The sequence below is a fragment of the Sceloporus occidentalis genome, unplaced genomic scaffold (genome assembly GCF_023333645.1).
Source record: "Sceloporus occidentalis isolate IW3139 unplaced genomic scaffold, rSceOcc1.0.p SCAF_33, whole genome shotgun sequence".
Taxonomy (NCBI): domain Eukaryota; kingdom Metazoa; phylum Chordata; class Lepidosauria; order Squamata; family Phrynosomatidae; genus Sceloporus; species Sceloporus occidentalis.
In genome coordinates this window covers 8,152,970-8,424,697 of record NW_028317013.1, presented here as the reverse complement: position 1 = coordinate 8,424,697, position 271,728 = coordinate 8,152,970, and the positions used below count along the sequence as shown (strand labels likewise).

Genomic DNA, 271,728 nt, shown 5'->3' with positions numbered 1-271,728 from the left:
TTCACAACCTTACAGTTGCAGGGTAATGGGTAACCAAGAGCTTTTTCTCTCTCCTTGTCGAGACATAACTCTCTTATACTGCAGTATGTCCTTAACTCCCTCCATCAAACCTCCACATTCCTAAATGATTCCAATTTCCAGAGTCTTGTAAGAATGGTTATTGCAGCTGTCGGCATTATCCAAGTTAATTTCTCTCTATGCTTTGTTGTAATGTATCTGGATCCCTCCCAAGTTCTATATTTGGACCAAGATCAATGCCCAAGTAGCAGAGTTTTTTTTATGAAATACAGCACCTTTAATCTTTTGTTGAACTAATTTACAACTATATTGAACACTGGTTAGATGTTCTATTTTTATTATTGTGTGTTCCATTTCCTTACATTGCTTCCTTAAAGTGTGCAAAATGAGCTATTAGTGTACACTGGTATATCTGGGGGTGGGAGGTATGCGTCTCAGAAATGCAATTCAATTAATTTACCTTCATACCTTCCAGCCATCTAAAACACTTGGGATTTTTCAGGATGCATGTTTAAGAGAAAAATCCTACATATTTTTGCTTTTTTTTGCACCTTATTGCACCTTATTGCAATACATTTATAGTATTGGTAGTCTATAGATTATTTCTAGCAGGTGCTGGTTTTGTGTAGTCCTTCAGTGACCACGAACAGGCAAGGAATTCTGTGTATCCATGCCTGGAAAGGTGAAAAACACACAAAAATGAACACAATTGAACACAAAAATTGAAATAAACAGAACAAGGGTGGTGTTGTAAGCTTTTTATTCTGTAAAGGAAAAAAAAAATCTTTTTTTGTGTTAGGATTGTTATTGAAACACTTGGAAATTAAAACTGAAACTTGTGCAATGGAGCTGTATAAAAACCTACTTTATTTGTGCCTTCAGCAACACAAGAAAGGTGCAATTTTTTTTAATTTTTATTTGTAATTTTTCTAGATGCATTGCTTGTTTTTGGTTCAGAATACATGTTTGGGTATACATGTTTAAGTTTTGCCTGCTTTTCAAGCGCATGTGGTGGAAACAAACCTCATGTTTAGTTTGTACATTTAATGACTGTGATTCAGTAATATTTGCCATTGGGCTTTACTCCTATCACAAACGGTGTTCTTGTTTAGTAGGCCACCCTCTAATGTTGTTTTCCATAAACTCAAGGGCCCAATAGATTTGTGCGCATAGGTGCACACTATGATCGGTTGAATACTGCTCATCAGAGACGGACATGTTTTCATGCGTATATTTTACAATTCTGTTATTGAAATACACCTGTGTTATGGTGTTTACTTAACCCACCTTGGGAATGCTTATTACCTACAGATTTCAGGCTCTACCAGTTCTCTGCTTCATTGTTAAACTACTGGTAGATGTTTAGTTCAAAGAACCATTGTTATGATGGATGTAAAGACGGGAAATTGATCTGACATGCTAGTTGTATTTCCTTCCATGCATCTCTGCTTTTATGGCCTAAATATTTAAACTAAGTATCTTTAGACAATTATAGTGATTGAAAACCAAAAAGCACAAGTGATATGTAGTTAAATTTTCAAGTAATCATAAAAGCTTTGAACAGGCAACTGTCCCACACCAACTCACAGCGACTTCTGGAAGCAGAGTAAAAGGAAGCACAAGGGTCATTGGTGCCAGGCAGCACACAATGCTCTTCATTTTGTGGCACCTGTCTTGGTTGACCCACAGAACTAACCTCCCTGGATTCCCTTTTATGGTAATGATTAATGATTACAAATCATTCAAAAGATCATCTTTATGCACTTAATGGGCTTTTTTTTTTGGGGTGCCTTTATACATTAACAAATAACGATTATACGTTCATCGGCTTCCAGAGAGGAGGATCTCCAGCAGCGCTGCAGGGGATCTGGATCCTCCTCTCTGGCAGCCGGTGGACGTCTGTGCGATGTGCGCAGACAACCGCCGCTACTACCCTCCACTTCCGCCGTGCTTTTGTAACGGAGCGCTGCCGTGACATAACCTCCCGGTGCTCCATCGAAAAAATCTCCGTTGGATGTGGCGGCCAGCAGCGGAGGTTGTCTGGGGGTGGCATATAGGGGATATAAGGCATTTCTAGGAGGCAGAGTGGCATATAGGTGGTATAAGGCATATCTGGTAGGCAGAGTGGTAAGCCTGGGGTCAGATCTGCATAACTGTGTAACTGGGGGGCAGATTGGCAAATAAAAGGAAATAAAAAATAAATGTGTTTTTCTCAATCAGTTTTTATTGCATATGAAAAAAGTTTGCATGCGAATTCATATTTACTAATAACTTTTTTAGGTATTAAAACCTAGTTTGAGAAAATATGGTGTTTGGGTTCTTGTACCTTTTTAAAATATAGCTTTTAGTATGTCCGTAAAATAAGAAGGCGATTTAGAGAAATGCCATTGTGATAAAGAGAAGTTTTGTGTGCACAATGACACACGTTAATGTCCATTTTAAGTTCTTTATTCTGCCGTTTGTTTTTAACACCCAGCTCGTTCCTAAATTTACCAAAACAAAAAAATTGTTTTTATCCGTTAAATCGAAAAAATAATTGGCCAACTAATTGATTATGAAAATAATCGTTAGTTGCAGCCATACGGATTTTAGTGGATGTGAGGAAAAACTCAGGAGGTGAAGTCCACAGGATGATGAGCTCTGTATGTAGAGTGCTGTTATGCTGGCTGACATCTGCTGAAATGGTGTTACTATAACTTTAATATAACATTATTTAACTGTTGCTGAACATGCCTGGTGCATAGGGGATAATGTGTGCAAAACAAACTATCACATCACACACCAAATGATTTGGTGGCATCAGGCATATGCATATTAACAGCTTTGATTAAAAAAGATTGTCAGAAGGGACAAGTAGATTCGGCTACCATTTTAGTCACTTGGACAAGAAGATTTAAAGAAAAAAAAAAAGTGTATATAGAACCAAATTATATTGGTGATCTTCAAGTTTATACATAATTTTACAATGGCTCAAACATTCCTGAAACATTTATAGCATAGGATCTTACTCTCACATTTTTGTGTTTTTATGTGCAAGGTCCCTTGATCATTAAATAAAACATTACTCTAGGACAGTTTTAGTTAAAATCAATCATACCTAGCCCTATGTGAAAAAGTAATTAACCGATTGTGTTCTATTTCACTAAAACACATGCACGCCATGTTAAATCTAAACATGAATTAAAAAGAACCTGTCTTGCAAAGCGAAGTAGGCTAAAAAGTCTCAAAATGCAGCCACAATCTAAAGAAATTCAAGAACAGAGAAAGCCATTGGCATCCATTAGCCTGAAAAGGGGTCCACATACATTTCTAGGGCTCTGGGACTCCAGTGAACCTTGGCGAGAGCCATTATCTACAAGTGAAGAACATTTTTAAACTGGGGTGGTGACCATCCCAAGAATGACCAGTCTACCAATATTCCATCACAAATACATTGACGACTCATGCAGAAAGTCAATAAAGAACCTAGACTAACACGTAAAGAGCTGCAGGCTTCACTGTAAGACAAGAGACTTATATGTGCAAAAATGGCATATATGGGAGAGTTGCCAAAAACCACTGCTGATTCATAGGCTTGCATCACATTTCACAGAATACCTCTTCATAACCCCCAAGACGTTTGGAATCATATTGTGTGCAGTAATGAGTGCAACCCGTTACATCTGGAATTAACTAACACGGCACTACTGTACCAAAAGTCAAACACATTGGTAGTGTGATGGTCTGGGGCTGGTTTGCTGCTTCAGGACCTGGGTGACTTGTCATAATTAATGGAATCATGAATTCTCCCCTCTGCTAGAAAATCCTGAAGTAGAACGTCGAGAAACGTGACAGAAAGCTCAAGCGCAGTTGGGTTATACAGCAGGACAATAGTCTGAAGTCCACAAGTCCACCTCTTAGTGGCTCAAAAGAAATGAAGGTTTTGGAGGGGCCTGGTCAAAGTTAATGCTTGAATCTAATTGAGATGCTGCGGCATGACCTAAAAAATGCAGCTCATGCAGGAAAACCCTCTTATGTGTCAGAATTAAAACAATTCTACCAAGAAGAATGGGCCAAAGTTCCTCCTCTGCAAACATTTGATTGCGATTGTTGCCAGAAAAGGTGGGCACAACCAGTTGTTAGCTTTAGGAGGACAATTACTTTTTTCGTATGGGTGGATGTATTTTCGTATTTTCTGTTTACTCGGTCATTGCCTAATATTACAATGATTTGGATGGTCTGAAACGCTTAAATGTGACAAATTTGCAATAATAGAAGAAATCAGGAAGGAGCAAATACTTTTTCACAGAGAATGCATGTATTGTATCTCTTAATTCATATCTTCTGAGGAAAATACTTTATATAAATTTGGTATCAGTTGTGTCATCAATGCTTAACGGATACACCAGGGAGTTGTCTGTTTCCATGTTATATCACGAAGGCAGGGCAAAGCATTGTAAATGTTTTCTGTTCATCAATACTTATGTTGGTCATTTTATAGCCCAATGTCCATTTGTTCAGCATTCCATTTACAGTTTCATTCTGTCTGTCTTTTTATTGTAAACACAGGTTCCTGTGACAGGTAAAACAAGACCTTCCAACATTGATACAATCTGCATCTGATACAACAGGAGCAATATTTTAACATGGTCTACCTCTTAAAAGCATCATTAAGTTCTCTCATTACTCTTTTATTAGAGACTTGCTCTGTTTCTTATCAGATTACAGAAGGAACATAACTCATGGTGCTGATTTGATCTCTTGTTAAAGAGGATTACAGTTTTGCATTAACGCAGATTGACATAGTTTGTAATTCGATTGTTACCCATCCTAGTGGTGTCGCATGTTTAACCCCCCCCCCCAGTAGAGTGGTAGAAAAGGACAGCCATTCATCATCATTAAAGATGGCATTCAACACTGCCAATAGGTAAGAGGGTCCTCTGCGGGAGTCTGTAAAAGGGCAAAACAGACTCTAGACGCAGATACAGTTTAGTTGTTTAAATTCTAAATAGCTTTTAAATACTACAAACTACTAAATAGTTGTCATAATAATATTTTCTGTTCAGGGCCAATAATCAATGGAAAGTAAATTTAAATAGAAGTTTTACCTATGCGTAGTAGGTTCTTCTAGATTTATACTATACGTTACAGGCAGTATATGGTAATATAATAAAGGTATATATACTAAAATGAATCTTTGCTGATACTGCTGCATTGAATTATTATTGTACAAATATTTTATACAGCATCTTCCCACTACATGCATTCTGAAATTGCAGGTTTCACAGATGGGATACTATGTCTTCTAGCTCAGCTGTAATGTAGAAGCATAGACTGCATGCTACACTTAGTCTCTAAACAAACCCAAGGATTAAGATGTCCATTGCTAAAGCCAGAGCGTTCAGCTTGGACAGCCTCCTATCCTTTTCAATTAATCCTCTAGGTACCCTTTGCCACTGGAACTTTGATGCCTACCGTAATAAGACACACAGGAAGTGGGGGGTTTCCTGGACTGCAACCATAAAGACATGTTTTGTGCTAGTTCTTGGATAGAATGAGTGACAGCCAGGTAATTGTTGACCAATATATAACCTAGACATAATCATAGTCCAGGGGAAGCTGGATCCAACCTAGTAAGAAGAAGAAGAAAAAATCAACCAAACTAAAGGAGTAAGTGAAATCAATCAAACATGGGGAAAATAAAAGTCGGGAAAAATAAAATGCTAAATATATTGTGCTCCCAGAATGAAAGTAGAGATGGGTTTTATTGTCTGCCAGATCATTAAAATTGAGCTATTTAAAGTTTTTATCTTTCATGGATGCCCAACCTGAAATAGCTTTCCCTGAACTAGTAATTGTGAACGCCTTTTGGGATGAACTGAAACGGTGATTGTGTGCCAGACCTTCTCGTCCAGAATCCGTGCCTAAGCCTGCAAATGCTTTACTGGGTAAATGGGCAAAAATTCCCACAAACACTCAAGTATCTTTTGGAAAGCCTTTCCAGAAGAGTGGAAGCTGTTATAGCTGCAAAAGGTGGGCCAACCACATATTGTCTATGTATTTAGAATGCAATGTAATAAAAGTCCCTGTTGGTGTGATGGTTGGGTGTCCCAATACTTTTGTCCATATAGTGTATATCTATAATATATGCCTTGGAGCTGGATATCTCCACCCTAGTTGGTAGTGCCTTTTTACAGCTGTGTCTCTTTTGTGCTACAAGCAGTGGTGTCGCTACCGGGGGGCAAGGGGGGGCATTTGCCCCCCCCAGGTTAATCCTTGCCCCGCCCCCCCCCGGTTGCCCCCCTGCCGAATTTGGAATAGCCGCAATGCGACTTTAAATCCCGTCTTTTTTATTTATTTATTTATTTTTAATGCGGAGGAGAGAGAGGGTGAGGCCCACGTAAGATCGTCAGCCAGGGCAACCGATCTTACGCGGGCCGCACCTCAAGCCCTGCTACTTACATGTGGGAGGGTCTTCTGTACTGCATAGAGGAAGCGGAACCTAGCAGAGTTCATGTGACATCACATGACTCTGCTCCAGTCCTGCTTCCTCTGTGCAGTACCAGAGAACGCAGACGGAGGCCGCACCCTCTGCTGAAGTCTGTGAGCGGCATCGAGGAGCTGCAGTGCAGGTAAGGGGGTTGGGGAGGGTGTTTGAATGAGTATGCGTGATTGAGGGAATTAATCTGTGAATGAATGAGTGTGTGTGTGTGAGATAGCATGGATGTGTAAGTGCTGGAACCTAGGCATGATGGGACTTTGATTGCTGTTAGCAATCACACTCCTATCATGCCAAGTCAGCCAGTACATGCTGAAACCTAGCTAGCTGCCCCCCTTGTGTATTGATGCTGCCAGCAGTATGGGGTCTACACATCACTTACAGCCACCCTGTACCAGCATGTACTGGCTGACCTGGCATGAAAGGAGTGTGATTGCTCACAGCAAGCACAGTCCCATCATGCCTAGGTACCAGCATTTACTGGTTGCCTGGGTATGATAGGAGTGTGATGGCAGTGTGGACGCCAGGGCTGGCTTTGGGGTGTGCAACCTGTGATCTATGCCTGTAATTTAGTGAGTTTTAAATATACCTTTTAATGACGTGTTTGTATGTGAATTCCAGTTGATCTATACCTCCAAAGCTGGGTTTTTGCGTTATTCTGTAGATCCATATCTATATATTTCCATACATTATTTATGTATACCTGCAAATAGTGTTTGTATGTCTTATTCATTTGATTAATACCTGCAATGCTGTTTCCATGTATGTATTTGATCTATACCTGAAATGCTACGTTTCATATAGTATTGTATAGCTGCAAATACAGGATGTGTATGTCTGATTCTGTTTATTTGGTATATACCTTCAGTGCTGAGATCACAAGTGAATTTCAGTTGATCTATACATGCAAAGCTTGGTTTGTGTGTTAATGTGTTGATCTATACCTGCTATCGGCAACTGGGGCTAATATTAATATATATGGGCAGCAGGAGCATCAATACACAAGGGGCAAAAACACTAAGGGGGGTATAAACGACAATGCAGTGTGAAACATCCATCCTGATGTAGACGTCTGTGACGTAGATTACGTCCTGCTGTTTGTGTTTTTGGTTATCAGTGTAGCAGAGCCTGTCCTCGGGTGTGTGTGTGTGTGTGTATAGGTGTTGGTGTGGCAGAGCCTGTCCTAGGGTGTGTGTTTGGGTGTCAGTGTGTCAGAGCCTGTCCTGGTGTGTGTGTGTGTGTGTGTCTGTGTGGCAGAGCCTGTCTTGGTGTGTGTGTGTGTTTGGTTGTCGGTGTGGCAGAGCCTGTCCTGGTGTGTGTGTGTGTCTGGGTGTTGGTGTGACAGAGCCTGTGTTGGTGTGTGTGTTTGGTCATCTATTTCCTGGCACTTAACTTACAGTAGGAGTTATTTATTTATATTTATCCAGAGATAAAATGCCCTCCTGAAGTTGTAGTGACTTCAGGGGACAAAACGTTCAAGGCCCTGAAATTATTTAGTGGAAAAGTTATTTATTGTGTTATAATATTTATTTCAAGGATTAGTCGCACTCAATTGTGGCTTCAGGCTTCCCATGTTGAATGATCAAGTATTATTTTAGCCCAATAACAAAAGTATAATTCCACAAAAGCACATTACTTTTGGAAGTTATGAATGCCCCCCCCAGTTTGACTGTGGTATCTTGTGTGCCCCCCCTATATATTGTTTCTAGAGTCGCCACTGGCTACAAGTCAGCAGCAGTTGCCGTTTGAGAACATTGTTATCCTTCCCTGCAGCTCACATAGACATTTGTGCATGCTTCTTAGCATGTTAGTTGACAGTAGGGACAATGTATTGGCCAACATGCAGTTTAAAACTAGTTAATGGTACCTACCTTTTACAAAATCACATATTATAAGCAAAAGGCTTATGTATGCAGCACTGCTAGAATTAATCAAAAATAAAAAATGTCCATAGATACATTTATTGTTCGGGTATGTCAGTTTTAAGTTCGCTTTTGATAAGAAAATGATCAAAGGTGTACCCTTATGTTTTTGGCACAAGACTTGCGCACGTGCATCTTCCTAGCAAATGCATAGTTCAAATGTTATCCTTGGTACACCATCTTTTGTCTCTGTGCCATGAGCCATTTATTAAAGATTTTATATGTTATGCCTTGAGTTCATAGGCAAACTATGAATGCACAAGTGACTTGTGTTAACATACGCAATGGTGTTTTATCCATTTTCCATTACTTTACGTGTTTTTTTTTTTTTTTATTTATTTATTTTTTAACACAGAGATTAAAAAAAATAATAATTCTATGCGTTTAAATTCTAGCTTTGCTTCTGGTCGAGAAATAGGCTATTTCTGTGCATATTTGGTGATTCTTAAACACCAGCTCTCTCATTTCTTTTACTCCCTATTTGTCTCTCCCTTGATTTCCTATTGTTTAGGACCAGCACTGACCTCCTTAAATATTTATAAATCTTGTGTCTGATCTCATGAGAGGCAAGGCAGGGGTCACATGTCATCTTTGGTAATTTAAAGCCCCAGGGCTAAAAGCATTTGCACAGGTTTAAAGTACCCAATCCTGACCTGACCAAAAGAGAGGGAATTGAAACAGACCTTTCTGAATCTCCTCCAAGCACTGGGATGATGGTGATGATGATGGCTGGCTTGCTGTGTAATTTATAGCCTTAGCTGTTTGGAACCCCCTAGAAATGTGTGGCAGTGCCACCTTGTGGTCAAATGGTTTTCGCATTACTACTGTATTTTTCATTTTTCGTCCCCATTCCTCTTTCAGATTTGTCAGTGTTGACTCGTTTTCCCCTTACGCGTGCACGTATGAATATCACTTCATCCTTCACTTTTGTATGCCATGTATACTATAACACCTTTATTAGTTGTTAGCAGTGACGCAAAAAAAAAAGGAAAAACTAAGCTCATGGTATGGAAAACGACCAATGTGTATGATAATTTTGGGTTAAAATTGTGTTGATAGACATATATTTTCCTCCTTAGGCTGACTAGATTAATTTTTTTATAACAGCAATTAGGAGTTGTTGCTGTGCAGACAAAATAATCTAGTAGATTCCAGGTTTGTTTTTTTGTTTGTTTTTTATAAATTCTATCAGCATATTCTATTAATACATTCCTTTCATAGCAATGTTCTTTATTGTTGATCGATCACACAGAACTTATTTTGGTTCATGCCATACGTTCCATTATTTTCCCCCCATTTGCTTTTCTTAAATATTTAATGGTAAACATACAGTAATTTATTATAAGGCTTGTCAAAGTACACAGCTAGGTCCACTGCTTATTTTATTTATCAGTTCCTGATATGACCCCTGTTCCTCTTCAGAATGTAAAATTGGAAAGATCACGTGAATATTGAATTTAAAATTCAATTTAATCTGTACATTCTCGAAAGATCCTATTTAAAATTTTGTCAGATTGTTTTAGAGAAAAACAAACAATTGAAGGCTAAGAAGCACCTTGTATTTTACCTTTTTATTTTTTACAGTTTGAATATTCACAGTTTGAATAAAACATTTGCAGTATGTTTATATTACAATAAATATTAAGCACACTCAGTATATATATCTATTGACAAAATAATAAAATTAATATATATACACAACCTGTGTGTGATTCTGAATGGTATCTTGGTGGGATATATCTTAAAATGAGACAAAAACAGAAAACACATAATAGTGTAATATGTCAGAAAACGATATATTGATCAGACAACCATTGCACTCACATGCTTTATAGTAAAAGCAGGCGTTTTTTAAAACTTTTTAAACTATCGGAATAAATATTTATTTACTTTTTATTCCCGAGTACTGTCTTTTTTCTTCATCTCTATCACGGAGGTCTGGAGATGTGGGAAGCTGCTCTTTGAAACGGAGTCTGAAGATCCAGTACAATCCATTGGAGACCAAGTCCCCGGAAAAGACCTTTTGAGGAGCCTGCTTTTACTATAAAGCATGTGAGTGCAATGGTTGTCTGATCAATGCTGAATTTACTGGGTATTAATGGACACCTGTTGGACCTGTTCTGTAGACCTACTGTTGTGTTACGTATGATAGGAATTATCCATTGTTGACCCACATTGTTTTTGTTTTTTCTTTTTAATGTGAAGTGGTTATCTTTTATTCAGAGTCCTTGATTCCAATATTTCATATTGATTATGCATTGCCCATCAACTGCCCTTTGTGCATTATTGACTACTCCTCATTCATGATGTCTATAGGCTATAACAAAGTCCCTCAGGTTTAGGCAACCTTTCAAAGAATTCTGCCATGTTCCATGCCCATAATGCATTTCTATTCAGCCTTTTTCTATAAACATCCTAATAATAATCAGGTACAAAATACTAAATTATCTATCGTAGTTTATACTGATGGGACACTTGCTGTTACTGGTGTGCCAATTGTCTTTTTTTTTTTTTTTAACCGCAATATACATAAAAAAAAAAATTGGAATGACGTATTTTCCTGCCGTTAAGCAGTTCTGTTGTTAATTGAATATAGTCTCATTCCTCTGTCACGATGTCTTCAAATAGTCTGTTAAAGCCAACGTTTTGGAAAAAGAGATTCATTATTTTATATGTTGAAAAGTCATTGTATGCATGAATAACTCATTGCATTTTAAATGATGATCAGGGGACCAGGTTTGTATGGGGCAGCTATAAAAAGACATATAGACCTGGCAATATTCATTCGGGGGGTATTGTATTGTAAGAATTGGTGCTTTCCACGTAAGAGAAGATAGTACACTCGGTGAATGCTTCCCAAAGAAATTACCAAAAAAGGAGTGCTTTGAAAATCCTTAGAATGGGAACAAACGGGCGAAAATAAGGTTTGGTCGTCATATGTGAAATTTCACGTAAATTTCTCAAATTGGCTTCAGATTTTGCAGTGAAAACTTGAAATCAGGGCAGATAAAGAGGCAAATGCCCCTGCACCTTGTCAAGACAATTTAGGGGGTGTAAGTGGCGGAGGTGAGGAAAATGAACGTTATGTCTTGATACAGTTCTGTCATTTGGCAATCTGAAATGGTAACGTTTATACCATCTAATTACATATACACCCGGCTAATACTTTAATAACGCCTACATTGTACAACTACAGAATTCTGATTCCGTCATGATTTATCCAGGGCATATTTTCTCGCCGTATCCTGAGCTGCTCTTTCCCTCTACTCTCAATTTCTCTTTCCACTGCTAGATTCGCTGAAATGTTTAAATAATTAAGCCTTGATACTTATACACACATGCTTTATGGCAAATGGTCGTGTGATTCGTGGTCATTTTTTCGTAGAAATAAGTTTTATGATAATATAGTGAAAATATTAAATTAGAAAATGCCTCTCTTAGGGTGATAAAATCTTACTACAGTGGAAATAGGTAATTATCCCTTTTATAGCCTAAATGACAGTTTAAAGAAATAAAAATGTTAGTATTCATTAATTTCTTTTTCTTGCTGTAAAGGGTAACTTTTAGGTTTTTCTACAAAGCGCGAGACAGATTGCAGCCATAAAATTGTGTTTTCCTTTTGTATGTTTACCTGTGCTGCTCAGTTGATTTGAAATATATGCTTTTGATTGGTGTGCAGGGCTGTAAGTTCCTTGCGGCAGGAGATGTAGCCATCTGCTTCCACAAGCAAATGTCAGCACAGGGTGGGAATTCTGTCCCAGGCACCAAGAAGCCTACTTAAAGGATGTAATTTGTGATCTCATCAACCACAACAGGTCCTCAAGTCTTTGCCTCTAAGTATACTTCCTAAGTATTTTTCTCTTTTGAAAGTATTGTTGCTTTCTGAAGGCTAAACCTTGGGTTTCCTACTCAAGAGGTATGCACAGGTTCTGGGTGGAGCTGCCCCATTTGGAGGGTCCTGGTACAGTATCAGCCTCCCTATAAGAATACAATTGGATGTGGTTCTAATGGACATACCTGGGAACTCTCCGGGTTTGACCCGGAGATTGCCGGATGAGCGCTGCTCCTCAAGACCCGAATCCTCCAGGTCGCGGGAGCAGGGTCTTGACGCCCGCCGACGTCAGTGTGCAGTTCCTGGCCGCATCCTGCAAGGGAAGGCTCCGGGTAGCCAAGACAAGTAGTTCCCAGGTATGCTTATGGATATTAAACCGAATTGTCTTATTGAACAAGGACACTAATTTTTATACTGTATAACAAGCTGTCAGTGATTCAGATTTGGTGACACATGATAACATTAGACTTGTGTAAGAGAAGCTAATCAAGCAAGGAGAAACCAATATGGTAAAGGGAAATAACAGGGTTGGGGGTAGCTAATCGGGAAGAAACAGGGCAGAGATGACAGAACAGAGGATGATGAATAACAAACTGTTCCTTGTCATAGTATACATTTAACACAGTCTCCTTATATGTGATCGTACTTAGTGGTGTACTTATGGTTTATGCTGCCCTAAGTCTGAATAAGATCAAGCATCCACTAATCTTAATTTGACCCACCACTTGCTGTCGAGGCCACTCCCATTCCACACCCATGCTCTATAAACTCCACCCTCTTCCTCTGTTTAAAGTGCGGTTACCCAATTCCTTCTTGTTTTGTACATAATTTCAAATGCTTATCTATTTTAAGACGTAATCTTTAAGGTAACTTCAACTATACTAGAAAGATTTGTTCAAATTGGCTGAAGCACAGGGCTAGTCCATAATACGTAAAACATCAACAGCTGTTACTGTACATTGATACATCAGTTGCGCCATACATACATGCCATCTTTGTCGCCAAACCAGCTTGCCAGTGTCATTTTTGTGTCCCTAAACAGCTTTAAACTGCCAAATGCTCACACACTTACACAAATATAATGCGGACATACAAACACTTATATAGTCTTCCCAATGCCATCTTTGTCCCCAAACAGCTCAAAACTGCCAAACTTGTGCATGCTTACACAAACATGCTGGCACACAGGCACATACACTTAAGTGCACATACATTCTAAGATGCATACTCCCTCCTTCGCTCACTTGCCTACCTCAACCTCCGCTTTCCGACCTGGACTGGCCCAGAGCTGGCACTCCCTTGAGTGACCCACCCAAGTCACTGTTCCTAGTGCACGTCTACAAAATTGCGAAACTTGCGGGTACACCCTCTCCTCCCCTGATTGAAGTAAGGTGGGTGACTGACCCTTTTTTTCAAAAGTTACCAGTAATGTTGATAAATTAGTGGAGAAAGAGGTAGAAACTTCCTTTTCCACAAATCACAAAATTCAGTACACCTAAACATGTCCTATGTGACGGAGTTGAGAGACTCTGTCCCAAATCTGTGCAGGTCAGTTTTCTTAGAGGATTTTTTTTTTTCAATTTAGCTATTATGCATAGCCTGAAGGAGACTGGCAATATTAAAATGATCTGTTACCCTAGTGTATAAATACAGAGACAAGGTTAAATCTGCAAGATTGATGGGATTAACGCTGCTTGGCTGACCTTGGTTAAGAGTTTGTACTCACAATCGCTGCTATTCTTGCTCGTAGCACTAAAGTTTTTACAGGGATGTAATGAAAGGATAATATTTCTAATACTTCTTAAAACATTGTCAGCAAGATTAGGACTGTACTTAGTACAGCATTTGGCACTAGAATGCTGTGCTTCAGATATAATTTTGGTACTTCAGGCATTGAGAGATAAATTGACTTGTCTAAGGTCACACTGAGTTGGTTGTGACCTATAGTCTTCACTTCACAGTCCAGCACCTCAGCCACAAACCTACTCTTTCCTCCAATGTGATGTGGCTCAGTCTTTTGTGTGTTCTATTTAACACAGCCCAAAGACACACAAATAATATAATTTGGTACAAAGTCGCATTTATATTGCAATTACAATTTTACAAAATGTATGAAAATGAAAATCTAAGCCTCTCTGATTGAAGGTTTCATCATCACTCTGTTATTTTATATATGCCTATAAAATACCCTATGATTTTTTTTTCTTTGTATAGCCTTTCTGAGAAGGATCTTAAAGTGAACCTCCTTTTATTTTATTTTTTATATTAAATGCTGTAATATATACAAAATGTTACCGAACCTACTAGCGCTATATAAAAATAAATGTAATTTAATGCAGTTTGTTGACTCATAGCAAATTTTGAGCTGATTCATGAACATTTGCTGCTTTAGGAGTTCTAATTGAGTCAATTAGATTACCAACCGCAACGTAGGCGAGGCTCATGTAATTAAAAGAGCCAAAATGTGTTTTACTACCGGGAAAGATAATGTATAGTATGTTGCGAATCCTTATGGCGTAGGAGCAGTGTAGATGCAATGACGTTCTTAGCCTGAGTTGTGTGCCTTTGATGTCATCAGCATGACATGCATTGACTTTTTCGACACTCATTTACCCAAAGGAGTTAAATAGGTTTGAATAGATTCAGATAGGCTTTCAGGCGGTCTTAACATGAACTCTGGATGTTGATCAGCATTGCCCACCTGTGTGTGAAATGATGCCGTATGAAAACACCGGTTTCAGCATTTCAGTGGCAGCTGCTGACATGTGAACCCTGCTGAGGGCAGTAAGTGCTGCCTACTACCTAGAAATTACACTGACATTGCAGTACAAATGGAACTTTTGTCTGAAAGAAAGACGCTTTTCCACATAGACGGGGCATTTACTGTTATTTTTACGCAAATAAGCCCAAGCAGATCCGTTATTGTATTCCTTCTTCTAAAGGTTTAATCACACAAAAATAACATGGTTTTAAATAAGCTTTTTCTATTTCTATGGAAACATTCTATCAGTGCCTGCTTTTAGGTCCCATGATAGCAAAGCATTCTCTTAAAAGTTCTGAATGTGGCAAAATGTTTAATTTTTTTTACACTTAACCGTATGGATATTTAACAGTATGTAGAATTGGGTTTCTAATCCCACATTTAGTTCAAAAAGCATGAAATTCAGGATCTTGAAGCTTAGGTTTTGAAACATGCCACGGGAATACGCTTTTTGCTTGTATGCTTCAAATACTGGTCCATTTTGTAATTTTCTTCCCATGGAAGCTCTGCATGCAATCCAAACATTGGTATGCTTGTTTTCCCACGTTTATCTTCTATCTCCAGCATTAAGTTTATTAATTGAAGTTCTGAGACGCTCCTCATTGAAAACTGTATTGTTAAGATGAAGCCTTCCCTAAGATCCTGGGGCCAATCACATCAGCACAGGTTGATTCACGTTGTTACTCGGGGATGACCACCTCTTACTACGTATGTGATGGATTAGATTTAGTTTTCCAACATGTAGACCGAATTATGTTAAACGTTCTCCATTGTTTTTGGGAAACATGGGAGGATCTCTAATGCTCTTTTGATCCATGTCAAAGTTTGGTGTGGTTTTTTGGTTCCATGTTACGTTGAAGGACTTAAAATTGAAGTGTGATCAGCAAAAGGCACATTTTTAGGAGACTGTAAAGCTGATTTCATGCTTGGTTCCCCCATGGCATAATTTACGAGCTGTAAAATTGTATTGAGCATCATAAAAGCACATGTATGCACGGGGCCACCCTCAGGTATCTAGAACTGCGTGGTGTGTCCTGCTAGTTTCATCTCGTTTTGTGTAGTAAAATATTTATATTTCACTCATAAATGTCAAGGTTTCATCAGGTAAGGGCAGGGGGATATATTATTGTCAGCCAATTTATTTGAAAAAGAATCCTTTATCTCATCATGTCTAGTGTTTTCTGCCAGCTGCAAAGGTTGTGCATGTACACGGTGCATTTTTTTTTTTTTTACCATCCTCCCAAATAGTGAAATTTTAAATTCTATACTCTTCAATACCGCAGTAAATGAGTTTGAAAACGTCCAATCAAGGAGTTCAGGTGATAAACTCTGCAGTATTCCAATAGCAGCTATTAAGTTGAGCTCTTCTCAAACTTCCAAGTTGCTTGAGATTCCCAGAAATGAGAAACCGTCTTCAAACAGCTGAGGTTTGTGATTACTTGATTTCTGTATCCCTTGCCTTACATGGAGTAAGGCTACATTTACTCTGTTTCTTCCCTTTCTGTTTATGTTTTTATTTATTTTTAGCAGTAGCCTACAAACCTCATTTTTATCTAAAGTGCTGTATACATGATACAAATTGAATGTTATTGTTCGGTCACTTTCATTGTTTGTCAAGTACCATGGAGTCTAGCAAAATCTATGAAGACTAAATTATACCCCACATAGCCTCCCTGATTGAATGTTTCGTATTGCTCAGTTTTTTTATACATCCCATTAAAATGTCCAATTGTTTTCTTGTTTTTGAATAGCTTGCCTGAGAAGCATCTGAGAGAGAACCTCATTTCTGAGAGATTTGATATAATGTCCACCCTTAAGGAATTATTTGGAAAACTATTTGGTGTCCTTTTATTTTGCTTTACGTTTTAGCGACATGCATGATTTTAATTATAAAATTGTATTTTGAAGTGCTGTCTGGAGGTAACTGTTCTATTTGATCTTGAGTTTGTGTTCTTACCATAATTCAGATGAACGTCTGGCACCCCAGGCTTTGCAAGTTACGTCCCAGATGACCTCATCTTGCTGAGGACCATGTATTCAAGTGCTTAGATGCCCAATGTATTTGGCTGCACAATTGTATTCTTCTTCTTGTTTAAGATAACATACCAATCTAACTATAGATACCCTGCCAGAGGGGCTTTTAAAATATAATGTATATGGATTTGTCACCATGGAAGACTTCAACTATACTCCCTGCGCAGAGGCAGGAGTCAGCGTTCTCTCCTTAGTGTTACTGATCTGTTGAGTGACAGAGAAAAGAGATTTTTCCCAACCATAAGGGAGGTCACAAAAGAATAAATAGTTAACATGTACACACTGTGAATGTTTTACATCCGTCTGTGACAATTTTTTTATTTTATTTTACCTGCTGTTAGTATGGAAGGGCTGTGCAGTAAAATAGGAATTGAAAAGTGTTTATGGTGGAAACCCACATTAATAAAAAGAGAGAAAACACAAAATAGCCACACAGTGATATATCAAAATAAGTACAATAACACATGAGGATGTGACGAAAATATAAAACTGGGGCTCTGACATGTGAACGTCTGCGGATTTCATCGGAGAAACAGGACTTGTTTAGCATCATTTCAGTGTGGCATTTGTTGTCCCGTTCTGCAGATAAAGGACGTTTAATAAAGCAACATGAGATAAAATAATGTTTTTGTCAGTGCTACCCTACATTACTGTAGACAGTTCTGTGGGGGGGGGGTTTTACCCAAAGAAAAATGTTTCCATGGGGTGTCCCTTTTTACCAATACTTTGTTTACATCAACATTTAATCATTTGTTTTTACTTGCTTTTGTTGCATAACCCAGTTCTTTGTGGAATGGTCCATTGCACCCATACCACAAAAGTAAAGTTTCCAAATGTTCTGTAATCAGAACTAGGTGAGGATATGCACACTCTGAATGTGTTAACTGTTTTGTTTTTTGGAGACTGTAGGGGTTTGTCTGTAATGTTCGCATAAATTGATTTTCTTGTTCTTTTCTTCACAGAACTGAGCTTTACCAGTCCTTATTTGGGAAAATAAAACACTTAGAAGAGGAGAAGCAAATGTAACAAAAGCAAAGGTGGCTGATGTGAGAAGATGCCTTTCCGTGTCATTAACCAATATTCGTCATTTGCTGTAAATATATGTACATTATGCCTACATCTCTTCCACATATACAACTTTGACCTTTCCATGCTACAGCTTTCTCATAATAAACAGTCAAGTATACGTATGTATGTTTTGAGTGCCCCGTAAACATCTTTACTGTTTTACTGGAACCACATGAGACTCCCTACGTTAGGGACACCACATCTACCATTTATTCTATAGGACACATACATTGTACATGTTACTGACCAGCACCACCCTGCGTTCAATAAGACGTGTGTTTTATTCCCTTCAAATGCATATTACAACATTGTTGTAAAAAAAAAAAATGTGCGAAAATGTTTTCATATATTTAACCCCTTCGTGACAATTGCCGGTCCGGGCACGTCACTGAAAATCGTGACGATTATGACAATTGACGTGCCAGGACCGGCACGTCTTTAAACGGGTGAAAAAATCGATCCGTGATCGATTTTTTTCACTCAAACGGTGTTGCTCTAATGCCTCGACATCGAGGCATTGAGCAACACCAAAAAAAACATTCCCGCCCCCCCCCCGATCGCTCCTAGGAGCAAAAAAAAAACATGTTTGAAAGACTGCACGTCTTTCAAACATGGCGGCGCCCGCCGCCGAAAAACGGGTTTAGGAAGCGATCGCGAGTCGCTTCCTTTGCTTAGCTGGTGTTGCTAAGATGCCTCAGTATCGAGGCATCTTTGCAACACCTGTTTAGCAAAGGAAGCGACTCGCGATCGCTTCCTAAATGCTCAACTTACCTTCCCGGTGCCGGTGTCTTCGAAACACACGCGGTGTTTCAAGATGGCGGCGCCCATCAAGCCGGGGGGCGGAGCCTGCTGACATCATCGGGGGGGTGTTGCTGGATGTCATGGACATCCAGTGAATAACACCCCTAGTGGTCAGATCACTCATAAGAGTGATCATGATTTGATAAATCAAAGGCAATGTTTTCTAAACATTGCCTTTGATCAGTATTGGATCTGCCCCCCTCCTTCACTTGCTTCTAGTGAGGGAGAGAGACAGATCGGCGTGTTCTGGTATTTCAGGTATTCCCTAATAAAAATATATATATATTGATCCAAAGGCTCTTATAAGAGCCACCCATATAATATTAACCCCTTCATTGCCATTGATCACTGCATAAACAGTGATCTTGCATAGTGGCAATTGTTTTTGGGTGTTTTTTTTTTTTTTACATGTTTTTTTACTTTTTTTAGTTTTTTTGTACTTTTTTTAGGTTTTTTTTTATTTTTTGTTATAGCCATTAACCCTTTCCTTCCCCACTATTTTTGCTGCAATTCTTACCATGCAGCGGTATACGGCTGAGGAGGCGTATGCCTTTTTGGCCACAGATTCTGAGGCCACTGATACAGCGTAAGATTTTGACGTTGGTCAGTTCACAGATACATCTAGTGATGTATCTGTGGCTGTTAGGACGCCTACCACACGTAGTCGTGGCAGTGCACCAGAGGCATGGGTAGCGCCTAATAGGTACAAGCCAGCTATCCCTCCTTTTTCTGGAATTCCTGGCATCAATATTGATGTTACAGGATTCACTCCACTGCAATTTGTGCAGGTTTTTTTGGGAGACGATGTCTTGGGAGACATTGTCACACAAACAAACATTTATGCCCAGCAGCACCGTGCTGCTAGCCCTAATTCTTTTTGGGCAAAACAGCCATGGACTCCCATTGACGTGCCAGAATTTCTTAAATTCTGGGCACTCACAATGTTAATGGGCATTATAAAAAAGCCCTCCATCCGCTCCTACTGGAGCACCAGCCCCATCTTTAGTACCCCCATTTTTGCCCAAACTATAACTAGGCAAAGGTATGAAATGATTCTTCGTTTCATGCATTTTAGCGACAACAGCCTGTGCCCCCCTAAGGAGGACCCCCAGTTTGATAGGCTGTACAAAATCCGCCCCCTGATTACCCATCTCGCTGCCAGGTTTCCAGAGGTTTATACACCTGGAAAGAATATCTGCGTGGATGAATCCCTAATGAAATATAAAGGAAGGTTGGGATTCAAGCAGTATATTCCTTCCAAGCGCTCCAGGTATGGAGTGAAGGTGTATAAGCTCTGCGAGAGCGAGACAGGATATACTCATGCCTTCCGGGTATACGAGGGTAAGGATAGCTACCTTGACCCTCCAGGTTGCCCAGATCATCTGGGCACCAGTGCCAAGATTGTTTGGGACCTAATATTCCCCCTTATGAACAAAGGCTACCACTTGTATGTAGATAACTTCTATACAAGCGTCCCTTTGTTCAAGCTGCTGTATTGTTTCGATACGGTAGCTTGCGGTTCTATAAAAAAGAACCGCTTGGGTTTCCCACAACGCCTGGTACGAACCCGGCTAGGAAAGGGGGAGACCTCAGCTCTACGCCAAGAGGAGCTTTTGGCATTGAAGTTCAAGGACAGAAAAGAGGTGTGCATGCTGAGCACCATCCACGATGAGAGAGCCGTGGAGGTTTCTGTCCGTGGCAGAGCTGGGGTCACTACAAAGCCAGTGTGCATCAGGGCCTATAACAAGCACATGGGTGACAGATCAACTCCTACAGCCCTACCTCATTATGAGGAAGACAAAGGCCTGGTACAAGAAGGTTGCAATTTATCTAATGCAAATTGCAACCTATAACGCTTTTTTGCTGCACAAAAAAGCAGACACTGGGCTGAAGCTGTCTTTTTTGCAGTTTCAGCTCGAAGTAATTTCAGGTATCTTGTACCGTGATGCACCTGGTCCCCAAGTAGTGATGGGAACCAACAGAATTGGGGCTACCCATTTTATTTTTAAAATCCCCCCTACAGCAAAGAAGCAGAATCCCCAAAAGAGATGCAGGGTATGCTACAGCAGGGGGCAAAGAAAGGACACCACATTTTACTGTCCAGATTGCCCTGGAAAACCTGCACTCTGTGTCGGTGACTGCTTCAAGCTGTATCACACAGTTTCCCATTTTTAATTTTTTTTTTGTTCCTGCTCCATTTTTGTATTTTTTTTAAATTTTTTGTTACATTTACTGTTTTTTTAGCTTTTATTTGCTCCACCATTTTTAAGCGTTTTTATTAATTCCGTGGCATGAGGGACCACTTAAGGTGCTAGATCAAATCCCTTCTTGGAGATAGGCCAGGCTTTCTTGTAACCTGTCCCTACTGATAGTTGGGTACAAGCATTTTTCTTTACCCAGATGTAAAATTCCTACTAAATTTGAATTGCTCATGTTCCAAATGTGGCCCTTTTGCCCCCAAACAATCTGACAAACCCATGCATGTGGGGTATCAATGTACTCAGGAGATGTTGCTGGACACATATCTGGGTGTTGTGTGACAGCAACATATACCAGGAGCTGTAATTTCACACCTGAAGTACAAAGTATGTGAAAAAAACACCAAAAACAATTACTATCCCAAACTTTGACAAGGATTGGTGGTAGGATTAGTGCATGGAAAGGGTTAAACTATCAGCATCTAAAATACCCTGGGGTGTCTAGTTTTCAAAAATATATGGTTTGGTGGGGTAAATTTAATTTGCTGGCTTCAAAGATGCCCCAAATACCACATAGAGACAGAATTACCAGATTCAGAGAAAAATGGTTTTGAATTAGCAAAACGCTACTTGTACTTATTGCCCCATAACATGTAGAAGAAAGCAAAAAAACATAAAAACATTGGGTATTTCTAAACTCGGGACAAATAGTAGAATCTATTTAGCAGGTTTTTTCAGTAGTTTTTTATGATGAATAAAAGATTTTTCAAATAAAAGTGAGAAAATGTTTTTTTTTCAATTTTTCGTCATATTTTATTATTTTTATTATAGGAAATTACATCATATGAAAAAAAATTTGGTGTCTGAAGAAAGCCCTTCTTGTCCTGAAAAAAACAATATATAACTTGTGTGGGTTTAGTAAATGGGTTAAGAGAAAATTACAGCTAAACACAAACACCGCAGAAACGATAAAACAGCCATTGTCACGAAGGGTACAAAAAGTAAAATCAGCCTTTGTCATGAAGGGGTTAAACAGTGTTTGCCGCAGCGAGCACTATACAGAAAAATAAGATGTATTTCAGCAATACCAATAAATAAGGTGATTTTGCTATTTTAATTTCTGGCTTAAATCATAATTGCACATTGGTTGTTAGCCTTTTCTGTTAAAAATATTTCATGTATGCTTTTTTTAATGCATACAGCAATCAAATGTACAGCATTGTTTTTAAAATAGAATGAAATGGAAAATATAGTTATTTTCATAAAACTCCAAAATCTCTATAGCTTTCTAATTTGAAAGGGAGATTTTCAGTTTACAGATGTAGTGACATAAATAATAAGGGTAATGACCGGGTACAAAATAATAATAATAATTTAGCATAATTTCTAAATGCATTTGTGTAGAGGTTCGCAGTCAAATCTGGGGGGGTCAGATTTAGTTTATTTTTTTGGAGCCAAAACAAAGTGCGTTTGTAGAGATCACACAAAGTTGTCAAGCACAGCATTAATTAATGTCAGAGCCCATCTATGCTATTACGTTTGTATTGGAGAGGAACATTGAATGTTAAATATGAAAGAGAAGAAACATTTTGTCACTCTTCCCGGAATCAAGCAGTACGGATTTGCATAACTTAAACAATCACGCCACTTTCCCTTGTTTGTAACATTATTTTTTCTAAATGTGTTTTATATATGGTATCAATGAGCCTCTGCTCTGCTGTACAAAAAACAAAATAGTCTTCTGTTAATTGCTTTGTGTGTTGACTTTTTTTTTTTAACCCATGCACCACCAAACTTCAAATGAAAAATAAATTATTGGAATTACATATTTCATGTTAATTTATTGGCAATATTCACAGAACATCATGTAACTTTTTTTTTTCCTAGGTTTTTTATTACTGGCTTAAGACCATTTTAATCTGATTTTATGTAGTCTCTATTGTATGCAAGTTTGCCATAATGGCAATTATATGGGTAAAGTCAATTTCCAAAGGACATCACTGTCTTAATAACATTAAAATGATTGTTTAAAGGCAGTTACTTTGGGTTCCTTATTTCTCATAATGCAGAAGGGAACTTTCTGCTATTGTCTGTGAGTGTGTGTTTGTGAGATATAGATATATATATAAAATAACCAGGAACCTCATATCCAGATATCTATAGATTGATTGGGATGGAGAGAATTCAAGGAAAAGCAAATATTTGAATATATAATATACTCTTAACTCCAATGGTGTTTATAGACAGATATATTACCCGTATATTACACACATTGAAAAGCAATTTATAAAGAGATTCTACAGATAATAATTAGATATTAAAGGAGGAAGAAAAATAGTAATCACAAAAACATTGAGATGCAATTTCAATTTTCTTTCACTATTCTATGTTGTGAGATAGGTCTGGGATCGCCCCTCGCTGAGGTCAAGGGACAAGTGCCCGTGTTCATTCAAACCAGGCAAACAGCAGTAAATTCGTGCAATCTGACACAGGGTCAGGTTTATTAGAAAGGTTGCAAAGACAAAAGAAATATAACACAGCAAAGAAATACCTTGCCTGTCCGGCACTTACTATACAAGAGACGTCCCTCACTACCAGCTGGAGAGCTTCTCTCTGCCAACTTAACACAATACGTCCAGCAACCTTTACTCACTTTACTCAAATGTCTCTCCCACAGACAGGCTTTCTGTGTCCTCAGCCAGAGAGAGCTATCTGCCCTCATGGCTTCCCTTTTATATCCACCCTCTCATTCACCTAAATTAATCACCTAGCAGGTGGAAGACTCTGGTGTTACTTCACATAGGAAAGGAATCTAGGAGAAACATACCTCCCTTCCACCACCAATCCTACATGAATGTCACAATGTATATAAGTTTAAGTAAAATCTAAATATTTTGTATGTGTCTGTAGAATCTTCTCCCTTTTATATTTTACCCCTTTTCCACGCACCCCAGTAAAATGTCATGCTGGAGATCTTTGGCCGACGCATCAACCTGCACATGATCTACTCACCCCCAGTCAGCTCCAATGCTGTGTGCGGGTTTTGTTCAGACCCCCATGCCCAGATGTGGTTAGTGTGCATTTGATTTAAGTTGGACCGCTTTCCTGCCACTGATTGAAGGCTTTGAACAGCCATTTAGTAACCAGAATAATAGGACAATGGAGGAGGACAGACTTTTCTCTATCAGATTAGTGCTTTAATTTTACTTATTCTGTTGTGGAAGAATGCATATTAAACTACTGGGTACTTTACTATACGTTCTTTTTTTAGAGCTTACGTCAGGGACATTAGGCTGTCCCTTTAACGGCAAACCTTTTTGGCTTCTCAGGGTTAATGTCTGATTTCCAAAACAACTTGTTAGTCTACCTTGATTACCTACTATGTCCAGAACGACTGGTGCATATGAATTTTGGTCGTTTGCAAAATTGACTTTGCTCCCTTTTACTCCGTTTAAATGCATTATGTTAAAAAAAGATAATGAACAAGCTCTATCTTGCCTCAGACTGCGTTCTAATGTACAGAGCTGGAAAAGATGTTTTCTACTTGTGGTTTTCAGATATAATCTACTTAGTAATTGGTGAGTTGCAATTGCAATGAAGTAGATATCTTAATGAGGTAACCTGGGCTTAACGTATCTAACATTTCCTTTTTTCTATTTCTATTATATGTTTTGGAGGTGGTATCTGTCCAATATGTTTGTGGGAAATATTTTTTGTTTTTTCTTCTTTTGCATTTTTGTAAAGAGGCTTATTTATGCCTTTCCTTTTTTGAGGAAAATTAAGCGTCTGTAAATCTGTTAAGCCAAATGAAAAAGTTGGGTTCCTAATATTAAAGAATGAAATGCTACAGCAAATAAATGCTAATTGTATTACCTGTCTAAAATAATAAATACAAGGAATCTCTGAGGCATCCAGAACATAGGTTATTTAATAGCTGCAGGAAAAAAGTATGATGTCTCATCTATAATTGAAATTATGGTATCTACAAATCAGCTTGTTTGAAATATTTTTTAAATAACTTGCAAATATTTATTTGTGAGGATTTGCTGTATATAATAGTAGTTCATGCAGTACAGATACAGCAACTTTCTAGAAATCATGTTATACAAGGAAACTTTAGCCTCCACAAAACTATCCTTTAACCATCTGTTGAAACTTAAAGTATTGGTAATGAGGACTTTTATTAACAATAGTTGTGGCTCTTAAAAGGGGAGATGCAACTGTTGCAGCTTTTAGCACGTTTCCTGCCTTAAAACATGAATATCTTGTGTATGTTGGCTTGTCATATAGTTTATTTCTTTTGGATGTGGATATTTAGTTAAATGGGAGATAACATGAATAAAACCAGACAGTTTTTGGAGCATTAGAGTGCTATATAAAATAATGTAGGCTAGCATTAAAGAACATGCTTTTTTCCCATTTCATTCCAATAAACTTTATTTGCAGGCCTAGTGGCTGCCATTGTTTTATTTTGGGTGGCACAAACACCACAGGGAGCTGGCAGTGCTAATAATGAAGTCCTGCTTGTCAAATTCAATTCCTGTGACTTTCATTAATCGGAGTGTCCCTTTGGGTGATTGAGACTGAGGCATTCTATTTTAATTACAAGGCAGTACAAAAGGAATCAGGATGCTTGTCTTGTCGCTTTGGCTAATAGAATTAAAACACATTCAAACAACTAATGAGTTGCTGTCTGCATATGATATGTAAAAACTAGAACTGTTAAAAAAAAAAATAAAAAAAAAATAAAAAATGGCACCCTATCTTTATGATTCAATTTTTAATGTGATGCTATTGGTACATTGCCAGTGGTAGAGTAAGTGTTAGACTTTACTGAATGTTGCCCTGAGGTGAACTTCCTCTTGACTGATGGATCGAGAGAATGTCAGTGAAAGCACTGTGATTTTAACAAAAGTTCACTTTAGCACAAAGTCCGCTTCGCTCCAGCAGATGAACCTCCACATAGATCAGATGAATGAGCCGTCTCATCTCAGTCTCATTGCTCCCTTGCGAAGCTGCAGCACCAGCATATGACGTCAAATGCCAGCCCTCAGCACATTGGACATAGAGTATGTCTGGTTATGGTAGTATGCCCGTGTCTGTCTGGGTATGTTAGTATTTGTGGGTGTCTGTCTGCATATGCTAGTATGTGTGTTAGTGACAAGTGTCTAGTTGTGCTGGTATGATTGTCTGAATGTGTGTCTTGATGTGTGTTAGGTCGGACTCTGGATTTGCTCCTAAACTTTAAAAGTGTTGCTGAAATGCCACGATCACGAGGCACCCAACTCCCACCACAGGGCGTGGTCACAACCACCACTGCAAGTAATTTTGCTACTTACAAGATGGCGGTGTCCTTTAAAAAAAACAAACAAACAATGGAGTTGAAAAGAGTTCTCAGGAGGGTGTAAAGAGTTGAAATACCCTGGGGTGTCTGGTTTTAAAAAATATATGGTTTTATTGGGCGCTCTGAAATGGCCCGGCTCAAAGATGTACCAAATAGGGCATGGGCAGTGGACCACCAAATTCCAACGTTCAACATTGAAAAATGTGTATGCCCCAAATGTTTCCCTTTTCCCCCCAAACAGCCAGGCAAACCCATTCATGTGGGGTATCACTGTACTCAGGAGGTGTTTTATGACATATACCAGGACCTGTTAACTCATACCTGAAGTAAAATGTGTGTAGAAAAAAACCCACAAAACAAATTACTACCACAAAGTTTGACAAAGACTGGTGGTAGAATTCGTGCATGGAAAGAGTTAAAATACCAGCATTTGAAATAACCTGTATTGTCTAGTTTTCAAAAATATATGGTTTTATTGGGCACACTGAAATGGCCAAGCTCAAAGATGTACCAAATAGTGGATCACCATGTGCCAAAGTTCAACATTGAAAAATGTGCATGCCCCAAATGTTTCCCTTTTCCCCCCAAACAGCCAGGCAAACCCATTCATGTGGGGTATCGCTGTACTCAGGAGGTGTTTTATGACAGTGACATATACCAGGACCTGTTAATTCTTACTTGAAGTAAAATGTGTGTGGAAAAAATAAACACAAAAAATGACTACCACAAAGTTTGACAAAGACTGGTGGTAGAATTAGTGCATGGAAAGAGTGCATTTGAAATACCCTGGGGTGTCTAGTTTTTAAAAATATATGGTTTGGTGGGGTAAATTGCATTGGCCGGCTTCAAAGATACCCGAAATAGCACATGGGGGGAAGAATTACCAGATTTGGAAAAAATGGCTTTGAAATAGAAAAACGCTACCTATACTTATTGCCCCATAACATGCAGAAAAAAAAACATAAAAACATTGGGTATTTCTCAACTCAGGACAAATAGAACCTATTTAGGGTTTTTTTTCATTAGCTTTTATAGATGAGTAAAAGATTTTTTCAAGTAAAAGTTAGAAAAAGTCATTTTCAAAATTTTTCACCATGTTTTATACGTTTTTATAGTAAAATAATATGATACAATCAAAACAATGACATCTAAAGAAAAGTCCTTGTCCTGAAAAAAAAAAAAAACAATCTATAACTTGTGTGGGTTCAGTAAACGGGAAAGAAGAAAATTACAGCTAAACATGAGCAGCACAAAAATTTTAAAACAGCCATTGTCACGAAGGGTACAAAAAATAAAATCCGCCTTTGTATCGAAGGGGTTTAAGGGTGCCTAAGGTGACAACAATCCTTGCACCAGCCCTGTTGTGGAACAGGGACACACCTGAAGGTGGAAAACTAACATACATGCAACTATTGGGAAAAATTTTAGGGGAATCATTGTTATTTCATTATCTTTATCTCCTTAAGTAACACGTTCTCCAGTGAGACATTTTTTTTCCGCATAACCGTGTTACTATAGACCTTATTTTCAAAACATTCTTTATTTGATTGGAAGGAAAAGTTATGTTTAACGTGGATGTGCTACTCACCCAAGCTGCGCATTTTACTATTCAGTATACTTAATGTGTAAAATAAATTTATAAAGTAACATCTAAACATATTACAAATCTACTTTATCTGTATGCCATAGAGAAGCTATTTTAATTACTTGATTTGCATGATTATTCCTCCTCATAAAAATTACTTGTCACCTTTGCTAGAAGGGCTTTGTCGAGCAGTATTACATTTCTGATTACCCAGTATGGATTTCTATACAAAAGTAGAAGTATAAAAAAATAAAAGGTAAATGTGGATATATATATATATATATATATATATACACAGTATCTCACAGAAGTGAGTACACCCCTCACATTTTTGTAAATATTTTATTATATCTTTTCATGTGACAACACTGAAGAAAAGAGTGTACAGCCTGTATAACAGTGTAAATTTGCTGTCCCCTCAAAATAACTCAACACACAGCCATTAATGTCTAAACCTTGGCAACAAGAGTGAGTACACCCCTAAGCCCAATTAGCCATTTCCCCTCCCCGGTGCCATGTGACTCGTTAGTATTACAAGGTCTCAGGTGTGAATGGGGAGCAGGTGTGTTAAATTTGGTGTTATGGCTCCCACACTCATACTGGAAGTCACTAGTAGTTCAACATTGCACCTCATGGCAAAGAGCTTTCTGAGTATCTGAAAAAAAGAATTGTTGCCCAACATAAAGATGGCCTGGGCTATAAGAAGATTGCCAAGACCCTGAAACTGAGCTGCAGCACGGTGGGTAAGACCATACAGCGGTTTCACAGGACAGGTTCCACTCAGAACAGGCCTCGCCATGGTCGACCAAAGAAGTTGAGTGCACGTGCTCAGCTTCAAATCTAGAGGTTGTCTTTGGGAAATAGACGTATGAGCAGGGCCGGCCCAAGACAAAATGCCGCCGGCCGGCCCAAGACAAAATGCCGCCTGGGGCGAAGTTTAAAATGCTGCCCCCCCCCATTATCTACCCTTCCTCTCCCTGCCACCCCCCCCATTATCTACCCTTCCTCTCCCTGCCACCCCCCCATTATTTACCCTCCCCCCCCATTATCTACCCTTCCCCCCCGTACTTACCTTTCAGCAGTCCTGCAGTGAGTCTCCCTGCTCGGTCTCGGTACCGGCTTGTAATGCTGATCTTCCGGCGCTCAACATTACAAGCCGGCACCGAGACCGAGCTAGAGGGCTCGCAGAGGAGAGAGCGAGGGGCGCCGAGCGGGTACTGAGAACTTGGTAAGATAAAACCACTCGGCGCCCCAAGGGCTTGGGGCGGCAAAGTGCTGCCCCTTCAAAAGTGCCCCCTGGAGCGGTTGCCCCACTCGGCTCCATTGTCGGCCCGGCCCTGCGTATGAGTGCTGCCGGCATTGCTGCAGAGGTTGAAGGGGTGGGGGTCAGCCTGTCAGTGCTCAGACCATACGCCGCACACTGCATCAAATTGGTCTGCATGGCTATCATCACAGAAGGAAGCCTCCTCTAAAGATGATGCACAAGAAAGCCCACAAACAGTTTGCCGAAGACAAGCAGACTAAGGACATGGATTACTGGAACCATGTCCTGTGGTCCGATGAGACTAAGAACTTATTTGGTTCAGATGGTGTCAAACGTGTGTGGTGGCAACCAGGTGAGGAGTACAACGACAAATGTGTCTTGCCTACGGTCAAGCATGGTGGTGGGAGTGTCATGGTCTGGGCCTGCATGAGTGCTGCTGGAACTGGCGAGCTACAGTTCATTGAGGGAACCATGAATGCCAATATTTACTATGACATATTGAACCAGAGCATGATCCCCTCCCTTCGAAAGACTGGGCAGCAGGGCAGTATTTTAACATGATAACGACCCCAAACACACATGCAAGACGATCACTGCCTTGCTAAAGAAGCTGAGGGTAAAGGTGATGGACTGGCCAAGCTTGTCTCCAGACCTATACCCTATTGAGAATCTGTGGGGCATCCTCAAACGGAAGATGGGGGAGCGCAAGGTCTCTAACATCCACCAGCTCCGTGATGTCGTCATGAAGGAGTGGAAGAGGACTCCAGTGGCAACCTGTGAAGCTCTGGTGAACTCCATGCCCAAGAGGGTTAAGGCAGTGCTAGAAAATAATGGTGGCCACACAAAATATTGACACTTTGGGCCCAATTTAGACATTTCCACTTAGGGATGTACTCACTTTTGTTGCCAAGGTTTAGACATTTATAGCTCTGTGTTGAGTTATTTTGAGGGGACCGCAAATGTACAGGCTGTACACTCACTACTTTACATTGTATCCAAGTGTCATTTCTTCAGTGTTGTCACATGAAAAGATATAATAAAATATTTACAAGAATGTGAGGGGTGTACTCATATATACAGGGCCGGCCCGACAATGGAGCCAAGTGGGGCAACCGCTCCAGGCGGCACTTTTGAAGGGGCGGCACTTTGCCACCCCAAGCCCTTTTTTTTTTTTTAAAAAAGCGAAAGAGAGAAAGGGGCGCCGAGTGGTTTTCGCTTACCAAGCTGTCAGTACCCGCTCGGCGCCCCTCTCTCTCTCCTCTGTGGTGAGTCTCCCTGTTCGGTCTCGGTGCCGGCTTGTAATGCTGAGTGCCGGAAGATTTCCGGCGCTCAGCATTACAAGCCGGCACTGAGACCGAACAGGGAGACTCGCCGCAGGACTGCTGAAAGGTAAGTACAAGGGGGGGGGGGGGGGGGACGGAGGGAGAGGAAGGGTAGATAATGGGGGGGGCGGCAGGGACGGAGGGAGAGGAAGGGTAGATAGGGGGGGGGGGCGGCATTTTAAAATTCGCCCCAGGCGGCATTTTGCCTTGGGCCGGCCCTGCATATATATAAAATTAAATTTTATTCTTTGGATTTCCTATAATTTTGTTGATATTCATAAAAATGGCCATTGGCAGGAGAAGCCAGATTTTAAAAGTAATTATTTTCTGCATCTTAAAATTAATTTAAACTCTGGCATACAATGCTTTTATTAATTAAAACTTTACATTATGAATGGGGTTTTTTTTTTGTACTGACATATAAATTAAACTGCAGTTCTATAGTCTTTTGTCAACCCTCTTTTGATGATTTTTAGGATCTAAATGTTTTCGTTATTCTAATAAAACCCTCTTCTACTTTTTTATGCCAGTTTTTTTTTTACCACTTATTTCAATTGTCACCTTTCAAAATATACACAAAAAATATAAAAAGGGAAGCGCATCATAAAGAGCATATCAATTCAGGTTTTTGTGTGATGCTGAAATTACTTATTTGTACATACAACAAAGCAAGGGATCAGCACACACCCAGCAAATGCTATTCAAAAACACTGCCTGAGCAGTGCTAAAGAGTGACTGCACACAAGTAGTATTTGGAAGACAGATATAAGTAAATATATATACAACCCTTATATCTCATCTAACATGATCTTGTATATTTCCAAGGATACTTGTATGCATAAAAAATAAGACAAAAGTGCAAATATAGTGTAGTATATCGTTATAAAAGAAGAATATAAGAGACCCTTACAATTAAATTGCTTGTCTAAACAGAAGATATCCTGATCATTGAAACGGGTCCGACTACAGATCCCTCAATGGGCAAATTTGTGCATACAATGTTCCTGAAAATATGCAAGCTCATTTTTGGAGGAGATATAAGTGTAGCATATATTTACTTATCTGTTTTTCAAATACTATTTGTGCACAGCTATCTTTTTTCACTTTAGTATTGTTAGTGTTGGTATTTTGGGGATTCCGTTGCACTTTATGGGCATATATTAATTAACACGCTACCATGTCGACCTCAATGTTGGAAAGTCCTATCGAATCCTAACATGGCTGTATTGCTTACCATGGAGCTGAATCATTGGGAATGCACTGCCTTTTAACCCGCTGAGACTCTCCTCTAACTGATACTTGACAATGATTTTTTATCTTTTTTAACAAACTGCCATTTTATTACATTTTCTTACAGTTCAATTCCACGCATTTCATCAATGGCTGTAGGCATCACATTTAAATTCTTTCACAGTATTTGAAAAGCAAGTCTCTGTTGGTATCTGATGCCTGTATACACACCAAATGACTAAGGAACATCATTGAGTTGAACAATAGCTAAAAGCGGAAAGACTATCAAGCAATATATGCACATTTTCTATTTCCTGCATGTTATGTCATTTCAATTCAAAATCTGTTTTAAGTGTGAGTAGTTTGTTCCAAGATATAAAAAAATGCATGCCAGAAAATTCATTCTCTAACCAGACTATTCAACATCTTAAATTATTGTCAATTCAGCCAAGTCTGGCTGTGGCTGCTTCAGATCCTTTAGTGGAAACTGCTAGGCTTGATTGTTTTTTTCTGGCAGCAAATCTTAATCCTAAGAGATTATGACACCAAACATTTCACATACATTGTAAACTGCTGAGTGAACATCTAGCTGACTGCTCTTTTTATTTCTAGCCAAAGACAGACATTGCATCTCATGCCAACGAAAGACATTTCTCCTGTCTGTGCAGCACTCACGAAGGGAACTTTGTCTTATAAGACAATGTGGTGTATCACATAAAGTACGTGTCTTTATCATGGTTCCAGATACACTTGCATACTGATTTATAGTCCAATGAAAACTATCCTGAATTTTCATGGTCTTCTTCTGCAAGGCATTCGCCTTAATTGCATGGTTTCTGTTGCCAACAGGTGAAGATAGCTAGCAGAATCCCAATGGCATGTACAATTCATTTGATTGAATGTTAAATCATCCATGCTGTAATTTGAAGATTTTTCTTTTTTTTAGGGCTCATATGCAATAATTAACAGCATTCCTTATAAAGAAGATGACCATTGCTCAAAATTTACGATGTCACCGTTTTCTAAAGTGTTCCTCCTAACCCTACTATAAAGGTAAAGTTGTCAAGGAGGTGAACTGGTAGGGGACGCTATAGTTGTTTTTCGTTTGTTTGCAAGCGATGCGTGCTGGAGAAAAAAAGTTATTAATTTATATAATCGGCTATAGTGTAAGACAACATTATGGCCTAGATATAGTAAATATAAGAAATATAGCATCACGTTGCTATGTGTTGTAGAATGCTTTTTTGGACAAAAGGTGTAACCTAATAAAATGCTATATTAGCACCAAATGTATGCATCTCAAGTTTTTTTGAATCTTATAGTCTTATAGGATTATGTATACAAAAAACAAAATACTGTCTGCGCTTCTCACCCTAATAAAGTTGGCAACAAATATATAAACATAATATAAACGAGAGGTTTTGGTTATATGAATTGGCCAAAGCATAATTAAGCTCACCCGCCACATCAAGGCACACTCTCAATAGGGTGAGAACCTACTCTCACCTCCTACATAGTGGGCACACACTATTGAGAGTGTGCCTTGACATGGCGGGTGAGCTTAATTATGCTTTGGCCAATTTGGTAGGCCTCATATTATATGTTTGTATTATTTGAGCCTGAGACTAGCTTAGTGCACCGACATTTTTTCTTTTCCCTGTTTGCACATATTTGAGGTTGTTGGCTCCTCATCAGTCTGGTTGCAGCTTGCTGTCCAGGGGTTCAATGGGAGGAGGTTTAATTGCACCTCCCCCAACACATTAATCTGGTTTTGGTAGCAGTATAAACTGCTTTGTGTGCCCACTATGTAGGAGATGAGAGTAGGTTCTCACCCTATTGAGAGTGTGCCTTGACGTGGCGGGTGAGCTTAATTATGCTTTGGCCAATTCATATAACCAAAACCTCTCGTTTATTTTATGTTTATATATTTGTTGCCAACTTTATTAGGGTGAGAAGCGCAGACAGTATTTTGTTTTTTGTATACATTGTACAGCCAACACACTGTATTTGCAGCATGCTCACACTGTTTGGTAGGCCTCATATTATATATTTGTATTATTTGAGCCTGAGACTAGCTTAGCGCACCAACATTTTTTCTTTTCCCTTATAGGATTATGTGTTAATAGACATTGCAATGCAGAAAAGAACATCAGAAAAAAGAAGAAATTGATAGAATACATGTTTTTGAATGTTTGTTTATAGTGAATGAAATCATATTTTAAAATTGGTCTTGATTTTATTGTATTCTGTCTTTTTAAATTCATCTTTCTGTTGTATAAAAGTAATATGTGGGTCGGACCAGTAGAGAATTTAAAGTTTGCGTGAGAGAACATATTTGCGCTATTAGAGACCTTACCGCTACTAAACCAGTTGGTTTACCCTTTCATAGTCATATGGAAGGTACTAAGCTTTTTAAGTGTCACCTCATAGAAAAAGTTAGAACTTTTATCAAAGGTGGTGATAGTATGAGATTATTCTGCCAAAGGGAGGTTTTTGAGTTTGCCACCTGTATACCAGTAGGTGTAAATTCTGAACGGGATGCAGGTTAACTTCTTTCAATAAATATAGGGTGTTTGTATCGGCTATTAATCCAAAACAAAGAAGCAAAGGCTCAGCACTCAAATGATAAGGTGAGTTTATTTCACACAGGCAACGTTTCGACGCACAGGTCTTTCTCAAGCCTTGAGAAAGACCTGTGCGTCGAAACGTTGCCTGTGTGAAATAAACTCACCTTATCATTTGAGTGCTGAGCCTTTGCTTCTTTGTTTTGGATTTATTGAGGGACTTGGTGGTACCCTGGCTCGTGCACCATTTTACTGCTGAGTGCTGCATTCCAACCTTTCTTTTTGTGTATCGGCTATTAGACATGGTCATAGTACATATTTATTACCTATAGATAGGAGTTATAAATACTCCTATTGGTTAAGATACAAAGTTCTTACACATCCCCTACAGATGTATATATTCTAGTTTTTGTATATGATAGTACCTAAAAGGTCTTAGTATCCAACTTATTTATCAAAAATGGGTTATAGATGCCTCAAAGATTGTTTTAACTTAATAATTGTTTTAATTAATGTGGGATAGTGGACCAGGCTATACACCCCCCCCCCCCATTATATATTAGCTATACATACTACCTGGAAAGGGAAGTGTGTACCTATGACTTAGTCCAGCAATATGGATGAAACACGTCAGTTACCACTACTCTATTGAGGCTTTTTTTTGTCCTGTGTCATGTAAGAATTTATTATTTTTAAACTTGAAGTTAAATTTAAAAATTGTTTTACCTTTTATTTCTATGTATGGTCTCTCTCAATAATATTTTTAAGCCTATTTGGGATTTTCTTTTTTTGATTCAAAGAGAAAAGGAGTCTTTAATTAAAATTGATAACTTCTGTTAGAATATTCTTTGTCTTGAATATCCAAGCTTCTCCAGTGATCAAACAGCAATCAAGACCACAGCTTCTATGTCTTATTAATAAGGTTTATTCGATAACAAATTATCAATTCATACAATACCAATGCTGGAACAAATGTTGATAAAAGGTACTGTAGGCTAAGTATCTTGGTGAGATGAAGATGAGAGCGTGGAAAGAGCGTGGAAAGAGACCTTGTCCTTGTAGTCATGCCAATTTATACCCCTTTACATTTGGTTAGGGTATACGTAAAGGAATCCTATTGGAACAGTAATAGGATACACCGGCATTCCACAGAAGACCCTCTAAGCTACGTCACTTAATTGATACCATATGTTCCTAGCACTCAAGTTGCATTCAGGCCTAAAATGTGCAGAACAAAATAAAAGTATAAAAATGATTTCTTACACTTCCCCCTGTTTATGGTTATGTACCATAAATAAATGTTTGCTGTCCATTCATACAACATTCGTATCACATTCATATCACATTCAGTGAGTGCAGGAAGATATGTAAACGATAATATTATAAAAAAGAATCTGTGGAAGACTGATGCATCCTACGTCTTAAAGTTTCCCTTAATATCATCTCTCCTTGCTTTATCTTTTCTCGAATAGTTAAATATGATTTTCTTATTCTACATAATAAACATATTTGAAAAATAATACATATAAAAGACACAAATAAAACAATAATAAATGGATGTAACAAAACATTGGTGATAGCGGAGCCAACAGATGATTTTGCCATAATTTCTGTTGACTTAGCAAAGTTTTTTCCACCAAGATGTACCTGAGACTATTGACCATTCATGTTCTATGTTTTTGAGTTTACCTTGCTCATGTTGAAATACAATCTGTGCTTCTTTTAATTGTTTTTGCAAGACATTTAAAAATCCTACATCTTTCCTTATCTCATTTGCCCACTTTTGCCATGGAAATTCACTTACTTGTGATAAATTAAACTGTAGTGGCAAAACATTTAATTTTTGAGAATTAATTTGAGAAACATTAATCTGAGTTCCATATATATAGATTGCTATTGGATCGCCATCAATACAATACAGACCTTTCGATAATATTTCTGTATGCGTACATTTAGGAAACATTGCTTTAATCAATTCCCCATTAGACATTACCTGTACACATACTCTACCTTTCTCTATAGGTGTTACAAGATCGTTAGATGTTTTCACACTTTGAATTGTACCTGAACATGAGCTCTGGTTATGAAAACATGAATGATATATAGTCTCAGCTTGATGAGACAAACAAATAATTTTGGACACAAAATGTAAACATGCAGACAAGTCTAACTGTTCCGGTTCTGACATATCTGTGGAAAAAACAAAATCAGGATACTCTAATTTATAAAATAATAATTGTGTACTACTGACAGGTACTCCCAATACTCTCATAGGAAACAATGTTTCTTCTTTATCTGCCATAGGTATTAAACATGTACCTTCACATACATTATTACTGCATCCTATTACTATACTCAATAAAGCTACTTTGTTTATGATATGTTCCCAAAACCCAAATTTATCATCTTGTGTGTAGGTCCCTTTAGTCCAACTAAATAAATGTTTAGGCCCTATCGTAACATTTAACCTCACATTACTTTGTCTAGTGACGTTAATTCTAATGTTACAAACTAATAAGTACCCTTTCCTTACACCAAAACACACATGACCATTGAAATCATCAATTTCTCTTTTCTTCTTAATTATGTCTGGGAACCCTTGAGTATTGTTAAATTGTCTATAAATTGGTTGTCAAATCTGTATATCTTCTTGACTCTGTAGATCTTTCTTAGAACCATCAATCATCAGTATGGTCGCCGTCAGAACTGCGAGAAACAAAAAGGGTTGTCTCTTGTTGAATGTCAGATGTCTTTGCCATGATAGACTTTTTAATAATTTGCATTGTCCATTCGATTCTTACATACAACCTAAAAAACACAACAGATATGCAGCATCAAAATCTTAGCTGATACAAAACCTTTATTATTGTAGCACCTCACTATAAAACATGATGTAATGTTCTAATATGATTATTAAGAAATTGTTTAAAATGATTAACATTAAAGACCGCATCATTTTATCAAATAACCAAATAGCAAATTATAACACATGAATTTGGATCATGAGATGAATTTAAGAATATGGACAATAGTAAATAATTAATACTTCAATTGATTACGGAAAAACATATTTGATCAATACAATACAATACATAGTAATCCTTTTTAGTCATGACGCAAAACCCTGTTCTCATGAACTAAATTAAGGTTTTGAATCAACCTGAGAAGCAAGAAAGGAAATATCCCTAACTTGTACTTCTGCAAATGATGGACACTATGTAGTTGCAGTTTAACATATACAACATATAACATTACAGGATCTTAACTTACAGAATAAAACAAAACACAAAACTTTAACATATAACACATCTGATGTTCATATAGTTTTTCTTATAAATAAATTAACTTATTCAAAACATCTTCATAGAAGACAGAGTGCAGGGATACAGTACGAATTAGAGTTAATTGCTATACTAGCTCCCTATATACTGAATCAACATAGATCTACGTATTATAGCTCTCGCGACACTTACAACAAACATACTCCTGTGTAGTTCCTGTATTAGGTAAATCTTCTTTATTAACTTCAATCTCCCTGATTTGCCTAATCATTGGAGTGTAAAGTAAATCTCTTTGAGGTGTTACAGCCCTGTTAGTATATACATTTGGATCTGAACTGTAAACAAATCCATTTGATTTTCTTTGCTCTTTTAATTTTTTATTATAGAGAAATTTGCGACATTGTCTTTTAAAATGTCCCAGTTTCTTGCAATAGAAACAGTGAAAAGACTCTTTATTCCAAAACCTGTGTCCCCTGGGATTCTGCATCTGGGTATGTTTAAATTCCTGAGGGGGAGAAGGGGGGTGAATTAAATGTGATCTGTCCTTTCTACCTATATCCTTGCTATTAACCATGTTAACTACAGACACATTCATTTTAACCCCTTCATGTCTGCATTCTCTCCTGATTTTATCAATAAATGCAGCAGCATCCTCAAGTGTTTGCATATCAGAAGCAATTGCTATGCTAGTAGGATCCAGGTAGTTAAACTTTTTAACAAACACCTGTATCATAGAAACAGGACATTCATCATCAGAAATGTTAAAAACTAATCTGTAAGCCTGCTCAAATCTTAACAAGAAAGAAAATGGATCCTCTGAAATTGTAGGTTTCAGATTTTCTAGTATATCAATTGTTGGATTGGTATTTCCAGTTGTAAACTTAATCAACTGCTGGAGTCTATCCTTATCTGTTCCATGAATTATTTCATCATTCTCCACTATAGGAGAACTTATTGGAGCTACTAATCTTCTACTCATGTATGTAGGTAACCAAATCTTAAACAAAATATTTTTTTCTTTATTAGACAAATTATGCTTCTCTGTATTCGATTCAAATACATCTGCATTACCAAATGCATCCAAATTAGAATTATACGGCGGTATTTCTTTAAGTAATTTCATTAATTCGCTTTGTATCTGTAATTTTAATTTTGCTGCTTTATTTCTAAGCTTCTTCCTTTGCAGTTCCTGTTCTGAACTGACCTCTGGTTCATCCTCTACATTTTCTGGAATTAAGCTGTGTCTTTGTCTATCTCCCCTTGTAATTACACAAACTTGTTTCAAATCTTTCTGCAATTTTGTAATTAACAAATTCTTAATTTCTAAGCAATCCGACAAATCAGAAATCTCTTCATTTAATAAATCACATTTAGGACATTCCTTTTCTATTGCACACACATTGTGCATCTCATTTTTAACCATGTCACTACTCTGTGAATTACTTTGACTAACATCATTATTAGTCAGATTAACACCACCATCAAGTAATGTATTAAAAATCTTAATCATTTTCATTACGTTTCTCAACTTTTGTTTCTCCTTATTCACAGAAAATATCTTTTTGTCTATCTTCTTATTTGCATCTTCACATTGACGCCATAAATCATGCCACAAAGCTGAATCACTAGCCGTATAAGGAACAAACGTAAATTCAAGTTTACTTCCGGAAGACAAAGTATTAATAAAATCCATACTTACCGTAGATCAGTTGCTTGCTCAATCTGCTCTCACTACGATACACGGTTCTGGAATGCTCTTGCTTCTCACCACGTGGTCTGGTAATGGTCTGGTAGTGTCGAATTACACTTTCTTCTGATCACACTGCTAGGTTTTTTTTTTTTTTAGTCAGAGGATCTCTTTGATCTCTTCAGACAACTGCACACTATCCCCCCTTTGTCGGAAGAGGAAAAGTAAAAAACAAACGTGCAGTAAAGGCTCGCCGTAGAAAACTGACTAAAGACTGGCTGGCTCGTCAATTTGTTAGAATATTCTTTGTCTTGAATATCTAAGCTTCTCCAGTGATCAAACAGCAATCAAGACCACAGCTTCTATGTCTTATTAATAAGGTTTATTCGATAACAAATTATCAATTCATACAATACCAATGCTGGAACAAATGTTGATAAAAGGTACTGTAGGCTAAGTATCTTGGTGAGATGAAGATGAGAGCGTGGAAAGAGCGTGGAAAGAGACCTTGTCCTTGTAGTCATGCCAATTTATACCCCTTTACATTTGGTTAGGGTATACGTAAAGGAATCCTATTGGAACAGTAATAGGATACACCGGCATTCCACAGAAGACCCTCTAAGCTACGTCACTTAATTGATACCATATGTTCCTAGCACTCAAGTTGCATTCAGGCCTAAAATGTGCAGAACAAAATAAAAGTATAAAAATGATTTCTTACAACTTCTATCTGAGAAGAGACCTCTGTGTTCCCGAAAACTTACTTTACATTTATTTTGTATGTTGGCCCAATAAAGGATATCAACATCAGCTAAAGATGTTACCTAGAAATGTATCTTATATATATATATATATATATATATATATAATGTTTCCATGGTTTGGCATTTTTCATCCTGAGTAAAGCAAGGGAAGCGGCATTTGGCCTTGCCCACTCATTGCCTACTTCCAACCGATTCCGGTCCTGGTAAAGGCCCATTCTACCCCTATGCATGGCTACCCCTGCCCCTTCACAAAGCTGCTCCCCCTGAAGAGGGAAATTTCAAGGGATGTATGTACCTATGCAGTTGTTGCTTAATATGCGAGCGATTGATTATCTGTCCATTAAGCAATTTCCCATGTTTACATATAATCCTGAATTAAAAAAAAAAACAATTTGAATCATATCAACCCAAGGGGCGCATGCTTTTTTGTGGAAAAACTTATTTTTTATTTTTTTTGAGACATGTGAAAGATGATAAACCAGTACAATATTTGATACAGGTAATATTGGGAAGTATAAAAACCTTAAATTCGTGGTCAGTCTCAGATAATTATCTACTGGAGTGGTAAAATGATGTGACCAATAAAATGTCCAAACCTCCTTAAATAACACACTTATATTTTATTATTTCTTATTTTTACATTGGTATTTAAGGCGGTTTTACCATTCCACTAGATAATTATATGAGACTGACTATTATTTTATCCCCACAAAGCACAATGTTTTTTACATTTTTTTTAATAGGGGGAGATGGACTGTCTTTCCACGAGCCCCTGGAATATCATTTAGTCATACTCAGAGAAAGAAGGTACAGCATCCACTTGTGGTGAAATGTCTTCTCTTTATGTTTTGGGTTAAAAGCATTTTCTTTACAGGGAAAAAATGAAATATTTTCAAAAAGTTTCACACAAAGTGTTTTTGAGAGCTGTTTTTTCAATGCCCCTTATAGAAAATTGTGTCCCTTTAAATCCGTTCTTTTCATTAATTTGCATTAATATTTCATAGCGATGTATTTGTATGTATATTAAGCATGGCTCTTTGTGGACAAACTCCTCTAAACTTGACTTTTCCTTTATCAATTATATTTCCCAACATGAAAATTCACCTTTCCTTCCAATCTTCAAATTACTTTTGCCATTTTATTGGCTGGAAACCCATAATAAATTGTACTGGGATATATATTGAGAGGGTAGAATGAAGATTGAATTTTGTTCCTGGTATCATTCCAGGAAATTAACCTCTCTAAATAACAGATGACATTTTATTTCGTTTAGAAATTTCAACCAGGGTGCAAGAAGAATCTTTGTTAATGCCATTCCCTGTATGCAATTTATTGTTTTACATTTGTGTGCCCTTGCTCTTTGTAACATCCAAGAAATGTTAAACATGTGGCTTTGTTATATATATTCAAACATTTAATCCACCAAAAAGTGGTATCTGGTGGGGGGGATTTATTCATTTTTCTCATAACCTTGTTTGGATTGGTCATGGCTGAGCAATGATCTTGCATAGAAATTCACTTTTTATTAGCAAAAAGAAATAGAAGGTAATTTCAGCCACTGTGTTATGCTAGAAGGTCATAAATTAAGTATATCCGAAAGTGCAAGTTGCTTGATCCCCATAACTGTTACTCAGGGCTATTGTTGCAAAAAATAAAAATTGAACACCACCACATTAAATATGCATTATCAAGGGCAAATAAAAGTCAGACCACTATGACCCCAGTTCTACTAAGACTACAATTTTACTAAAACGTCATCCTCTGTGTTTTTGACAGACCCACTTGTGCTAATTAAACAGTAGCCTGGGCTAGTAAATTACTTTCATATCAACCACATTCTGGTGGCACATTTATCTTTAGCTGCGGACTCTTTGATGACTTCTTCTGTATGCCACCCCTTCTCTCATGAATCTCACTTCCACATTTACTTAATTCCACTTTCCGTTGTCCTTTTTCCACTGGCCATTATGGAATCTTACGTTTTTCCTTTTTGCTACTGTCCTTTCCTCATTATCTGCAATATTTTTTAAGTATTTTTGCCCTGTGATACTTCCCCATCATAATTAAAAATAACTTAATTGGCTTGTGGATCATCTGCCCTGGTATTTGTACTTTTGCATTCTCATCAACCCTTCCCACCTGTGGCATCCTACTCCTCACATTACGAGTGCCACGTGCACAGTGCCTCTAGATCAGGCATGTCCAAACTTTTTTCAAAGAGTTCCAGATTTGATGAAGTGAGCATGTGCGAGGGCCGACCATTTTGCCTGACATTCTTTGAACCATTAAAATTAAATGCAAATTAACTATTTTATGCAAAGTTTATTGAAAACGGCATACTTTTCATTTTGTGACTTAGATGACAAGTCTGAACAGGTGTTAAATCACTCTGCCTTTAATATAAAAAAAACAGATCTATATTTGGGCAACTTATCTGTGGGGCCTTATCAGTCCGGAAAGGGCAATCGGCCCTCGGGCCGGACTTTGGACATGCCTGCTCTAGATGGATACTTGTAAGCTGTGGTTGTGCTTTACTGTTACTTTAGACGTGCCGCTAACGCATCACAGTTGATAGGACTAGCCCCGTTTCCAACAAGCCAGTGCCCCAGTGATTCATACATGTCAATTGGACTAGGGATCGGTTAACAGATTTAATGGGAAGGAAAGAAAATATTTTGGCTCAGTGGATTTTTAAAGATGAACTGGTGTTTTTTGTCAGTAAACTCTAGCTCGGATAAAAAAAAAAACAGCATTAGAAATAAAGAAATATACTTTTTTGTTGTTTTTACATCTCAGTCTGCAGCAGTGTTTTTCTATAGAAACGGGGTAATTCAATTCTCTAGAAATTTGGTTTCTACTTTGACATCTCAGGCAGCAAATAAAGCTATGACATTTGCCTGTTACATCCCTTCCGGATGGAGAATAATGCATGTATCCTGATCAACCTCGACTAATCTGATGTAAGCCTCGGGTCTTCCATTTACTGATTTGTCTCTCATTCTAGAATTATTCTTTCTCTGACATATACTTCTTGAACGTTATTGTACATGGACAACTGTCCTAGCTACTTCAGTACCCACTTTCCCACTCGTATGGGTTCTAAAAAACCTATGTTATTTATTTAGTGATTTCTCTTATAGATATGCCGCGTCTTATACAGAACACATTTTTTTCTTTGTATTCCAAATGCCAAATAAATGTCTGGCTGGTATGTGTCTATACAAGTTGTAAAATTACATTACAGATATTTAATAAAGTTTGACTATTTATCATAGTAGAGCTATAGGTAACGCAAAGGATAAATTAAATCCAATAAATGTTTAGAATATTTAATGTTAGTATATACTTGTTATTTCTTATGTACATATAAATTTGTACTATACATAATATACTATACATAACATATACGTGTATGTGTTCCTGGTGGAATTGGTGCAGAGAACTAAAAACCGATACATGGACAAAATAATTTTACACACACTGTATGATGTGATTTTGGTTTCTGCCTTAATTATTAACCGTTTAAAAGTTATTACATGACTATTATAGTCATCATTTATTTCTAGCTAGTATTTTAACCCAGCTAGTATACGCAGCTAGAAATATATATTAACAGATGACCAATAACTTAAAATCATCATATACAGTATATCAAATATCTAAGTTGCATTTTTTGTGTTGACCTATCTATATGTATTTCTAGTTTCTTGTCTATAACTATCTAGCTGTTTTGTTTACATTTTTCTCTAAGCTAATAAACCTTATCCAAGGGAACTTCAGATTGTGTTTAAAATATCTTTTTGTCATTTTTATTACAGCCTACACAACATCCGTGCAAAGCAAAGCATTCCTTTTTCACTTTCCTTCTCTTTTTTTTTCCAGGAAATCCCTAGAGCTTTCTCTAGCTGCATGTGGCAGTTTGTAAAACCTAATTTGCATTCATGATGCATGGAATCAGGAAGGAAAATTATCTTCACCGTACACTTGTAGTCCATGCACACTGGATAAGATTTATCACATCACGCTCTGTTTTAAAGACCTTTTCCCCTGTTTAGGTAAATAGAGGTTAAAAATACAAAACCATTGCCTCTTATGATAAATATTCCACATTATGCAGAGGCATATATACAGTGCAATGTGTGTGTGTCTGTGTTTATATATATATATATATATATATATATAAACTATATAGCTACATAGATAGATATAACTTATGCTTCTATTCTTAGTTGTAAACTGACACAGTTTCAGTAAAATCTGTGCTTTTTATTCTAAAGAAGAATACCTAACTTTGAGGTGGTAGAACATGTCATCATGAAAATGGTGGTTTTTAAAGACCACTAAGACTGCGTCAAATTTTTTTATTTGCATCAGGAAAGGTCTCTTGAGGCTGGGTTGCTCTACTTATCAACACTGATTTTAAAAACCTCCTTTTTATTCTATTTAAAGATAAATTAAGGTTCCCAGGCTCTTCCTTGAAACAAACTGCATGGCAGAAGCTCTGACCACTTTAATGGCTACTGTGTGAAAAGTATGATTAGGTTTTGGCTGGATTAAAAAATGAACCCTTTTCCTTGGCTTGTACATGCACCACTGCCTCAAGCACATACACATGGTAGGTTTATTTGAGACAGTGAGAGACAAAATAACAAAAACAACAAGAATAAAGCATTTTAAATAATAGATAAACTGATTTGCATTTTACTCAGTGAAACAAGTATTTGATCCCCTATCAATCAGCAAGATGTCTGGCTCCCTGGTGACAGGCATCAGTCACTTATTTTTCTTAGGTTTGCGTATACATTTTAACGTTCTTGAATGAAATGTCTCCATAGTACGAGGGTACAGAGAATAACATCCCGATCCTTAAGGGGTTAAATTACAATCATGTATATATTATAGAGATTAATATCTATCATTACCCTCCCTAAACACTACTTACAATTACCTTAAATACTAATATATAGATATAATTACCTTAGATACTAATATATGTAACCTATTACCTTATATATACTAATATATAACCCTTTACCTCATATACTAATATATTTATCCCTTTGTTACCCTAAATACTAATATATATATATATGTAACCTATTACCCTATTACCCTATATACTAATATACATATATCCCTTTACCTCATTTATATATATATCTATATCATGACCTAAAATACATATATATCCCATTACCTTATATGCTAATATATATCTCATTATGTTATATACTAATATATATCTAACCTATTACCTTATATACAAATATATATTGTATTACCTTATATACTAATATATATGCAACCTATTACCTTTATTAAGTCGGTGTCGCCCGAGACACTCTGTCAGAGAAGGACACGGCTCGACCTTCTATGAGTGACACCAAAGCTCACACCAGCGTTCCAAAACCGAGTTACAATACCAACATGACCAGGGTCAATCTGGAAACAAACCCCGCCAAGACCAACACGGCATCCAACATCTGCCAAGCAGCAAGTGCAGGCTGTGCTCGGTGACGCCCATCATAGAAGAAGACAGCCGGAAACATCATGGCCACAGAGAAGACACCAGCTGAATTCTGCACCCTGCAGAGGACAATGATGGACGCCATACAAATATACTAACCACTGGGCACAACTTTCCAACAAGCCATCCCAAAACCACCTTTGGCGCCCGCTAGGCCGCTCGCTGCCCCCAAAGTTAAATTTGTTGCTCCATGAAGTCCGAACACCAACTGGGATAACGTGAAGTGGCCGGTGGTGCAGCAAGTCCTGCCGGTGGAGAAGCCCAGACCACCAGTACTGAGTCCATAAGCTGTGATGGCCAAGAAGAGACAAGCCCTGAAGAGACGGCAAGCCCAGCAGGAGAGGGAAGAGGCTGCCAAACGCACACGTTTTGGTGTCTTCAAATTTGTGATTCAGCGGGAGCTTGACTTAGAGAATGACAGGCTCTTTGGATACCCTCCTTTCCTTGGTTAATCCTTATCCTCACCCCAACCCCACTTTAATAAATGATTACATTTACTCCACAGCCGTCATGGTTATTTGTGGAAGTTGTATTGGTGATAAAAGTGGTGGCCCTGTAGGCTTGGCTTTGCTCTGACACGAGACCAGAGCTGACACGAGACCAAGTTTTAGGCGAGCTGAGCTTTGCCGTGAATTACCATCCCAGGGAACTCTGAGCATTTGCCTCAGCACTGTCCAATGAGAGGAATTAATTTACCTCCAGCAGGTTTGCACAGGGCAAAATAGGTTAGTTACCCCAGGCATGCACTGAAAGCTTGCATGGATAGATAGAAAGGAGGGAGGGAGATGAGAGAACGAGGGCTGCCACAGAGGGAGGCAAACAGGGAGAGTAAGCGCTCCGAGAGCGGGAGAAACATATAAATTAGGTAGAGCTGAGGGATAGAGAAAGCTGTAAGAGGAAAGGGACAGTGAGTGTATCTGTATGAGTGGTGTTAGCACGTGTGGTTTATGATTTTAGGACATAATAACAATCATCTGTTCCTTAGGTCTAAATTACAGGTAAATGCAACCTCACAGAATAGCAACAGATGGCATATTACACAGTGTCACGATTTATTCAACAAAAATGAAGCCATAATGAAGAAGCCATGTGTGAAAAACCAAGTACATCTTACCATCCAATAGCTTGTAGAGACACTTTTAGCAGCAATAGGTTGAAGTAATGGTTTTCTGTATGACTTTATCTGTCTGTCACATCATTGTGTAGGAATTTTGGGCCACTCTTCTTTACAGCATTGCTTCAGTTCATTGAGGTTTGCAGTATTTGTTTATATTTGTTGTCTTAAGGTCCCGCCACAGCATTTCAGTCGGATAGAGGTCTGGGCTTTGATTGGGCCATTGAAGCAGGTTGATCCTTTTCAGCCATTGTGTTGTAGATTTTCTGGTGTGCTTGGGATCATATGGCTCTCAGTGATTAGAGTAGTAAATCAACTCACTCATCACCCTGCAATAAAAGAGTACACCATACAAAATGTACTACCTGCTGGGCACAACTTCCCAACCTATCCCAAAACAGCCTTTGATGCCCGCTAGGCGGCTCACTGCCCCAAATTAAAACCAGCATCTCAGCAACATCCATCATGATCATGGCCAGGTGTCATGGAAGACACCAAAACTCCCGCCAGGCTTCTCGCTGCACCAGTAGTTAGTCCAGAAGCTGAAAAGGCCCAGAAGAAGACGGGCCCAGCAGGAGAGGGAAGAGGCTGCCTGGTGCACGCATTTTGTTGTATAACTTTCTATTTGGTTTGATTAGAGACCAATTTAATGGTCCAACAGGACCTTTCATTGTTACCATAGTGATTTACAGTTAATTATACATGTATGAACCTATACAAAAAAGTATGTTGGACCAAGGTCTAATTGCTGGTCACTCGAATAAGCATAGCTTGAAAGTCATGTGATAAAACTGCAATAAAACGAAACAGAAATTCCAACACGTCTTGTCTCGTTTTCCCTAGGTGCGGTGCTGTTGGTCCGGCATTTGCTAGGAGAGATCCGGATGCCAAGCCTCCGTCATGTCATTTCCAGCCTCCCCTCCAAATGATATATAGTCGCCAGCTTGTCCTTTGCAGTTATCATTTCTCAGACACATCCACTCCGTCTATTAGAAACTGTATGTATTATTTGAAATCAGTGTCTAAAGCGTCAATAAAGGGTTCCCACGTATCACGCCAGAATTGTATCTATAAGCAACGGAAAAGGTCCTTACCCCTCCCCTACGTATAGCCAGATATGATTGGAAGATCATAATTCCCCTGCAAGGTTGGGAAGGGGGATAATTCACCTGTTGGTAAGCGCCCTACCAACCAGATGCCCATTATTCTGGGGATTTATAGAGAAAGGTATGTATAGAGGAAGCTGCCATGCTTAGAGTATATCTACTCTTTTTACGGTAGTGCTCTGGAATTTGCGAGGGTCTAGCATGTAGCAAGAAGGTAAGGTTAATCTGAGGTAAGTGTTGACCCCTCTCCCAGTCCGTGTATCTATTAGTCCAGCAAGCCCAAGTAGGCTAGCTAGGTTGTACCGTGTGATATAAACTAGTCTTGTAGCCCCCCCTCGACTTTGATGGCATCGGTTACTTTAGGCTCAACTTATTTTTCTTAGGTTTCCGTATAAGTTTTAACATTGCTGAATGAAATGTCTGGATAGTAGATGGTGAGAGTGGAAGCCCATAGAATATCTGTGGGAAGGAGACCGTCATTATTGATGCACTCAAGGAAGGTAAGAGGTAATAAGCTCCACTATCCCCAGAGTCGAGCCAACCGATGGTGAAAGATTATATCCAATGCGTAAGGGAACCTGGAGTCCATTTGAACGAGGAAGAGAGTTGGCGCGTAGACTGGTCGGTAGCTTTAAGCCGTAGCGCCTCTGATGTTGGGTAATCGATGCTTAGTCTGGATACTTCCTGGAAGTGCTCTAAATTATTCACTAGTGGGAGAGGTTCTAATGCCATAATGAAAGGGGGAGAGCGAATATCCCTTTATTTTGCCGTGCAGAGTAGTCAGTTCTCCCCTTAAAATACTTGGCCTTCATCAAAGCAGCCAGAATGTTCCAGATGTTTTTTTACTGAATGTTTACCCGCTACAAATCCTGTCTGTGTGAGATGATACCAGGTAGGAACTTCTTCCATCTAACTTCGATTTACAATCGGCGTTCAATATGGAGACGGGTCTGTAGAATGAAGGGAGATGAGGGTCTCTCTTTAGCCATTCTTTTTTGGGTCATCACTATGTAGATCGTTATGTTGGGTATAGTCAACCCACTGGCCCACTAAACTGGCCTTAAAGTCCTAGGATTGGCAGAGAAAGGATGGCATTCGCCAATTAAAAGTTGTATAACGAGGGGGTAAACAAGGCCAGTGTGATAGCGATCGTGGCATGGTCCGAGATGACAAGCTGCCTTATGTCAGCCTGTAAAGTGTGCTGCATTAAAGTGTCTGAGACCAGCAGATAGTCTATCCTGATAAATGAATGGTGCGGCGCAAAGTAAAAGGTGTATGTTTTATCTACCGCGTGCTCATTGTCCAGCTATACACTAGATTCAATTAAACAAATTGGACCGTATTAGTATTAGGAGCATAAACATTACGCATTCCCAATCCACAATCAACAAGCTGACAATCTGTCACCAAAAATCTATCCTGCGGATCACTTTATTTTTTTACTGGTTAAATAGACGGGATGTTTATGAAATAATATAGCCAACTTCCCTGGCTTGTGGAATTGCAGTTTTTGCTTTCCCTCACCCGGGCCGATCATAGGGTCTTATGATCAGTTGGGAGCAGACATGTCCCCTTCAGAAAAGCTATTTGGGTCAGAATGGAGGACGATATAAAGCTTTGACATTCCCACATGTCATTTTGCGATGTTGCAACATGAAAATGAGCCGCTCTCCCAGCGAGGGATGAGAGGCCTAGCAGTGTTCCGCAGGTCACTTGGTGGGAGTCTCGCACCAGGAATCAGTAGAACATGAGACAAGAATTAGAAGATGTATCCATACACACAACATGGAATACGGAAACACCTGTAACTGAGTTCAAATGTGATCGCCAATGGTGGTGTCTTTAGGTGTAGAGTGTCGTAGAGATCACTTGACATCAAACTGTATAAGCTGGGAATCAGTCAGCGATGGACTCCCTGAACGCAGCAGCATCTCCAAGTGATTCGAAACATTTAACCATCTGCTGACATTCAATTTGCCAGAAACAGTAAAGCAAAAGCAGAGCAGATTGGTGAGAAGCACCTTCCTTTTGACCGCAACTGAGGTAATCATTACCCTCCCTATATACTACTTACCAATTAGCTTCTGTACTGATATCTATCCCATTAACTTATATATCATTATATATGTATCCAGGGCCGGTCCAAGACATAGTGTCGCCTGGGGCGAAGTTTGAAATGCTGCCCCCCCGACGCCACAGCTCATTATCTACCCTTCCTCTCCCTACCTTCTCATTATCTACCCTCCTCCCTCCCTATTATCTACCCTATCTCTCCTCCCTTTGTACTTCACTTACCTTCCAGCAGTCCTGCGGCGAGTCTCCCTGCTCTGCTGTGGTGCGCGCTGCTTCACTGCTGAGCGCCGGAAATGACATCATATTCCGGTGCTCAGCATTACAAGCCGGCACCGAGACCGAGTTAGAGGGCTCACAGAGGAGAGGGGCCCCAAGCGGGTGCTGAAACTTGATAAGCGAAAACCACTCGGCGCCCCTCTCTCTCCACCGCTTAAAAAAAAAAAAAAGGAGCTTGGGGCGGCAAAGTGCCGCCTCTTCAAAAGTGTCGCCTGGGGCAATTGCCCTACTCTGCTCCATGACAGGACCGGCCCTGTATGTATCCCATTACCTTATATACTAATATATATCCCATTACCTTATATACTAATATATATCTCATTACCTTACATACCAATATATATATATATATATATATATATATAGATCCCATTACCTTATATACTGATATATATATGTAACCTATTACCTTAATAAGCTAATATATATCCCATTACCTTATAAACTAAGATATATCTCATCACTTTATATACTAATATATATATATCTCATTATCTTATATACTAATATGTATCTTATTTCCTTATATACTAATATATATATTAGTATATATATATATATACATATATATATATATATACATATATACATATATCATTACCTTATATGCTAATATATATCCCATTAACTTATATACTAATATATATCTCATTACCTTACAAACTAATATATATATATATATAAGGTGATAATTGTTAGCGTTATTTGCATGCTCCTACCCAGAATCCATTATGGTTGTGGCAACACCATGAGATTTCTGAGGCAAAAGCATCCTTCTGGCTTGTCAGTTGTCAGTAGATGAGTGTTTAATAATACTTCTACTACTATATATATATATATGTGTGTGTATTTTCATCCCATTACCTCATATACTAATATATATCACATTACCTTATGTACTGATATAAGCTCGTTTGAGCAGGGCCTTCCTTACCTGTTGTCTCTAAAAGTAAATTTGTTATGTTACATAGTACTTGTTATGTCCTGTCTACCCATTGTACATCGCTACGGAATTTGATAGCGCTATCTAAAATAATAATAATAATAATATGAAACTTATTTCCTTATATACTGATATATATTGCATTACCTTATATACTGTGACAGAAAGGCCGGTACAGTAGTGGATGGGCGGTATATATGCCCCAATGTGGCTAATTTTGTGTGCCCTTACGTGTAAAATTAAAGCCCCAGGGAAAGAGAAGCACAATAAAAAAATGTGATTTATAAATTGTGTAATGGGTCCCTGGGGTGGAGTATCCAGAAGAGCAGGGTGGGCTGGTGCTCCAATAGTTTTAAAATCCAGACCAGGATTTACAGGTGACCAAGTACAGCTCACCTGGTCTAATCAGGAGGGTTTAAAAAGCCCAGCTTTGTGCTATTCAGTCTCTCTTCTTATTTCCAGCCAAGAGAGCTGCTGGACAAAAAGCCTTGCTGGATTTATTTTGTTTGTTTGGAGTGTTTTGTTGGAACGTGGGGAAGCCACCCCAACCTAGAGAGGAAACAATCCTATGTTTAGTTAGTGCTCAGATAAGCAAGGGTTTATTTTTGTTTATATTGTATTTTTGTTTAACCCCTTCAATCCCAGGGGTTTTTGGTACCTCAAAGCCCAAAGCAATTTTGCCATTTTTGGGGTATGTCGGTTTAGCCATGATTCTCTTTTCCTGTGAATAGTGTACCCATATAAACTATATATTGTTTTTTCAAGGAGAGCTAGAGCTTTCGTTTGATACCATAGTTGGATGATTAGCTGAAAATTTAGAATGAGAAATTTAGTAAAAACTAGCGAAGATTAGAAAAATAAACTAATTTTTTTTTACATTTTCCCTCTGAATCCTCACAAAATTAGGTAAAGTGATGGAAAATCCCCTCCAAGTTTATTAATTTAGGTGTCCTGATTTCAGAAATACCTAATTTATATAGATTTTCCAGACTTTCCCAGCACCAGGGAGCATACTATAAGGTGTACAATTTTGTATAATTTTTATGCCTATGGCTTAACGGGTTTGGGGGTTGTGAACGGGGGCAGAAGGGTTATACTGGCTAGATGTTATGCTAGGGCAATGGGAAGTAAGGTTTTTTAATAATTTTTTTTATTATCTTTTTTTATATATTTTTTTTAAATTTTAATTTTTTTTTAAAAAAAATTATTTTTTATATATTATTTTTACACAGAAATGGTTAGAGGTCCTCCTAGGGACCTCCTGAACATGCCAGTGATGTCACAATGACATCACAGCTCACATTATAATTTTTTTTTTATTATATATATTATTATTTTAATGATTTATTTAATATTATTTTTTAAATGAATTAACTTTTTTTTTCTGCTTTTCTCTTTCAGGACGGGAGGGGGAGTGAGAGAGATGGTTTCTCACGCCCCTCCCCACGATCTCCCTGCACCGATCACACTGTGATCTCTATGCAGGTCCTCACAGACCTGCATAGAGATCGCAGCGTCTCTGTGCCTCATCGGAGGGCAGGAACGTAACCCGGAAGGAACGTAACCCGGAAGGGACGTAACCCGGAAGGGAATGCCCGATCACGCGTTTGCAACTGCGCGATCGCGCACTTTCAACTGTAACAGCTTACCGGCTTTCATGCCGGAAGCTGTTACGGGAGATCGGGCAGCAGAAAGCCGGCGATGCCGGCTTCTGCTGCCAGGCGGGAGTCCAGGCTGTCAAACAGCCTGGTCTCCCGTGCAGGGCTGGACGTACCAGGACGTCCATAGGGGTTTCTTTGTGGGCGTTTTTTAGACATCCCGGTACGTCTATAGGGGAATGAAGGGGTTAAGCTGCTGGTTTGAAGAAAATAAATATTTCGATTTTATCTGGATCTGGAACTGGCGTTTATATTAGAAGACAAGTGATTCTGAAAGATCTCTGACTGATTCCTTGTGCTTTAAAGGACATTCAGTTACAATTGGCGGAGTATGCGGGTATCACTTATGTGTCTATGGGTATAAAGCTACCTGAAACTAACCATGGAGGAAGTTATTAAAGCACTGATCCAGTCTACTTCTGCACAACAGGAAGCTAATTAGGAGAGCTGGAGAAAATAGTGCAGCCCTACAGCAGCTGGTGCTGGCTCAAGCAGAGAATGCTATGATAATGGCCAAAACACAGAAGGAAAGCACTGATACCTTGGTGCAGAAGATTGTTATGACACAAGCTGAGGCATTCAGAGTGACCTGTGAGGAACAGCAAACCGCTACCCATGCGCTGCAACAGGAGATTCACGCTTTGTCTGAAAAGCTGAACTGGGACTCTGAAGGGAGCTATTAAGGACCCAAGGTGATTCGGGCAAGTCACTATCTTCACAAGATGACTGCAGTAGATGACATTGAGGCATATATTTAATATGCATGACTGTGCTGACAAAAACGAAGCATGTTTTAAATGGCGATGCAAGCGCAACATTGTAAAGTGCAATCGCTTGTATCGATGAGTTCCGTGATTTTTTTTTTTTAAAAGTGTCCCTCTGTCACATTTTGAAATGTTGGGAGGTATGAAGATATATATGTTTGTTTGACTGTAGGAAAACAGAAAGTAGGAGCATGCATGCATACACTCACCCACTAAATATAAGGGAATGAATCTATAGCATTTTGGGGTAGGGAGTACAGATCGGTGCAGTAGGGAAAATCTAGGAAAGATTGGACTAATAGAGTTGGAATGAGGCTAGAGGGGACCTGAAGTCTTCCACTGTTGGCTTGATTGGTAATATTTAGTTGATGATTTTAGTATAATGATTATCGCAGGTCTGCTCCTTGATTAAAATGAAGCACTCTATTAATATAAATATAAATATCATATAAATCTTTACTCCAATACTTAAAAACTAAATTTCGTTTTTATCAGAATGCATTAGCTATTCTGCAATAATAATGAAAATGACACAAACGCCATTACAGAAACGGATTGCTGAGAAAAGGCATTCATTTTTGATGGCTATATTTTTTGTACTACCATACACTTTTGTCAGACAAAGGCTTATATATCTGGGGTAATTGCAGTAAATACTGTGCTCTGGCTTCCCTATCTGCTATGGCACAGTAAATTTGATATTTGCGCCTCTGCTTGCCTAGTGCTACCAACACATTCAGACTTGTTTCTGATAACTAGTAATATTGCAGTGACAAACGCAACAGTATGTTTCAGCCTCACAGTGCGGGTTTTAATGAGAAATAGGAGGTGAAAAATATCTAGTTTAATTTCTTCACATCAGGAGGTAAAATATTCATATTTTTTTTAACACCATCATTTTATAGAAGCAAAATTACAAGCAGTAATATAGTGACTTCAAATCTTTGATAAGGTACAGAATTTCACTGCATTAAAAAATACATACTTTTAAGAGGTGTATTGTCTTTTTTTGCTAAATGGTCATATAGTAATTTTTTTTATAATAGTAGCGTGAAATAATAATTAAAAACACATAAAATTGCTGCAGATTATGTTGTTCTCATTGCTTACAGCTTGATTATTTCTAATAAATAATTTTCCATTGGTAGATGTCATTTATATATTGTGGAAACATAGAATTTGACAGCAGATAAGAAAGATTTGGCCTATGTAGTCTGCACGTTGTTTCCTGCTTTAAAGACCAAGACCTTAATCAGTCCTTGGTCTTGTCTAAGGTTTTGGAGCCATATGCCTATTCCATGCATATTTAAAGTCCCTCATTGAATTAGCATCTATCACTTCTAAAATTATGTTTACAAATGTTTATGTCCTATGATCCTGTGATAAAGTAGTGTTACAATGAAAGCACTTTTTTTAAGTGCCTTTTTGATTGAAACATTAGGATGAACATACTTGCATTCTCACCAGGTAGAAGGAGCCTATAGCTTCAAAACATTGCAATGTTTTTGCTGTTTCCAGAGGCTGTGGAGCAACAGAAAAGAGATTTGTTAATATACGGAAACCCCGTAAAATCATGTTTCTCTTTTCAAGATTTGTTTCTGCCATGGGAAGGCAAAGTGTCAAATGTCTATCACAAAGCTGCTTCATGCCTTCTTTCTGGTTTCTTCTCTAAGATGGGGTATATTTGGGTGTCATAGGGTAATAAAAGCTGATATGAGTGTGGTTTTTACTGGTCAGAGTAGTTCGCCTGCAGAGCCTCATGGATCTGTCCCTGTGCAATTGATGGTATGTTACACCGTTCAGGAGGACAGCATGCCACTGGCATAGAGACAGGGGGGGCTGGCTCCTTCTGGCCTGGGCATGTAAAGCCCATCTGCCACCGCACCCCCCGTACACGCTGGCACACATGTACACACATAGACACAGGCACACACTCTTACACACACTCACGCTAACATGCATACACAGGCCCGGACTGGGACAAAAAATAGGCCCGGGCATTTCAGACTGAGCAGCCCATTTTTATGAAAAAACATATATGTACATACATATACATAATACTTGGTCATTCAACATTGGAAGCCTGAGGCCACAATTTAGTGTGACTAATCCTTGAAATAAATATTATAGAGTAAATAACACAATACCTTATCTTTTCCACTATTTCAGGGTGATTTCAGGGCCTTGAATGTTTTGTCCCCTGAAGTCACTACAAATTCAGGAGGGCATTTTATCTCTGGATAAGTTAAAATGAAATAGTTCCCACTGTAAATTAAGGAAACAGATAACCAAACACACACACCAGGACAGGCTTTTCCCACACTGACGCCCAGACACACACACCAGGACAGGCTCTGCCACACCGACACCCAAACACACACCAGAACAGGCTCTGCCACACCGACATCCAAACACACACACACCAGGACAGGCTCTGCCACACCGACATCCAAACACACACACACACACACCAGGACAGTTAAAGAAAGAAGAAATGTTTCAGCACTCAACTCCCAGGAAGCTGGGAGCTAGCAGGAAAAAGGGCAAAACAAAAAGAGAAAGCATAACAAAAATAGCAACGTTTCGGCCAAACAGGGCCGTTTGAGCTTGACAAAGACCCTGTTTGGCCGGAATGTTGCTTTTTTGTTTTGCTTTCTTTGAGTAAAGTAACCTAAGGATTGGAAGCTGATTGGAGTGCTGGGGTTCTTTTCTGTGTTCGTACACACACCAGGACAGACTCTGAAACACCAACACCCAAACATACGCATACACACTAGGACAGGCTCTGCCACACTGACACCCGAACACACACACATCAGGACAGGCTCTCCCACACTGACACCCAGACACACACATCAGGACAGGCTCTGCCACACTGACACCCAGACACACACACCAGGACAGGCTCTGGACAGGCACACCGACACCCAAACACACACACACCAGGACAGGCTCTGTCACACCGACACCCAAACACACACACACAACAGGACAGCCTCTGTCACACCAACACCCATACACAAACACACACCAGGACAGGCTCTGCCACACCGACACCCACACACCCACCAGGACAGGCTCTGCCACACCGACACACACACACATACACACACACCAGGACAGGCTCTGCCACACAGACACCCAAACACACACACAACAGGACAGGCTCTGCCACACTGACACCCAACCACAAACACCAGGACAGGCTTTGCCACACAGGCACCCGCATCCGGAGGGTTTCCACAGACGGTTTCACTCAGCCTGCCTGTGGCATCTTTGCCCCCATAACAGCCTGCCTGTGGCAACTTTGCCACCAAAACAGCCTGCCTGTGGCAACTTTGCCACCAAAACAGCCTGCCTGTGGCATCTTTGCCCCCCTTACACATCCATGCTATCACACACACATATTCATTCACTTGTCAAATATTTATTCACTAATTCACAGATAATCATTCACTCATTCAGATATTCATTCATACATTGATACTCATTAATTCCCTCATTCAGATACTCATTAATTTCCTCATTCAGATACTGATTTACATATACGCATTCACATTCATTCACTCACTCCTTCACAGATACTCATTAAATCACTCTTTCATTCAATCTCACATACACCATACAGCCTCCCTCACCCCCTTACCTGAACCGATGATGCACGCGCCGCTCGCAGACTTCCGCGGATCTGCACAGGGATCTGCACGCACAGCAGGGTCATGTGATGTACGTCACGTACGTCACATGGCTCTGTTGGATTCCTGCGTCCCCCTGGCCGTGGAAGGGACGCTGCCCGCGCGCGTCTGCCGGTAAGTAGCGGGCCCGGTCGTAGTTGCTGCAGGCTTAAGGGGCAGGTGCCCCTTTTGCCCTGCGTTAAGGACGACCGCATAGGCCCAGTCAGTCCGGTCCTGACTGGGCCTATTTTAAGGTAGGGGCCTGGAGCTGCAGCTCCATTATCCCCTAAGTCCATTCGGCCCTGGCTGGCCCGGGCCTGTGCATACACATGCTTAAACTAACATACATTTACCCATACTCAGGACACACTTATAATAATACACACTCATAATCTTCTTTATACTTTTGCAGAGCAGAAGTGCAAGGTCCAACAAGTGCTCATACTAGAATTGCAGGGAAAGCCAGGCAAGACCACCCAAAGTGCATGTGCATTTTCTCCCACTAATTTGAATATGAGCACTCTCCTGACAGTGATTGGTAGCTGGATGGGGGGGGGTCCCTGTATGTGTGTATGTGTGTTTTTTTTTAACCAATGTCAAACATTTATATTACAGTACTTTAATGTGCATTGATGTTGGCGAAGGCTGTTTGGGGCAGTAAACTGTCCATTAAAGGCTTTATGTATATGTAGAGTGAAACAGTGATATATTTTGTTTTAAATGACATGTTTGTAATATTTTTTGAAAACATAGTGCCTCAATGTGGATTTGTGTGTATATTCATGCATTCAGAAATTATTTTCTGATATAGTGTTTTATACAGAAAACAATACTGACCATGTTTGGATATTATTGCTTGCAGGTTATAAATGTATTTTTACGTCCAACTTAATAAGCAATAGGCAATATTATTAGACATTCTATGGTTGATCTCTATGCTGCCTTCAGCACAAACACTTTGGAGATGTCAATAAGCTAGACATACAGCAAAATATGTGTTAATCAGGTTCTATGGTCTGTGCACAGCATGACATCAACTGATCATTCAGAGAATGCACATGCATGGATGCTCTCTTTGGGGACAACTAATCAGACTGACATAGATGGAGCTGTTGACCAATATATCCTGGGTCATGGCACATGACCTATAAAATATCTTTGCTCTGGGTTGTGCGCAAAATAAATCCAATGCAGCAAGTTATTAGGGTCTGTTATTCACATATGACATCACTATGCTATGAAGTGCTCTTCAAAGTGAAGCTTCCTGATAATACACATTTTGAGTAGTTGGGGCTGCCAGTTCAAATTTTTCATTACAGTGCAATACCATCTCATATTTTTTGCTTACTCTAAACTGCACATTATATCTATATTGGAGAGATTGGATATTTAGAGCATGCTAATAACTTTAAAAGAGGCACAGTCCTACTGCCAATGACTTCTCTCTTACTGCCAGATTTTTCAACCTTTTTAATGTTAGACGTTAAAAAAAAATATGTGAAGACATCCAAAAACAACCTACAAAACCTGTACTTTATGAAGTGCTAATTTTTTTATCTTATTGGTATTATAGGGTCCCATAGAAAAATAAATATTCTTGCTTGATTATAAAATACAATACTGCATGCAGTTTATCTGAAGACCGGGAGGCTGCCATTGTACCATACTGAGCTGATTTTTTATGCCAATGCTAATGAGGTCCTGCTCATTTTTTAATGGCAGTATGATGAGGAGTCTTCATTGGTGTGGAGGACCAGATTTTGTCCGACCCACAAATACTAGCACAAATGTACATGCACACTCACACTAATACACAGTTCAATGAAAACATCCTCACTTTATCACTCCAACAGAAGTCTTTCCTTATGTCTCGCTTTACGTGACCCCACTGTGCACCCTCCTCTGTCAATAGCCCGGGCCAACTTGGACCGATCATATGTCAAGAATCCTGGACCAACCTGCCTTTGCATCTTATGCTTCATGTTCCTGCAAACTTATTTTTAATGTGATAGTAGTAATCAAAATATCACTTTAAACGTAGATATTACAGTTGATAATGCAGTCATTAATAAGGAAATTCGTACAGTTAATGTAACGTGTACATTTGTGAACAACAATAGATACATCAATATGTGAAAGGCTTGTGTTCTGGAGAGGGGACATGAATGAGTCCATGTTAACAGCTGTGATAGACTCTGGTCATCTGTAATGCTGGCAGGTGTCTCTATATCTTCTCTTTGAACGCCGTGACATTTCTGGTTGTTTTAAAGTCACGAGAAGAACCATTTGTCAAACACTGCGTGTTTCATGCTCTGTGCAAATATCAATACTTGTTGATGCTCAAGGTTGAATATTGACTTTCTTCATACAAATATGTGCGGCTGTTACTCTTGTTCACCTAAACAACAATTTCTGAATACCCCGTATAGAAACATTGATTTTCTTCTGCGACTGCTTAGAACCAGCTATGCGGAAAGTATCTAAATGTTGGAGTGTCTTAACTTTACATTTCTGGATGAAAATAACCAGGAGAAAGTGGTTTTATTTACTACAATTATGATCATTATTTTCATTTCTCATTTGTGCATTTCATTTGAGCTGTTTTTCAGCAAGAAGATGCAACAGGATTAAAGCATGAGAACAGCACAAAACATACGGTATTATTCTTTTTACATATAGGTATCAAATGATTTTTATTGATGAACCGCAACACAATGCAATAGGTTAAAAGCCGAGATCTAGCAGCACCTTTCTGATATTTCTAAGTATTTTTTTTTTATTTATCCATTCGTGTTTTAGTGTATATATAAAATGATAGGAAAATAATCTATGAAAAGATGAAATTTATTTAGTAAAACATAACTCCAATGGCTTCTTATAGAAGGATGTAGTGGGTTTATTTTCTTTGTATCTGCTGATGATTTTCTGTTAAGAGTTATAGTGAAATATTTCTAATTCTGTTTATTTGCAAGAAAATATACAGTATAAGAAAAGCTTGGGCACTTGGTTTAGTTTCTTAATATGCAAGGTGTTATAATATAAGGTCAATACACAGTTTTTGTCACGTTTATCTTATCTTCAAACAAATATATTTATTTATTATAAAATAAATAGAATTTCTTATCAGCTGTTTAGAAAGGTTTTACAAAATTCTCAGGTATGTAGAGGTGCTGGGAATACTGAGAAGGTTTCACCGGAGCACTGGCAGTCTTCTGTTTGTCCACAAAGTCAAATGGTTTTCTGGCTATAGTTTAACATGTTTTGGAGGGAATCCTGAGATTATGTGATCAGATAAATTGAGTGATAATATTTATTAAGGAGACACAATAAAGAATGACTATAATATTATTCAATATAATAAAAAAATGATAGTTCTTAGTCAAAGTTGATACCTTTTTTGGGCCAACGTAGAAACATCCTTATAGTAAAAAAAAACATTTGGGGCCTTGGAGTTCTCTAACGATAGCTTCATTAATGGAATATATCATACAGACCTCCAGTATTGTAATTTATGCTAAATATTTAAAACCTCAGAACTTTCTCTAAAGTTTATTCATTTATTAATTTGTTCCCCCCTGTACTGCTCTGTTCTGACTGTTTGCTCGTTTCTGAAACCACAGAAGGATCTGTGTTTGCTTAAAGGTCTTCTATTTTAAAGGGGACTGGGAGCATTTTGTAGGAAGTCAAACTGCTGTGATAACAATAATACATAGAGGAGGGCTTTGGAAGAATGACATGGCTGTTTCTAAACAACTCTCGTATCTCAATAAACCGTTTTACTGTAGTTTCTAAGTGACAGGAATCATTGAGGAGAAAAATAAAATTGCAGGTTTATTTAACTTCTCTTTACATGCAGCACTTGTCTGGTGATATGTTGTGAGGTACCCTAGGTGGAACTGCATCTCTAAATGTTTTGTCAGTGACAACAGATTAAAGGGCCTTGGGGGTAAATTTTATGAGAGCTTACAGGTAAGCAGACATTACAGTAAAGCATCAGAAAACCAAGCATGTGTATGTATGTGTGTGAGCATGAAAGTTTATATATGGGTGTGAGCATGGGTGTGTATGTGTAAGTGTGTGTAAGCATGAATGTGTATATTAAAATTGCCACCATGGATGTATATGTGGGAGCCGGCAAGGGGCAGAAGGGGGGTGCCAAATAAAGAATCCACTCCATGTGCCTAATACTCTATACCTCCATACAAACACAGATAATGGTATTGACCATGACGAATTGATCTTCTAATCATATCTGGGTAGATTTAATTATTGTGGGGATCCCTAGGAGTAATCAGTATAAGGGATAATGTGTGCTATTGAGCAGGGATCTGTAATGTTGCTGGCGATAGAGAATTGTTCTGATACATAGGAAAGAGAAAAAAACTCTATTACAGCCACCTGATTGCTCGTAGAGGTCCCACGGTAATTACATTTATCTCTGTTCACTCAGAGGATCAATCAGAATTCCTTTGTGCTTCCACTCGTGGAATTTGTACCTGTAAAAGAACATGGCCTAACACTAAATTTCATCAGGAATAAGTATTGCTAATATAGAGAATAAAATGGTTTATTCACTAAAGGGAGAGTTTGCAAGAGAGTTGTGGTTTTAACTCACTTCACTATTCATTATAGGGCCAAAACTGTCATGTTTTCCAGCAGGAATTACAATATAACTCATAATGCAATGTGTGAGGAGACCTTGAAGAAATATCAGTGATTGTAACTATACATTATATAGGGCCAGCCAAACTCATTTGATTTTAGTGGCAGTCTCATATTTCTAGTTCAAAACAATCAGTGGTAACAAGTGTGATAGGGCTCATCTCGGGCCCGGCAAACCTTTAGACCACTTGTTCCTGTCTTCCCATGCGGCTTCAAAATTGTTTAGAAGGGGGCATACAAAAGCATTTTGGACAATGCTATGCTTCTTTGTGGGGATTATTTGAGGAAGGCCCTTTTTCAGCATGACTCTGGCCCTGTGCACAAAGCAATGTCCATAAAGACATGGTTGGATGAGTTTGGTGTGGAAGAACTTGGCCTGCACAGAGCCCTGACCTCAGCCCCATCGAACACCTTTGGGATGAACTGGAACGGAAATTGTGAGCCAGGCCTTCTTGTCCAAAATCAGTGCCTGACTTCACAAATGCTCTACCGGATGAATGGTCAAAAAATCCCAGAGAAACACTCCAAAATCTTGTGGAAAGCCTTTCCAGAAGAGTGGAAGCTGTTATAGCTGCAAAGAGGGGACAAGCTACATATTAATGTCCATGTATTTAATGCAATGTCTTAAAAGTCCCTGTTGGTTTAATGATCAGGGGTCCAGTATACTTTTGTTCATATAGTGTTTAAGTGTACGTGAGCATACATGTGTATGTATAAGTGTGTGTTAACATGAATGTGTATGTGAAAGTGTTTGTATGTGTGTAAGCATAGATTTGTAAGTGTGTCAGCATAGATGTGTGTGTGTGTTTGTGTGTTACATACAGCATATGTGGCAGAGTGTTTGTTGGGACAAGGGGCAAAGACAAGCTGTTTGAGGGCAATGATGGTACAGATAAGCTATTTGGGGCACTAATAAGCTGGGGCAAAGATGGCACAGGCAAGCTGTTTGGGGGTTAGGATGGCACTGATAAGCTGCTTGGAGGCCAAAAGTGGCACTTTACGATGTTGGGGCCCCAGTGGCATTTTTCCACCAGGGCCCTGTGATTTTTAATTACGCCCCTGAAAACAATGTCTATATTTATAAACTCATGCTTAGAGCTAAGGTCATTATTTATTTGATGTAAATTATTACAGCCAGAAAAATAATTACAAGATTTGTTTGTATTCATGACTGGGAGTGAGGGATTTCAATCATGAAACAAAGTGGGAATTAAAAATATGCCTGGCTGACCTCCTTTGGTCGCATGCTTCATTCTAATTTAGAACACCGACATACATATTTCCAATTCTCGAAAAACTCAAACTACAATCACATATAAAGTACAGGCAAATACAATTCCCCTGTTTGACAAGTTGTAGAGCATTGGCAGTTTGTGTAAAATGTAATCATTTTATATATCATGCAATAAATAAAAACACACAGTTATTTTATTAATCTAAATGTCTTTTTTTTCAGCATCACGATTCCCTGGGGTGAGCCTAGCTTTTGTGGCCCCTAAGTATTTCTTTGGCACCCCATAACTAAAACATACACACTGTCAGGAACCAATTTTTCACTGCCTGAACCATGGCTTTTTTATACCTGTGGCGTTTACATCTGCGACCACTAGTGGCCACCCTCCGCCCTCTGGAGCACTCAGAACTCAGGTGTGCCTTGTTACCTGGGTTGAGCCCTAGTCCATACATCCAGCTGGGCCTTGTTATCTGGATTACCCTGCCTTTATGAACCTGCCCTGCTCTTCAGTCAGGGCCTTTGTATTGAAGTCTATGGACCTTCCTGCTGTGGCTCTGCACCTGTACTGTTCCTGGTTCCCTGCTTTGTGTCCTGATCAAGTGGATTCCCTGCTTTGTGTCCTTCCAAGTGGACTCCCTGCTTTGTGTCCTTCCAAGTGGACTCCCTGCTTTGTGTCCTTCCAAGTGGACTCCCTGCTTTGTGTCCTTCCAAGTGGACTCCCTGCTTTGTGTCCTTCCAAGTGGACTCCCTGCTTTGTGTCCTTCCAAGTGGACTCCCTGCTTTGTGTCCTTCCAAGTGGACTCCCTGCTTTGTGTCCTTCCAAGCGGGCTGTGTGCCTGTCGTGCCCTTCCAAGCGGGCTGTGTGCCTGTCGTGCCCTTCCAAGCGGGCTGTGTGCCTGTCGTGCCCTTCCAAGCGGGCTGTGTGCCTGTCGTGCCCTTCCAAGCGGGCTCTCTGTCTGTCGTGCCCTTCCAAGCGGGCTCTCTGTCTGTCGTGCCCTTCCAAGCGGGCTCTCTGTCTGTCGTGCCCTTCCAAGCGGGCTCTCTGTCTGTCGTGCCCTTCCAAGCGGGCTCTCTGTCTGTCGCGCCCTTCCAAGCGGGCTCCCTGCCAAAAGTCTTATTACCTGTATTTTATTTTGCCATACTTGCTTAGACTATATTACCCTTATTTGCTGCTCCTGTTAGATACATGAAATACACTGCATTACCTGGATTTCTGTTTGTGGTGTCTTTGTTTGCATAATCATGCACCGTGGGTTACATACTGAACCCCAAGTATCCCCTGCGCATGGGCTCCTACCTGACCTGATCACCCGAGTCCTGACACACACATGCTAACACCAAAACTTATTCTAACACCATACACTCACTTATACATACATACATACATACATACATCCCCTTTGCACAACTAACCCTAGGTTCACCCTGACATACTAATGCCAAATACATATACAGTATGCTGATACCAAAGCATGTGTGTTCTGAAGTAGCACTGGAAGGCGAAATATGGTGGGAAAGCATAATCCCCTGGGTCTCTTATATCAAATTATCCACTGCCAGGTAAGGTGTGTTGTTTTGTTGGTCTTGCAGCTGGCCGGTACTAGTACAGTGGTTGACTGTGGTGGAGTCATGGTCCTGACAAAATGGCATGAAAAATAAATAGACCTACAACCCAGTAAGCTCAAAACGTATATCATTTATTGATTTAAAAAGTATGGTATCCATGGTCTAAGACCCTACAATAGCAATATAGTACAGGTATACCTAGCTTTAAAGGACATTCAGAGAGGATATAGTGGTGGTAACATGTCCCAGCTGAATGGTGAATAGGGCCATTATGGATAAATGTGATGGTATAGATATAGCTTCTACAGCAGCTGTGTCCAGCGGGCGTGCAGGAGTGTGGGCATTTGTGATAGCAGTGGCAGTAGTCATGCTCTTAGTTGTAGTGAAGATCCTAGTTTTAGCTGTGGTGCAAATTGTAGCAATAATGAAGCCAGTGTGTCTAAAGATGTTCTGGCTTACTCACTCCTCAATTTCTTGAGCAGGAATATTAGATGATTATTCTTCCTTCTTCTTTGTTCTTAAGATTCAGAAGCAGAAAGAAAATCTGTTGAAAGGTCTAAAACACAGACAAGGTTTTACTAAGTAAGTATTGACTGATCCCACTGTTAAAGCACATTCCAGCCAGAGTGAGCCAGCACAAGTTTTTTTGATCTTATTAGGTGTGTCTTTTTTACAAACATGCTTTATATGGCAGCAAATCTGATTTTAAACTGTACACCCATCAACCGCATATGCTAGGACTGGATAATGGTGGGCAGTGGCGTCTCCAGCTTTCATATTTAGGGGGGGCACATGGGGGGCCAGGGACCAAAGTAGGGGGGCCAATTATAAAACGGTACATTTACACTATATATATATATATATATGTATATGTATATATATATACACACACACACGTTAGACGTGCATTTTTAACTACATAATATGCACTTATCTCTTTGAAGTAAAGACTGTGATTAAAATATGATTTCAAAATAACAGCTAAAGTGACAGTTATTTTTAATTCTTTAATATTAGCCCCTGCTGACAATATATATAAATATTACACCCTGCTGCAGATATATAGAAATATTACACCCTGCTTCCGATATATATTAATATTAACGCCTGCTGCGGATATATATTAATATTAGCCCCTGCTGCGGATACATACTTATATTATACCCTGCTGCCGATATACATAGAAATTATACCCTGCTGCCAACATATATTAATATTAGCCCCTACTGCCGATATATATTATTAGTCCCTGCAGCCAATATATATAAATATTAGCCCCTGCAGCCAATATTTATTGATAATAGGCCCTGCAGCCAATATATATTAATATTAGCCCCTGCTGCCGATATATATAAATATTAGTCCCAGCTTCCGATATATATTAATATTAACCCCTGCAGCCAATATATATTAATATTAGACCCAGAGGCGTATATAGGGTATGGCAGCCATGGCACGTGCCATGGGCGCCATCTCAAGGCGGGCGCCGGTGAGCGGCTTTTAAATGCCGTTTTTTTTTTTGATGCGGAGGAGAGAGAGGGGCGCCTAGCAACCGCTCGGCTCCCCTCATTCTCCCCCACGAGCCCTCTACCCCCGTCCCGGTGCCGGCATTTCATGCAGAGCGCCGCAATGTGCCGGCATATTGCGGCGCTCAGCATGAAATGCCGGCACCAGCGAGCGGCTTTTAAACACTGATGCGGGGCCCCTCGTTCTCCCCCGCATCAAAAAAAAGAAGACAGCGTTTAAAAGCCGCTCGCTGGTGCCCGCTGCTTCACTGCTGGGCGCAGAAATATGACGTCATATTACGGCGCTCAGCAGTGAAGCAGCGGGCACCAGCGAGCGGTGCAGGAAGACAGCAGTATCGTGCTCCCGTCGCTGGACTTCAAGGTGAGGGGGGGTATATAGTGGGTAAGGGGGGGAGAGGGGTTAGAAAGTGATAAGGGAGGGAGAGGGGGGTAAAAAGTGATAAGGGAGGGAGAGGGGGGTAAAAAGTGATAAGGGAGGGAGAGGGGGGTAAAAAGTGATAAGGGAGGGAGAGGGGGGTAGAAAGTGATAAGGGAGGGAGAGGGGGGTAGAAAGTGATAGGGGAGGGAGAGGGGGTAGATATAAGTAAAGAGTGTGCATTAATGTGTGGATGCATTGAGTGAATGAGAGAGAGCATGAGTTAATATGTGAATGTATTGTCTGAATGAGGGAGAGCATGAGTTTATGTGTGGATGAATTGTCTGAATGAGGGAGAGCATGAGTTAATGTGTGGATGCATTGAGAGCATGAGTTAATGTGTGGATGAATTGTCTGAATGAGGGAGAGCATGAGTTAATGTGTGGATGAATTGTCTGAATGAGGGAGAGCATGAGTTAATGTGTGGATGCATTGAGTAAATGAGGGAGAGCATGAGTTAATGTGTGGATGGGTTGTCTGAATTAAAGTGTGAATTAGTGAGTGACTGTAAAAGTGTTTGTGTATCATAGATGTATAATTGTGGAAGGGAAAAGATGGCACTAGCAGGAGGTTTGAGCCTTGGGGACCAAGATGGCACAGGCAGGGTGTATATGGCACAAAGATGGCACTGGCCGGACTGTTTGGGGACAAAGTTGACTTGTGCTGGGCTATTTGGGGACAAAGATTGCAAATCTTGTGTGTGTAATCTGGGTGCTGGCCAGGTTCTATGTGGGCAGTGTGGACGCCAGGGCTGGCTTTGGGGTGCAACCTGTGATCTATGCCTGTAATTTAGGGGGTTTTAAATATACCTTTAATGCCGTGTTTTTATGTGAATTCCAATTGATTTTTACCTGCAAAGCTGGGTTTTTGTGTTATTCTGTAGATCCATATCTGCTATGCTATGTTTCCATACATTATTTATGTGTACCTGCAAATACAGGGTTAATATGTCTTATTCAGTTGATCTCCACCTGCGATGCTACGTTTCATATATTTATTGTATACCTGCAAATACAGGACTTGTATGTCTGATTCTGTTTATTTGATATATACCTTCAGTGCTGAGATCACAAGTGAATTTTAATTGATCTGGGTTTGTGTGTTGATCTATACCTGCTATCGGCAGCAGGGACTAATATTTATATATATATGGGCAGCAGGGGCTAGTAAATGGGTTTTAGATATTTGGACAGGGGCGCAATTTCAGTGCTTGCCATAGGCGCTATTTTCAGTAGATACGCCTCTGATTAGACCCTGCTGCCAATATATTTGCCACACTGACTGCAGATCAGGGGAAGACAGTGAGAGTCAGTGCAGTGTTCCCTCCTTCTGACTGCACCGTGACATTGAGAGGTCCTCTCCCCTGTAATCATCCCCAGAGTCCCTTTGTCCCCTCATTCACTAAACCATACCGCTCTTTTACTTACACCCTGTAGTTCAGGTATAGATCAAATAAACAACACATGGAAACAGCACACGCAACTGAATGAGATAAAAAAAAAACCTGTATTTGCAGGTATACATAAATAATGTATGGAAACATAGCAGATACAGATCAACAGAATTTGACACACTATTTGACATCCAAACAACTATAAATCATTCTTTTTTATCACATTATTAAAATCCCAGAAATCAAAAAAGTTAAAAGGCCCAAATAAATTAAGGAGATTAGACATAATGGAAACATTGGTGAGATTGAATGAGTGTAAGTGAATGCAGGGCCACCATTAGAAATGATGGGCTTGATAACCCTCTATGAACCCCCCTACCCAGATAACCCCCACCACCAGGATTTTCTCACCTACTCATTTTTGGAGGCAACAATGACACAGGCAGGCTGTTTGGGGTACCGACTAGCTGTCTCATGCCAAAGATGACACAGGCAATCTGTTTAGGGCACTGATAAGCTGTTTGGGGACAAAGAGGGCACAGATAAGCTGTTTGGGGACAAAGATGGCACAGACAGGCTGTACCGAGAAGCTATTTCATGAAATAGATGGCACTGAAAATATTTTTGGGGTCAGACAGTAAAATGTCATGGGCCAGCCCTGATGCTCACACACACTTACACATATACATACATGCTCACAAATTTACACATACAAATTATGTACTTTCTCTTACCCTCCTTTTTGCACCAGCCTTACTTCACTGGCGACAGCTTTCTTTCTGTCGATTGCACACTATACACTCAAGTTATGTGAACCCGTTGTGTTCCTGCATCCCTGGGCTGATCCAAAGTTGTTCACAAAGCGCTGGTCCGGACTGGACCTTGAACAATTTTAACACCTTTTGATGAGTGGCCCCTAAGTATGCCACTATAACAGATGTATTTTCTAGCATTATATTCTTTATGTTGCTTCATTGACTTGGGCCCACAATTTTTTTCACTGAGGATCTATGGCATTTTCCTTCTCCGTACACTTCTACCTCTTACAGATGTTAGGGCTCACAGTCATCGCAATAAGCCAAAGTGTCTGTATCACCTAGCTATGGCTTGTGTTTGTTATTTTGCTTATCCCTAATAATATTTTTGACCTTTTTTTATCTCAGAATCATTATCATAAAAATTTAAAATATAAGATACTGTTCAGTACTAGGTATTTCTCTTGCCTAGCAGAGAATTTAAACTTTGTGACAAACAACTTCATTTACAAGTGTGTGTCTAATTAGTTGCAGAATTAGTGAAGCCAAGTTTCTGCCTCCATCCCCCTCCTGTAGATGGGATAAAGCCTCGAGGGATAGTGGTAGAACAAGCAGAATCGCATTTCCAATTATTTTGCTGAATTGCTAATTTAGTTATTGTGCCTAGTCTAATTGTGATGGGTATTGGGTGTGCAATTCAATTTGCTTTTAAATATTTGTGGGGAGATTGATCTGTTATGCAGCTGACCTATTTTGTGGCTCAAATTGAGAGAGCAACACAAAACACAAACAGCTACAAAGCTTTAGTTTGTCGCAGTTTTATTTTGATCTCTCATCCCTCTTTGGACTATAAATGCAACAAAAGGTTTAAATTAAAAACATCCACTTTGATCTTTTGCTGTTCAAAGCTTAATTCATCGTTTCTAAGCATTTATAACAACTTAGAGTAAAGACTATTACATGTTGTCCTCCCACACTTCTCTCCTGCTTTCTGTTTTAAGCACGTCCCATTTTAACCATTATGGTGCCAAGTTTATCATTAATGGTAGTACTTCAATTCATAAGTATTGCTTCTGTTGTCAGGCACTTCAACACAATTCCAAATTAAATAAGTGCTGATAATTAGGCTTCTGGGTTCCCTGAGCCTTACTTACTGCTAGCAATAATGGATTGGTGAAGGGGACTCAAAAACTACTGGAATTAGCTAAATCCATTATTCCAGGGCAGTAGTAACCCCAATGCAATTCCAATGAGTAAAGGGCAGAATAGCTGCTAGCCACCACAGCACTGTCATTTAACATGTTAATAGAAAAGGAAACCAAGCCAGCAGCTGGAATTAGTGTGCGAGAGGTTTCATTGGACTGGGTTGCCTAAGGCAAGAAACAGAAACAACTTTTCAAGTATTTGTTTTGTAATTTAACCATTACACAAAGGTAATCCAGAGAAACTCACATCACAGCACAATGCTCACACAATAGTGTTCTTGCTATACGAAACCTAAAAATAGGACTCTCTTAAAGTTTAGTAATTAACAGTGTAATGGATTAGCATAATGAAGCTAAATCCAATATACTTCAGCTGCAATGAACAAGGTAGTGAAGTCTATGACCTTTAAATGCAACTTTGATTACTGCACACACAAAATTAAAACTGGCAATGTATCAATTATAATCTCTCTCTGTGTCTATACATACACAGAATAGTGTGTGTTATATATATATATATAATAAAATAAAAATAATGGAAAACACACCAAGTAAACATTACATTGTTTATTGAGGTAAATTAAGATGCTGTGGCACTGTAAAGAACAGTAAGATAATTTTGTTTATTACAAAAATGTGTAGTATTTCCTTTCTGGATTTTTTTATTTTTTTATTCTTGAAGTCACTAATAATACATCACTTGAATACAGTAAAATGCTACAATTCTAATGTTACATATCTACTAATATCTCTTTATTAAACATGAACCTAAAACATTCTATAACAAAACATCACAAATAGTAGTGTTTGTTAAGATGATTATTCTTTTGACCTTATTATTTTAACACAGGAAATATAACCGGATTTATAGCCTCTGTGTTATAGCTAATTGCAGAAAACAAAAATGATTTTCATGAATACCACAAAATAATGATTTGCACGTCCTCTTTATGAAACCAATGTTATGGGTTTTGTTTCTTGCATTTTATCAGAACAGGTCAAAGTAAATGACACAGTAACATATATAACTGTACAGCATACATCTCCTGACATAAATAAGCAGTGCTCTGACACATTAACGTCTAATGCTCAGCTGCGAGTGAGTGATAAGTCTAAATGTAAACTCAAATTAATAAAGAAGATCAACTTGAGATTAATGGTGCAAAGTAAAAGTAGAAAACAATGAGTATTTAAGATATAATATTATAGTCATCTGCCTTTCAGGGAAGTAAGTTACAATGCTCATACACATACTTGGCATGGTATAAATAATTAAAAAAAAAACTTAATTTCACATGGCCTGATATGGATGGGTTTACTCAATACTCAGTTGTGAGTAGACAAACATCAAAAGGGCAAACACAGATGAATTACCCCTACGTACAGAGCCTTCCTGGCCCTGAAGCATAGTTAAACTGGTGGGATTTCTTCAAAGATTTAATAATGCCCTGTTAAGTGAATAGACCTGTGCATGTTGCTCAGCTTCCTGTTCCCTTCTTACCCTTACAAAATGCTTTCGTTATTCAAGAAAAGACTGTGATGTCATCCAGCTTCATCAAGCTTGACATTGCTGAAAATTACTGATGAATATGCTCCACAGACGTCTAGCACTTTTCTTCCGTTTGTGTTACTAGCTGCAAGCAAATGCATTAACATAACTCCTGGTAGGGTGCTTTAAGGACCAAGCTTATCTGGTAGGCACATGGGCCGCTGATCTTTAATGAATTATTCGTTTTTGTTATAAATGTAGGGTTAGAAAAGATCAATCAGCATTAATCAGTTGAGAGAAGGCTGAATTTCAAACACAACAATACTGCTCACACCCTTTGGTGTATAGACCCCAAAAAAGTTGTGTTATGTTGCTGCAAATAGAGAACATCAATCAGGATACGGACTAGAAGTTTCCTTCCCAACTAAACTACAGAGCATACCACAAAATCAGCAAGCTGGATTTAGTTCAGTGGACAGTCCTTTTGGTAATCAAATGGATCCCCTCAACAGAGAGATCACTCTCAGAAGAGGTCACACTGTTTTAATACAACCATTTACTATTGGGTCACAGTATTTTTCATTATGTATATTTTTCATCAATGCAGTTGTGTAGCGAGGCTGTAACAAACATTTTAAGCAGCAGTACAAAAACCTTTGATGTATATGTTTGTATATAGATTAATTCCTAATCACCTGCTTAGAACAAATGATTCCCAATACTGCCAGTTATCTTGCTAATCTTATTTCATTTGCAATGGTCTTTTGTTAATAGGTGGAACGTGAGAAGAAAATCCTTGTCTCGTGGAATAATAATTACATTGTGCATTGTATTTGTAACATAGTTTTTGGTCACTCAACGAAAGATTCCTGAACTGTAATATTAAAGGTACCTTTTTAGAATTATACACACAGTTTCAGCTGAAGCACTATATTGTAGGTTTGCATATCACACATGCAGCAACACACAGTTACGCCAGATGCCACCATTTGAAAAGGCTCATGTAATTGTTGTAACCAAGTCTCAAGTTCAGTTTGCGAAAGTCAAAATTATTATTATTTTTTTTTATCTTAAACACGGGAGAGAGGGACATGTTCACAGTCCTTTGTGATAACTGTTAGTTTCTCAAAAACTACTAAACTGTAAAAGATGGGTGTCTGGTCTACTTGTATAACAAATGGATTTCTGCCATTATGCCATTAAATATACCGTATTGGCTCGTATATAGGCCGCCCCCTAAAAGTTTGGTGCTTTTTTAAAGCACATCGTGCATACGTGCCGGCAGCGGAGGCTATTTACCCGCATCGCCGCAGCCGGTGACCGTCCGCACCCCCCCCCCCCGTGGAAAGTGCTGGCAGGGGAGGCTGTCTGAGCGTATCGGAGAGTAGGATGCAGGTCCCCTGCACCGCTGCGGGGGATCTGTATCCTAACCCCGCTGCCTGCCCGGCGGCCGGGACTGCATGTCCCGGGCGTCGGGCGCTAGACCCCGAATATAAGCCGCACCCCCACTTTAAAGACTTAAAGTGGGGGGAAAAAGTGCGGCCTATATTCGAGCCAATACGGTATATTTGGATCACTGGAGAGTGGAGCAAAAGATATGCTTGACTACCATTGATGCATGATACAGATCACATGGAACCCCTAGGACTTAGTGCTATAGTCATAGTCATGCCCCTGTAGCTATATTATAGGATAGAATAGGTACAATTACATGTGTTATTAAAAAGACACAATATGTGGATGAGGTTCTTTATGTTTTTGCAGAGCTGTATTGCCTTTTATCCTTCATATTTATGCTACTGCTATCCTGGAAGAAGATTCCACAAGAATAAATGTGTTGCCAGAAGGAGCATCATTAAAAAACCCTGATTTTTGTAATTTGCTAAGAAATTATGATTTTGTAAGATCTATAAATAAGCTGTTATTTCAGAAAGTTCTTAGCAGTTATGAGAATATAAATGTTGGTGACAAAGCAATGATATTTGTATACTTTTTAATGGATGCCTATATTGAGGGTTTGTGTAATGTATATTGCACTGAATTTAATTTGGAGGTGTCTTGCTTGAATCCTAAAAAGTAGTTTGCCATTTGGCTATTCCTTTCTTGTTAGTTATTACTATTATTAAATCTCCTAGTTAAAATAGCTGCATTTTTGGTATGGATTAAGCAGTGCTATCTGAAATTTTCGAAAATATTTTCAATCAAATATTTTTCCTGATAAAAAAAAAAAATGAAAATAGGTCAAGTTGTTCCCTACAGAAAAATCATTCCACAGTAGATACAGTGATTTGGTTTTGTATAATTGATATAGCCCATGCACAAATATTTTAGTGTTCAAAAAAGAAAGAGTAGAACTATCAATAGATTTTAGCAGAAGCAATATGAAAACACTAGGTTTGCCTAGAGAAAATTTTCAGGCAGAAAATACCATATCTTTCACGATGAGCTGACAGCCATGTAAACTAAATACTTCAAAAAAGTTCTGATTGTTACTCTGCAAGCATCTACAAACAGAATGGCTTGAGTGGTTACAGTTACTCTTGGATAAGCCTCATGGAGTCTCGAGAAGCCCATCTTGTCAGGGTTCCTACTCAGCCCTCGCTGTTTTGTACAATGGTATTTCACCCCATAATTGCACCTGCTAATGGGGGGGGGGGGGTTGAAGAACACTGCCCCAAGATGTAATTGGTATATAACCCTCCCTGCATCTCAATTTTTGCTTGTTGCGATGAGAATCATAGCAATATTACAGATTGTACACAGGCCATGAGGTAGATCCATTTTGTCACGCATTTTAAAAACATGGCTGTTGGGAAAACATTTAGGTAATTTAGTGCTGTGACAAAAAGGAATGTTAAATTATCCTAAAACCCAAATAAAAATGACTGTATGAACCATTTTGAGCCATTAGATTCACTTTTCAAAATATAAAATTGCTAATAACGACTATACTTCTTATGTCTTGAAAATGCTGGCGCACGCCTAATATAAATGAAGTATAGGGGGCTGCTTAGGAATTAAAAACTATAGCGAAGGATTATACATTTAATGAACTAAGTAGAAAACATCACCTACACATTATCCTACTTCCATTCTCGTGGCTGCATCTCTTGTATTGGATCAAATGAAGGGAAACAGAATTCACAGAGGAAGAGGATCAAGCAAGACATGGGGAGACATCATTACGCTTGGCATGCCTTCTGTCTTGCTTACCTAATTTAAAACCAGTGTACATGTTCATTTGAAAGCATTGTGCCAGATCCTGTTAAAGATTTCTTCACGGCCATGATTAAAACATAATATAACATTGTTTTTAGTCAATATGTCGTTTGCACTATTTCTGCCTCACTAACTTTGCATCTGTTTAGTATTCAGTGTTCAATGCACAAAGAATGCATATTCTTCTCTCTCTCTCCCATACTGCTTCCATCACACCAAATTATCTATTTTATTAATATCCCCTTGCCTCCATTACCATTACCAAATGGAAGCTCGCTGGTTAGCACATTATTGTGAAGGAAACCTTCACATTCCATTTGAAAATGCCTTATAAAATATCTATGATAGATGCTGGTACGTGAAAATGTGCATGAAGGAATACATCTCTCTTCCCTCTCCAGGCTATTAGATGCATTTTTATTTCACTGTTGCTGGGGTTACCAATGCTTATGAGTTGTAGAGAGAGAGAAAAAAAAAGAGCCCACCGGTGAGAGAGGCAGTCACCTGAGCAAATGAAAATAAATTGTGTTTAATACTCCATAGAGAGATGGATTTGATATATTTCAAACACGTGAAGTGTCCTTTAATTTAGAGCTGACATGAAAAAGACAGGTACGGACACATTTTTCTGTGTACGTGTATAAATTTGGCTAATTTTCATGCGTTTAGGTATTATTTAATAGAGGCTAATTGATCGAAAATATATATTTCAGATTAATAAAATATTATTCCCTGTTTTACTATAGATCGTACCTGCTCATAAAAGCTACAGAAAAAATTCTTCCGCAAACTGAAGCATTGTTACAAAGATTTTTTTTTTTTTTTTTTTTTTTAAAAAGCAATATTTCAATAAACCCACGGAGGTAGTAGATGGAAGAAAAATGTCTTTTGGTCACTGGTATTTTTGACTCAATTTGTGTTTGGTCTTTAGTTGTGTATACCACATTAACAAGTATTTATACACTTCAATACCTCATAAAAGACATACAAAACTTCATAAAACATAATCATATCAAAGGGAAATCCTGTAAGATATAGGAGCCTCTGGTTTGAGATGAGGCCAGGGTCTGTTATTCATGGCCACATCTGGCAACAAGGCATTAGAAGAAGAAAAAAACATGACATGGTAGCAAAGCAGACTTCATTGGACAATGCATCCTCAGATTACAGTTTCTACTACAATAAAACATCCAACAGGTATTATCATGGTGCAGTTTCTTGCTTTTCCAGTCAAAACCCCAAATGATAACACTGCTTAGCAAAACATAGCATTAGATTAAAAGAAAACACAAAAAAACAAACACACACATACACTAAAAGTAAACAAAGAACTTAGTAGCAAATATCTTACACACAAATGCAAGTGTGACTTTAAAATATTACTTCGAAGTGCATTGTTATTTTGACATGTTATTTCTATTACTACAATGCAGTTTTATAAATTAAATCAGTACGTTTATAAATATGTTTTCTACATGTTAACTGACACCCTAAACATTTTCCTGCATTGCATCTGACAATTATTGTGTTTTGTGTTACGCTTGGGATGCAGCAGTTGCGTTGAAATAAAGGTCGGTTTGAGGTTTCTGATAACTCTATGCTGAAGTTGGGGAATCCATGGTTGAGAGAATGCGCACAATTTCAGCTCTCTGGGTTGGTGAAATATGTTGTGTCATGTGCACGATAGAATCCATAGCAACTTCAGGGTTTTCTTGCACCAAGCTGTAAAAAGAAAATTGCATAATATAAATGAACAGTAAGCAAATATATTAAAACACGCAGGCAATGCTTTTGGATTAATGTAATATAAGCCATATATTAAATAAAAAAATTTTTTAAATGTTAAGATCTTACATTTTTTTTTGTAAGTCTTGCCCGAGTCTAGGCCACTAGACTTCTAGAATTACCTAAAATGAGGACACTTACGATATAATGGATGTAATAAGGTATCGTTATAGAAAGCATAAGTCTTTACAAATGACTAGTATCTGCTTTGACATGAAGCCAGGAATTCCCTTATTATGCCTTGCCATCCATAGAAAAATTGCTCTGCAGAAGTGATTTGTCTATGGTAAAAAGGGGCCAGTGTGGGTGATCACACCATATCCAAAAATACATATTCATAGTAAAAATATTGGAATGCATTTTGACAATCCAGAGGTGGAACATATATAGATAACATAACATAGAATTATGGAACCAGATCCATATTGGTCAATGGTCCAAGTAAAAAAATAAATAAATAAATAATGAGATATATATATATATATATACCGTATTTTTCGCTCCATAAGACGCAGTTTTTTTCCTCCCAAAGTAGGATGAAAAATCAGCCGCGTCTTATGGAGCGAAGATGCAGGCAGGGAGGGGGGGGGGCAACGATATACCGTATTGGCTCGAATATAGGCCGCACTTTTTTCCCCCACTTTAAGACTTTAAAGTGGGGGTGCGGCCTATATTCGGGGTCTAGCGCCCGACGCCCGGGACATGCAGTCCCGGGCGCCGGGCAGGCAGCGGGGTTAGGATACAGATCCCCCGCAGCGGTGCAGGGGACCTGCATCCTACTCCCCGATACGCTCAGACAGCCTCCCCTGCCAGCACTTCCCACGGGGGGGGGTGCCGGCACGGGAGGTTGTCTAAGCGCATCGTGCGGATGCGTTTTACCTCTGCACCCCCCGCGGATTTACCGGAGCAGACTCCCGGGTGTCTTGCGGGGTCGGCGGGGGACGTCTACGCAATACAACTTCCGGTGCCGGATGTGCCGCACCGGAAGTTGTATTGCGTAGATGTCCCCCGCCGGCCCCGCAAGACACCCGGGAGTCTGCTCCGGTAAGTTGGGGAGGGGGGGGCAGAGGGGGACAGTGGCAGCCTATCTCGGGGAGGGAGGACAGTGGTAGCATATCTCGGGGAGGGAGGACGGTGGCAGCATATCTCGGGGAGGGAGGACAGTGGCAGCGTATCTCGGGGAGGGAGGACAGTGGCAGCATATCTCGGGGAGGGAGGACAGTGGCAGCGTATCTCGGGGAGGGAGGACAGTGGTAGCGTATCTCGGGGAGGGAGGACAGTGGCAGCATATCTCGGGGAGGGAGGACAGTGGCAGCGTATCTCGGGGAGGGAGGACAGTGGCAGCGTATCTCGGGGAGGGAGGACAGTGGTAGCATATCTCGGGGGGCGGGGGGGGGCAGAGTGGCAGTATGTTTTTTGGTGCTTTTTTAAAGAAAAAAACGTTTTCTTTTAAAAAGCACCAAACTTTTAGGGTGCGGCCTATATACGGGGGCGGCCTATATCCGAGCCAATACGGTACTCACCAAAAGTGTCCAGGGGAGGTCTTCATCTGGAGACCGCCGCCTCTGTCGCCGCCTCTCCTCTTCTCTGGTCCGTTGCGACGGCTAAGGGCGGACTGGATGGAGAGGACGGGGGGATTTGACGCAAGCGCCGTGTCACGTATGGCGCCGGCGCATGCGCAGTACGGCGCTTGTAGTCCAACTACACTTCCCATCATGTCTGACCAGCTTTTTTCTGTGCAGGCATGACGGGAGGATGATGTCCTTTTTTTATAGCCCATTTTTTAGCTCAAAATATTTTTTCCTTTTTTTTCTCCTCTAAAATCTAGGTGCGTCTTATCAGCAGGTGCGTCTTATAGAGCGAAAAATACGGTATATATATATATATATATATATATATATATATATATATTTATATATGAACTTAATTTTCCCCTGATTAAATTTCCTTGGAATTATTTTAATTGGTTTGTATGTGAGACTAATACTACGAGTTAAGATGTATGCCTTGTGTTTCAGTTATTAATTACAATTTACATTATATAATTTTACTGAAACAGATGTTCATGTAAATTCACACACATACCTAAGACACACATGCTATGGCTACATTGTTCATCATTTTGTTATAATACATAGTCCGATTAACCCCTTACTAACCACAGCAGTAGGGAAACGCCAATGGTTTTGAAACCGAAAACTTGTTTTTTTTACTCTTTCAAATAGCAAAGGCGTCTTTTAAATTTTAAAACCAATTTCTTTCTTTGCAGATTTCAAATAGTTTATTTGCATACTCTAACAGTTGAGTATCAGCTGACACTTTTCTCTCATAGCTTTCATTTTTATTTGAACAAGGAGTACAAGCATGTAATATATTGGTGGAGGTATTACGAATTTTTTTTCTTTTGAAAGCCAGTAAAAATATGTGAGAAATTGTGTCAATAAAACTGTCAGCGTACATTCATTGTTGCACTGAATTAATGCAAACGGCTTTGTACTTTTGGCCAGTGATCTAAAAATAATGTCATTGACGGCTTTTTGCTTTTTTCCCCTGCAGCCAAAACAGTATGCAATGACAGTGTCAATTGCATCCTAATAACTGTGTGGTATCTTTCTGTAGCTTCGGGATATCTGAAGTTGATCTTAGGCAGCAATGTATTATAGCTGCCCCCATGTAATATCATTCGGCTAGGGTGGATGAAGTGCTCACAACAACTCTTGAAGGAGAAAATATTTTCATGTTGAGTCATGCTTCCAGAACGCAGTGTTCCTGCGCAGCCGAAGCAGACTTGGCTTTTCACAGCCGGAAAGAATTGAAGTTGAAATCATTAGTTGGTGATAATGCTTTATGATCCTAGGAGCCACTAATGCCTCAACACTTCTGGTCTTAAAGGTACATGTACAACAATGTTGTCCGGAATTAATTAACTGCAGGAGATATGCAATACAGTTGGTACTGAGCGTAAAGGGAGGTTAAAAAAAAAATAATAAAAAAAAATCTTTAAGAATCAAACATATTCATATAATGTATGTAGAGGTAAATAAAGCAAATTGCCGATGCATTTCTATTCTATTAAACAACAAATTATATTTTCTTTTTTCTATTTTCAGTTTTTATTAAAGAAAACAAGGCATCTCTTTGAATAAGTAAATACATTTGGGTGAATAACTTGACTGTAGAGTTATTGGATGAACCGGGGGAACTTTTCATTCTTACAAAACTCTAATCGCAGTTTCTATTATTCAATCAGAAACAGCTATATTGGAGGTATGAATTCGTAAAAACAAAAAAGAAAAGTTTTAAATGAGTTACAATTTAGTATCCATATGTCTCTTTACAACGAAACCAAAAATTAATAATAATATTCTGCACCAGGTAAATAACTAACAAAAATCTGCATCAATCCTCTAGTGTCTCTTGTATGGAAGCAATTTTTCCAGAATATCAATGCCATTTTACACGATTTCATTATTTTTGTCTAAATCTGCCTGAGATACCAAAGGAAACAGAAAAAGCCTAGTGAGGATTCACTATTACTATAGTAATTAAAATAGAGCAGTGTTTTGCTCTTAAAAGAGTGAGTGTAAAACCTACATAAATTTATATGGTGATATTTTTATACTGGAATATAATACACTATATTCTATTTTATTTTTTTGTGTTCATATTTTCAAGGAATTTGTACTCCCTTGTTCCATATGGAATCCTCAAAGATAAGTTGTTTGTTCTGGTGTGATAAAAGCGCTCTCCTCTATTTTTCATTTGAAATATAAAATTATGTTTGACAGAGAGACAACCCTTACATCAACCTGTTCTAAACCTCTGTGTATTATATACACACATAATATCTGGGTTGAAGCATATACACCACTTGCGTTGAGTTACCTGCGAATTTGCTTTAGTATATAATCCCTGGAGATGTACTTTATATTTTCATCCAGCACTGAGCGGGAACCCTCCTCTTCGGTCAGCTGCTTCTCCAGCCATTCAACAACGTCTTTATTGTCATCCCACAAGTAAGCCTGCAAGCGGAGGAATTATTTTTATTTTTATTTTATTATTATTTATTGTTTTATAAAGCGCTGTACAATTGAATCCATTTTATTATTCCTAGCAGAGAGGATATTCCCACTCTTCTTTGCAAAATAAACTGGGAATGGTAACTAGTAATACAACTGATCAGCAAACATACAGAAGGTGCGCCATAGCAGTAAAGCAATGTAAGTCACTATATAGTTACATATTTATTAGGCTCGCAAAAGGTTCAGAAATATATAAAAACAAAAAAAGCTGAACAAAGAAATGTAACTATTTGTTCTGCCATGAAGGTCCTGATTATTTATCAAACAGCACCACCAAGCTTCAGACACAACCAAAGCTAGATGCTGAGGGTCTGTCATCTCTAGCAGGTACATTTTGAACCAATTGACACAAGTGATGAGTATAGTTGTTGTGAAAACCACGTCTTAAGTGCAGAACAACGAGCATCCTTGTCGGTCAGGAAAGGGATCTCTGCATGGACTGGAAACTGCTGTCTGCCTGGCAAAAGCAAAAGCCATTCCTACCTCCAGGTATGTGACGGCTCCTAGAGCCAATCCCATGCTACATTACCCAAAAATGTAACCCTGTGTCTTTCTATAGAGAAAGGTAGACAAGGTTTTTACTGGGAATCATGCAGATGAACACGTGACCACCCATACAGCAGCTGGTCACAAAAAAGAAAGGACAGCAGAAATAAAACTTTAAAAAATAAATATATATAACGGGACTCTGGTGTCTGTAAAGATACTAACAGGATTTCCAGTTATGCTGCGCTGCTCTCTGTTAAATCAGTGGGGGGAAAAAACCCAAAGAATTGTTATAAAGAAAAGTGGAAAATAGAAAAATAAGTAAAATAAAAAAACCCACAAAATAAAAACCATTTTACCATCCTGAAAAATGATATATCTACACATACATAAAAGGAAACCCTTTGCCTTCCACCAACACAAAAATATGAAATTATTGTATCCTATTGGTAGCTATTATTAAAAACTAAGGGATTTAGAAGAAGACACGTTGTATATTATTTATAAACATATTTTATCAGGTTTCGTTGAGATTTTTTAGAACATTGTGAAACACTTATAACACCAACCATTCTGCACTCACACAAAAGAGGGATGTCAGAGGAAGAAATATGGACAAAGGGACCCAAAGACAGAACGTCTTTCCTAAAGAGGGGCACTCGAGACTATGAGTAAGGTGGAGTGTTCCGTGTTTTTCGTTCAGTATACGTACATTTAAATAAATGGTCACCCCAATAAATACAATATTATGAGTTTGGGGACGTATTATTGATAGCATTATAGACCCTTTTTGATATGACGAATCAAATATATGCATTTAACACACAGTACTAAATATATGCACTTTATAAATAGTATTGGTTCTGCTAATGCTTGATAACTAGATATTTTGAAAAGCAAGATTGATCAATCAAATGTACAAAGCTATTAGAACTAAGTGGAACAGTTAAAATGAGCAGAAAAAGGGAAATGTGTGTTATACCTATTTAAAAGTGTTTAGTACTTTTATAGCTGTGTGTGAAGCATTCTGGGTAGATATGCCTCAGCTTTCATGTTGCCGGATGGATGGCTACATTATCATTTAAGAGTGTTTAAAACCTAATAGTTCCTCTCACTCCTCATTTTCTTTACAAATCATTTAGAAATCAGTTTGTTTTTGTCTCCCACAAAGCCAAGTTATACCATTAGTGCTCATTCATATTTATGTAATTTGGTTTGGGTAATTAAACACGGAGCTTGTGATTTAAAGGCACAATCCTTCTCTGTTATTGCTAAAACAAAATCTTAGCAACAATGAGTTTAGTGCATGAAATAATAGTTGGGCACATAAAGGAAACATTTCGGTAAATTTGGCACTGCAGGAGAGGGTTGACCATAAAACCCCAAATACCCTGAGACTGAAAACACTAATTTGCCAGTTCAAATAGACGAAGTTCAATAACCATATATAAAACATTTTCGTTTCTGAGCATAAAGTCATATATTTTAGACTGATATTTTGTTCTGCAATAGTGTGATGTGTCATTTGGTAAGAACAAAAAATGGACCCGGTATACCCAATTCCTTCTGTGGTCATGCTATCTTGTTAGGCTTGAACATTGTAATTTGCCAAATTCACTAAGCGTTATGGAACAGTAGGCTTCTCCTGCAAGAGGGACTAAGATGACTCGAATAATTCTTACTTAGTATGGTAAGATTTATTCAACGGCTCACTAATTTAGGTACGCATAATATGGGCCAATTTGGTCCTTCTTGAGGAAAAGGTTCACTTGGTTTGGTTTCTCATAAAGATAATGAAGTCTGTGAGTTAAAATATTCAACCCACCTGCAAACTCACTCCTCACCTTGAATGTCAAATCCCAAGTTGGGTTCCATATTAGCCCTACTACAACTCTGAGTACTTTCTAATTAAAATGTAATGTATTTTTGAAAACAGCACTGGCTGAAAGTGAACTAAAAGGACATTTACAAAATATGCAACTTATCTATAAATCTCATTAACTGGTTATTTTGTAGGGCTGCAAGAATGTTGGGCTTTCAAAAATAAAAGATACTATTTCTTTGTAATGTAGTGTTTGAGAGAAAATGTTTTTTCTTTAATTTGTCTGGAGGCCCCTAATTTATAGTCCTAAAGGAAAGTAAATGGATCCAGATGGAATGTTTATATTATTTATGCAAAAACAGTATTTGACATTAATAGGTAGACAATCATAGGTCCAGCACAAGACATAGTAACAGGGACAGACATTGAACTTGGAATGGAGATTTGCTCTCAATCCTTAAAACAAATAACGTACAGAGAGAATTCCATCATGCCCAACATTTCTATACCACTGGAGAATTTTGTGTAATAACTAAATAGCTAGACGTCGATAGATCCACCCAATAATATTCAGACTGGTATTTTCTTCTACCATCAGACCATTTTCAGGTCTGAAGAACTACAGAAAGATTTGAGAGTGGGGCCTCTTAGAAATATTTTTTTAAATGTCATGTAAAAAAACTAAATAATAAAAAAAAAAAAACCAATGGATAATGCAGAAATAAAATAAACCTTTGTTGAGCGCGAGAGAGTATGCGTGTGTGTGTATGCATACCTGATTACATAAACTATATTTTGACTTTGTTTATATTTTTTTGATAGCACTGAAAGCCTAACCTTAAAGGAAATAAGCATGCACTGTACGAAAGAACTATAACTGATAAAGCAGCAGAAACTGTTTTAAGACAGCTCTGCTATATCTCCCAATGTATACCTTTTTTTTTACGAATGCCAGAGGAAAACACTGTTTATACCAACCAGCAAATCCACCTCAACTAGGAAAATATTTGTGCCAAGATTTGCATGCGATGCTTAACCATTCAAATACTACAATTCCGTTGTGAGCTGTTATGATTAACTACATCATAAAGCTATAGCAATGCAGAAAAATGCAGTCTAGGGAGCTTTGCATACATTATCTTGCTTTACCACTATGTGATATAACACATGGACACCGGTTTGCCAGAGGAAAATAGAGCTTTTCTGCAAATGTTAGGAGTTGAATGCCTCCACCTTTCAGACGTACCAGCTTCCTCTATATCTGAACAGAGATAAATGCACAGTAAAAACACACTAAAAAAAAAACCTTACACGTGAGCTGCATAGCCAGCTTGTTGATGTATGTATTGCATATGTGTGTTTTTGAATCGGGAAAAATGAAATTACCAACTGTATCTTGAATGTTAAGATATCAATCACTGACTGTGCGAACAAGTGGACATGATTCTCCAAAAACACATTATTGTTTATCTGATCTACACAGCAGTTTACGGATAACAAAAGCTGATGATGGCCTGTAATCACCAAACATTTAGGGTTCCAAAATAAAATAATCACAATCAGTACACAACATGTAACATATGATTCAAAGGAGTTGTTCTGTTATTTTTCTATATGGATTATATATATTATATATTATTTTTACTGTTAAAGGAACAGTCATTTTGTTTTTTAAATGACTGTTCCCTTACAAGATTTACCAGTCCCTTCAGTCTTCCATTGCACATTAGAGCACGTCTGTGTAAAACATCTTCCAAGCTTGATGCATCTTTCTGCCAAATGGGAAAACCTATTGGAAGCGTGCAAACTCCATTTCCACCACGTATACACAATGCCTGGGCACATATTCAGGAGGGCCATGTATAATGCATAATTTACCGTATTTGCGCGATTATAAGACGAGGTTTTTTTCAGAGCAAATGCTCTGAAAAATACCCCTCGTCTTCTAATCGGGGTCGTCTTCTAATCAGACTTCAAATAGAGGTCTGATTATGAGACTAAGATCCAGATCCCCCGCACTGCTGCAGGGGACCTGGATCCTCCTGTCTCACCCCCCCCCCCATCATACACACTTACCGGTGCTTCCTGCTGTATTGCCGGGGCAGCGGGTTGACGTCTACGCGATCCGCGTAGACAACGTCCGCTGCAGCTGGAAGGAGGTGTGGCTAGCAGCGGGGGTTGTCTGTGTCCGTCGCGCATACCTTCCTCGACTGTCAGAGATCAGATGCGGGGAACTCTGATCTCTGACAGCCGGGGAAGGTATCCGCGACGGACGCAGACAACTCCCGCTGCCAACTCCACCTCCTTCCGGCTGCAGCGGAAGGAGACGTCAACCCGCTGCCCCGGCAATACAGCAGGAAATTGGAAGCACCGGTAAGTGTGTGTGTGTGCGTGTGTGTGTGTGTGTGTGTTAAATGGAGGCATAGGGCATTTCTGGAATGCCTTATACCCCTATATGCCACTCTGGCACTTAGGGGGTTAAAAGGCATATTATGGGGCAGAGTGGCATATAGGGAGGTATAAGGCATTTCAGGAGGCAGAGTGGCGTTAAAGGGGCATTTAATAGAGTACTCTGCCTCCTGAAATGCCTTATACCTCCCTATATGCCACTCTGCCCCATAATATACCTTTTAACCCCCTAAATGCCAGAATGGGATATATGGGTATAAGGCATTTCTGGAGGCAGAGTGGCACATAGGGGGTCAAAAGGCATACCATGGGGCACAGTGGCATATAGAGGGTTAAAAGGCATATCATGGGCCACAGTGCCATATTGGTGTGGCAAGCCTGGGGGCAGATGTGCATAACTGGGGGACAGGTTGGAAAATACAAGGAAATAAAAACAAAAAAAATATTTTTCTCAATCGTAGCTTTTATTTAAAAAAATAGTTTACATGAATTAACATTTACTGGTAAAACTTTTTTCCTTTAGGGTCGTCTTATATTCAGGCTTTTTCTTTTTTTCCTAAGTTAATATTCAGATTTTGGGGGGTCGTCTTATAATCAGGGTCGTCTTATAATCGAGCAAATACGGTAATGGTTAAAGAGACTGCAGAATGTATTATACATGGCCAGGCATACTCTTCCTGCAGGAGAAGCTTACTGAGGATGGCCCGCCATACTGCATTGTGAAGTCAAGAAGCTGAAACACAACTATCCTACAAAATCTTTGATCAACACTTCCTTTAACCCCTTAATGACAAAGCCCATACATGTACGGGCTCAAAATGCATTGTTTTCAATGGGTTTAAGGACCGCCCATTGTCCTTAAGGGGTTAATAAATAAACCCTTTGTTTTCTCAATCTTATGCAGGATATGTCTTAATGTCAGAGAACGTAACAGTTACTGCATGCTCTTACTATATAACATCAACCAAAATGTTTCCTGAAAGTACTTGCCATATTTGCCAATTCCAGGTCTCTTTGTATGTGGCAAAATATGCCGTTGTTAGTAGCTAATTAGTTAATTTACTGTCAGTTTCTGTTTGTGACCTAATTAACTGTCATCTATGCAAGAAATTTAGAAGGATAATATATTTTATTATCAACATATTTCTGCTTTTCATATACACATGTATGACTTTTAGGGTATGATACACTCATACCCAGGATGCCCATTCTGAATGCCTAGAAAAGAGGGACATCATGTAAAGAAAAAGGAGAAAGATTTGGGCCCCAAGGAGGGACTGATCATCTTAAACCGAGAGACTTGGGAAGTAAGGTGTGCCGTAGCACATTCTTTTGTTAGACCAGATCAGGGTAAGAAACATTTGTTTTTCATGTGGTTGCGTTTACCTTTGCTAACGGAGGCAGAGTGATTTCTACAGCCACAAGGAAATAAATTACCAAAATGCCATATCATATTTTTAAAACTTTTTGCTGAAAGCTGAATTATAACAATATCCCTAGTCTGTTGGTTGTACTCATTGAAATAATACAAGCACAATGGCCCCAGTGACAGCCTAAAGCAGTGTTTGAATTATATGTTCATGCACTTGAAAACATAGATATAGTATAAACAAGTACAAAACTATTACACATAAATGTCTCAAGAAATGACTAAAGGAAAATAGCTATTCTTCTGTTTTGCTTGTAATGATTCCGTTTTATGCCCGTGATTTTGTTATTTCCCCCACAGCCCTAACATAAAAGGATTAGGGGCCCTTTTGTTGGGCCCCTAATAAAACCTCAAACATTGATGTGCTTTCACGACTGGGTTGGCAGCCACCTATGTAAAGGTAGGTTCCCCTCCACCACTGACTGGGGGGATACACCACGCAGGTTAAAGGAGGGACAGAAGCAACTGCCCAATCTGGCCATGTGTTAGTGCCGCCCTATACAACGATCGTTATTAAAATATAAAAAAAAAAAAAATCACAGTGAGGTGTATTCCTGCAAGACCAGTAAATCACTGTAGACAGCAACTTAAAAGTGCAAATATTATTTACTTTTTAAAAATATGTATGCCTTTTATTTGCAAAAATTATGCTTACTAGAGGTCACTTTATATGTCAGTCATGTGAATAAATTGTGTATAAATATAATTAGGAAGTTACAGAATATTTCATAAACAGTGAGTCACAGAGAAACTCCAGTATTCTGCAGCAAGAAGTGCCGAGTTGACCATCGTAATGCTTAGGTACATCAGTAAGATGAAATTCCAGGACTCATTACGCAGCAACAACTAGGCCTTCCCTGGAAGCGTTTCATCACACCTCAACTTATCCATAACTCACTGTTTGAGCTAATCCCTTTCATGAGGGGAACACTTGCTCAGTTGGCTCAATGGGTCACTTGAGATATGTTTCGAGATGAAAATCAACCACAACACCCTCATAAGAACCTTTAGCTAATTGGTTGCTTAGCTTAGCTCTGATTGCAGATATTGTCTGCTCAGAAACCTGAATCACAACACTGTAGTGTATTTTCATTTGCAAAAATAATACTATTATATACACCATTCTCATAGCCTTCAAAGCAAAGCACCATACGAAGCATAATGTTAATTGTGTTATAGTTCTAGATAAGAATACAGATACGTGGATCAGAATTAATGATGTGACCAAGGCAGGCCAAACTCTTTCAAGCAGGAATTTTAACTTATAGGTGAGTGAGGACAGGTACTATACTTGTTTTTAATGAGCTTGATATATTCCTTACTTGGAATTGTGAATGATTAAATGTAAGTTAAGCTTCAAATGGTCAGAGTGGCGATAAATGGTTACATGTAGTAATTGCATTATTATTAATAAACTAAAACACGCCATGTGATTAGAAGAGTACTCGATACATGAACACTCATAAATAGACTGTATACATGTAAAAATACATGGAATATATGCTTGGCACAAAAGATTTTGCCCAGGGCCTCATTAGAATAATGATGGCTGTGTAGGTGGTGCTAAATTACAAATTGCTAAATTACAATTATATAAGTCATTAGCAGCAGAAGTCATTAATGCCAGCTTCAAATGTGCCACCTCTGCACAAAGAAACACTGGGGACCCCTGCACCACAGGGGCTGCAAAGGCCTACGTTATACCCCGTTCAAGAGATCAACCCATCCCTCCAGCAAGCAAAATATGCAAATTGTTTTTATTAAAGAACCAGTGATTTGATTTGATTTTGTTCCAATTAACGTCTTATCTGCAGACATGGAGGCTGCCATTTTAGACAATCATAGTTTGGGTAACTTCCCCAGTTCTCCACAACAAGCTGACATTTATGGCCACACTAAAGAAGTCCAGCTTCATACTTTCCAATATAGACCTTCGTTCATCAGATTGTCTGGCTGGGTGATTAACACAGAGCCGTTTTATTGTTTACCACTGCGCAGCATCATAAGGAGTTGGGAAGTTTGTCTGGAAGATTGGGTTTAAGGTTACAGAGCTAGAACACAAACTCAACAAATAGGCAGCTGTCTGAAAACACCGTACTATCTATAAATATTTTTGAAAACTCAATTTTAATGTCATACTAGTAATAAACAAATGGTAGGAGTTCCCCTTTAAGAGTATACACAGGGATCCTGCTTTTTTTAATAACCTGGGTGCCCCCTCCTCCTTGCCAAGGAAACAGCAGGGGTTTAACTAGTCTTCAATTCTCCGTGACACTGGGTAGATTTTTATATATAAAAAACCCCCAAAACATACATTGTTCACTTTCATGCATATTTTAACTTTTTTTTTTAAAGTTGTGTATATTTTATATATTTATAAACATATATGATATGCAAATGATATACAAAAAGGGACAGAAAATATATAGGAAGGTGTCAAAAAAGGCCAAATGGCAGCCACCCGTAGATCTAAAAATCGCAATCCCCTAATTGCTCCTCTACTTAACTTTTCCAGCCCTGATTTAGATCCACTGCAAACCCACTCACAGCAGGGGATATGCCTTATAATAGCAGCATATCCACAAACAGATTTGTGTACAAAATACCAATCTAATAGGATACTTTTTCTAATAGGATATTAAAAGCTCCAGAAATTGTATTAGTACTATGTAGGCATGAAGAGAAGCATGTAAGACTGATAAATACAGCATACTACATTATTAAAACCAGCGCATCTAGCCTTATCAACCTAGTGACAGACCAGACAGCTACTAATACATAAACAAGGTGTATGGGGGGAAGGATCTAATGTAAAACCAGTTAAAATGAGCAAATCACAAAAAAAAAGAAAGATTCTGGTTTTTTTCCTTGCTTTAAAATCCCAAACAAAGAGAGATTTATCCAGGAATCCCAAAGCTTTTAGGTTGGGTGAATATTTAATACTGTTATTAATCATTTTTAATCCGTTTGCTTTTAATTAAGAAACAGCATGATGCTTTCCTATCAACATATGCCAGGGAGCAGATTAATTGTAGCTTAAGATAACTTGCCTTGATTGGTGTAATGTATTAGCTAACAAGACACAAACTCCTAAACACATGCAGACAGAGCCAAGAAATGCTCATTCACTTCCATCATCGACATGTTTTGAATTTTCTTATCCCTCTCTTATTTTTGGACACATCTACCTTGAAGTCTCTTAAATACCACTGGGTAAAATTGTCCATCATGTCTTACGTGCAGGAACCCTAGTCAAGTTGAGGAAAGGACAACAAAGACCGCTGGGTCACCAACGGAGAAAAAGTAAAAGGAGGCATTACAAGAAAACCGCAGCATGCCATGTGCTGAAATATTGCTGTACGAGATAAGTCAACCTGCTGGGAAGTGAAGCTGAGCTGGGATTAGCAATGGGAGAACAGAGGAGGGAAAGAATGAAGGTGTAACACCAATAGTAATCATTTACTGTCAAGAAAACCAGCACCTTAGTATATTAGTCAGGATTTAGAAATTTCTACTTGTGCTATTTTGAATTTGAATGTAAATACCACGTAGTTAAGTACAGTTTTATCTTACATTACAAATATGTAGGTTTTAACTGTTATTCATGTTATTCATTGTGAATAGTTATTCATTTGTTCACATCGCATCGACAGGAATGTGATGAGGCTGGTTTAAATGTTATTAACCAATAATTTGGATAGGTATCGATGTTGCATTGTTCATGGTAAGTTCACGTAGTTAAGGAGACCTTGTAACTGAATCACATAGGATTTGTAGTAGTATTAGTTAATTGTTGCTTGGGCAATGTCATTTTGTATCAGGGCAAGCCAGTGTAGGCTTCAGTCCAAGCCTGACTCATGAAGGTATTCTGTCATGATTTTGCTACCTTTACTAGCTTTTCTTCTTTTGTGGGCAAGTAAGGTCCAGCATGGCTCATGCCACACATATGCCAGCTTGTTCACCTTCTGGTCTGTGGGTTGCCATTCTGAATAGGCCTTTTTTCAAGCTCTGCACAAGAATCACTTTTGTACATAACCTTCACAAAATTTCAGAGCAATAACGATTAACTGCAAATCCTGATTTAACTGACAATTCTTCAAGAATTGTTATTTTTAGAACTTTCTGCTAAAAACTGACTTACAACAATATCATAACTTTATGAAGGATGCTTACACAGTTAATATCACCCAACAGTCTCGCTCCCGTTCTTGACTGGATTGGCTTTTTATATGTAGTTCTTTTTGTATATTCAATAAAAGCATTTCAATGTTTGTTTGTTTTTGTTCTTTTAAATATTATTAAGGAGCCTGAAAACCCCCCCGCTAAAACGGCCTTCTTGGGATGTGCTGAATAGTATCAGTCTTCTGATGTCCCTTGAAATATATAAATATTTATGAATATTTTGGTGACTGTTGAATGCATGATTAAATGAAGACAAACCAGCCGAACGCTGAGCCGAAGTGGCTCTAAATTCTATGGATTTCCTGCAGTGTTTCAGTCAAAAACAAAATTCATTCAATATATCAAATACAAACAGCATGAAGAGTTTTCTAAGGAGGCTCTGCGTTAGCTGGTGAAAAAGACATATAAATTACAATTTGAATTTTTATTTTGTTTATATAATTTTAAGCTGGATTTTTGCTGCACGTTATTGTTTTTTTTTTCACATTTGATCAACCACTCATAAACAACAAAAATCCCTGGTTACACATACTTCAAATCTAATTATGTAATAAAATGAACTCCAGCAGCTCTATTCATTTAAGTAAACATAATCTTATTCTGGTCACTGCTAAATTTACATTCCAGCTCATTTTAAGCATGAGTTCAATATTTCAAAAATAAATAAATAAAAGGCTTAATAAGATGGGCCTTTATAGGCCTAAAAAGTAAGATGAACAAGGAGAAAATGACCAGAACATTTGGAGCACTTTTTCAAATCATGAGGATAATAGACAACATTGAGTTAGACAACCATTAAGCCGTTCCTCTTTTCCCTTCCAGAATAACACTGAATACATAAAGCCAAGGTGATATGCCTAGACTGTTAGCACCATTTAGTGCTGTGTATAAGATGTCAAAGCAAGCAAGCATATGTTCATGCTTTTGTGATCCATTACAGCACATTTTTTTCCCTCTATGATGAGGTACCCAAAATGATTCACGAGTACATGTCTAAACCAGAGATGCAAATTTTCTAGATGGAAGTTATAGTATTGGCACTTTGATGGTGTTGTTGTGAACAAAACATGGCATGCGTTCGATGGCTTAAACACAGACATAGAGAGAATTCTTTTGAAAACTATAAAAAAGAAAAAATGCAAAAGATGCAAACATCTGCAGTGTTGCGCCTATTCCCACCAATTGGTTTATCATGTTTAACACAACTGTATAAGAAACATCCTTCACTTTTAAGAACACAAGTATGACATTGCATAATATCTCAATACATATTATTTTGTAATGCATCAAATTAAACATTGTTTGAGGAAAATGCAGTTCCATAGAATTACCACAGAAAATATTACACTACCATTTTTGTATTTTATTACCTTGACTGTTCCTTCCACTTCAACAAACCAACGTCTAAGCATAGCCTGTATTTGCCCATCTGTCAGCTCTGGATTGGCATTGTGGATCTTCTGTTTTACTACATCTTCCAATAACAGCCTCCTTAGCCTCCAATAGAAAAATGTTCTTGATGTCTTCCACTCTAGAATATCCTGTATTTTATGAAAGTGGGGATAAAACATTATTAATAATTATAATCTACATTTAAAAATCCATTAGGAGGAATGATCAGTTATATCCTTACAGTAATAACGCCCTTTTCCTGCATTCTCCCTGGGGTGTCGTGCAAGTCTGCAAACTGAACAGCCACTTGATGGTAGATGGGAATCAGAAACTCTTCTCTTTCCTTCAACTTGGTCTCAAGCTCCTTACGGTCAGCAGAACTAAGTTCTGGTGTCCCTGAAATATACAAGATGCAGTAGGTCAATATATTGTATAAAATATTAGCATCAGCAATAAATAATGTTGTCACAAACAAAACCAGCACAAGATTAAGATATAATTATACACGTCTCTCTTTTTCATGTTCTTCAGAATGGGAAAGTTTGGGCTGAAAGGTTTTTCACTAAGCTGTGGTTTCCAGATATGGCATATATCATATTCAGCCCTCGTAACCACAGTGAGTACACAGTGCAAAAAATGGATGTTCACACAAGTGTCAGAATTCAGTAATCTTTGCTGATTTTATGACATAAGGAACGTACCTTGTCTGTGAAGAAAACCAAGGATTGTCCCATGTAAATAATGTTTAGTTAATTAATAAGTATAATAAGGATACTAGGTCTACCTTATACTCTTATACCTGTCAGTAAACTTTTATAGGGGCTATGCTATACTAACTTCACCAGACCGTGAACAACTCTACCATGCATATACATGGATTCTATAAGCACTGCAACCCGTAGCATACACTTATCACATACATTATTTATCCCCTATATACATTACAAGAGTTTCCCCTCCGGTCAATGTATTCCAAAATTTCTGACCCACAAGTATTTCCAGGGGATCTGGTCACTGTAGACTTCTGGCCCTATACGGACCACCTTAGGACTCTTCTGACGTTTTATTTAACAATAAGAGAATATACCATTGCCATGAGTTAAACATAGCATTAGATGAGAGTATGCGAAAGAGCTAAACCATTTGAAAACACTAGGTAATTTAAATTATATGTCAAACAGGCATTTCAATCTATATGACAAGCAGGCCACTCAACAATCGAGGAATACCTTTGGAAATATTATCAAATATGCCAATGCTTGTTTTCTGCTTAATTTAAAAGCAGTGTATATGAAGATTTCTGACTTCTGATCTGCCCTTCTTCATTCAAACCTTACTGGAGTGCAGAAGTGATTATCCTCTCATTGATTGTTTGTCAGGAGCACATGGCTCTCCTTGCTCTATTGAAAGCAGAAAGCTCTCGATCAATCGTTAATCTCTGTACAATTAAGCATCTTGAAATGATTCTTTCTTGAGCTTGCTCTGTCTGAAATGTTATAAGACAATTATTTTTTTCTTATTTATGAGATGTGGAGGATTTTCCAAAGCTCTTACAGCTTGTCAGTTTTCAGTGTTTGTGTGCTGATGATATATGTTGTTGGTTGTAGGTTTTGACTGTAGGTGCGGCAAATACATTTATTCAATTAACCAACAAAGGTTAACATTCTTCTGGGTTAACATTGTTTCCAAAGTTTTTAGGGGATGTATTAGTTATCATCTGGCAGAAAAAAAACATTGGAATTTGTAAATCCTACAAAAACCAAATGTTGTAAGATCATATACTGTATTTCCCCATGTATAAGACGCATCTTTTTTAGAAAAAATTGGGGTCTAAAAATTGGGTGCATCTTATACAGTGGTGGTAGATTTTTTTTTTTTTTAAACTAACTGCTGGTTACCTTCATCCGCCGCGGCTGCACAGGAACCTGGCGGAGTCACGTGAATGCACATTGCATCACATGACTTTGTTCCTGTGCAGCCGCGTCGAGCAAGGCAGAGGGGAAACAGTGGCCCCCACGGCAGCAGAAGATCTGAAGTTCAGGTAAGGTTGGGGAGTAAATTGTATGTATGTATGTATGTATGTATGTATGTATGTATGTATGTATGTCAGCATGGATCCGTGTGTGGGGGGCACAGGGAGGCTGAGTGATGTGCATGTACTGGCTGCCTGAGCATGATAGGATTGCGATTGCTAACAGTTGCTAGCAGCCAACATCAATCACACTCATATCATGCCCAGGCAGCCAGAACAATAACTTTATGTAATATTTTTTTTTATTATTTTGGCCCCCCAAAATGGGGTCTTATACAAGGGAGCGTCCTATACTTGGGGAAATACGGTATATTGTATATATGTGTCTTTCATAGGTTGTATACAATACTTACTACTGCACAAGCAGTTGTAGCAACGTTTAAGGCCAGGCCAGAGCTAAGCAATCAACTATTGTTCTCTTAAATACCAAAGTCCCTATACTAGCCTCTTATGGCTTATCACACTTTAAAGAAGGAGATCTAGAAGGAAATGACAGCATTTAGTATTGGTTTTATGCCTTAAATCAATCACATCAGATTATATATATTTATACATACATACACACACGCACACATACAGTAATGGTAATAATGGTTTAAATTAAATAACAGGTATTGAAGCTTACTTATCAAGGTCAAACATTTTCTGTCTACCTTTATCCTCTTTAAATAACACCACCAAATTATCTATTTCACTTTACAGATATATTATATATATATAAAAAAAAAACCTTAAATGCAGTCACTGAATTTTCTATATATTTTATTATTCGCAAGCTTAATTTTTTATTCATATTTCAAAAGGGAAGTTTCACTTTAACTGGGCTAATAAGAAAAAAAACCTCTACGAGTAATAAATCTACTAAAGGGTCCATCCTGCACTATGCTCTTATCTCGAATATCAATTTATACTCCCTCCAAAGCTAAAAATAATGGCTATGGAACAGGGGAAAAAAATAGAATTGTCTTAGGCCTATTGATTTGTGCGCCATTAAAAAGGGAAAATGGTGGGAAGCCAATGACAGCCCATATCAGCACTCTCTTACAAGTCTGCCAGCGAGGCAGTAATATTCTTTGTGCCCTTCTCTGATTACAACCTGCAAGCATGTCAGGGTTCAGGCAGGGTTTAATAAAGTTCCTGCAGCTGGAAACGGCCCAACGCCAGCATGAATCATGGGCTCTCATAACATTTAGTAGTAAACGGCTTTTCCTTAAATATGGCTAGCTTAACAGTTTAGACAAAATGACTGAGGCATTTTATCTCGGCTCTCTTTTGCAATTGCATAAAAATGAACAGTTGCTGAACAGACTGCTTGGTTTATAGGTCACAGTTATTTCAGCATCAGATTTTTACTCCTTTACTGTCTTCTTCTCCAACCTGCACTTAGAGAGACTTAATTCTTCTTCTTTTTTTTTGGTTATTAATTGGATTTATGCTACCTTTTATTTCTTCAACCACAATTTGTCTATAGAATTTCCAAACGGAGTCATGCAATTCCTATTTGAGATATGTGAATTGTGTGAAGTAGTTGTTACTGTAATACTCTTATCATTTTCCCTGATTCCTGATCGTAGTAATTATTTCCTCAATTTTTCAGCCACACACAACATAACCTTGAAAAGTCCCCAAGTTGTATTCATTTCAAGACAATAATTGCTACTATCTTAAGATAAAAGTCTTTAATAGAAGGTGATAGTTTTTATTGGGACAGCATAGAAAAAGATGTAAAGCTCTGGAGCCTCATAGGCCTTTTTCTTCAGAGGTCTTTTGGACCAATACAGCTATTTCCACTTTTCTTCAACTATTTATAAAACATTTTACTACTGTGGTAATCTGTCAACAGAATAACTTTGTAATTATTGTGTTTCTGTGCTACGATTATATGTGGGGAAAAAAATGAATTCTAAGATGAAAGATAAGAGCCATTTTGGATAATACTTAATATAAAAGCATACATTTGTTCTAACTATTGGTTGATAAAGAATAGTACATTCCTACTAGTTCAGAAGCTAGTCATTTGGAAAAAAAATGTAATACCACTAAATCCAAGTTGTAGAAGGAAACTTGACAACACTTGACAAACTAAAGTTGAAGAGCTGCTCTTCTATTCACTATGTGTCAACTCGATGTCAAGTTCAAAATTTAAAGTAATTTGTAGAGTTGGACTTGGCAGCTGTCGAGATATCAGTCGAAGTTAGAATTTAACTGGTTCTTGGTCTCTCACCAGCTCAAGAAAGAGTCTTGTTGACATTGTCAAATTGGAGCCCATTTTCAAGTGTTTGTTAGTTGAGTTGTTGCACTTTCCATCTCAACTCTGAGGGAATTAAGAGTATTGATGTGTTAAACCGATTTGTAGTTTGCTCAAACTAGCGTTCAAGGTGACTTCAGTGAATACCTGAGATGCTCCATTAATGCTTTGATTTATGTTGACTATTAGCAAATAAACACCATGCTCTATGTAAACCAGGGCTCTACAGAAGTATACTTTCACTCAAACGGTGGACATTATATTCACTTGCACTTTAGATACACACCTAAAATTAATTCATTAAATGACTAAATTAATATATGTATTTGTACAGAATTTAGCTCCTGACTTTAACAACTCTTATCAGATGTTTCATTTTTTGTTATCCACAATTTTAGTGACTTTGGCAAAAAAACTAAATATTTTAAAAATGACAATAAGGAATCTTTATTGCAAAAGAACAACGTATAATTATGTAATAATAATCATGTATTACAGTACAAAGCATGACTAAAGAGGGTAAATGTAGGACTGGGGTAAGCAATGGGGAGGTACATTAGAAAGTATGGACATTTAATTAGAACCAACTAAAATTCTTTCTAGTTCACATGCTGTATGGTCTGGTAAGGCATTTAGAAGACAAAATGCTAGATATAAACGCACATTTTGGGTTCGTATCAGGCTTTCTCAATTAAAATGAGAACAAAAATGTCTTAATAGTTAAGATGAGCAAACAGTGCATGTAACGTTAGAAAAACTGTTCTGTTCAGTGGTCTGTCTAAACCTTAATTATCATTAAACATAATCTAAAATGCATGGTTTGCACTTGGTTTCGATTCAAGTCCTTGCATGGAAAGGCATGGTTTCCATGCAATTCCCTGACTGATTCCCAAAAAGAAATTGTGGATTCTAGACTCCAACCTACTCAAAAACATCTATTAAGTTTTGAGGTGGCAGAGGGTGAGAGATGATATATTGTTAAATATATTAAAACATTTATTTATTTGTCTAGAGTGCACAAGACACGTCAACATTAAATGCACTCTACTGACTTTTATCATCTATGCATTACAGGCCAACCCTGTATTAATTAACAGTAATCTGTGTTCAATGTGTAATACGTTCAGGAAGTCAATATATATTTGTTAATAAAATTACACTGGATCTAAATTCAGATGGTTGTGGTGTTGTGTGATTGCTTTCTTATGTCCTAAAGGAATGAATCTAATCATCACAAGCACTAAAAGCAAAAACCAGTATAAACTTCTCACACACACTCAGTGGCGTACCCATTGAAGCAGCAGCCAATCAAATGAAGGCTAACAAAACACCTGATAATATCCATGTGATTTCAAAGGAGAGCGAAAATGTACAATCCCTTATGAATGCCTATGAAAAATAAAAAATAATAGTGTGCAAATCTAATAAGATTCATTTAGACATCTAAAATCGACCAAGATTGGGATAAAGTATCTTAAAAAGAGAAAAACAGATCCAATAGTGCAATACAGTTCATAGTATATATATATATATATATATATATATATATATACACATATATATATATACATATACATATATATATATATATACACCAGGTTCTGTTTGAATCTTATTAGATTTGCATTGAGCGCACGTTATTTTTTATTTTTCACTGTATACTGTTTCTAATTATGTGGATGGGGAAACCACATACATAAGGTGCTGCTTGTGTGTTTGGGAAGGCGCCAGAAGTTATATATATATATGTCCTGATGAAAGTCTAATAAATAGACTGAAACGTTGATTAGAAAACTGCAGTTTCTTGAGTGATTATTTAAAGAAGTCCCTGGAGTGCCGGTAACTATTTTTGGATGTTTTATGATTTGCTGTTGCAGCTACTTGGCACCGGGCTAAAAAGGTGGTGGTTGGTGTGCAATTGTTAATTTTGGACATATATATATATATATATATATATATATATATATATATATATATATATATATATATATATATATATATATAAGTCCAAAAATAGTTACCGGCACTCCAGGGACTTTCCAAATAACCACACAAACAACTTCGGTTTTCAAGTCAAAGTTTCAGTCTTGTTTATTTCAGACTTTCATCAGGACAGGACATTGTTAATTTTGGACTTTATATATATATATATATATGAATCATATATTTCATAAAGGCACATTTAGACAATAGCTTAGACAAGGTTTCATTTTTAGTAAACAAGAAAAATTAGAAATGATGAGAGGCTCTTCATGATTAAGAGGGTGACAAACTCTTAGGGGTTAAAAGAGGCAGCGAACCCCTGGCTAATGAGTAGAGATTCAGCAGGCAGTGTAAGATAAATGGGGCTCTCCTTGTTTCTGCTAGAGTCAGCATGAACTACGGCCCCACGGCTTGTTTGTGGCAAATGGAGTGCGCGAAATATCAAAGGGCAGTGATCCAGAAGAAGACCAACTTTGACAAATTTTAAATTGGCCAGAAAGAAAAAACCTGAGAAAAATTATACATTCCCTCCATTCTGCAATCTTCCCTTTCCCTAACTGTGCTACATTGAAAGCCCAAACAATAGGGAAAAAGAGCTAACATATATAGATGCACATGAGCCACACAAGAACGATTAATAATATGTTCCGTAATTCCCTAATTTCTACAAATATTTAGAAAATTAAATATGCGAAGGCTTAACTGTGTTAAGTGTTGTCCTAAAGACCTAACTGTTAATTCTGTAACAGAGATTAAATGACCGGCATGCTACTGACAAACCATAATGTGGGATTAATTGGAAGAGGTTATAAATGCATATATGTGTAGCACACTGTGATTTGTGGTATAATGTTTTTGGAAGAATAAAGGGTAAAGATTCAGGGGTTTATTGTATTGTTTCTCCCATAGTCTCTCACCCAATCTCTCAGCCAGGTGAATGTAAACTGGATCCACGCGTCGCATAGTCTTCACAAGGTCCTTCCTTCTGAACTTTATTTCAACGGTTCCTTCTGCCTCTAAGACGCCTCCCCTTTAAAGAAAGATATATAGCATGATCTACTGTAGAAGTTATCCTCATTTTGTAAATAGGTATACTGAATTAGATGTTTTTCATTGTTCACACGTATATGTTTAGTATAAAAAAAAAAAAGAGCATGCCAATCATGAAATATTCATAGTTGCGAGGCAATGGCTGAAGACGAACTACCACTTATAACAACTTGACAATAAATTGTTCTTGTAACTGTTCAGTGGGGTAACTATTGTGGAAGGCAATCAACTTGATAAAGACCTCATCGTGAGGTCGAAACGTTGTTGTCCTTCTCCTTCAATAAATCTGCCTGATGGAACCCTTGAGTGCCTGGAGCCTTTTTCTATTTTGATTTACTGGGGAGCTGGCCCTTCCTGGCACAGCTAAGCACCTGAGTTCCTGTGGGGAGTGTGTGCAGATTCCTGATTTTGGTGACTTGCTAAGAAGTAACATAAGGACCTTACCAGTGACAGGTCTTAATGTGGACATATCAATAAAATGTATGTCCTAATTCAATTAAAGTTTGTGAGTGATCAACAAATCAACAATCAAATGTCATTTTTTTATACACAAATGTTTTACCTGCTCTCCTTGTCAGCATACATCTCCATGTGTCTTGGATTGATAGTAGGATCAATTACTACCCAGGAACCTCCTCTAAGTTCAGCTTGAGGTGGAATATACACTAGTACTGGTTGGAGGTATTCCCGTAGACCATCAACGATGTAGGCACCAAACTTAAGCACTTGATCATACATATCTGTAAACATAAAAAAAAAAAAAACGTTGGTAATGATAGCTAACATGTAACTAATATGCAGAATTAAAAAAAAAATAAAAAAAATAAACTCCCAATATAAAATTCAACTAATTTTTATTTTGTTGGGTTCCTACATAAGTTCAGGGAAAATTAATATGCACATTTATTATATATGCATCACAAACTGCACACATTTGTTATGTATGGTCTATCATGTTGCTTTTGTGTAAAATATTGTATCTTCTCCATAAACAATCTGTCGACAGTCTAGTCAGCAGATGTAAATATGCACAAACAGATGTATTAAACATGCTGAGAAAACAGTGGCTAAAACTTGCCTCTCTCCACTCGTTTCAAACTGTAATGAATCTTGTCACCAACAGCGATACTTTGGGAGTGAAACCCTGGAGAGCTTTGGACACAGGCACATTTAAAAACTGCTGTGTCCTTAATTCAAACTTTGGAATACCCTGTTATTATAACAATAAAGTGTAAACGTGCGGTGCCTTTAAAAATATAATATTCTATTTCCATATAGTCTCCCAAGGATGTTTATTTGCATATGACCTTATTTCTTCTTTAACGTAGGGCAGCCAGTGATTGGATTGCATGTGTTAAATACCATAGCACTATGTCAAAGGTGTATTTTGGTTAAGCGCTGCTCTAGGCATGACCCTGGACAGTGTCCCAACTGCCCCCAAGCGCTTACCATCATAGCCAATATTCTCTAGGCTGAGCAAGATATGATGTCATTCTGCTTCTTTTTGTGGTAACAGGTAAGGTTGTTAACGAGGCAGTGACAGCTAGGTATAGACATCCAAATAGTAACGAAACTGAAGATTAGAATCTCCTAAATTGGCCCATGGATCAGTAGCCCACCACTCATTGTCCAACAGGGCAATCTTCCCCTGTTTTGTGCACACTTAGAACTGCTAATGTTGCTCTAGATCTAGCTGGCCTAGGTCAGAAAATGCCACCGACTATGGTTGAAGATTTTTTGGTCCTCCTTTCACTTTTATTTCCCGACCCCGCACCTCACACCCATGACTCATTTTATACATATTGTATCTCAATGGGTATGCTTGCCTGCCACTTATTGGTTCCACTGCTGTGGAGCTGCAGCTTCCCCTAAAGGTAACTAATTTACTTCTTGTTTTTTCCAGTACAGGTTGAAAATGCATATTAATTTTCATAAAAAGTACTTTAATGTGCATTGCATATTAGTGGGGCTATATGCAGCAGTAGGCTGTCTCTTTAAGAGTTCTTTTTGATACCACTTGACTGGAATATTAGGAGAGTAGAAGTGTCGTATTTTTTCTCTATTTTCATATTTTGTATGTTTGGACCATTGAATTTTGGTTGGTTGGACTCCACTTGAATAATTTATAGTACAGCTGAGGTATCTCATACCATGGGTCAAAATAGTCTGACCATCCTTTAGCGATTACAACTACATACTTTGATAACTAAATGCATGTGTTATCCGATGCAACACGAAAATGTAAAATTCGTACGTTAATAAATCTAGCATTTGGCTAATTTCCTAAAATACTTGCTTTAAGGTCTATACTACTTAAAAAAAAATATTGTGATATCTTTTTTTCCCCGCAGTAACATTTGGGTTAATGTAAAACAAATTTACATCCTCGAAGAATATGCATGCTGAGTCTGGGGCCCCACTGCTAATTTCTAGTAAATTTCACGCTTGATGTCTTACTGTTGTGGGTCATTGGCATTTCGTCTAAATAAACGGCTTCCAAATGGTTCTTTCATCTAAATATTCACTTGGTTTTTATAATTTAATTTTACATTATGCGGAATAGCCTTACGGCCACAGACAACTCATTGGAGAAACTGGCTGAACACAATCTTGAGATGTATTTTTTTTTTGTGTGTGTGTGTGCGCGTCTGAATTAGACCTCCCAGCCCGAGTTGTAAAGAGGTTTTTTTTTCTCCCTCCACTAATGTCAATTTTCAGCATAGCCAGAGCTGTCTCTAATCTTTTCCTACTCATTACACACAATTTTGGAGTCATTTTACCCACAGTGCAATTGGCTCCTGGTGGTGTGTTTGTGTGCGCTGAGAGGTGGTGTAATTGTTTATTTTGCTTTCCTGCATAATCCCTTTCCTGCATTGAAACCAAAACTGCTAAGCAACACCCGAAGGGCTTCCGAGACTGACAGGCCACACTTAAAACATGCTATCATGCTTCTATACACCAGATAATGGGTAACCGACTCCTGTCCTGCACTAAACCCCAAGTGCTTTTGTTCTCATATTTGTCCTTATTGTTTTCTCACATTCCACCCGTGACTTTGTACAAAAAAAGAAAAGTAATGCTGATTTTCTATCTTTATGGGTCTGTTATGACATTCACAGGACATACCCCACACACTTAAGGTCAGGGTGGAATGAGTCTTACTGAAGCACAACAGATTAAAGACATAAATAATGTCAGGGAGGCCTTACTATTTTTCAAATGCAAATTGACAGATTGAAATGAATATTCTCTAGGCCCTTTAAATTATCAAAAATGAATGGCGGTATTAAAGGCAATGATACAGTTTTGCTTCTTGGCTATGGCAACATAGCATAATCAATTTAGACGTACACTGTGTCACTATGTAAATGCGGTGATCAATGCCGCTAAATAATAGGATATTCCACTTTACCAAAGCATCACCACATTTTAATGATGTTTTTTTTTCCCGTTTAGCAAACCACTGGGTTGTGTAAAAAATATCAAAACATGGAATAGAAAACCCTTAATTATTTTATCAATACATTTTAATCAATTGATGAAAATAATATGGATGCTCCTAACATATTAGTCAGCAAATCAACTGTAAAACCAAGTAAAACAAAAAGGCTGTCAAATAAAGTAATAATTACTATTGTTAATTGAAATAACTAATGCAAAATAAAATATAGACCTGTTAAAAAATCTATACGGCGTATCTTGCTGCTAGATTGGCCACTTCCAACGGCTTTTAAAAGGTCTCCTTAACAAAGAGTATGTTTATATTCTGAAATTTTAAACCATTTTGTTCCTGTTGTAGCCGTGTAATTTTGATGTTAAACACTGAGTTCCAGGTATGGATTACATTATAGTTGTTTTTTAAAAACCTACTAAATAAATACTAGTTTTAAAATTATTTATATGTTTGTAAAGAGAAAATGTAAAAGGGCATAAAAAAACTAAAGTAGGAGTAAAAGGTTACCGTTATTTTAAAGACTGTATTTCTCTTAAGTCATAACTATGATTTAATTTTATCTATGTCCATCGTCTTCAAGTGACATACAGGGTTTATTCCCTAAGCTGGCCCGTGAAAATGCATGTTTGGTGGCGTAATATGCTTCAACGCACCATGACTCACAGTTTAGTGAATAAACCAAAAGTAGACAGGAGGTCCTAGGTGACCCAGCAGTTTAATACATACAAAAGTACTGCTGCAACGTAGAAACGGAAATATTTTCGTGACGGATTTCTTATTAAGGCAACTGTTAGATGATTGCATGATGGCTTCATCTTACAGCATGTGTATTATTATTATTTATTGTTTTATATCAAATTCAAATTCCATAGCGCTGTACAATGGGTAGACAGGACATAACAAGTAGTATGCAACATAAATTGACTAACAGAGAGGCATGTATATGTATGTATACATATATAGAGATATCAAGCACTCTAATGCATACGATAATGCATACGATAACTAAGAGGTCCTTCAAATTTACATGGTGTTCTCCTTTGCAAATGCATGGAAGGGGATTCTGTAGAATGCATTTTCCCCTTTGTCCGCTTCCCAGCTATTTTCTGTGCAGGAGATGTACTCACAGAGTACTTGAATATCCATTCTCTTTTAGAGGGGCTGTCAGGGACAGTAAACTGTCACTTTAACCTTGTCACTCTACACCGTTCTAGCATAACGGCACCCAATTTTCAGGTAATACCATTTCCATAGCAAATTAGGTTAATGAGAGATTATCTTCATTAATATCACTGATTAGTTAATTTATAACACAGAGTAGTTGATTTGGTAGAAATAGTGACGTAATCATATTAAAGGAGGATTTCAAGTGTTTTATCAACCCGTTTATGTCATTTGTGTTTCCTGCAATTACCTTTCATTCCGCCTGAAAAGCCTCTCCAGTTCGCAAAGACCATAAGCGGTAGGCCTTCCCTGTTGAAGTCTTTGATTGCCTGTGCGGTCTTAAATGCCGAGTCTGGAAACCACACCTGACCCGCTTGTTGGATAATCTACAGAGTGCAACAACAACATCAATACAAAACTAATTCTAGCTAAAGTCTTGCATAATAATTAACAATAATGCTCAGTAGAGAATGTATATGAAATATACTGATTTATAGTACTATAAAAAAATAAAACGTACTGTGAGAAATGTTTACTGTATACTTTGTACCAGAATATAGATATAAATCTTTAAATGTATGCATATTGGCTGGTGTATGGTCTTTATGTCACGAAGATAAGAATGTGAAACTTCATATCTAGGACAAGAATATTAATTAAATAATCTTATGTCATTACAGTATTTGTAATTTGTGTTGGAATTGCTCTCAAAAAATATTTTTCAGTTTTATACAATACATATCGAATTTATTTGAATTTCTAAAATATGAATTATACAGTTAAAGTACTATCCAGCGCAGCATGGGATACCCTGTCATCGCCAGCAAAGGGGCTATATAATACATCAAACAAAATTCAAATATATTTAATTTAAATCAACAATAATAAAGTTTAGTATTTATAATGTAAAACATTGTTTTATGTATTTGGGCACCTGGTAAAAGCGGGTTGTAAAGTTAAAGCATATACAGATTAAGTTAATATCATAGGAAACCTTTAATACACAAGTGTACGTAAACATAATCAAAGTCACATACATTTAGAGCCTTTGGCACTTCATGGAACTCTGATGATCCGTTAAACAATACATTTGTCAGGAGTACAGTATTTGTATTTAATGGTCTCTGCCTATATTCACTGACTTATTCACTGGAAATTACTGGGTTCACGTAATAAAAGTAATAAATAATAATAAATACAATTAACCCAAACAAGTTGTCCAGCAATTTCAGCAAACTTAAAAGTTTTTTTGAAAATAAATAAATAAACGGATGCACGGATCAAATAAATCCGTTAATGTGATACTACTGATTGCTTACTAAGTGCTTGCTAGATAACAATCAACCGTTTCAATGTACATTTTCATGAACTTAAACCATGCAGAGAATGCTATTGAAAGTTAATGCTCTTGCAATAATTAGAATTAAATGCAACATAATTATAATGGCTTAATTTCAGTTATAACATGGAAGAAGAAAAAATGTTCAGCTAACACATTATAAAATGTGATTTGTTTTGAATAGAAAAGTACACAGAAGATTATATATATATATATATATATATATATATATATATATATATATATATATATATATATATATATATATATATGTATATATATATCGTCCGCAAATTATTTTCCCAGGGTTACTGTGTTATGTCTATATTAACCAACCTTAGCTTCAGAGTCCAGGTTTGCAGGATCAGCAGGTATACTCAACTCTACGGTCCTTGTTTCCACGGCAACTACTCCTACAGGTATGCCTCCTAACCTGCACGGGCAAAAGAAAGAAACAAAGAGATTAGCCCTTTTGTTCGTCTGCAGGATTATGTGGGGTTATTAGAGTTAACACAAGCTTCCTGTTGGATTTACTAGTCTATATTGTGAAAGGTGCTTAGATGTTTCATGTAAAATGTGTAATATTCATCACTCACGGGTGGTCCGTAACGTGGCGGTAGGAACTGCGGATTGTAATTTTAATTCCGCTAAATAAAGCCGCCCCGTAACACGTCTAGTGTGCCATTTTGCATAGAAATAATAAAATGCCTGATTAATTTTACAGAAGAAGCCACACAAAGAAACCCTTTGTACTTTACTCCCTATCCTATTCTGCTGCTTCAATAATTTGCCCTTCTGTAGCTTTAGTTTATGTTCGTTTCACAGTTTTTCATTCCGCGCCGAGACATTTTTGTCTTCCTGTTATTCCAAGGCATCTTTTTCAATTGAAGCAACCAGACTGCTGTGATTGCTCCACCGAGAAAGGGATGCGAGGCAGGGAATGAAAAGAGAAATAAAAAGTGCCTTCATATTTTCTTGTGCACAGACCATACATTTAGGCAAGAAGATGATACTCGCATGGTGATGTATGCATCGAGTGTAAAACACCAGTGACTCATGAGATGCTGAGGCTGCGGAGTGAAATAATTCCCTCATGCACTCTCTCTGGGTAATAGCCTATTTATTCTTTGTCTAGAGTTAGTTACATTTTTATTGGACCTTTTTTTCTATTTAAATGTTTGTAATGAATTTACTAGAAATGAAAGGTGTGAGAGATGGATGGCCCTGAAGGCTCCATCCGCGTGGCGTTTCAATTTGAGCTTCAGCACAGACGAGCCTGAACTCACTCACCTGCCTTCTACAAGGGAAAGGAGGGGGCTAGGAGAGGGAGTATAATCACGAAATACTAAAGGACACAGAAGGGATGCATATTTTAAAACTGTAACATTTCTTGGGAATAATGTGAATTTTAACGCATAGTTAGCTTTGCAGTTTCTTGGCTTAAAAAAAAATAAAAATAAAAAAAAAAGATATTTAACTGTGATTTAGGAGAAACAGATAAGTTCAATAACTCTTTGATGGTATATGCAGATCCTCATGTCTCCTTAGTAAGAAACACAGGCCAGACTATATTATAATGAGCAAACAACAGTTGCAGCTGAAATATGAATATCTGGAGCACAGTGCAAGAATTAAAAGGTAGCCGGAAGACATTGCATTATACACCTACAGTTCTACAATGTGCATTTTACTATGTGTTAATAAATGCATATTGTTTTTTGGGGGGAATTAACTAGTATTGCACACTGAATGCACATTTGAATAATCACAAAATACATATATGAATAGTGAGACATGCTAGTGATGATTTCTGTAGAACTTGTAAAATGCGAAACAAGGAGCATAAACAGAAATCAGAAAGAGCAGAACAAAAGAATGGCATCAAGGAATGGGACACAGTACACATTTAAAGCTCATGTGGAAATGCAAGCCTCGTTGGTGTAGTAAGCTATTGAAAGCACTGGGAAAAAAAAAGTGTTCTGGTCCAGAACTGTCCTCATTCATTAGCAAAGAGATTATAAAGATATGAACCATTCGGGCCATCTTGTTTGCTACTGCAAAAACTCAGAGATGTATGGTACTTTTTCACCCTCTCTTGGTACTTGGTCTTGTCTAATATTCAGGATAATGCCTAATGCCTATTCCAGGCATGATTAACCCTATTCTTGAGGAGCACATTTGGGTATAGTTACATTTAGGTGAAAATTCCATAAAAGCTTCCACTTTAGTTAGGGAAACTATATTATATATACACACATACATTATTTTATTTATTTATTTCCGGTCAGGTTAAGCTATCCGTAGATAATCTGCATTAAAGTAAACTATACATCCTATTAGGGCTGCAACAACTAATCGATAAAATCGATAATAATCGATAATGAAAATCGTTGATTTTTATCGATTATAAAAAGGTTTTTTTCAGAGCAAATGCTCTGAAAAACTCCTCTCCTTATATAATCCGACCTCAAACAGAGATCATATTATAGCACTAGAATCCAGATCCCCCGCAACGAAAAAATAATGGGCCAACTAATCGATTATTAAAATAATCGTTAGTTGCAGCCCTACATCCTATTACATTGATAAAGAAGTAAAATACTTTGGTACTTTGGCTGATTTGGGCCTGCAAACTTTTGTCCGTTTTAGTAGCACTCCTCTGAACTCCCTCCAGAATGTCTATCTCCTACTAGAGATGAAGTCTCTAGAACTGTACACAATACCCTAGGTAACGTCTGACCACGGATCCAAAAAGCAATTGTTACCACAATTAGTCATTATACACATTTGCAGGGTCCTCAAGTTATTATTTATCAATCTGTAAAGATAATTCCTGCAGAGAAAAATCACAACATAAGATCTAGTTTACAATAAATTAAATAAGTAAATATTTTGGTGGGAAGAAAACTTCAGCATTACTCTGAAAAATAAATCGCATAAGCTGCATTAGTTACCTTTCTTTTTATAAACATTTTTGTCCTTTCAGCTAACTTTTTGCAGTGGAAAAAACAAAGATTTCATAAATATCTGGAAGCAGTCTCAAACTCCGAGATTAACAATCGAACTGCAAAACTTTAATTGCAAAACTACTTCAAGTACTGATCTTATAACTTATGTATTGAGATCCAGCAGAGCTAATGATAGATGTATTTATTTGAGGATTATTTTTATTTATGGAATGGGGAAAATGACTCAAAACAACTTCTGTTTTCCATTATACTTCATATAAATTTTATCAGTCTCTGCACATGAAGATGCTACATCTTGTTTTATGGCACATCCCCAGACAAGGTGCCAGACTACAATAAAAGACAATTTACAGCCAACATCACATATATTCCAAACATACAGTACACACAAAAGATGAGTTTTGGAGGCACTTACAAGAACCATCCCCTGAAGAATACATTTATGTCTATTATTCTTTTTTTTCTTTTCAAAATGTCAATGCTTTGAAAAAGACCAATTCTCTTTTTACATTTTTGTTATACCTTTGAGCCAGGTGAATCAAAATAGAAAAAGACGGCAACCACACACAAGCTTTTGGGGTGTACGGATTGCACATAGACAGCAAAAACAGAAATTGTGTCTGTTTTATCTGAGTTTTGGAATATTCGCCAACTCACTAGCTCTGTTTTGTCAGGTTTCGGGTGAATGGAAATTTATGGTGCATAAAAGGTTCAGAAATAGTGGGAATGCCTACTAGACTAGTCTCTTTCTTCTACATTCTCCTTTTATTTGTCCTTCACAGTGATTAAATTCCTACAAGGACAAATGTCCTCTGTTGCCCTCTCTGTCTCCTGCTGCCCACAGTTGCCTCTCCCTGCCCTCTCCAGCTCCCCTCTGATCCTCACAGCCACCTCCTTCCCTATTTTTACATCCTATTTTTACACCAACAAGGCCAAATCTTTGCCACATGGGAGATCAGACAAAAACGACAAAAGGGGATATGGAAAGACAGTAGAAAAGGGGAGAGACAAAAGAAAGAAATGGATGGAGAAAAAGGAAGACATTGGGAAAGCGTAACGGAGAAACCAAGGAAAAAAGTGATTGAGGAGAGGGAGAACAGAAAGAGGAAGCGAAAAGAGAAAGAAGGGGAGATGAAAGAAAGAAGAGTAGAGAGAGGGAGAGAAAAGAAGAAAAAATAGAAGGGGAGAAGAAAGAAAGATGGAGAGACAGAAGAAAAAAATGGAGGGGAGAGTGAAAGAAGGAAGAAACTGGGAGACGGTATTGGCACAAGGAAGGAAGAAAGTGATAGAGCAGAGAAAAGAAAAATAGAGGTTGAAAGAAGAAAGAGGTAGTCAAAAGGGAAAGACTGAGGGGAGGTGGAATAAAGAAGAGTGGAGAGAGAGAGAAACAAGAGAAGAAAAAAGAGTGAGAAAGGGATAAGAACAGGGTTTAGAGAAGAAAGAGGGAATTGGGTAGTTCCAGTTAAAATTTCTAATAATGATAATAGTGGCTCAAGCAAAATATAATCCGATACAGTGGGTAGCTGGCAGTCCTCAATTTTTACTATTATTTTTACCTGCTCTTTATTCAAAAGAACTCATCTGAGTTTAGGAAAGATTTACTGGAAAGAACTGATAAAAGCGGATTCCTGAGCCAGGATGTCCACAGTTCATAAATATTGGATATTTTTCATTATGCAACAGTTAATATTTACATTTTAAAATATCCACTATTTAACCAAATATGACTCCACAAATAAAGCAACTACATATAGCTGGACATATTACACACAGCTGGACAAAAAAAATGAAAAGCGATTTGAAATTGGTGTAAGAGAACATTACTAAACAGAAGTGACTTCATTAGTATAACGGAACTTTATTTTACTCAATAAAACAAGAAATAGTGAATTGTAATATGCTATCATTCTGTGTTACAGATAAATTATTTATAAGTAATAAAGCTTGTTCAAAATTATTTAAATCCATACACAAAACATTTGTAAGAACTTTTTTCTTTTTTTTTGACTCATTCATGGATAAATAGTAAAATCCCTTTGGTTTTATTTTTACTCTCAACAAAACAAATCACAGACTGATACATATGAGCATGCTGGGGAACTGCCTCAGCATTAAAATATGATTATACAGAAACATGAGGATTTTACGTGGAGAACCTCTGGAAAAATGTATGCTTACAGCTCTGACAAACAATACTTCCTACAGAACTCTGTTCAATCGAGTTCAACTGAGATCTACTAATATACCTGATCCTACAATATCTTGATCGTCGGTTAAATATTCACTGGCAATAATTTACAACACGCCAAAATGAATAACCCTTAAATTGTATATTTATGCTTACCTAGCTCTTCCAACCACAACTGTTTGTGCCCAGGGCTGCATTATCTCAGAGAAAGATCCGAAGTCGAAGAAGCCACTCAACCATTGTCCTTTCACAGCTAGAACCAAATTAGAAAGGAAAAAAAAAAAAAAGATTTTTTTTTTTACCTACATAACATTTCATGAAAGGATTCCAAAAAAAGCTCGGGAATGTGTTTATAGCATTAAAAAATAAATTTTTATTGCTTAAAAATTATGGTATATGGTACAATTATTTCTTTTCTTTTTTTTTATATCCCAAAGATTTTAAAAATATATATATGTATATTTACATTTTCTCATATTTAACCAGTGTTAAGATGTGAAGGTTTCCTTGAGTTACATCTCATGGTTTTAAAACCAGATATCTGTACCCATTTTTGGTGATTCTTTTTAGCATTTCCTTACGAGAAAATGTCAACAATTTTCAAACATGAGGCCGGTTTTATTTGAGGCCTTGTTGGTGCTGTGTTTGCATTTAATTTTCAATATGTATCCTGAGCATAATCGATACCATAGTTGACAGAATTAGTCTCCATTAAAAAAAGGTTGACTCAAGGCCTACAAACACAGGCCTTTTTTTAGAGAAAGGTAGGACACAAGAAAGGTTTGCAATGGAGAAGACATATTGTATAGTTTATTGATCTTGCGTTCTGGAAGCAGATCATAGGAACATAGAATTGGATGACAGATTAGAACTATTTGGCCCATCTAGTCTGCCTACTTTTCCTGATGTAAAGATTTATGCTTACTCGGCCCTTGGTCTTAGATTCAGGATAGCTTTATGCCTATACTATGCATGTTTAATTTCCCTCAATGTATTACTCTTTACCACTTCTACTGGGAGGTTGTTTCATTTAAAACGGCAGTGCAAAATGTAATAAAAAAAACTTTGAAACAGAGCTGATATACTCTTTCCTTCCATGCAAACCACTAAATCTGATCTTTTAGATAATGCGATGCTGTATTGTACTGCTGAGTGTCCATCTGATTCCCTGGCGTAGAGACATAATATACATGGCCAAGCAAAGCAACGCATGCGACTCGGAGAACGGATTTCATTTGAACCCCAACCTCTGAAATCATGTGCCCAAAACCAATTAAGAAAAAGTCTTCAAGTGCGGTAACCTTTTCTGACTTGGAGTGCCAGGCAAGAGTGTTTTATCGTGGAAAAAAAAACCTTGTAATTACTATGTTCTACATTGCAGGCTTCTTGGCCTCAATGTAAAGTGTAAGCATCCATTCTAAACCTATCTCTGTATCACGAGTCTGAGCTGATGGTTTAGATTCTGGCCCAGCATCTCGCGTCACATTGAAGAATCTCACAGCACTATCTGCTCTAATAAATGGCTTTAACTTTTCACCTAGGAGATATCTGCTTTAACTTATCACGGAGAATCATCTGCTTTCCTTAACGTCTCCACTAAATTAAAATCTGAAAGCCACTTGATTTGGAGCCTGGCTGGGGCTAGCACTTCAGACAGGAGGATGAATGGCCGCACAGGGAATGTAAAAATATTATCCAAATGCAAAAAAACGGAGCTAGCCACAAATCTCATTTCGCCTTTCTCGGATCTTATTCACCTCTTCCTCTCTGAGTTTAAAGGCAATTGCTCACTTCAGAAATGGGGTTGCCATTAAATTCTGACCAACAGTAATACTAAATTCAACTAAATACAGCAATCTTAAGATTTTAAATTACTTCATTTTAGCCTCATATATTTTACTGGTAGTAAATAATACATGCAAACACAGGACTAAAGCTTGGAGGCATCATTGTAAAAAAAAAAGTCCTATAGTTTGTTATATACATCTGGGGTAAAAAAAAATGTCATATAGAAGTAGTTTGACATTTGACTTATATTTTGAAATAAAGGCATTAAACACACACAATAAAACCTTTATAAAGGGTGAAAAAGTCTTTATGCAGATGTTTTTTCCACAGCAAGGTTTACATTTTCTTTCACATTAAATTAGCTGAAAAACTACTAGCATATTATATATTTATAAATTATGCCCCCCCAAATTGGTGGGTGTCCAATAAAGATATAATTATGGTGTCTACTGAACGGAATGCCTTATTCATTTTTTGTTTATAATAATCAAGACGCATTTCATAGTCTCAGCCGCCTGAGATCCCTCACAGACCTGGATCATGTTCTTCCATATTTTCTAGAAAAGTGGATCTATCTTGATAAAAGATAAAATACTTGTTTGATGGAATAGTGATCTGGAGCATTAAATACAATAGAGATGAATTTATCTGTACATACTTGGGTGAGGACGTCCTGCCAGCATCCATCGAGGATCATACGGTGTCTTGGTGGGGACGAATTCAATCAGCCTGTCGATAGAATCTTTTGGGGTAAGAATTGGGACAGGGCTGGATTTACACTAAACACAAAAAAAAAAGTAGTGAGTACATGTTGGTAATGGACAATCACAAAGGTTATCCCTTTATATAAGCCATATAAATACATATAAATCTGAATAAATATACACATAAAGACTTCCAGAGTTGAATTATTGCGGTTTCTTTTTATGCGGTCCCTTTGCTTGATTTATCAAGATTATACAACAACATCAATTAGACGTGGAGGGACATCCATGAACAAAACTAATCTCTTTTTTTACATTTACAGCTAAATCCATACCTTCGGCATATAGGACAGCCACTGCAAAACGGTGAACACCCCTTCAAAATCATCATACACTGTGCTGTGTGTGACTCCATTGTTGTGCATTATCTGGATGCCACCCAGCTGGTTATTCGATGTATAAACTTCACGGCCAAGAACCTTGTTAAAAAAACAAACAAAAAAAACATTTATGAGCCAAAAGAACAAATGCATACAAATAATAAATCTTCACATAAAGGGAAAGTAGCAAGGTTTTGTTAGGGCTGCTAGGATATAGTGATATACTTGATCTTTGGGGCCATTGAAATCAAGTTAGGTCCCAAGCCCCAGAATGGTTGTGTTGTGATGATGGCAGCATTATTAGATGATGATATAACCAAGATAATTATTTTTTTTTGGGGGGGGGGTTCTGTTCAGTTATCAAGGGATTTAATGATCGGAACCTCGCTATGGATTCTTTAAAGCTATTTTCCCACTGTTAAGATAATAAAAGTTAAAAGAAGAAATCCCTTCCATGTACTGAACTAACAGCACACCCTACAGCGCATATTTCTGTCACCCTTTTTACAGCCATTAATTCTATTAACAGCGAATTATACATTGTAAATTCCATTGCCACAGCAAAATATGTTTGAAAAAATGTTTTTATTATTTAGTATTGCACCTACTGCAGCCTCAGATAAAATGTAACCACACATACGATAGCAAAGATATTATAAACAATGGACAGTAAATATTGAACATGTTTGTTTTTCAGTAACAGGTCAGTCACACGACATGCAATTGTATGAAATGGTGGCCCGTGTAGGACCACCAGAGAAACTGCAGTATCTGTTCATTCAATGAGATTCTGTAAAGGCCTTGATATAAAACGTAAATATTCGCCTGGATATGTTAAAACAACAGCACAACAAATTTCTCCTTTTCAAGCAGACATCATAAGGACTCTCTTTTATTCAATCACAGATAATACATTTCACCGATTGCATTAATAATGGCCCACCCAACAAATTGTAATTATGTTTATGCAGAATTATGCAACTTCAATAGCTTGTCAGATCAATGAACTATTAATACGGACGATATTTATAGCCAATAACAAAAGAAGAACATTTCAAAGAGCTCCCAAGAGCAGCAGCGGATGGGCATGCAAAATCTACCCTTGTGTAAACGAGATTCTGCTTATCTCTTCCCATGGCTGACAGACAATGGACACGTACAACACCGTAATATTCCGAGCAATGGACTGTAAATAGTAAACACGAGATCCAGGTTTTAATTGCTCCATTATATGGTGCAGCAGAACTAGTCCAGCAGTTAAATGGTTTATCTGAGTGCAAACAGCCCTGCTCTTTTTCTCATTCTCCTGCTGTCTCTTCCCATTTGCCCTCTTGCTGACTGATACACTGATCTCTCGGTCACTCTGCTTTCTGCTCCACTGAGTCCATATTACTAATAACACCTCCGCCACGGCCAGTTTACCTCATGAAAGCAGGAGCACATCATTACAAAATAAACTCATAACTTTGACACTCTAGCAAATACACGCCGTTTGTTATTTTTATGGCTCCGGGTTTTTTTTTTTTCTCGTTTTTTTTCTTCAATAGCCAGAGAGGGCATTACCTACTACTTCCATTTATATTTCCAAAAGAACAAAAAAAATAAAAGAGAACAACAATAACACACAAATCATTAAAACAGCTAGCTTGTCGATGCTAAGATACTAACAAACCGTACCTGCATTCCAGATATGCCTTGGAATATTAACCAAATGAACCTTAACACAGATATAAGGAACATCAAGGATTTCTAGCAACTGAAATACTAATGCCAAAAAGTATTTTTTAGGCGTCTTTATGGGCTAGTGTGATTGGGGTTGGAGTAACACATTGGGGTATTGTCACTAAAAGAGAGGCTACTACTCCTTGACATCACTCTACATGATGAAGGTCCAAGCCTAGTGAACCTCTGCTACAGGAAGAGCTTAGTTTGCCCCTGTATAATGCATTGTTATGTCAGTGAGATGTCTCCTCACCCACTGAAATATACATATTATGCAAAGCTTGCTCGGCTTTTAAGCCTTCATAGTGAATAGTGAAACGTGGGAGCTGAAAGCACAACTCTCCTGCCAACTCTCCCTTAGTGAAATAGTATACCCCCATTTCAAGTGTCCAGATTGGAAGACCTGTGTTAGAGGGCATGGTCAAGGCAAGTGCACGATCCCACCATATCCAAAGGGCCACCTTAAGGAGCTTCAGAGCATCGCAGTAAGGCCACATGGGAGCTGCAATGGAGGTCTATTTTGCAACACACACCTCCAATACATGTAAATGGCACATTATGGTGTGTTAAGTTGGTTGTATACATTGAGAACCAAAAGTGACATTTATTACCCTCACCTCAGCAAAAAGAGGTTTGCCACAACACATACAAATACACATAATGTAAGCTCGTTTGAGCAGGGCCCTCCTCACCTGTTGTCTCTGTAGTCAATTTGTTATGTAACATACTACTTGTTATGTCCTGTCTACCCATTGTACAGCGCTACGGAATTTGATGGCGCTATATAAAACAATAAATAATAATAATAATACACATACATACATACCAATACATTCCTACCACATCTAAGAACAAATTTTCAAGTAGTTTTTATGGAAAATAAAAAGAACTTGCAATGTTTGTTCTAAATGCGCCATCATTACAGTTCAGTCACATGACATGTAACGAATGTTGTCCCATGAAGAACTATCATGGAAACCATGGTATCTAATCATTCAAAGAGATTGTGTGAGGGCCATGCTATAAAACTGAAATAGTCACCTGGTTACATTAAACCAACAGAATAAGAAATTCCTCCTTTTCAAGCAGACATCTTAAGGACTCTCTTTATTGAATCACAAACTCCAAATAATAAATTGCACCAATTCCATCCGTAAAAGCACACTTATACTGGCACCACAATTTTTAATTATGTTGATGTAGAATTATGCTATTTCAATAGCTCACTGGATCAATAAACTATTAATATCAAAAATATATAAAAGCCAAGAAGAAAAGAAGAATATTTGTAAAATCTCACAAGAGCAGCAGAAGATGGGAATGCAAAATCTACCTTCGTGTAAATGTGATGCTGCTTATCTCTTCCCATGGCTGACAGTTCTAACTTAACACGGCTGACAGACAATGGACATAGTTTAATATACCGCTGGCTTTTTTACCTTAAATCTTTTTTACAGAGATCAAGATAAATCTGCTCTTTCTTTTCTCAGCGCTCTGCACCATCTGAGTGAAGTGGCAGAGCATTGTCAGAGATTCTGCAAAAGAAATCGCTATGTAACATTGAAAGATTCTGGTGTACATCTGTCAGCGAATTCATCAAGAGAAGTATCGTGTCCCCATGATGCATTTACATCACATTGATCCACATCAGCTCACTTCTATTTTCTTGTCTTTATAGAATGCAGGTGCTTTATTGCATATAGATGTGACCTGAGCCACCAGCGGTGATGATATCACAGCACATTACAATACATCACTTTTTAATTCACACATGCATCGTTGATTTCTTCACAGTGACTAAGTCACCTAAAAAAGAAACATTAACACTCAACAATAGAGCATAAAAATGCTATATATATATATATATATATATATATATATATATATATATATATATATTTCTAACATACATACCTCGTATGTTTCTACAATAATATTTCCACCTTCATATTGCGAGACACCGGAAACTCTTTCTAGATCATGTTTTGTGAACTGGTTTTAAACATGTTAAAGCATTGTTAACGGAGGACTGAGAGGGAGGTCAGCTGAGTGGTGGGATCTCAATGGAAGACACCAAGCTAGTACAAATCTTTAATTACATTATCCTTAACACTTTTCACAAAACAGTCAATTGATTAAAAGACTGGAGCATTGATAGAACCGGAATATTCTTTTGAAAGAGGACTTATTTATTTTGAAAACATATATAACTTAAAACCATCTCTATACCAGCCAGATGTAAGAGACAGAAAACGCATTACTTCTGTTTCCCCAAAACAGTACATTCTCTTAAAACATGTAATCAAGCTGGAAATCTAAAATCCTGGTCCTTCCTACGACTTCCTCTCAGTAGGTCATTGTAGCCATTTCAGTCAACCGTAAGGCCCAAAAATGTAATTTGCAGGATTCTTTTTAGCCTTTGTTCCTAGAAACAGACCCTGGGTTACCAAATTGGCTTCAATATAATACTTCCTAAAAAAAAAAATAAAGACATCATGGTCGACTCAGTTCTCCAATCCTTTTTTTAACCACTCTTTGGTAGTATTATTGGAATTTTTTTCAGCAAAAAAAATAAATCTAACAATCTTTTCAAGTCAACTTGCTTTTATCTTCAACAATGCAGTGCAGCTATGTCGTTCCAAAACAATTTGTACTGAGGAAACAATGAATCTTTGGACAGAAAGAAAGACTACTCCAATGGTAATCACCTCCTTCAAAGCAGATGAATGCATTTCAGATCCAGGCAGAAATTCTTATCATACTTGGGAAAAAGACAATTTTTTCCCTTATGAAGGTAAGCTCTTCAAAACAATGCTAATTTTCCCTGCACTAGATAAAATCCTTTACAAATCCATGGTTTGCTTTTCATATGGGCAGCTTAAATTATAATTATCATAGCTCATACTAGTAATATTTTTGTATAGTATTTAGAAGGACATATACTCAATACACATCTTTGGATTCCAAAACAATATTCATGATGGCCACTGCTATACCAGTGAACCCAGAGCATTTTTACCAAGGAGAAATCAAACCCAGCCCTCTTCTGTAAGTGTCATTTTCTGCCGGCTGGTTTTATCAAGCCTCTTTGATTAGCATTCTCAAACACACCGCTAACATATTTATGCTTCAAATAGTCCTGCAGGGCCACTACATGAAGATTCATATCCAGCATTAATAATTATAATGCCGCTTTGAATGACAGGGATGGCACCTGCTGTTTTAAGTTGGCTGATTACTCTCGTAGGCTTACGTTGGTTAAAGACCTGAAATAGAGGCTTCTCCAGTGAGCCAAGGAATTATTGCCGTTTCAACCCTTTCGGTACTCTGATGGGCGTGAATGAACTGCAAAGCAGCACTTAACTATAGTCTACTTATTTTACCCCCATATACAATAGAATAATATAAATAGGGGAAAAAAACCCTAAACATGCAAATGTATAAATACAGTTTTCATATATTTTTTAAACTAGTGGATTTCTTAGAAAATGTATATTTATTTTTAATTGAAGGTCTGTCATATGGTAATATATATGCTTACAAGACTGCATGCCTTTGGCAGAAATGTCCTGATGTAATATTTCTTTTACAATTAAATTTATATTAAGCCGCATTAAACACTGAACTAAACTAAACTAAAGGGTTTTGCCACTTTAAAACAGATGACGTTATTGTGGAATCCTCCAGAGATTTTTTTCCTTTGGAACATAATTTTATATGAGAGAAGCTTAGCAGTAGTCACTAGTAACATAAATCGCTAAAAAGTCTCTTGTGGCTTCTTTACCATATGCCTGCATCATCATATCATAACACACACAGCAGTTTGATCCTCTGGTACATATAAACCAAATGCTGAACATACTCTCCATTACCAGACTCTCTGATGATTGCAGCATAAACACTGGAATACACTTAGGTATAATCAGGGTTAAGGCATCCCTTTTCCATTGTAAATTTTGTTATATGCCAGTCAGGCAGTGTTTCAGGCTGGTGAGCCTTTGTAAGCAACCTTTGCTAAGTAAGAAGAATCGGGGAAACCTCCTATTTCAGCAAACATAACCACCTGCATTTTACCTGCTCCTAACCTTTGTATATGCTGCACGTTCCCAGCCCATTACCTGTTCCTTCCAGCCTTCTTGATGCTGTCTGACCCGTACCTGCTGCTGGACCTGTCTGGATCAGACCTTGGCTTTGTCTTAGACATAGCTGTTTATGTTGCTGTCTGGTACCTCTACTTCTAGGACTGGTACTCTGGCCCCAGACCTTGGCTTTGTCTGTGACCTGGTTCCTGTTTTATCACATGGTACCTTCGACTGGCAGGCTGCTAATTTGGGATTTCTGATTGCATTGCGTCCCTTGTGTGTCTGTTTGCTTGGTCTGTGTCCTACTTTCCCCTCTACAGTCATATCTGATCACCCTGTCCTCCTACCAGGGGCATTGTGGGTTATAACCTTTGTGGGTTATAAGTGAAACTAAGCCAGAAAAGGCTCCCCATGCTCCCCCCGCCAGTCCTCCACTGTGTCTGACTTTATGTTAGAAATTCTGCTTCAAACTATATATGAAAATTGCAGATAGGCATCATTAGACTACTTTAGATCAACTTATTGCCCTTGAAATCTGTGCCACTGTTACTGGCATTATATGTACTGTGGGTGATAAACTCTTGCTGTAAGAATAAAAAGTCGTACTTTGAGAATTAAAAAACGTCACAACTGTGTCCACAGAGTTTAGGTGCTAAATTGGGCTCAAATACATTTAAATACGTTCCCTCAGTTAAAGTGAACGTCAAAAATGTAATCTTTGTTTCAAAGCTTCCGTTTCAATTAAGTGATCTGGGGAGATCACCATCACCAAAAGACACATTTTAGGCTGTAAATTTTTTTTAAAAAAAAGCTAATTTGGTAATTTATTGACTAACTGAATTTCATTAGCTTGCAAGCTCCTGAGACTATTCAGGTTTCTTCTTCCAAGATAAGAAGCTTCAAAAGCTTGAAATTTAATGGAATTCAATTATTCATCCGATAAAAAGGTATTATATTTGCCAAATATGCTTTTAAAAGCAGTAGGATCTAGAAGGATCTAGTTGGAAGATCCTTTATGATATTAGATCATTTCTCCAAAAGAAAGGGAGAACCATGTGTGCACCCAAATTTAAGATTCTTCAACATTCATACGCCTTACCTACAAAATGGTATATAAGCCATTAGGATCACAGGAAAAACCTACCATAATCCACTATGTCAAGTGTGCAACATAAAACATAATCTAAGTAGTAAAATTATCTCTAAAGAGGAATGAAATATGCATATTTGTCATACCAATATGGAAGCTAAGCCTCAAATTTGTAATACCTTCTGGTCATCAATTATTAAGACTCGCAGCAAAATTGGTACGTTAAAAATTGGAACACTGAACGCTCACCAGCGCTTTAGTAGCCAAAGGACTATTCCAATAGTTACTATTGCTCTTGTTGAACTATCAAACAGAGGATTAGTTTACACTTTCGGAAATACTTCGACATTAAATCTGAATAAAAGTGATGATGATAAGACTGTCTGGACCACTACTAGATTCATATTATACAAATGATATTATCTCACATGTGATATATTGATACTACTTCCTCCTAAATTATTCTCATGGGTCCAGTTTATCTAGCAGAGCAGTACTTTAGACACATTGATAAATAAACCACAAATAATAACAGTGTGAAGTAAGATAATATCATCCATTTGATGAATATAACTACTACTGTTTTTTTGTATATACAGAGGGCATGCCCCAAAGGCTGATGCACCAAGATAAAGCAAATGGTCCAGTCATATGGAGCGTCAACGTCTTAAGGGTATTTGTCACTTAAAGCAGATCTTGTGTTGTTTTGGCATAGCTATGAAAACTGACATATATTTATATATATATATATATATATATATATATATATATATACACATACATACACACATGTGTGTAAACACAAACACACACACATGCACAGGGCCAGCCTTAGCACCAGACAACCCAGAAAAGCAAATTAAAATAACATCAAATGGATCAGAGACACAGTGTAAATGTTGTTAATGTTGTAAATGATTGGAAATGGCTAATTTTTTTCCTTCAATGGTTTTCTCTAATCTAAATTTAAGTTTAAAAGGCTAATTGATCATTTAAAATGTTTTTGTTTTCCATAAATAACCTCAACTTTGGAACGGTATGTCAGAGAGACATAGAGGAAGAGAGATAAAGAAATAAAGAGAGAGAGAGAGAGTGTGAGAAAGAGAGTAATGCTGACACAAAAGGCTTCTCAACACCCCACATATACTGCCCACTAAGAGTAAAACAAAGAATCTCTTAAATTATTCAGTTTCATAGTAGATTGATATTTCCCTTGGATTCAAATGATTTAAGAGTTCAACCAAATGTCCATCATCAGTATAATCACCCACAGATGTTCAAATTAAGGCTAGCAAAAACAAGAATTACTGAGATTTGGTAGTTTAAGGACAGTAAATGACGTTTTAATAGAAAGGTCCTGCCTTCAAGTCTATTAGGATTCTAATGTTAAATATCAGTGACATGCACAAGAAATCAGGACGAGCTTGCAGTTCTGCATTATTAATCCCCATCTTTCAGAATCACAGACACCTTAAGCATTTGCATTAAGAATCAGGAGAATGTGGAACATTTGCATAAAAACCACAGAATCCATTAATATACTCAATCACCTATTCTCTCCGATAACCGTAACATTATTTGTGAATGGAGCTAATTTTTGGCATTAACCACGTTTACTAAAATATTATATAAGCTTACAATGAGGTAGCACACATTTATGGGACAGATTTAACCCCCACGTGCTTACACCTCTGTGATAAACCTATTGTGGGTGAAAGGGGAATAAGGTGCATATTAATATAAAAAAAATCTCAATCTCAGCAAAAGTTTTCATTACGCAGCCCATCTCTATGTCCTTCTCTCTTTTGCTGCCTGAGGCCCCCCGTGCTATTTCTATGCAAATAACAACCTTGTGGTTTATATCTTATTATTTCCACTGGAGCTTCAGTGACATGACCCGAGATGTGTGCGAGGTGTAGTAAGAGAGAGAGAGCGAGCGAGCGAGGGAAAGGGAGAGAGAAGCCGAGCGTGTGCTCAGTGAGGTGTAAAAAAATATTGTCAGGAATGAAAGAACAAAAAATGTGCAGGGATAATGTGTTTATTTCAGCCCCCCTCTCGTTCTCTCGATATACCGCCTCCTCCTCCTCCTTTCCATGCTAGGCAGCACCTTTTAAAATTCATTGGACGTCGGGCGATCATGCACAATCCATATGCTTTCACTTTATCATTTGCATTTCATGCCTCCTGGCTTTTGATGTGCTGATACGTTTGATGCAGCCAGGAGACGTGCATTATCATTATTTCAATTTTCAAAAGGGTCAGCAGGTCCATCACAAAAAAGGAGAATAAAAAAGGGGAGGTAATAAAGATCTGCTGGATGGGTCCCCCCCCCCCCAAGTTTATTGGGGTCGAACAGAAAATAACAAAACAGAATGTCCCCTGAAAGACGATTTCCTGCTTCAGCACACCAAGCAACCTAAACATATTAACATACAGCATCACGGTAATGAAAATTAACTTCAAATTACAGAGTATTGTAAACTTAAAAGACTGTCTCTACTGAAAGGTTTCATTAAAGCATATACACACACAACACCGGTATATATATATATATATATATATATATATATATATATATATATATATATATACACACACACAATTCTATATACACATAATAATATATACCTGTATACACACACATAATTGAAATTGCATACAAATAGAACCAACTCCAATATATAGTACAAAAGTATGGTATTCCAAATGCTCAGTTGGTACTCTAAATGAATGGTTTCTCCTTTTTGTCCCATAAAAGTAAGAAATTGTTTAACGTACCAAGTCAGAGTTACTGCAACTGTTTTTTGATGTACTAAAGGTTTGCATAAACTCCACAGAGGGTACAATTATATCAAATATTTGATTTGAGTGCTTGTAAAAGAGCACATTATTTCTTTCTTTGCAATACTCAAGTCTATCATCAGAAAAATGAAAACAATGTTTAAAAAAAAAAAAAGCCTAAAAGTACTTTGTGTAAGCATGGAGGGACTGAAAGACAATTAGGAGTGCTTTGAACCTTGGAAGGCAGAAGGAGTGATAGGATAATCTTAACAAGGCTTTATGAAACTGGGTGTCTTTTGGGGATAGGAGTCCATACTTAAAAAGCACTGACACAAAGACTTTGAAGGAATTAAAAGATGAGAAGGCATCTTTATGGTCTGATTATCTTCTTTAAAACAATGGTTGCTTTGCATAGCAGAAACTCCCCCAAGTATATAGAGTACCGTTATTCACATCCAAACATGTTTGAAAAGAGGCCGGAATAATAAGATCCATTTTGCGAATGGATTATACTTTTACATATCATCTTTCAAATACAAATCCACACTAAACTTAGAAATATTAATATTTTAAAACTCTAATGGGACACTTTTTTAAACTATCAGTATCCAGAAGGTAGAACAGTACAAGTCTTTTCAGGAAGAAGCAGGAAGCATGGCCATTTCTATAATTGCTAACATAGTGTCATAATTTAGACAGGGTAGCCGCTAGGTGATTTGAGCAGCCTGGAAGCATTACCATCACGTCTCCTTCCACTTCCAGGGGTGAACGGGACATTAGTGTGCGGAGTGGTACCTCTAATCCTGTCCTAGGCACAAGGGTCCTAGTTAAGACCCTTGTATGGCCTACTGCAAACCTGCACTATTGCAGCAAAGTACCAGATGAAGCCTAGCTTACCTTGTATGTACAGTAGGCTCTTTGGGAAGCCCAGCATATAATTTCTGCTGAATATTTCTTTTTTTCTGGAAAACATGCCCAAAATTGGACAAAATGCACAGGTCCAGGCCACACCTGGCCAAGGGATAGTCTTCAGGGGCTTCTTGTCCTGGGAGCACAGGGGAACCCCCTCCCTCCTCAACAGTCTCCGTGATTATGAGCCTTCAGAAAGTTTTAAATGTCCACTTCCTGCGCAGGCTTCGTCAAAGTCCTGGGCTGAACATAGAAAATCCGAATAGCAACACTGGTGTTGGAGCATCGGCCCACATTACTCTCCAAATGCTCCACTCCAGGGACTCATACACACAATTTACACATTATGCATGCGTAGAATCTGCACGAAACATCTCCCTGGGGCTGTACAGTGTCACAATACATATATATATATATATATATATATATAATAAATAACCTGGATAGATTTGAATATAATTTAATTTCACAGGTTTTTCAAAGAAGTGCATTGAGTTATAATTGTCAAATATTCTGTAGTATTGATTTCTAATTCCAGATTTAATCATACATTTCCATTTTTTTTTTTTTAAATCTACCTAAGAACTATACGTGCCAAAAAGCAGATGTGACTGCTGATGATCATATAATTAACACTCTCCTAATAAAACGAACTTTATGAGCACTAAAAGAGAAACCTAAAAAGATAATTATTGAAAATAAAATATATTTTAACGACTGGACACATAAGGTAGTTATTGTGGTTTCCCATTTTGATTTGGCTTTCTTACTGCACTCTTCGCACCTCTCGGCTCTGCAATATTTGATATTCCTTTTAGCAAAGAGACAATACAAAGGCCAATTACCTCTGTTACATGGAAATATAGAAAGGGTGAAAATGTTTAATAGTAAACGGTGAATAGTCCTAGGTGTAAATATACACATATAAACACAGTTAACACATGTTATAACAATAAAAATAGAGAACGCGGGAGGGAGGGTGGTCCTTTTCTTTTGATCATTTAATCCATTTTGTTAACTGATGAATGTCAGGGACATGCCCCGCTCTAGTTCTATATGGTAGCATATCTTTATTATTAGTAGATGTATAAACACACAGGATTAATATAGCGATGGAGGACATGAACTGTTTAGCAATTATGTGTTCTCTACCTTTCAGACACAATTGGCCAATTTGAAAAGCAACTCATTTGTTTCTATGCCTAACATATAACTGAAAATATTAGGGGCCGTGTTATCCATCTTGAATGTACTTGCTGTTATGTATTTTCCATCCACTTCAAAAAAAAAAAAAAATGGAAATGTTAATATGGTGTTGATGTAAGCAATGGAAAAAATGACACCGGAAAAATATTTTGGACTGGCTAACGGAACCCTATGATTTTTGTCACCGTCTATAAAAGCCATGCAAATGCACCACTCGATCTACACTTTTTTCTCATTTTAAAATGTTGCCTTATTTTAGGGTTTTCTGTGCAAGTTGTACAAATATATATCTCATAATAAACATCTGACTGCATATGGCGATAGTCACCGCTGAAATGTGCGTGAAATAAAAACATTATTGATCTAACTCTGCTTGAATAAACACACTTTGAAGGTGATTATGATCTGTGATGTGATCTGTGATGTTCCTGCGAGTGGGCACTTCAATTCCACCTCCGATTGTCCAGCTGTTCTGCGTAGGGTGTCGAAAAAGTTCCCTCAGCTGAAATGTATTTGTCCAACTTTACTTAAAGGTGCCTAAACAGGGATCAATGGCCAGAGGAGCCAGACCTTAAAACTCATCCGTACCCGTACAAATAAAATGATATTTAATTAAACGTACAGATGTAAGAGCTAAGTAATTGGAGTGGGGTTTGATACATTCTCAAATTATATGCAAATGGGTAAGCTTGCAGAACTTTAGATATACAATTTAGTTTCACACCCAACAAACATTTTGTGCAAATATGCAAATTATAATACAGCGATACCTGTGCTTCCAGCACAAAATAAAATAGATAATTTTTCATTGTGCTTATACTAAAGAATGATGATATCGTTGTTATTATTAATAATTATCACTACAATACCACAAGGCTATTATCATTTATTCAAATAATTGACATCATTGCTCTGCATCTGGTGGGTGAATGACAAGAAATGAGCCAGTCGCAAAAACATCCTTAAAGTTCTGTTGCAAAATAACATCATGTTAATAGAGTCCTGATCCAGCAGCCAAAGCCTCTCCGTGTTTGACAACACTGATTTATCATGCTTTAAGCCAAACACTAGCCTTAAAGCAACATGTACCAGCAAGGTCTTACGCTACTCACAAGAAGAGCATTTATAGCTAACATTAACGCCGCACTTACTAACCCAGTAGATAAAAGTAACAGTTAATGCAATGCATCAAAAAAAGCACATTAGCGCAAACACATAATGTAACGTAATGTAATAAAATCCAAAATATGTGAAAGTTACGAGAAAAAACTGAAAATATCAAATGAGGTTTAATTAGATTAGGAAGAGAGAACATAAACGAAGAGAGAACGTAAAGGAAGAGAGAACGTAAAGGAAGAGAGAACATAAAGGAAGAGAGAACGTAAAGGAAGAGAGAGCGTAAAGGAAGAGAGAACGTAAAGGAAGAGAGAACGTAAAGGAAGAGAGAACGTAAAGGAAGAGAGAACGTAAAGGAAGAGAGAACGTACTACTTACTTTGTTCAGGGCGCCTGCTCCTGTCAAGATAATATGTGAATTCTCAACTTGAATTGTTCTTTGACCCAGTCGGACCACATAGGCTCCTATTCCAATAGCCCTGCAAGTCACCTAGAAACAACAAAAATAAATATGACTAGGTTTTCTTGATGCGGTGATAGTCAAGGCATCTTTATCAATCCTTTCTTTACAATAAAAATATGCAGGCAAAAATATGCATGCATTCTGGACATCTCTCTGAAAGAGGCAATGAGGCTTTTTTCTTGGTAACAGCGAGACAAACAGTGTTATCTACGAATGGTGTTTGCTGAACTAATGCACTTCGTTCAGGGAAACGAGCAGTGTTTCACCACACATGTGCTTTACCGGAAGCTATGAAGTCTTCCTGGCAGACAGCACCACTATGGGGCAAAAAGTACACACATCTGCAAACTTGCATTGTTCCAGAGTAACAGTATTCTGGATTAAACCACTGATTTGCTAGCCTGATGATAAGTCTGAAAGGGATGGATCCAAGCAGCACTCCAAAGTGGTCCACACAAACATCTATAAGTTAAATAATAAAGGGACAGCTCCAAGCAGTCAGCCAACGGCAGGAAAGTGCTACCACCGAAATTTCTGGGAGCAACAAAAGCGCAGGTGTATGACCCCATGAAATCTAGTATTAGCCAATGTAGGGGATGGCTGAAGGGAAAAAGGAAACAGGCCAACTATATTGAGGGTTGTAATCTTCACTATAAAAGAAAACCCAGAACGAGGATCACAACTGTTCTAGTTCCAAACGATTAAAAGATAAATATTTAAAAAATATAAACCTTCCTGACACTGTGCAATTGCCTTTGAGTCAAAAGTACATGGATTTCCACAAACTAATTAATTAGAACGAGCAAAACATTTCCGTTACCAGATTGATGGTAATGACGTCTTCATAGGCTAATGATGACTCTCCAGCAATCATACCAGATCCTCGAAGATTCTCCACGCCAAGCCCCTCTTCCTTTCCGATGATGTCAGTTATCTTGTATCTGTAAGGCACAACAAAATCTATTTTTTTACACTTAGGCACAAATGTTTTAGCACTGGGCAGGTTTCTGCATTTTCAGAAAGACGAGTCCTACCAATGATTATATGTCGTAAATTGTATTTGAATTGAACATATTCAAATAAACAACAAATGAAGTGAAATATGTGACAGAATCCAATTATATTCTTTGCTACACTTTTTTTTCTACCATTTTATAGACAAAATAATTTATTGAATTGTATTTTTTTTTAAGTTTCCAGTGCTACCCAGAATCCAAGTTTTAACACCATCTTGCATTATCACATGAGATGGGGGTAGGGCGTAAGGGTAATGGTCCATGGGGAACAATTGTACGAGCTGATTAGTATCATCATAGGCTTCTTACACAGAGAGCTTCCACAACTCGAAGATAAAAACAATCAACATAGATTATCTAATGATTATCCGTTTCCTTTAGTAATATTAGCAAGATAAAACCCAAAATAGGAAGCTTTCCAGGGGTAAGCTATAAACATAGTCATAATATTGAGAAATAAGACATATATACACATTATGTATATAAATATATATATATATATATATATATATATATATATATATATATACACACACACACACATTTATACATATATACATACACACACATATACTATGGTATACAGATTGAGGTGGTCTAATATTGCTTTAGGGATGTACATTCCCTTGATGCCATTCAATCTGGTACATTATGAAATGCACCTCTAGCAATATGGTGGGTTAAAGTGGCTATAAATCACTGTGTTAATCTGTAATTAACTTGTACTGACACCAATTAGCCATCTGAATATGTCTCAACAGCTACTCATTCAGAGATAAGAAAACTACAGAGAGGTGACAGGACAAAAGAGGAATTGTAAGAGCACCAGGAAAATGAAAATAAAGGGAAAAATAAAAAAAAAGCAGATCCAGAACAAATCACACTCTGAAATTTGATTAAACAATGTTTTTAAAAGTTTACAATTGGCTGGACCAGATTTAAAGTTAATGAAATTTCAGTGTTCCAGCCTCAGAAATGTGTTAATTTTACATTGTTCCCAGAGAACCCTTAGCCATAATCCATCTGTTTTTAGACTGCTAATCAATATGCCTCTTCTGGCCTTGCATATTCACTCAAGGAGCTTTGGTTGCCTTGTGGTTAACCTTCCCTATGTGTTAGCAGATAAAAGTATTGAACTAGGACTACTCACATAAACCAGCTCCTAAATAGAACGGTTCAGACACTGTCACACATCTGTATTTATCTGTCACTGAATGTGCATAGAAGTGTGTCAGGGTATGTATATTTCCACAAGCATGTATACTGCAGTGTGTATATTTCTGGGTCTGCCAAGATATCTCCAATATCTCAGTTGTCCAAATTAGTAGAAGCATTATTAAACACTCATCTTCAGACACCGGACAAGCCAAAAGGCTTGTTTTTTCCCTAAAAAAATCTCATGGTGCTGCCACAACCACACGGGATTCTGGGTAGGTGCATGCAAATAAGGTCAACAATGATGGAAGGGTTTTCCATCACCTTTACCCACCATAACTTTTGTTATTGTCCAAATTAGGACACCAGGGTGGTGGTTGAGACAAACCAGCCCCAGGAATGAGAGGCAGGTCACAGCACACATTACCCAAATAGGCAACTTGTCATGCTAGTTTTCCAAAGAGGTCACACGGGAGTTGAATTTGCTCATGATCTGTGCTGCACACCAAAGCAGCAGCTACACAGGACGGCGGGACAGTGCCCGAAAATCAGGCTTAGTGGGAGGTACGATATATGTATGATGTACATTGGCATGGGTATTTGTGAGTGTCAATGTATGAATATGGCAATGAGCCAACGTCCATTGGGACTGTCTTTCTATTGGCCTTAGATTGGCCCTAATATTTACATTTCTCTAGAGTAACTTTAGAAGGAACCTCCCATTACCATGGGATATGTAATCAAAAAATGAACATGGAATTCATAATTTACATGTAGCTTTAAAAGTAATTAGGTAAGGGAGCACTACATGAATGTCTGTGCCTTCATAAATTAATGTATACAAAATAAATCTCAGGAGCAAATCCAAAAAAAGATGATGGTATTAGTCTACTATAAAGGAGGAATAGAGATTGAAAAAAAGAATAAATACAAATGAAAAAATACACATGAACCAAGAATGGAATATTATCAGTGATATGATATATTAAAGTATCAGTGACATAGATAGTAAGCTTGCAAAGAGCAGGGCCCTCTCATCCTTCTGTACCGGTAAGCCTTAACATACGTCATTGTCAAATTATATATTATTAATTTTGACTGTTTGCCTATGGTTATGGCGCAAAGGGGCTCTGTAAATAAAATGTGATATACATTTGAACCACAACTTGACATATATATATATACGAAAATGAAAACAAAACTGTAAAGTTTGCAAATGTACTCATTTTGAAGCAAATAAAGCAGCTTTTGGAGGATACTTAACATCTCCTTATAATGATTATTTGGGAATACTATGAAGATTGTAAGCTTGCGAGCAGGGCTCTCTCCACCTAATGTATTAGTCTGTCAATTCTCGTCTTGTCATACCCCTTGAATGTATGTATTGTATTAAGCGCTGCGCAAATTGTTGGCGCTATATAAATAAAAGATAATAATAATAATAAAGTAAAATGAGATTTATTCTGATCGAGACCCACATATTCTTATATGGCCTGTCCTGAGAAGTTTACTGTTGCTTCTATGAATTTCCTTGGATTTACCTGGATTCTCCTTCATCCTCCACATGCTCACAGTGCACCGAGTTCAATGCGCTGACTTTTTTGTAATCTTGTGGTGTCAGATAAAGGTATTTATATCCCTAATAACACAAAACAAAACAAACAAAAAACACATAATTGTCAGATATTGATGAAAAAGCTATAATTGCTATAAATCCTATTTCACACATTTGGTTGCCTTTAAGATTTGTACATTTGGATGACGTTTGGATGGAACAGTAGAATTCCTATTACCGGTAAATCACATTTCCTAGAACACTTGTGTTATAAACCACAGACTCCGTTAAGCAAATAGTCGCAGGTGCGCCACTGTCCAATGGGACAGTTCGGAAGACCTCATATAACCAGCTCTGTTGCACTGTTGGTGTGTGCATAGCCGGCAAAGCATCTATAGTAACCATATCCAGTACTACTCCATCTTCCTGAGACGGAGTACCCGAATATGAAGTCCTATCCTGGAGTAGATCAGAGAGGATGACAACAGCAAAGTAACAGGAGGCAACGGGGGAACCGTCCTGTGTCAGGCCTAGACTAGCACCAAAATACACCGCTGTACGCAACTGTACACCCCTGCCTCCTTCACTTTAAGTTTTGTATTTAGTTAAAGAAAATGATCTGTCCTGGGATGGAAAACTAAGTATTGGTCTAAAACTATACTTGCCAACTTTTGCTCCAGGTGCCCTGGGACATAAAGGGATGGAGCCTAGAATAGGAGTTATTTGATGCTACATGACTCCACCTATTTTAGGCTCCACTTCTTCTGTCCCGTCCATCTTCCGTCCGGAGCTCATTTAGCTGCGTTTAGGGCGTGTGTCTTTCAAACATACACAATTGTGCCTGTGCACAGTGTAGAGCATTGTGCATAGCCAATATCTTGATGTATAAAGAATTGGAATTACAAATTGAAATATTTGTATTACATTTTTCAGAAATGTCTTTTCTGTTGTGACATTAAAGAAGCGTAATGATGATGATGTAGTATAGTTAGGTGAATGCGACTGGTGTAAGAACAAGTAGAAGCAGGTGATAATGGGTGGTAAACAGCCAAAGCTCGACAACCCCCCCACAAATGCTGTTGCACATGGAGCTTCCAGGCTAAACCCAGATTAACCATGTATGCATAATGTCCATACAAAATATCCCTTTCCTCTATGATGCTACCCTATCTTGATTATTCCCATCTCTATTAAATGTATATGCATGGTGTAAACAAAAGGTGATCAAGCAATGTCACACTTTAAACTTTTAATAAATGTAAATAAACATTGCCTTTGTCTACTTTTAGCAGACAATAAAATACAAAACTGTAAATTCTAGCTAAAGCCAATCATCTTCTTGGGTACACAAGAAGACAGAGCTTAAACAAATCTCCCTGTAGCTACCAAGTCTGCAAGACTGCTTGCCTCAATTATGCAAAGGAAATTGTCTGGGATATACTGTGTACACAATGCGGTGCAACATACATATAAAAGGGAAATGTATAATTACATATATGTTCTATAAGACATAGATAAAACAGGAGGATGCGAAACAGCATAAAAAAACAAGATTTGTCATCAGTTAAAATTCCAGTAGGAATCTCTCTATAGAACTGTGTAGTAAATGCAAATGACTTCTTTCTTATTCTGTAGTTATGAAAGTACGAGATCTCATATTGTCTTAGTAGAGATATACGATTAACAAACTGGTTGTATGTTAAAGTTTAAAGTTGCATTAAATACTAAACCCTTTAATTCCTGCAGCATGAGCTCGCATTGGTCTTTTGTGTTCCAAAGATCTCTGGCTTTTATTTTATTAATGATTTATTTCTAGAATAGACAAGCGCTGCCAGTTATTCAAAGCTGATGTTTATGTCAATACAGCATAGAGAATTGCGAACAAAGCAAGTAGAGAATGAGCAGAATGGGCAGTATGGACATGCTTATAGCACTGTGCCTTTTGTGATCAAAGGAACTTTAAAAAGGACAGCAAAACATCCCCGACACCCCTACTATAGAGTAATGCATATTAAAGTACTCTAATATGCATTTTTCCAAAATTCCTCCATGATCTAAAATTTCTTGCCACTGACTGGCTGATAATTTCTCATGGCTAATGCCAGAAGACACAAATACATTTGTTAATGTTACATTTCTGGCCTGTAATAAATCAAAATGCATATACAAATAAATCCTAAAATCCTAACTGCTTAGAGAAATAACAACCCACAGGATGAACGTTTTGCATGAAGGCTCACACTGACCCCTGCTTTCCACGCATAAAACACATACATGCACTCATTAACATCTGAAATCCCAAGGCTGAGGATAGCTTAAAGGCAAGGTCAGGCAACATGGCTCACATGCCCTAAGGTAATAGGTCATTTATATATACAGTATCTCACAAAAGTGAGTACACCCTCACCTTTTTGTGCTTTCTTGTGCATCAAGAAAGGCTTCCTTCTGGGACGACAGCCATGCAGGCCAATTTGATGCAGCTTGCGGCGTATGGTCTGAGCACTGACAGGCTGACCCCCCACCCCTTCGACCTCTGCAGCAATGCTGGCAGCACTCATACGTCTATTTCCCAAAGAAAACCTCTGGATATGACGCTGAGCACACGCACTCAACTTCTTTGGTCGACCATGGCGAGGCCTGCTCCCCATTCACACCTGAGACGAGTCACATGACACCGGGAAGGGGAAATGGCTAACTGGGCCCAATTTGGACATTTCCACGTAGGGGTGTACTCACTTTTGTTGCCAAGGTTTAGACATTAGTGGCTGTGTGTTGAGTTATTTTGAGGGGACAGCAAATTTACACTGACGTGTGTTATCACTTCTGTGAGATACTGTTATATACAAATCTTGCTTAGGACAGTGCATTTAACGGTAATTAACTTTAATTTATGTAAAGGCATCTACAGATATATTTCATAGTATATGCTCCTTTATTTGTGTAAATATACACTCTTAAAAACATATATAAAAAAGCATTTCCTAGTAATCCTGGACTTACTTTATAAGGATCAGCACGATCCTCCCATGCAACATGAAACATATGGCGGATCTCTTCTGCCAAACCAATCCTAGCACCACTATTTGCAGCAACATAGATACGTGGTATCTTCTGAGCCCGGGAAAGCTCTGAGGCTCTTAAATACAGTAGATCCTCTTGAGGACCAAAGGAACCAATTCTGTACGTGATGTCGTTGCTTATAACAATGATGTCACGGCCATCAGGGTATTCTGGGCTTCTAAGAGTCATTTTCCAAGCTACCATTCCGATCTGTCAAAAAGAAAAAAAGATGAATACAATTTTATAGTTGCACTGTAGCTAGGTTGGAAAATACAATATCACTACCATAAGACATTTTCCATTTTTGCTTAACAACAAAGTTACAGCTCACAAATAATTGTGTATTCAACCCATTTATTTAGGCATCAGATAACATTTCCATGAGAATACTTTTTGCAGAAGGTTCAAGAACACTTCTGCTTTTCCTGAAAATGTATCGACACATTACAGTTATCTATTTTCCAAAATTTGCTAGCTCACATGCCTAATTATTTATATTTTTACCCTTAACAGTTAAGTACTATCATCTCTGACTTTTTTCCATAACTATTTGTCTATAATTCAAGTGGTTTGGTTTGATTTACATTTTTACGTAACATTTCGCATGGTGCGGGTAAAAGGTATACCATACAATTTCTGCCGACAGTGCTCCACTTGTACCTTTAAACAAGTTGATGTCGTGCCACAGTGCCCAAAGATTTAAACATTAGGGAGACAAATTACACAATTTGCCAACAACCACAAATGTATACATCTTTTTAGATGAAAAGGAGTAACACTCTTTTCTACTCCTTTAGTTTTTATGAAACTTTTTCTCCGTTTCATCATTGGCTCCCCTATTCAAAATGAGACTCTCAACTAAGGATTTCAAACCAGTGATCTAAATTAAGCTAGACTTACATAAATACTATTTTACTCTGCTCAGTTTGTTTGCTAGATCTGTATTTGAATAGACGAAATAGGACCCCACTCAATTTCAATCACTGCTTCCCTATAAACAGGATTCTCCCTGCTAGTCTTTTACGGAGAATCATAAAAGTGATGTCATAAAACTGTGGGAAACATTACACAACTACATAGTAATTACGGCTCTAAGACACAAGTCCGTCAACCTACATGAACTATAGGAAAACATATTTACTAACACTTCTAAAACACTCTCACAACAGTGGTCTTTCTGCATTGCTGCATTTTTCACATTTTGGTTTTATTGATATTTATTGATATTTTTATGAGTAAGGTAATAAAATTTGCAGTTATCAAATGCGACAAAGTTATTACTTTTAACTCCCCATCAGTAAACTCAGCACAATTAAAAGCAATTATTAGGGCCAGGTGTTTGAAGACCTCTGCACACAATCAAGGCTTGATTTCAGCAAGCCTTGCCAATATTGACCCATGCCACCAGTCAACACATAAGGTTCCAAAGCCACAACATGCCATGTTCCAAAGACATCCATGAGCACCTCTAGAAAACAGTTATTGATCCATGATATTGGGAAAATCCATTTCTAAAGGTCTGGGGCCATTGGAAAAAGTAGTGAAGCTTCATGTGAGTGCTCATTTGCTCAAAGCCTCTAAAACAGCAAGTTGTGAAATCACTCAGGGTGTCACAAACCACCCTACAACATCATCCAGGGATCTACAGGATCTCTTTCAATCAGCTACTGACAGTATTCACGACAAATATGAGTGTAACGGGAACAAGGTGGCCTCCAAGGACGTCCCTGGCCATTGTTGCCACCTTACTTGTAGCAAAAGCTGGCTAGAAGATGGGTAGCCACTCCAGTTCTCAGAATAAAGATGCTGCTCAGTGGGCCTCCAAATAAACCGTACTACCAGTCATGACATATCAGTCAGGATGCAAGAGATCAGATTTTACTGGGAGTGGGCATGGTTTTCATAAACACTTAACCAGGAGAGGGGAAACTGACAAACACAAGAAACCGAAAAGGATTAACATAATTTACACTCAACAACGGTACCAGACTAATCTACAACAGTGGTGAATACACACCAGAGGTAAAGGGATTAGGTCAAATTATACTTTAAATGTAGATTAGACACATATAAATAGAAACAAGAAGGTAAAAATAAAAAAAATTTTAACTCTTGAAAGTGAATATACAACTACAGTCCCAATAATGTTCCTAAAATGGGGGCCTGGAATTTACAGCTCAACAATGAGATTCATTGAAGAATAGCAAGGAAGAAATCACCGTTCTCAAAGAACATGACTACTATGGAAAGATAAGTCAAAAGTGAAAGTTTTAGAATGGCTTACTCAAAGCCCAGAACTAAATCCCACTGAAACGTGGAAGGACCTTGAGTTCTTGCTCAAAAAGTAGTTCTGCATGGAGGGGGTGGGCAAAAATTCCTCTGTGAAGGAAAGATTGATACATACAGAAAGCGTTGATTGCAGTTATTTACTGCTAAATGTAATGTAATTAATTTTTGTCTTAGGTTGAAGATCTAGTATATATATAGTATATACACAGATATATACAAGTAAAGAAGGAGAACATCTTAAAATAAAAAAATAAAAAAGGTACACCATTTACAACATATTGAATATTTCAACACACACATGAACATACATATATACACACACACATATATATATATATATATTATTATATTACACATATACATACACACAAACAGACTATAACAGGAAATATCGGAAAGCTGCTACCGTCACAATGAATACAGTATGTGCCTATACACTGGTACATAATTACAGGTTAAGCATAAGGGGATGGGGATGGTTCATTCAAAGATGTAAATATTTATTATGACAAGTACCCTGTTTGTGGTAATTACACAGCATCTGAATTAAAGGAAAATGAGCCTTAATGAATTGGTTATGTGACGCTACCTAGGGTAGCAGTTGGTGGAGAGTTGATAATTACTAGAATGTGTCCCTAACACTAAGGCATACATTTTCTATACACACGGCAAAGGCATAACAGGCGGTTTCAGATGTTGGAATTTATTATCTTGCTTTATATAGAAGAGTAAAAAAAAAACAAAAAACCATGCAGTAGAAGTTGTAGAGGTTAAAGCGGTGGGAGAAATTTAAGCACACATGGCAAAGGCATAATGCTATTCAGAGCACACCGCAAGACCAAGGACCAAATATGATTGGAGGATTTACAACGGGTGATAAACAGGCAGACAAGATGGGCGGAATGGTTCTTATCTTTCCACAAATCTATGTCATCTTGCCCCTTGTGCTAGTCTTAGGTCTGCATTATATTATAAGGCATATGTCGTTCCTTGTCAAATGCTAATCTGATCACTTTTTAAGGTGGGTTATATGGCTTTGGGTTTTCTGAGAGAATGATCAGACATAAACAGTGTCCAGATCAATAATATGATATAGCCCATGGCCTTGGAGTACACTTCAGAGCAATTTATCTCTTTAAAGACCAATCGTAGCTCTGGCCATGGTATTAGGGAATGTAAATGCCTTACAACACAAGGGGCAGATGGCCATTATAAAACATCTTGACTTATTGACCTTTGCACCCTCAAGAGTCACATCTATGACACAAAAGGAACACGAGTATGATTGAAGTCAAGCTTTTCAAACCCGCTGAAATGTCTTTTTTGCTAGAACTGAAATGAGTCACGCAAGGGGTTTGGTTACCAGTAAAGAAAAAGGCGTCTAGGCAAGGCGATTCATTAATTTGCTCTTAGTATACCGAGAAGAACACAGCCTATTACTTTAAGGGCATCCACCATCATATCTTTCTTACAATCGCTAGAACGTGGAGGGAGAAAAGAGTAGTATTATCTAGCAGCTACACAGTCCGTGGCAGGATTTTTTAAAATGCAACACAGAATTTGAGCTGCTGCAAAAAACGGTTTTGCCTCTAAAATATATTGAGTATAGCAACATATACACATACTAATTCATATTACTATTTTACGTATTTTTATGTACATAGTTTTATATATACAAACACACATATATATTGCATTTGTACATATATGTTAGATACTCATATTACATATTTATATATATATATATATATATATAATTTGTTTTTAATAACTAGTTCCATACAAATACACATACATATATCAAATTATTTGTATATGTATTTTGTATTTGAATAAGAAGGCTTCTTCTTCTTCTTCAAGTTGCTACATTATTATTACGTGGCATAATAGGACAAAGTGGCTATACAGATAACACAAGATTAAACAAACAAAAAAATATGTTTTAGCCAAAAAGGATTCAATATAACCCGTGGCTTTTTCCTTTAGAGAGAAAAAAAAACCTATTTTTGATCTTGTGAAAGAGATTACATTTTAAAGATCTCCATGCACGTAAAGAAGGAAGCATAAGGTAAAGGATTTCAAAAGGAAAACTGTGACATCTAGCGAAAGCACAGGGAAATAGCATCGCATAGGAAACGCTGTAAATTTGTCATCATTTAGTGGGCAAGGTGCCCAGCTTTCAATGTTTGGAATTAATATGAAGTATTTAGCACATCCCACTGCATGTGGTTCGTTGCTTATCATTAAACATACTGAACACATCAACCCTTTATATGGCAACTGGAATAAACTATACATCCTTAATATATAATCGAAACACCTGCGTACTGACACATATTATATGAAGCTGCATATTATATGTTTTAAATCGTCATATTTCTAAATAATCTATTTTAAAGGAGAAAAATTAATTTTCTTTTTTTTTCTCTTTCTTTTTTAATGCAAATACCTGTGTTGTGATCATACGAGGTAAGCAGTAGTCTAATTCTGCAAAGTAGATCATTACGATCTGAACAAATGCACGTCCTTATCACTGCTTCACTTGGAAAAATATCTGCTGATGCTGCATTTCAGGTATAGTACTAGGATACTAGTAATAACCTGGTAAATATATATATTTTTTAAAAAGAGCATGCTCACTTTTTCATTGTAGACCTGATCGCAGTGAATCTGCATCAAAGCATATAGATCCTATGGAGGTGCATATTGCATAAATTGTTTATCTGATCATTTTTGATCATAACAATATTCACGTCTTATGGTTAAAAATTAAAATTACATTTTATTATTTAAAAAAAACTGCATACAATGCTGGCATAGTTTATATATGAATTTAATCACTACATGCAGATTAGAAATTATGACTAGGTTGCTTATTTGTTTAATCTTACATTTTGTTTTATAGGTGGTACTTCTCTTATAAACACAATATTTTTGTGATATATTAAAAAAGTTAAATAATAAATCTGTAGTTCCCTAAAGGTGTATAAACCAATATTTCCAAATGGACCTCCCCAAATCTGTGAGTCGCCCCTGTGTCCTTTCACCCATATCACGTTTACCCAAACCCATCAGTCTTTTTTCCTGCGGTATATTTTACGCTGGATCCTGCGTTTACGTGAATCAATAAAGCATAAAACACAGTCCACATGATTTGTGTTTGAAATTGTTCAGCGGCTTTTCATACATTTGTATTAATATATTTCAACTTACCTGCCACGGAATTCATTACATCAGCAGCATTTATGACGCACACACCTATTGCTGAACCTTTTAAAAACATGTTAACATACAGACCATTTTTTATCCCCCCGTGGCTTAATAAATGTTTGTTTTTGGGTATCAGGTCCACATGATCCCTTCTGGCACCAAAAGTAAGCAAAGAAAAATTACCTCCTAAGCCTTTATTATAATGTGTACAGTCTCCTGATAATGAAAATCAATTACAGGATCTGACACCAATTTCTCATTGTGTCAGTACTGTGCACTCAGCAGTCCAACACTGCGAAACATTATACACTTCCATACATTCACACAAACACACACTAAGACGGAGTATGTGCTCCTGCAACTATAGTATCATTGTGCTTTGCAGATGTATTGTTACTGATGACTACATATTATTTCTCTGGTGTCATCATTGAAAAAGATAATATGCAATCTGGAACCTCTACGGATTTCACACAGAGGCTCCAATATAAGAACTGCTCCCTGGGGTCAATACCCTCTCCGGCTGGGCCAATTCACTGATCCTTTCAAGTCTTATCAGCCCTACATTACGTGTCACCTGTCCTGCCCCTCATCTCACCCACACCTATAAGGAGCAGGAGAGTATGTAAGTAAGCATGACTAAGTAGGACCAGGACTACCAGGCCTTTTTACCTTAATATAAACAATGTGCAATGTGGGACATGGAAAGCTTAGCTCTCGCTAGTATTTTTTCCCCCTATTCTGCACTGCGTAAGCGCTAAGACTTGATGGGAAACGTTTACCTCATTTCCTCCTGGAAGTCTGTTCAAATGCACAAGTTGACCCTGATCATCCAAAACCAGTTCAGTATATGTGAGAACCTCTGAAGGCAATGGACTCTTTTGGAGGTAGACATAACCATCCATCGATTCCCATAGTTTGATGAGAGCCTGAGAATTTAAGAAAAAATTAATTTAAAAAAACGTTAAATCAAGATGACAAGTATTGGTAAGATGGCCAGAACGTTTTCTACTTTACATGAATTCTGCCTACCATTTTAGTCACTTGAAATTTGGCATTTGTGCTTGGAAATGTTTACAGTAGGTTAAATATGAATTTTTTGTTTGATAGGCCTTCCCTTAAACTGTAATCCAAACCAAATGCATATGTACTTCTTACTCTTATGGGTTGGGAGGACTGAAGTCATGCCAGAATGGTGTTGGACAGGACAGAAATTGAACCATTTTGTATTGGATAGCATTGAGCAGGGGTGGGCAAAGGATTATCGTATACAAACCATTTTATTTGGTTTGAATTTTGATGTACTTAGATAATTTTATGTACGTATTTTTCATGCACACTGCCTTTATAATATATTTGATGCACTGACTATCCCACAACATTACAGCACTGAGACTGAGTAATTGAGCTCAATAGGTGCCTTAGCTAATTGTCACACAGAAGCTTTAAAGACACCTCTACATTGCAGTAATGTCAATGGGGCTATTTCAGTTGATACAGTTTGCATCACAACATTAGGTGTGTATAAAACACCAATCAATATCTATGGGTTTGGTAGGCCCAGATACCAACTCCAGCAACACATTAACCACCTAATGAACATAGGGCAGACCATTATGTACTGGCCAAACAACGATAATACTACTGTAATACTATGTCCAAACCATTTTGCTCTAAACATGAAAAAAGGAAAATCATATCCTACAAAATAAGACACATAGATGGGTAAAACTAAAATAGGGACTATTTCTAATGATTTAACCTCTTCGGTCCTGCTGACATACCAGGAAACCAGTGTGAATGCATTGCTGGTTCCAACCTGACAAGAAGCAGCATAGCGGTGCCTATTTTAAGTATATTTCCATGATGGAATTTAGGTATGGATAGACAAAAGGCGATCCTAAACATTAATGCAGTCAGGATTTTCCAGCATATTATTGTGGCTTAAAATCAATGAGGTCTCTCAAGTGGAGGAAAGGGTGACACTCAGCTTCAAGCAGTGAAATCACTGATCCACAAGGTGCTTGTTGCACTAGGCTTAATCCATCTTTTGACAAACATGCAGTAACAGAGGGAGGTAACGGACAGAAAACTGTCCATGATTAAGTTCCTGTGGTGAGCCAAGTCTCACCTAGTATTGCATGACTGTCATAAGATGAATAAAAACTTATTGTAGAAAAGGATCGTATGTATATTGACCAAATAAGGATCTGTAGTTGTCAGTAACGTAAGCAGACTGGACATACTAAATGTTTATGTGCCAACAAATTCTATGTTTACCTGGCGGAACATTTCTGGAATATCATAGACATAAGTTGTACCCAAGGACTGAGCCTGGAATCGCTTAGATTGCAAGAGATCTTTTGTCACATAGGGAGTGTTAATGAGCATCCCATGAAGTGGTCCCTGTTTGTCACCGTACGCTTGAAACATGATCTGTAGAACATAGGGCATAATATTAGGTACAAAGCAATAATACAATTGCATTCACTAGAGGTTACTGTACAGAAAAAAGGAAATATACTGATGATGTCGTACTTCATACTTTTACATATTAGATAGCAACAATGTTAAAATGTTTTTTAAAAATGTAAAAAAAAAAAAAATGGTGGCTAAAGATCAGAAATAGTAGCAATTATTTATAATAACACAAATCTAACTTTACCACAAGCTAAATACAGTGTTTGGATACAATTTGAAAACCAGCTTTTAGTAGGTCAGAGAATTGATGTTAAAAAAAATAAATAAAAAAATATTAATATATAAGAGGTCATTTGAGACTTAAGCAACATTGGAAAACCACACAAACTGTTTAGGATGCCCTTAGGCCTACAGCACAGTTTAATTAAAAAATAAGCCAGAATAGAGTGTTTCATAGCATAATGTATTTAAAATGCCATAGAAAACATTTCTAACACCTAAAATAGCATTGCTATTACTATTAATGCTGTTTTGTGTCCCATGAGAGTTTATTTAAGACCTCTGCTGTCAAACAATAAATTAGGAATTAGGAAGGTAACCTTGACAAACTAATAAATCAACACGAACAGTGAATTCTGTACCGGGAGATTAGTAACCTAAGTGAACTCAAAAGGGAATCAGAGGTAGTGTACATTAGATATCTCCTTTTCCATCTTGCTAGCTGGTCACAAGAGGGATGCATCAAAACGACACCAGCTTATGAACCATACAAACTATTCCCATATTTGAAATATGCAAAAAATACCACAGTGCTATACCGTGTTCCCCAATCGTGTAAAGTGAACAAAAAAGTTCTGGTTTAACTGGGATAATGAACAGGAATGATTGTTTCAATAAGGTTACTCAATGGATTACAAGAACAGAATTAAAAATCATTGCACCATGAACAGCAGTAGCAAGTTTCAACTTGAGTTGAGTGGCATAATTCCAACATGGATTTTTTTTTTTTTTGCATACAGAATACAACAAAAGGTAAGAATAACTAAAATGGCATAATAACGCAAGTTTTGAGAAATGGAAAGTCAAAATGACTGCCCCCATGGTCACATACAATATATGGACAAAAGTATTGGGACATACCTCTTAATTTTTTACTTTCGGTGTTTCAATCAGACCCATTGCCACGGGTGTATGAAATTAAGCCCTAGCCATGCAGTCTGCATTTAGAAACTCTTGTGAAAAAAATGGGTCATTCCGAAGTGCTCACTTAATACAAGTGCGGTACTGTGATAGGATGCCACCCTTGCAATAAATCAGTTCATGAAATGTCATCCCTGCTAGATATTCCACGGTCAACTGTAAATGGGATTGTTGGAAGCAGCAACTAAGCCATGAAGCGGAAGACCACGTAAAGTCACAGAGTGGTGGTCACCAATGTACCGCTGATTATGGAATACCAATGTACCGCTGATTATGGAATACCAATGGACCGCTGATTATGGAATACCAATGTACCACTGCAGTGTTCCAAACTTCCACAGGCATTATTATCAGCACAAAAGAAGTGCAGCGGGAGCTGAATGGAATGGGCTTTAATGGCCGAGCAGCTGCATGCAAGCCTCATGCTATGCTTCCAACTTTGTGAGAACAGTTTGGGGGCAGGCCCTTTTCTATTCCAGCACCCAGCAGGGTACATAAAGACTCCGTTGGATGAGTTTGGTGTGGAAGAACTTGACGCAGAGCGCTGAGCTTAACCGCCTGGAACACCTTTAGGATGAACTGGAACGAAGATTGCAAGCCAGGCCTTCTTGTCCAACACCAGTACCTGACCTCACAAATGCTCTGCTGGATGAATGGGCAAAACCTCCTACAGAAACACTGTAAAAAATCTTCTGGAAAGTCTACCCAGAAGAGTGGAAGCTGTTTTAGCTGCAAAGGGGGACCAACTACATATTAAGGTCTGTGCAATGTCATAAAAGTCCCTGTTGGTGTAATGGTCAGACGTCCCAATGCTTTTGTTCATATAGTTTACTTAGGTTTAAAAAATGGTCCATCTTGTTTAACCTTTCCAAAATATTTCTAGCTAACATTTACATTTCCACAAGTACCCTAGAACACACTTTATTAACAATGTAACCCAGCAAAACCTTCACGGTACTTGTGAAGTATGAATGAACAAATTTATAAATTATGCATTTCAGAGCTTTTGGGGCCATACTGTGAGTAACACTAATCTCTCTTTAAGATACAAATGTGGTAGAAGAAGAGTCTCAAACAGACCTTAAATGTGTTTGTAGGTTGTGATAAGGTTATTTCATTTCTTGAAGGTCACCTCTTTTCTAAAGCAAATACATTTTTATAAACACTGCCCCATTCAGCTAATTCTGTAGCTATACTTTTGTAAATTAATCCGATCTTTCCTCAGACTTGGTGCTCAAAACTGAATTTCATATTGTACATGAGGCCTAGCTAATGTGGTGTATTATACCCTTCCTTAATGCATACTAGCAATTTGTTGGCCTAAACAGTAACCGCTGGACACCGCATTTTAGGTAGGTGTCAACTAGTACCTCCAAATATTGAAAGTGATGTTATACCAAACCTAATGGTAGCCAGGTCATTACCATTTCTCTGGGGCAGGTGGGCAGTCATCATCCCCTTATGAAGCCACTTCCTCTGAAGATTTTTTAATACTCATAATGTATTATTTTACATTTCTCAAGACTGAATCACATCTACATTTTTAATAGTTTAATCATCTATCAATACTCACCCCTAGGTCACCTACACCAATTAAATAGCAAAAATACCTTGAATCGAAATCATATAGATACCTCATTTTCATCTGTAAACACCATTACATTGAATTATTTAGCACATTAAATATTAAAATTTAGAATATGAGAAAGACACTGGCAACCACATACTTGTCCAGTTCTGGAATCCGTTACTTCTTTGTACAGGCTGATGTCCAAATAATAGCCAGATTCATTGGTCAAAAACAAGCGTATTGGAATTTGTTTCCCCGTTGGTGTCAAGCGGATATTTATCTTTAATTCAGCTTGTAGGACACGCAATTTCCATAGACGGCTTCCATAACGCATCACCATACTTCGAACAGACTCTTCAATCTATCAAATGTAAAGTTGATATTTATCATTGCTCTGGTATATCTGTATATTATCAGCTTTCTGATGTATTTTACTGCGCCTTCACAATAAAGAGCAAAAATTCTTATATGAAATCATTGTTCAGATTTAACTATGGGATAGAAACTCAAAACTGCCTTATTTGCCCTGATGTTATAATCCACACATGGCTAGCTAGGGTGGTATAAGTGTGTTGAGCACTTTTTGAGTATGTGTTTAATATTTTCAAGAAAACAAATCTAGTCAGGACTGGGTTGCATCAGTTATCGCACTCCACGTAAGATGAATCAGGCATGTGAAACTGGTACACGGTTTTATAGTTTAGTTACTACTTGTGAACATAAGAACAAAGACTAAAGTCCGTCAAATTCAACCATTCAAAGTCATTTCTAATATCATACAAACAGGTGCAACAATATTGGGCAATGTAAGATGATTGATTTGTACACTCTGGAATGGATAAGCTTACATTTGTAAGCTTACATTGAAAAGTTGTGAAATAACATAAAAAACTTGTTGTGGAAAAAGTGTACAAAGTCACACCTTCACCAAGTCTCCTTACAATCTATCACCATATTTACGGCGCGCAATGAAAACAAAGCATCAATGACATACCTTTGAAGGATCCATAATGACAGTAGGTACAAAGTTGAGAAAAATGTGGTTGCAGTCAGTGCGCACATTTGTGTTATTAAAGGCTACCTCCAGCTCATCCATGGCTTCCAGGAGCAGGCGCTCTCCCTCATTCTGCAAATACTCAAATGATGCTTCCTGCAAAACACATTCATTTGTAAAGCTATAAATACTACCCCAGGAAAGTAAGGACCTGTTTGAGTACTGTTTTATTGATGAAGGATTTAGTTCAACAAGAGTTCGGTTCCAAAATTCAAGCCTTTACGCTATTAAACTTAACATTATTTTCATCTTATTTTTGGTTTTTAGGTGACATAATTGTATTGTCAGTATGGCAACTACCAATAGGTGTGTAGGATTTGGTTACTTGAAGCAGAAGAAGAGAAACACAAAGCATAAAGCTTTGGACGGGTGTTCCTTAGTTCGTGATTAAACACCCTGAGTAAACACACTGTTTGCTAGTTGTGTGTAGGCCTTTCTATCAGGACCTTGGATACAAATGGTCTCTTCCGGTTTGAAAGGACTTCAGATGCCCCATATATATAGCCAGAGTATAGTCACAAAAAAAGAGGCATTTTGCTATTTTTGAGCCTATATTTGAGCCTATATGTGGGTTCCTTAAGTTTCACTTTATTTGTGGCATCGATATTTAGAAAATTATATCACACCGAGTGCGTCACATGTGATCCAACCAGTGCTGTGTCCTAATTTTCAAGAGGCTTTTAGGTTGCAAGAATCAGCTTTTCAGACAGCAGAGGATCATGGGTAGGTGAGTGCGCTCATGAAACACAGACGTAAATAATAACATTACTACTTATGAGACTTTTTGCAACAAATATTACACATGTATAACTTACAACCCTGGGACAAGAACATACGAGTAGGGTTATAGTACTTTAGCGTAAGGTGGGAGTTCTTCCCATGTTTCATAAAGAAATAAGAAATAAAAGTTTGTTTTGGGCATCCAGTGGTTTTGTGATTAAATTACTTATTACATGGTTGATTAATCTGGGAAGTCAGATTTTTTTTTTTTTTTTTTTTTCTAACCGTGTAAAAATGATTTGTAAAGCACTTGCACTACAGCTTACCTTGGTAACCAAGTCAGAGTGTCGGATAATAGCCCGGACAAAGAATCTGTAATCAGTTACTTCTGTGCCCGCTTCGACTTTTGCTGCTCCTAAATAGAGGTGCATTTTGTGGTTGGCACAAGGGATGGCTGTCAAATCAAAATTGCGCATACGGTTCAGCTCTAACTGGAAGGCAAGAGCTGGCTCCAAGTGTCGATAAATCCTGTCTTCCTCAAACTTAAAAAAAAAATAAAAAAAAATAAAAAATACACACAACTTTATTAGAAATCAGGACTGAATATTTTACAAAAACATTCATGGAAAAATACGGAGAGAGAATAAAACTAAACAAAAATCCTTAAACTCAGTAGCACAACTAAATTATATCAACCCATTAAAAAAACACTAATACAAAAGGCAAAATGTTAAATTGCGAATAAACATTACCTTGTTTCTTGCTCGGAAAGTGAAAAATTTGGGGAATTCCCTCTGAAGGAAAAAAAAATTGATTAGGAGAAGGAGGCAGCGAGTCTCTATTGTTTTACATCAAAACTAATAAATCCACTCATTGTTTGCTATTACTTTTTGGTGTGCCACCACACTATTTAGTTGTTTGTTGTTTAAATCTCCTGTACCTAATTAAGATTTTTTAACGAACAAACAAAAAAAATAATGGAATGTTTGTTTTATGGTGCCCCAAATGGAGGTCTTCTCATAGGTTTACGTATTGTTTTAATGACCTCTTGTTTATCAGGCCTTACATATCATAAATCAAAAAAATATTTTCTTAAAAAGTTTTCATGTATGGAATAGGCTGCAAAAAAATGATAACACGTATCCATTTCAATTAAACGGAAAAGAAAAAACAGTAGGGGTATTGCCTTAATGATTAAAGCTTGATAAACAGAGCGGTTCAATGTATTGAATAGATATATATTTTCCTCTAGGCGGCAATGAGTCATTACAGCAGCTTCACATGTTATAACTTTAATGAAGTTATTTCCAAGGAATTACGTTGGTGCTATGGGCAAATATCACAATCAAAAACATCTCATTGTTTTCTAACAATAACAAGGAAAACACTACTTTGTTTCCCATGAATGCAAATTGTGCCCCTGCTGCGATCAAATCAGCCAACCATCATCAAGACAATCAAAATAATTTGCCTAAATTAGCCAATCAAGACACCCCGCATATCAGAGAATGTGAAAACCTGCAACAGAAATCATCATAGCTGATTATTATACTAATAATCATGTTAAAAACCTAATGAGATGGGAAAATTGGAAGTTAGCTGGAGCAAGGCTTCTCCACCTAAACATGCTGAGATCTAATTATGTAGACTGTAATTAAAACAAAAACAAACCCTAACAAAGTCCTTCAAAAGTTAGAAGAAGAAGATCTGGAACCATGGTGACATAACATTTGGAAATCAGTGAAGCTCCATTATAATAATAAAAAAAAACAAAAAGAAAACCTTGCCTCACATTAAACACATTAGCATTATTATCATTGGCAATGTTATACCAATATCTTAACAGTCGGGTACCTTGGAGGAATTGTGGTAAAAACACTGTAGACAGTTTTATATTTCCGTCAATCAAAAACACATTGTGTTATATCATCCAGTTGCCTCCTTATGCCTGTAGTCATTTTATTACAAAGCTTCCCTATGGTTACCAGTTTTGCCAATCTGTCACTTAACTGTCATGGCAAATGACTTTTGACAAGTTGTTATCTTGAATGACATCGTATATGCAATTTGTTTATCTGGTTCCACTTGCAGTAATAATTTTAACAGTGTACAGTGGGTACATTTAATTCACATAAAGTGAATATTTTGGATGTCATGATATGCCATTGATTTCCCAAACATATTTCTACTGTTGTCTGCAGTGGGGGTAAAGTGAAATCCTTATACGTTATTACCTTCTTGCTGTCCAGTCATACAGTGAATCAACCACAAATGCTCACATCATTCCTGACATTCTGTTGTTGAATCAGACGCTGTCACTTTGAACTCTACTATCCACCTAAACATATATTTTTTTGTTTTTAGCTTTCACCTACCACTAACATCTATCTCCACCCTTCTGAACATGTTTACGTTGATGATCTTTTAACATTCTTTTCCCTACAAATTATATATATATGTAAATATATATACAGGGGCATAACTAGAAACCACAAAAAAATTCCCCGCCCCCCCCCAACTTCAACAGCTGGTCTGTGCCATCATTGCCCGCCTTCCAACATACAACATATGTAAACACACTTACACAAATGACACACACTCATACTCACTAACGCACACTCCATCTCACCACACTTACACAATTACAAATCCATGCTCATACACCCACACACAGACACATGCATGCTCACAGACACACACACATCCATGCTCACACACACAAGCATGCTCACACACACACGCATGCTCACAGACACACACACATCCATGCTCACACACACAAGCATGCTCACAGACACACACACATGCACTCACATACACACGCATGCTCACATACACAAGTACTCATCCATATCGGTTCAAAATAGTTTAGAAAGGGCCCTTCCGACCTGGATTGGTGTGCTCCAGGTCGGAAGGGCCATTTCTAAACAATATGAACTACCCCTGTAGTGTGTGTTTGTGTGTGTGTGTGTGTGTGTGTATATATATATATATATATATATATATATATATATATATATACATACACACATATATATATATATATATGTATATATATATATATATTCATAACCCATCTCCTGTGTATGCCATGAGGCTGGATATCTTAATGACATGTTCAAAGGATCTGTATGATTTCTCCCCATTATATTTCTCTTGTTCTGTTAAGTGACTGATCATTGCTGATTTGGCTCTGGTAAATGAGAGGTGGAGAGATAACTTATGAACAGGGAAAGGATTTGCTACTTTTAAGTCTGCCACATGTAGCCAGATTGTAGCGGTCATAGGGAGACAGTTTTAATATTGTCAAAATATGCAAGCTAATATAGATTACACTAATGTGATTTGTATAGTATTTAAGAAATTACATCTATAATTAACATTTATAAATATCCAATACTAGAACAGAAATGTACAGCTATTAGACCATGGCCAAAGACATGTCACAGAGGAATGAATAGAAAAACATGATGATACAAAACAACAAATATTCTCTGCAATGTTAACAATTAGTCCAGGTATGAATGATATTCTACTAAACAAATAGAACATATTGCGGCTGAACAGAACCATAGAATCATTCCAGCAAGTAATATCGTATCGTTTTAAACGTTCAATACATCAGGATGTCTCCTTAAAGCTTAGTATACACTATTTTTCATATGTTTGTATTACTTACATGAAATCTTTGGTCCACCTCACAGTTGACCTGCTTTCTGAAATCCTTTTTTTAAGCATATGGAAAGACAGAGACAGAATACAAAAGGAGCAGGAAAAAAAGCTGAAAATTAGCATCAAAATTATTGAAATAATTATGGATGACAGTGCTCTAGAGAAAAATTCCCATATATTCAGTGATCACAGTTATGATTGAAAATGAATGTTAATTTTAATTGTATGTATTAAACATTAAATACATTTGAAATAGAAACAAATCATAAGGTATTTGATAGTATATAACAATATCATAATTGATTCCATTTATTTTTATTTCTGAAGGGTGTTATCAACATTTGGCATATATATATATATATATATATATATATATATATATATATATATATATATATATATATATATACAGTATCTCACAAAAGTAAATACACCTCTCATATTTTTGTAAATTTATTATATCAAGAAATGACACTCTGCTACAATGTAAAGTAGTGAGCGTACAGCCTGTATAGTAGTGTAAATTTGCTGTCCCCTCAAAATAACTCAACACAGAGCCATTAATGTCTAAACCTTGGCAACAAAAGGGAGTACATCCCAAAGTGGAAATGTCCAAATGGGGCTCAATTAGCCATTTTCCCTCCCCGGTGTCATGTGACTCCTTAGTTGTACAAGGTCTCAGGTGTGAATGGAGAGCAGGTGTGTTAAATTTGGTATTATCGCTCTCACACTCTCTCTCATACTGGTCACTGGAAGCTCAACATGGCAACTCATGGCAAAGAACTCTCTGAGGATCTGAAAAAAAGAATTGTTGCTCGACATAAAGATGGCCTAGGCTATAAGAAGACCCTGAAACTGAGCTGCAGCACGGTGGGCAAGACCATATAGCGGTTTCACAGGACAGGTTCCACTCAGAACAGGCCTCGCCATGGTCGACCTAGAGAAGTTGAGTGCACGTGCTCAGCTTCAAATCCAGAGGTTGTCTTTGGGACATAGACGTATGAGTGCTGTCAGCATTGCTGCAGATGTTGAAGGGGTGGGGGGTCAGCCGGCTCGGACCATACGCCGCAAGCTGCATCAAATTGGTCTGCATGGCTGTCGTCCCAGAAGGAAGTCTCTTCTAAAGATTATGCACAAGAAAGCCCACAAACAGTTTGCTGAAGACAAGCAGACTAAGGACATGGATTACTGGAACCATGTCCTGTGGTCCAATGAGACCAAGATAAACGTATTTGGTTTAGATGGTGTCTCGCCTACAGTCAAGCATGGTGGTAGGAGTGTCATGGTCTGGGCCTGCATAAGTGCTGCCGGCACTGGGGAGCTACAGTTCATTGAGGGAACCATGAATGCCAACATGTACTGTGACATACTAAAGCAGAGCACGATCTCCTCCCTACGGAGACTGGGCCGCAGGGCAGTATTCCAACATGATAACGACCCCAAACACACCTACAAGACGACCACTGCCTTGCTAAAGAAGCTGAGGGTAAAGATGATGGACTGGCCAAGCATGTCTCCAGAAACTCAAAACCCTATTGAGCATCTGTGGGGCATCCTCAAACGGAAGATGGAGGAGCACAAGGTTTCTAACATCCACCAGCTCCGTGATGTGGTCATGGAGGAGTGGAAGAGGACTCCAGTGGCAACCTGTGAAGCTCTGGTGAACTCCATGCCCAAGAGGGTTAAGGCAGTGCTGGAAAAAAATGGTGGCCACACAAAATATTGACACTTTGGGCCCAATTTGGACATTTCCACTTAGGGATGTACTCATTTTTGTTGCCAAGGTTTACACATTAATGGCTGTGTGTTGAGTTATTTTGAGGGGACAGCAAATTTACACTGTTATACAGGCTGTACACTCACTACTTTACATTGTAACAGAATGTCATTTCTTCAGTGTTTTTCAGTGTTTCTTCAGTGTGTTACATGAAAAGATATAATACAATATTTACAAAAATGTGAGGGGTGTACTCACTTTGTGTCACTTAGTATTAATAAAATGTAAAGCCTAATTTCCACGACATCTGCCACGATAGGCATCATGTGATGGGTTATAATAGAACAGATGTAAGTCTTCTCCATCTTGCAAAACCATGCAGAAAACTTGTAGCAAATGTTTAAAAAGAATAAATACATTAGGAAGGGGAATGTAAATGCATACTTCAAGTTCCAAGAACAAGCAACCGATAACACAAGTACTAATTTGTTTAATATTTGTACGCTCAATTTATTTTTTACGTGTCAAATCCACTTTCAATTCACTATAATACCAACAGAACAAGTTTTAATTTGCAGACTTTTTTCTGGTTAATGCATTGTGTGCTCATGGTATCTTTCTTTAAATGTATAATTTCCCCTATTTTTAACATTTGGTGGATAAGCTACATTTCCCTGCATGGCTAGTAACTTGGCAAGTAAAACCTTATCGAATATAGAAAAAACATTTTTTAATGGGCGACTGTTACCTTTTGAGCTACCAGAAACGTCAGACGACGAATTCCATGATCCATCAAAACCGTTTTCTATTGGAGAAAGAAATATGTTTGTTAAAAAAAACTAATTGTCAAAAGTTTTCAACAATATTTTTCCCATGAAGCTTTCAATCAGCATACTGGCTAAACATTTCATAACACAAATACAACTATTTAAACTACAATTTTCACCCAAATGCTGCAGGTAACGTTTTAAGTAAATTACAAATAATTGCTCAGCAATACCAATAGATGTTTTAGTTGACAAAGTCGTGAAAGTTTGGTAAACAGTGTTTTAATATTTTCAGTGTCCCCTATGGATCGGGCGTGTACCATACAGTTAAAGGTAAAGTTGTACTATAGTTCCTAATTTGATTAAATTGAAATCCCCTTGCCTGTGTAATGTAGAGATATTCTGCTGTTAAGATCTCCCCTCTTAAGGATCCATCAAGTTAGTTCTGCCTATCTCCTGAACCCAACTGGGTTGCTTTTTCCCCCCATTTATGCATTTATATAGCTCCATGTATTCTACAGGGCTTTACAATAGGTAAAAAGAACATAGCAATTGGTGTAGAAGATAACAAACAATATGGATTTACAGAAACAAAAGGTACGAAAGCTTCTGCTCAAACTTGCTTACACTATCCAGTAAGTAAACAATCAGTGACATTTTCTTGTGTGATTACGCAAGAAGTTTTTTTTTTAATACTATCAGACACATGCTCCATAGATTCTGCTGCATTTTCCTCAATATATAAAAGATGCCGATTTTATTTTGTAGAATAATCATTTCATTTATACATACTTTTTTATATATTTTTTTTGTATAATCTTATTTTAATTTATTCTAAACATTTTGCTCATACCTCATAGCATGGTTAATTGTAGCTTGACTACAAAGAGATGAAAAAACCTCCCCAATACCAGTACACACAACTGAAAGCTAGAGATTGCAAGAGGTTAATAGACATTTAATAACCCCATCTGAGCATTCTGCTAAGCTATACGTATATAATTATGTGTATATACTGTATCATTAGAGTTCAGAATCATAACAGCAGGGGTAGAAATCATTGTAATCTTCTAAAGTTTTTGTTAGACGTGCGTGTGTGTGTGTGTATATATATATATATATACACATACACATACACACCTAATTGCTATCTGGCCATGGTGTACCATGGAAATAGAAAAAAAGAACACATTAATTTATTAAAACAAAAAAGTGGCCAATAGCCAGACACAGTACACAGATCAGGTCAGCAAGGTACAGAGCAGTCAAACAGGCCAGGAGCCAAAATACAGCTTTCGAGAACAGATTCGACAGATACTTATAACAGGACCACACTAGGGTGCCTTAAAATAACAATTCTGGGTTTTCACAGGTGCTTCATAGGTTCCCCGTCAGGTAAGTGCGGGCTGCACAGAGACCTCGCTCCGGCTAGCATATACACACACAGACTAAATAGAATATTTTGTTAGAACACTGATCTCTATATACTACATGCACTGGATTTGAAGGCGTAATTGTTACTTTGCAAGAGAACCAAGCCATCAATTCTGGTAGACTACATCTTTGTCGATGCAACATTTTACAATACTGAAACAATTTGATTCTTCTTCTTCTCTAGGTAAGAAGACTGCAAGATGGTTTCTGTAAAATGATACGTACTAAGGTACAGAGACATTAAATACACTGATTGTATCTAGCCTTACACAATAATCTAGTTGCCTTTACTACTGCTAAGCAATCACAATATCCTAGACACTTCTGGATCTTAATGTCCTTCAAAAATCAAAAGATCTAAAAGCAAACACCACTTGGCATTTGTAGAGGGAAAATGGGATAAAAAAAAAATAAAAAAAAAATCAGTTTGCAATTAAGGAAAAAACCCTTCTAGCAAGCATCTGCAATAATATTACTGTCCGGGAGAGAAAATAACTTTAATACTTAGGGTTTTAAAATCAAAATTGTTATTGCTTTTAAAATTCCACAAGTGGCAGATAATAACAGCATAGCAACAGGATTCTGATTACATTGTAATAATGTAGGTTTCCCAGCCAGTCCACAGTTATAACCAGGCGATTAGGCAGCAGCACCTGGAGAAACTCCATTAACGCTGACTGCTTCCATCTCCTCGGCAAGTCATTTACAAGTATATGATCCTAATTTCTATAAACATGCTGGGGCTGAGAGATTATTTGGACAATTTGGATCATTCTAGTAGATGTTTAAATGCTTTTTTTTCCCCCTCCCTCCTACTGCCTGGAGCTTGATGCAAATTAAGATCAAAACTCCTTTTTTTTTTTTTTTTTTTTATTATTTTTCTGCTTCTGTTTGTTTTTAAGAAAAGAAATACAGCTTTTTTTATCCCAGGGAGAAGGAGGGGTGGATGGACATTATCCCAGGTATAAGAGATCAGCAGGCCAGCTGAAGCCTTTGAAATCAGAGCCAAAGGGGAGCTGGAATGGCAATCAAGTCTTTCTGTCTAGAGAGGGCCGAAGGGTAATTATGATGTACGTATTGTATCTGCAAACATTGTTGAAAAGCTATAATAAAGCATGCTGCATATCAACTCTCCCCAAGCAAGACAAAAACCTTGCATTTGATCTTGCAGCCTAGAAGCCTCTTCTGGCAGTGAATATGTTAAATCCACATTTCATACACTAGACTCCGCCATGAAAAACGGTACCATTATCTTGACATTATTTTATATAGAGGATGGGAATGTTTGCCCTACACACCCAAAAACAGGGGGAAAAACACAGAAATGCTCTGCTTTTTAACAAATACATATAAATGTAAATCATAAAAAGGGCCATACGTGCCAATAACGCAGACAAAATGTAAACAGTAATGGACAAAGGGAAGATACCTTTTGAGTTCCCCAATGTTTCAATTGTGATTTGTTACCATACATTACCAAGTCCGGTTAATGTTTTTTTTCTGTTTTGCGAAGGGTACAGACTTTGTAAAGTATTTAATTATTAATATAGTGACATTATTTATAAACTATATATGCCCTTTTCACAAATGTTTGCCCCTCATCCTATTAGTATGTACAACAAAGGAGCTCAGTAAAATAAAATGAATAAAACGTTTAAGAAATGTTTTGCCAAGAGCATGAATGTTAAAGATGTTAAAGAATCTTACAAACACGCCTTGTATCTACCTTTAAAATAGAATATAAGGGAAAGTAATTGCATATTCAGTTGTGATTCCTATTAAATAAGTACTATTAAAACACATTAATATGTAGCAGTCAAATGGGGACCATTCGGACCATCTAGTCTGCCCATTTTCCCCCATTTATTGGCTAGCTGCAGTTCTCAAACCAAAAGGTGATATTCATACACTATAGTACACTATATCCATTGAGAGCAAGAGAAGACATTGACATAAAACTGTCTGCACAATCTGGCAATAAGGTTATTAGCAGCCAGCAACAGTTATTTTTTTCCTTATACCACTGATTTAAGAATGCCTCCTGTAGATTCCTGGCTACTCAAAAAGTGTACTCAAAATCTCCAATATGGAACCAGAGCCGGCCTTAATGTGCCTAAAACACTGAAATATCTATTTGGTTTAGATCTGTGCCATTATACTACACAAGTAAGACCTAGTGATTCATTAACATTAAGAGTCTTTATCTAATTCAATGTGCCAGGCCTAACTTTCAGTAAAGCATATAAGCTACTTACTGTATCCAACGACAATGCGTGTAAGTTAAGGGTAAATTGGGGGTTACATAACATTTCATACGTATATATCCATGTAAGGTAAATTGTGTGATTGTGAAGCTTTCATTAGTTAAAGCTAATGGATGAGTTTAAGAAAAAAAAGCCCCCAAATTTGTAATAGCAAACTTACCTTCCTCTGTGTGAACTCCCGGAACATGCCAGCCAATCCATCATCATCAATGTCACAATCGGTTTTGATGGCAACATTTAGGATATGGATAGGTTCATCCCTTGCATTCTGTAAGATATAAATGCTTTTTTTTTTTTTTTTTTTTACCTAGACAGAGAGTACATGCAAAACTACGACATTTTACAAATATTGGCGCCACATAGAATTCTGCACTAATATTATGTACGTTATTGTGCAAATGTTTTAAGCAGGTTTTTAAAAAAAAGCTGAAAAGTTAAAATATTTTCAAAAATATTTTTATCATTTAATACAAAGTGAGTGAGCAGAAGAAAAATCAAACATTTGGTGTGACCAACAGCATGATTTCTTCTAGGTATGCTTGCACACAGTTTTTTAAGGTACTTGGCAGGGAGGTTGTTTGAAACATCTCGGAGAACTAACCGCAGTTCTGTGGCTTTAGACAGCCTTGGTTGCTTCTCTTTCTTTATGTAATACCAGACTCAATGGTGTTGAGATCAGGGGTCTGAGGGGCCAGTCAGATGCATGGTTATGGTATTACATGATGGATAAATATCAGTCCATACTCAGCATCAAGGATACTATTAATTCTGATCGAATCCCCAACTCCATTTGCAGAAATGCAGTCCCAAACTTACAAGGAACCTCCACCAAGCTTCAATGTTGCCCCATTCTTGTACCACTCTCCAGCCCATCGCTGAACAAATGACCTTCTGCTGCATCATTCCTTGGCGGCACCTCTACATCTACAGTCCTCAGCATTGCTTATTTCTTTGTGCTTCTTGAAAAGAGCTTGGGATCTGCCTTGAAGTTTTTGCCTGGGAGAGACCTTGGTAGTGTAGTATGCAGTGCCTTGTGTCTTGTTATCGTGGTAGGTCCTGCTATGGTGAATAACATTAAAGTGACCAGCAACATCACCTTGCTACTGAGCTTGGCTGTTCGTCACCCAGATTTACAGCGCTGTTTCAGTTAATGATTGTGTTCCAACCTACATATTAATTGAAGATCATTAGCATCTGTTTGGTATAATTTGGCTAATTATATGACTACAAAATCCCTCACTTTGTGAAAGCTTACCTAGAAGAATTAATGCTGTTTTAAAGGGAAAGGGTGGTCATGCCACTTATTGATTTGATTTTTCTTCTGTTCACTCACTTTGCGTTTTGTTAAATGATAAAAATAAACTATTAGCATTTCTATTTATGAAAGCATTCTTACTTTACATACTTTTTTCACGCCTGCATAAAACTTTTGCACAGTACTATGTATATATATATATATATATATATATATATATATATATATATATATATATATATATATATATAAATATACACACACACACACTAAAACAGTAGATTAGGATTAGCTACCTTATTATCATCTTCGTCATAGAGTGAAGGATGGCCGGCCTCTGGAAAAATAGGACTTTGAGGAGGAGAATCTGAGAAGCAACTCATTATATCATCAAATAGTCTAAAATAAAAAGAAATATTTATATGTAACACATATACAACTATTTTTTTTTTATATATCGAATACAGATTTTCAAATGTTTTGTAAAATAAAATGTAAATCTAAATTAATTTAACTGTCATTTTGACTCCCGATCACATTATAGTCACATGCGAACCTGCCAAAAGATGATCTAAAATAATTGAATACATAGAAGGGAAACATGTAAAAATTTACCTTTTTGACACTTCTTTCTCAGACTTACAACAGATAATCAAATGTTAGCATAATATAAATGTCCCTTTGTTGATGCACTTAAACTGAACAATGGGCTATAAGTAGAATAATAAGTAAAGGAAGGATATTACTCTGTGGTTTTATGAAAGGTCGGGTACAAAAACTTAAAGCATTAGGAATCTATATTGTTTTAAAAACAATGTGTGGCCCCCGGCACGTAGTAAAACTTCTTGGATCCATTTCTTGAAATAATTAAAGAAAAAAAGACTAATTTATAGGTAAAAACTAGAAAGCGTCCTTCTTAAAAAAACGTTGCAGTGTTCCAATTACCCCTTATTAAGGATCTCAGGGAAAGGACTATGACGTGAGCAATGCAATTTGTGTAATCACCTTTCTTCCCAGGGGGTGTGCATTTGCACACATGGAAAGACAGATGCCACACTCATTGAATCAAGAGAAGACGGTCCCTGCTGGGGCCTACTCTGTGGCTAGGTCTAATTTTTCCTGACATTTCATTCCTCACTGTGCAAGCAGATTCTTGTGTTCCTTGCTCCCCAAAGAGTCCCCATCTCCTATTCCCAAAATGCATGCGGTGAATAATGCAAAAACAGAAGATAAGGACGAACATTAGGAGCAAGCATTCAAACGCTTTATTATGTAGGACTTGAAAGCATTGCAGCAGGCAATAGAGAGAGAAAGAGAAGCAATGTGTGAAGCTCGAATATGTTGTTTTCGCCCTTTTTATTCCTAAGGGCAGAAGCTGCCTGGGGGTATGTACAAGATGTGTAGGAAACAATCTGTCACGAAATGATAGGGATGAACACTATTAATAGTCGTAGACACCCAGTGGAACCACTGAACATCCCAAAGACCCCATCAGATATATTTCACTCTATTTCTGATTATAAGTAGTTAATATATTCAGTGAATCCCCTGCCATCTGGTAGAAATACATTCTATGGTCTTCAAGATAATTTTGCTCATGGGAAAAGACAACACTCCCAATTTACAAAATGTAAACAGAAAACAGGGAGCAGAGTTGAATTAAGCAAAACAAATCGTACCAGTCGGCAGCAAATCTGTTCTCAAAATGCTCTTTTAGCACTTTGGCCATTATTATCACTGCAGACAAAACACATCAACACATATGTACTGAAGAATCAAACTATGCATGAAGACAATATTTGGCTCTCTGTTTTCTTGTTGCTGTACAAAACATGAATAATCTATTGAAAAAGTTACTTTGAATGCATACATACAGAGCTATATCTTTATCTATATCTATAGCATGATGGCAGGAGGAAAGATTTTCCAACAAACCGATGGAATAAATCTGTATATGATATACACTCACTGGCCACTTTATTAGGTAAACCTTGCTAGTACCGTATTAAACCCCCTTTTGCCTTCATCCTTCATGGCATACTTTCTACAAGGTGCTGGAAACATTCCTCAGAGATTTTGGTCCATATTGGAGTACAGTGAACTCATTGTCATGTTCAAAAAACCAGTTTGAGATGATGTGACATGGTGCATTATCAGAAGATGGGATGCTCAATTGGTACTAACGGGCCCAAAATGTGCCAAGAAAATGTCCCCCACACCATTATACCACCACCAGCCTGAACCATTGATACAAGGCAGGATGGATCCATGCTTTCATGTTGTTTACGCCAAAGTCTGACCCTGCCATCTGAATGTCGCCTCAGTTTCCTGTTCTTAGCCGACAGGAGTGGCACCCGGTGTGGTCTTCTAATGCTGTAGAGGTTCGACATGTAGTACGTTCAGAGATGGTATTCTGCATACCTTGGTTGTAATCAGTGGTTATTAGAGTTACTGTTCACACAACTGCCACTCACTGGATATTGTCTCTTTTTTGGACCTTAGAGATGGTTGTGCGTGAAAATCCCAGTAGATCAGCAGTTTCTGAAATACTCAGACCAGCCCGTCTGGCACCAACAACCATGCCACAAAGTCACTTAAATCCCCTTTCTTCCCCATTCTGGTGCTCGGTTTGAACTTCAGCAAGTCGTCTTGACCACTTCTACATGCCTAAATGCAGTGAGTTACTGCCATGTGATTGGCTGATTAGCTATTTGTGTTGCAAGCAATTGAACAGGTGTACCTAATAAAGTGGCCAGTTATGGTAATAGCCAAAAGTGGCTCAGTAGTTTTGAATGAAAAGCAGAAAAACAAATATTGTCCACAATGGATACAGGCATAAACAATTAAAACATGTTAAAAAATGTCTTACTTCATAGTCTCTCTTGGTGGAACGCATCTAATAATAATAATAATTGCATTTTGCACCTAAAATTACCTGACAAAGTCCTCAAACGTCCGGAAGGCCACCATACCACCCATTCGTTGACAAGGAGGAGTGAAAGAAGTATCCAGCAGGACATCACTGACACTGGCAACATGAACCATCCCATAGTGATTAAGATTAGAAGAGAATGACATTCTGAATGGCAAGATAAGAGTGTGAATTAGTAAAACAACATATGCATTCATATACTTCTGTTTCAACAAAAGTATAAAAGTAAAATAACATGGACAATGTCCATAGTTGCATACCTACAGCTAAAAGATAATTTGGCATCATATATCTATACCACACACACACATATATATATATATATATATATATATATATATATATATATATATATATATATATATACACACACACACACTCAGTTAGAATAACATCTAACAAATACTTTTACATATTTTTTACAAGGTAAAAAATATGACTAAAATGACCATAAATTGAAGGACAGGAAGGGTCCTTAAATAAATATTTGTTAAACTGAATCCAGTATGAAGCACATTTGTAATCAGCAACCGCTGCCAACACTATTTGTACAACCTCATTCCATTGTTCAGCTGGCTAGAGCTATCTTGTTTCCTTTTGAATATTGAACAGCCTTGAGTTGTTGAGTGAAATAGAACCAGAGAAACAAAATTATAGAAAATGTACTCTACATACATGCAGGAAATGAGTAAAAATTGAAAAAAAAAATATAATTGTGTATGCTGGGATGCTGCAAAGATTAAACATAATAGGTTTTTTTTTACTAAAATATTCTAGCTCTCTACTAGTCATTTTTTAAAAGGTAGATGCAGTAAAGAAAATTATAGTGCATATTGCCCTAAAACCATTTTATTTCTGAAATGCAATGGCCAGCGGAAAGGATTTATCAACAAGGGCATTATCTGGTATTGTAACCTGTTATTCCTATATTGTATAATTACTCTCCCTCGCATTGATTTTCACCATGTGTGGATTTGAGATATAATGCACATTTTAATTCTCTGTGTTCCAAGAAATATCATTATTGCTTATGTGTAGTTAATTTCAGATCACACATAATTAGTTACTGTTCACACCCACAAATCCAGAAATACAAGAAATCAGCCATTGTTATATTCAAGAGAAATCATTAAAAATAGGTTTTGCAGCAATATGTCATGTGTTTTCTTCATGTTAACGTCATTGATTATAATCATTATTGAGGGGGGTAATAAAATGTGATGTAAATTGAGATTATATGCCAAATAGAACACATGATATTCTTGAGTGCCAATTTTGGTAAGGTTACAATTATTAATCAATTTACAAGCTATGGAATTTACAGATATGAGATGAAATTCCCATAGATTATTATATATATATATATATATATATATATATATATATATATATATATATATAGCAACCTACAAATGTGTGAAATATTTTGCACTATATACATGGTCATGTAAAAAAAAACCAAAAAAAAATAACTTTTTTTTTTTTTTGGCTTTCACCGTATAACTTACTTAAAATAGATTCTACTATGTGCTAAAGCAACACTGGATATAGCCAGAAATGAATCTAAAATCTAGAAGCCATTTGTTACCAAGCAATTGCCAATCACATCGGACATGCAGAAATTGAGAAGAAGCCAAATGCCATACCTGTTAAGTGTGGGGATGTTCCCTCTGTAATCAAACAACCACAGTTAATTAGTTGCTGGTTAGTGGAAGCCTCATTATAAAGAAAAGCCTTTAGAAACTAGAGCTGGGAGTTCACATTCAAATGAGTAATGTAATAATCTAACAATTTATGCAAACAATGGAATGCTCAATGTAACATACATGTTTAGCTTGTAGGTTTCTTTAAATATTTTTTAGCAGATGGCAAAAGCAAAAAAAAAATAAAAAAAATAATGTATCACCAAAAAAATAAGTTCATACAAATTCAGCATAGTGTACTACCAGCTAAAGGTGGATGTTTTAAGACATCTTTTTATGTTCCTAGAATTGTGTTTCATAACAGCCATGGGTTGCGGATATCTGAACGTGTAATTTTTTTCTTTAGATATTTTTTGGGGGATACTGTTCCTTTAAGTAATTACACAGCTAATGATAATAAGAACTCCCAGATCCTTTCTAGCTTCTCCAGCAAAGAATCATATTGCTCAACATCATGATTTCAATAACAGGAAGAAAAAAAAAGAAATTGCGATTTTCAAGCAACATGAGGAAGCACAAGAATACAGTTAGTATATTTGAAAACCATATACACTTTGAACATTTAATCAGGTTCTAAAATTATGCATTTGGTAAATCCTCTACATAAAAACCGTAAGAATGTGTACAGTATGATCACACTATGTAATGCTATTGTAAATAAATAAAATCTTTGGATCTGTACACAGATTAATCTAAACTTTAATTGACGGTATGGAAATCCACCTCCAGGGGCGGGTTGGCACAGGGGGCAATCGCCCACTGGGCCAGTTCAAAATTGTTCACAGAGTCGGTCCGACCTAGAATGGGCCAGTCGAGATTGTACAAGCCCTTTGTGAATCATTTTGGGCCAACCTGGGGAACACAGAAAGGTCGCGTAACGTTGCCTTACCTGAAAGCTAGGCGGTAAAGGCTATGCTGCTAGCACGTGAATGTGTATGTGTGAGTATGAGCACAAACTGGTATATGTGAGTGAGAAGGATTGTGTGTTAGTATGTGTGTATGTAGGTGTCTGTTAGTATGCGTAAGTGTGCATTAGTGTAAGGGTGAGTGTGTATGTGTGTTAGCACAGTGCATTTCTGAGTTACAGGTGGGGGTGGGGCTTATACAAGTTTATAATAGTTAATGGAATTGAAGTCATTGTATAAGAAAAGGCCGGGTTGTAATGTCAGATAATAGATATCAACATCTACTATATCAATTCAATGGAGTATTAGAGCTTAAATGGATAGATTTTTACATATGCATTGCAGAACATAAAACCTTATCCCAGTATTTGACACAAAAAAAATTGTTGTTTTTTTAGTACCAATGCATATTATTAGCTGCAAAAGCAAAACTAAAATAAAGGTCAAATATTTATTTTACAAAGGCGTAAACACACATGAAAAGAAACATCAGTTGACACCACTGTACTACAGTAGTTGGCTGTACTACATTGGCAGTAGTGACAGAAACCCGTATTAAGATCAAATCAGAAATTTTCCTTTGGATTCATAAGATATGCATTGTCTAGGCCGTGTGAAAAGCACATCCAGTGTTGTGATGGTCACTAAATGTGTGAGTGGTGTTAGTGACAGAATACAGTGCCTTGCAAAAGTATTCTCCCTCCTTGGCATTTTATCTATTTTGTTGCATTACAACCTGGTATTAAAATTGATTTGGATTTCATGTAATAGACACACACACAAAATAGTTAAAACTGGTGAAGCGAAATGAAAATAACTAAAAACAAAAAAGTAGTGCATGCTTTTGTATTCATCCCCTTTGCTATGAAGCCTCTAAATAAGATCTGGTGCAACCAATTACCTTCAAAAGTCACATAATAAAGTCCACCTGTGTGCAATCTAAGTGTCACATGATCTCAGTATATATATATATATATATATATATATATATATATACACACACACACACCTGTTCTGAAAGGTCCCAGAGTCTGCAACACCACTGAGTAAGGGGCACCATCATTCAAGCGGCACCATGAAGACAAGGAGCTCTCCAAACAGGTCAGGGTGCCCAGTGCCCAAACTTTGAACATCCCCCAGAGCACCATTAAATCTATTATTAAGAAATGGAAAGAATATGGCACTACAACAAACCTGCCAAGTGAGGGCCACCCAGCAAACTTGACTTTCTATTATGATGCGACTCCTAAGCAATTTAGTTGGAGTTAAACTTTCGTTTCCCCCACCCCATATAGTAGACTTGAACAAATGTTAAGTGTATCCCAGTTTGAAGCAAAAGGTAAATAAACTTATCTTAAATAAAATGGACCAACATATTCTGCAGCCCTATATAATGATATATGGTTTTAAAGTTCTAGATGTGGCTGCTTGTAGCTACCCTCCCTTATTCTGCGAAACCCCAAGAACATCTATATTTTCCCATATTAGACATTACCATGCTCAAACATATAATCAGAAAGACTGCCACTGCATAACTAGTTTATTCTATCAACAGAGTGGTTTATAATTATGCACAGGCATCGAAAAGAGAAACATACAGATATGCATAATGTAAGTTGTGAGTGGATGATTACGCCACACTTTATAACCTCCCAAATTGATTTTTTTGGTTTTTGCGCAGAAAGCAGAGACTAATGGGGTGTAGAGAAGACCAGGGGAGAGGTTCACTAGTAACATATTCCTTACTGAGAATTTAATGATGTAGACATTGCTGTATGTATAAGTAAAATTTCATGACAAAATGAAGCATGTAAGCTCTGAAACACAGAGGCATCATAATATTAAATATGTACGTACCACTTCATCAAATATGTTATAAATGTATCTGTGCATTTAAAAAAAAAAAAAAACTTTCTTTTTTCTTTTTGCTAGCTTTCATTTATCACACAAAATAGTAGCACCGATTCCGGGAGAAGATGAATGAATGTTTTGAATCGTTTGCACACTCCAGCAGAGATATGTACGAAAACACTTTTTCACATTTACAATAAAAACCATGAACAGTTCATAAATAATGGTATTGTCGTTGCTACTTTTTGCACATTAGCATATTAAAAAAATATATATATGCTGTTGGGTTAAAAGTACCGGTACGTAAATGCACAAAGAATTTACCTTTCAAAATGGACATTTATTAATATAATTAATCGTGTTGCCTTTTTCTTCTGTAGTGTCTACCAAGCAATTTTTTAGCCAGGGCTATATCTTCCATGTAACGATATCTGCCTACAAAAAAAAGCCAATACAAACTCCCAGTACTGATCTAACGACTGACAAAGACCTGTTCTCTTTCCAATATTGACACGTCTCCCCCTTCTCTCTCGACCCAAAATCTCGCTATCCTCATAGACAAATTTCACTCCAGTAGCTTCTGCACAAATCTTTCAGCAACATGCACACAAAACGTTATTCCTCTACCCCTCTATTATGGAAGACTAGGACTAAGAACCGACTGGCTACTTCCAGCTGTGATAGTGAGTGCCAGGCACCGAGAAAGCCTTTTGAAATTGGGCAGCTAAGCGAGAAGAGAGAAGGTTGGCTCCGTAACACACGTGTACTTATTGCTTGGAAAGGGCAGTGGGGCTGCATCTCACTTCATCTTCTCAGGAACAAAGATTCAAAGACAACAAGGGACAGAGGGAAACAGGCTTAACAAAAGAAAGCTTAGGCATTGAAGAGGGTAAAGACATTTGTCACACAAATGCCGCCTTAACACATACAGTGAGTTATTTAAATTTATATTTCAGTGCCCAAGTCAGTAACAATAAAATTAATAAGGAGCACCGAGTTGTAAAGAAAGTAAATAATTATTGGTACATTAGATCCTAAGAGGAATTGAGCCACCAGACACCTCCCAGCATCAACACAGCACACACCTTGCCCAAGGTTTTCCGAGACCGATGACTTAATTAACACGTCATAATATTTCCTTTTACCTTCACTAAATCACCAATAAAACACAATGAAATTTAACATGATAAAAATGTATCTATGATTAGCAAATACTATACTGTAATGAGAAATGATTCATCATGCACCCAAGCCCTAAATCACAGGAGCTTTGTGCAAACCCAGCAATTAAGGGGAAATGCCAGAATCGCACATTTCGGGCGTGATATAAAGGGTGTCGTGCTTGACAAATGGGTGCCTTTGTGTTTAGACAATGATCTGTCCTACTCCGTTCTATATTAAATATCGTAGAAGAAAAACGGATGATCAATTTTCATAAGTGCCAAACGAACCTGTGCCTTTTCTGAAATAGCAGTTTTTTCGAAATATAATATAATGTATTGTTGATGTTGATCACGAGAATATTCAAGTGACATCGTGTTTGCAAACTTTAGAAATCTTTTTTATGATGTTTCCCACATTTTAGTTGCCAAGTTCCTTTTGCTCCAAATCCCAGCACCAGGATGGCTTGTGGAAACGGATACTCAACAAATGTAAATTTCATAGAAGTTTGAATTGATTTGGGAATTGAGCTTTGGAGGAAGAATGCCAAAAGGGATGAAGATAAGATAAATATGTGTTACCAATTTATATATACACACAAACACAATTACCTGTGTGTGCTTTTTTAATGTAACAAACAGCTTCGGCCCATGTTGACAGTCCTATCATATCAGCGCTACACTGACCGTAACTCATACTTAATTTTGTAGACCAATAAAATGAAGTGAGTTTCCATACATCTAACTCTAGTTAGACTTGTTTAGACTATAAATTATTCAAACATATATTCATTAAAGTTGCTTAATTTTGTTGAGTTAGCATTGTACTTGGTAATAAATCTGTTTATTGATCAACAACATATATACACACACATATATATATATACACACATATATATATATATATACACACATATGACAGATGAGCATCACTGGAGTTTGTTTGTAATCTTTTAAAGTTTGTAAGTTGGTTTGAGTAGGGCTCTCCCTGTTTCTGTAAGTAGAGTTGTTACGATAGGGGATTAGCTCCAGCGGTGCAATGCTTTCTTAGCATGCGATAGGTAGCGGAATAGTTACCCGCATTCTCCAAGCGTTAGTTGTGGTTTTCTTCCCCGTTCTGATTTTCTCCCTCACATTTCAAAGCTCTCTTCAAACCCACCTCATATTACCTTTCCGCATAACACTCTCAGCCAGCATCCTGTCTAAGCCATCTGAATAACAACCTCAACAGCGCATCCTGACCCGACCAACTCAGTCCTATCCTACTGTTTTACTTCCCCCTTAACCGATTGTAAGCTCACAAGATCAGGGCCCTCTTCTCTTTCTATACCAGTTTTTTTATTGTGCTTTAGTAGAAGAATTATTATACACTCATCTACAGACACCAGACAAGCCAGAAGTTGTTTTTCCCTCAGAAATCTCATGGTGCTGCCACAACCACAAGGGAACTCTGTAAAGCGCTATGGAATCTGCTGGTGCTATATAAAGAAATGCAATGTAACGTAACATAATGTAATGTTATGTTTTATACTACCTGTTATGCCCTGTTTATGTTTGCCCATTGTACAGTGCTGCAGAACATAATAGCACTAGGGCGGCCGTATCAGCCATGTTTCCCAGGACACATATAAGGAGGTATAACTGGCTAGTTGGTTCCTTCCATGAGTCTATACAACCCCATACTGCTGGTCAGCAATATGTAAAAATTGATGTATACGTGTCCCGGAAAACATGGCCGATGTGGTCACCCTATGTAAGAATAAAAAATAATCATAAATGAGAATTATCGAATTAAAAAATGTACATTTTGTATATAATATTTCCTGGAAAATTCTATGGTAAGCGGTGAAGCACTCAGAGCGCTGGCCGAGTGAACATAAATATATTCATTACAACAGATTATAGGGATGAATGTAGGCAAACAGTGACTGACTGTACATCCATCTGCATTTCAAACTATGTACTGATGCTTAAATATTATGGAAAAAAAATATTTATGCAAGCGGGCGTTCTCTATAAGCCCATATATCGACAGGAGATGTTTTTTTATACAGATAACACTTATTTAAGAAATGTAAAAAAAAACTCTCCCAGAAAACAACTAACAGCAAAACCCTGTAAAGCTACTTAAAACAGGCAACCGAGAAGAAACAAAGCGGCAACGCAATAAGTCTGAAAATCAGTTACAAGAAATAATGTTTAAAATAAAAACTTAATATATTGTCAGAAGATCTGGCGAAAAGGCGGATTTAAATTATAATTCAATTCAATCTACCTTCCAACGAGCACAAATGTGCATACCAAACAATATGGAATGGGAAATGTAAATGAGAAAATAATGCTGGCAGAACTCGCTGCAGAGAGAGTTTCTATAATTAGTAATCATTTTCAGAAGGAGCCCGTTAAATCACAAGGCACTTCGGCAACTCTATGTATGATCGCTGGTTTAAATAAACCCGTTATTTAACACATGGCGCTCGGCTACCTTGAAGGCCCTACATAACATTCATTTGTCCTTCCTGCGATGCAATGTGCGCAGATCTCCTCTAAAAATCAAGAAAGCGAAGGGATGAATGGCAAAAGGCAACGAAAAGATAGTGAGCGCAGAATGGGGATCATTATGCGGAAATTGTATGAAAATGGGACTGCATTATTTTAAAGTGTGTAAAGAGTGGGGGGGAAGCAGATGGGCCCAGCTGTATGTCCTATTCCCGTTCTGATTACTTTCCTCGTGTGCAGCTCATTTATTCATCGCGAGCGAGCCCCTTCCTAAAAAACATTGCACTAAAATTAATGGACTGCTGCTCCGCAGAGAAAACTGCACTCGAAGACTGGGCCTAGCAAAGAATTAAGCAAAAGAAGAATGTTTCATGTCACGAGGGAAGGAACGGAAAAAATGTTGTTTTGGGGTTTTTTTTTTTAATTAAAAAAAAAAAACAAAAAACTTTTTCACTGAAATGCACCATAATCTGAACATAGAAATGTTTCAGAAACAGCACTTTGCCTGCAATATATTACATAAATAAGTACAGAACAAAAAAAGTGATGCACGTCAAGTGCTTTAATTAAATGTTAACTATCTCCCGATTTCACACGCAAGTTTATATTTCTGAATATATGTCAGGTGTTATAAACAGAAGTCTCTCTCCTCTCGGACAATGAGGCGTTAGGGATGAAACCCCATGTTTCAGACTTTATGAACTTAAAGGTTTTAGTATAGTTGAGTAACATATACGCATAATACCGTACCGTTTTTTTGCCTAGGGCTTCGTCCTTTATTTGAAAATTATTTGGAGGAGGTTTGAATAAGAACATTTTTATTTTAAAATATAATTTAATTGATATGTAAATAGATATGTAAAATCTCTTGCATCGCTCATTCACGAATATGTTGCAGTTTCCCCCAAAAACGGAGCAGAAAGCAGAAAGCTACCAAAAATCTAAAGGCGGCCATTCGGATCTTCAAGAATAAAATTAAGTATTTTAGCAGAAGGGCTATTAGTTGCAGATCTATGATTAGGTGACACTGCCGTTAAGACAAAATATTTTTACAAACGTCATTAACGTCCATGTAATGTAGTTTACTGGAACGGTTTGCCTTTTAAGAAGGCCTCTGGAATATACATCTCACATTGACTGGTGGAATAATTTCATGATAGGGTTTATCTGTATAACCCATAACCCAAGTCGCCAAGTTCATGCACAGGCTGCCGTTTTCCAAACCTGGGAGGCAATTAGATCAACCAATTGTCAATGCATTTTTTTTATGTTTCTACCAAGGTGGACAATTCTCTTGACTATGAAATAGATAAAGTAAGCTATTAGGGTCACCGAATGCATTCACAAGCCACCAAATATTTATCTGGCAAGCATGGATGAACACTGCCATCTAGTGTCCACTACAAGTATATTTACACAGGAAAGCAGGTGTGGAATCTTTGCTCCTAAAACTAGAACAATTCTAGGTTAGATATTATATGGGGGTAACCTAAATATAAATTATCAGGTGGTTAGGAGGGCAAAAAAAAAAAAAAGCAAACACCAATAATATTACTTAATATGGGTGCAAAAAGCTATAATGTACCCTCTTAGATTTGCTTGCTTGCTTGCTTACTCCCTTGACAAAGGCATTGCTTGTCGAAAGGTGTGTGAATTGCCTTTGTATAATTATGTTAGCATTATTGGTGCTATGTGCCATGCTTATTATATTTATTCACTTACATTTTTTTTTTTATTAAAGCATTTTGATATTTACTTTATTTGTCGCACGAACCTCTCTTCAATGCTAATCTAAACACGTGCCATGCTTCTGGCTAGAATGGAACTACACTTAAAAAAAAAAAAAAAAGGCTATTTTTTTTATAGAAATACCTGTATTCAACTTAAATTTAGATTTGAGAATGAGATTCCTAAAGTAACAACCTCATTTGATGAATTCTAAAGCAGTGCTTGATGATGATCTTTGGAAAGACTTTAAAGCCAAAGGGGTCCAAAGGTAGAGTTGTGGTTTCAACGTCCTTACTTATCTATATATTATAAAAAGGTTCAACCTTGGTGAGCTTCTGCCGCTAGATTATTTTGGCTGACCCTGTGTAATTCATAGTTAAATTAGTAAGATTTCTTTAAGAACGTGTTACCCATTGAATTATTCACTATACATGGCCAGCTTGGCCCTTCTTCCTGGAAAACTCCAGTGTTGGCCCTTTATGATGAAAAGTTGAAACCATAATTCCTCTGCCAGTCTTTCTTTGGTTAATAAACCCTATTGAGGAAATTTAGATGAACTGTTCAGAATTATGAGATGGTCAACAAAACCATTTAAGGAGAGAATATTTTAAAGAGAGCACGGTTAGAATCGGGTTTATTTATTCTGATTACTGTGCGCTATAATGACGATATTAGGACATTATGCCATGTATATTCAAGTCAATTCAAGTAAATCTTCATATACAGAATTCTACAGATGCCATGAGTTTAGATTAAGAAAAATGTTACAGTCTGGAGCTGAAATGGTTTTTTTTATTGCAATAATTATGGGATATTTATTTATGCTATTTTATTGATATATTCATAACAAACACGTATGGCTAAACCAAAGGGAGAAACGGTGGTGTATCACAGCAACCTACAAAACATTCATGCTGACTACGCACAATTCTGTACCAGAATGTTTTTGCATTAAATGTTTCATCAATGGCTCAGCAATTTTTGTGCTCGGTCGATTTAAGTAAAATTGTACATCGTCATAGTACATTGATACATACTAAGCAGTATGTTGAGGCAGAAAAAAAAATCTGATTACATTTAGAGTTGGGAAGGATTTTTTCATTTTTTTTTTCCATCAAGGCAGAATTGCATGTTTGTAAAATTGACATTTAACAGCTAATGGCGCCCACCATCAGCTTTGAACAATCAAATACTTATGTAAATGTTTTTGCCTTGAAGTATATGGAACAATGAATTTTTCTCCAATCGCACACACTTAATGTATTAAAAAAAATAGAAAGTGGCTCCCTTTTTTTCAACTTCGATAAGAAGACATGGTTTTCAATTGCACTACATCAGGTTTTGAAGTAGCCCCCGTCTCTCAGCTATCTGACATTATGAATTAGACTGCCTATCAAGGGTTTCAAATCATGGCAAGAGCCCATGGGGAGGTTTTCAAACAGAACATGCTTTACTTGTTGCATAGAAATTTCTTATGCACAGAGATGATACCAGTCTTAACGCATTTACCCACAAATCAAGGAGAAGTCGTCTGCTGCCTGCCTGCCTGCCTGCCTGCCTGCCTGGTAGCAACCAAGCAAATTCAAATAAAGGACACATTAAAATAAAGAAACGTGGTATCACCAGTGGGGAGCTGAGGATGGCTGCCTCTGTTTTTCCCCCCACCATCCATGGAGTAAGGTGGACAACTGGCCTCTATGCCCAAGTACTTTTTTTGGTGATACATGTCCTGGCTTTGGACAATTCAAATTTCCATGTGCTTAAAACATCAAACTAACTTAATAAAAAGCAATGCAACAGTCATTTCAAAGAATGCCTCAAAAAAGCAGGTATTTATTTTGCAAAAGTCCATATTCAGCAAACCTTGTAACATGTGATGGTTATGCACATGTGATTTGCATAATAGGTCTAGTATTACCACAATATGCAGTATGTCTCACGACATACGTTTGGTCACTAGGTACGAAACCTAATGCAGTGACACCACAGCATGATTCTTCAGATTTCATAAACACATCTTCCTACAGTGTAGATGCAAATATGAATAAAGTACACTAGAATTCAGACAATAAAATACATAGATATGCACAACCTACATCACATACATTTGCTTGTGAGTACTGACTACTTGTTAATAGCTAAAGGAATTACTTATTGATTTGTAACACACACACACACACACATATTTTGTGTTTTTGTAAGCAGGACATCAGATTGGATACAGAAGTGGACATTATCACTTGTGGTATTTAATTTTCCAGTCTCCTACAGCTATCAACCGTACAACCAGGATCATTTATGCAAATGCTCTTATTGTCACTATTGTGATGGTATCAAATCCTAATCTCAGCCCATGTAGGAAGTTGCAGCTCCTTCCTGGACTGTGCACGCGTTATTTTACAAGACTGCGCTATGTGAGCCATGCAGTTACTCTGTAAAGCGGTTTATAACATGTCATCAGGCAGTTCCCAAGTTAAAATAATAAAAGTAACATTATATTATATATATATATATATTTAACCATTGCAGATACATGTAAGAATCAGAACTTATACTGCAATAACACAACCAAGGATGTAATCAACCAAATAGCAAAACTAAATATTTTCTTGATCTCTTGATAGATAACCTTGAAGAAATTATGAAACCTAGTTTGGAAGGATCTTCATTTGCCACTTTTGTAATGTAATTTCACCGATACTCAAGAGACAGCAAACACGAAAAACCAAGGTACAGGCTCCAATTCAGCACAGAACTTTCACCCGGCTGTTTCTGTTACATCATTATTTTACAAAACGTGAGAGAAACAAACGAAATCCAAATCACTGTGTAAACAAGTGTTTCTGCATAGAGGTGTATTTTAAACTCAATTTTGTAGGGGCAAAGTAGCCAAAGTCAAAATCATTCTTGTACTATCCTGGATAGACAGAATTGAAAAATCTATCAGTACTGAGATAGTTAGGTCCGGCCCTAGACCACATTGCACCCCAGACAAGAAGTCCTTTTGTCACCCACCCCAGTACACTCAATGTCTTTTTAAATACATGTAGAATAATAATATAGGAATAGATCCCCTGTGCACGTCCCCAACACATTGCTTCCACTGCACCCCTGTCATGTACCAGACTCCCTTCTACATGGTTGAGGGCAGTTTCTGTGGTGACCCCAGACACCTGCTTACCTCGTCTGGAACTAAGATTGGCCCTGCTGTTAAGCTTTGATCAGTAAAATGGTCCTAGGGAAGAGCTATTAAGGGGTGTAATTTGGTGAATTCTGTCCAATAATGTTTTATAAATTAAGATACCCCTCCATTAAGTATTAATATTTTGGGGCTTCTAAGCCTTTGTTGCAACAACCACCTTCTGTCTCGTTCTTCCTTGACTTCCCAATAGATTGTAAGCTCACAAGAGCAGTGCCCTTCTGTACATGTGCTAATGATGTCAATTTTGCATATTTTGTGATTTAAATGTGATATTGTTCATTTATACTCTGATCTAATAGAGCTAAGGAAACAGCTGGTGCTCCTTAAATAAAATGTAATGTAAACATCTTAAATGATGACACGAGTTACACGATGACACTTCGACAAGCATACTAACCTGTTTGGATGGGAGGTTGGCAGCATGAACTGGAATTCAACAACACAAGTGTTATCCTTTAGTTGGCGGTGCTGCACGCTATTTAGTTCATAAGCAATGTATGCCCTCCGAACATACACCTAAATAAAAAAGTAATAATTAGGACGTTCCAAGACAGCGGCGAGAGGGAGAGCAAAGAGCTGCTCGGCACATGGTGTCATTTACCAACCCTCAGCGACAGGGGCCCAAAGCAGTACTAGACCACTGAGCTTTCTGTGCTAGAAGGAAAGAATATCAGAGGACTAAATAGACTATATATTAGGGCTGAAACAACTAATCGATAAAATCGATAATAATCGATTATGAAAATCGTTGGCAACGAATTTCATCATCGATTAATCGAATCGATTTTTATCGATTATAAAAAGAGGGTTTTTTTGCAGAGCAAATGCTCTGAAAAACTCCTCTCCTTATAATAATCCGATCTCAAACAGAGATCGGATTATAACACCGGAATCCAGATCCCCCGCAACGCTGCAGGAGACCTGGATTCCCCTCACTGTCGGCCGGTCTCTCACTTCCGTCTCTCTCCCCCCTCCCATACACCCCTCTGACTCCTCCCCCTCCCATACGTCACTCTGCCTCTCTACCCGGCTCCGTTACTGACAAGGACTTTCACTGCAGCTTCATAGAAGCCACAGTGTAAGTGAAGGGCAGTAACGGAGGCTGTCTGTGCGATGCAGACACTCACAGGCTGACAGAGAATCATCCTCTGTGTCAGCTGGTGGGGGTCTGCATCGCACAGACAGCCTCTGTTACTGTCAGTAACGGAGCCAGGTAGAGAGGCAGAGCGGTGTATGGGAGGGGGGAGGAGTCAGAAGGGTGTATGGGAGCCACCCTCCCATACACCACTGTGGCTCCTCCCCCCCAGAGAGGATGATTTTCTCTCAGCCTGTGAGTGTCCGTTACTGCACTTCACTTACACTGTGGCTTCTATGAAGCTGCAGTGAAAGTCCTTGTCTAGTGAAGATCCGTTGCTGACAGGAGGCAGAGTGGAGTATGGGAGGGGGAGGAATGGAGTATAGGAGGGGGAGGAGCCAGAGTGGAGTATGGGAGGGGGAGGAGCCAGATTTGTATGGGGAGAGGGGAGGAGCCAGAGTGGTGTATGGGAGGGGGGAGGAGGCAGAGTGAAGTATGGGAGGGGGGAGGAGGCAAAGTGGTGTATGGGAGGGGGAGGAGGCAAAGTGATGTATGGGAGGGGGAGGAGGCAAAGTGATGTATGGGAGGGGGAGGAGGCAGAGTGGAGTATGGGAGGGGGAGCAGGCAGAGTGGAGTATGGGAGGGGGAGGAGGCAGAGTGGAGTATGGGAGGGGGAGGAGCCAGAGTGGTGTATGGGAGGGGGAGGAGGCAGAGTAGTGTATGGGAGGGGGAGGAGCCAGAGTGGAGTATGGGAGGGGGAGGAGCCAGAGTGGTGTATGGGAGGGGGAGGCGGCAGAGTGGAGTATGGGGGGGAGGAGCCAGAGTGGTGCATGGGAGGGAGAGGAGCCAGAGTGGTGTATGGGAGGGGGAGGAGCCAGAGTGGTGTATGGGAGGGGGAGGCGGCAGAGTGGAGTATGGGGGGGAGGAGCCAGAGTGGTGCATGGGAGGGGGAGGAGCCAGAGTGGTGCATGGGAGGGGGAGGGGCCAGAGTGGTGTATGGGAGGGGGATGAGCCAGAGTGGTGTATGGGTGAGTTATAGTGGTGTATGGGGGGTATTATGAATTTCAGGGAATATAGGGGGTATATGGCATATCGATATTAGGCATATCAGGGGGTCATAAAACATCTGGGGGTAAAAGGTATATCAGGGGGCTCAGTTGCATATCACTGGCATATAAGGAGTATAAGGCATATCAGGGGCACAGTGGAATCTGGCATATAAGAGGTATAAGGCATATATGGGGGCAGAGTGGCAAGCTGGGGGTCTGATGTGCATAACCGGGGGCAGTTTGGTAAATAAAAAAAATTTAAATAAGGCTTTTTTTCCTCATAGTTTTTATTAAATATGAAAAATAGTTAACATATGAATTAATATTTACTAATAACTTTGTATTAAAACCTAGTTTGAGAAACACTGTGTTTGGGTCCTTGTAGCTTTTATTATTATGTCAGTAAAATAAGAAGCTGAATAGCGAGAGGCCATTGCAATAAAGAGATGAAAGTGTAAATTGTACGTTTTTTATTACATTATTTTACATTTAAAAAAATTGCTTTTTTTTATCCGATTAATCGATTAATCGAAAAAATAATCGGCCAACTAATCGATTATTAAAATAATCGTTAGTTGCAGCCCTACTATATATCACTATAAATAATATAAATTCTGCACACACTCACTATCATTAAAATCACGTCATAAAAGTATTGTTATCGTTTTCTTTAGCATATTAGCCCTCTCAATAACAAATGTCAAATGTCACAAAAATGTTTTCTACATGTGAATTTTTTTTATTATTTTAACTTTGCTTTAAAGTTGAAGTACCTGAATGTGTAAAAAGCTCAGTTTAATCTCTTTAGCATATAGTACCGACAACACTCCAACAATACTTCATCAACTCCCAACATAATGTCAGTTTATATTCAACCCTCCTTATACTGAGATATCCAGAGCTCAGCACACAAATCGAATCATACTCTAGGAACTATACTATGATTGAACCTTCACCTTAAGATGTACCCAGTGCAACCAACAAATTCCATGGTGACATGCCTTTTATACAGTATCTCACAAAAGTGATAACACCCCTCACATTTTTGTAAATATTTTATTATATCTTTTCATGTGACAACACTGAAGAAATGACATTCTGCTACAATGTAAAGTAGTGAGTGTACAGCCCGTATAACAGTGTAAATTTGCTGTCCCCTCAAAATAACTCAACACACAGCCATTAATGTCTAAACCTTGGCAACAAAAGTGAGTACACCCCTAAGTGGAAATGTCCAAATTGGGCCCAAACTGTCAATATTTTGTGTGGCCACGATTATTTCCCAGCACTGCCTTAACCCTTTTGGGCATGGAGTTCACCAGAGCTTCACAGATTGCCACTGGAGTCCTCTTCCACTCCTCCATGACGACATCACAGAGCTGGTGGATGTTAGAGATCTTGCTCTCGCCCACCTTCATTTTGAGGATGCCCCACAGATGCTCAATGGGGTTTAGGTCTGAAGACATGCTTGGCCAGTCCATCACATTTACCCTCAGCTTCTTTAGCAAGGCAGTGGTCGTCTTGTAGGTGTGTTTGGGGTCGTTATCATGTTGGAATACTGTCCTGCGGCCCAGTCTCCGTAGGGAGGGGATCATGCTCTGCTTCAGTATGTCACAGTACATGTTAGCATTCATGGTTCCCTCAATGAACTGTAGCTCCCCAGTGCCGGCAGCACTCATGCAGGCCCAGACCATGACACTCCCACCACCATGCTTGACTGTAGGCAAGACACACTTGTCTTTGTACTCCTCACCTGGTTGCTGCCACACACGCTTGACATCATCTGAGCCAAATAAGTTTATCTTCGTCTCATCGGACCACAGAACATGGTTCCAGTAATCCATGTCCTTAGTCTGCTTGTCTTCAGCAAACTGTTTGCGGGCTTTCTTGTGCATCATCTTTAGAAGAGACTTCCTTCTGAGACAACAGCCATGCAGACCAATTTGATGCAGCTTGCGGCGTATGGTCTGAGCACTGACAGGCTGACCCCCCACCCCTTCAACCTCTGCAGCAATGCTGGCAGCACTTATCCTATTTCCCAAAGACAACCCTCTGGATATGACGCTGAGCAGGTGCACTCAACTTCTTTGGTTGACCATGGCGAGGCCTGTTCTAAGTGGAACCTGTCCTGTGTAACCGCTGTATGGTCTTGCCCACCGTGCTGCAGCTCAGTTTCAGGGTGTGGCAATCTTCTTATAGCCTAGGCCATCTTTATGTAGAGCAACAATTCTTTTTTTCAGATCCTCAGAGAGTTGTTTGCCTTGAGGTGCCATGTTGAACTTCCAGTGACCAGTATGAGAGAGAGTGTGAGAGCAATAGCACCAAATTTAACACACCTGCTCCCCATTCACACCTGAGACCTTATAACACTAACATGACATGACACAGGGGGAGGGAAAATGGCTAATTGCACCCAATTTGGACATTTCCACTTAGGGGTGTACTCACTTTTGTTGCCACGGCTTAGACATTAATGTGCGTTGTAAGATAAAATACAGAATACTCTACCTCCAAAGCAGCCATCCTGACCACTTGATTACTGTGGTAGAAGAAGTTGGGTAGGACATCAAAGATTGAGGTCTCAGACAGTATAAGTTTCTGAAATGAGAAGATGAATGACCATAATTATACTTACTGTTTTATAAAAACACACAAATCTTTTATATGAGAGACACAAAGGTAACTTTCTATGATTACAATTTTCAATACTTCTTAAAACCTTTTTTCATAAAATGCGAAATGAGAAATCCAAGGCATTTGGTGGTGACATGGTAGATAATATCAAGGGCCTTATCGGTCCTTGGCATAAAGGATTATTTGGCCTTTTTTTGGCAAAATTGGCAATATATTTACAGTGGTTTTATTTGTATAAATCTTATGCAATACGCACATGGATCTCTAAAAATGTTTGGACTAATGTAATGCATATATGGTTTTGAGGTTTTCACTTTTGCAGGAAAGTACAATTACTTTTTTTCATTTAGACATATGTTAATTGTTTACTACAAGCTAAAATCATTTTTCATCCTTAATTTTAATCATAGAAAGAAAACACTAAAAACATTTCACCCCTAGACCTACTTATGCAGTCTACAGCTATTCAGTGGATCAAAAAATATGTAACCCACATATTAAAATTTGCAACATTGCTACAAAAGATACAAATAACATACACTGAATTTTAACTTGTTTACATGTTGTAGCATGTCCTTCCACATATGTTGAGTATCACACTTTTATAACTAAAAATATGCCTCTAGGTTCAACACTCAAATTTATAAAACAATTCACGCAATTCACATTTTCCCAACAGGTTCATTTTATCCTGCTGCAATCCTGCTGGGTTTTTTTTTTTTTTTTAAATGACCACTCAAGCTCACTTTTCATATGAAATGCATATTGGTGTACATTTCCATGTACTCAGCAGTGTGAGCATTTTTTAGCTATCAGTTTGAAAATAAAACTTAGTCTCATATGATACCTCCCCAGACGCCTCTATTGAAACCAGGAAGCACACATACATTACTGGTATGGGTACAACAGACTAGCAAAAGTCTGTTGCAAGGGCAACAAAAACAAATCAATATATGCATATGATGACACCCCTCTTAATTATTGAATTCAGTTTCAATAAGACCCATTGTCACGGGTGTATAAAATAAAGCCCTAGCCATGCAGTCTGCATTTACAAACATTTGTGAAAAAAATGGGTCGTTCTGAAGAGCTCACTGAATTCAAGAGTGGAACTGTGATAGGATGCCACCTTTGCAATAAGTCAGTTTGTAAAGTGTCATCCCTGCTAGATATTCCATAGTCAACAGTAAGTCATATTACTGGAAAGTGGAAGCATTTAGGAACAGCAGCAACTCGACCACGAAGCGGAAGACCACGTAAAGTCAAAAAACAAGGTCACCGAGTGCTGAGGCGCAGGGTGAGTAAAAGTCACCAACGCTCTGCTGATTCTAGAGCTGAAGAGCTCCAAACTTCCACTGGCATTAATATCAGTACAAAAACTGTAGCGGGAGCTTCATGGAATGGCTTTCTAAGACTGAGCAGCTGCATGCAAGCCTCACATCACCAAGAACAATGTGTCGGATTTTGGACAATGCTATTCTTACAACTTTGTGGGAACAGTTTGGGGAAGACCCTCTTCTATTCTAGCATGACGGTGCCTCAGTACACAAAGCAAGGTCCATAAAGACATGGTTAGATGAGTTAGGTGTGGAAGAACTTGACAGGCTCACACAGAGCCCTGACCTCAACCACATCGAACCCCTTTGGGATAAACTGGAACAGAGATTGTGAGCCAGGTCTTCTCATCCAACATCAGTGCTTGACCTCACAAATGCTCTGTTGAATGAATGGGCAAAAATTCCCACAGAAAAACTCCAAAATCTTGTAGAAAATGTTCCGAGAAGAGCGGAAGCTGGTATAACTGCAAAGGGGGACCAACTATGTCTGTGTATTCAAAATGTAATGGCATAAAAGTCACAGTAATGGTCAGGTGTCTTAATACTTAAGTGGATATTGTGTATGGGCCAATATTCTATACAAATAATAAAAAAAAACTATTTGAATAAATGAAATGATATCTTCTAGTCAAGAAGAGTTTCAAATGATACTATATGGCATTTACATTTCCCTCTGTGTAAAGCAATACGTTATTTTCCAAACCTACTAGGCATTGAAAGAAGAATTTTAGCTTGTATGAATTGCCTCATTTAAATGATGCTTACTGATCTCATACAACAAAATACCAGAATTCTCATTATATAGCTTAAATGTAACCTAAATGTGTGTGAACAGTGCTTGGTTCACAAGATGCTAAGCACCAATCCCTGACAGAAAATCTACAGAGATAACGGAATCCATTGAATATACATTTAATCGAATAACGATTTTCTTGGGGATAGCCAAGAATAACCTTCAAGGAAATTATATCACCAAAATAATGAACAATGGTTATATTAAACATGCATTACCAATGCAGCTCTATGACAGGCATTCTGATCCAGCTAAAGCTGGAATAAATGAGCCTGCCATGCAAATATATGATGAAAAACTGATCTAGCATATCCCTGTAATTGTATTTAATAAATGCTAGGGGCCACAAAGGTACTGTAACCACAGAGGCATTATCAGGTATTTAAAATGGTGTGGAGAAGGTAGAACACTTACTTGGCTGTCTATTCAAAAAAACCTAATTTCCCTTTTAAAGCGGGCTTCTCGAGTGCATATGAGCCAATAAAACCATGTGTGGAGCTAATGACTATGGATTGAGATCACGTAAAATATTCAGTACGAGAAACAATCTATCCTTCTCAATAGCAAAAATTACAGGGCGAGTGACGAATTAGTAGGCATCAGAACATCAGCAAACTGACAAGGTAATCAAAAGATTGCCGTATAGGCAAGCATGTTAAGTTTGTTAGTATGCAATTTCCAAGACGTAACAAATCTATGCTCATTTTAACATTATTTGTGAATTAGCCACAATAAAAAATGAAGGGTGCTACATGTTATGCAAATTCTCTTAGGAGGTTTGTATGATGGGAGAAATCATTTTTGAGGAGTTAAAGGGGAACGCCCATCAATTTTACTACAAATATTAGATTAACCCTTTAAGACCGGAGGCAGGACCATTGCTGCTGGCTGCCTGGAGACCCAGGCAGACAAGTACCAACCAATCAAATGCATACTGCCGACAGCAATGTCTATCAACATATCATAGGCACATGCCTAAATATAGATATTTTCAGACAGCCCCATATTAGCCATTTGTATTGTTCCATCTCTATTGATCATAGCCCAACCTACTAGACAAACACCCTGACATCATAACAAGGGTAAACAAAAGAATGCCTTAGTCTTAGTCCCCAGCTGGACACCCTGACTAATTAAAGCCTAAAGAGGAATGGACTATATTAGCATTGTTCTAGGACTGTAGATAAATGAAATTTATTGGAACAAAAGGAGGAAAACCCAGGTTTTGTCAACGCTAACATGCATTACTGAATATACCACTATACTTTATTATCAAGGAGAAAAATATTCTTGCTGGGACTTAACTTTCAAACTGTGGGTATTGTAGAACAATGAATGAAGGCATTGGTAGCAGAAAGAGGAGTGGTTCTGCCATTTTAAAGTTAGACTTTACCTAAAGAACTATGTACAGTTCTGGAAGCCCCGTCTCTAGAGGGATATAGTAATATATCCCAATATAAAAAATTGTGAAACCAGGAAAGACTAAGGGTTTTACTGAACAAAAAGGTGAGTTAGCATGAGAGCTGCAGATTCAGCTCACTGACTTCATTTTACATTATGAAGGATTTATCCCAGTGAACATCTGCGATTGTCTTGTATAAAGAACCTTATTTTTTTAATTGGTGCAACATCTTGAACACTTCCTCGCTGACTGAACTATGCATTATGAAGGGCCAACTATGTGATGATATAGTGTGCATATATAAATATATATGTATAGTGACACCATAAAGTCCAGGGAGATGTTCTGTGCATATGATGTTCAAATCTTTTCTATGGGTCGCTGGGGTGGAGCATTTAGAGAGCAGGGTGAGCCAATGCTCTAACTCCAGTATTGTAGCAGACTGGATGCCCAAGCTGGGTTTGCAGGATACAATCTACATGCCTACATCAAGTGTTGGGCATTAAACCCCCCCTGGAGCCTGAGAATCAGAGATACTTATGTGGGGAAAGGAAGTCCCCCTGTGCTCCCAGGGCAAGGAAGGGCCCTGAAGAAGATCCCCAAGCCAACTTGCCTAGACCTGTGTATACTGTCTGGGGGAGGTTTCAAGAGCCTAGCTTAGCTAGATCTGGCAGTCAAGTGAGTAGGCTGATCAGTCTGAGTCAGCAAAGTATGGACAGAGAGGGCTCCAATGGGAGCTAGGCTTTATTTTTATGATTTTCTTTGGAGTGTTTGATTTGTGCAGTTTTGATCAAATCGGTGTTCCTGAGCCTTATTGTCCTAGAGGAGTGTGCTTAAGATCTTGAAAATTGACAATCATGGCCCTCAGCTTGTCCCAATACATACAACCTGTACATACACACACACATCCCTCCCATACTAAATTTAGCATTATAAAGGGCAGCGTCCGAAAATAAAAAAACAACATCATTTCCACACATTCATGGTGGCTGTGCAACACAAATATGTAAAATATGTGGTTTTTGAACATAAAGTCATTTGTTACTGTGGCAGACTGAAGAATGATATAACAGTTCTTGCTATGTAGCGAATTGCAGCAATATCATTACGAAAGCAAAGTATAAATCGGTCACTCCAGTCTATGTTTAAAAACAATTAGATACATATTTTGGTGGCTATTTTGCTGCTGTCTATTGTCCATTCAGAACTTGTAATAAAACTCGTCTTGAGTATCGTCCTCATTTAGCTCTTTCAGAGGGACTTTTTCTTCTAAGTGTCTGCATACAACAATATTCATAAGCCTTATTTGCAATGCAGCTGTAACTTTAATTAGCTTACAATGAATGATCCAGCTACGGCATGTTTGTTATAAGCATCAGTGCCCTTCTGTATTTGTAGAAAAAGGGGAAACAATTAGTAGTAAAGTATTTCATTCTATGAACAGAGTGATTTCATTATTTTTTCTCAGTATACAGAACTGTAACTGGTAAAAGTGCCAGTTTTAATGATTCCAGAACTATTTAATCGAGACACACATTTGGCAGGCAGGCCAACACTGCAGCAAAGTAATCCTTCTACTAACAGGATTGTAAAACAAGAGTAAACATGCCGGTTTCAGTGGCAGATGAGATGATAAATCTTGCAGAGGGAATGTCCTGGCACCAGGCAGTTCAGAATTGGCTCCGAGACCTTTATTCCCAGGCATCCTAATATATTTTGAACATTTTTACTAATTGTGTAGTGATTGGCAAAGAAAAAAACCAAATATTAAGTCCTGACACATGACCCCACCATGCCAAGATGCAGTGGGAGAAATACATTATATATATTACATATAGTCTATAGATTCATTGATCAAATGTCAAAAGAACGTTTTAGCAAGTTGTAGTTTTATTCATCAAATAAATAATACCGTGACATCTCTTTACTGAAACGGTCTTAGTGTATACTATGGTTGCCAAAATTGGCTTTTTTCAGCATATATGACTTTAACTTGTTGCCACCAAAAGTGTTCTCTTTCATTATGGGGGATGTATAAAATTGAGCGACAAAATTATTTATTCTGAGAGTTTATTCATTCCTTAAACTGCCAACATGCCCAGTATGGCAACCCTTGGTTGCACACTTGTTATTTTTATCATCACTAGTGCTATTGATCATGCACTACAGATAATACAGCACTATTGAGGGATTATAAAAGAACATGAGATACATTCTGCAGACTGGAATGTCTTCAAATAGTATATTCTACGTCGTATTCTAGAATGAAGGTCCTCATATTCAAAAAGTTTATAATACTTGTTTTGCATGTCCTCCTCAATAAATCTAACTTTCACACCAATTTGTTTTTGCAATTAAAATGTAATTCAGGTAGCATTACTGGTTATTATAATGTTAAAGGTGCATTGGCCTAAAGATGCCCCAGTATCAAAAATTACCTATAAAATGAATATTATAGCAAAATAAAGCGAATAGCATAGGAGAGGGTGGTAACATTAAGCCCAGGAAAATAGGCCTGGAGATTTGTACATAAACTAGTCCGGTAAAACATAGACACTTAGAAATACAAATAATCATAGTAAGCTTAGAGAATCTTTGTGTGAATGTACCTGGAGATTTTCGATGCAGAACTGGTGTCCATACATGTCGATAGCAGACAAGAAAATGGACTCCACTTGGTTATGCCGGAGCTCATAAGAAGGCAAATGTGACGCTATTAAGACCTGGGAAAATATATGCATAAGGATATAAGTATCATGAACAAAAGGCACAGCACATTACCCACTACATCACATATGGCCACAGTGCTTTAAAAGGACTCTCCAGCACTCATAATCATGCATATTATAGTTAAGTTGTCCCTTTACATTTTTGTGTGCTCAGTTGCAAATGCATGGAGGGTTTCCTCATATGCATTTGCCTCTTTCCATGCCAGCAGTTGCTTGGCTTGCAGATGTGTTTGATCGATCATTGGTGCGGAATTGGGATCAGCGGGAGCCGGTCAATGGAGCAAATACGGAACTAATGAAGAGGCGTAGCGATGCAGCTTCTCCAAAAGGCAAGCGAGTTTTCATTTTTCCCAGGTTGAAGAATGCATAGGAAAGTCCTTGCAAAGTACCTTAATACGCATTCTCCGTTGAGACACGCACAGCTAAAACAAGTATATAATTATGATGTAAAATACTAGTAGGATAAGCCTAACTCTGCAAAGTATATACATTATATACAGTGCCAGGGGATGAAACTTTTTTTTTTTTTCATATAGTTTTGATGTAGCTAAATTTAGGTAGCATTATAAAACACCTTACTTACTTTATCCACTTTAAACTATTTCTATTTACCTATTTTAAAGGCAAGCTGTTCACTCCATCAATATAATTCCATCATTATGGTATAACGGCACCTAAAACTTAGTTTCGTTGGTAAGTTTTGGTGTATATTTGAAGCTTATAACTGCTTATATTGAAAAGACTAGCCCGGCAGAAATTGCTTATATGAAAGTGACCTTGTACGGGTACAATTTCCCTTGAACTCTTCATTGAAACGTCTGCAGATCAGTGCTAGCGCCAGCAGAAAGTACGTATATGAAAGTGACCTTGTTTAGTTCTCTTTAACTCGATATTGCCAGACCTTAATCTAACATATGCTCATCCTCTGAATATGAAATCTTACCTGACGGGCACGCAGTGCAACTTTGGCATTAGTGGTTTTACTCAGTTGTGTAAGCTCCGTCAGGATGTTTAGTAGCTCATCGGTTAATGTGGGGTCCCGGCCACACAGCTGATCCTAGACAAGGAAGATTTTAACAAAAATTACTATTTAGTAAGCACAAACCATTCAAATAAACCTAAAAATGTTATAAGGAACTTGCTCTTTTGCTTGTCAGCCTAAAATGAGACCGGGCACTGGTACACAATGAGGTTGTTTTGGGGCACAAATGTTATGCCACCAACTAAAAATGGTTTAGATTAATGTTTTTCAAACTTTTTTCCATTACCCAATTCAATAAAATCTCCAAACACTTGCTAAAAATGAGAGGGCAGGTAATTTGGCCCAAAGACCAAGTGCTCCTGTAATATAGTGGAGCTTAGAACACATTAAGAAGACATCCATCAGGGAAATTTGACCCTTATTTCTATTTAATTACCTCTGAAATGATTTCCATTAGAGTGTTAAATGCTATTATACAGTGCAGTGCTCATTACTGGAGGGCAGAGTTGGAGTTCTGGCGATATCTAGTGATCTCACGGCCCAATGCTGGATCTGACCCGATCCGTCAAGTTTGTCTACAGGTAGGCATCGCTAGGAATGAATAGTGGCATCTTCCGATTCCCTTTTGTCCCGTGTCCGGTTTTTTACAATATGTGTTAACTAATAACGGGTGTTTAGCTACCATTCCCTTTCTTTTTGGGACCTGAACGCCACTTCAATCCCCCTTCATTTATATTATCACAGAGTGATTTGAAATTATTTTTATTTTTGGACTTTATTTAGCGTTCATTTCAAATGTATGCCTTGTTGTTAACCAAGCAGAAATAGTTTAAACGTAGTACTACTATTTTAGAAAGTTATTATCACTGTCATATATTTCTGCATTACTATTTTTGAGAGGTATACAGAATTTATTTGAGTGGCTACGCAGATTATTATTTGGTAAAGTTTTAGTGTAAACAAAATTGGCTAAATTTACTACTACACCCTAAAACCAGTACTTAAAAAAAAAAAAAGAATTCTAAATATATTGTTACAGGTTACAGTCATTAAATGGTCCTAAAAAACAACACAAGATTATAAATCAAATAAGCTTGTAATTAAGAAAAAAATTCTATACATTTTCTAAACAACAATAATAGAAAAAACAGCTCTGCAGTGATTCAAAGCTCTTCTCTTTATTTGGTAACGTCATAAAGACGGTACTAACTTAAAAACTTTAAACCGGTATCACCCAAAGGCACCAAATCATTTATCACGGCTCAATACTGCCGAAAGGTTCCACATAGCCCTACAAATGTAGCGATGGTTCGACTGCACCCTTTATGTTAGTCAATCCTTTAAATGAAAACATCAATAGTGGGCCTGTATAGACAGTTAAAAGGGGATCTAACGCTAACACCACTCCAAATTCATACTAAAAAGAATGCTGTGATGGAACAAATAATTATTTCTAAGGAACGGTAATTAAAATTGATTAACAGTCAAACTTTATTATCAGTTATAAAGATGAAACTCCGCTTTCTAAATAAGGGACCCAATTAGCAGCTCTTTGTACGCATCCTTCTTGTAGGGATTTGACAGGGTTTTTGAGGTACTCTACGTCTCCTTGAAACAATTCTGTAAATTGCTAGAGACTCAATGCTTTATCTTTATCTATATTATATACACATCATAATCTTATTAACCATCGCCCCAGGAAGAAGACGCATTCGAAAAGTGAGGAAGATCTTCCTAATCTCCTGCCGGAGAATAATGGGTCTAGGGATTGGTGGGACACAGTGGCAGCCACATCACCTGGGACAATTGTGGACACATCTACTACTAGTATGGAGCGAAACCTCCAGAATGCCCTATTTCTTCTTATATAAGCCCTAAAGAGAGTGATTATTAGATGTCAGGTCCTATATTTTTCACTGTCCATTAAATACGCACCATTTTTTAATATATAAAATGCAGCTCATCATAAATTTCCTTTCATATCTGTCATAAGAAAACCGACAATACATACAAAAGTTCAAAGCTATCTGCAACTTTGCGCATTAAGGGCAGATATTTCAGTTCTGGAGCATATTCATAAATGTACATTTTTGTTCATGGCACACGTTGTGTTTGGATTGCAATGGAACTTGACGTCAGTGCTCATGAGTACAGTTACTGCTGCTTTGCTAAATATGTATTGAGGTGACATTTAATGAAAGGAAGATATAACACTGGCTAACCAATCATTTATGGTGGCAAAAAAAAAAAAAAGAGTCTATTAGAGTACTAGCAAGCGATAAGATAATAGATACCTGAGAAGGAGGAGAGGTAATAAAAATTGCATGTGATGCAAACCTGTTCTGAAATAGCAATGGCGAGGTAGAAATTGAAATGGAATATCTTGAAATCAGAATCAAAAGTAGTCATTTTATCATGTTATGGGAATCAAGCCTCGACTGTGAGTCTGTTTACAGCAGAAGCATATTTAAACACAAAACCTGTAACTAGTTTTATAGTATTCTTTTCTTTTTTCACCCTATAATACACAATCAAAACAGATCACTCTGATACAAGCTAAACCGAACTGACGGGTGTCCCAATAAACTCGTTTACCATAAATAACGTTACTCTATTGTACCTTTTAATCTATTACTAATGCATTTTCCTTATCGTATTTCTTCAAGTAGAAAAAGGTTATCACAGAATATTCAAGTGCAGAAAAGTACAAAGCAGAACAGCTAAACTTAATGAACTAAAACTAGTTCTAGGATAAAGGAAATAAAATATGCATTACATGAAATAGAAGGATCGCCAATTTGTCGCATTGATGGATTATATACATATATGTATATAGAAGATGCGTGTGTGTGTATAATATATCACTCGGGAAAACGAAAAGGAAAAATATATCTCAGACCAAAGCAGAAAGCAGTAAGGCAACATTAATAATTCTCCAAAGCGCATATAAAAAATACAGGCTGTTTCACTGAATTTTGCTTGTCCTCACTCTCAAAGTCAGTGAGCAAAAGCCTGCAACCAGTTCTCTGACAAGACCCGACGCTTCCCCGTCATCCCTGTGTAATTACACACTTGAGTGGCTGGACTCTGAAGAAAATTGAAGGCCTGAGCTGGGAACAGCTGCCATTTTCTCTCTCCATCACGCAGCTATGATTGCTTGAGAAATGAACAGGCCCAGCTCAAAGCTACTCCAGAATTCTCAAAGGAAATATGGCCCTGTGTTCGAATAATGAGATTCTTAAGGCAAGCGTTACTTAGAATCACATCGCCAAACCGCGCGCGCTCGCCCCTTCATGTCACAAATTAAAACACAAGAAATTCAAGGCCAAGATCACTGCCTTCATTACTCTCTCAGTGCTTAAATCTTGGCTGGATCTACGGATCTTAATGGGGCAGCCCTGCATGCAACACAAATTGGAGATGTAATACAGTGAAGCCACTCAGCCATGCTGCCGCTTTCCTTTTTTCTGGGGTTTATATACAATATAAACTGAACAAAATGGTAATCTACTAATGATAACCAGAATTCTTTTTTTTTATTTCACCCTCATAAAGTTTATTAAAAGGAAGGCAGATACGCTCTAATATTTAGCCATAAACTATAAAAAAAAACAACAAACACTGTTGATATTGTGCATATTGTTTACACTATTACACTATTCATTTTTAACCCCTTAAGGACAATGGGCAGTCACTAAACCCATTGAAAACAATGCATTTTGAGCCCGTACATGTACGGGCTTTGACATTAAAGGGTTAAAAGTCTAGACAATTTTAACAACATATTCTAGCATTGTAGGTAGGTTTTTGTCATAGAATACTAAAGGAATTATCATAACCAGTTAGTTCTGTGTCTCTAACACAGACAGGAATAAAAATTATGTTACCATACTGGTACAAGCAGATCTGCATAATGCTCTAGCACTCTGGCTCTCAGAATCTCAAAGGGTCAATGAGCATGGTTTCGTCATTTAAACATTCTGGAAACCTCAGGCACACAGAGCAGACCCCAGAAACTGCTTATGTTGCAAAGATCAAAATCCCATTTCTAGTCGTCCCCGACAAGGTCACTTACAATCAGCATAGTTATTAAGAGGTTCTTCTTGGTGACCTGAGCGTGGGAGAAGATGTAATTCAGAACCATGGTCAGGTCACTTTTATTCTCTTCTCGCAGAGCAAAGACACACTTGTCATAATGGCCTGGAATCAGAAAGGCAGATGTTCAGAAAAGGTGCCACAAAACAAATACAGCAAGGATTATTCCACATTGAAAGGCGGAAAAAAGGTTAAAAATGTGCTCTTTAGACAAATGTGCATCCTTTATAGCACTCAATCCATTTAAATGCTATAAAAACATTACACATTAACTTCTTAAAATTACATTCACACAAAAAAAAACGTATATGAAATGTGAAATCAGCCAGAACTATGAAATAAACGTAATTGGCATATATAATTGCACATTGCCTATATTCTGATGTTCTACAGTATGGAATAAATTAAGGTGTTGTACATTAATTGTACAACAATTAAAAATGACAGGTCTGTCATGTTCTGTAAAAGAATTGGACAAACTGCCACATCCACCAGATTTCGGTTTCTGTAATATATGGGGACAACTTCTAGTACAAAAACAACTAGACTCCAGCTTACGACTTCTAGTGCAGCATTGCTACCATGTGGTTCAACGCAGTATTGCAATTCATAAAAGCAAAAATGAAATAATACGCCTACATTTCCCTTCATGCGTTATTCTTATTGTTAGATTATTGTAATTTGTATGCGAATTACCATTTAAAAAAAATAAGTTAAAAAAAAGTTAAAAAAAAAGTTAAAAAGGACACAAAATTCAAAACAAAATTACTAAACAAAATAGTATTTATGTAGAGTATTGTAATTTCTACTAACCAATTATTTCGTTTCCTTGGATAGGAAAACAAAAAAAACAAAAAAAGAAAAAAAGGCTGAGGAACAAGGGACACAAGAAAAACGTACTTGATGAGTGATATTAAACCATCAAAACCTTTATTCATCTACTAAAAAAGTCACAATGAGACAGGGTACTAAACCCTCGGTCTGGCTCTTTGGACATAGTCTGGATGCAGCTTTAACAAACCATTTTATGAAAAGATAGTTACCCAGCTTCTTATCCAACAAGACACTAAAATGTGGGCAGATGCCACTAATACAAAACTGTTCAACTACCACAAGCCTCTTGCCATGTGGATGATGGTCCAGTAGCCTTGCAAAGTTCAAACCAAAATCTGCCTCCCCTACCTTTGAGATATGATATAGATATGAGATATAGATATTTCGATTTTATTTGGTCATATGCAGGGTAGCTTTATGTATATCCCATGAATGTTTAAATATCCTCACTGTATTAGCTTCTATGAATTCTGATGGAAATACAGTATGTTTCACTGTCTACCAAACCTTTCCGTGAAGTAAAACCTCACACTATTGACTATTCTGAAGTCCAGAACTCCTATAACATACGGCTCAATGTATCCATCACACAAAACAAGGGCAAATGGGGCAGACTTCCCAATCAAAACCTGCAAGTAAACTTGTCAGCACCTCTCCCTCTGGTGAGTCCTCTGGTTTTGAGTTAAGTCTATTCTGAAAGGCCAAAACCTGTCTTCTGTTGTCTCTTCCATAAAACACTCCAACTCATGATCACAGCTCTTCTTCCCCAGAATAAGCATTTCACAAAGTTGGCTCTTTGTATTATCGCCCACTCACCCTGCCATTGGACACAAAAGCAGGGTAAAGGGCAAGCTGACATTTTAAGTGCCCCAATGGCGGCATCCCATACCACTTTTACTTCTAAACCAATAGCAGAAATATTCTTCGGCACAGATCGCTCTTAAGCTCCAGAGACCAGGTCTTGCTTGCCCTGATGCAGCCTTGTTTTCATGGGACAATACATGTCAGGAAACTAGATGACAATTCTTCAGAGGGCCCTGCACAGGACCCCTTCTACCTTCCTGGAGAGTGCTTTGTGGCCTTAGCCACTGTGGCATGTACTCTCAAGAGGCTCCAGCATGCTTTATCCTCTTTTACGAAAGGGAAGCCTCTCGGTCCTCTTAGACACTTTATTTTCATTCTTCTTTAATCACTGAAAACAGGGTTAAGTGTGCCAGAAGGGTCCTGGATCTTCTCAGGTAACCGAGGAAGACATCCTCACACTTTGCTTCTGGTCTCGGCCCTGCCATGTTCCAAACTACCTCAACCATTGTTGGAAGCTTCCCAATGTACACCAGACGTTCTATAAAAAAAGTGCTCTGACCCTACCATTCCTTCCAGAAGAGGTTCGTAAGACAAGATTTCAGAGATTTCTTCCATGTCTGTGTAGAAAACACTTAGCACAGCTGCTAAAGAAAACGCCTCAACTCCTCATCATAGAGGCACGGTGAAAAAAAAAAAAGAAAAAGAAACCGAAATTGGCAGGGCAGAAAAAAATACTAATTGGGTTTTTGCTCTACACTGCTGCAACGAAGTTCCAATCAGAAAAACCTAACACAATACATACCATGTTGGAATTGTGTTTCAACCTTCAAATACTGACGAAGTAAATCCATAACCACAGCTTTCATGTGTCCTCTAATGCCACTACGATATCTGATTTGAGGAAGAAAAAAAAGTGTAATTAAAACAAATAATGAAGACATAAGACAGACCCCACCTATTTATCATCATGCTTGTAATGTAAAAAAGGAAGGGAAGCTTAAGAAGAGATAACGTAAGGTAAAAATATATATATTACATTTAGTAAAAAAAATATATATATTTGAAATGTAAAAAGCACAATAGATGATTAGAAACTTTACTTATATTCACAGCTTATTAAAAGGGTTGACAAATACTAATTATAGTATTGTATTTTTATAAGAATTTTTTTTTTGTAATTATTATTTTTATAAGAAAAGCACCAAGAATTAGCTATGAAGTCCTTACAGCAGGAAAAAAGGGCAGGCGAGGAAAGGCTTAATGGTTCATATCTGCCCTTAATTGTTTTTAAAAATAAAATTAAAATGCAAAAAAAATTATAAAAAAATATACAGAAAACTAAAGTCTAATTATAAGCTTTGAACCATTTAGAAGGAATAGACAAATATCTATTTCTATTACCCTATTATATTGCAACAAGCAATATAAATTATTTTACATTTCAATATATTGCCATTAGTGGTCTAATGTCTGCCAGATTTGCAAATAAGTACTAAATGCTACCACCATTATCTATTATTTTTCAGGCCTCAAAAGTTTATTTCAATTGAACAAACCAGCTCGCTCACTGTGGAAGAGTAATACCTGAGCCAGTAATATATGCATGCAATAGGTACGGAAGTGACAGCCGACGGGTTTTGTAGCTAGACATAAAAAAAATGCAAGCAATTCCAATTTACATCTCACCTCTGAACCAATTGTACAATGCTCTGTGTGTTCATGAAAAAAACCTCTCGTTCAGATTTACGATTCAATGTAGCAGCATGACTATCCAATATATTTGCAATCTGAATAATAATAAAAAAAAGCAATATAAAATCATTATATAAATTTCTGCCATCTACATTAAGACCACTTCACAATACACCTTTCGGTTTCAGGAAAACAGGCAATATTTAATTTAGAATTATGACAACAAGAATTCATTTTGAACTTAGCTCAAAATGTAATGCAAAACAAGAAACAGTAACCTGGGAAAATTATACATCAAAGTGAAGAACAACTTTTGCCAGAAAGCCTTAATACACGTCTTCATTTTTGGCTCAATATCACTATGGAAATTCACTAATATTTTTATTTAACCAAATGGCGAAACTTAAAAACAATGCAGAAGTGGTCACAGCAAGGTCCAGTGACACGGTAATGGAATAGGTATATACTCTGTCACATCAAAAACGTTTATAGTTATTTAATTTCTATGGAGATGTACCTGTTGACTTGGAAACTGGCATAACACGGAAGTAATGTTGCTGGCATATTGAGCCATCTCTTTCTTGATTGACTTTTCCACGTTTGGTGGAATACGCCCCGAAACGCTGGTCATAATATCCTGAAGTTCTAGTAAAGGAAGAGATGGATCTCTAAGGGTCTTCATCAGTCTCTCCACATAGTCTTTCAGCTGCCAAAGGAAGAGGTTGCACATTTGTTTTGGTTATTTCTATATCCAATTTGATTTCTGTTTTGTTCTAAACACAGTACATGATCATCATTAAACGAAAATATCAATAAAAACACTTAGGAATTAGAAAATGCGCTGTTTGCTTTCCTTCTCTAACTATTTGTAGATCATACAACTAACATGATTTGCACCAACAATGGAGGGAAGTAAAAGAACATGAGGTTTGCATTATCAAACAAATTCACACACCTTGTTACTGAAGTAGGGTTCTGGGAGACAGTATCCATTCATCACATTGACCAGGTTATCTAGAACATAGTGGAAGACGCGGTGGAGCTTTTCTCCTCGCAGGGCAGTGCTGTGTATCACCGGCAATGGCCCTGTATGGAGCTCAGCCTAATGTTTTATGTTTTAATTAAAGAAAACATGGAAAATACATTATATTTTAATAGATACACAGAGTAATAACATTCCACCACCCTCCCATGGAATTATTTATTCTTATGGCTTAGATAGCACACACTAAAACTCCCAGAAAGGGTTCTGTACAAGTTATACAAAATGTGATATTATTAAATTTATATATAGATATAATATATATATAACACTTTTGGGATATCTATATTACAGAAGTATACTGACTCAAACTTTTCTCCTTGCCACTCTATTCTTTACTGTAAGGAGCTAAAATGTCCGATATGAAAACCCCTGTGATATTCTATTTTATTAGGATGGGATAGGTAATTGTTACAGCACTTCCCACTTTTTGCTGTAGCTAGTTTGTTTTTCCTTTACCTACCTGTTGTACACGGCTAGGATCGTCTAGCTGTAGTTTAGCTATGACACCACCAGGCTCAAGAACTGCTCCTGGTCGCTTCACATAATGAATGCACCCAGATTCCATCGCCGTCAGTGTCATCACCATCTTCATGACCTGCAGTAGAGAAGTATTTCTAATGTAAGTTATCATATTACCAAGCTTATCAGCATTTCTTAAATCAGGGATTGACAAAATATCAGATGCCATATCGTCATGCCGATTTGTGTGTCTAGCAATTAGCAGTATAGGAGCTTGCTTCTCCTTCCTGTGCACTGCTGGGCATAACAGCAGCCTGTATTTCATGACTGGCTTCTACATGTGCAGGTAATTTGTTGAACCCTGGTTTATATTACAAAAAGGTATAATTATGGGAACCAACCACCATCAGGCACCTGCAGCCAAACAACAATGAAATACAAGTAAGTAACCCTTGCTATGAGGTCATTACATCTAGTTGCTGTATGGTTACATAAGACAGGAAATTGCACTAGCATGATGTCATGGAGATATCATTTCCTAAGCAGGGATGATACATTCTTAAGTAATTCCTAATTGAGTAAAATATTTGACAAATATGAGGAATCCATAGTTTTGGATTGTTGAATATGAAATCTTGACCAGAGGCACTTTAGCTTAAAGGTTCATTAAACTATCTGCAGCCTCTAATTGCTCAACCTTGAAAAAAAAACAATATACTTTAGGTAAGATGCAGAAGATACATTTTCTCGATAAGGTTTTGAGCACATGATGTTCAACAATTTATTCATGTTTTAATAACAAATGAAATACAGCATTGGGGCAAATGTAGAAATGTTGTTTATATGGTTCGGAACCAACGTCTTCCCGTTTGTTATCACTGCAGAATGTTACCCTTTTGATTTAAGTACATATAGAATATTCTCTCTTAATCAACTGAGATTTCCACAACCTTTTTATTTAGCTAGATCTCTACAAAATACATTTACACTTTTCCGGGAAGGTCACGTCCTTGCATATTTTCCTTTTTTTGTCTGTTAAATGTAAATTGTGCAACCTTTATTTTTAGTATTTCAATTAACAACTCCAACACCAGAGCTAAAAAGTGAAGAAACAAAATTAGCCCCTGTGATAAAGTTATTCTCACCTCAATTTCAGCATAGCACTGGCCTGTAAAAACATGCCCTCCATCTTCTACCACGTATTGGATTAATTTGCCCGCAGATGGGGAACGTAGAATGGAGGGGTCGTTTTCTTTTTCAAAAACACACGTTTTGTTTCCAATTGTGATACGGTACCTACAAAAAAAAAAATCCCACATATTTGGTACTGTAGGTCTAGAGAAATATAAAAGGTGTACAATATAAAATTATACAATTATTAACTTTGGTAGAAGATTCATTATACTATAGATTTCAGTCGGTTATTTTTTTATTTTGTAATTGCAATTAAAATGTAAATGTAATTGTAAATGTAAATGTAAATAAATACAATTATTTCAGATGTTTAGATTCACTTATTAAACCAGGAGCTTTCAGGTTAGTTTAGCAATACAGCCACGAGCCTGAGCTTGCTCTGCAGACCACATGGTCAAATTGCTGAGATTACCTTCAGGGAAATTACTGGGAGCTTTCATAGGAAATGTCCAACTTTGCTGCAAGTCTACAGATGAATGGATAAACTTTTATGGCATGCTGTGGGTTTGATAGAACTCTCAATGACTACTCGCCACATATTTGCAATAAACGGCCTAATATTAGGTTGAGCTATGGTATTTCCATGTAATGTATGCTTAGAGGGACCCTGCAGTGTCATTGTGTGCGAATATAACACAAACCGTCACGCGAAGATTATCAATATGGGACCGTGGCCATAGTCATCTTTAGCCTTATAACAAACGGTCTATACTCAGAAGAACATTATCATCAACTCACCATCAATACCCAGGAAGAATAATAAAGTGAATACCTGTCTACTTCCTCTTTGATGTAAGTGGTGTAGCTGCTACCATCATAGGACAAAAGAAGGCCACCGTCACTCAGTCTGTGTACATCCACTTCAACACAGGAGTTATTCATTATGACCACGTAAGAATTTGGAGATTGTCGTGTTACCTAATCAATGAAAACATAGTAAAAACTTTATTCATGAGGATGCAGCTGCCCATTTATGAAACTGATAAAAATGTCAAATATATCCTGAACGTTGCACGAGACACACCAGAAAACAGTGATGTGTATAATAATGTAGTGTTGCTGTTGAATTTACCTTGAGCACGTATTTCTTCCCCTCATAGATAAGCTCCACATCTACAGTGTTGAGAAGAGTGTGGGCTGGCAATACTTGACCTCTAAGCAAGAGAAGAAAAAAAAAAATTACATTTACATATACATTAGTTTACAAACTCTTCTTGGGATCATACGAAGCTCGACATTTACCTCTCCAAAGAATGCAAGAAATTGGACACACTGTTTCGAAGGCTCACATCTGCCACATGCAGTGCTCCACATACCACTCCGAGCATGGTGTCCGGACGCTCAGCCTAGAGTACAAAATACTAAATTAAAAATAGGCAGGTAGCGTGTGGATACAAGAATTTAATTTAATTGTAGGTAATGATCATAGGGAGTGCTCATCCCACAATCATTTAGCCACAGATGGTTCACAGTAGATTCGTACATTCAACTGCCTAGATATTGTTAATTCGGGTAGACAATCTGCCATTGGGCAAATACCACGTAGACCGGTGCCCAATAGCCAGTTGCGATGGTGGAAGAGGGTAATATGTGGCTCTGTGTATCCTGAAGGTCACCTCGTGTATGTCATTTAATCAGACAATGGTCTTAATGTGCCAGGGCCCATTTTATTTCCCTGTTCGGCCCCTACTACAGGGGGTGGTATTATGTTATTGCAGCCCATCAATTACGGGTCAGATAGAATGAAAAACTGGGTTTATTTTCTTGTGTGTGGTATACTATATATTGAAGAAAACTCAAAGTATTTGAAGAAATAGATGTATTTTTTATTTGCTTGTATATTTGTTTTGGGGTGTTTTATCCCCAATTATCTTAACAGCTATTATGTTAATCTATTGGTCAAATCTGTCCATTTGGAATGAATGTAATTCTGAAGCCTGACTGTCTGGAACAGTTCCACCAAAACCCTTTGTTGGTTGACACTATCTTTGATAGAGAGGTGATAACATTTCATGGCTGTTGATGTCAACAGTTTCATTACCGATCGATCACTAAAATTATTCAGTGGACCTTTGGTGGTGGATAATGGAATAATTTGTAGAAATGTGCTAAATCACATGATCAAGTCCCTATTAAAAAGTAATACCCATGATCCTTATTGGTGAGTTTTAATCCATGGGAATGAATTGGAGTGGTAAGGTTTGTCTATTTTTTAGATCACTCTCTATGATAATCATTGATTATGTTTTTGATTATCATTTTTTTATTTCCACTCAAATCTCTAGTTTTTAGTATTCTTCATATTGACAATTTTCTCCCGGCTAATTGAATTTGTATGGCAGTTGCCTAACTTAATTTTCTCCAGGGAAACAGAGACCCGTTGGACACCAGCAACAAGAGGTGTTAAGTATATTTTTTATATTTTTTTTTAAATAGAATAGAATTTTGTCTTCTTCAACATTTAGAAAAAATGCATTCCTTTTCGAGGAAGATTTTTTATTGCATATAGAATATTTTGTTGATTAGTAATATTGCAAGAGACTAGTACAGTGAGATATAGTATTTTTTGTTGTCACACTAATTAATGCATTCTGTTCATTGTTGCCGAGTGGATTGGAAAAAGTTAACTGGTTCTGATGGAGCTGTTGTGTCAGTTTTTTTTAAATTGGATTGCTGAATTTCAGTGGTTCTTTTGATAGTTAGCCAACATTATTTATAGTCTTACCTGAACTTTCTCTGAGATCAACCTATCCAGCCATCCTGTGTCAATGCGATTTTGCTGAAAACTCTCCGTCTCCAGGAGCTTTATCAAATATTCCACTGTCGTTCGAAAATCCCCTCTAATGGATAATTCCTTAAGTGCTACCACCATGTTGCTAAAAAAAAAAAATGTAAAGATGAATAAGAAACATCCTGTGCAAAACTTCTTAAAATAAGATTAAAACATTACCAAATAACGTATGGATGGCTCAAAGGTCCATATTCAGGCCTAGGTATGTGGATTGTTAGAGTATGACAAGCATTTCAAAAGTACAGCCTTGAATATATAAATGCAAGTGGAACAATATATAGGACAACCCTTAAAGTGTTAAACTTTAACTCACGAGATGGCTTCTTCTCTGTTTTCTCCCCAAGAAAAGCAGTGTCCAAACTGAGAGTCAGCAAATTCATGGAGTCCTCCTGCTGCAGCAACACTGAAGTAACCCCACACATTCTTGTTGCTGCGGAAATTAAGTTCTTGCACGGTTCCTGAGCTAGGTTTGAATCCCTAAAACACATAATATAAAATAATTACTTTGTGTGCACTATGCAAACTGACTATCAGCATTCTGCCTACTCTAGGCAATACAGCAATAAAGTTTCACATTAAATGGCAAATCTCACTGTACATAAGATACTTTTCTCTTTCAGACTATAAGAACAAATATGATTACATGTTGAAAACAAAAACAGTCTATAAGAAATGTAAACTTTTTACAGTATTTGATGGGTTAAAAACCCACAAAATTAAGTAGGAATTTATTTAACCTTTAAATCCTAAATATACACCCATAACTATGCATAAATCTAGAGGTATGTGGCCATTCGCTAGATATGTTAGAAACTTATTTATATTGATCAACAACATTACCTCATCGGGATTTTCACTGGTGATACGAGCAGCAATAACATGTCCTCTGGGACTGGGAGCATTAAGAGGGTTGTCAAAGTCAATTGGTGTATCTCCCCAAGCAGGGACTCCATAAAGCATACGAATATCCTTGATTCTGTGAAGTGGAATTCCCATTGCAATCTATGAGAGAAGCACAAGACACCTTAAAATACATATTCCATTATTTTTAGAACTGTCTACTATCACTGCTAAATCCAAGGGACACTACTCTATGCTAATTCTACTGGAACTTTCTCCTGCTTTTGACACTGTGGACCACCCTCTTCTTCTTCTTCAAACTCTTCATGAACCTGGTTTCTGCTCTCTCCTGGTTCACATCCTACCTTTCTAATTGTAACTTCAGTGTCTCCCTCTCCAGCAACACTTCCCCTCCCTAAAATTCTCTGTCGGGGAAAGGCTCCAGGACCCCTTCTGTTCTCCATTTACACTACCTCACTTTGCAAAATTTTTTCATGTTGCATATGGCGCCTGAGCCCAAGGCAGTAACTGACTCTGTTTTATGATTAACCGATGATATATGATGTGGATAAAGAATAAGATGTATGGAATATCACGTATGCTAATATTTCAATCAATAAAACAGAATCATACCATAAAAATAAAGTCATGTGATTTGGCTTTATTGATCTGCTCCCAACCATTGTTAGACCTTTCTAAATAAAAAGATGGGTATAAAGGTCTAATTGAAATGGCAGTGATAAACTCTGGATCTCAGTCTGGGCCTTCAGAGCGATATGAAATAACACTTACAACCTGTGAACTAGGGCTGCATATTGACCTTGTTTTCATTTGAAGCTACCACCATTAAGGAGACCTTATTCATTTTCCACTTCCTTTACAGTGAGAGGCACATTGCTAAAAATATATTTTTTTTTATGAAAATTAGTACTATAACCTATATTCACAAGGCACAAGAATGAAAAACAATGAGATTGAGAGTCTCCATTACAAGTGATACAGACAGAATCATGCGACATATTCGGAGCCCAAGCATCACTTGAAAAAAACTTAAAAAAATATAAATGTGTAATATTCTGAAAATAAGACAGAGTGGTAGAAGCATGGAATAGATTTCCAGCATATATGTCAAGTTAAACAAATGATTAAGGAGAAACATAAACTGGTAGTTTGATAATTCAGAAGCGACTTTGATCTTCCTGAAAAAGGGACTCCTGACTGAGTATTTTTGAAACCGCGTGCTTATGGATTTATAAAAGTAGCAATATTTGTAACAAGGTACGGCAATATTTCTCCCAGTCCATCAGAAATCTTTTTGTACCAACTCTCAAAGAAAATCATACACATGGATGACTCAAATCAATAGGTATGTGTAGTACATTACACAAATATAATATTATTCTGCATGTGTGAAAAAGAGGATTTCCTGGAATATGTAGGGTAAGCCTAGAACTCTTACTATCAAGAAATTAAATATGTGAACTAATTGTTCAACATTGATGAATTTGATGTAAATCAGAATGTTGGGGTTTACCTGGAGCTGTGCAGCGGGAAGGTTTACATCAGCCACCATCTCAGTGCAGGGATGTTCAACTTGTAGACGGGGGTTTAATTCCAGGAAGTAAAAACTACCATCTTGGCTGTACAGGTACTCCACCGTCCCGGCACTTACATAACCAACCATTTTGGCCAGTTTCACTGCACACTGTAAGAAGAAACTATTTTCAGTTAGGAATTCTGTATAATACAGGGTACAGTATAATTAGGAGACTACAAATACTAGCCTACCCTAAATATTGACATCTAAAAGACATATTACAAATTTGTACCTTCTCAGTTTTACACCCCCCCTATCCAATTTTCCTACCACAATGTAATAAATAATAAACATATTTGAATTATCTGATCTCATTTTCTAATAATAAGAATCAACCAATTCCAGCCTTTAATATGCTGTATTATTACTAATTGAATAGACATTTACCATTCACAACACAGTGTAACCAATTTGGATTGGTAATAGAATAGAACTGCAAGCTCTTTGGTCTAGGAAACGTTGCCAGTTCTGTGGGCCTTACATTTTGTGATTTCCACTCACCTGCTCCATCTTTTCAAACACGGTAGTGGTAGCAATAGACGCAGGTGCCTCTTCAATAATCTTCTGGTGACGTCGTTGGACGGAGCAGTCACGACCAAAAAGCGAGATGGCATTGCCATACTGATCAGAAAGTATTTGAACTTCCAGGTGACGGGATTGCTTTGCCAGTCTCATTACAAAAATGGGAGACCCAGGAACTTCAGTTTGCACCTGTAAAGGAAACACAGCATTATATTGTATTAACCGTTGTTGTAATTTTTAAATTTTGGGGACCCATTTTACAATTATAAGCATTTTGCCATGCCTTTATGCCACTTTAAGTCATTGTATAGACTGTAAAACCTAAAAGAGGAGGGCTTCATGCCAAGTCCTGGTTTTCATGAGGACCAACTCCAGTAAGACGGAGCATCATATAACAAGGCTTTAACTTCTATAAAGCAAGAGAGACAGTTGCCCAAGGCGCCACAAGGGAATAGGGAATAGGGAATGCTTGAGCTGCCTGGCATCAATGCCCTTGTTGCCTCCCTGTTCTCCCCTCCGCTTCTAGGAGAGGATGAGACATCAGCGTAGCTCATGACCTCGCTCCAAGTACCAAGTTACGGCACTAACATATCGGGTGGTATAGCATCAAAAGCATAACAACCTTACTATATTAGACTAACAAAGTAAATTCATGAGGTATTGCTTTTTTAAACACCCTGACAACTATAAAGAGAATGTTTTCATGCGGGATGCTGGTGGGGAATATTTTTGTCAATGTATTTCATCCGTACTTCCAAATGTGGTTTATGAACTGTGGCCACCACACTTAGCAGTGGAACATCGATAAAGTATACATACAAAAGTGCAGTTTTCTATTAGAAATTACAATAAATAATTGTCTGAAATGTCCTTAAGCTCACATTTTTGGCACAAAACAAAGGCAAACAAAAAATATATAGTGGACATTATGGCTCCCTATACCACTCTACCCATAACCAAATTCAGTTTTCCTTTTTCTGGTTGTAGTCTACATAAGCTGGTGTGGTAATAATGGGGTAAACTACCGGTAGTTCCTCACACAAGCAGAATGTAATGGGAGTTTTGGGTTCTGGTCCATCATACCAACCGATTTGAATTATGCCCATCAAGCCTACCTAACATTAGTTTGATGATCATTTGACAATAGCAATTCTTACACTAACTAATTTAGCACTATGCAAGTTTTTTTTTGCTTTTTTTTTTAAAGTTCCATTGTGATGATTTCTCCTCCCAATTTGGGGAACCCATTTTTTTTGGGTACCACTGAAATCTAAACTCCTCATCAGTATAGTACAACACATCGATACCCCAAATGCACTGGTCACATAAACCTACGAGTACTGTTTTATTAAGTGTTATTAACTATGACCTAGGTGACTGGGCTGTTTCTGTAAAAGTTTAAACTACAAACAGATTGCGACTGGACAGTAACATCAAATTAATAAATGTTCAGTTAAAGGCTGACTGTGCTTTTTTCAATCATAGCATTTAATATAATTATGTTTAGAAAATGTGTAATTGTTTTGAAGCTATTAAATCTAAAATTAACAGATGCTAAAAATCAGTGGCAAATGTGGCAAACATGCATATCTTTTCAATTTCCCCATCCTAAAATGTTTTCCCTGTTTCCCTCACCGTTACATAGGCAACTAGAAACAATCAACGTCAAAACAAATCAACAAAAAGGAAAAAGGAATCATTTAACATGGAAAAATAATAAAGAAGATGAAATGGTTGAATTGAAATGGTTGTTCCCACTGGTTTAAACAAAAAGTAGGTACAAAAAATAATTATATATCTTATTTTAATCTGCAACCACAACCATATGTTTCAAAAACATTTCAAATAATAACAACATTATTATTAATTTGGGGGAAGGTGACTTATCTGCTTTAGTAACAAAAAATGACAGGGAAAGGTGCTTACAAACAAAATAACAGAATTACAAACTATATATAGTTGAACATAATGCACTAAATTGCTAAATTATTGAGCTAGTAACAGAAAAAAGAGGGTGTGTTAATGCCTTTAGGTAATCTGAAGAAATACAAACATTTCTCTTACAGTCATTTTGTTACCAGCAAAACTGATAAAAGGGATAATTGGAAACAATTGAAAAAGGAGCATTCACTTATTTAGATGTGAACTAGCAGGTTAGGCAAGATTAAGTCGCTAGCGGTTTCCTTAACACTTACGTCATGCCTTAAACAATAAAGCAAAATATCAGTACTCAACCAGCAAACACTATTTTACATACAGTACACATTGGCCCAATTTTGGTGACCCCTATCTAATTTTACACGGCTCCATTGCTTACCAAGGAGCTGAATCACTGGGAAAGCCCTGCTTTTTAACCCACTGAGACTATCGTGTAATACAAAGCTCTCTCTGGACATCAGTGAGACAATGGAAGCAATGTGAACGCACAGAAAAGCCTTTCGACCAATAAAGTTGCTTGACTTCTGACATTAAAGGGACACTTTAATGCATATGATAGCTGGGTGGTTCCTTTAAAATTGTATGCAGTCCTTATTTCAAATGTACGGAGGCATTCTGAAGAATCTCATGCCATGTCTCTTGCAATGTGATATACTTACCACCAGTCAGCTCTAGTGCTGGCTCAACGGGCATCTAGGGGAGTTTAAAGAGACCTCCTGTGGACAGGAGTGGATAACGTTCTCATCGATTTCAGAGGGAAGACTGTCATTTATTGCTGCTTCCACCTTCGAGAGTTGCTTACTTAAAGTATTAAATGCTTAAAGTATTTTGGCCGGTTTAAAAAAAAAAGCATAAAGTGCTTAAAAGTACAATAAAATGTCCTTAAATGTGTAGCTTTAGATTGTCCTTGCAATACTGTTTTGCATATAGACTGATTATCCTTCCAATACTGCACTGATGGCACTTGGATTTTTCACAACATTTGGCCAGATGACTTCTTGAAACACACAGCAAAAGACACACAAAAGAATACCTTTTAGATGTAGATGGCAAACCTTTATAAATTTAGCTTGTAAAATTAATACAACCAATAATATACATCTACACTAAAAAGTTACCTGGCGGAATAAATTAGGAAAATCTTCGGCGTTATTGACTTTCCGAATTCCTTTCCCTCCGCCCCCCTCAGATGCTTTAATCATTACTGGGTACCCAACAACTTCTGCTGCCTATAAGAAAAAAAAAAAAAAAGTGAGATGAGGCAAATTCCATTCCTTCACAAAGTTCTGTAACATCTCACAAATCAGATCTGTGTCCTTAACCGAGGGATATTCTCATTATTAATGAGCTATGAGTTAAAGCATAAGAAAAGACAAAATATAGTTATTCATTCTCTAAATATTACACTCACACTGGATGTCCTCTAAACATAGATGTCTTATCATACACAATTTTCCAATGCGGTATAAAAAAAATAAAAAAAAGCCATATTAGGAATGCACAAGCCCTATTTCTATGACAAATTTAAATTGGATCCCATTTTGGAGGTTAATGTGAGAGTTCTTTAGTTACTGGAATTAAGAAAAAGATAGTAGTTTCAGTTTCTAACTCCCTGGCTGTCTCTACTGAAAGCAGTACACATTCTTATATACAGATTCCTGCACATGGCCTTTAGCATTCCTATTAAAGTCAATGGGAGCTAAGATACAGGTGATTTACTGCCGCCATTTTTTTAGCGTTCAGTAGGAGCTCAGAGCACGTGCAGGAAGTGGTCTTCCTCTTATACTTCCTGGTTTCAGTACCAGCAGTTGACCAAGGAGGCAATTAGGCCTCGGTCTCCTTTTCTAACTCAAAGAACTAAACAATGGATGCATTGATAGGCAATAAAGTGTGAAATAAAAAAAACGACTCTAGTATGCATTCAAAATAGAACATTTTGGACTGGGCCTTTTTATTCATATAAGGACACCTGTGTGGAAATTTTCACCACAGGACAACAGATACCAATAAAGCCATCTACTTCGATTAGAGGACCCTTATCTCCAGTTCAAAGATAAAAAAATATTTACATTAAAATGGAAAGCTTTAAGAAAGCATTAATATTTCATAGCAAACAAAGACTTTCATTTAAATACTGGATAGCCCAAGGCGTAACTTCCATGTCAAAGGGGGCAGCTGCCCCAGGTAGTGCATGATTGAGCCCTACGATACTGATTGAGCCCTACGATAACGTGACACACACATTCCTTAGCCGTTTCCTTACCTTCAGACCATCATCAACATCTTTCACATACCCCTTCTTATAAAGTTCCTGAGGCACGTTTAGAATGCCTTTCTTTATTTCATTTTCATGCCATTCCACTTTGAGTCCTAATTCAAAGAAAAGGTATATGTATTTAGCATTCAAAAGGTATTTTGTATCACACTCATGGTCATGTAATGGAGGGGCAGTCTGTCATTTTATTCCAATTCATTTATTTCAATTGTTATAGTCCAACATATGGAAGAGTGTGACTGAAAATATAACCACAATTGAATAATGCATTAAAGGTGTGGTTGTTTAACTAAGACCAGACATGATTTGACCTACTATAGCATGCTAAACAAATACACCTTACCTGCCATTTCATTGTTTCCCTACATAAGTAATCACATGAAAAGAGTACATTTAATAATATTAATACATTTAAACCATAACAACCAAAAGCTGTTTTTGTGCCGTAGTGTAATATGATATTCTCTGACAAATTAATGGGGCAAAATGTCACAAAATTAAATAATTACTTCTGTGAAGGGATTGCGCAATAGACAGTAAAAGAAACGTTCCTAATGCTGCATTTCTTCATACAATTCCTAAATTCAGCAAGGCAGGGTAAACAAATTATGATGTCTATTCAGTCCTGATTGGTGCATAATTTAATAACCTACTCAAAAATAAAAGTAAAAAAGAAAAATATAGAGGAAAATATACTGCATATGCAGAAGCTCTAATGAACTGATTACTTTTTGCTTTCCAGTGCTCAATGACTAATCGGTGCTTCAATTAGCAGAACAGCTTTACCACCTGTGCTTTATTTAAGGGGAAAAAAATAATGAAATTTATCCACACAGATCATTTTATTTAAATATAGTAACAGACAATGTGCCGTGTTAGCTTCAATATCCATGTAGAATAAGAGCGTAAAACAGAAATAAAATTAATAGTTCAGATGCAGATTCCACATGCCAGTTAAAAAAATAATAATTCATAAATATTTGCACACAGCCTACTACGGCGATCCCAGAAATCCAAATTTGGATTGGTCCCTTTTTCTCCACCACAATGTTTTGTGGATAATCAGTATTGCTGTACTATAGTATTCTACAACCCTAAAAGTAAAAAGTGTGTATGTGTATTTTTATAAAATTGTATGAATATTTTATTCTTCTCTTATTTGGACTTAATCTCTTCCGTTCACGTATCTGAAGGTATTCATCGTGTCTCATTTCCACTGGCATTTTCTTTTAATAAGACCGTGTACCAGTTTAATGGGCCCTTCTTAAATTCTCTCTAATGTACACACTAACCACCCTGTCTAAAGTTAAACTACCCTTCTTGTTTGGGGGGATGAGCAGCTTGGGGTAGAAAATGCAAGCCTTCATCATCTAGCATTGAACATTAAAATTGACTATCGCTCTAATGTTACAGTGGGTAAAAGGGAGTGCAGATTGAACATGCACTGGAAAATGAAGTCATATTTTCTTACCACTGCCACTCCATGGAAGGGTTGGAATCCCAGCTGTCTGGGCTACAATGGATGATGCAATTTTATCACCTAAGGCCCACATTGCTTGACTGGGTGGCCCTGCAAAAGTTGAAAGAAAAGAAGAAAAAAATTGTTTCTGATACATAATTCTAATTTTTAATTTCTCATACCTTTTATACATTATGGACCATAGCTGATTTGTAAAATAGCACGATAGCAAAACAAGATCAAAAATCCGAATCCTTGCTTTACAGGAAGTGTCACAACCAGACTGTTGATGCTATAGCACATCTTAGAACATCCTAACAAAACCAAAACAGTTTGTTCACAAATAGTGTATGAATTATTAATGCTATATCCTATACATGGTTTCTCCTTAGGCCTAGCAACCTATTCCAACTTCAGTTTGGGTTAAGATTCATTTCTGAAAATTTTAATACAGACATATCCTTTCAGATTTGTCTTGCTGACTTTGGGACTTTTGTTTCAATGGCCAACCAGCTAGTATACCTGGGAAGTGGGAACCCTCAGGGTTCGACCCGGAGTCTCAGGGTTCTTCCCAATCTCAGGGTCTTAGGGTGGAGACATGACTACCATGCCACATATATGACTGCCAGTTGGTTCTTTTGCTACCAGGATGTTATGGGTGATATCCCTGTTGAATGCAGGTGACTAAATTAAGTGTGTATTTAAACAATGACAAGAAAAGGTTTCCATGAGGGCCAATATTTCAGCCATTTGGTCCACACATTTAGCGAGTCACTACAATAGAATTTTCAAAATGGGCTATAAAGGACATCAAGAGTTTCAGAGACAGCTCATTTAGAAAGGTCCCTTTTGCTAAAGCTGCCAACAGATCCTCCACAATGTATAGCTAGACTAGACACGGTGTACAAAAGAGATCCGTCAGCTTTAGAAGTAAATTAAAATTCTTACAAATCATAGGAGTATGTGCTAGGCTTTTTGATGTGAGCCGTAATGTTATTAGTTATGGATAATTATCTTGTTACCCATTACCCTTGATCTAATATAACAAATGACTTTTTTATTGTTCCCTTACTGCATGCGTTTAGAAAACTTACACACATCATTTCACCTAAATAAAATGGCATTAAAGTAAGTGTTACAATATTTGTCATTGAAATCTCCTCAGAGGAAAATATTACATGAGTATTTTAGCTTATAGTTATTACAGAAACTCTAAATTCTTACCCATGAACGCAATGCCGTTTTTGTGGAGAAGTTCGGGGAGTTTAGGGTTCTCCGATGCATGTCCCCAACCGGCCCATACAGCCTAAAATAAACAAAAACTATTGAAGGGAACACATTATGGGAAAAATAATCTCTTTCTTTATCTGCAGAAGTGGAGGCTGCAATCATTGTCAGTTCCGTAATATTTCGGATGGCTTTTCCTGCTCAAGCAACATACTTTGCTCATACTTTATGGCAATAATAATAATGAAGTCTGTTTGTTTCATGGACTTTCATTGGTGAGAGTGTTTGGCTGGGTAATTAAGACTCAGCCATTCTATTGGTCACCACAGGCAGTATGATTAGGTGTTTGTCTAGTGGATTGGGCTAGGACAACAGAGCTAGATGCCTGCCCAATTTGTTGATCCCCTTACCATGTATTAATCAAAGAACACAAAATATTAGTCCACATAGATCAAGGGAGAAATAGACAGAACTCTAGGTCATTAATTTATTTTTTTTTAAAAGTAACTTCAAATCATTTTAAATTCTGACAAAGGAAAAGCCAGAGGATATTTCAGATCACATAAAGGACAACAAAAAGTGAGTAGTAAGCAATACCTGTACTGGGATTCTTTTTGCAATGTCAAGGATGAGTTCCACATTGGCGTAATTGTTATTGTTGGTCCCTCCAGGTACGGGTACATAATGATCTGCCATCTTGATGTACTCTATGTAGGTAAGATCACAGTAAGAGATTCAGGCAAAAGAACAGAAGGACTGATTTTACGGAAGGGTGATTTGGTATTGTCTACCAACACCTACTGTACATCAAAATTAAAGGTTAAAGGTCAGTGGGGGGGGATAAAATGCACATTTAAGCGTTAAAATATTTTTACAAAGTAAGGCATTTGTTTTTACCGTTACATATTTTCGCTAGCAACGCAAAAACAAATGACAACTGCACTTATAATTAAACCTTCTTAATATGATCTATAGTGCAGTGCTTGGGTTTAGCCCATTTAAAGTGACGGCTCTATAAAGGATCAGTACGCAGCGTACCTAGTTTTTATTAATACAGGTTAGAGAAATGTCACAAATATCAAAAAATGTAATAGCCCAAAGGACTACTGAAACAATATCTGATGTGTGTGTAGCAGCTTAACATGTCTATTAATTCCTAAATGAGATCACACATCACAAAAAGCCTCATCTCCCTTGCAGAAGTGAAATGCATGTTGGCTTAACATCCTTGCCGTTTTGGTTCTACTCATTTTGTTTTGTTTCTACTTACGCTGGCGCCACTTTTCTGAGCAGGAGATATGTTGATTTGGATGAAATGCAGTGCTTTCCTGCCACTGATTGGCTGCTTCAAGCATTGAGGAGGGCAGCTGCAGCTTCTACGTCAAGCAATTTCTTTCTTTTTTTTTTTAATCTGGTGCTCATTTGTTTTTTAAATCTAAAGTCATGTATCCTTTACATTAAAATCACGAGAACAACTCTGATATATCTTGGGAGGGGGCACAGACAATTTATGGGGTTTATTTTTTTAAAGGAAAAGTAAGCAGGTGCTTTGTGGTTTTAACTCCTACAATTCATTATTGATTGAAGGGTTAACACTGGCAAGTTTCGGTAGCAAAAAAAAGGCTGAGTTGGGAGTAGAGACTAAAAAATGTCACTAATTTAGCTATGTATTATGCATGTCACAGGTGTTGGACCTTCATAATGTACATTGGAGTCGAGGAGTTGAAGCCACAACTTCACCTTTAGTGAATATACCCCTATGAATCACGTTTTGAGGACTAGTTTTAAGTTGGTCACTAAATGTGACACTTTAAGGATTATCTTACTTGAGCACAGATTGTTAATGTATGTATCCAGACAAATTAACCTGTGTTTTACACAGTTATTAATAAAACTAGTTAATGAAAAGGAGTTGCCAAGTACAAGAGATAATAGATGATTCTTAATGTGTTAATGTATATAGTTTAGATAGCTGGGTCACTTCAAGTCCACTTCAGTGAGAAGAGCTATGAGCTATGGGATCTGCTGGGTCATGTCAACTGTTGACATTCTGACATTGCCCCACCGATGATAACCAAGCATACAGCAAAAACCAGCCCAGTTAGCAGCGCCGAATACGAAACGAACCTGCGTTGGCTTTCAAGTCCTCAGGCGTTACCATAACGACAAAACGGATCGCTCTCTCATTCCTGAACATTTCGTACGACCACCGTCTGATTGACCGCATACACTTAACTGCTGCAATGCCGTTATTAGCAATGAGTACCTGGTAAAAGGAAAAGCAAACAATCTAAACACACTTGTGCAGTTATAGACGCAAAATCTTACTTTGAAGTACACAGAACTGAATTTAAGAATGCGTATGAATTTTACATCCATGCAGGTAACATTTGTTACTGGTATGAGCCATATAGAATAGTCCAGATGTATTTGCCCAGTTTGACCTACACAAGCATCTAATCAATAAACTTTTCTAGTCTCCATATGGTAGTCTCCATCGTCAATATAATGTCCCGTGGAAACAAGTTCAAACGCCTTGATAATATTTAAAGAAACCTGAAAATGATATAGGAGACGTGCAGTCAAAGTTTTTCACTCTATTTTTCTTTTAACCCCTTAACGACCTTTGCCGGTTCAGGACCGTCATGGAAAAACGGTCGCTTAACGACCTTTGACGGTCCTGAACCGTCAAAAAATTAAATAAGCGTAGAAAGTGATCAACGCCTCCTAAACTTAAATGGTGTCGCTGGAATGCCTCGACTTACCTCTGGATGGGCTGTGACCGCTCCGGAGAGCGGTCACAGCCGCAGCTGCCGGTGATCTTCGCCATCAGCAAGATGGCGGCGGCCCGGGAAAAAAAACAATAAAGATGAAAGAGTTCGCTAGATGGTCTCCTGACCCTCTAGAGAACTCTGGCTCCACTTGCAGGTTGAATACAGGTACTGCACTCAACCATGCAAGTCAATGGAGCCCAGCTTTCTAATCACAATGTGATTAGTAAAATATTAAAAAAATAATAAAAAAATTAAAAAAAAAATGGGAAAAAAAAAAATGTGCTAACATTTAAAAATAATTATGCAGTGATGTCACTAGATGAACCATCCAGTACCAGCAAAATGTGTAAAAAAATATAAAAAAAAGTATTAAAAAAATAAAATAAAATAAAAAAATAAAGTTTATTATTTTGAGCAAGTGCTAAGATTTCTCAAAAATATCAACAAAGAGTTAAAATAAAAGCACTTCAAATACCCAAGGGGTGTCTAATATAAAAAAAAATGGCTGATGGGGTAAATTGGAGTGGCCGAGCTCAAAGATAGGGCATAGGTACAGACTGACCAAAATGGAGAAAAAAAGCGCACTTCCCAAATGTGGCATTTTAAATCTCAAACAACACGACAAACCCATGCATGTCGGGTATCACTGCACTCAGGAGATGTTCCTGAACACACATTGGGGTGTTGTTTGACAGTGGCATATACCAGGACCTGTATATCTATAACTAAAGTACAATTTGTGTGAAAAAAAATAAAAAAAAAATTACTATTACAAAGTTTGACAAAGTGTAGTTGTATAATTGGTGCATGGAAAGGGTTAAAATAACAGCATTTGGAATACCCTGGGGTGTCTATTTTTCAAAAATATATGGTTTGAATGGGTTAAATTGAGTTAACGGCTTCAAAGATGTTCCAAAGAGGAGATGGAGGCAGACTGACCAGATTTGTTAAAAAAGATTTGGAAATCATAAAACGCTGCTTGTACTTATTGCCCTATAACTTACAAAAAACAGCAAAAAAACATAAAAACATTGGGTATCTCTAAACTCAGGACAAGTAGTAGAATCTATTTAGCTAGTTTTTTTACTTGCTTTTTTAGGTGAGTAAAAGATTTTTCAAATAAAAGTCATAAAATGTGGTTTTTTTTCAATTTTTCCCCATGTTTTTTTTATTTTTTTTATAGTAAATAAGACGATACGATCAAAATAATGGTATCTGAAGAAAGCCCATCTTGTCCTGAAAAAAACAATATATAACTTATGTGGGTACACTAAATGGGTGAGGAGAAAATTACAGCTGAACACAAGCACCACAAAAGTATTAAAACAGCCTCGGTCCCACAGGGTACAAAAAGAAAAAAACGAGCCCGGTCCTTAAGGGGTTAACTTTTACCTACCTAGTTACAGTCAACATAAATAAATATGAAGCGGTAGTTCACGGAAGATTTGTGGTTTTAACTTTGAATTCATGAGCAAATTTCTCTGAAATGGGGGCTGAGGTGACCTTGCATAATGCAAGGCATTAAAGAAATGAATGCTTTGCACATTTGAATTATTCTTGCAGCAGAAACTCAATGGGCTCAGTGTTTCATAATGCAACTTGAGGGAGATGAAACTGCAACTCTCCTGCAAACTCGACAGCTTTGCTTGCCTTTGCCTTCTCTCAGCAATGCTATGAACAAGTATATATGCCCTATACTGTCATGCATTGGCCCTTTATCATTGTACTAATTAAAAGTGCTTTTGTATTTCAATTGGGGAAGGGATGTGTTACATTTTTAAAACTGGCCATTATCAAAGGACTTTTTTCATTCCTCTGTTCTTGTTCATCCTTGTTTTCCTTTATCTTTTATTTTCTTTATTTTGACCTACTTCCCCCAAAACAAACCCTGGATTCATAGCTAGTATATATTCTGTTCTATGTGCCCAGGTGTCAAAAATCAGACGTTTTTACAAGCAAAATATGTGACAAACAACCTTTTCAATGACTTTATTTCCTCCAAACCGAGTGACAAATTCTGCTGGAGAAGCAACCGTGAAATCCCTCTGCAAGTCGATTTTCTTTCGATCTCGACCTTGCTTGACCAAGTGTAAACCGGACATGCTAGGCCTGTAACAAAACGAAGACGTTAGCAGTGAAAAAAAAATCCAATGGCGCGCAAGAGACTTTTGTTTAGGAAATTTTACTCCAAATTATTAACCTGTGAACACAAACTAATTGTGATTGCAAAAGTACTATACTGGTACTGTAAGTTGCAAGACACTATGTTTACCAAGAATCTTTAATAATTACTGTATTTGTCTATTTATAAAATAACCCCCATTATTCTTTCACTTTCTTAAAGAAATACAATTAAATACATACCTGCCAACAGTCCCAAGAAACACTTGTCATGACAAAGCAGACACGTATAGGTTGTTTTTTTGTAAAAAAAATTCTTTAAGTGATAAAACCATCAGAGGAAAGAATAAAACTGATCTGCTAGTGGGACAGCACCTTTAAATACTAAAACTCTAAAGCACGTGAAAGTAAAGAGCAGGCTGTGGTTTTGTCGGTATTAAAGGCCATAGCACATGACACCCATATCGGGATTAGATTTAAGCAGGTGTAAATTGTATTAAAATAATAAATCTGGTATTTCCATAATGCCGGATGTAGAATTCTGAGCAAATAACGTCATGAGGAATTCCAAGCGAGGCAGCAGACCAGAGAAATAAAATTTTTGCGCACGGCATTTTTTAAAGTTATTTATGTAGTCATTTTGGGACTACTAATCTAATTACATGAAGCCAGCATTGGGCTAGGTGCAGAATGAATTTGACAGGTTTGGTAAATGTTATGCTATACAATGTACTAATATACTAATGACCCATGCTAAAGAATACCAAATACCATATTGATAAGGAATGTTTCTGTTTACATAGATGGAAATGTTTTAATAGCAAGGTCTTAGCGCATCAATTCTTTTACAATTTAACAAACATCGTGTAAGGTGCGTGTCATATTTCATGTATTTTAAAGAAAGGCTCCAGCCATTATATGAACTTTAATGCATATGACAGCCATACCTGGGAACTCTCCGGGTTTGGCCCGGAGAACTCTGGGAGAAGCGCCGGGTCTCCAGGTCAACACCCGAGTCCTACGGGTCACAGGAGAGGGGTCTTGACACGCCCCACTCCCCAGCAATTCCCGCTTTAAATGGGAGTGTTTCCCGCAATGTGAGTGGAACTACCCACCGATGTCAGCAGGCAGTCGTCAGCTGGCCACGTCCCAGGTAGCCGGAGCCCAAAAGTTCCCAGGTACGATGACAGCTGAGTGGCCCCCCCCATGCAAATGGAAGGAAGGATTCTGCAGAGTCTCCCATATGCACTTGCCTCTTTCCCTGTCCCACAGCCACTTGACTTGGCAGGACATACTCTGGCTTGGGCCTGGTTTAACGAGCCTTGATTATGCCGTCCTGATAGTAGATTACTTGTTCATGTGGTAGACTTTTCTCATACTACAACTTCTATCCTTATTTCATGTTTAGAGTTCAGAAACTGTGCTACATATTTTGTGTAAGTGTAAAGGCCAGGGCACAGTCAGGAGCAGACGGTTCTCATGGCGCCCTCTTGGAAGCACAAAGGGACTTCTGTGTATGTAGTAACTCGGTTTAGCCCACATAGTGGCTCAAAGCACTGGACCTGACTTTTGTCGTGGCCTTAAGCTTTTCCCATGTTGTTGCAGGCTTGCACATTTGTTACATGGGACTGTCCTGCAAGAAACAGGGTGCTTGGGATGAATGCAAAAACAATATAGACAAAAAAAAAATAGCAATATCCTAATAATAATGCCATTAAATGTCTCGGACATCGTTAGTCGTAGAACATAATTAGTGGGGTGCTTGATTTTAGTGCCTACGTCACTGCCTACAACAAACATCCAGATATAATGTTTTAAGAACAACATTAAACAAAACCCATTTGCTTTCAGTGCTGGAGTATTGTACAATAAACTATTTGAAACCCAGAGAAAAATATTTTCTTCATGAAACTTCTTTAAAATAAATAAGTTTTAAATAAAAATTCCCTTTGATGGTTCTAATGGCTTAAATATGAAGCCGGTGGGTGCTATACAGCACATGACACGACTGTTCATTGTATAAAAAAGCTAAATTTGTGCTTTGATTCAATAGCCACATTATTATTATTTATTCTTTTTTATTATAGCGCCATCATATTCCCTTTTTTTATATGTCTACTAGCGAACAAGTATCACCAATGGAAACGTTTTCCGACCAAATAGATTTGACTTCTAAAGGTGAACAACTAACTGGGCTTTCTGAAGCCATTTACAAGGTACATAAGCCGAAAGAGAGAAAACACAGAAAAAAGGAAGCCCACCCCAGCCAGGCACCACTTACAATGTGCTTTAATATACATACTTTGTTGAAGAGCATGCATGGGACATTACGCTGTCCCTTTTAAGGGCAGTCCCCCAACAGCCTTATCCAACACAAATGCATATTAAAGAACTTTTATGTTTATGTATGAAATTTACATGCTGCAGGGCTACACGTCAGTAACTAGCCCACACCATTACAGTCCATTGATGAATGCAATATTTTTTTTTTCATTTAATTGCACAAATTCTGATTTTTATATATGATATACATGGGTAAAAATAATAAACCAGGTAAACATAAACACACTCCCTAACCAATTGAACTACTAAAACCAGTGACTTTTATAAAATATACATCATACACAATATATATTTTAATGCAGTAAACGGCAAAATAACTCAGGTTAAAAGCAAGCAATGCCATGTAGTAAGGCATACATATAATCATATAAAAAAACATTATTAAATCATACATAATGTGGGTTTGTATAAGACTATAGGTCTATGATCACCAATTCAAACTTCTAGCCACTTTCGTTACACTTTAGAGAGTGGAGGACTTACATTTTCAATCAACGTGATTCGGAGGTCGTTCAACTAATCCCTGGACAAAAAAAAAAACCAGGGCTGCCCAGGTAAGCTGGATAATTACACGGTTAAGATAAATTTATGGCGCGTATAGATGGATATAGAACATATGATCAGAGCACTGAGCGGCTACAGAAGTCTAATGGCAAAATATGTGCATTGTCATGTAATGGCTTAATTGCATAAAAAAAATGTTAATCTTTAAATATTGTGTTCTTCTGCAAATGCGTACTATTTGCTCCTAAAAAAGTATAGATTTTATTTGAAAAATCATGATTTATTCATGTAGACCAAATCACACCTGTAATGCACATCAAAGGAAAGGAACGAATGCCGCTCTCCAGCAAGTAGCACAATGCTTAGTATATCTATTACTTAACTCCTAACTCTTTAAATGTGCTCCTTAAAATAATTTTATTAAATTCTGTGCTAAAGTATTTTTAGTTCATGGGAAATAATTTCGAAACTTATAAGAGGTTTTTGCTACATGATGCTAAAACAAGCAGCAGCTGAATTCAACTCCAGGGCCAATGCAATGGAGTTAGCCAACTCCTTCCTAATCAGTGTACAAGCTACACATTATAGCTCTTTGCAACCCCTTAAAGAAGCAAGCAGTTTCAGCATTTTTGCTGTGTCTGTGATCACTCCTAACTTTCCTGTCTTTCTCATTTGCTATATTGGTTTTTACAACATATATATATATATATATATATATATATATATATATATATATATATAAATATATATATATATATATATATATAAAACTTGTTTATATTCCTTTGTTGTATTAACATCTACCGCTTCTGCTGGAAGGCTGTTCCAAGACCACAGTACACCTAACATATACCTCCCACCCATCCCAGTTAATGAGGAACAGTCCCGATTCTACTAAACATTCGTGCAATTAGACAATGCATACAAAAATACAATATTTTTTTCCTTCCTTTCTACAATTGACCATTAAAAACGTCCTACCTCCAAAATAAATGATATTTAATTCCAGAGGAATCATCTTTGGGATCACTCATAGTACTCTGTATAGAGAATTCTCAGTATATTTAGAGGGCTGGTTTTCTGACTCGTTAACAGTATTTCCAGCAGAAAGTGAAATAACCAGGAAGAGTAAAAAAAAAACTATATGACTGCACAAGCCTCCACTGTGTGTGATTTCGGCATGCCAGAGAATTATAACAGAATGGTTATTGCTTCAGCGTTTCACCTTTGGCATCCAGCCCCACACCCTTAAGGGAGAGGGACCATGTGGCAGCAGCTACAGCAAGGCAGATAAACATATCCCAGGGATGCGCTAATTTCTATTCACTGTATCTAGGGCATAGGGCTAAAACAAATACTAAAAAAATCAAGCAGGTTATAGTCTATAGTTAAATGATTACTATACGAGCAGTAACGCCATTAGAGACCACAAGCGATGCAAGCCACGTGTACCTTGTGACTTGTTTTCCACAGGTTGTGGGTCTCCTAATAATACAAATGCAAACAGAGATAAGCATAAATGATAAAGAACATTCAAATATTTTGTACTATAAACACACGTGTACTATATACGTGTCCCATTTATGGTAAGAACCATTCGGTCCATCTAGTCGGCCCATTTTTCGTGATGTAAAGACTCAGACCTTACTCGCTCTTTGGTCTTGTCTTAGATTAGCTTAATACCTATCCCACACGTGTACAAATTCCCTCACTGTATTAGCCTCTACCACTTCTGCTGGTAGGCTGTTCCATGTATCTACCACCTTCTCAGTAAAGTAAATGTTTTTTACATTACATCTAAACCTCTGACCTTCTTGTTTTATATGTAGCTGCCCCCCCCCCCCCCCCCCTGCAGTTATAACAGCTTCCACTCTTCTGGGAAGGCTTTCTGCAAGATTTTGGAGAGTTTCTGTGGAAATATTTGCCCATTCATCCAGTACACCATTTGTGAGGTCAGGCTCTGATGTTGGACAAGAAGGCCTCGCATCTCTGTTCCAGTTCATCCCAAGAGTTCGATGGGGTTGAGGTCAGGGCTCTGTGCGGGCCACTCAAGTTCTTCCGCACCGAACTCATCTAACCATGGGCCTTGCTTTGTGCACTGGGGCGCAGTCATGCTGAAATAGAAAAGGGGCCTTCCCCACAGCATCGGAATTGCAAAATTGGGACTGTCCCATGTAAAGCTGGACAGTTGGGAGGCACGTTGCCATGGTGATAAGACAAGTGTTCAATTATTTCCTTACATGCTAATTCTCTACATAACTCTATCTGCTAGCCTTTTGCACTGAAGATGTGGGTCTGATCATCATTTGCACTACTGTTTACCCAAGCAGTTTCACCTTTCCACTCTGCATAATGCCTGCTCATTAAAAAAATTATCTTATTCTATCTGTCAATGACCTCTGCTCCAACATTCCTATTTTATTCTAATATCCACAATCGTCTGCTCCTATGGGTTATATGTAAGCCTAGGCCTAGGCCTAGGGCAGCACTGCCACCCCAAGGGAGCAGAGAAACCTCGCCCTGCCCCACTACACTACATGGAGATTTGGGATGCAACATTAATGGAAGCAAATGATGAGAGGTCTCCAGCTTCCTCTTTGGGGGCCCAGGGGGTGCCTTCTGAACTATGTGTAGCATAACTCTGGTTCATTTACTTATCATTTCCCGTCTTGACTACTGCAACACTCTACTGGTTGGCATTCCACTGTCCCGACTCTCTCCTCTGCAGGCTGTCCTAAATGCTGCTGCTAGGCTTATCTTCCTTGCATGCCGCTCCTCTTCTGCTTCCCCCCCTCTGTGAAATCCTCCACTGGCTCCCTATTACCTTTAGAATTAAATTTAAAATCCTGGTACTAACATATAAGGTCCTCCATACACTTCTGCCCTCATAAGCAAATACTCTCCTACTCGATCCTTATGTTCTTCCCATGAGCTAAGGCTCTCCTCCTCACTTATCACCTTTTCCTTTTTCCGTCTACAAGATTTCACTCGGGCTGCCACATATCTCTGGAATCTACTTCCACCCAACCTTTAGCATTCACCCTCCCTTCCAACATTCAAGAAACATCTCAAAACTCACTTCTTCAGAGAAGAAAACCATCATAGATGCCAGAACTTCCCTGTCACTGATACAACCATCACCCTTTCTCTGTCCCTTATGTCTGTCACCCCATTCCCTCAAGATTGTAAGCTTGCGAGCAGGGCTCTCTCCACCTAATGTATTGGTTTGTCTGTCAGTTCCCGTCTTGTTGTACCCCTTGAATTTATGTATTGTATTAAGCGCTGCGGAAATTGTTGGTGTTATATAAATAAAAGATGATGATAATAATAATAATCATCCTTCCTAAATACTAACTATGTAATACTATGTCATTTAAGCAGTCTCTCTTTTTCTGTGGCTCGTATGATATTCATTGTACTCTTTTTTTTTGTTTGTTCATTTCTATTTTCTGTATAATTTTGGATATATATTTTTTCTACATCATATTTTTATATATATATAGGATCAAGCATCGGAATAAAAGAATATTTTTATATTATACGTTTTATGTGATTACTTCTGTCCTCCTGGAGTGCCGCTGTTCCTTTTTTATGATTATTCTTTTATTTGTTTTTCAAATGTTTTACATTAAAGCTAAATAAGTTTCTTTCTGGTATGTATTTAAATAAACTGCTCTTCAAATAAGTATTCCAACCAGAAAAACGGGATGTTATCCTCAGCTCCTGAAGTAATCCTTACTAGAAGCACATGAACACATGATCAGATGTGCTTCAGTCATTGAGACGTTAGGAAGGAGGCAGGAAGAGTAACAGCACGCCTTTTGTACTCTCCGCTCATGCAGAAACCAAGTCCCACCTACACAGCCAGCGTGATCAGGATAACTCCTGTGTTTGGCTAGACGACATGAGGTGACCAAACTGTGCCTCGCAGTTTAATTCAGGCAAAGCCATGGTTTTTTTTTCCCCTTTACTCTCTCTTCTTTTAATGGCTTTAAGCTCAGAAAAGGGGGGGGGGGGGGCAAACCGTGAACTTTAGTAACCTCAAGCAGCAGTAAAATGATCCCTGACAAACAATTTTGATATATTTATATATCCATGTATGACTAAATTAAGCCTTTAAAGCAAGCCCCATACATGATTTTTTTTAAATGAACCACTAGAGCAGTTCTGGGAATACTCAAGGAGCCAGGCAGTCATATATACTTTTAGTGCAGGCACCTATTTTTAGGTCTTATATTGATGTCAAAACTCTACAATTCTACATCCATCTTTCTACAGGAATATAAAATGAGCTATATGTTGTGATAAAAATATTAAAACATTGAAGTGATGTTAGCGCTGTCAAAAGATGGAGGGCTCTTTGCTTCACATGTGGTGGGAGTGTGAGCTTGTGTGGCCATTTTGGGAGGTGGTTCCCTCCACGATTGCACGGGTGGTTGATGATCCACCTGCTTTGACCCCGGGTGCGATGCTCCTCCATCATACCTCCTTGGCGTTGTCAGTCTACAGTGCTCCCTTACAATTCACCTCCTTAACATTGTAAAATGTGTGATACCTCTGTAATGGAAAACTAACAGGACGCCTTCCATTAGAGATTAGGTACGCAGAGTGGAGGATAGAGAGATAGAGGAATTAGTTAAACAAGCGGTGGACAAACACGCAGGTCATCTGACGACTTCGTTTTCATTTGACAACTTGGTTTGCCTGGACCCAGTTCACCTCTTTCAGGAGTTTCGAGTCCCTCCTGGGGTCGCCCCCCCCATACTCTCAATTTTTCTTTCCTCCCTTTCCTTCTCCTAATATATATTTTTCTTAACTAGCATGCATTGGAGGAGATTATGTCACATGGCTTGTCTATAGTTGCAATTTTGGCAATCTTCATTTGATGCCTTTTGTATGGCGGCATTATGTTAATGTATGATTCAATTTTTTGTTTTTTATTTTCCGTCCTTATTTGGTACTATTATACTCTGTGAAAAAAACCTTCACTAAACTTTAATTTATAATAAAACATTGCAGTAGGTTAGGGCTGCAACTAACGATTATTTTAATAATCGATTAGTTGGCCGATTATTTTTTCGATTAATCGATTAATCGGATAAAAAAATGCAATTTTTTTAAATGTAAAATAATGTAATAAAAAACGTACAATTTACACTTTCATCTCTTTATTGCAATGGCCTCTCGCTATTCAGCTTCTTATTTTACTGACATAATAATAAAAGCTACAAGAACCCAAACACAGTGTTTCTCAAACTAGGTTTTAATACAAAGTTATTAGTAAATATTAATTCATATGTTAACTATTTTTCATATTTAATAAAAACTATGAGGAAAAAAAGCCTTATTTAAATTTTTTTTATTTACCAAACTGCCCCCGGTTATGCACATCAGACCCCCAGCTTGCCACTCTGCCCCCATATATGCCTTATACCTCTTATATGCCAGATTCCACTGTGCCCCTGATATGCCTTATACTCCTTATATGCCAGTGATATGCAACTGAGCCCCCTGATATACCTTTTACCCCCAGATGTTTTATGACCCCCTGATATGCCTAATATCGATATGCCATATACCCCCTATATTCCCTGAAATTCATAATACCCCCCATACACCACTATAACTCACCCATACACCACTCTGGCTCATCCCCCTCCCATACACCACTCTGGCCCCTCCCCCTCCCATGCACCACTCTGGCTCCTCCCCCTCCCATGCACCACTCTGGCTCCTCCCCCCATACTCCACTCTGCCGCCTCCCCCTCCCATACACCACTCTGGCTCCTCCCCCTCCCATACACCACTCTGGCTCCTCTCCCTCCCATGCACCACTCTGGCTCCTCCCCCCCATACTCCACTCTGCCGCCTCCCCCTCCCATACACCACTCTGGCTCCTCCCCCTCCCATACTCCACTCTGGCTCCTCCCCCTCCCATACACTACTCTGCCTCCTCCCCCTCCCATACACCACTCTGGCTCCTCCCCCTCCCATACTCCACTCTGCCTCCTCCCCCTCCCATACTCCACTCTGCCTGCTCCCCCTCCCATACTCCACTCTGCCTCCTCCCCCTCCCATACATCACTTTGCCTCCTCCCCCTCCCATACATCACTTTGCCTCCTCCCCCTCCCATACACCACTTTGCCTCCTCCCCCCTCCCATACTTCACTCTGCCTCCTCCCCCCTCCCATACACCACTCTGGCTCCTCCCCTCTCCCCATACAAATCTGGCCCCTCCCCCTCCCATACTCCACTCTGGCTCCTCCCCCTCCCATACTCCACTCTGGCTCCTCCCCCTCCTATACTCCATTCCTCCCCCTCCCATACTCCACTCTGCCTCCTGTCAGCAACGGATCTTCACTAGACAAGGACTTTCACTGCAGCTTCATAGAAGCCACAGTGTAAGTGAAGTGCAGTAACGGACACTCACAGGCTGAGAGAAAATCATCCTCTCTGGGGGGGAGGAGCCACAGTGGTGTATGGGAGGGTGGCTCCCATACACCCTTCTGACTCCTCCCCCCTCCCATACACCGCTCTGCCTCTCTACCTGGCTCCGTTACTGACTAGTGATGGGAAGTTCGGATCATTAAAGTGAATCGGATCATTTCGATTCGTTCACTGAAATGATCCGATTCATGATCCGGATCTTCGGATCACTCAGTGTGTCTGCACGGAGTTACTGTTTTCCAGTAACTCCGTGCAGGCACACTAACGATTGGCCCCGCCCCTTTCATTATGAATCCTCCCCCCTGCCTCCAGTGATGTCAATGAAGGCAGAGAGTCGTTCAAAGATTCGGATCTTACAGGGATCCGAATCTTACAGTGATCCGGATCACTGTAAGATCCGGATCATTGTAAGATCCGGATCATTGTAAGATCCGGATCATTGTAAGATCCGGATCTTTGAACGACTCTCTGCCTTCATTGGCATTGTAATCATTCAGAGAATGTCACCATACTGTTATAAATAATACATTCATAATCACTGCCCCCAGGATTTACATTCCCCTTTACCTGCAACTGCACCTTAAGCTAACTTTATTAAATTAATGAAATTAACCCTCACCATTAAATTAACCCTAAACACCCCATCAACCATGACTGCCCTAAAATTAACCCTTAACACCCCATCAACCATGACTGCCCCTAAAAGTAACCCTTAACACCCCATTAAGCATAACTGCCCCCAAATTAACCCTAAACACCCCATTAAGCATAACTGCCCCCAAATAAACACTAAAGACCCCATTAAGCATAACTGCCCCCAAATTAACACTAAAGACCCCTTTAAGCATAACTGCCCCCAAATTAACACTAAAGACCCCATTAAGCATAACTGCCCCCAAATTAACCCTAAACACCCCATTAAGCATAACTGCCCCCAAATTAACCCTAAACACCTCATTAAGCATAAATGCCCCTAAATTAACACTAAAAACCCCATTAAGCATAACTGCCCCCAAATTAACCCTAAACACCTCATTAAGCATAACTGCCCCTAAATTAACACTAAAGACCCATTAAGCATAACTGCCCCCAAATTAACCCTAAACACCTCATTAAGCATAACTGCCCCTAAATTAACACTAAAGACCCCATTAAGCATAACTGCCCCTAAATTATCCTTAAACACCCCATTAAGCATAACTGCCCCTAAATTAACACTAAAGACCCCATCAACCATACCAATTTATTAGGTAATTTATCTGGAGTACATGCAATTAATTTAGGGGCAGTTATGGTTAATGGAGTATTTAGGGTTAATTTCAGGGGCCGTTGTGGTTAATGGGGTCTTTAGGGTTAATTTCAGGGGCCGTTATGGTTAATGGGATCTTTACGGTTAATTTCAGGGGCAGTTATGGTTGATGGGGTATAAGGGTTAATTTTATGCTGATGATTGAGGGTTAATTTAATTAATTTAATAAAGTTAACTGTAGGTGCAGTTATAGGTAAAGGGGGGCAAACTCAGGGGAATCTAAATCCTGGGGGCAGTGTGAACATTATTAATGTATTTATTTATAAAAGTATGGTATCAGTGATTTTCTCTGAATGATTCGAATCTCTGTAAGATTCGGATCCTTGTAAGATCCGGATCCCTGTAAGATTCGAATCATTCGACTCTTCGGTTCATTCGACTCTTCGGTTCATTCGACTCTTCGGTTCATTCGACTCTTCGGTTCATTCGACTCTTTGAACGAATCTCTGACTCTATGAGTCATCGTTCCTGTGAGAATTAATGAGCTGTAACCTGACCCCAGAGTGCTCTGCAGATGACTCACAGCTCTAGGATCAGGTTACAGCTGCATGATGATTCACAGACTGAACCGCTACAAACGAATCGTTCAGTCTAGTGAACCGACTCATCCGGATCACTAAAAAGAACCGGATCAAATGAACGATTCGTTCATGATCCGGACATCACTATTACTGACAGTAACAGAGGCTGTCTGTGCGATGCAGACCCCCACCAGCTGACACAGAGGATGATTCTCTGTCAGCCTGTGAGTGTCTGCATCGCACAGACAGCCTCCGTTACTGCCCTTCACTTACACTGTGGCTTCTATGAAGCTGCAGTGAAAGTCCTTGTCAGTAACGGAGCCGGGTAGAGAGGCAGAGTGACGTATGGGAGGGGGAGGAGTCAGAGGGGTGTATGGGAGGGGGGAGAGAGACGGAAGTGAGAGACCGGCCGACAGTGAGGGGAATCCAGGTCTCCTGCAGCGTTGCGGGGGATCTGGATTCCGGTGTTATAATCCGATCTCTGTTTGAGATCGGATTATTATAAGGAGAGGAGTTTTTCAGAGCATTTGCTCTGCAAAAAAACCCTCTTTTTATAATCGATAAAAATCGATTCGATTAATCGATGATGAAATTCGTTGCCAACGATTTTCATAATCGATTATTATCGATTTTATCGATTAGTTGTTTCAGCCCTACATATTTGCTTCAATTGTCATGCACGTAAACTGTCTCTGTCTGTGCTTAGAACATGTCACAGAGCGCATTTTGCCTAATGTATGGGACACCTGACATATATATGTATTTTTATTCTTTCACTCTTTTCCAATGCTTGCCTGTTTATCTATCCCACCCTAAAATGATCCGTTTTATCTAAGGGACAATGTCCTTTAAACTTACTAAAATGTGCTCAGGAATCTTTTTTTAGGTGTTTTGTGTTAGCACATTCATTGATAAGATAAAGGTCAGCAGACATATCTGCAAACAGTTATGCAAAGCTACTGTCTGGGGCACTACGGTAACTTTTACACTATTGCCTTGCATCATTCCCTTTCTCAGCAATCAGGCCACTTTAGACAAATACGGTATATCAAGTTAAACGATTTCCCAACATTTTCGGATTTCTAGATAAAAAGCTGCACAGTTTGCAGAGGTCTTCACTTATGTCAATAACACTGCCCAATGAAATGAAACATTTCATAAAATCCTGCTAAACAGAATAACTTTCAAAGAATGTTACAGAATGCATCATTATTCAGCCGGTACTATGTGGTGTTTCTATCGCAAACCTTGTACTGTCTGAGGTGAACGTCATTTCTGGAACATATGTTAACAGACTTAAATATGTAATATGTTGTACACACACTGACACATACATATTCATGCTAACACATGCCTACACACGTATGCTAATACACACTTCCTCTCACACACATACGTTCATGCTAACACACACTTACACATACACTCTAACATACATACATACTCACTCCCTCAACCCCTCTATCTCACCCACAGCTTTGTTTCCAAATGCTCACACACACTGCAGAGTCATGTAACATTCTGCTGTAGGAAGGGCTTGGCTGGCCCGGTATAATGAACTGTTAAATAAGTGACATTTCTTCAAAGCCTCTTTAGACATTGAATTATGCATGTGGAGAAAATTGTTGGTTTTGGCCCTTCATAACAAATGTTTAAGTGAGATAGTTAAAATTAAGACACTCCAGCCTTAGTGAATAAACCCCTTTGTGTCTTCATCTCTCTCAAGTAGTGCATTGCCATGAGATGACTAAAGAGCATTTATTCTTAAACCATAGTTATTGCATGAGAAACTTTTCGGATGCCGTGAGTTCTCTGACATACCAAGTCAGTCAGAAGAACTGGACTTGTGCGCATGCAGAACAGATGCATTCCTCTGGAAGCCAAGAAACCACTGTCAACTCATCCTGTTAACAACCCTGGGTGCTGATATCATTAAAAAGGAGGAACTACTGACTAAGATCCAAGAAAAGGTTCTGCTCTACAATGGGCCTCTACCCACTACTCAAGACTCATCAACCCAATGGCCCTCCCCAATATGGACTTATATACGATATTATTGATCCAACGTGTGTATTCTGTTTTACAAAGGTACCACCCTTATTTTTGTTCATGATTGTAATGAAAACAAAACGTTGAAACATAATAAAGGAGAAACTTGATATTCAAAATAAATTACCGCGTTAACTCTGTTAAATAATTAACTTGACAAAGCACTAACATCTGCTTTGAGCGCCAAATTCCATTATCCCTCTTCCAGCCCATAGCGCACTTTTATAGGAGCTCAAAATGTGTGGCAAATATTGTGTATATCAACAGAAAATATTGTGCCTACAGAGTAAACTGTGTAAATGAAACATTTTCGACTTTCTAAATACTTTACTTGGTACATCCATCGGGTCACAGTGACCTATGAAAATTCTTGATAATGCCCTGGCCATAGTCAGATAAACATGTCCCTCTTTGGCAATTTAACATTTTTAGATTTATGAAACATAGCTAGTATGACCATTGAATTTTGATGGCGAAACTGCCTACACCAAAAAAACTGTTTGTGCCTTCAGCCTCTTTGGATGCAGAGTCAATCTCCTCAATGTAAGTGCTTTTTATTCTACCAGCACACATTTTGCACTCTAGTAAACAAGCACACGAAACAATGGACCATTTAATGTTCCATACAGTTTCACCAATGTAGAATGCATTTTAAAGTACTCTGTAACTACTTTAATATTCATTCTCTACTAAGAGGGAAAAGGTAAAAGAATTACCTTTAGAAGATGTATAGGATAGGCATAAAGCTATCCTGAATCTAAGACAAGATCAAGGACTCATTACATCAAGAAAAATGGACAGACTAGATGGGCTGTCAAATTCTACGTTTCTATACCCAGACATACACAGATACATGGACGCTTACATACAAAGACATATACCACTCACTTACCCTGGTGAAGCCTAGGCATCTCTTGAATGCACAGTGAGAGCTGCTGCGCTACCACTCGAAGGTCACGCAAGGCAACGTTACCTGACCCCACAGAAGCCTGCCACCTCCATGAAATTAGGGACACAAAGATTTAAGTTCAGAACTAAGAACTTACCTCGTTACTCCAGGAATGTTCCAATTCTTGGTGGGACAACTTCCCTGTGCCTCCCCCACGGATCCACCCATGTGCCAGCCCCCCCCCCCCTTACTAAATTCTGCTTGTGTCCAATGGACCCGTCCAGACCCATTGTAAGCAAGTGGATTTCGAGCACTGTGCATAGTATCTGCTAATGAGCTGTGGATCACTAATGTACCAGCATCCCCTTGGTATCATACCCCTGTTTTAGTAGCGGTGAAGAAATCAGAAAAAGCGAAGGGTTATTATGTGTGCCTTTTCTGATCATTAATATAATGAGGAATTATATTGAAGTATGATTGCCTTATGCTCTGTTTACTGACAGGGTGGTAAATAATTGGAACAGCATCCTAGCAGAAGCGGTAGAGGTTTATATAGCGAGTAAATTGAAACATGCATGGTGTAGACATAAAGCTATCCTGATTCTGAGACGACAAGATCAAGGGCTTTAATTTAAGGTTTGAATCTTTACAGCTCGACAAATGGGTAGACTAGATGGCACAAACAATTATTAGCTGCGGGCAAAGTCTACATTTCTATAAATCTTGTATCAAACACAACATACATTTTTTTGCTATTTTAGGTGAAAGGAATACCTCATTTGTAGAGCAGAGTTCTCTTGGTAGTTTGCTAGTCCCATGTCAGAAAGAGTATCTGAAGACACAGATGCTGGAGATGAAGATCTCTCTTTATCCTCCAGAAGGTCCACTTTAACCAATGAACTAAATTCATCTTCTGAGTTGTCCTCTGACACTGACCCAATAATGAAACGAGAATGTTGATTCAAGTCAAGCAACTTTGGATTCGGTGAAGTTTCCTCCATTTTTTCTAAGAAATAACAGAAAATAAAGATCATATAAGCAATCTTTCACGCAGTGGAATAATACAAGCACTAGAGAATTAATACTAACAATAGAACTGACATTAACATAAGGCAAACTAAGTACTTGTGAATGCAGCGATTTTTTTTTTAATTTTTTTTAGCATGAAGCAGGTTTGGTTGACTAAATGTCCAGTCCTGTCCTTTGGCTGTCTTACGCCACCTGTATTATTGGTGCTGACTATGATGTTATCCAGGTCACAAGCTTTGGAGGGCTGGAGCGGGGCCACGGATTTGCAATCGTTGGGCCACAATCAGATTTCTCCATGTCTTCTGTGGGCTTTGTGATTTAATATAAAGTCATCAAAATGTCTATAGAAGACTCGGGCAGAATTTACTCCCTTTTTGTGTATTCCTTGTATGGGGTCCTATGCATGTTAGACAAGTCTGAATAGTGTGTTGTCTACCAAATGGGTTTTGAGCCACTAAATTCCTTGATCATTGAACCTGAGAGGCAAGCCTAGTCAACAGCTCTCTCCTACCCACAAACAAATCATTTTGGGTAGATTTGATTTAAAACACCCTTTCTGTAAATCCTAGATATAGCCTAATATGTAAATATCATTCAATTTTAGCACAATTGATATGTTATAAACTAAGATATCAAATCAATGAAGGCTTTTTTTTTTTTTATCAGGGTTCACTGATCCCAGAAAAAAAGTAAAACTTTATACAAAAAAAATATATCATGTGACTGTCAGAAAGGTATTCAAATTCCCTGCATAGTTCTGTACATCTACAACAGACTTCTGTGAGATTTAGTGAAAGACTTTTCCAACTGTCTGGTTATGAACTGGAAAGTCCAGTTTTTTAAGGCTTCAGTGTCCAGCTCTATGGTTACTATCTGTTTTAAACTTCATAAGAACCAGTTTCTTGCCCTGAGCACAAAGTGTGTATCTGTTCTTCTGCCTGCATTGATTAATTGCACAGTTACACTCCAAGGTGCACAACTCGAGTTTGGTCGTAGAGCCATCTTCAGATGTGTCTCTATCAGTCAAAATTAGCATGTAATGCCCATTATGATGATTAATGACCATACTGGTCTGCCTGGCATGGGGTTTCCTAATAAATTTAGAGCTTCAGCTTCCACTGAATACATTTAAGAGCTTCCTCTAACCATGTCAAAACAATATTTACCCACTTTAGTTACATTAAAACAAATACAGTGCTAGAATATGTATTCTCAGTGTTCACCGGTGAATATGGTGCTGAAATGGACACCCTATTATTGTGAAATATATGGTCATATCAAAGCAACCCGCAATATCAGAGAGAAGTATAATGCCTTCCATATTTTTTAGTTTGTAGAGGATACTTTGAAACAAAGCTCTCATTGTTGTCAGTAGGTTCCAGAACAGCACATCTGGAGGGGTTAGACGAGTAATGTCTTTTACCTGGAGACAGAACCCACACATCTGGAGGGGTAAACTAGTAATGTATTTTACCTGGAGACAGAACCCACACAACTGGAGGATGTAGACTAGTAATGTCTTTTACCTGGAGACATGCACATCTGGAGGGGTTAGACTAGTAATGTCTTTTTACTGGAGACAGGTAGAACCCACACATCTGGGAGGGGTTAGACTAGTATTTTTTTTATTGAAGACAGGTAGAATACATTTTCATTATAGCTGAGGATTATAAAATGAAAAGAGAGTACAACTATGGTCCAAATTATATTTTAAGCGAAATAGTGAATCTTGGGAAGGATTTCAACTTCACCCTGACAGAGATGCTCAGTTTTACGTCAACGTGGGACTTTAAAACATAAGCCAATCTGTGCTACTTCAAGTTTAGTTGGGGTTGGTACCTTACAAAAAGATGTAAAGTTACACAGGAGCTAATCTTCATTTAAGGAAAAGACATCTGAGGTCCTAAACGCTAGTGTAACTTTATATCTTTTTTCTATGTTTTTAACTTTTAAGGATTGATATGAATATTTGGAAAAAGAACAGTCCTTAGTGATGTTTGGTTAAATACCGGTGAAACAGAGAAATATTACATAAGATGCCAGCTATGGTCCAGTCCTCCTGATGGCAGATGAGTAATCCAGGAAGTTCTAAACATGCTTTGCTGTAGCTGAGGCTGCAACACGTTTTCCTGTGAAACAGGATTCTACACCTACTAGTACACATTAGATGTTTATTTACAATAATGTTAAGTACCGTGTGCCATTTATAAATAAAGCATAAGAACAAATAACACCAAATCTTGCTTCTCTGTCCTCTTTTCCATGTCATTCATTACATGGCGCTATATAAATAAAAGATAATAATAAAAATAATAATTAACATCAGTCCTGATCACTGAATGGGTTCCTTTCTACTTTCCTATTTATTTTGTATGTCTTACAGACAGTTGGAGGGTTGTTTGTTTCCAAGCAGCGAAGAACTAACTGGCTACTGATTGCTATATGCATTAACCCCTTGAGCAAAACACATGCAGAATCTATACTGTCATCGCACACAAGCAAATAAGGCCACGCAGTGAAAGATCATATAGCCTTATTGCTATGCGATTATCTACTGTATAAGGGAAATATGCAGAAAAGCAATCAAAATATTCGTTCAGGCGCACTAAAATGTCCCTTATCCCCTGCCATCCCTAATAGTAATGATCCCGGCGCGTAAGGATGCTCAGTGCGGCCGCATCCTGCTCACCTGATGATTAGAGACCAGCAGAATCCCTCAGCGCTAACTGGTTTATGAATGAAAGTGGATCCTTAATAAAAAGATGCTCGCCAACGTCTTCATTCAGGTTCATACGCCTGGCCCGGCCTCTAATCAAATCCCCTCCGCCCCCCGATTTGACAGCAACATCAGAGAAGTGGTGTGATCAGGGTTACCTCAGTGCATTCACCTCCGATCCCCGCCCAAGGAACCGGTGCGTTCTAATGTTCTCATTGGTTGGAATGCGTGTTGTGGAGTAGTGGGCGCAACCAATGAGCAACAGAGGGGGGTGTAACCCATCTGGATGGTCCGAGCGAGTAGGCTTGTCCTCCAGTAGCTATTCAGCGAAGAGGAGGAGGAGGCCGTGGCTGAAACTGTACTAGTGACGTAATACCGAAGCGTGTTATGCATTCACAGCCCCCTCACTGCCATTCACTAACAGAACCAGTTGGACAGAAAGGTTATTGTAGTTAACTGGTTCTCTACCCAACTATGTATACTATTTATTGTAAAAAAAATGTGTGTGTTTTATGTGTACAGCATTTGGGAAAGGGAGTTTGCACTCAACTAATAATAATGTGCTCTAATAATTGAATGAATTTATACATTTTTAACATAAAATTGATGGAGAGAACAAGGAAAGCCACACCTGACACATTTCATTCTCAGAAGGCCCTTCCTTATTCCTAGACTAAGGAATGTATTTGATCTTTCTTGTTGTATTATTGCTGGGTTCTTCTAGTAGCTCTCTTTATATTGGACGTTTTGTTGACGCGTGATTACAGATCCTCGTTTGTGACATTTCATCCAACCTAGTTAGAAATCATGAGCAGCTACTTAATTACACTATATGGACAAAAGTATTGGGACACCCCTCCAAATAACGAGTGTTGGTGTTTCAGCCAAACCCATTGTTAACAGGTGTATAAAATCTAGCACATAACCAGTCATCTCCATAGACAAATATTGGCCATAGAATGGGAAGAGCTCATAAGATGCCACCTATGCCACAAATCAGTTCGTGAAATTTCTGCCCTGTTAGACCTGCCCTGGTCCTCTGTAAGTGCTATTATTCTGAAGTGGACATGTCTACTAGTAGCAACAGCGGTAGACCACACAGACTCACAGAGCAGGCCTTCCAAGTGCTGAAGAGCGTATTGTGTAAAAAAGATCTGTCCTCTGTAGCCTCACTTACTACAGAGTTCCAAACTGCCTCTGGAAGTAACATCAGCAAAAGCACTGTGTAACGGTTCCCCAAGAGCTATAGCTACTCTTGGACGTTGATTCGTCTGCTGAAACAAGAAAGGATTGTTTGTGTCTCTGTATACTAAGTCCTATCTATTCTATAGTGATTATTGGGAAACTGAAGGAAGAACTAACAAATCAACAGCCAAGACTAGCTATAGCTCTTGGGGAACCGTTACACACTGTGTGTCAGGAGCTTCATGAAATGGGTTTCAATGGGGGAGCAGCTGCACACAAACTAAAGATCACAATGCGCAATACCAAGTGTCGTCTGGAGTGGTGTAAAGCACATCGCCACTGGATTCCGGAGCAGTGGAAATGTGTTCTATGGAGTGGTAATTCAAGCTTCACCATCTGGAAGTCTGATGGACGATTCTGGGTTTGTCAGATGCCAGGCAAATGCTTGCCTACTGCAAACTTTGGTGGAGGAAGGATAATGGTCTAGAGCTGTTTTTCAGGGTTTGGGCTAGACTCCTTAGATCCACCAAGCGGTCTTAGCAGGCTTATGCATAGAAAGGCATTGTAGACAATTGTATTCCAACTTTGTGGGAACAGTTTGGGAAAGGCTTTTTTTCTCTTCCAGGATGATCGTGCCCTAATGCACAACGCAAGGTCCATAAAGGCATGGTTGGATGAGTTTTGTGTAAAAGAACTTGACTGGTCCACACAGAGCCCTAACCTCAACCTCTGGCCCCGGACCTCAACACCTTTGGAATTAACTGAAAAGGAGATTGCGAGCCAAACCTTCTCCAACATCAATGTCTAACCTCACAAATGCTCTACTGGATGAATGAGCAAAAAGTCCAGCAGGAACACTCCAAAGTCTTGTGCAAAGCCTTTCGCAGAAGATTGGAAGCTGGGACCAACTACATATTAATGTCTATGTATTTAGAAAAAGTCCCTGTTGGTGTTATGGTCAGGTGTCCCAATACTTTTGTCCAAAAAGTGTATAAACATTATCACTGCCATGTCAGAATTACCAACTGTGTGAGTGCCCTTAAAACTGGGTGGCATGTGTGTGATTAGAAATTATTGAGCCTCCAGTGGACAAAAGTATGAAACACTATGATAATTTCAACATTTTTTTTTTTATTCCAATCATATAGACATATCGATACATAATGTATAAACAGTATAAAAGACTCTTTGAGATGTGTTTCGTATTATGGAGCCTTGATCATCCTCATCTTTGCTGTGGACTGAAACATACATAAAAAGAAACAAGGAATTGTGTGGAGGAGAGTTAAATCAGTAAATGTTAGTTTATAATCGCTCTAACCATTTTGTCCAGTGTTCAAATCTTGGGTCATGAAGGCATTTTTGCCTAGTTATTATTCTTTTTATCTGATGGATCGCTTGTGTTTTAATTTCTGGCCATTTGGGTATGATGGGTTGTTTCCAGACTCTAGCTATGGCTGGCTTTGCATTCACGAGAATGCGTGTGATTCCTGCAAAATCTATTTTGGGCATATCAGGCCAATCCATATGTAGCAGGATGGATCTTCCTTTATATTTTGATCTCTTATTTTGCCACATGTCCACCATACATACTAAAGGCTTAGTTTACAGTATAGTACATTACCTGCAAAGTAAGAGATCCCAAATGCTAAAGGTTAACCAAGTAACTTGTACTTGGAAATTAAGTTGTCACAATTAACAAAAAGTGACCCTGTAGCTATTATAGGAGTTAATCTGCGGTCCATTTTACGAATAGACAATGAAATACGCTTTTTACAGTCTATAAAATGGTAGCCATTAAGGAACAGTGGTGGGTAAATGGCCAGCGACTGTGCCAGGGCATTACTGGGGATGACTAGGTGGTCCTGGCACTTTAAGGCCAGCTGCCTTCAAATGTAATTTGTCCGGTTTGCCAGATGGCCAGTCCAGGCCTGGACCATTTGCTACACTCTTGGGCTGCACAGCTAAACGTATCCAGCATGTAGCCACACACGCACCATTGGACCAGATTGGAAGCGATACAGGTTTGTGGAAGATGCCTGATGGCCATTCCAGGCCTGGAAGTGGCCATTGAGGTTTTGAAAGCTTATGTGACATCATTTCCTATACTGTCCCATGTTGGCACAATAAAATGTATCAACTTTAACTAAAGACAGCATTTTGGTAGTAGCCATTTCTATATTAAAAGTGGATGCTACATTAGCCTGACATGAACCTCCAAGCTCTGGCTCCCCTCAGCCTTCTCTTTTGTGAAGTGCAATGATGTCAGCGGCTGAGGCCGATATCTTCGGTATGCGGGGACAATTACACCAGTGACGTTGTGGAAGGGACTAGCCCCAACTGCTTTATTTTTCTATTGGGGGAGACTAATGGGCGGAGACAGGGGCATGTCTGAACCCACCTTCTGCAACCCAGAGATTTCAGGCTGTGACAGAGACCTGGAGAAGCAGCACTTCACCCGAAGTCTCTGGGGGAAACCCAGAAGGTTACCAGTTATGGTCCTGGGGCACAGTGACATTTTTTCAATGTTATTTTCACAGTTGCTGACAATACTTTTAAAGCATATGTTAAATACATTTTTCTTTTTCACTAGCGCCTAATTGCTTACCTGGGGTGTTCACATAATTCTTGGGTGAAATCAGAAAGTCTATATGTCAGATGCCCCTGTTCTGGGCTAGCACCAGGCAGGTGGCAGAGGTGAATTGCTAGTAGCTCATTTTGGGGGCAAATTACTTTTTTGGTCAATTGTGCACCCCTGCTGTAATAGGGGACATCCTGTATCCAGCTCCTAGGAGGTCCATGTATCATACCAATGCACCCTGGCAGTGCATCATATGTCCCAAGTGTAGCATTTTAAAAGGCACTGCTGCCCCACTTTCACACAGTGGAAATCATGGACAGTTTGTGAGATCCTCTAATATCAAGATGAGAAATGAATTGAGCTAATTATGCATCACAGACCCCAATTACAGCTCCCACATGACCACGGTAAAATGTCATATCCTGGCGCTCCGTGTCTTAAAGACATGATGAGTCTTGTAGACCTAGGCAAGGAGAGGATGGCTAGGAGTGCTGCCCTCGAGCTCAGAAAGTAAATACGTCGCTGAGTGTGGCTCTATTATTGATAAAGGAAATATACCCTAACTACATAAAATGACCCAGGAACTAAAAAGTATGATAGAGAATCCCTAGAAATATTATGTACTGAAATAAAATTATGTCAAAATACGGTACATCAATTTCTTTTCTCCCAGGGAAGGGGAGCAGTTTTTAGCTATGCCCGCCCACTCCCTTCCTACTTCCCTCCCCTAACCCCACCCATACACATTGCTAGTTTTTCCATGTCTCGAGTAGGAGAACCCCTAGGTAGGTATGTAGGTTTTCTGTTTGACAGAGCACAGGACAACCTCTGTGAAAACTGTGGCCATATAGATACTGCTGAAGTAACCCAACTAATAGCTGGCTGAATGACAGCTGTATGGGACAGTACACTAGTGAATTCCAGACTCTGGCCAATTAGAGTTGAACCAAGTCTTGTGTACATCTTTTCAGAAGGGTCCTTCCGAATGTATTAATGATCGTGTTACACCGCTGTCTGATCTTGAATCTTTCTTCTCATTAACCAGCAAGTTTGAAGTATGTCTTGGAACAAGGGGCAGGACATCCTGGGCAATGTCCTCATCCTTTACTCAGATCATATCATCCTCCCCTTCAGTTCATTCTGTTACATCTACCTCTGGAAAACCAATAAAAATGAATAGCGTCTATAGTGTGTCTGAGGTAAAGAAAAGAAAGCTTTCTTGAAGTTTATTGGTTTTATTTCGTAACATGGCTCCTGTTGCTGATTACTTGTTCTGTGATTTGAGGGTAGAGTGTGCCTTCACGAAAAAATAACTATATATTTGTGTAGCAGCTGTAGATGGATGTCTCCTGTTCTCTGAGATGATTTGCCAAGAGGCAATGTTCCTCCGGAAGCAGCAATTGGGCTCCAACATAACAAAGCTTCTAAATATTTTCCAAATCTCCAAAGTCCTTTGATTTTGGGGTTACTGTGGCATCAAACACATAACCCTGTTATTGTTTGTTCCTCGGGAAATTAACAGCCTGCAGTTCTGCTTGCATCCAGTCCTACTGTATCTAACCCTTGCAAATTATTCTAACACTACCATTCTTAGAGCTTGTTGGGACTACCACCACACAGGCCATACAGTTGTCCTATCAATCTTCTTCCTGGTATTTGTCCTTTGAGAGGCAAGACCTATCCTCTGGTTTTATATGAGAAACATATCAAGGAGAGTTTGGCTAGGGGTTTTCTCTGGCTCTCGTCGTCACAGGTTGCAGGGTTCTTTTTTTTATTAAAAAGTGCCTGTGTATTAATTATGGGAGCAGGGGTGGCTTGCAATGGCTTTTGAAAATGCATTGCTTTATTAGATATGGCTCTCCAATATCTTTAAATGTAGTGTATTTAAAGGCTTGTTAGGGTACACTTCCCTTTTTTGTATTTTGTGCATATTTTGAGGTCTTGGCCAGATTTCTGGCTTAAGCACCTTTCCTGCCACACAGGCTCCTCATTAATGGTGTCCATTTATGGTTTATGTCTGGGACCAAGTGAAGAGCGAAGAGGTTACCATTCTATTTATAAAATGCTCAGTTGAAAAAAAATTCCTGTGTAGCTATTTAAAAAAATAGTCTCTGCCCACCAGGTGGCTCTTTTTTGTTGGTTATAGGTTTTAGAGATGATATATTAAAAGCTATGTTTTACATAATATTTCTTTCATATGCTGCTTAATGGTACGGTCACCTTAATTGTATAGACGAAACCTATCGGTCATAGTGCTTAGCTTCCTTAAGGTACACAGTCCCTTAAAAAAACATAGGGAGATGAGGCAAACAACACACATTTGACTCATTTCCGTTCATATTCAGCCTATTTTATCTGCAAAAAGTACTAGTTTCCAACTCACAGGTAATAAAGTCTCTTGCTTTTTTCAGCTCCCATCATTTTGATTTTCCTACAATCATGTGCTTGCATGTAGAGAGTCCAAACACAAGTTAGCTTTAGTGAATGGACCATTGTCCAGTGCATGCAAGTCTGCTGCTTCAAATTCACAGACATTACGCGTGTGTGCGTGTGTGAGTAGACTCTATTATGAGGTTTTATATTACTTGTTTAATAACTCTCAAATCTATCTATCTGTGTCTATGGTATTACTAAAATGTATTGCCTTTTAATGTCTTGTCTGGTTTGAGCATTATCTTGTCTGGTTTGAGCACTATCTTGTCTGGTTTGAGCACTATCTTGTCTGGTTTGAGCACTACATATAGGCATATCTTTGCCCTTAATATTGTAAGAGGCTCTCTAAGTATATATTTTTTCTACTATTTTCCTTTACGTATTACCATATATATATATATATATATATATATATATATATATTTATGAGTGTATTTGGATTCCCTACATATACTTCTATTGGAGCATTCATATAAGGTTATATTACCTTTTATATAGTTTATCTAACTTATTATAAGGGGCGCAGGCGCTATTTTGGTGTAAAACCTGAATGTTTTATTTTCTTTTGCACTAGCCAAGTCTAATTACTTATTTATTTTTGTATTTTTCTGCACTTTTTTTATTTTTTTCTGTACTGAAAGCTAAAATACATGCGTTGTATGTGACATATTGGGAAATGGACGATGGGAGTGTGTGTGCCCAGCAGAGGAAGAAGAGTTCTAGTATCAGTATCATGCCGCTGCATACAATAAAGGTTGAGCCGAGCTGCCTGCACTGATCCCCACTGAATAACACAAAGACAGCTAATGATTCTCCAATTGGTCACCTTTCTCCATAGGATAACATGTAGTAGGTAGACTTCTTCCGTTCGTCACTCCATCTCCCTTGGAGAGCGGTGGCAATCCTCCCACGAGCCACCTGATTCCTTTACTGGTAATAATCGGCCTCTGCTGGTGTTGTTTTCTCCCTTTGTTTCTCAGTTTTGTCCCTTATAAATTTGCTTGTTTAGCTACCCTCAATACTAGAAGCTGTCTACTTCATTAGGTGAGACTAAAGAGATAACCTATCTCTTTGAAGAAGGCGCTCCACTACAACTATTACTTTTTTCTATTAATGCTTCTGCCTGCATCAACATGACAGCCAGGGATTCTGGTGACATTTTAGTTTCATAACAATTCTTTATTCTCTAAAAATCCTTCAAAGCGTATCATAGCTGTCACCTTTTAAATTAACATTTTTGTTGTCAGTGCAGTAGAATACCCTCTATGCATTAGCACTTTTTCTAGGCACTTTGGCTTGCAGAAGATGCGTGTATAAAGATATACTTGAGTCATCTGCATTCAAACAGGGGTATCAAACGTAACCATACCAGGGAACTTCTGGTCTCGGCTACCCGGAGCCATTCACTTGCGGAACGCGGCCAGGACTGCCCACTGACGTCAGCGGGTGGTTCTGTGACGTCTGTGGGAGGTCCCGCGGATGTCTGTGTGTGGTCCCGCTGACATCGGTAGGTGGTCCCGCTGACGTTAATGGGAGTTCCTACTGACGGCAGCGGGAAACACCCCTATTTAAAGGGAAAATAGGCGGAGTGTGTCAAGACCCAGAGAGTTCCCAAGTATTGGGGTGTTGACATTTTACTGCGTGTGGGGCTAACCCCATGCAACGTCAGCGGGACTGTCTGCAACATCACTGGGACCCCCTAGCTGCATCCCCCAAAGGGAGGGCTTCACAGGTATGCTTATGGATGATTACAGCAGTGTACAATAGGAAGGAGTGTGACTGGGACATAAACGGTATTAGTTTAATATTAAAGCAATAGGAATATTAATACTGTAAAGGACAGTATACAGCTTATGAAACTTAAGACATATATATTATATATGTATGTATGTATATAAGGGAACTAGTTAACGATCACCAAGATTTATCTCCAAAGCATTGAAATTGAAATGGGATGCATGCAATAGCACATCGATAACTCGGCACTCGCGCGATCCTACCAATCACTAAGGAGCATGACGATGTATTCGGTGATCTGTTCGCTTTGTCTAGTTTTCCCAAGCTTGCCGTGGATTCCTCGCGTTCGGATTGGCTGCTTTCTCTCCGGTGTGTGTGGCGGGGGGCCAGAGCTAGCTCGTGAGGCTGAGCTGAGGGACAACCATGGACCGGCTGGCACCTTATGGTAGTGAGTAGGGAAACGGGGGGAGCGAATGAGAGCAGGAAAAAACCGTCACCCCGGAGCGGTTCTTCTTTGTGTGATGAGCTTTATTGAAGCATCTGGAATTGATCGCCCTTCTTATAACGATCATGGAATCACGAAGAGAGTATTAATAATAGAACTGCTACTATTATGCTTTAAGTATTATATATTCTGTGCATAGATAGAAATTACAGACACAAAATGATTACTCTCATTGAGGGAAATGCACTCCTTTTGCAGGTAATATTTAGTAAATCACATAGTATGTGAATTTCTGCACATGGTATCTAAGCAGGGAGGAGTGAGCCCTTTTCTCAAAAGCTAAGACTCCTCCTAGTGATAAAAAATATAAAAGCAGAAAAAACAGACACCTTTTAATGTAAAAAAAAAAAGCCCCAAAACATTGAAAAAGCTGCTTTAAAATGTCTTGTTTCTTCCGCGTTATTTGCTGTAACCTCCATCCCAAAAGGGATTTGTCTTGTGTGGTTATCAGATTTCTGACACTCGGAAAAACTGCATAAAATTTGCAGTGTATTCTGCATGAATCTTTTTAATGGCCTAAGAAACGCTTTTAGATATTCTGAGTGCCGTGTTTAACGTCTTGTTTTGATCCACTTGATCTAAAATGATCCAGAAAGCTTTTTGTGTACATGCTCATGGATTCCCAGTCTCAGCTGGTTTTATACCAAGAAGCGTATTATTAATTGGTGATTCGTTATTCCAGATGACCCCTTTGACAAGCCACCATGCCGCGGCTGCTCTTCGTATCTCATGGAACCATATATTAAATGCGCTGAATGTGGACCTCCGGCATTTCTTCTGTGCTTGCAGGTATACTATTTCAATAATATAATAATAATAAATTATAAATAATAATAATAAATTTCAGGTATATGTTTCAATAAATGAAAAAATTAGACCGCTAGATATGTTACTCAGACCAAAGTGACATGGTTTAGCAAGACACATATATATATATATATATATATATATATATATATATATATATATATTTAGAATACGCAAGATCAAGAAGTCAAGTGTAGTTCCAACGAAGGGATGGACTTCTGCTATAGTAGCGGCTAGTTCCTACCCAGTAGAAGGACTCTGGTTATGTCAGAAGACCATGTGACTGTTATGGAGTGGGTAGAGTTTGTAAGCAATGAGTTGTTTCCTTACCTTTCTGTCCAATCTCTTGTGTGATGCACTACTTGTTATGTCCGGCTTGCCCATTTGCCCATCCACGTGAGACATAATAGAAATTAGGTTCCTTTATTATGAGCGCTGGAGCAACCTTACAGTGCTTGTAAATGCAGATGATCAGCTGACGGCCTTGGGGACAGCAACATTCTCTCGCTGCTCCTGAAGTAAGGATCACTTGCTTCGGATCTCAAACAGTAAGGGAGGGGGGATCTGTAACCAAGCAAGCAGGCTGTACCGGTCACCCAGAGCAAATATCTCGTACATTGTATGAACAAGCTGTTGTCTCAAAACCTTGGGGTCATCAAAAAGTAAGTGGCTTCTTTAATGTTTACTGGCACTTAAAGTGTCAGCCTCACTAAACAAAAATGCATATGCATTCTTCAAGAACAAAAAGTAAGTAAACCACTTACCTGGAGTAAAAGCTACAGCTCTTCAGGTTCTTGAAAAGAAAGCAATTGGAGTAATGCCTGGAGTATTTTTTTTTTTTTTTTATGAGAAGATGATTCTAATGCCAATGTTCATATATAAATATAATAATATTTGTACTTGTAAAACATATGAAAGCACAATCATGGCTGGCATAATGGGCGCCTACCCAATCTTTACACAAAACAAAAGATGAGACCAATTGTTAACACATACATTTCATAGACATTCTACAAGAAAACAATGGATACATATTTACTGTTGAGCCACCTTATGCTGTAGTATACTATGTCCAAATATAATGGTGTTATGTGGTTTATTTGCAGTTTTTATTTGTTTCTTTGTAGTGTTTCTCAAGAGGATTTGAATATAAGAAACACCAGAGTGATCACAGCTATGAAATAATGGTACTTGGCATTTTTTTTCCTTTTGTTGTGCTTTGTGGTAGTATTCTGTGAAAAGTGAGTTGGTAATAATCAACTCTATTTTAGAAATAAGCATAATTTCTTCCAAACACTGCGACTTGTGCAAATGATTTACTGTGCAATTCTGTGTAAGGTTTACTGCTTAAGTTGTAGGGCTTTACATAATAACAAAGTGTAGTGAATTAAATTGAGATGGTTTAAGGAAAGTGGGACATCATTACTTTTATGATGCTTTAGCACAATAGAAAGAAAAAAGCAAGAAGTAAGTCCACGACAAAAGCAGTTTACTTAACTGAAGACACCGTAGATCATAATAAATGATCTTTTTTGACATACACGATAACTAAAGTCCAGGTGTACACTTTGTGTCAAATAAGTATTGCCCATTTTTAACAACGCAATGTTATGATGTGTTCCAGACCTCTGATTTTGCGGTCCTGGACTCCAGCTGGACGGCTCAGGAGGAAATGGCTCTTCTTGAAGCTGTAATGGATTGTGGTTTTGGAAACTGGTAAGCTATCCTTATATGTATAGTATTGGTCATTTAAAGTAAACATAAGTCGGATGGTGTGCATGGTCAACATTTAATAAAGTATTAATTGCATTAGTTTTTGCTTTTTTGTATAAATAGAATACCGTATTTGCTCGATTATAAGACAAGGTTTTTTTCAGAGCAAATGCTCTGAAAAATACCCCTCGTCTTCTAATCGAGGTTGTCTTCTTATCAGACCTCAAATGATTAGAGGACGTGTGCTTGGCATGATATGCCTTTTAACCCCCTGTATGCTAGAGTGGCATACAGTGGGTATAAGGCATTTCTGGAGGCAGAGTGGCATATAGGTGGTTAAAAGGCATATCAGGGAGGCAGAGTGGCATATAGGAGGGTATAAGGCAGAAAAGCAAGCCTGGGGGCAGATGTGCATAACTTGGGGGGCAGGTTGGCAAATAAAAACAAAAACAATGTTTTTCTCAATCATAGCTTTTGTTAAATATAAAAAAATAGTTAACATGAATTAATATTTACTAGTAAAACTTTTTTCCTATAAGGTAGTCTTATATTCAGGCTTTTTCTTTTTTTTTTTTTTTTCTAAATTAATATTCAGATTTTGGGGGGTCGTCTTATAATGGAGCAAAAATAGTAATTTGTTTTTGGCATTACTGTTTTTTCAATAAAAATAGAAGTTGCTCCAGTTGGTCCGTGGAATATTCCCAAGCCCCTCCCCTTTCCATGTAATTGGATGGTAACCCAGGCACCATAACGAGAACCTGAATGAATGTTCCCGATCCTCATGCACACTACCCGATACCTATTAAAGAGACATCAAGAGTTTGTGAAAACACTACATAGCTGAAATAAAGGGCTTGGTAAAGAAAAAAGTTTCCATAACTGATAACTACCGAAGAAACAAGGAAATTGCCCCCAATAAGGGGTTAAACTAATCTACACATACATACAAGAATAATATTTGAGTCACATTTGTAGAAAAGTAAGACAGCAGTCACTTCAAAGTCCTTTATATCTAAAAGTTGATCACAGAAATAGCCTCTATGCTTAAAAAGCTTGACAGTCTCAAGATATTTTGATTAGTAGACTTGTACTTCTTTTATCTTATGGTTTCCCCTTCCTATTGATAATATTTTCTGTCTTTAAATACACTTGGGACATTTTTTTTTCCATATTTTTTTTACTGGTGAAAAATCAATTGCAGGGGGATAGATATATGATTTTTTTTGGTGACTCGTTACAATAAACTTTATATCAATTATGCTAAAATGATTGAGATTAATGTGGAGTTTTTACAGGAGAAATGTAATCTTTAAGAGAATATCTAGTTGAAGTGTTTTTATGTAGTTAGGTAGAACTAAATATATAATGGTAAAGTTATGGCGGAATAATATAATTAATAAAGAGCACAAGAATTTGATGTGAACTTTAAGAAAAGAAAATGATTGCCGTTGCAAAAGAATATTACCTGTATTTTAGATCTGTAAAGACAAACTGTGTGGGTAACACAGCTTTTAACTATAATTGTGGACTCTATTTTTTTTTTATCGTCTAGGCAAGACGTAGCCAATCAGATGCGCACAAAGACCAAAGATGACTGTGAAAAACACTACATGAAGCATTTTATTAACAACCCACTCTTTGCGAGTACATTGCTCAGTCTGAAGCAAGCAGAAGAGGAAAAGCATATAAACACAGCCATTCCATTCTTGTGTAAGAGAATCTAATTAGCACCTTTCAAATAGGTTACTCTCTAATCATAAATCATTTCAGTCTTAGATAGGAGCTTTAATTAATTGTGATTTAGGGAAAGGTAAGTAAATCAAATTTTCTGACCATATTATATTGGTCATATTAAAGGTGCTGTTCCTCTTAGACAAAAAATTATGTGCACTCTCTGGTATGAAATACAAGTAAGCCTTGTAGATTTGTCATTTTTATTTCCTTTTGAAGGTTTAAACACAGAAATTGTAAAGAAACCATTATTTTTTTTTGCCTACTTTTGTAACTCATGATAATTAGATGTTCCTGGTTAAAAAAGGGACACGTTACTACAAGTAAAGGTGCTTACAGATAAACGTTCTTTTAGTATCACTTGTGTGTTTTTTTTTATTTGATGGCCGTATTGTCAACTTACCAACTATGCATTGTTAAGACCTGGTACCAGTGAGCTTCTCCTGCAATAAGAGCTTGGTTTTCTCTGTAGAATGTAGGGTAAAGTCCCCGATCTTTCTTGAAAGCCATTGCACCAACTAAATTGTGTATTATCCAGGAGTAGCTCATCTGTTCTTAGAAAAACACTCTTACTTTAGTGAATGAACCCCAAAAACTATACCAGATAACATTATAGTGACGTAACAAACCTAATTCTTTTAGCTACGGAAGATCCCCCAAGGCCATCTTTCGAATCTTTGCTTTCAAGAGATATGGCAGGATACATGCCAGCTAGGGCAGACTTCATAGAGGTAAGCTTTCTTTATTATATAATGCTAATTTTTCTTTTATTGTGGCTATATGGTAACCCAATCTTACTTTAATGTTACTTTAACAAGTATATATGGTATTTTTTGTGAATTCTCTTTAACAGGAGTTTGACAATTATGCGGAATGGGACCTAAGAGATATTGATTTTGTCGAAGATGATTCCGATGTTTTACATGGTAAGTATACTTAAGGCTTACAGTTGCATCACGAGAAATGGTTTCATCTGGTTATGTTTTTAATATGTGTGTATTATGATTATAAACGGTTTTATGTGATAATTGCAGGTCAGGCAAACATTTCAGCTTAACAACTTCACCTTGCATTACTAAAGCTGACCTCTGTGAACCTTTTCTGGGAAAGGTGCTGATATGGCCCTGCGTAAAAGTTGGCAGAGGAGATTTCGTGAGAGCAGCAATGTCTTTTTAACTATGCATTATTCTAGGCTACCTAAGCCTATCTTTCCAGATATGCTCATAATACATTAGGAAGTTGTTGAACTGCAACCCTCAACTCGCCTGCAAACATGCAATTTAGTAAATACAAGTGAAGAATACACCCGTTGTGAAACATAATTGTCTGTATTTTGATTTTAGCTTTGAAAATTGCAGTTGTAGACATATATCACTCCAGATTGAAAGAGAGGCAACGAAGGAAAAGGTATGTTCTGCTTGTATGATCGCGCTCTTTTTAGCCTTATATGAGACTTGTTTACCCTCAGTTATTGAAAGCACTGATTGCTGGATGTTTATGTACAGTGAAGGAAAAAATTATTTGATCCCCTGCTGATTTTGTACGTTTGCCCACTGACCAGTCTATAATTTAAATGGTAGGTTTATTTGAACAGTGAGAGACAGAATAACAACAAAATCCAGAATTAAGTTGATTTGCATTTTACTCTCGACCATGGCCAAGACCAAAGAGCCGTCCAAGGATGTCAGGGACAAGATTGTACAAGACCATCACCAAGCAGCGTCACAAATGGAAGAAACACAAAATAACTGTCAATCTCCCTCGGTCTGGGGCTCCATGCCAATGAACCTACCATTAAAATTATAGACTGACCATGTCTTTGTCAGTGGGCAAACGTACAAAATCAGCAGGGGATCAAATTGTTTCCTTCACTGTAGAATCGACTAATGCAAAATGTTGAAAGCCCTAAGGTATTTCTCATTTTCTAGCATCTTATGTGTGATTGATCTGGACCTCTAATAGGAATGGGAACTCTCATCAAGCTGCAGTTACTCCTTTCTCTTTATAGATAGGAACTGTGTGAATCACGGGGGTTGTAGCCCCACAACACCTGTGGGACAACCAAGGCTACCCTTACAGTAAAATACACAAGGAAGTATGTATAGCAAATGGATCTGATCACGTCTGAGTATAGTATAGATTACTGCTGCATTATGTAAAGTGGATTTTTGGAAATGTAAGCTCTTGGGCTTGGTCCTTTGCATGACGAAAGACCTTTTTATATATTTTTCTTGCTGCATTTTACCAACTGGTATACTCAGATTGTATACAGAGTAATACATTTTTCTTTTCTTTTTTCTTCCTTGGCTATAGAATTATAAGAGAGCACGGTCTTATAAATCTGAGGAAGTTTCAGAGTAAGTATTTTTGTTTTTATTTGTGGCTGGATGAAATATTGGCATTTTAAATTAAACTATATGGTGTAAATGGTAAACTCTTTGTAGTAAAACCTGATTTCATAATTAGTGGCGGGTTAAAACCAAGTGGTTCTATTAAATATACCACTGCTTACTAAAATAATAGCCAGGTAGTTTTATGTGAAACACTATTGTTTCGGGTTACAAGAATAAAATGACAGGAAAAATGGGATGGTCTAATCGTTCTTATTTTCTGGGAACAAAAATCCCTTTTTCCTGTGCCCTGTATAAACTGTTTTCTTTCTGACGCAAAAAGATTGATACGAGCATTTAGCTTTGTTTTGCACATGGTAAAATAGCGTGTCTCTGTACCAGAGGGGTCCAGGTGTTAATATACTCCTGTTATTGATATACCCAAAAATCCCTAAAGTTTGCATTGTTGGGTTTTTTTTGTATTTACTTAGTTTTAGAAAGGAGGTACCCCAGAGAGGTTCAAGAGCTGTATGAAACAATGAGGCGATTTGCCAGGGTTGTAGGACCATTGGAGCATGACAAGTTCATTGAAAGTCACGCATGTAAGTAAACTGCACAACTTCAGCATGTTCAACAAGAGCCCAAAATAGCCAATAATGGATGATTATCTTAACAGTGAACCACACAGCCCTACTTGAGCCAAATCTTTACGTAGCCGTATCAGGCTCAAGTTAACGGAAACTAAGTAATCTTTTGTTGCTAGTGTGTATATTTATTGTCTATAGGAAACCATGATAATGGCTATAAGAAATCCCTCACGTTATCTGTGCATTATTTGGCCTCGTTGAAGCATAGCGTGATATCAAGGAGCTCTCTCTTTCAAATTCCTTCTACAGAGAGTATACCTAATTGTATCTTGTTGCCAGATCCTGCCTATAATTACTACACTAAAGCTCTCACAAGATTGTGTGTAAGCATTTAACTTGCCACAGTAATTAAAATGAAATGTTTTGCTGAGAAGATGAATAGCCACTCAGTATTTCTAATATGTGTTTATATAGTTTATACTCTGCACTTCTCCCAGCTGTTTTGCTTCATTTTATTTTTCTGAGACACCAGTACAATCCCAGTTCAATCTAGAGACCATTTTCATGACCACAGTATCCTCAGCAAATGTTTTGTAATTATATGTGTGTTCCTTCCATTTTGAAGGAGGAGGCTTTTAAAAAGTCAGGCTACCTTACATTATGATAACAAGAGGAATATATTGATAATTGCAGAATGGCTGTTGACGCTTTATCCTCCAACATCTGCTTTTGCTGCAGCCAGTCCTGTGATTGATTACTCACCATAGCCTTTAAATTCCACTCTTACTATTCAACGAAGTATGGAGGAGTATATATATGTTGAAACATGTAATGTTACCCATTAATTGAAGGTTGTGTCCTCCTGATATAAGCCCTCCACAGGTATTGGCACCCTTGGTAAATATGAGCAAAGAAGGCTGTGAAAAATAGTCTTTATTGTTTAACCTTTTGATTTTTTTCTTCAAACAAAACACAAAAATACTCTGCTCTCATGAATGTCATACAATTACAAACACAACACAGGTTTATAAAAAAATTAAGAAAAAAAGTATTTAAAATAAATAAGTGTTAACAATTGTGTGCCACAATTACTGGCACCCCTATCAATTCATACGAGAATCATATATTGGAAGCATATTCCTAGTGATATTTAAATTTTTTATTTTTTTTACTACACGTGGGTGACTAGAAAAAGAAATGTTTCAACTGTGACTTCCTATTTCACAGGGGTATAAATGTTAGGAAACACATAGGGCAAATTATCTTATTATATAGTGTGCACAAACCCTGTAGCATGAGGGCCATACATATCACATTTAGGGGTCCTAAGCACAGTCCTCTAGGGCAATCAGAGTCAGGAACACCAGCTTGTAACAAAACAGCGCTATATTTTAACTGACCAAAACCAAATCATAAAAAGAAAACCTAGCTCCCAATTGGAGCCCTCTCTACCTAAACTGTGCTGGCCCAGACTGACCAGCCTAATCACCCACTAACTCAACCTCCCAGCCAGACCCAGCTACGCCAGGCTCTGGAAAACCTCCCCCAGACAGCACACAAAATGTCCAGGCAGGTATTGCCTCACTTGGCTCAGGGATGGTCTTCTTGTTCAGGGCCTCTCCTTGCCCTGGGAGCTCAGGGAACTTCTTCTTCCCCCAACAGTCTCCCTGAGTATCAGGCTCCAGGGGTTTTTAATGCCAGCACCTGTGCCTGACGCCGCCCACATAGGAATCCTGGACCGGATCCTGCAGACTTCTAGCCACTTGGAAAAGCAGGCATGGATTTTCCACAGGATGGGGGAACACTGCTCCTCAATTGCTCCACCCCAGGGGTTCACAGTCTCACAATAGTCATTCATCACAATGAGTAAGACCAAGGAATATAGACGTGTGGCAAAAGGTTGTTGAGCTTCTCAAAATCAAAAGTGGCTATGAGAAGATAAACCTGGGAGAGGAAGTGTGTCTATATTGTCTCAACGCACTGTTGAAGTGGATAGTTCAAGTGGCCAAAATCTCAGAGGATCACAGCTGGAGAATTGCAATTAGTTGCATCTTAGGGCCAGTCTCCAAAACAACAGTCCAACCTCGCCTACATCAACACAAGGAAAGGTTTCAAGAAAAAAGTCTCTACTCTCATCCAAAAATAAACTCAACAGTCTTCAGTTTTCCAGACACTACTGTAACTTCAAATTGAGTCCTATAGTCAGATGAAACAAAAAAACAAGCTGTTTGGCACCCACAGAGAGGTAGCCATATGCAAAAGTACCTTATGCCCACGGTTAAATATGGTGGTGGATCTTTAATGTTTTGAGGCTGTTTTTCTGCAAGAGGACCTAGACACTTTGTTAGGATACATGGCCTATAGACTCTATCTATATATATGATATTAAATGAACACCTGACTGCCTCTGTCAGCAAGCTTAAAATGGGCTGCAGTTGGATCTTCCACCAGGACAATGATCCAAATCATAGTATCACAATGAACACAAAAATGGTTTACTGACCATAAACTGAAGGTACTACCATGGCCATGCCAGTGCCCTGACTTGCACCCCATAGAAAACCTGTGGGGTGAACTGCAGGGGATAGGCCAGCAGTGTCCACCTCGAAATTTGAAGCATCTGGAGAGATTCTGTATGGAAGAATGGTCTCAGATCCCTTGACATGCAGTCTCTTACGTCATCAGGTGTTATAAAAGATGACTTAGAGAGGTTATCTTGGCAAAGGGAGGTAGTACAATGCATTGACTCAAAGGGTGGCACACATATATAACTTTTTTCTTTCTTTCTTTTTTCTTTGAGAAACCTATGTTGTGTTTGCAATTGTTTGAAATCCATAAGAGCAGAGTATTTTGTGTATTGTTTGAAGTAAAGATCAAAAGGTTAATTGGTTATATTTACCAAGGGTGCCAATATTTGTGGATGGTACTTCTTTGCTGTATAAGCAAATAATATTCAAAGGGCCCCTGTATGTTCACATGCATATTGTGTCATTTTTCAAAAGTGTAATTTGCAGTTTATTATTGTAATATAGTGGAATTTGAGCTACGCAGGGAGATCAAACGGTTACAGGATTACAGAACTGCAGGCATTAAAACATTTTGTGGTAAGTAAAATAATCTGATTTTGTTACTATTGTTACTTTTATCTAAAATCGCAATTTGACAGCTAACATGTTAGTGCCTGGTAGTGGATAAGCTGCACACTTTCATATACCTAGTGTTTAGGACACATACAGATCTCTATAAGATAAATTTCATGTATAATTTCTGTATTATATACAATTCAAAGAGGGCATAGTGTCAGCCCAAATAATAATATTATTAGTATTATTGTACTATGGATCTTTACTGCACTCTTTACAGTAACACATGGTTTATTGAATATTTACACATTCTCCTACTGGTTCTGTGTATAATAATTAAGGAATAATTGGAGTGTGATGCCGAGACTCCCATTGTTCAGCATGGGGTGTATTATAGTATAGACTGACCATAATAATACATTAATGTCTTAAGCAAAGCTAGGGGGTATGACGAACCTAGACCTAACAAACCATTACATTAGGTTAAATTGAATAGCTTACAATCTAGACCTACACTTAATACAGGGAAGCACATCCTATTACTATAAACAGGTGTACACTCATGTAATAAAAATGCCTGTTTCTTGCCGAGAGCCATCTTTTGAGAAATACTTTATACATGTTCTGGTAATCATCGCAGTAGAGACAAAAAAGTGTTGAACAAAAGAGTGAGTACACAGCTTGTCGAAGAAAGTATTGTCTGCTGAGCCAGTGAGTTTTTGCTTCATTGATGTCCAAACAAATCTGATTGTGGCCACCACTTTAGGTTTTCCCATGTGTGTCTTGTAAATAATTACAGGTGCAAAAGTCTATGACCGGTTAAAGAAGTCCAGAGAAGAAGAACGTATGAAGAGGACAATGCTTTCTGAGGTCCTTCAGTACATTCAAGATGGGAATGCCTGCCAACAATGGCTTAAAAGACAAGCTGCCATGTATGGTTTTATAAAGTGTTTAATAGCTCCTGTCTGCTCTTTCTGTATGGTTTGCCTTTCATTGTAGGCTTCTGGGTTGTCTAAGCCCCTGTACTTGGTGACTTCTGCATACTAAAGATTGCACTTATTTGGTTCATTTTGTCTCCTTTCTGGCAACAGCCATTGTTTGATAATAAATTGATTCAGCTTCAGACCATCGGAAGAGCCTGAGAAACTCTTCTATAAACACAAGAAGTCCAATCTAATTTCTAGAATCTAATAACAAAGCTTTGCTGAATCTGCTAAACAAAGATTTGCTCCAGAACTATCGCTTATTTTTATGGCACATACTAGTAGTAGCTGATGTTCATCTTTATCATATTACATAGAAAGGTCCCACTCGTCAATCATCAGCGTTAACATTCTTAGGTGGTGAACGGCATATCTATTAAGTAAGTTTAAATTTAAAATGGCAGTTGAGGAAGCTAAAAACTACAAATTGGTCTCTAAATATATATTTCTTTTTAAGGTCACTATATATCAGTAGCATTGTATCTCATAAAATATGTGTACATATCAAATGGAATGAAAACTTTAATGCTTTTGTTAATAAAGCAATTATCAAACATTTAGCGTATATAAATACCTTAACTAACATATTTAAGACATTTTTTGGGGAAAAAAGCATATCTGGATTCCAACACTTGACCGTATAATGTTTTTATGTTATTGGCATTTTGTGGCATCATCCATCCTTATGATAACTGTAATATGCTGCAATACCCCCTATATATATATATATGTATATGTGTGTATGTATATATATATATATATGTATGTATAATTTTTTTCTTTTTATTTCTTTCAGTGATGCTGGAGTGCACCAAGTCGCACCTGTTTCCAGTTCAGGTAATTTTCAAATTTCTAATATTTATAACAAATATGCAAATCATTAAATATGGCACTCGGCTATTATACACGTTGAAGCACATATGATGGCTGGGGTGTCTCTTTTATAAATGTTAAATTTTTTCTTGAGCAATACTTGACATAGTCCTTGCACCAGAGTCTGAGTTATATATATAACTATATTCTGATATTACACAATCTTTTCATTAACAGGAAGACGAAGTGCTCCCCCCTTAGACTTAACAGGACTTCCTGGTACAGAAAAACTGAACGACAAAGAGAAAGAGGTACCAAACACTGTGGTTAGAATGTGTAGATTACGACTAAGGTTATGTGGATGACAAAGTGCTGACACAGGCAAGCTTGCAATGGGCCCTATATATATATATATATATATATATATATATATATATATATATATATATATATATATATATATATATATATATATATATATATATATATATATATATATACACACACACACAATGTGGTAACTAAAGCCATTCCCTTTCTTTACGCACCAAACTAATATTGGCATGTTTTGGTAACTGGAGACCACCTTCATGTTAAAGGTTAACCGGTCCGTTTAAAGTAAGCTGAGAATATGAACCCTTTTGTTTTGCAGTTGTGTCAGATGGTGAGATTGGTTCCTGGAGCTTATCTAGAGTACAAAGCGGCACTGGTGAATGAATGCAAGAAGCAGGGAAGCCTTCGACTGGCACAAGCTCGAGCCCTTATCAAGATAGATGTTAATAAGACTCGCAAGATCTATGATTTCCTCATACGAGAAGGATTTATCATAAAGCCTCTGCCATAAAGGAATTCTTGCTTATTTCCTTGAAATGAGAACATCTACTAAAACCTCAAAGGGCATATTGTTATAGTTCAGAGGTCCTGTTCCATTGTTTTGTATCCAGGTATTTGAAAGTGTACAATGTACACACAATGTTTGTTATACTACACACCTTGGTTACTTTGCAGTTTTGTCAACTTGTAAACAAAAAAACCCTCCCACCAAATACCTGAAGGATTATTTGCTTCTGTACAACAGATAGGACGGCGTGCGAACAGTAAGTCGGAGAGTGAATTGTAAAACATGTGCATGATATTTGCCTTGTAATGTCAACTTGAGCATAACTACTACATAAGTATAGCTAAGTAACCATGAGTAACATCTATTAAAATCTTACAGACGTGTTTCCCATTATTTTCTGGGAACTGATTGATTGTAAAAAGTATCAGATATATGTATTTGCCAGTGTTTTGTTCCATATTTTTGGAGCTTACGCAAAAAAAAGTATTTAAGTTCTTTATTTTATTGTTTTGTATATAATGTATGTTTGTCTTTTGTAGCAGTATACTTGTGTTTTTCACTACAGAAACCCTAGAAAAATTTGCAGAAAAAAATATAAAATTCCTATTACATCCATCAAAATGTAAAAAGGTACTATTGTCGAATTAGTCTTGCATTTGTATTTGTTTTTCTTTTATTGTTAGTATGTTCGTGATGTATGTTTTAAAGATGTTTAAGAAGATTAACCTTTTGTTTAAAAAAAAAAGTGTTTCTTTTCTTTGCTCATTTCTTTTGCAATGCTGGACATGGTAACCTTCAGCTTCTTTGTCCTACTGGGGTAGATATTGGTGACCAGGGTTTATGTGGCTTTTAGTAGCACAGGCCAGAGAGATGGCACAAATCACTTGTTATACATTTAGCCAGTTAACAGAAGGCTTGTGCCACAAGGGGAAAACCCACTAATGTTGGATGAGGTACAGAGCTCCCTTACCACTGAAGACTAGCCTTCAAATGATTAATGGCAATCACATTTGGATCGTTTTAAGCATTGTGGTGACTCTAGTGCAGTCACCCTTAACTCCAGTAGCACCTGCTGTAGTTTTAATTTTAAATCTGTAGAGATCTATTCTACACATGGAATAATTTGTGACACATACAATAATAATAATGACATGGTTAGGGAGGCATGAAGATTGTGAGGATGTAACCCACGACAAAGTAATATTGTACCTACTGAGTTAAATTGGTTATTCTTGAAGAATCGGATAGCCTGAAGACGAAACTAGCCCTCTCCAGCAAAAATAAATTCCTTTTTTGAGAAGATACTTATATAGAGGATGCTGAGGCTCTGAAGGTGATGTAGATCCACCAAGAACGTAGTTCTTGTTTCTCAGATGAAACAGACATGAAAACTAAAACTAAAATCTTCTTTGCTGCGCTCACCCCACTTTAAGGCCTTCACTAAACAGTCATTGAAGGAAGATCCGTCAGAATACGAGGCAGATGGGAGCGCGTCATCTTTCCCAGGCCTACCTCTGCATAATACAATGTCCAACAGAACCCTAAATGATAGATAACATTTCTTTTTTTTTTTTACGATTGGAAATTATGTTCAAGTTCTTCTAGTTGCTTTAGCTACAATTTAGACTCCCATACCATATTCTCAGTCTCAAGAAAGATGTTTTTTTTTTATAAAATATTCTTAAGTATCAAAGAAAAGGTATTACTTGGAGACTCTCCTGTATTCAGCATATTCTGGGGTTTACAAACTGATCTTTGCAACTAACAGGATTCAAGGAGACTTTGAAGACATCTCTGATTTAACTATGCATCATACAGGGCCAGCCAAACTCTTCCTGCAGCAGATGTTTATTCAGGATGGACCTTCATTTGAACTCCCCAAATTGTGTATGTGGCACTTTTTGTTTATTATACAATTAAAAGACACATTTTCGTGTGCCAATGATCAAGAGTTTTAGAAAGTCTTGATAATCACTATGCCTTTGGCATATATAATTATATATTATCTATATCTATGTATATATATAATCTATATCTAATGCATATAACACTTAAATTGACATTATAGTTTCCCATACAGCCTCATCAATGAAGTACTTTTTTGTCTTAAAAATAAATCTCCAAAACAAGTCAGGTCTGGTAGAGAGTTATCGTAAAGTAATATAAAACAATATAAAGACAAGCTGCAAGAAAACAGCATATATATTATTTTTTTTTAATTATTAAAAAAAAATCGCATTTATCTAAAGCACACAGAGATTGTGAACCAGACTATATCTAAATCCATCTCATGCTTTCTAGGCAGCAGGCTATAGAAGGTGACATTAGCGGAAACACGACTGGGCACAGTGGGGGGCCGAAAGCTGGATCTCTCTCACGGTGCGCAACTATAATTACGATGGGCAGAAAGGGCCAAAAGAGTTCAGTGCAAAAGAAGATCCAGCGCGTTCTAATCCCGTAGCCTGGTAACAAGGCGTTGTGTTGATAGCTTTAGAGAGGGGCGTGGCTTGTGAGGACGTTCCTATTCACATCATCTTCAGCAGCAGCAGCTGCAGAAGGACACCTCCGGTTGCTGTCAGTGCAGCTGCCCTCCCGCGGGTTTAAAGAAAGTAATCAGTTCGAATCGCCGATTTTGATCCGGTTTATTTCCTTTGATCTAGAAGGAGTGCGGCTGGTTAGCGTGGTAAGCGATCGCTGAAATACTACTACTGGGAGCCAGAAATGTCTTGAAGAAATCGGTTTATTTTAATGCTGGTAAGATAGGTCACCAAAAATGGAAAAAATAAAAAATATCGGTTACACAGTACTTAGTTATTCTGTATAATAATGAGTTCCATGGAAGACCACATGCTGGGGGGTAGATACAGATGGACTTTAATTAAAACGGTAAATAACTAAATCCCAATCATTTACTAAATCCAGTATTCACATATGTCTATCCAATAACTTGCTGTTTGCCTTTCTTTATGTTTACTCTCATATGGGGGGGGGGATAAAGTTAGTAAATCATGTAATTCACATTAATAATGATTTTATGGAATGATACTGCTTACCAGATAACCCTATTATGCTAAATTCAAAGTATGGGTAAGTGATGCTCTTAATATGGAATTAAAAAGAGAAGTCTGTTAACTTTTTGCTGCTAAGCCACTGTTTCAGAACCGTATTGTATTGTATGATATATATATATATATATATATATATATGTATATATGTGTTTCTGCATGTGATGTCTTCCATTTTAATATCAAATGGCATTGCTCACCTGTATATGAAAGGCCCGTGGTAGTGTAGGATGACAGGCTGACACCCACACTTAATAAGAAGGCATATATATTAAAATACTCAGTGAGTATAATAATATGCATTCTTTAAAACAAAACAAAAACTTAACTAAGGCGGAAGTTGGCCGGCAGGGGCCCTACTCCCTTGGTCCTTGAAGCGGCCAATTGATGTCAGGAAAGCGCTCCCTTTAACGGACCCCGGCCCCCAACATTCGCCAAGCTGGGTGGGGGAACAGGATTCTTCAAAATTCCCTTATGTATTTACAGCGGGCACAACGTGAAAATTTTGAGGGACCACGCAGGTGTCATGCATTAAAGTGCGTACGATGGCGGGAGCACCCCTGCTTATTTCGCTAAATTAAAGGCACTTGTGATGCAAATACAGTTTACCTTCCTAGTGCCGGAAAATCTTAATGTTAATGATTCATCAATGAGAATGGAAAAAACAAATAAAATGTACTTTATGAAAATGATAAACCTATAGAAAGCCAGTTATGTGGCCACTACACTCAGGGCCGGCGCCACCTATAGGCAAAGTAGGCGCCGGCCGCGGTCATTCAGTAAGCGCGGCTCGCGGTCACTAGGGGGAGGAGTGGGAGCGAGTCAGCCAGTTAGGAGGACCTTATGGGAGCGCCATGGCACGCCTGCACGGCGCCCCTATTGTAATTACGCTCCTGCCCTCCGCATAGATGGATAGATGGGTGTGGCAGAGAGGGAGGGCTTGTGGGGGTGGAGCCAGGGGTGGCAAAATTATGTTTTGCCTAGGGTGGAAAAAACCCTTCCACCAGCCCTGACTACGCTACAGATAACGTAGGAGATGTTTAACCGGCCGGCCGAGCCCACTTTGGCAGATATGCAGCCTTACCTTTCTTGTGGCAGTCTTGCGTGTTTAAGAGTACACATGAGATTTCTGTTAAAGACAGATCTCTTAAATGTGAGGCTCTGCCTGGGTAGAAGAGAAGCTTTAGGTGGCAGTCGGGTCCATGGAGCGGGCAGCCAATATGACTGCTTGCTACCATGGTAACCAAAGAGACAAAACAAAAAACCCTACCCTTACAAAAAAAATACTGCAGTTTTTCTGAAGTAATACTGCAGTTTTTTGGACATGAAAAAACTGCAATACTGCGCTTTTACTGCACATTTACTGCATTTTTACTGCATTTGTACTTCACTGTACCGCAGTTGTACTGCAGTAATTTTTGTACGGAAGTACAAATGCAATAAAGCTGCAGTACATTGAAGTACAACTGTAGGTTTGCAATATAAAAAAAAAGTGCAGTAAAACTGCAGTACAGTGAAGTACAAATGCAGTAAATGTGCAGTAAAAGTGCAGTATTGCAGTTTTTTCATGTCCAAAAAACTGCAGTATTACTTCAGAAAAACTGCAGTAATTTTTCGTAAGGGTATAACTAAAAAGGGCCAGCATAAGGGATTGTGCCCCACTATAAACCCACCTAATAAAATAGGCACGAGGACACAGGTGTTATTAGATATGCTTTCCTTTTGTGGACTAAAATACCCATAATATTGGTTGCCCCAGGTAAAGTGTAAACTGTATCTATGGCTGTTACCTAAATATAATCTGAAAACTGTCACAGCCCTCCATGGGAAAAAGTGTCTTGACCCTCAAATAATAAATGGGTTAAGCAGACCCTAAGAGTTTAGAAAAAATGCCCTTACCTGCCAATACTGACTTCGATCTATTCTCTTGTCCTTGGTACTCACTGCATGAGCTGGTCTCCAACTTACAAGTGATCTCATAGTGGTTAGATTTTTTTTATTTTACAATATTTTATTTATTTACTTTCTGATCAATGACTAGTTACCCTTTAGCTTACTGATCATTGATCAGTCTCGCTGATCAGTGACCTAATCTGGTGGGTTCAAAAATTACCCGAGCCCCCCAACTTCAACAGCTGGTCTGTGCCATCATTGCCCCCCACACAACTGGTCTGTGCCTTCTTTGCCCATTGCCCCCCCCCTTCCAACATATGTAAACACATACTCACTAACACACACTCCATCTCACCCCACTTACACAATTATACATCCATGCTCTCACACACACACAAGTACCCATGCATGCTGAAACACACGCACAAGTACATATACATATATATAAGTATGTATGTATGTATGTGTGTGTATATATATATATATATATATATATATATATATATATATATAAACACATATACATGCTCCCCGCTGTTGCAGCTTTCCCTCTAGCTGCTGGCACACAGTGACCCCGATACGCTCCTGTCTCCCCGTGCCTGTTCACAATAGTTTAGAAAGAGTCCTTGTCTCCTCGTACCAGTTCAAAATTGTTTAGAAAGGTACGAGGTAGGGCTGCAACTAACGATTATTTTCATAATCGATTAGTTGGCCGATTATTTTTTCGATTAATCGGATAAAAAAAATAAAATTTTTCATTTATTTTAAATTATTTAATAAAGTAACATAGGATGTTAAAAACAAACGGCAGAATAATTTTTTTTTCTTGTTTTTATTTCCCCAACCTGCCCCCCAGTTATGCATATTTGAGCCCAGGCTTGCCACACTGCCCTCCCCGACATGCCACACTGCCCTACCCACATATGCCTTATATACCCTATATGCCTTATACCCCCAGATATGTCACTCCGTCCTCCTCAGGTATGCCGTATACCCCCCTGATATGCCATAGTGCCCTCATAGGATTTGCAGACTCGTTCACAGACACAATACTTTTATAAATAAATACAGGGTTTATCTTCACTGCCCCCAGGATTTAGATTCCCCTCAGTTTGCCCCCCTTTACCTCTAACTGCACCTTAAGTTAACTTTATTAAATTAATTAAATTAACCCTCAGTCCTCAGCATTAAATTAATCCTGAAGAGAAGACCCCATTAACCACAACTGCCCCTAAATTAACCCATTAACTATAACTGCCCCTAAATTAACCCTAAACACCCCATCAACCACAACTGCCCCTAAATTAACCCTAAACACCCCATCAATCACCACTGCCCCTAAATTAACCCTAAACACCCCATTAACTATAACTGCCCCTAAATTAACCCTAAACACCTCATTAACTATACCTGCCCCTAAGTTAACCCTAAACACCCCATTAACTATAACTGCCCCTAAATTAACCCTAAACACCCCATTACCTATAACTGCCCCTAAATTAACCCCCACCTCCCCTAACTTTCAGCAGCCCAAATATTAATTTTATACTCAGTTAGATGAGTGTCACAGCCATGGCGATGCTAAAGAAATGGGCGGAGCCAATCGGCCGTTTGGCTCCGCCCCTTTCTTCCTCCCTGTCCTTTTATTCTCTAGACTGCAGTCACTGCCGATTGGCCCCGCCCCTTTCTTCTGCAGGGAGGGACTGGAAAAAGGAAGTGGGAGGGCCAATCGGCAGTGACTGCAGGGAGGAACTGTAAGTAGCAACTGCTGCTGTGACTCCTGTGAGTCACACTAACGGATTATAACACGAGGGGTATTTTTCAGAGCATTTGCTCTGAAAAAACCCTCATTTTATAATCGATTCAACTAATCGATAATGAAATTCGTTGCCAACGAATTTCATTATCGATTATCATCGATTTTATCGATTAGTTGTTGCAGCCCTAGTACAAGGAGACGGGAAGAAGGGGTCACAGGGGTAGTTACAATAGACCCGTGTAGTTACGTCAGTGTGCGTACTATACACATACTATACATTTTTCTTACACAGGTATCACTTTACGCTCAATTTTGTATTCAGGATTTTATGCTATCTACTGCCTGGAGATTATTGTGCAGTCTGCTAACACCATGCTGATCCGGTTCAAGAAGCTTATTCCAGCTTCCTAATTGGGCTGATATTAGTATTGCAAAATTGCATTAAATACCCTAGATATACCTTTTGATAAATGTCAAAGCTGGAAAATAATAAAATGATAAAGTCATGGATGTATTTCAGTGCTGGATTTAACTAGGGTTTTATTTAAGTTCCTTACCCCTGGATTATGTGTGTGTGTGTGTATATATTATGAATTATTTTGAGGGGACACAAGATAATTTAAATATCTTGGTTATGTTATAAGGTAAAACACAGCATTGTACAATATTTGGCTTTAAACAATTGTAGTACAATGTTACGTTAGCTTATAAATTGCAAACATTGACATTGATTTTCTATTGTATTATTTTGGGTATGCTAGTGTCATGTAGTGCATGTTAATTTAAAAAAAAATAAAAAAAATCCAGCAGTTTTAAATAGAAAGTTCTCCATGATACTGTGTGAGAATAGAACATCCATTCCAACTGAGTCTATAATTAGTATTAAAATGACTTTATTTGTGTACCAAGCATTAACGTGCTATTAGTCTAGCTCCATGAAAAGTGTTTTCACTATAGCATATTTAGGGGCATTCCTTATACACAGTCAAGACTTAGATTTTTTTTTTGGGGGGGGGGGTGAAGCTGTCCTCGTTTACAGGACAAAAAGGCACCAGCGAGGCAGTGATTCTCGTGACGATAAAAGCAGGCATTACAGGGCCTTTTATTCTCTAGAAGCAGAACTCTATTCCTCGAGCCCCCACTTCATTTGCTATTACTAATCCTTGTTATTCAATCCCTTGAGTTCCAGAGGAGTGTAGTAGTGGACTTCCTAATCAACCCTATGGTATCCAAAAAGTCTAAACCTGTAAAATCCATATTTAGCCTGGACGCTCGGTATTCTATTTTAATAATATCTGTCCTTGCTTTGAGATTCCTTTGTTAGTCTATCAAATTTCAGTTTGCGTTCCGGCTGGTAAAGCATCGCAAGCTGAGACAGGGCTGGGTCAGATCCCGGGCTCAGCTCGGCGACTTGCCTTGCCTAGCCAGACTAAACCTCGGCATGAGGGAACACTTGGCAAAAATCCATACAGAAGCTTATGAGGACCAAAATACAAAACAAGCTCATACTCCACTTTTGAAAAGCAAGGCATCGACCATCCTTGGCTTGCTCTGCTATATCAAAAACTTACAGCTGTGTGTTTGTAATTTTAAAAGAGTTGTAGAAAAAAGAGAAGGAAAAATGGGGCTAGAGGGTAATATCGACCCTTGTCAATATGCTCAACAACTAGTGCAAGAGGATCCTACTTTTTGTTATCTTTAGTTATGAATAGATAGACACCGTTGTGTAAGGTTTAGTATATAATACCACATAAATCCTTATCAATTCATACTCCATGGAAGTAGACACCAGATGCTGCAAGGTAAGCAGTACTCTTCTGCTGCCCAGTAGCAGTGCCAGACTAGCTTACTGGGACACGGGGAGATATTCCCATACATACATACATGTGCTTCTAGCATTTATCCTGAACTAGACATGCCTCTATGTTCCAGAAGCCACTGGACTGACTTGGCTTCCAAACAGAGGCTAAGTTCTGCTGGGTCTGCATTATATGGTGACCACATCACCATGTTTTCCAGGCCACACGTCGTTTTTACATCCCCCATACTGCAGGGCAGCAATTTATCTGGGCTGGTCCGCAAGGTGTTAAAATTGTGTCTTGGAAAACATGGCCGATGGGCTGATGCTTACTTCATGGGCTGATGCTTCATGCAGGGTAAGTGAGTTGCCTTCCCTTCTTTCCGCTCTTCCCTCTCCTTTTTCTCTTCCCTTTTCTCCTTTCATCTTTTCCTTCTTTTTTTCACTTATACATAAGAACCAGGCTCCAATGTTTTGTTTTTTTTTTGTTCCCCACATTTAACATGACTATGTTAACCCCTTAATGACAATTGCCGGTCCTGGCACGGCACGGAAAAGCATGTGCTTTACGACAATTGACGTGCCAGGACCGGCACGTCTTTAAACGGGTGCAGAAAGCGATCTACTATCGCTTTCTGCACCCAAAAAGCGTTGCTGAATGCCTCGACCTCGAGGCATTCAGCAACGCCGCGATCGGCACGAAGGGGCCATCTCTGGCCCCTCCACGGGGCGTCAACATCCGCCATACTTTGTATGGCGGCGGACGCCCGTTTTAAAAGCGTTTAGGAGGCGATCGACGATCGCCTCCTAAACTTAAATGGTGTCGCTGGAATGCCTCGATCAGGAGGCATCCAGCGACACCAAACACTAACCTTTTGATGGGCTGTGACCGCTCCGGAGAGCGGTCACAGCCGCAGCTGCCGGCAATCTTCGCCATCAAGGAAGATGGCCGCCGTCCTGTAACAGGAACCACAAATTTTAAAAGTTCGCTAGATGGTCCAGACCATCTAGAGAACTTTGGCTCCACTTGCAGGTTGAATACAGGTACTGCATTCACCATGCAAGTCAATGGAGCCCAGCTTTCTAATCACAGTGTGATTAGTAAAAATAAATTAAAAAATAAAATAAAATTAATAATAATTAGAAAAAGATAGTAAAAAAACAGTAAAATGTAAAAATCATTTCCCACTGATGTCACTATCAGGGGAACCTCCAAGTTGAAAAAAAATGTTAAATTTTTTAAAAAAAAAAATAAAAAAAAATATATATATATATATATAAAAAATATATTTTTGTGAGCAAGTCCTAAAATTAGCATATTGGCTTAAAACAATTCTCGCATGGAAAGAGTTAAAATACTGGCATATTAAATGCCCGTGGGGTGTCTACTTTTAAAAAATGTATGATTTGATGGGGTAAATTGAATGGGCCAGGTTCAACAACGTCCCAATTAACACGGGGGGAAGGATGGCCACACATCTAATTTCCAATTAGAAAAATGCACACGTACCAAATGTGGCCTTTTAGTTCCCCCAAAAAATGACACACCCATGCATGTGGGGTATCACTGCACTCAGGAGATGTTGCTGAACACATTATGGGGTGTCGTGTGACAGCGGCATATACCAGGAGCTGTAAATTCATACATAAAGTAGGTGTGTGTGGGAAAAATACACACACAAAAATATTACTGCAAACTTTGAAAAAATGCTGGTGGTAAAATATGTGCATGCAAAGAGTTAAAATACCAGCATTTAAAATACCCTGTGGTGTCTAGTTTTGAAAAATATATGGTTTTGTTGGGCACACTGAAATGGCCTGGCTCAAAGATGTACCAAATAGGGCATGGGCAGTGGATCCCAAATGCCAAAGTTCAACATTGAAAAAAGCGCATGCCCCAAATGTGGCCCTTTTGCCCCAAAACAGCCAGGCAAAATCATTCATGTGAGGTATCGCTGTACTCAGGAGATGTTGCTGAACACATATTGGGGTGTTTTGTGATAGTGACATATACGAGAACATTTTAATTCATACCTGAATTAAAATGTGTGTGGAAAACCAAGTGCAAAAAAATGACTACCACAAAGTTTGACAAAGACTGGTGGTAGATATGGTGCATGGAAAGAGTTAAAATACTAGCATTTGAAATACCCTGGGGTGTCTAGTTTTCAAAAATATACGGGTTTATTGGGCACACTGAAATGGCCCGGCTCAAAGATGTACCAAATAGGGCATGGGCAGTGGATCCCCAAATGCCAAAGTTCAACATTGAAAAATGCGCATGCCCCAAATGTGGCCCTTTTGCCCCCAAACAGCCAGGCAAAATCATTCATGTGGGGTATCGCTGCGCTCAGGAGATGTTGCTGAACACATATTGGGGTGTTTTGTGATAGTGACATAAACTAGAACATTTTAATTCATACCTGAAGTAAAATGTGTATGACAAAACAAATGCAAAAAAATGACTACCATAAAGTTTGACAAAGACTGGTGGTAGATATGGTGCATGGAAAGAGTTAAAATACTAGCATTTGGAATACCCTGGGCTGTCTAGTTTTCAAAAATATATGACTTGATGGGGTAAATTGCATTGGCCGGGTTCAAAGATACCCGAAATGGCACATGGGGGGAAGAATTACCAGATTTGGAAAAAATGGCTTTGAAATAGCAGAACGCTACCTGTACTTATTGCCCCATAATGGGTAGAAAAAAGCAAAAAAACATAAAAACATTGGGTATTTCTAAACTCAGGACAAATAGTAGAATCTATTTAGCAGGTTTTTTCATTACCTTTTATAGATGAGTAAAAGATTTTTCAACTAAAAGTTAGAAACAGTCATTTTTTTCTAAATTTTTCACCATATTTTATCATTTTTTTAATAGTAAATAATATGATACAATCAAAACAATGTCATCTAAAGAAAGCCCTTCTTGTCCTGAAAAAAACAATATCTAATGTGTGTGGGTTCAGTAAACGGGAAAGAAGAAAATTACAGCTAAACACAAGCAGCACAGAAATGTTAAAAAGGCCATTGTCACAAAGGGTACAAAAAGTAAAATCAGCCTTTGTCTCGAAGGGGTTAAATAACTTCCCTAGGGTGTGTTCATGTATTGTTTACGCGAACCTTTTCACAATGTGTCACTCGGCGTCTCAGACAGCACCCTTCTAAAATGAAACAGTCCTATGCACATCAGCAAAAATATTTGAGAATATTATGTTTGTAATAGGAGGCTTGCATTTAGGTTTCTTTTCTTCTAGGGATATAATGTTGGATTAGCTGACCTGGTCATACTAGAGATTGTTGTGTGTTTTTTAGATGCTTTTTTAAATGTTCATATTTCGTTCAGAAAACAAGTAGGTGGTGTTTATAGACGTTGAATATCGCTGTTTATATTGATATGATCCCCATATTCATAAAGATGGAATATAGAAAGTGGGGACCAGGATCCATTTCTGGAGATCCTCTTGTGAAGAATGTCAGGGGTCATTTTTAGCCCTAAAGATTTGGTATTTATAAACTATATAGAATCTATTTAGCAGGTTTTTTCATTAGCTTTTGTCGATGAGCGAGTAAAATATTTTTCAAATAAAAATCAGAATTTTATTTCTTTTATTTTTCACATAATGTGTTCTTTTATTTTGTTATAATACAATATATGAAATAATCAAAATAACAGTATCTCAAGAAAGCCCTTCTTGTCTTGGGAAAAAAATATACTTTGTACATTTCGTGGTGCTGGGGGCTACCTCGTACCCAAGGTATTCTCGCCAATCGGCAAAAACACCCTGACTCAATTTATGGTATGCGTCATTTCTGGCAACCCACAGACCTGGCAGAAATCAAAAAAATTATATCCCTAAACCTGCTGACGTCCTTCTTGTTGGAGTAAGACCTTTTTATTTATTTAAATTTTTTTTAGTTCTGCGATAACACTAATAATAATTATTATTATTACTATATGACAGACAGGTGGTCTACAGTTGGTCTTATTTTATAAAGCCTAATACATTTAGAAAGACTGTACCCCACAGGAGAATAAATCCTTGATGTGGTCAAGTTGTACAAGCTTTGTAGAAGTGTGACAGGCTGTACCTTCTACTTTTGGATATGGTAAAGTTATCTTTATAATATGAGTATTCTATGTACTTGGACAACTATTACCAAAAATAAATCGTAAAGTAACTAAAAAAAAATGACGATATTAAAAGGGGGAGTGCTGGGTGGTATAGGTATATAATACTCAAGGGGGGACAGCTGGGGCCATCTCATCTCATAAATCAATAATGAATGGAGGTGCATATATATATATATATAATTGTTGTTTTATATAGCGCCATCAAATTCCGTAGCGCTGTACAATGGGTAGACAGGACATAACAAGTAGTATGTTACATTACAAATTGACTAACAGAGACAACAGGTGAGGAGGGCCCTGCTCAAAAGAGCTTACAGTCTAGAGGGAGTTGGGTGTATTACACAATAGGCAAAAGTGCCGTTGTTAGGGATAGACCAGCCACACTAGTAAAAGTATTGCAGGAGAGGGACTAGGAAAGGTGAGCTAAAGGAATATGGGAGTATGGGAGGCCATCAGTGTGCTATGTTGTTAGCATCCTTAAAGAAGTGGGTCTTGAGGGATTTTTTTGAAGGAATAAAGACAGGGGGAGAGACGGATAGACCGGGGGAGGGCATTCCAGAGGATAGGGGCAGCCTTTGAGAAATCTTGTAAGCGGGCATGAGAGCTAGAAATCAGAGGAGAGGATAGAAGGAGATCATTGGATGAGCGGAGAGACCGGTTAGGTGTGTATTTAGAGATGAGAGAGGAGATGTAGGGAGGGGAACCGCTGTGAAGGGCTTTGAAAGTAAGAGTGAGGATTTTGAAGTGAGTCCTGAAGCGCACAGGCAGCCAGTGAAGAGACTGACAGAGGGGAGAGACATTAGTAAAGCGATGGGAGAGGAAGATGAGTCTGGCAGCAGCATTCATGGTGGATTGTAGAGGGGTGAGGCGGTTAAGAGGGAGACCGGCTAAGATAGAGTTACAGTAGTCAAGACGGGAGATAATCAGGGCATGGACAAGACCCTTAGTGGTATGCTGCGTTAGGAAGGGACAGATACGGGCAATGTTTTTAAGATGAAGGCGACAGTTTTTAGAGACAGACTGAATATGGGGTGTGAACGAAAGGTCGGAGTCAAGGGTGACACCAAGACAGCGTGCATGAGTAGACGGGGAGATGATGGCACCATTAACATTGAGGGAGATAGATGGGGGAATCTGAGAGTTGGAGGGAGGGAAGATGAGGAGTTCAGTTTTTGAGAGGTTGAGTTTCAAGAAACATTCAGACATCCAGGTAGAGACAGATGCAAGGCAGTTAGTTACACAATCTAAGACAGAGGGAGAGAGATCAGGGGAGGATAGATAGATCTGGGTGTCATCAGCATACAGGTGGTAGTGAAAGCCAAAGGATGAGATCAGTTTGCCAAGGGAGGAAGTGTAAAGAGAGAACAGAAGGGGTCCTAAAACAGAGCCTTGGGGTACCCCAACTGAGAGAGGGAGGGGAGGGGAAGTGTTACTGGAGACAGAGACACTGAAGGTACGATCAGAGAGGTAGGAAGTGAGCCATGAGAGAGCAGCAGAAAGGTCCAGTAGGATTAGCATGGAGTAGTGGCCCTTGGATTTAGCAGTAAGTAAGTCATTAGTAACTTTAGTAAGGGCAGTCTCAGTAGAGTGTCGAGGGCGAAAAACCAGATTGAAGAGGGTCAAGCAGGAAGTTGGAGTCTAGAAACTTAGTTGTGTATAAACAATTCTTTCAAGAAGCTTGGAGGTGAAAGGAAGCAGAGAGATGGGACGGTAGTTGGAGAGACCAGTCGGGTCGAGGGAGGACTTTTTCAAGATAGGAGTAATGGTAGCATGCTTGAAGGACGATGGGACAGATCCAGTAGTGAGGGAAAGGTTGAAGATATGGGTTAGAGTAGGGACAAGGGTAGATGAGAGACTGGGTGAGATGGGAAGGGATGGGGTCAAGGGGGCATGTGGTAGGACAAGAGGAAAGAAGAAGAGCATGTACATCTTCAGTGACAGCAGAGAAATTAGTTAATGTAGTGAGGGGAGAAGAGGTCAGTGGGAAGGGGGGTGCGTAGTCAGAGGGAGGTGACTGTGCAGATACGTCATCTCTGATAGTTTGAATTTTATTATTGAAGAATGTGGCAAAGTCAGATGCATTAAGGTTAGTGGAAGGGGTAGTGGGGATCGGTTGAAGCAGGGAATCGAAAGTTTTAAAGAGTCGTTTGGGGTTGTGGGACAGGGAGGAGATGAGGGAGGTGAAGTAGGTTTCTTTAGCAAGGTTGAGAGCAGAGTAGTAGGAACGTAGCATAAATTTATAGTGCAGGAAGTGGGTCTCTCTGTGGGGGAGCCTGTCCTGGTGTGTGTGTGTGTATTTGGGTGTCGCTGTGGTTTATTCACTAACATAGTAACATAGTAACATAGTTCATAAGGTTGAAAAAAGACCAAAGTCCATCAAGTTCAACCTATATACATATTGTGTCCCTACTGTGTTGATCCAGAGGAAGGCAAAAAACCCTTATGAAGCAGATGCCAATTGCCCCATACCAGGGGGAAAATTCCTTCCCGACTCCAAATATGGCAATCAGAATAAATCCCTGGATCAACGTTCTGTCCCTATTAATCTAATATCCATAACTTGTAATATTATTGCTTTCAAGAAACACGTCCAGGCTCCTTTTGAACTCTTTTATTGAGTTTACCATCACCACTTCCTCTGGCAGAGAGTTCCATAATCTCACCGCTCTTACTGTAAAGAACCCCCGTCTGTGCTGGTGTAGAAACCTTCTTTCCTCCAGCCGTAGAGGATGTCCCCTTGTTATAGATACAGTCCTGGGTATAAATAGGTCCTGGGAGTGATCTCTGTACTGTCCCCTTATATATTTATACATAGTTATTAAGTCCCCCCTAAGCCGTCTTTTTTCCAAACTAAATAACCCCAATTCTGATAATCTTTCTGGGTACTGTAGTCCTCCCATTCCCCTTATTACTCTGGTTGCCCGTCTTTGAACCCTCTCCAGCTCCACTATATCTTTCTTGTACACTGGTGCCCAGTACTGTACACAGTATTCCATGTGTGGTCTGACTAGTGACTTGTACAGGGGTAGAATTATTTCCTTGTCGTGGGCATCTATGCCCCTTTTGATGCACCCCATGATTTTATTTGCCTTAGCAGCAGCTGCCTGACACTGGTCGCTACAGGTAAATTTACTGTTAACTAAAACTCCTAAGTCCTTTTCCATGTCAGTCGTCCCCAGTGTTTTCCCATTTAATACATATTCCCAGCCTGGATTTTTCTTCCCCATGTGCATAACCTTACATTTATCTGTGTTGAACCTCATCTGCCACATCCCAGCCCAAGCCTCCAACCTATGCAGATCCATTTGTAATCGTGCGCTGTCCTCTATTGTGTTAACCACGTTACAGAGCTTAGTATCGTCTGCAAAGATTGATACTTTACTATGCAATCCCTCTACAAGGTCATTAATAAATATATTAAAAAGAATAGGACCCAAAACTGACCCCTGTGGTACCCCACTAGCAACAGTCACCCACTCAGAGTATGTACCATTAATAACCACCCTCTGTTTCCTATCACTGAGCCAGTTACTTACCCACATACACACATTCTCCCCCAGCCCAAGCATTCTCATTTTATGTACGAGCCTTTTATGTGGCACCGTATCAAATGCTTTGGAAAAATCAAGATATACGACATCCAGCGATTCACCCCGATCCAGTCTTGAGCTCACCTCCTCATAAAAGCTGATCAGGTTAGTTTGACAGGACCGATCCCTTGTAAACCCATGCTGATATGGAGTCATACACTTATTTTCATTGAGATACTCCAAAATAGCATCTCTTAGGAAACCCTCAAACAGTTTACACACAACAGAAGTTAAACTAACAGGCCTATAATTCCCCGGGTCACTTTTTGTCCCCTTTTTTAATATTGGCACAACATTTGCTATGCGCCAGTCCTGGGGAACAGACCCTGTCACTATAGAGTCCTTGAATATTAGAAATAGGGGTCTGTCTATTACATTACTTAACTCCCTTAGAACGCGGGGGTGAATGCCATCTGGACCTGGTGATTTGTCTATTTTGATTTTTTTTAGGCGGCACTGCACTTCTTCCCGGGTTAGACAGGCGACATGTACTGGGGCATTTATCTCATCCTGCTGTATATTACCTGGCATTTCATTTTCCTCTGTGAATACAGCAGAGAAGAATATATTTAATAGATTAGCTTTTTCCTGATCCCCGTCTATAACTTCTCCCTCATTACTTTTTAAGGGGCCAACGCTTTCATTGTTAACCTTTTTACTATTTATATAGTTAAAGAACATTTTGGGGTTTGTTTTACTCTCTTTGGCAATGAGTCTTTCTGTCTCCAATTTTGCTGCTTTTATCTGATTTTTACATATTTTATTTTTTTCCCGATAGCTTTTTAGTGCTTCCTCACTGCCTTCCTGTTTTAGTAGCTTAAATGCCTTTTTTTTGCCATTTATTGCCCCCTTTACATTTTTATTTATCCACATTGGTTTTCTCTTGTTCCTGACTCTTTTATTCCCATACGGTATGTACCTTTCACAGTGAGAATTTAAGATATTCTTAAAAATCTCCCATTGAGCGTCTGTACTCTTGTTTTTGAGGACATTTTCCCAATTTACAGTGTTAAGGGCTTCTCTTAGTTGATCAAACTTTGCCCTCCTAAAGTGCATAGTTCTTGTGGCTCCTCTAAGAGTTCCCTTATTGAAGGACAAGTTATAATGCATCATATTGTGATCACTATTTCCTAGATGTCCCCTGACCTGCACATTAGTTACTCTGTCAGGTCTGTTGGTTAATATTAAGTCCAGTAGGGCGCCCCCTCTGGTCGGGTCCTGTACCATTTGGGACAGATAATTATCCTTACTTATAGTCAGAAACCGGTTTCCTTTATGAGATTCACAGGTCTCGGTTTCCCAGTTTATGTCGGGATAGTTAAAGTCCCCCATAATAACCACCTCATTGTGATTAGCTGCCTTGTTTATTTGCTTTAATAATTGATCTTCTGCTGCTTCCATTATATTTGGTGGCTTATAGCAAACCCCGATCAGTATTTTATTATTTTTCTTTCCATATATTTCTACCCATAATGACTCCACATTATCATTTCCCTCACATATATTCTCCCGCAGTGTGGCCTTTAGGCTGGACTTTACATAAAGGCAAACTCCTCCCCCTTTTCGTTTTTTCCGATCCTTCCTGAATAGACTATACCCCTGTATGTTAACCGCCCAGTCATAGCTATCATCCAACCATGTCTCTGTTATACCCACTATGTCATAATTTTCTTCAGACATTATTAACTCCAGTTCGTCAGTTTTATTGGTCAGACTTCTGGCATTAGTAAGCATACAATTTAGAGGTGTATGGTTTTTTTCCCTATGAAGCCTATCCCTATTAACTATTCTAACCCCTCCCTCTGCTCCACCCCCAGGTACATTTATAAGCCCCAGCTCTCTATCTACACTATCTTCCCCTTCTATATTGTAGTTTCCCTCCCCCCCTTTCCCTAGTTTAAACACTCCTCCACCCTTCTGACCATCTTCTCCCCAAGCACAGCTGCACCCTCCCCATTGAGGTGCAGCCCGTCCCTACCGTAGAGCCTGTATCCGACAGAGAAGTCGGCCCAGTTCTCCATGAACCCAAACCCCTCCTTCCTACACCAGCTTCTGAGCCACTTGTTTAGCTCCCTAATCTCCCGCTGCCTCTCTGGTGTGGCACGTGGTACAGGTAATATTTCAGAAAATACTACCTTGGAGGTCCTTGCCTTAAGCTTGCTACCTAAGTCCCTGAAATCATTTTTAAGGACACTCCGCCTCCCTCTCACTTTGTCATTGGTGCCAATGTGCACCATGACTGCTGGGTCTTCTCCAGCCCCTCCCAGTAATCTGTCAACCCGATCCGCGATGTGCCGAACTCGAGCGCCAGGCAGACAACACACTGTTCGGCGATCCCGGTCTTTGTGACAGATCGCCCTGTCTGTCCCCCTAATAATTGAGTCCCCCACTACCAGCACCTGTCTGGCCTGCCCTGCGCTCCTCCTTCCCTCCTTACTGGAGCAGACACCCCTCTGGTGGTCAGAGCCAGTGACTTGCTGCAGTACTGCTAACTCTGAACTAACATCCCCCTCATCTGCCAACCGGGCAAACTTGTTGGGGTGTGCTAGATCAGGACTAGCCTCCCTGGCGCTTTTCCCCCTACCCCGCCTTCTAACTGTAACCCAGCTAGCTGCCTGACTGTCCTGTACCTCCATCCCACTATCCTCCCCCACCTCTACCTGCGAGAGAGCTTGCTCAGTGAGCAGCAGACTCCTCTCCAAGTTGTCAATAGATCTCAGTGTTGCCAGTTGCTCCTCTAGACTCAGGATTTGTGCTTCCAAATGAGCAACCCGCACACATCTCGCACAGCAATATGCACCCTCGAAGCGCTGCTCAAGGATTGCATACATTGAGCAAGATGTACACCTGACCGCATTGTCAAACATGGAGGACATCTTGGCAATGGGGATAGCTCCAATAACTGGCAAAAACAGACAGTAAGGCGCAAAATATATATAAATATATTATATGCAATCACAAGGATTTATACTTTACCCTCCTTCTTGCTTTTTAACTCCTTCTTTGCTTGTAACTCCTCACTTAGAGATGTCACTTAGGAGATTCACCCCAGCTCAGGATTCGCTTGTGTGTCCAAGCTAAATGCAACTGCAAAAGCCAAAGGGAGAGTTTGCAGTAAAGCTGTTATGAAATCTCCTTCATTTCACAATACAGTATGAAGACCCATCCAAGCTGCTTAATATATATATCCAATGATCTAACTCAGCCCCCCTAGCTGGAGGAACCTACCAGTGTTGGCTCTTCATTTCTTCTCCTTCAAACTTTTCTATTAATGAAGTACACTCCACTGAGCACAATTCAAACTTTGTAACGTACATCATTCAAGTTAATTTTCTT

General features: G+C 38.1%; 2 protein-coding genes across 6 annotated transcripts; one reads left to right on the top strand and one right to left on the bottom strand.

Annotated features, from left to right (window-relative positions):
• Nucleotides 1–76,347: 76,347 nt before the first annotated feature.
• LOC149298396 (acetyl-CoA carboxylase-like) lies at nucleotides 76,348–228,077 on the bottom strand. 5 transcript variants are annotated; one of them, XM_089487464.1, is made up of 54 exons: nucleotides 227,851–228,077; nucleotides 212,869–213,001; nucleotides 210,246–210,384; nucleotides 208,716–208,825; nucleotides 208,116–208,197; nucleotides 206,904–207,002; nucleotides 205,421–205,527; nucleotides 204,276–204,386; nucleotides 201,199–201,408; nucleotides 200,635–200,805; nucleotides 199,101–199,262; nucleotides 198,574–198,737; nucleotides 198,195–198,345; nucleotides 196,712–196,815; nucleotides 196,542–196,623; nucleotides 196,242–196,387; nucleotides 195,421–195,571; nucleotides 194,277–194,411; nucleotides 193,727–193,873; nucleotides 193,289–193,477; nucleotides 192,766–192,866; nucleotides 191,882–191,970; nucleotides 189,422–189,546; nucleotides 185,308–185,421; nucleotides 184,245–184,358; nucleotides 177,978–178,067; nucleotides 173,743–173,861; nucleotides 161,944–161,967; nucleotides 160,301–160,444; nucleotides 157,662–157,764; nucleotides 156,271–156,378; nucleotides 152,394–152,450; nucleotides 149,936–149,980; nucleotides 147,009–147,050; nucleotides 146,583–146,798; nucleotides 145,477–145,632; nucleotides 144,640–144,843; nucleotides 141,572–141,727; nucleotides 140,074–140,220; nucleotides 133,733–134,002; nucleotides 130,719–130,816; nucleotides 127,827–127,947; nucleotides 126,923–127,033; nucleotides 113,594–113,737; nucleotides 113,213–113,333; nucleotides 110,923–111,019; nucleotides 105,946–106,042; nucleotides 104,521–104,656; nucleotides 100,215–100,392; nucleotides 99,520–99,632; nucleotides 92,581–92,735; nucleotides 92,318–92,488; nucleotides 80,423–80,559; nucleotides 76,348–76,474 (listed from the first exon to the last, which is right to left on the bottom strand). In XM_089487464.1, exons 1-54 carry the CDS (start codon nucleotides 228,075–228,077, stop codon nucleotides 76,348–76,350), a joined length of 7,050 nt encoding a protein of 2,349 aa, XP_089343590.1. The 5 variants fall into 5 exon arrangements, with proteins under 5 accessions (XP_089343590.1, XP_089343591.1, XP_089343593.1 ...); XM_089487465.1 differs by lacking the exon at nucleotides 161,944–161,967; XM_089487467.1 differs by lacking the exon at nucleotides 184,245–184,358.
• An 11,103-nt stretch (nucleotides 228,078–239,180) lies between these two features.
• On the top strand, nucleotides 239,181–252,153 carry LOC149298395 (transcriptional adapter 2-alpha-like). Its single transcript, XM_089487541.1, has 15 exons — nucleotides 239,181–239,205; nucleotides 239,945–240,051; nucleotides 241,197–241,256; nucleotides 241,694–241,785; nucleotides 243,335–243,492; nucleotides 244,156–244,244; nucleotides 244,367–244,439; nucleotides 244,857–244,920; nucleotides 245,827–245,870; nucleotides 246,335–246,445; nucleotides 249,463–249,534; nucleotides 250,313–250,445; nucleotides 251,293–251,333; nucleotides 251,547–251,620; nucleotides 251,962–252,153. Exons 1-15 carry the CDS (start codon nucleotides 239,181–239,183, stop codon nucleotides 252,151–252,153), a joined length of 1,335 nt encoding a protein of 444 aa, XP_089343667.1.
• The last annotated feature ends 19,575 nt before the right edge of the window (nucleotides 252,154–271,728 follow it).

Excerpts from the sequence above, each read along its gene's own strand:
- LOC149298395 (XM_089487541.1), top strand. The coding sequence starts at position 239,181 with ATGGACCGGCTGGCACCTTATGGTA. Across the intron at positions 241,786-243,334 it reads GATTGTGGTTTTGGAAACTG|GCAAGACGTAGCCAATCAGA; the intron begins GTAAGCTATCCT and ends TTTATCGTCTAG. Across the intron at positions 243,493-244,155 it reads CACAGCCATTCCATTCTTGT|CTACGGAAGATCCCCCAAGG; the intron begins GTAAGAGAATCT and ends TAATTCTTTTAG.
- LOC149298396 (XM_089487464.1), bottom strand. The coding sequence starts at position 228,077 with ATGGAGGAAACTTCACCGAATCCAAAGTTGCTTGACTTGAATCAACAT. Across the intron at positions 145,633-146,582 it reads ACTCTGACTTGGTTACCAAG|GAAGCATCATTTGAGTATTT; the intron begins GTAAGCTGTAGT and ends TGTGTTTTGCAG. Across the intron at positions 111,020-113,212 it reads GGCAGGACGTCCTCACCCAA|CTGTGAAAGGACAATGGTTG; the intron begins GTATGTACAGAT and ends ATTTGGTTCTAG.